This window comes from Bos taurus, chromosome 6 (genome assembly GCF_002263795.3).
Source record: "Bos taurus isolate L1 Dominette 01449 registration number 42190680 breed Hereford chromosome 6, ARS-UCD2.0, whole genome shotgun sequence".
Classification (NCBI taxonomy): Eukaryota; Metazoa; Chordata; class Mammalia; order Artiodactyla; family Bovidae; genus Bos; species Bos taurus.
Genome location: NC_037333.1, coordinates 24,189,712 through 24,478,069, shown reverse-complemented (window position 1 = coordinate 24,478,069; position 288,358 = coordinate 24,189,712). Strand labels below are relative to the sequence as shown.

At 38.9% G+C, this 288,358-nt stretch overlaps 1 protein-coding gene, 1 long non-coding RNA gene and 1 pseudogene across 6 annotated transcripts; 1 reads left to right on the top strand and 2 right to left on the bottom strand.

Moving 5' to 3' along the window:
* Nucleotides 1-31,419: 31,419 nt before the first annotated feature.
* Nucleotides 31,420-84,696, top strand: LOC104972699 (uncharacterized). Its single transcript, XR_807218.4, has 3 exons — nucleotides 31,420-31,495; nucleotides 34,342-34,558; nucleotides 83,900-84,696. It is a non-coding gene; the product is annotated as an uncharacterized lncRNA (long non-coding RNA).
* Nucleotides 84,697-145,822: 61,126 nt separating this feature from the next.
* On the bottom strand, nucleotides 145,823-267,457 carry EMCN (endomucin). Of its 5 annotated transcripts, none has more exon segments than NM_001076420.2 (12): nucleotides 145,823-146,353; nucleotides 155,039-155,112; nucleotides 161,013-161,074; nucleotides 162,232-162,256; nucleotides 166,686-166,781; nucleotides 169,115-169,171; nucleotides 169,600-169,692; nucleotides 185,586-185,624; nucleotides 199,034-199,144; nucleotides 208,776-208,853; nucleotides 224,863-224,949; nucleotides 267,283-267,457. In NM_001076420.2, coding segments are annotated over 11 exon segments (753 nt in total). In that variant the 5' UTR covers nucleotides 267,353-267,457; the 3' UTR covers nucleotides 145,823-146,353; nucleotides 155,039-155,077.
* Nucleotides 190,858-191,033, bottom strand: LOC112447197 (uncharacterized; annotated as a pseudogene).
* Nucleotides 267,458-288,358: the final 20,901 nt, after the last annotated feature.

The window sequence follows — 288,358 nt, the reverse complement described above, 5'->3', positions numbered from 1 at the left end:
TTAGAGAAGGTGTGAAAAAAGTCATTAGCTGCTCCAGTGGCGGTAAAATCCAGTCGAGAGTGTTCCAAGGTCTGTATTTGATTATGAAGTTTCCCTAAGTCCAGGCCAATATCAGAACTGTTCCAAACACCTGAGATATGATTTTTAATCTTTTCCCATTCATAATCTGTCTCGTTTACCTTCAAAGATGTCACGCATATCCACCTGTAATCAGCGTGGCACGTCAAAACCATCTTCACCTTTAAAGCCTGTAACTCAATCCCAATATGCATAATTGCTTCTTCTAAGGCGTCTACTCTCATCTCTAATTTCCTATCTATAGCTTCCTGTGTTGCTAGAGTTAAAGAAACAATTTTAGACATGGTATCAGCATATTGGGCAGTATGCACTTGTTGAGTCAATGATATTGCTGCCGCAGTAACAGAAGTAATTGTTGCTATCAAAGCTGATATTCCTAGGATAAGCAAGACCACAAACCATCGCGATCGCATTAAATCCTGCAGTTGTTGTAACACAGTAAGACCATAGCTATCATATAGGCACCATAAGATAGGATGGGCATTGTTAACACCACAAAGGAGCAAACATTACATTGAGGGTTTAAATAAGATGAAAGCATACATTGTTCACAAGTCACTACGTTAGGTCCACCTGAATAATTCATGCCTACATTAAGTTTGTTGGAGTCATTAGTAAAAAGGAAAACATAAGGCAAGGGTGGATAAGCTAAAACAGAATAAGTAGAATTATTTTCTGGTTGGAGTTCACGCTGCAGCTGCCCTGTCAGTCTCGCCGGGATCTCGATGTTTATCTTGTCTCCCCTGCCAGCGGGCTCCTCTTTTGTGATCGAAGCAATGGGGGCTGGGGGTCTGCAACATGGAGAATCAACCTGTCCCGGATCTAAATTGGAGAATTTGCATCCTGTGGAAAAATACAAGCACATCCTCGACCGCTAGTTAATAATGGGTCAGGACCCTTTCACTGTCCTGAGAGGAGGTCCTTCCATTTGACTAACGGTTTTGCATTTAATTGCTCCAGGCACCAATGACGAAGCATTGCAGTAGTTCCAGCCTAAACGGCATTTAAAATATTTATTACAAAAAGAGCAAGTTGCAAGATTTGATGGGGAGAGCTATACTTAAACTCCCCTTCTTTTAATTTTTGAATTTGAAGCTTTAATGTTTGATGTGCTCTTTCCACAATGGCTTGTCCCCGGGGATTATAAGGGATGCCTGTATTGTGTTTAATTTGAAACTGTAAACAAAATTCCTGAAAAGACTTAGAAATGTAAGCAGGAGCATTGTCAGTTTTCAGAGCTTTTGGTAGGCCCAAATATGAAAAACAAGTAAAGAGATGTTGTATAACACCTTTAACTGCCTCTCCGGTACGAGAAGTTGCAATAATAACATGAGAAAAGGTATCTACAGTTACATGAACAAAGGAAAGTTTTCCAAATGAAGAGACATGAGTTACATCCGTCTGCCAGAGTACGTTAGGTTTGAGACCATGAGGATTAACTCCCGTAGGTAGACTATATTATAAACAGTGGGGCAGTGTAAGCAAGAGCGCACAATCTCCCTAGCAGTTTCTCTGGGAATTTGGAATTGATATCTTAAGGCAGTAGCATATTGATGATGAAGTGAGTGAGAGGCTCTGGCCTCCTCAATCACAGTAGCCACTGCATTTCTGGTTAACAAGTCAGCCAAGTCATTAAAGGCATTTAAAGGGCCAGGCAATCCGGAATGAGCCCGAATGTGTCCAATGAAAAATATTTTATTTCTTTTCCAAATTTGTTGCTGTAATTTAGTTAACAAATGAAATATGGTAGTTTTATTTTTAGACAAAAAACGCAGTTTCAATGTGTGGAAACAACCTGACAATATACTGAGAATCAGAATAAAGGTTAAATTCTTCATCTGCAAACATAGCAAAAGCCTCTATGCTGTTTGAAGTTTCCCATGTTTCTAAAACCTTTTGGTGATTTTTAGTAACTATGGAGGCTTTACCGTCTGCTGACCCATCAGTAAAAACTATTTGAGCATTTGGAATAGGAGATTGTCAAACATTAGAAGAGCACCAAGTTGTTCCTCATTATATGGAATTACAATTTCTGATGGCTCTTTAACCAAATAATTCAATGCTCCACTTTTTTCCTTTTAATATCAACGTAGCTATCAATCCTGGATAAGAAGCCACTACATTTTTAGTTTGAGCGGGAAGATGGACCCACTCTAGGGGGCCGTTTTGCTATAAAACCAATTTTTTGTCTGGCTACCACAATTACACCTATGGGGGTTTTATGGTAAAAGAATTGTCAAGCAGTTGTCAATTTAATTTTTAAAATTTTTAAAATTTGCATTTTAACAGCATAAATTTTGGGATATGTTAATTTAGGTCTAATGTTTAGTTTAAGTCTCTATATAAATTTAAATAATAAATGCATAATCTCCTTATCTCATTTTGGTATACAGATATATCTAAATGCAAAATGTATTTATATATGTATTTATACATGGCAACAAGTATAAACTTATTGACATAATCAATATACTTGAATTAATCTTTATAATTAATATGTTAATTAATATATATTACAGCAATACAACACGTACACAGCTAATACCAGCCAACACAAACCAATGTACTGCAATAATACATGTCACACATATACAATTATACAGTATATAGAACATATATCATCACAGCACATCAAACCATACCAATTAATATCAGCCACACACATTATACTACTGCAATATATATTTGATTATACAGTATATATATAATATGCATATATACTATACATATTAATTATATACAAATTAATTAAGTATAGATCTATAAATAGAATTAGGTATACCTCTATTATATTTTATTTATACCCATACCTAATTAGGCGAACTGCAATTAGGCAAATATATTTATATTATGTATTTATAATAATATATATAGTATTATTAATTGTACCGCCTGTTGATAACTAAGAAATTGAGAAAACCCTTCTCTGAGTATCTCCTATTTGAGACAGCATGTCCCTCCCCCATAGGGTAAAGGGGAGCGTAGGAACTACGTAGGGTTGGAAAGTTCCACAGGTATCTTCAAACTGCCAATCTAACATTTTTGAACTTTTAACTACTGTGGGGGCTTGAGGGCAAATGAAACAAAATTTGACCCCTGAAATCTATCAGGGCAACTTGCCTATCATCACTACTTTGTAAAAGACTTGCAGTTGATCCTTATTGAATGGAATTACTATATTTGCTACTTATTTTCTAAAAAGTTCCACACTTCCTTTTTTCCTCCTTTTATAATTAATTGTGCCACCAAGCTGGGATAAGATAAAACTACTTTTCTTGGGGTCACTGGTAGATGGAACCAATGGGCCTTTTTGTCACAAGCATCCTGTAGGTGTATGTTTTATGGCAAGAATAATTTAATCTCATCTTTTGGTAATATTAATCCTAATTAACTGACCATTTAAAGTCTCATCTACTTTAACAAAAGCTAACTCTGTCTCATTAGTCAACTTTCTCTTAGAACTGGAATTAGGATCAATTTTTAAGCAATCAAATAAAGGCTTTAAATCTGCAGTAGTCAGTTTTAAATGAGGGCATATCCAATTAATGTCCCCTAATAATTTTTGGAAACCATTTAAAGTTAGTAAACAATCTCTCCGCAGCTTCAAAGGGGCATTATCAGTTTTTAAAACTTTTGGCACACCTAAATATGAGAAGCAAGTAAAGAGGTGTTGCACAACATGTTTATAAGCTTCTCCAGTTAGTTTTGTAAACCAAATCTGGTCTATAGCTTTTTAGATGACAAGTAACCATCTAATCTTTGCTTGAATACGTCCAACAACAGGAAACTCACTACTCTTCAAGGTTTTAAACTCTCCCTCACCTTTTTTTTTTTTTTTTTTTTTACAGCATTCTCACCCCGCATATCACTTTCTCTAATCCCACCAACTCATTTTTAGTATTATACGTGGGCCAGGAACTAGGCCAGTCTTTCCCAGCAATGTTAAGAGATGTCTGTTCCTGTGTCTAATAGCCCTGACATTTTATTTTCTTGAATTAAAAGATCTTTTAAAGGCCTTGGAGCTGTAATTCCCTGCACCCAAAAAGCTAGATCACTAAATCTAAATGCTCTGTGGCTCCTAGCCTGAGAAGTCAAGGTTTTTTCCTGTCTGATAGCTGTGTTACTCTTTGACCTTTATTAATTTGCACAGTTTTAGTAGGCGGTGAGAACAAAACTTTAATTTCTCAATATAATCAGAATCTACTACACCATGCACCACCGAAATTTTCTTTTTCTTTTTTTTTCTTTCTTTCTTCCTTTTTTTTTTTTTTTTTAAGAAAGCGAGCTCCGCCCTAGCACAAGTCCTACAATGCCCTCAGGTAGGGGGCCAGCCACTCCCGTTGGAATTGGAGTAACCTCGTCAAGGGTTAATATTGTTGCTAAATCCCCTTACCATTGGGCTTTTCTCTTAGCCTGGGTGAGACCCCCCTGAGGGGGTTTTCTCCAAGGAGCAGGCTCTGCATATTGTGCATGCAGTCTGTTTTAAAAGCTCCACTGTTTAAAAAACTTTTTATCTTTTTCAGGCTTAGGCAACACTTTGAGAGGCTTTGGGGGCAAAGTGGGGAACTCTTGGGCCCTGGAAGGCGCAAACGGAGGCGGCGGCTATCGCCCCAAATCAGAAAGTGGTGGATAAGTTTTTTTTTTTAAAGTTTGTGCAGAGGGGGAGGTAGCTCGCCAGGGCGTCTGGCCACAGTGTCCTGTAAGTCCTCTCCTCTCTCCTCTGCTGATTTTTTCTTCCTTCTTCTCTTTAAATCTTTCTCAAGTTTTCTTTCCCTCACTCTATCTTTTTTCCTTCCTCTTCTCTTCTCTTTTACTTTCTATCATTTCCTTCTTGTTTCCCTCTTTCATTCTCCCTTCTTCCTTCTCACTGTCTTCTCTTTCTTTCATTTCTTTCCTTTACCATCTTTCTCTCTAACTTTTTCTTTCCTCCTCCCTCTCTTTCTCTCTGTATTTCTTTTTCTAACTTCCTTTTTTCCTTTTTCTATCTTGCTGCATTCCCTGATTTCTTCCTCCTCCGTTCCTCTCTCCTTTTCACTCTTTAGTTCTTTTTCTATCTTTAGATCTTTCTCTATATTCTTTCCTTTTTTCTTTTTCACTTTTTTCTTTTTTCTTTTTATTTTTCTCTCTCTCTTTTTTTTTTTTTTGCTTGGGTGAAACCCCCCTGAGGGGGTTTTTCTGCAAGGAGTAGGCTCTGTATATTGTGTATTTTTTAAAAGCTCCTTTCTTTAAAAATAAAACTTTTTAATCTTTTTCAACCTTAGGCAATGCTCTGGGAGGCTTTGGATGTAAACTGGGGAATTTTTAGGCCCTGGGAGGTGCAAGCGGAGGTGGAGTAGTCGCCTTAAATCAGAAATTGTTGGATAAATTTTTAAAGGTTTGTGTAGAGGGAGAGGGGGCTCGCCAGGGCGCCCGGCCGCAGCGTCCTGTAAGCCCTCTCACTCCTCGGGAGGTAGAGCACAGTGTCCCTCCTCTTCCTTGTCAATGGCAGAAAATATGATCTGCGCAGAAGGTGGAGACCCACTACCATCCACCGCTATAGCCTCTCCCATAGGTCATCCCACAGCCTCATGACGAGGGTCCAGAACATTTTTAATCATATTTATAGGATAAGTGTTCAGTTGTTTTTTCACCTTCACCCAAATATCTAAATTAACAGTAGCCTCTTTAACAGTTTCAGATTACTTGTATAAAGAGTTGCCATTCTTAGTTTCAGTGTTATCCATGTCAGAAAGTTAAATATAATAGAAGATAAAGCTTTTAGCTTTCAAAAGATCAGGCTTTTCTTTGGCCTTTTAACTTCAGAAACCATTTTTTCTCTCTAACTCTAACTCTTTAACACTTTCAACACTTCCCACTCCTACTCGCCCTGTCTATCCTACAGGGGGGTCCGCGGCACCCTGAGTGGGGTCCTATCCGTCCCTAAAATTCAACACTGGGGAAAGGGTTGGGGACCTACCTTCGAATGGTCCCTGTTCGGGCGCCACCTGCCGGGGACCTGCCCCGGCTGATCCAGGGTATTCGAAGCGGGGACGGCGTCGGCGACCTATTTATTTAAATATTTTATCAAAGATATAAAGAGTAATAGGATGAGGATAGCTCAGTAGGAAAATTCAGTGGAGAAAAGAGGCTGAGTAGCTTGGTTTACGCGGGAGACCAATAAAACTTCAAGACAAGAAGTTTGCACCACTTACGTAGGCCGCAGGCGTCCTTCCGTTCTCCCGAAGGAGAGGAGACACTGAGGCCTCCCCGGTCGGATCTTAGAAGCCCAGGCATAATTAGTAAGCATGGTGGGTTCCGCGCTCCAGATGGAGACTCAACCAGAGTGAGAGAGAGAGCGACATGGGGAGACCAGTATTTCGAGAAACTGATCCCAATTCTTTATTTTCCAGAGTCTGTTTTTATACACTGAGATGTTATACAAAAGTCACGTGGGGACAGCAGTCCTGACTTTTATTAAAGTCAGGTGCTTCACACAAATGTATACAGAGGTCTTAGGGGTGTTACATCATCTTCTGGCCAGGGGGGCCTGCTGACAATTTACGACCCTCTCCTTGTGACAGCGGTCAGTCAATCAGGACACTTATTTCTCCAGGGCTGATTATTCTCAAAACAGACGCCACCCAAGTAAAGTTACATTCCTACAGGGTGAGGGTGTAGTGGGTTTTAGCTAAGGAAAGAATTTACTTAGCCTAAGGTCTAACGTGATTAATATCAAAGGTTAATACTTATTTCTTCTATATATTCATTAATGTGTGTAAGGGCAGGGGATGTGGAGACTTAGCAACAAACATTGGCTCAACAAATGAAAAACCCTTCACCAATACAATTTCTAATCAGCCCGTTATACTTATACTAATAGTTTTCTAACTTCTCTAAAGAACCCGTTTTTAGAGGGTTTAAAGCATCTTGTGCCTCTCACGGTTGGGAGGCTGTGAGCAATCACATGTGGCCGGACGAGCCTGTCAGGCAGGCTAGAGAACCTTCAGAGGAGTTTGTAGGTTAAAACACTCTTATCACGCCCAGGAATTATTATAAACTGGAGCTCTAAATTAACTCCTTCTCCAAAAGAGGTGGTGGGGGACAGCCCCCCGTAAAGTCAGAGGTGTAGGTGAGCACAAAGTAGTAAAGTAGGCAGGCTCTGGTTATGGGGGTAGATGCTCGAGGAGTTCCAGGGGGACTCCTGAGGCTCGATCCCGCCTTTGCGTATGTCGAGCCTCCTTCCTCATGACCTTTGTCACGGGCGGAGTACCTCACTCTGGCCCCCAACATCTCTAATGTTTGATTAGTATTGAATTGGATTTGAAAAAATTATAGTCTCTATAAAGGAGGACTCAAATGGTAAGAATCATGATCCTTGATAAAACTGTGCAGTCTAGTGTGCATTTAAGAAGAAAGTGGCCCGAGGACAAACCCAGGGTCTATTGGCAGCAGCTTCTCTGAATGTCACCAGGAGAAAGTGAATTCATTTTTATTTCTTAGAGTCATTGGCTTTATTTGTAAAGATGCTAGAGTGCTATTATCTCACTGGGTAATAGTGTTGCATATCCACTGGTAGGTAACTGTCCACCTTAGGTAACTATCCATCTCTTATTAGAAGGAAATGGGCCACATCAGGCCAAGGTTTTGAGTGTTACCCAAATAAAATATGGGCCTTTCATTTAAGAAGAGAATGCTCAGGTAGAAAGACTGGGCTTCCTTGGTGGCTCAGATGGTGAAGAATCTGCCTGCAATGCAGGAGACCTGGGTTCAGTCCTTGGGTTGGGAAAGTTCCCTGGAGAATATGTTCTAATTCTGAGACTTTTAACCTGAGGTTTTCTGTAGTTCATTTATGTGGGTCCCTGAATTCCCTAGACTTCGACGCAAATGTTATTTGTGTCATTTAGGTACTCTAAGCTTCAGTGACCTACTGATAAGGTGAAGATAATATTAATACCACCTTATATGATGGCTGTGAGTTTTGGTATTTAAATATTAAAATATATAAAAATATTTAAAGAGACATGTGATACAAAAGAGTGAAGAACAACTTAACTCTAATCCCCCTCTTTCCTCCATTTAATTGAAGGATAAATTACACAGAGGTTATGTTTCATGTTGATGTGACATTTCCTTTTAGCGTAGCCGAGTTCAGCACACCAGTCTGCTGACTCCTTGTCTAAAATCTTCCCACCTTAGCTTTAGCCAAGTTTATATTTGAGCCTTAACTATCATTATTTCTCACATATTTTACAAGGGAAAGTGAGGTAAAAGTTCTTTGTTCTGAGATTCATTGCCTACAGTTAAATGTGGCCTGAAAGATGCTTCCGAAACCAGAAAGTGTGAAGGAAGCAGCATTTAATTTTTCATTATTTATTCTTCTTACCTGGCCATGAGAAACGTGCAAATATAGATAAATTAATGTAGAGGCACTGTTTCCAGTGGTCATGTATGGATGTGAGAGTTGGACTGTGAAGAAAGCTGAGCGCCGAAGAATTGATGCTTTTGAACTGTGGTGTTGAAGACTCTTGAGAGTCCTTTGGACTGCAAGAAAATCCAACCAGTCCATTCTGAAGGAGATCAGTCCTGGGATATCTTTGGAAGGGATGAAGCTAAAGCTGAAACTCCAGTACTTTGGCCACCTCATGCGAAGAGCTGACTCATTTGAAAAGACCCTGATGCTGGGAGGGTTTGGGGGCAGGGGGAGAAGGGGACGACAGAGGATAAGATGGCTGGATGGCATCAGCGACTCGATGGATGTGAGTCTGAGTGAACTCTGTGAGTTGGTGATGGACAGGGAGGCCTGGCATGCTGCGATTCATGGGGTCGCAAAGAGTCGGACATGACTGAGCGACTGAACTGAACTAATACATGTAGTATTTTAAATGTATAATATTTACAAAATGTCTTTACATGTTATTTACAAACAACCTGACATAGTAAATTATCACTGACCATGTTTACAAAGGAGAAACTGAGGGCAGAGATTTAAAAAGATTTGGCGTAAGTCACCCAGTTAATAAGGGTTAGCACTGAAACAGGAGCACTTGCCTTCTGATTCCAAGCTCAGTTCTTTTTCCATCATACCATGTGGCCTCCTAATCATCATTAGTCATGCTGCACTCATTCTCCAGTGATGGATACATTTCAGAGGCAAGGCTGAAACTGGAGTGGGTTTTGCTGTCCTTGAGGGTTTATAGTTATGCCCTGTGCATAAGAAATATGTTCTGTTAGCCTGCCAGGTATACTAGACTGAGGGCATGTGGCCTCAAGAACTGGCCAGATACAGGATCCCAGGGAATTTGGGCCAATGCAGTCATTCACCGAGAGATCAACTTTACTCCTTCTATTTCAGGTAGGTGTTAATAGTAGATGAGTATACAAAATACAAGGGACATGAGGCAAATGTGGCAGCAGAGGTTTATGAAATTACTATATTCCTCAAAAGACCCAGCATAATGTGCTGTAATTCATGTCCAATTTTTTGTCAGCTATATGAATCAATAACAATTTTATTTAAAATGATGTTGTGTCAAGGATTTTATCCCTTGCTTTAACCTAAGAGGTAAATACATAAAAATGTTCTTATATTAAAAATTCCTTTTTATTAATCTTATCTATTTTACTTTAATATTTTTATAAAAAAGAAAAAAAAAGTCAAAATTTTCCATTGTGAATAACTCTGCCACATACAGGACATGAAGTGATTAGCAATATGTAGTAATGTGTAGTGAGCATTTCTGGCTTGCTTGAGATGGGGAAGAAAGTGTTAAATCTTTTCCTTGCTCTTGATTTAACACAGGTGGAACCTCAAAAGGTCTTCAGTATGATTAGTGTTATTTTTTTTTAAGTGTGAATTGCAGCCTCAGAGGGAAGGCTGAAGCAGATCCCGATGGACAAAAGGTTTGAATTTCATTCCCATTTGGTCACGGTCACGGCCTGGACTACAAAAGTCGACACTGCTCTGGATAATTAGAGACCTTGACTTCACCAGACGTGGTCTCATTTTCTCATGAATATAGAAATGCCTCTTTAGGAAAGAGCTTGTAATTAAAATTATCCATTTTGGACAGTATTTCTGCTGGCGCCCCTGGATAATCTATCTCCTTTCCTTTTCCGTAGCTGTAATTGTTTTGAACACTGTATACATCTAGACTGAAGAAACTGTTTCAAGGAAATGTCTTAGGAAACACAAATAATACTCAGCCTCATGTCCTGCATTTTTTACTTTAAATATTTAACGACTAAAATTTACCCAACCCCTAATTTCTCTCACTCCATTTTTTTTCACAGTTTTCTTCAAAAATCAAAACCTCTTGAACTTTTAAATTTTCCATCTATGCTTAAGTACAGTTTTCTCTACCATTGCTTATATTGAGCTGTGTGGCTTTAATAAATTGAAGAAGGCTTCTTAGGGAGCACCTCCAAACTCCATCTGGTTCTTGGTTTTATGTTGCCTCTGCTCACCAACCAATCTTTGTGGTCTCTTAGAAAGAGCCCAGGCATGTGGTGGGGGTCATGAAGAGGATATGTATAAACCATAAGAATTACAAGTCCCAATTATTTGAGCAATTTAAAATTAACTTTGATTTAACCACTACTTCATCTGTATTGAATGAATGTGCATCCGTGCTCAGTCGTGTCAAGCTCTTTGTAACCTTATGGACTGTAGCCCGCCAGGCTCTTCTGTCCATGGAATTTTCCCAGGCAAGAATACTGGAGTGGGTTGCTATTTCCTACTCTGGGGGATCTTCCTTACCCAGGTATCAAACTCTCGTCTCTTGCGTCTCCTGCATTGCAAGTGGATTTTTTACCCCTGCGCCACATTTGTATTGGTGTTTTCCAGTTGTCTATATCTGAAAATTCCAGGTGTATTTCTTCAGCATTCCACTTGCTGGAGAGATGAGAGGAGGGCCGGTAGTACTGGCGAACGCTAAGCAACTGCTAGACGATCTTGATGGATATGCTGTCAATCTGCTTTGCTATTTCCGCCTAGTTCTGATTGTGGTTCTGAATTCTTTGAAGACTGAAAAGAAATTCCTGTACTTCACAATTGAGCTAACAGCTCAACTAGGGGAAAAATACTGCTGAAATCTGTCAGTGAATGTTGCTAACTTATGTTGCATTTATAGACAGGGAGAAAACTAACCCTAGCAAATCCTTGGGAAGATGTGCAAGCTGGCTGACAGGTGTGACATCTCAGCACAGTAAGTTAAAGCAACACTGAGCAGTGAGTGTTGTCCAGTGAGACTTGATTGGTCACAGATGACAATTCCAGCTCCCTGAGGTGTTTCTCCAATGTCTGTGATTAATATCAAATGTCAAGTAAGGCTCACTTCCAACAATAAGGTCTAAGACATACTCAGCTAAAACAACATAGGATTTTCATTTCCCATAACCCAGTGAAGCTATCCAGACATTTCCTGGGGGATTATCCCCAGGATGAATTACATAAAAAGGGCACTACAAGGGCTTTCTTCCTTAAGCAAAATCTCAAGCAGTGCACAACAGAAGCAGATCCTTATCACTTGCATGATAGGACAGGCCTTTTTATTTTTTTGCCAAAGTTGTTGTGTAGTTCAAGATAGAAGATTCTGAGACAGACTTAGATAGAAACTGAATAATACATGATCATGGAACAATGACTTCAGTCAAAGCCAGAGTTTGGCTACACATATTTAGAGTGGGAAAAGAAGAGGGGTTCTTTGGCTTTTTAGTTATTGATGCAGTACAACTGATTATAAATATGTGTGTGTATAGATGTATATACATTTTCTTGCTTTTGATGCCTACAATAGCCAAAGGTCTTAGCATCAGCATCAGTAAAATGTATGTATTTATTTTGCAAAAAATATTTTTATAGGAGATGCTTCAAATCAAAAGTATTAACTTAGCATAGTTTGTATAGAAGACATAGATGGTTTTCCATCTTTTGACTCCAGAAAGGGGTTATTTTTAAGCCCTAAATTGTGGATGTATTCCTCCTTCACATGAGCACACTTTAGGGGAGAGGTCATACGTTGATAACAAAATTGTTTTTATCATTTAATATTTAATTCCTTAGGTTAGTATCTCCAAAGAAATCAAGAAAGTTTGACTGAAACATCCATTTTCTTTGTTGTCCCCTACCTTCTACTTATCACTTCTTTTTCTATGCCTCTCTCTTTATTCATCAATAATTCCACAGGGATTTGAAGTTGATTAAAGCAGGAGTGTGAAAAGCAGAGACATTACTTTGCCAACAAAGGTCCGGCTAGTCAAGGCTATGGTTTTTCCAGTGGTCATGTATGGATGTGAGAGTTGGACTGCGAAGAAGGCTGAGTGCTGAAGAATTGATGCTTTTGAACTGTGGTGTTGGAGAAGACTCTTGAGAGTCCTTTGGACTGCAAGCAGATCCAACCAGTCCATTCTAAAGGACATCAGCCCTGGGTGTTCTTTGGAAAGAATGATGCTGAAGCTGAAACTCCAGTACTTTGGCCACCTCATGCGAAGAGTTGACTCATTGGAAAAGACTCTGATGCTGGGAGGGATTGGGGGCAGGAGGAGAAGGGGACGACAGAGGATGAGATGGCTGGATGGCATCACTGACTTGATGGATGTGAGTCTGAGTGAACTCTGGGAGTTGGTGATGGACAGGGAGGCCTGGCGTGCTGCAATTCCTGGGGTCGCAAAGAGTCAGACACGACTGAGCGACTGAACTGAACTGATGCTGTTCTTACTTTGGTCGGGATTGCATTTTTATGATCTGTCAGTGAAATGACAATTGTATGGGATCCTTTGTGGTTGGAGGACGAGCCAATAAATGCTCTGTGATTAGAAGTGACATTGAGAGTTAGGTTGGCTTGAAACCAAGCTTACACAACACCAATACTAGCAATTAAAAAGTTTTTTTTTTTTTTTTGCATGGACATACAGTTTATTTATTTATTTTTTTTCCTGATGTTTTTTTAAAATTTTATTTTATTTTTAAACTTTACATAATTGTATTAGTTTTGCCAAATATCAAAATGAATCCACCACAGGTATACATGTGTTCCCCATCCTGAACCCTCCTCCCTCCTCCCTCCCCATACCATCCTTCTGGGTCGTCCCAGTGCACTAGCCCCAGACATCCAGTATCATGCATCGAACCTGGACTGGCATCTCGTTTCATACATGATATTTTACATGTTTCAATGCCATTCTCCCAAATCTTCCCACCCTCTCCCTCTCCCATAGAGTCCATAAGATTGTTCTATACATCAGTGTCTCTTTTGCTGTCTCGTACACAGGGTTATTGTTACCATCTTTCTAAATCCCATATATATGTGTTATTATACTGTATTGGTGTTTTTCCTTCTGGCTTACTTCACTGTGTATAATAGGCTCCAGTTTCATCCACCTCATTAGACCTGATTCAAATGTTTTCTTTTTAATGGCTGAGTAATACTCCATTGTGTATATGTACCACTGCTTTCTTATCCATTCATCTGCTGTGATGGACATCTAGGTTGCTTCCATGTCCTGGCTATTATAAACAGTGCTGTGATGAACATTGGGGTACATGTGTCTCTTTCCCTTCTGGTTTCCTCAGTGTGTATGCCCAGCAGTGGGATTGCTGGATCATAAGGCAGTTCTATTTCCAGTTTTTTAAGGCATCTCCACACTGTTCTCCATAGTGGCTGTACTAGTTTGCATTCCCACCAACAGTGTAAGAGGATTCCCTTTTCTCCACACCCTCTCCAGCATTTATTATTTGTAGACTTCTGGATCGCAGCCATTCTGACTGGTGTGAAATGGTACCTCATAGTGGTTTTGATTTGCATTTCTCTGATAATGAGTGATGTTGAGCATCTTTTCATGTGTTTGTTAGCCCTCTGTATGTCTTCTTTGGAGAAATGTCTATTTAGTTCTTTGGCCCATTTTTTGATTGGGTCATTTATTTTTCTGGAGTTGAGCTGTAGGAGTTGCTTGTATATTTTTGAGATTAGTTGTTTGTCAGTTGCTTCATTTGCTATTATTTTCTCCCATTCTGAAGGCTGTCTTTTCATCTTGCTAATAGTTTCCTTTGATGTGCAGAAGCTTTAAAATGAAAGGGTTGAAGATAGAGGAAGGTCCTAAACTCACCTCTTTCCACAGGCACAGTAAGTCTACAGTGGCACAGGGAATAATTCCCTTGGAAAGGGATCTGAAAATGGGACGAATACAGCTCCTGCAATTTCATGTTTTGCCTATTTGATAGGCAAACATTGTTGTATTGTTTTAATTTCCATGTCTTGTGTATTTACTAGTAAGTTTGAGAATTTTTGTTTCTGAGAAAATTACGTTTACATTCTTTACTTTTATTTTTTCCATATTGATTTGAAGAAACTCTGTATATATTAGAGAAATTAGCTTTTGTTGATTTCAGTTTTAAAATATTTTCATCAATTTGATTTTTTTTTCTTTAACTATATTTTTGACAACTTTGGCATGGAGAATTAAAGATTATATAGTCTTGTTTGCAATTTTTTCATTAATGGCTTTCCTTGTATGCCTTTTATTGTCTTGTTTGGAAATCCATTTTACTTGGAAAGTCCTCTAGCTGTAATTTTTGTCCTGTAACTATTTCTAATGTTCTTTTTTTTTTTTTTTAATACTTAGAACTTGAAGCAATATGAAGTTTATCTGACTATTTGGAGTGAGGTGAATATCTAGTTTTATTTTCTTCCATTTGGATATTTTTCCTATTGCCATTAAATATCATTGAATAGTCCATTCTTTTCCCACTAATTTGAAATTCTGCTTTTATTATATACTAAATATCTGTGTATTTAGGGATAAGTTTCAAGATTCTATTTTCTTGTTTATTTCTGCATCAGAACTGTGCATCAATATGTACTGTAGCCTGTATGTATCTTTTGTTACTGTAGGGAAGAATAATAAAAGTATATTTTATTATTAATAAATTAAAATATTTTTAATATAACTAATAAAAATAATTTTTATTATTCTTATTTTTCATAACATTCAAATGTTTTCTGTGGTGAATATTTTTCAAGTAAGGGGCATTTATTTAGAAGATCTGTTTAAGTCATCTCTTACAGTTGTTAAAGTTGTGTCTTATAAATTTGATTTATAAGAAATCAAATTCTTATTTATTTCTTATTTACGTCCTATTTATTTATTTATTATTTACTCAATACTCCTAGAGTTTGCTTATTTATTTTAAAAGATTTTTTGATGTGGACCATTTTTAAAGTTTTTACTGAATTTGTTACAATATTGCTTCTGTTTTGTGTTTTGGTTTTTTGGCCCTGAAGCATGTGGGATCTTAGCTTTCTGACCAGGGATCAAACCTGAACCCTATACATTGGATGATGAAGTTTTAACCACTGGACCACCAGGGAAGTCCCCCTCTTATTTATTTGTATGTGTTTTTAAATCCATTTTATTGCTCTTATTACTGAGGTGTTTTTTTTTTTTTTTCTAATTAGGTATTCTTGGTATAAAGGAAAGCTTTGGTTTTGTGATATTTTAGCTTAATTTAGCTTGTTAATAAACTCTATTAGATCCAATTGCTTCTAATTTATCCATACTCTTTTGAAGATTTCTTCTAGCTCGTGGCAGTATATGGCTGCCTCAAGTTCTGATTCAGCCCGCAAGACTCGGCTCAGTTGTCTGCAAAACTCCTTCCCTTGTGCGAGGGGGCGGCTGTGTTATAACAAAATGAGCACCGAATGTGCACTGAGAACACAGGAACTGGACTCTGCTTTATATGCCGTATCAGCTAGGATTGGGTTCAGGTCCACATACCAGAAAATGTGGAGTCGTTTAAACATCACAAGATGACTTTTTAATCGAAATATAATTGATTTACAGCACTGTGCTAGTTTCAGGTATACCCAGGAAAGTGATTCTGTTTTACATCTGAAAAGAATCTTTTTTAGATTCTTTTCCCTTTTCAGTTAGTTCAGTAGCTCGATAAAGGACAGAAATGGTATGGACCTAACAGAAGCAGAAGATATTAAGAAGAGGTGGCAAGAATACACAGAAGAACTGTACAAAAAAGATCTTCATGACCCAGATAATCACGATGGTGTAATCACTCACCTAGAGCCAGACATCCTGGGATGTGAAGTCAAGTGGGCCTTGGAAAGCATCACTACGAACAAAGCTAGTGGAGGTGATGGCATTCCAGTTGAGCTATTTCAAATCCTGACAGATGATGCTGTGAAAATGCTGCAGTCAATATGTCAGCAAATTTGGAAAACTCAGCAGTGGCCACAGGACTGGAAAAGGTCAGTTTTCATTCCAATCCCAAAGAAAGGCAATGCCAAAGAATGCTCAAACTACCGCACAGTTGCACTCATCTCACATGCTAGTAAAGTAATGCTCAAAATTCTCCAAGCCAGGCTTCAGCAATACATGAACTGTGAACTCCCAAATGTTCAAGCTGGTTTTAGAAAGGGCAGAGGAACCAGAGATCAAATTGCCAACATCCGCTGGATCAAGGAAAAAGCAAGAGAGTTCCAGAAAAACATCTATTTCTGCTTTATTGACAATGCCAAAGCCTTTGACTGTGTGGATCACAATAACCTGTGGAAAATTCTGAAAGAGATGGGAATACCAGACCACCTGACCTGCTTCTTGAGAAACCTATATGCAGATAAGGAAGCAACAGTTAAATAATGAGTATAATGTGCTGTACAGTAGGTCCTTATTGGTTATCTACTTTATATACTGTAGTGTGTTAATCCCAAACTCCTAATTTTATTCTTGCTATGAAATCTGAAGGTGGGAGTCAAGGGCTGGTTGTGTGGTTTATGAAGTCATCTGTGATATCAAGAAAATTGCTCCTACATTCTAAGAAAATGTGCATCAGAAATTATGTCTGATTTCAGGCTGGCAGGAGGAAGAAGAGCTGAAAAAGTCCATGATGCCCCTTCTTTTAAGGCAACTTCTTTAGAATCATCCCAACTTCTTTCATGTACAACCCCTAGGGTAAACCTACCCATATGGCCATGGCCAGCCAGAGAAAAGTCTGGGGAAAATGGTTGTGGCTAAACTAGCTGTTAATGAGCCCTGAAATCAGAATGTTTATTACTTAGAAAAAGTGGGTAGAGATGGATTTAACCATCTAAGTCACTAAATTCAAGAGTGAATGTAGGCCAATTCAATTTTTTTTCCAAAAAGGAAAAAAATCATTTTTTTCTCCCCGAAGACAGAATAATATACTTCTAATGGAAACCATTCACACAAATCAGAAAATTTGGAGACAAGTAACTGACACTCTTGATTCATGGACTTGACATTCCAGGTTCCTATGCAATATTGCTCTTTACAGCATCAGACCTTGCTTCTATCACCAGTCTCATCCACAACTGGGTATTGTTTTTGCTTTGGCTCCATCCCTTCGTTCTTTCTGGAGTTATTTCTCCACTGATCTCCAGTAGCATATTGGGCACCTACTGACCTGGGGAGTTCCTCTTTCAGTATCCTATCTTTTTGCCTTTTCATACTGTTCATGGGGTTCTCAAGGCAAGAATACTGAAGTGGTTTCCCATTCCCTTCTCCAGTGGACCACATTCTGTCAGATCTCTCCACCATGACCCCCCCATCTTGGGTTGCCCCACGGGCATGGCTTAGTTTCATTGAGTTAGACAAGGCTGTGGTCCTAGTGTGATTAGATTGACTAGTTTCCTGTGAGTATGGTTTCAGTGTATCTGCCCTCTGATGCCCTCTTGCAACACCTACCGTCTTATTTGGGTTTCTCTTACCTTGGGCGTGGGGTATCTCTTCACAGCTGCTTCAGCAAAGTGCAGCCACTGCTCCTTACCTTGGATGAGGGGTATTTCCTTACCGCCGCCCTTCCTGACCTTCAACGTGGGATAGTTCCTCTCGGCCCTCCTGCGCCCGCCCAGCCACTGCTCCTTGGACGTGGGGTTGGTCCTCCCAGCCGCCACCCCTGAAGACGCTTACTCCTTGGAAGGAAAGTTATGACCAACCTAGATAGCATATTCAAAAGCAGAGACATTCCTTTGCCAACAAAGGTCCATCTAGTCAAGGCTATGGTTTTTCCAGTGGTCATGTATGGATGTGAGAGTTGGACTGTGAGGAAGGCTGAGCACCGAAGAATTGATGCTTTTGAACTGTGGTGTTAAAGAAGACTCTTGAGAGTCCCTTGGACTGCAAGAAAATCCAACCAGTCCATTCTGAAGGAGATCAGCCCTGGGATTTCTTTGGAAGGAATGATGCTAAAGCTGAAACTCCAGTACTTTGGCCACCTCATACGAAGAATTGACTCATTGGAAAAGATTCTGATGCTGAGAGGGATTGGGGGCAGGAGGAGAAGGGGACGACAGAGGATGAGACAGCTGGATGGCATCACTGACTTGATGGATGTGAGTCTGAGTGAACTCTGGGAGTTGGTGATGGACAGGGAGGCCTGGCGTGCTGCGATTCATGGGGTTGCAAAGAGTCGGACACGACTGAGAGACTGAACTGAACTGAACTGACACTCTACCACTCAAAAAAATTTCCATTACTGTCTCTGAACATTTTTTCATATATCTCCTTGAATAGACACATTATTTTACAGAAATGGCATTATTTCATGCATTCCTTGCTTTCACTAAATCTGCTGAGTGGCTTGTATTTCCTTAAGATATTTACACGTACCTTACAATTGTCTGCAATTCCCTTTCTTCAGAGGTGAGTAAGGCCGTCTTCCTCCCTTTCTCAGCATAGCCAGTTCTTTGCTCCATGGGTGTGGTTAACTTCCTTCCTTCCTGCTTCTCACTATGGCTCCCTACCTCACTTTCTTTAGGGTTTTGTGCAAATGTGTTTTTCTCAGTGAAGTCTCCTGAAATCCACTCCATTTATAACTATATTCGTCACCCTCCTTTTCATATTTTAATTTTCTCCATAGAACTTATCACCTTTTAAAATGTTATATACATTTAGTGATTTTTCTGTTTTCTGTTTCTTCCCAAGACAATGGAAACTCCATGAAAGTAGGGATTTTTGTCTTGTTCCCTGTTATCCAGCGCATAGAATAGTGCTCAGCCCAAAGTAAGTACTCAATAAATCCTTGTTGAGTGAATAAATCCACAGTAGCTCATAACACCTGATCACATCATTAGTTGTGAGGATTAAATGAGATAACATGGATGAGAACACAGCACAGCGACAGGAGGCAGAGGCTCAGAAGAGGGACACTGAAGCTGCTTTTATTTCCATGTTTCTCTCAGAATACCTGCCATGCTATCTTTAAATTTTTATTTAAATGTTTATTTCACCCTGAAGCTCCATGGACTCTTTAAACCATTCTCATTTGTTTTTGCATCACTGGCATTGATGATGGCCTAGTATATAGTAGGTGGTCTTTAAGTCGGAACTGACATGAATCACTTGTGGCTATTCCTAAATCTGCAAACACTGCCATACTTTCTAATTTCTAAATGCTTTCCCCTGATATCTGTACTGAAATATTTATGAAGCTATTTGGTACTCAGAGGAAATCAAGTTTTAGCACAGCTGAGGCTATCTTCTCTCTCTAGTCAATGGTGTTGTTGAAAGCTCATTTTAATAAATGCACTAGAGAGGCATTTTTGAATAGGGAAGCGTCATTCAGCTTTGTGAAATGTCCAGGTGGAATAAGTATTAGATGCTTTTGTTATTTCTGCCACTTTAGTTAATGAAGCTGTCCCATTTATAATATAATTAGAGCCAGTGCAATCCTCTCACCAAATATAAAGTGACACACACAGGGTCTTGTTATTAAAGCGTTCCCTCTGAAGAGTCACAGGAAACCATTCAAACACAGGACTTGACATACTGGGGTGAATACATCCAATTAAGAAAATGGTAAGTAATTTCATGAGAGAAATTCTAATTCTTACTAAAGATGTTCGGTATCAAATCACCTTTAATTTTTTAAGATCCAGAGGAAGCTATTGTATAAACATGTTTTTGTTTTCCCTGGATGGGACATTTTTATAAGGCTGTGGTAACAATTCTACCTCTAAATACAAATTCAGAATTCAAGGAGAGAAAAAAAGTGTGTCTATAGTGAGCTCCTAGAGACTGAAGACAAAATTAGTCTTTGAAATTCGGTAGTCTCACTCCTAAGAGTGCAAGATAAGTCAACAAAAAACATAGAGCTCTGCAGAGACAAAATTCAGCTCCTCTTCATGGTCTATTAGGCCAGATACTTTTCTAGCAGTCAGGACTTTCTTTTGTCTCTGTTGCAGAAATCAGTGTTATACATAAAGTGGCAGCTCCTCTGAGTTAACTTGCTTTACACACTGATTGCCTGACTCTTCCATCCATCCAGCTCATCCCTCAAACGCCCCTATACACATTTTCCAGAGCAAGTGTTGCTTTTCTCCAGGGCTTGACAAATGTGTACATCTTTCTTAGCCAAAAACGTCTACATACAGTCAAGAAAATGGACTCTGTAGAATTGAAACATGTTGGGCTTTAACTGAGTCACATTTACTTCATCTACTAGAGTGAATACCCTGAGTTCTGTATCAATCATTTATAGCTACTATAGTTGAAGTGTGATAACTGTTTTAAGCCATGCAACACATATTTTGGGGTTTGGCAGAGATGCACACTAAATCTTTACACAGCAAATTTCTAAGGCAGTATGAACAGGTAGGTTAAATCATACTTGAATTTGTAAACTTTTAGGATTTCAGGACTCTGATGTAGGATTTAATGCTACTTATAAGGAAGAGGCAGATATCCTAAGGGCTTCACTGGTGGCTCAGTGGCAAAAAAAAATCCACCTACAATACAGGAGACCCCAGTTCAATCCTGGGTTGGGAAAATCTCCTGGAGAAGGAAATGGTAACCCACTCCAGTATTCTTGCCTGGAGAATCCCATGGACAGAGGAGCCTGGCAGGCTACAGACCATGTGGTCACAAAAAGTCGGACATGACTGAGTGATTAACCATGCACCAATATCCTAATGTCATTTCTCCTTTAAAGCTTCCTCTTCTTCTGTTCAAAGATGCCAGGCACCCATGAGAAATAGTAAGCCTAGTTGAAAAACCTGAACTTAACATCTGAGAGAACCAGATTCAAGTCTCCATCTTGTCATTTACTAGCTTTGTGACCTTTGGTCACATCTTTATCTGAGTCATACAAAATACAGCCAATAACCCCTGTTTCACTGGATGAATGTAAGGGAAAAAATGAGTTTATGTTGCTTGGTTTTTATATACAGCAGGAGCAAAGTAAATGGTAGCTGTTTATTTACCACATTTTTGGGTAAAATTTTAGTATTTCACACGGGGGATTCTCTATAGTAGATGATGTTTTAGTTGACCAAACCAAAAAAAGCTTATTGTAATTTATAGCAGGCTTTATAAATAAAAGGGCTTCCCTGGTGGCTCAGCTGGTAAAGAATCCATCTGCAATGTGGGAGACCTGGGCTCGATCACTGGGTTGGGAAGATCCACTAGAGAAGGGAACAGCTACCCACTCCAGTATTCTGGCCTGGAGAATTCCGCGGACTGTGTAGTCCACGGGGTCACAAAGAGTCAGACATGACTAAGACACTTTGGGCTTCCCTCATAGCTCAGTTGGTAAAGAATCTGCCTGCAATGCAGAAGACCCTGGTTTGCTTCCTGGGTCAGGAAGATCTGCTGAAGAAGGGATAGGCTACCCACTTCAGTATTCATGGGCTTCCCTTGTGGCTCAGCTGGTAAAGAATCTGCATGCGATGAGGGAGATCTGGGTGCGATTCCTGGGTTGGGAAGACCCCTGGAGAGGGGAACAGCTACCCATTCCAGTATTCTGGCCTGGAGAATTTCATGGACTGTATAGTCCATGGGGTTGCAAAGAGTTGGACATGACTGAGCAACTTTCACTTTCATAAATAAAACATTTTAGAGCCATTTCAGTTGTTCTTAAAGCATTATTATTAGTAATATTTACCCTAGTCACTAAATAAAGGCTATTTAACACAACAGATTATGATTCTGTGTTCTATATCTGTTGGTGAACATGGCTATTCTTTCTAGAGCCATTCAGAGTGGTTGTCACATTTGGTAAGAGCATTTGTGTGTATTTTGTAATAACCTTGAGTTTTTAGTTTGGGGAAGGAGGAAGATGAGAGCAAAGTGTTTGGGAGTCACTTGGAAATGAACAAAATGTGAATAACTTAGGGTGCCTAAAGGACAGAATGACTGAATTGTTTTAAAGGTTGGTATGTAGGCTGTTGAGGGACGTTTGTCAAGACAAAAACCAATGTGAGGTTCATTGCACGAAGGAGGAAAATGGTAGGGCTGGTTTTGACTTCAGTTGGTCAGGCTGTGGGAGGGTGAACAGACTGAAAACCCAGTTTTCTTATTGACAGAAAAGCTGAAAGAAGTTACACAAAAATGAGAAAAGACACTTCAGGTCATTCTGCTCTGTTTGAAGTGGAAACTTTAGAGACACAATGCAGACAAAGACTGAACTTTAAGCCTGGGTTGTTCATCTAAGTGTGTGTGTGTGTGTGTGTGTGCATGTGTGTGTTATTTTTGCCCTGAGGCATTCCTCTTTAGAGCATGACAGTCCATCTGAGTTATTTTTTTTATTGGATTTTGCGTAATTTCCCCCTCTCACTTCAGCAATGGTGTTATTGATGCAGTGGTCTTGGTTTCTAAGAGTCCTTTCTGGCTTCTATCATGACCTCACTGGCATTTCATCCACACACAGGAAGCCAGAAGAGAACTCCTGTTTTATAGGCAAAATGTCTGCAAAGTCGAGGGCACTCAGCTTTGAGCACAATGGCTGATAATTTCAATTTTATGGTATGAAAACATGAAATGTATCCAGTATTTTTGTCAAAACTGTGTGGTAAAACTAAAGCCTCATATCTGGCTATGTTCAGTTACAAGTATTTTAACGGGAAGCAGAGAGGAGCAAGATGAGGTGGGGGTAGGGGGTCACAGCCCTTCTGGAACAGAGCCCCGCTGGGACTTTGGAAGGATGGGGTGGCTCTGACACACCACCACGGTGTGTGTGGTGGGCCAGAGGGAGCAAAACAGAACAATCACATCCTGGGAAAGATGCAAGGCCCTGATGAAAGAGCATTCTTAGGAGACAAATGAGGGAAGGAAAAGTTAGGTTAAGGAAGCTGGGGGAACCAGCCAGCAGAACTGGTCTGGAAGGATTTGGAGATGAAGAACTAATTCCTCTGGTGGCTCCTATGCTTTCAGCACACTGGGGAGGAAAAACTGCTTTTCGAAAGAACTGGGAGGAATGATCAAAATCACTTAGTGAGCCCCTTCTGTGGTTTTGGGTATGTCACCAACAAATTCCCTATGTGACTCGGGGCTTATAGTTCACCTCTGAGAGGAGGGAGTCTGAAAGAATGATCATTGAAGACCTCAGACATTTTGGTTGTCAATATTTATTTGAATTAGTGGATGATACAGACCTGGTGACTTGAAAGAAAAATTAGGAACTTGGTTAGAAAATTCTCAAAGGCAACTTTGCATATACAATCCTCAAATATTCAGATTTAGATAGAACATGAAGAACAACACCAGTCGGAAGCCTTCCTCTGTTTTCAAAAGTAATTTTTATTGGAGTATCATTGCTTTTTAATGTTGTGTTACTTTCTACTGTGCAGCAAAATGAATCAGCTATATATATATACATGTATCCCTTCTCTCTTTTGGACTTCCTCCCCATTCAGGTTGCCGCATTCCATTAAGTAGAGTTCCCTACGCTATACAATATGTTCTTATTATCTATAATATTATTATCTTATTATCTATAAGATATCTAGTTATCTATTTTATACATATTGTCAATAGTATTTATGCGTTAATCCCAGTTTCCCAGCTCCTTCCGTCCCCCTGCCCTTTGGGCTTCCCTTGTGGCTCAGCAGTAATGAATTCCTCTACAGGGCAGGAGCTGCAGAAAATATGGATTCTATCCCTGGGTCGGGAAAGTCCCCTGGAGGAGGGCATGGCAACCCACTTCAGTATTGCCTGGAGAATCCCATGGACAGAGAAGCCTGGCAAGGCTACAGTCCATAGGGTTGCAAAGAGTTGGACACTACTGAAGCAACTTAGCACACAGCACCCCTGCCCTTTCCGTGAAAGTGAAAGTTGCCCAATCACATCCAACTCTTTGCCACCCTGTGGACTGTAGAGTCCTTGGAATTCTCCAGGCCAGAATACCGGAGTGGGTAGCTTTCCCTTCTTCAGGGAATCTTCCCAACCCAGGGATTGAACGCAGGTCTCCCGCAATGCAGGCGGATTCTTTACCAGCTGAACTACAAGGGAAGCCTTCCTCTTTACCCCGAAGTCCTCCTTGTTTAGGAGCTCCTTTGATAGAATGTCCATAGCTTGACTTTCTGTTTTCCCAATTCCACCATTCACTTTGGAAAGTTCAGTTTAGGGAAGGTCAGAATTTGTACTAATAATGCAAGAGAGATAAGAAGTCCATGTATCTTTCTTCTTAGGAGTTGGGATCATGGGGAATATGACATCCTTCCCTTTTGAAAGCAGCAAGCTATCTTGGGCGTACAGAGTCTTAATTCTGGCCCAGAAAGGCCTTCCATTTAGGAGGTTGCACTGAGCCAGTGAACTCTGAATTCCTTGCAATTAGCTTGTTGTTTGTAGAAAGATAAATGCTAGTTTAAAAAAACCACAACTTTGGACATTTATTTACTGAGAGGATCTTTCTGTTGGGGAAAATATGGCCTCAGAAGCAATTATCTGGCATTTATTGCTGTAGATAGTATACCTTGCTTTTCAATCTTGATTTACAGGGAAATGTGGAGGAACTTTCCGCTAAGCAAGAAATTTTCTTCTTGCCTATTCAATTTCTCATCTTTATTTTCAGGTATTTTTAATATTTCGAACATTTTTCTTTAGGTCTATTATCTATGAAATTATTATAGAATATAATATAAATTAATAATTAATATATGATATAATATAAATTAGAATAATTTAAAATTAATTAAGGATTTAAACCCAAATTCCAAGCATGGTTTGTTACTATTTTCACCTCTTAATAGCCATGTTGCCTTAGATAATTACTTCACTGAATGCAGCCTTAAGATGTGTTTTTACAACTCCAAACTCACTGTTTGTTAATGAAAAATGCAGTCAAACAGCTGGTTGGTTGTTCTGCAAAATTGCAAATCAGCAGAATACTTACTCTTAATTAACTGAATACAGAGAAGACCATGTGGTCATTTCTTCAGTGTGTTCATTGTTAAGATTCAGATTATTAAAAAGGCAAATGATACCTATTTGCTGCACTCTGCATAAGGGTGATAGGGGAAAGGAGAGAATAGGAATGAAATTAGCTGATTTGAACCTTTAAAAGCAGTCTTGCCTTTTCTTGCACAGTGTTTTTTCCCCCTCTGTTTTAAGATCTCCTTTGGAATCTCAGTGGGAATGAAAGAGCCTTCTGAATACTGTCTACTTTGAGCTTACCTAGTCCTTAAAGCACCAAGTAATTTCATATAATTCTTATAACTGGGTTCATCCATTATTATTCTGGGTGGCTCACCATGGATGCTTTACCAGATTGCAAAGAAGTCTTCATTTTTCATTTACTTTTATTCAAGTTGAAAGTTTAGAGAAATGTGATGTATATTAACTGTCAAACCACCCTAGGCCTTAACTGACTTGAAAATGCATGAGCCAGGATTTTATTTGGTGGTATTTAAGCCAAGAAAATTTTTTGAAGATTGAAAATTATTCAGAAGTTAAGACATACAGACACTGACGTCTAATCATGTTTTAATTTTAAACAGGATCAGAGGAACAAGGTGATATGAAATCATTCAAAATTACCTGAAAGGAGAAGGGTTTCACTCAAAGGTGGAGTGAACTCCAGATGTGTTCATATGCTGTGCCAAAGGGATTTGGCTAACTAGAATATCCTGAGACCAAAGTCAAGGTAGTCAAGGCAGAATGCAAATCATAGTAATGGGGAAAATGCAGAGGAACCAAAGACCAAATTGCCAACATTCTTTGGATCATAGAGAAAGCAAGGGAGTTCCAGAAAAACATCAATGTCTGCTTCACTGACTATGCTAAAGCCTTTGAGATTACAACAAACTATGGAAAATACTTGAACAGATGGGAATACCAGACCTGTCTCCTGAGAAACCTGTATGTGGGTCAAGAAGCAAGTTAGAACCAGACATGAAACAATGAACTGGTTCAAAATTGGGAAAGGAGTATGTCAGACTGTACATTGTCACCCTGCTTATTTAACTTATATGCATAGTACATCATGTGAAATGTTAGGTTGGATGAATCACAAGGTGGAATCAAGGTTGCCAGAAGAAATATAAATGACCTCAGATATACAGATAATATCACTCTAATGGAGAAAGTAAAGAGGAACTAAAGAGCCTCTTGATGGGGGTGAAAGGGAGAGAGAAAAAGCTGGTTTAAAACTCAACATTCAAAAACCTATGATCATAGCATCTGGTCTTATCACTTCATGGAAAATAGATGGCGGGGGTTGGGGGGAAGTGGAAGCAGTGACAGATTTTATTTTCTTGGACTCCAAAATCACTGCAGATGGTAACTGCAGCCATGAAATTGAAGACACTTGCTCCTTGGTAGGAAAGGTAAGACAAACCTAGACAGCATGTTTAAAAACAGAGACATTACTTTGCTGACAAAGAACTGTATAGTTAAAGCTATGGTTTTTCCAGTAGTCATGTACAAATGTAAGAGTTGGACCATAAAGAAAGCTGAGTACCAAAGAATTGATGGTTTCAAACTGTGGTGTTGGAGAAGTCCTTGGACTCCAAGGAGATCAACCAATCAATCCTAAAGGAAATCAATCCTGAATATTCATTGGAAGGGCTGATGCTAAAGTTGAAACTCTAATACTTTGACCACCTGATGTGAAGAGCCAACTCATTGGAAAAGACCCTGATACTGGGAAAGAGTGAAGGCATAAGGAGAAGGGGGTGGCAGAAGATGAGATGGTTAGATAGCATCACTGACTCAATAGACATGAATTTTAATAAACTCTGGGAGACCTGGAGGACAGAAGAGCCTGGTGTGCTATAGTCCATGGTGTCACAAAGAGTCAGGCATGACTTAGGCAAACAACAGAAACCCCAGTTTGCCACATTAATGCTCTAGTGTCCTCTTAGCATCAAGCCACACAGGTATCTATGCAGCACAAACATAATTGTGTGTGTGTGCTCAGTTGTGTACAACTCTTTGCAATCCTATGGAATGGAGCCCACCAGGCTCTTCTGTCCATGGAATTTCCCCAGGCAAGAATGCTGGAGTGGGTTGTCATTTCCATCTCCAGGGGATCTTCCTGACCCAGGTATTGAACTGGAATCTCCTGGTGGTTTAGACATTAAGTTGTGTCCAACTCTTGGGACCCCATGGACTGCAGCCTGCCAGCTTCCTCTGTCCATGGGATTCTCCAGGCAAGAATACTGGAGTGGGTTACTGTTTCCTTCTCCAGATGATCCTCCCAACACAGGGATCGAACGTGGGTCTCTGGCATTGCAGGCAGATTCTTTACTGATATGAGGGAAGCCCTATATATTTTTGGCTGTGCCACAGGCATGTGGGATCTTAGTTCCATGACTAGGGATTGGACCCAGGCCCCCTGCATTGGAAGCACAGAGTGCTAACCACTGGACCAACAGGGAGGTCCCATCTCTTTAAATTGGCAGGCAGATTCTTTACCACTGAGCCACCTGGGAAGCATAAACATAATTACTTCACTTCTTAAGATGATTTAAGGGATTCCTACAGCAGTTAAGGAGAAGGGCATGGGCAACTCATTCCCGTATGCTTGCCTGGAGAATCCTATAGACAGAAGAGCCTGGCAGGCTACAGTTAATAGGGTCCGCACAGAGTTGGACACAACCAAAGTGACTTAGCACATACGCATGGCAGTTAAGATGGAAATTTAGTTCTTTCCATGGCCTTCAAGTCCCTGCTAATGCCCTCTGCTTTTTTCTCAGCCTCATTTAGAACATTTTGCCCTCTGCCCTCACTCCAGCCACACAGGCATTCTACTCTGTGGGAGCTGCTACGCTGCTTCCTGCCTCAGGGCCCTTGAACATGCTACTCCCACATTAGATAGCTCACATCTCTTCCTCCCTTCCTGGGACACCTTTCATTTGTACCTCCAAATGAATGCTCTATTCACATAAAATTGGTTTTATTATTGTTGTTATTCCAGGATATCATGGTACCTTCAGGGTACTTAATTCAGTTTATAATTATACATAAATATGGTAATTTGATTAATGGCCTCCTTCCTATTTTGCTGTGGAGTAAAGGCCATGACAGCTTTGCTTACCACAGCAACTGCACACTCGTATTGCACATATATGAGGCACTTAGTAAATGTTAATTGAACGAATATTCTCCCTGTATTGCTGATGTTATGGGTGACTTGGTTCTTTTTTCTCTTCTCAGAGAGTCTTCAGTCTTCATCTTCAGTAGACTGTCATTTATCTAGAACAAGTGGCAAATGGAGCTTTATGATTGTAAAGAAAGTCTGATCTCAAACTACACATGCACACATACATGAACGCACGCACACACACACACACACACACACACACAGACTCTACAGGAGGAAAGCACATATGGGGAAGGCAGATGTTTTCATAATTCCTCAAGTTTTAATTAAATTTTGGATTTTCTCACAGAGGGAAACCTGTTTCCTATACCATACTTAGTTCTGAGGCATTAACTACCCACACTCCCTCTTTATGCCAAGAGGGAAAAATTCCCTTCTTTTATTTACTGTTAGCCTTGTTGATATTTTCCCCCTAAAAAGCATTTTCTAAGGAAAAAGTAAGAACTGAGATTAATACATACTGAAGTTCAGAAGGAACAGCCAAGCTGCTGAGCCCGGGTTCACTTCAGCGTGAGGATGGCAGGTTTGTTTCTGATCACATCTCTGATCCATTGGTCGTGACTGCCTGGAGAATGTGTGAGAGGCATTCTGAGGGCATGGCTGGCATCAGAGGGAAAGTGTGCCATGACTAATTCATTCAACACATACTTACTGAGTGCTGTGCTAGGTAATTAGCAGGGCTGCCAGGAGCGTGGGAGTACAGTCAGCAACCTTGCTAGCCTTTCTCTACACAAGAAGGGCAGATGCAGTCTCGTAAGCATCTTGATTAGTCTCCCTCATCTCAAGGCTTATCCTTCTGCCACATGGTTCTCCATCATCATTTTGACTTCCTCACCCTAGAACCAGGTCTACTAATGAATTTCGCTTTGCTGCTGGACAGGAATCAAACACCCTTTCTTGTAAAACCCCCACATTTTTATGACTTGAGCCACCCCAAACCATCATTCCTCTTTTTTTTCCCTGCTTTCTCTTTTGAGATACATGCTTTAATCCCAATCTAGTTGTACTGACAGAATCATGATGCCTGTTGAGGGGCAGTGAATAATCTGACCCTCAGTTCTTGAGCTGTGGTACCTTAGCTATTTATTCAATACCCATTCAGCAGCAACAGTTGAATTCTACATGTATGTGTATTGATTATATATATGCTATTTTTGAATTTAGGAACTTCTAAAGTTTTGAAAATTCATTACCAAACAGATGACAGAGTGGTGCTAAGGAGACACCCTAGGACAGGTTCAGGAATGTTCTATTCCATGCTGATCTTGCCTTTCCCACATAGCTCCATCCCTCATATTCAATTCTGGGAATTGCTGACTGCCTTCTCAAATGGATACAACAAAATAACTTTTTCTCAAACCTTCTGTGATTGAAGCATTATATTAAAATTTTCAATCCCCCCCAGTTCTTCTCGCACAGAGCAGAGAATATGAAACGAGTAAGGGAAACAGGGCATAAAAAACAGACCAGTCAGTGTTATCCATCATTGCCTTTCTCCATGAGACCAGAGTGAGACTTGCAGTTATAATTCTTTATCTGTAGCTCCAAATCCAAAAAGCTCTGAAAAACCAAAGTGTTTTCATGGCTGATTTGGCAGCAATACCTGACCAAACTCATGTGGTCATAAAACCTGACCTCAGCTGACTGAAGTCTATTGATAACCTGCATTTCACTTGGTGTGAATAGTCACACACTTTTCTGCAGAAATATTCATGTGTTTGACATTGTTTGCAGTGTTACCTAATGTTCTGAATATGTACTTTATTGCTTTCTTAATGTTTCTTTAATTTTTTTTTAAATTTTGAGACTTGTATATCTGTTTGCAGTTGTAAGAAAGAATACATGTAGTATATTCTTCACCTAATTTCCCCCAATGGTCACATTTGTAACTGTAGTACAACATCACAACCAGGAGACTGACTTTGATACAATCCATGGACTTTATTGGGCTTCCCAGGTGGCTTTGGTTGTAAAGAATCCACCTGCCAATGCAGGAGATGCAAGAGACACGAGTTCGACCCCTAAGTGGGGAAGATCCCCTGGAGTAGGAAATGGCACCTCACTGCAGTATTCTTGCTTGGAAAATTCCATGGACAGAGGAGCTTGGCAGGCTACAGTCCATGGGGCTGCAAAGAATCAGACACGACTGAGCGACTGAGCACATATGGGCTTTATATGGATTTCATCAGTTTTACATACACTCCCTTCAGTTCCTTGCGATTCTACTATGTATAGATTTGTGTGGCTACGACCACAGTCAGATGCAACACAGCTCATCCTAAGGGTCTGTTGCGCTCCCCTATTATAGACACAGATACCTCCCTCACCAGCCCTCTCCCTAGCCCCTGGCAACCACTTGTATGTTTTCCACCTCTACAAGTTTGTCATTTCTAGAATGCTAGATAAATAGAATTGTACATTATGTGGTCTTTGGTGATTGGCTTTGTTCACTCAGCATAATTCCTTTGGCGATCCATACGAGTTGTTTCATGCTTACTAATATCTGAAAAATTCTAAACTGCAAAACACATATAGCCCAAAGGTTTTAGATAGGCTGTGGGGCTGCACTGAGAGTCTGCTGCTGCAGTTAAACTCCTGCCTGCTCTTTGAACCACTGATGAGTTGGACTGGAAGGACCCCAGGGGCTGTGTTCTGATCAGTGAGTGGGGTCTGGAAATAGTTTGAAACAGACATTTCTGGTGTTCAGTTTGAATGCAGCTCCTGCTGCCCCTGAGACGTTTGCCTCCTGTCGCAGCCTAATTATCCAGTGTTCACAGTGTCTGCCTCATTTGCCTTTGCCTGGGTTTCTCATTCTCACTGCATTTCCCTTCTAGGCCTGAATTTTAACCCTACTTTGCAAATCTGCTTTCCTGAGTTTTGTTTCTATCAACCCCTTTCTCCCGGACTGCACCTGGCTTCCTATATCACTTACATCGACTCTGCTCAGCATGCAGATCTGTGACTCAGGGCTCAAGTTTCCGCCCTGGCCTGTCTCAGGCCTGTGTTGTGTTCTCTCTGACACTCAGATCCTGAGAGTTGGATACAGGGTCTTCCGTGGAGAGCTTCTCGGTGTGGATTCTCATCATCATTAGAGTGAGTTTTGATGTCAATCAAATTAAACTTTAAAAGGAGAGTTATTGTTTATATTCTAAAGCAAAAGTTGCCCCATTTAGGCCAATATACAGTTCAAAAGATAGTTTGGTAAATTCTATAGTGGAAATCGTCACTAAATAAAATAAGATAATGTTCTTTCTGTTCTTGACAACTGACTTAAACACATCTCTGAGGGCTGTGTGTGTGTGTGTGTGTGAGTCTAAAATGGCTAATGATATTTAGAGAAGAGGAAACATGGTAGAACGGCCCAGAAAGGGGACTTGATCCCGTTTGTTCTTGGATCCCACTTCTCTTTTGAGCCTGCCACAGTGGAAAACACCAAAATAGTCTCTGTTATGACATCATTGTCTCAGTCAACTGTAATTCATTTATGTCTTCCTTTTGGAGAAAGCAAAACTCAAGAAGTCATTGTAGGATCATCAAAATTTTATTTCTAGCCCTACAACTGTTATAAAAACACACCTTCAGGTTAAAAGTGAAAAGTTCATATCTAATCATTCATAGAATTTGTTCATGTGAAACAATTATTTGGGAAATTTTCAGATGCTTGAATGTTTTGCGTTTCCACCTCATGTCTGCCACTGTGCAGAACAGCCTAGTGTTATTCTGTGATACTTTTGGTTAGCACTGACTGGTCAAAATTTTGCTTTGAGAATATCAGTAGGGTCCACTAATTTCCTGAAGAAATCAATTAGGAATGAAGAAAGAAGAAAAAAAGGTAATATCTAATTCTGACTTATTTTATCAGCAAAAATGTTGTTAGTCCTCTTCCCCAAAAGAACAAGCAACATGGATTTGCAAAGAAAGAAAATAAGGGAAAATTAAAAACATATAGGGTAATTTGAGCAATCTTTTAAACATTTGTACAAAAGCAATGGAAAACTGAATAATAAAGTTCTGTATTTTTTTTAGGGTGGATGGAAGAAAGGAGAAAAAAGGATAAACCAGGTTTTCCCTCTTTAAAAATGTTTTCCTTAAGTTTTTTTGTCTCAATGTTCTACTCCCTCCCAAGTTTTTGACAACTGAAAGTTGTCTCATTCTCCTTCAAAGTCTTCCAGAATAGAATTGCAATGAGGTCCTGTCAGTAATTTTTACTTTCAGTTAAAACCACTTTCCTTATGCAAGTGCATTAGCACTGAAGAAAGAGCCATATTGTTAGGCCTTCACTTTTGCTTTTATGTCAAAACTACTTCTGAGAAATAATTTTCATTTGCTTTGCAAATCATCCACAGTTGGAAGAGTCATAAAGTATATAAAGGGAAAAGTACACGAGGCAATACATGTCAGTGGCTGGTTACTCATGTTGGAATAGTGAGGTCGAGGTAAATGAACATGAAAAATAAAGGCTGAAATGTTTCTATTTTTAGCCTAAATTATGGACATAAATATTTGTTGTGGTTATCATTAGTTTATATTTAAATCCCCACTTAAAGGAGACCTTAGAAGTTTCTCCCTATTGGGAGCTCAGAACAGTGGCTGGCACAGAGTGGTGTTGAATAAATAAATATTTACCGACTAAATGCATGCATGTATGAAGATCTCTGTATTTATTCTTTCTCAACCCTTTAAAAAAATATATCATATGACAGTCCCAGAACCTTGAGGAAAGCAAGTATTAATTTCTGAGTTTGGAACTGAATGTTTATTTATTTTGAAAAACGTTTGGGAATGCTTTGCTTGTGGAATGTTAGTTGCACACGATAAAACATCAGCCTACGTTTTACCCCTACAAAAGTAAAGATTTTTGCTATCTGGTTTAATTATCTAATTAGAATTCAGTAAGCTATGCAGAGGCTTCCCTTTGGGGCTCATTAAATCATCAAGGTTGAGTGTTGCAAGTGGAGGAAACACAGTTTTGAGTGGAGCCAGTTTGTTGCCGAAAAGTCTTTTGGTTACTACAGCGCAGTCTGGTACCCCGGGGCGGAGGAGGAGATGCGGCGCTGGGCGAGGTGGAGCGGCCGGCTAGGATCCTCTTACAGCCAGCAGGGACTAGGACGCTGCGACCCCGTGGCCAAGGCAGCGTGGTTCTGAGTGTTGATGTGCAGGGTCAAACAAGCTTAATCTTTGAAGCCGGCTGACCCCAGCTTCACTGAAGAAACAGGCTGAATCACAACAGCCTCTGGTTTGAAATCCCAGCTCTGATGGAACAGGAGCTTTCCCTGTTGATGCTGCTGCAGCGTTTGCTCCTAATGCCGGGAATACAAGCGTTTAAGTCTCCAGGGCCTTCGGTTGAAATCCTACCAGCTTGAAAGTCTCACAATTGTTAAAAAAAAAAAAAAAGTCTAACACACAAAGCCGCAAACTCTCTACATTTCGTTTGGCCAGCCAGGGGATCATAGTCTTCTGAAAAAAGAACACACAGCCTATCTTTTATAAACTGAGACCTCTGCTATTTTTTTTTTTTTTCTGTATTTTAAACTTGTGTTGATTGCCATGCCATGCGTTCATTTCTTAACCAGAAAACAAGAGATATTTTTCACTTGATATAAAAATGCCTAAGTCTTGATAACATCACAGTATGTTACTTCATTATAAAAGGCCAGTTCTTCCATGCTGAGTTATACTTACTAGCCACAAAACCACTAGTTGTCAACATATCTTGTTCCAAATGGTTGTATTTTTTAAAAAAATGCAGGACATTTGTCATTTTGAAGCTCCTGCCTATATGATAGGTAGCTGCATGAAGGTTCTTTTCATCAGTTGGAATGGTTTTTACTGAAAGGAAATGCATTTCCATGTGAATGTATTGGAGTTTGCAGCCCCACTGCTGCCTGCCTCCTTGATTTTGGCTCTACTCACAGTTCCTTTTATTGGTTTTTTGGCAGGTTGCTGAGGGCATATGTTTTGGACTTTTCTTGCCTGATTTGTGAGATTCTGCTGACATCCAGGAAAGTGCTGCAAAAAAAACCTGTTGCTCATATCCAAGCTTATGTGTTTCGTGGCAGAGCCACGAGCACTGAGCTCAAGTTTCTTGACAACAAGTCTTATTTATGGAGAAACAAACATAGGCGGTATTTCGTGGGACCATGCTGTTCTCTTTCTGTGAGTAACATTTGGCATTTCTATGCAAGAGGGCAAATAGGTTTTTAAACATCTCATATTCAAGGGTGTTATGGAGGAAGGGATGCTGTGCTGACGGTGATGATGATGATAGCTGCCATTTACTGAGCAGACACCCAACACCAAGCAATTTGCAGCCACTCGTCATCACAAAGCTGCAAGGGGAATGCTGCTGTGCCCATTTTGAAGATGAAGAAACTGAGGTTAAGCAGCATTCCCAGAATCTTATGGAGTGTTGAAGCCAGAAGCTTTGGCCTTCCTGTCTCTAAAATTTATGTTTTTTCCCTAAAGAAACCTGAGAGACAAATATTGCTTTTGATTTTTTAATAAAGAAAATCTTGTCCTGAAATTGTAATTCTATTTTGATGACAATGATTAAACATGTACCATAGGAGTTAGTGCCATGAGGATGCTAAGTCACAGCTAAGATACAGTTCCTATTCCTTAGGGACTCATAGACCAGACCAGTGGTCACTGATTGCTGGTGATTTCACCCCTCCAGGGAACTTTTCTGAAGGTCTGGAGCCATTTTTGATTGGCATGGTGGGTGAACATGTTTGGAGCTAGGTTAGGAGTAGGTTGGGGCTTTCCCTTCTCTGGCAGCTCAAACAGTGAAGATTCTGTGTGCAATGCAGGAAGATGCCCTGGAGAAGGGAATCACTACCCACACCAGTATTCTTGCCTGGCTAAACCTATGGACAGGAGCCTGGCAGGCTGCAAAGAGTTGGACATGACTGAACAACTAACACTTTTACTTTTGGAGTAGGTTGAGGCTAGGCATGCTGCTAAACATTATACAATGATCAAACAAATCCCACAACTAAGAATTATCTGGCCCAAATTGTTAATAGTGGTGCTGTTGAGACACTGTGGCCTAGAAGAAGAAAAACACTGAAAACATGGTGGAATTTATGTTGTACTTTAATGATGGTGTGGTAGATTGTGTTATTTGTCCAAAATATTTGCTGACAGTCTCTGTTGGGACCTTCCATGTGGGAGAATTATAACTCTTGTCCCATTAATACCAGGCACAGCCATTGGACTTGCCTTGACCAATGAAATATGGGGAGAAATTTAAAGAGCCATCCCTCTTTTCCCTCTGTCCTAAGACTGTCAAGTTCCAGGCAGGGCTCCTTTATCCAGAACCTTAAATAAAGACAGGGCTTCCCTGGTGGCTCAGATGGTAAAGAAAAGTGAAAGTGAAAGTCCTGTCTGACTATGCAACCCCACAGATTTTCAATCCTTGGAATTCTCTGGAATTCTCCAGGCCAGAATACTGGAGTGGGTAGCCTTTCCCTTCTTCAGGGGATCTTCCCAACCCAGGGATTGAACGCAGGTCTCTTACTTTGCAGGTGGAATCTTTACCAGCTGAGCTATAAGGGAAGCCCAAGAACACTGGAGTGGGTATCCTATCCCTTCTCCAGAGGATCTTCCTGACCCAGGAATTGAACCGGGGTCCTCCTGCCCTGCAGGTGGATTCTTTACCAACTGAGCTATGAGGGAAGCCCAGATGGTAAAGAATTTGCCTGAAATGCAGGAGACCTGGGTTTGATCCCTGGGTTGGGACGATCCCCTGGAGAATGGAATGGCAACCCACTCCAGTATTCTGGCCTGGAGAATTCCATGGACAGAGGATCCTGGCAGGCTATAGTCCATGGGATCACAAAGAGCTGGACATGACTGAGTGACTAACACTTACTTATTTAAATAAAGACAGCATGGAGTAAGATGCAGTCTGCCCCAAAGACTGGAATCATAAGCAAGACCTAAACCCTTGTTGAAAGCTGGTGAGGTTTTAGGATTGTTACTGTAACATAATTTTGTCCTTTCTGGCTAATACAGATGTAGTTATTATTTCAACAAGTGACAAGGATGTGGGATTGTGGTAGGAGAATAACCTAGAATAAAAGACTGGAGCCAAGGTATGCTAGATGACAAAGGGTAGATTTTAATTTTATGCATGGGAAGTTTAGTAAGAGTGAGAAAGGAAATTAATGTTGAGATCAGAGGGAAAGGTCATTCAGAAAGGGACACGTACAGGGGGGCGGGAAATCAGTTAGACTATGATTATAGTTGAGAAACAAGAGTCTGAATATGGGTAGGGTTCATGTAAATGAAAAGTTGGAGGATTATGAAGACTGATTGAGAAGGAAAAAAATTAATGGGCATGAAAATGTATTTACCATGGACAAGAAGAAGAGATTTAAAGATGATATAAAGATTTTGAGAGAGTATTTTGGAAATAGGTATCACACAAGAACATCTTTTGAGATGGAGAGGATAAATTCCCACCAGAGCTTACTGAACTTGGGATGGGCTTGTCTAGTGGGAGTAGTTCACAGGCAGTTGGTGGTGAGGGTTTGGACAGTAGGAATCCTGGTGTGATTTACATATCTGGGCATCATCCTTGTATAAGGATGCAATTGGGACAATATTATCTAGGGATAGTGGCTAGAACTGAAAGAGGAACTTAGGGAAAAGGGAAAAATAAACCTGACGGGAGGAATGTCAGACATCTAAGTAGCAAATGCTGCCATGGCTGGCTGGTAAGGAGTTGTGTGTGGTGCTTGCAGAGACAACAAGAGTGTAAGGAGGCAAATTAGTGCATGCTCCAGCGTAGGTTTCCATGCCCTCCTCCAGGGAGTCTTTCCAACCCAGGGACTGAACCTGTGTCTCAGTCTCCTGCATTGGCAGGTGGGTTCTATGCCATTAGTGCCACCTGGGAAGCCCAGTTAACTGCAAATAAGTGGTTAAATACCTATGCCCATTATTCCAAAGCAGTTAAGTTTTGGAGAAAAGAAAATAGTACACAGTTATAAGGCCAAAAATTTATAAACATTCATAATGAATGTTTGAAGTTTGTAAAATGTGGAAGTTTGAAGTTTTCTTCAGTGTGAGAATGAAAACTAGAAATAACAATAGCACTTACTTGAAAAAAAAATTCTTGACTTATATTGGAAATTTGTAATTTTAAACTTTAATTGCTGTGTCTTTGCTGTGCCTACCAGTTAGAAATGAGTTTACTATATTCTTTGTTTAGGTATTGGTTGTATTTTTAGGTAAAAATATTCTTCAATTGATTATGACACATTAATCTTCCTTCTCAGTTTTCATGTTTCAGGGCAAACTAGCAGATTTTCACAAGTGAAAGGCTTAGCTTTTTGAACATGCCCTTCTCCACTCCCTTCAGAGTTTGCAGGCAATGCATCCTTTAGTTTTGAAGTTTTGCTGGATGGATCAAATAGGTTGGTGTTATGCTACATTTCTTAAGAATAGGTCAGACAACCATCTATTTCTTTTCCTCTGGCTTCACACTTCAGTATGTTAGGGTCCTGGGACATCATGGCAGAGAAATCTCACCCAATGGTCCACCACCAACCTGCTGGTGGCTGCAGGAATTACAGAGTGCTTGAGAGAAGTCACAGGGATGGATGAGATTGCCCAGGGAGAGAAAGGGTGAAGCAAGCTGCTGAGAAGATTGAATCTGCCTTCTTCTGAAAGCAGCACCAACCAAAGTGATTTCATCCAGAATAATAAATAATGATTTCCTTTCATTTCTCAGCCTAATCATTCTGTCACTTGGTGTTCACTGTAAATAAAAGTTTAGGGCCTTAGATATGGAGAGTTTACTACATAGTTCTCTTTCAGGCACTTAGCAAGTAATTAAGGCTAGTTCTTTGGGGATTCTGTAGTTTACACCAGAGAAGGTTGTTTGAGATTCTATTTTCTGTGCTCAAGCTATCTTATTATCATCATCATAATCACCATCAGTGAAGCATCCTCTCTTATTGCACAGTGAATTGGAATTATAGAGTTAATTTTGGGAGCCTCGTGTTTCCAGGTCCTCGAGATACAACCCTTATCAGGAGCCCAGCATCCTCACGTGCCCACTGTACAACCCATATTTCATTTCATGTTTCTGACCTTTCTTTTCCAACCCTTTGAAAGTTTTTATTTGATTGGTTAATGAAATGGACTTTATTCCAGGGTTGTGCATTTTCCTGTTAAAACAGACCTTCTGGAGATATGGGCTTCCCTGGTGGCTCAGATGATAAAGAGTCTGCCTGCAATACAGGAGGGCAATCCACTCCAATATTCTTGCCTGAAGAGTCCCCATGGACAGTGGAGTCCACGGGGTTGCAAAGAGTCGGACACGACTGAGCAACTAACACTTTTCTGGAGCTATAAAGCCTTAACCCATATAGCTCTCATTAACAAAACAATGTTCAGGAAAACAGAGGAGGTATTTTTTGAGACGCCTTGAGATCTCCTTTTAATCATACTACTTTAGTGATCAGTGACTTTGCTTCTCCACTCTGTATATGTAAAGAATAGCTGAATACCATTTTGATGTGGGTTGAGCAGAGAGAAAACCAGGACCTGTGATTAACATTCTTGCATTTTAATTATTGATTGGGAGTACTCAGATGACTTAGCTCTAAGCAGATTCAAAATGTTCCATTATAATTCACACTAGAATAGCATTGAAACATGTATATTACCATATGTGAAACAGATCACCAGTCCAAGTTCAAATTACGAAACAGGGCACTCAAAGCCAGTGCACTGGGACAGCCCAGAAGGATGGGATGGGGAGTGAGGTGGGAGGAGGGGTTCGAGATGGGGGACACATGTATACCCATGGCTGATTCATGTCAATGTATGGCAAAGACCACCACAATATTGTAAAGTAATTAGCCTCCAATTAAAATAAATTAATTAATTTTAAAAAACTTTCAGAAGAAAGCGAATAATTCACATGTCTGAATCAAAATGGACAAGGAGAAGCATCAGGGCAGGTCTTGGTGAGGAGAGTGGAATCTCTAGCTTTGTGATTTGCTTAGTTGTCACTGCTCTGCTTCTCTGCCCTGGCAGCACAGTAGGGACCATATGGCAAATTTGTGGGTAGTGGTGGAGGGATGTACCACTCTTGTGCTTAAATTAAACCAGGGAAACTAAGGGAGATGAGGAAGAGAAAAATGAAGGGGCTTTGGTTCAGATATCAAATGGGTGTGCCCCTCCTGAAACCGTTCAAGAATTGCTCTTGGGCTAGGAAGTAGCTGGAGCCAAGGCCTAGGAAGTGGGCTATGGTGAAAACACCCAATGTGGGAGCTGGAAGCAGGAGCCCTGAGTGACTGTGTCTGGCTGCTTCACTATTGGAGGAGATTTGCTCTTTGCCGATGATTTGAGACCTCATGAGTTTCCCCCATGAGCATGCATCCTTGCAATACCCAGGCCCTGCGTATCTTTGGACATCTAATAGACTAGAAGAGGAGCTCAAATCTCCACATTTGGGAAGCCAGAACAGACAGAGGGAAGTGTAGACTCCTACTATCCACAGATGAAAAAAGAGTACTGAATAGGTTAACTTGCCCAAATTGTCACAGAAAGAAAGGAGAGTTTGAGCAATGTAGTTTTTAACTTCACAGTTGGGGCTTTCCACAGTTAATCTGTTTTGTTATAATTGCAGAAAATAGCAGTGCCACAAATACTAAAAGGCAGCTCGAGATTCTCCGGCTGTGTCTCCTCTGTTCTCGGCTGTGTGTGTGTTCTGGGTCCCTCTTGTGGTGGCCGGGGTGGACTGGGCAAGGATGTTGCCCCACAGGGTTCCCAGGGAGGTCTTAAGTTTGCAGATGAGCTGCTGAGTGAAGGTGTTTCCTGGTGATGCTAACAGCATTCAGGGTGACAGATTTGTGTCATGGTCGAGGAATAAAGCAAAGCTGTCTGCGGAAAATTGAAATAATCAAAAGAGAACTTTCTCAGACTCCCACGACCCATCTCACCATGAAGAGCATCTGTACTGTCATGGGCTGCCTCCCCACCTCTTCCATAGATACACTTCTGTGCCCGAAATTAAAAGTAATTTCTCCACTTTTTTACGAGATCCCGTCAACTATCTAGCAAAGGAAATCACTGCTAATTCTCACTGTGATCAAGTTTTTACTGTCTCCTGATTCTTAGCAGCAATCACACTTTCTGTTATTGCCCACATCTTTGAAAATAATCCCCCCTTGACTTCACTTCTTATTTTAGCTACTGCCCCTTTGTAGCATGGAGAAGGCAATGGCAACCCACTCCAGTACTCTTGCCTGGAAAATCCCATGGATGGAGGAGCCTGGTAGGCTGCAGTCCATGGGGTTGCTAGGAGTTGGACACGACTGAGCAACTTCACTTTCACTTTTCACTTTCATGCATTGGAGAAGGAAACGGCAACCCACTCCAGTGTTCTTGCCTGGAGAATCGCAGGGACAGGGGAGCCTGGTGGGCTGCCATCTCTGGGGTCACAGAGTCGGACACGACTGAAGCGACTTAGCAGCAGCAGCAGCCTTTGTAGCAAGCATTTTAAATTCCCTTTTCCCTATTTCTTTCTCGACCCACTCCAATTTGACTTTCCCAGACCACACTACTGAAACTGCTCTTGTCAAGGTCATTAAGGCCTTTGTGGTGCTAATGCCCAGGATGGATTCTCATTTTAACCTGTCAGGAGCAGTTGATACAGTTGATCACACTCATCTGCCTGAACCATCTTCTTCACTTGGCTTCCTAGGCACCACACCCTCCTAGTAGTTTTTCTAACATGCTAGACTCTCCTTTCCTGCTTTTTTGCTTTTTTCTCTTGTCCTTGACCTCCCACAATCAGAGAGCCCCAGAGTTCAATCTTGATCCTCTTCTCTGTCTATGCTTACTTCCTTGATGCTCTAACTTAGGCTCATGACTTAAAATGCCATCTACCTTTCAAAGACTTTTGCATTTATATGTGACATTCATCTCTCCTATATTAAACTTTCTACTTGAAATCTCCATGTGAAGTTCTAATAGACATCTCCACCCTTGTGTATCCAAAAACTGAACTTTTGATCTTTCTCCTAAAAGCTGCACCTCTCTCCCACTCTAATTCGGTCCACGGCAGCTTCATCCTTCAAGGTACTCAGGCTGAAAACCCTAATTAATCTAAACTCCTTTCTTTTGTTCATCTCACATCTAAACATGCAAGATGTATTGTTTGCCCTACCTTCTCTCCCCTTACATTGCCATAATGCTGATGTAACCGAATCATTACTCACCTGGAAGATTGCAATAGACTTTTAACTGGTATCTCAGCTCCTATGTTTTTCCTCTAGAATCTGTCCTTCACAAGGCAGCTAGAGAACTCCTTTAGAAATATAAGTCAGATCATGTTGCTCCTCTGCTCAAAACCCTCCAATGGGTTCCCATTTTAATTAGACGAAAACCTAAAGTCTTTACCTGCACCATTACCTTCCTAGCTTATTTCCTGCTACCCCTCCTTGTCTTATTCCCTTCTAGGCAAACTGTCCTTAGAGTGTCCTTCAGTGTCCTTTGGCACTGAAACAGTTTTTTTCCCCTGTGTATCCCTGTGGCTATCTCCTTCACGCCTTCAAGATTTATTCAAATGCCACTTTCTCAATGAGCCCCCAACCCCCTGACAACACCACTTAGGAGTGTAGCTGCTTCTGCCTTATTCTCAGTACCCTTAATCCCTTTACACTGTTCTATTCCTTCTTTTCTTTCCATAGAATTTATCAACTTTCAGTTTACCTTATAATTTGCTCACTTATGATAACTGTTGTTTATTGTCTGTCACTTTCTAGAACATTAGCCCCACACAGGGCTCAGATTATTGTCTGTTTGGTTCACTGATGCTTGAAATTCTTAGAAAAGTTGCTTGGCATATAGTAGATGATCAAAAATGTTAAATTAATGAGCGCATAAACAATTTCCTTTCCCAAGAACAAGGGCTCCCATGAGGTCAGAAGCTGGGAAAATCAGAAAGTGGAGGAGGGAAGGTGAACAGCAGGATGAGGACCAAGACAAGCCTAAGCCGGCAGGCTTTGTCTTGTGTTGTAGAGGTGGGTTTGACTGATGAAAATTACCACACAGCACTGAAAGCCTCATTCCTTCACCATTCTCCACGGGCTGTGACTTCCAGAATCTCTACTACTTTGATTTTCTGCTTTACATGCATTTCAGTTTGTCGGAATCTCTTTTAAACATATGATGCCCAAAATGAAACACAATATTTCAGATACACTCAACCAGCATCCCATTAATATCATGGGTCATTATCTTGTCTGAGCCTACACGTTCAGCAGTGTAGTCAAAAAGATCTTTAACTCCCCAGGGTTGAATGACACATGACTCAGAATGAGCCTGCTGTCAACCAAACCCACGAGTTACTTTTGTTTATTCTTTCACACAAAACAGACTTCAACAAAATCTGCTTAACTCTATTCTTTTAACCTATGTGTATGACTTTCATATTTTTTTTATTAAATTTCTCTTTTCAGTTTAGAGTCGTTATCCTAACCTATCAATATCATAATTCATATCTTAGTGAACAGTCCCAACTTTTCATCTTTGGAAATCCGACAATTAAAAAAAAGTTGTTAAGGTGTTGGTAGAATGTCCTGGACAGAGTTCTTGAGAAAATCTATACCAAACTATTACAAACCTATATTTCCATAATAACAGGATGTATTTAATACTCTGGATATATAGGTTTAAGCTAGCTATTTCTTAATCTTACCCACAAAATTGTTACTGAATAATTTTTCAGCTCTTTTGCTGAAAATCAAATGTACTATGCCTATAGGATTCTGTTGATTTTCCAGTCTAGCATTTTGACCAAAAGAGAAAGTGAGACCAGTTTGGCATAGTTTTGTTAGATAAGTCCATGTAGGCTTTTGAGGAGCCCTTTATATGAACTCACAAACTATCTTTGATTAATTCTGTCTTGCAGTCAGGTTTGCTATTTCCAATTGAAGATTTGATCATCTCCATCACAGTGATATTTTACCTCTGTTTATTTTGTGACTTATATGTGGAAAGAAATGTTCATATACTTCTTCTAGGTAAATGGTCCTTGTCATTTAAATTTTAATATGTTCTTTTCTATAAACACATATATGAAATCTTATCATACAGATTTTAGTGTCATCTTGCTTTTGCTAGTTTGCTTGACTCTTTTCTTTCCTCATCCCTCCTCTTCCATTCACGCTGTCCATTCCCTTTTGCTCCAGATACTTCATATTAGCACCTAGTATGCATCTTACAAGGAGTCTTCCTAGCTGGCTGAGTGGTAAAGAATCTGCCTGCTAATGCAGGAGACACAGGAGACACGGGTTCAATCCCTGGTCTGGGAAGCTCCCTTGGAATAGGAAATGGCAACCCACTCCAGTATTCTTGCTTGGAGAATTTCATGGACAGAGGAGCCTGGTCACAAAGAGTTGGACATGACTTAGCATGCATGCATGTACATCTTACATATTTCTATATAATTGCACATTCATATAATCACAGGTGACTTCCTCAATGAACTCTTAGGCGGCCTATTTTGAAGAGAATCAGCTTACCTATCCTTCCCTGAGGGAGGATATTACCCATAAACTGTCCTAGAAGCATCTGTTTTTGTATGAGACCTCATATATTTGTATGAGACCTCAACCTAAAGGTAATAGAATAATTCACTATCCTTTCACTCAATAAAATTCATGGAGCTCCTCCTGTGTCCCAGGAACTGTACTCAGTTGTGCAGCAACTCTGGGCCTTGCCAAGGTGCAATCCACCTCTCTATTTTTTCTTGTATCTCTGAAGAAAAAAAAAAAATCTCTCTTGCTTAGAAGGCATTTCTTACTAATTGAATGTTTGTGTCCTCCCCAAGTTCACATGTTGAAGCCCTAACCCCCTCCCAGCGTTGCTCTGTTTGGAGAGAGGGCTTCTAAGGAAGCGAAGTTAATTGATGTCATAGGGTGAGGCCCTGATCTGATAGGATTAGTGCCCTTATAAGAAGAGACATCAGAGAACTTTCACCAGAGGGAGACAGAGTCTGCTAATTGGGAGACACAGATTTCAGTGTGTTGGGGGAGGGTGGTGAATAAGAGTACACTCTGTGGTATACAAGGGAAAATACATTTAATAACATCAATAAAATTATAGTTATTCATTAAATGAATGTTGTTACCTGTGTGTCCCACTTTCTTTCAAGACTCAAACATACAGATTTCTTCTATAATGTTCAGCAATATTAAATATTAGTGTATTATGAGCCAGGGCTTTGCTAATAGCTCAGTTGGTAAAGAATCAGCCTGCAATGCAGGAGACTCTGGTTTGATTCCTGGGTCGGGAAGATCCCCTGGAGAAGGGATAGGCTACCCACTCCAGTATTCTTGGGCTTCTCCTGTGGCTCAGCTGGTAAAGAATCTGCCTGCAATGTGGGAGACCTGGGTTTGATCCCTGGGTTGGGAAGATCCCCTGGAGAAGGGAAAGGCTACTCACTCCAGTATTCTGGCCTGGAGAATTCCATGGACTATATAGTCTATGAGGTCACAAAGAGTCAGACACGACTGAACAACTTTCACTTCACTTCATGAGCCAAATTGTGTTCCCCCACGTGACTCCCCCTTACCTTGGAATGTGACTGTACTTGGAGATAAGGCCTTTAAGGGCATGATTAAGTTAAAGCTGGGTCTTCAGAGTGGCCCCAATTCAATCTGATTGGTGTTCTTATAGGAAAAGGAGATTCTGATACAAAGAGATACCAGCAATGTGAGTACAGACAAAAGCCTAAGAGAGGGCCCAGGGAGAAGGGGTTCCTCTGCTAGTTAAGGAAAGCGGCCCCAGAAGAAACCAAGCCTTTAGATATCTTTATCTTTGACTTTGGGTTTTCACAGTTGTAAGAAAAAAGTTTCAGTTGTTTAAGCCACTCAGTCTGTGGTATTGTGCTATGGAAGCCCAAGTAGACTTATACAGACTGGGTATAAGGATTGCATTTATTTTGTTTTCCTAACTCTCCCTTCTCCTAATGTTTTGCAGGTACTGCAGTTACCTTCCGGCCTCTTTGCTGTTTAGGGAGATTATTCAGGTCTGCTCTCAGATGCCCTGGGCACAGTATTATTTCTATGAGAATTAAGTACTATCAAATTCATGTGAAGAACATGATTTTTCTCTCTTGACCAAAAAGCTGGCTATCACGGGGTTAACCAGTCATTTTGAAAAGCATGTAGTGTACAACATTCTATCTATTAAAAATCTGTTCTTCCCATAACCTTGCCTAGGACACACTCTGAAAGCACTTTTCATTTATTATTATTTATTGTTCTATTTATGTGAATTTTCCTTCCAAGTTCTGCCTGTAACATTCTCCATCTCCTTTTTATGAGGACAAAATTGTAGTGTACCCATCCAGATGGTGGGAGGTTGGTAGAAACAGACCCAGAAGTGGGCCTTAAAATCTTAAACACACACTCAGTCTTCAAGGCCAAGGTGACTCAATGTATCACGTGGAAAGTGAAGCCAGTGTCCAGGATGGGGCCATGTAGTACTTAATAAATAAAAGTGTAAAGATGGGACCTAGAGTAGGAAATGGCAACCCACTCCTGTATTCTTGCCTGAAAAATTCCATGACAGAGGAGCCTGGCAGGCTACAGTCCATGGGGTTGCATACAGTCAGCCACGACTGAGCGACTGATCGCATAGAGATGGGAAATAGCTGGACTGACTCAGAACTTATTCTCTGGAGCCCAAATCTCCTCGGGGTTCCTGAGCTAAATTCCCACACTTAGTGTATTCTTTGAGCCAGATTCTAATCTGTTCCCTCCTTTACCCTGGAAGCCTTTGCCCCACAGCTGGGGCTCATTTGGTTTGGATTTTCATCTATAAATTGCTGTCAGCGAGGATCTTGAGGAGCTAATTGGTGAAAGTAACCTAAAAAGGGGACCCTAGAAGGGAATGAGGGAAACTGAATTTTCATCATTCCCTTCCTCCAAGAATTGTGTTACCCTTTGCCAAGAAACAACTAGCTTTGAAGCTTGAGTAATCTCTCTTGTTTGAAAGCTAAAAGCCAACTTAGATGAAATGCCATCAAACAAAAGTATGTTTCTCAGTCTTGTTGAGAAGTGTGGAGCGGATAGTGTTTGCGATTCAAAGTCCCACTTGGCCACACTTCAAAGAGGGACTCCAGGCAGAACCGCTAAAAGCTCCGCCAGCACCAGGATGCACAGATTTCTAGTCGCTGGGGCCCCAGCTCAGTTCCTGCATCTGAGAAGCATCATAATTGCTGTCCTTTTAATCTTTTTTGCAGCTTATCAAATGGAGGCCACTTCACAGCAGGACACAGGTTCAAAATAATAAAAGCAAAATTTGTAGTGATTTGATTTTCCCTTAAAAAAAAATCTTTGCAGTGATACTGAAGCTTAACAAAAGTACATGAATTTAAATTGGAAAAAGGGGGTTCAGGAACAGCTCAGATGATGGAAAAGCACTTCTGGCATCTAAGAACTGGTTGTGAAACAAGCAAAGTAGATATGAATGTCAGGTCACAAGCTAAGGTGTACAACCATAAAGCTTTCCATTTTTACACAGCCACTAATTTTAATCTCTAGATTCCACTCCATGAAGGTCTTGTAACTTGATCTCAGTCTGTTCAGGGTTTTCAGTGTCCAACTGTCTGTTTAAGGTCACCTGTATACATCCCTTAATTAGGCAGTTTTGAGATATCCATTGTCCTGTTGGGATGTGGCCATTTGCTCCTATGACTTGCCATCTTGATGCATCTTGTCCCTATGCCTGACCCATTGCCTCCAGCAGCTCTGTTTACCCCTTCCACATAGAGTTTGGAGCACAGGGACCGTCAGGCCACTTGACATGGCACATGAGAAGTCCTTCCCTAGGTATATAATCGCACTCTGGAGATGTACCTGTATCCCGTCCACCTTTGTCCTTTCTTCTAAGTACTAAATCTGTTCCATTTTAAATACTGCCTTCATTTCATTTTAGGGTCTTTTTTTTTCTTCTTCAAAATATAAGTGTAGAATGAGTAGAGCTACTCTATGCAAAAGGAAAATGAAACAGAGTAAAACATTTTTTAAAAAGAACATAGCTCTATTATAGGGGTCTACTTTGTGAGAAGTAAGTAAAATGTGACAACATAAATAATTAGTAAGAGAAAAATGTGATGGGTTTTGTGACTTTAAAGAAAATGCATCCTGGGCAGGGTGTGATTAGCAGCGGGGGCTGGAAGGATCCTTGGGGGAGAGGAGACTTGGGCTGGGCCTTGAATGAGGTATGCATTTCTGCAGGCAGATAAAAAGTGATCGCAAGGGCAATGGACGTTCCAAGAAAACCTAGTGGTTTATTCTGGCTCTAGATCTCCAATTTAGATGACTTCCGAGAAGCACAGGCAGGCTTAGGGTCTACTTACAAGTTGTAAGATAACACATGGGGTTTGAGTTTCTTTGAGGTTTGAGTGTGTCAAGGTCAGTTTAGGTGTACCTCTAAAAGATCCAAAACCCTAGATTAGTTTCAGAGCTCTCCTGATCTCTTGGAAGTGTGCCTGACCACAAGACCAGTCTGTGGGTCAGAGCAGATGAGATCAGGAAGCCCTCCTCAACAAACCTCCCACCCACTCCAGATGGAGTTCATAAGTGCCTCCAGCCCAGCCCAGCCCACCCACCTCTACAACGTTTGTTTGCCTCCCTCATTGGAGTCATCACTGTGTTCATTTTGTTTACAGGGTCATTTTTCCTGCAAGCTCCGGTCTCTGAGACCAATGCTATGTTTTATTCTCAGTGCCCCTTGGTGTCTTCAGCATCTAGTACTTTGCTAGGACCTAGCTTAGGAGGAACTTAGTTGAGTAGAAATGAAAAGACCCACTGCCAAGCCTACTTCCTGCTAGTCTTTATGGAGCTCTGTATTTTTATATTGCAGAAGGCAATGGCAACATATTCCAGTACTCTTGTCTGGAAAATCCCATGGACGGAGGAGCCTGGTAGGCTGCAGTCCATGGAGTTGCTAAGAGTCGGGCACAACTGAAGCGACTTAGCAGCAGCAGCAGCAGTATTTTTATATAGGTTGAAGTGAATCTCATCTAGCTCTTGCGGTATAAAACTGGGTTGAGTTGGACATTCTCTGTTTTCCCCATTTATTTATTTAAAAAATTAAAAAAAATTAATACAATTTTTACACGTTACTGTCATTTAGTTATTACAGAATATTGGCGTATTTCCCATGTTGTACAATACATCCTTCCTCCTAGTTGTTTGTGTCTCCCACTACCTCACCCCTGTGTTGCCCTTCTCCATCCTCCCCCCGGTACGCATCCATTCATTCTCTATATGCGCAACAACTTCTTTTTAGTTATATTCACTAGTTTGCTGTACTTTTTAGATTCCAGACACTATTGTTTTCCTCATTTCATAGATGAAGAAACTGAAGCAAATGTAGATTAAGTAACTTTACAAAGATGACAGAGTTAGTAACAACTGGCAGAGCCAGTATCCCAATCCAGTAGCCACCCAATGTCATCAAATACTTGTTACGGGTCTATGCCCTCTACTGCCATGTGTTAGGAGATAGAGAAATGGGTGAATTGGAAGAGTTTCTGTCTTTACCGAGCTTTTATTCAAGAACTGGATGACAGGCTGTACACCAGTAAATAAATATCATAAATCAGACAATAATAAAAGCAAGAAAGCTAATAGCTAGTATAATATAATGACGTCTGACTGGGTCAAGGGAGGCCTGTGACTACTTCTAGATAATATGGCTGAGAAGTCAGTGACAGTTGAAGTGAGATTTAAAGAACGAGAAAGCACTGCCAGCAGAAGTTCTATGGGAAGAGTGCATGGAAGCTCTGCCCTCTTTCTCCACACCTTGCCCTACACTTTGCCCTATGTGTCTCTTCCATCTGGCTGTTCCTCAGTTAGATAATATTATAATAAACTGGTTAAAAAAAAAAAAAGCTGGAGGGGGCTTCCCAGGTGGCACAGCCATAAAGAATCCATCTGCCAATGCAGGAGATGCAAGAGACACAGTTTCAATCCCTGGGTCAGGAATATTCCCTGGAGTAAGAAACAGCAATCTACTCCAGTATTCTTGCCTGGAAAATTCCAAGGACAGAGAAGCCTGGTGGGCTACAGCCCATGGGGTTGCAAAGAGCTGGACTTGACCGAGCAGCTGAGCACAGAACACAGTACAGCAAGTTAAAAAAGAAAAAAGTTACTTGGGCAGGGAATGGGGAAGAGCTTACTCTTTGTGACTGGAGTTTGGGAAAGAGTTGAACAATTGAAAAAGTGGAAAGGCCATGCTTTACAAGTAACAGTAAGAGTTTCAATTTATTCTAAGTGCAGTGGGAAAAGTTTTTCACAGGGTAGTCAAAGGATTTATGGTTTATAAACAGCACTCTATTTTAATAAGGATGATTTGTAGTTGTTGTAGGTGTAGGAATAGGGAAAACAGGCAGGAGGTCATAGCCCAGTTCTGGTCAGAGGTGACAGCTGCTGGAACCAGGATGGTGGCTCCGTATGGAGAGAAAGGAGTAGGGTGAGAAATATTTTGGAGTTTGAGCCTACAACTCACTGATGGATTGGGTGTGGCAAATAGGAAAGAAAGGGAACCGAGATATTCCTAGATTTTTTTACTTTAGTCACTGTTTGAACGTTTGTGTCATTTTACAGAGATGGGGAAAGGACTGAGGGAGGAACCAGTCTTGATAAATGAGATGAAATTCTAGAACTTTTGCTTGAACTGTGATTCTGAGCTTCTTTAAATATGCATCTGGAGTCTTAAGGAGGCAATTGTACACGGAGTCAGGAGCTCAGGGGTCACCCATGTTAAACAGAAGCTTCTGGACAGTGAGTTTTCACATTATCATAATAAAATTTTTGTGGTTTCATCGTTTCTGCTCCAGAGGAGAATCCATGTTTTCAAAAGCATGCCTTGACATCGAAAGTTTATGTTTTATCAAAACAAGTCAATTCTAATTCCCACCACCACCTCAGGATGGCAGTAATATTAACCAGGAAGATCACAGAGTAAGCAAGCTGGAGGCAGTTGGGAAATGAAATGTGCAGATGTGTGTTCATGCACTATAATCAAACTATGCCATTCTTGGGAAAATTAAGTAACAGCGAGGATTGTATACGGGAAGTCAACAAAACCTCTTAACAAGGAGATTGCTATTAAAATTGGAACATTGAGCAAATATAGAAACTATGTCGGGAGAAGGAAATGGCAACCCACTCCAATATTCTTGTCTAGAGAATCCCGTGGTGAGGAGCCTAGTGGGCTGCTGTCCATAGAGTCTCATAGAGTCGGACATGACTGAAGTGACTTAGCATGCATGCATGCATTGGAGAAGGAAATGGCAACACACTCCAGTATTCTTGCCTGGAGAATCCCAGGGATGGATGAGCCTGGTGGGCTGCCGTCTATGGGGTTGCATAGAGTCGGACACGACTGAAGCGACTTAACAGCAGCAGCAGCAGCAGCAGCAGCAGCAGCAGCAGCAGAGACTATGTCTAGTAATGGTGCTGGTGGTGTTAAGTGGCTTCATTTGTGTCTGACTCTTTGCAACCCTATGGGCTGTAGCCCGCCAGGCTCCTCTGTCCATGGGATTCTCCAAGAAAGAATACTGGAGTGGATTGCCATTTCCTTCTCCAGGGGATCTTCCTAACCCAGGAATTGAACCAAGGTCTCTTGTCTCTTGCATTGGCAAGCAGGTTCTTTACCACTAGCGCCACCTGGGAAGCACTGATATCTGAATGCAGCCCTTTCCATGGCAAAGTGGTGTAGAACAGGAGCAGATGGCCTTGGCCAGAGCATTAACAGAGTGTGACAAGAATGTGAAGGTAAATTTAGACCAAATCAGAACAGAACCCATTCTCTCAGCTATACCCAGCAAATAATTGTCATCATATTGTGGTGAGGAGGAACTAGAAATTTACATCAAAACCCCTACTGTGCATCCTTTGTAATTTTTAAATTCATTTATGCCTAAATTAACTGTATAATAAGATAAATATATATTTAATTCTAGTTTCTGTTCAATCTCTTTGGACTAATCCATTTTTATTTTCTTACTCACTAAGTCCAACATAAAATTACCAGATCTTATTAATGCCATGCTGGCTGTTAAGATTCTGATGTCTCCAGAGTAGGCAGAACTAGTTGGTGGAACATTTCACATGATGCTGTCTTAGCCAGGTTAATTCCTTCCTGGGTATGCTACAAGATTCAACTAATACCTTAAAGCTAGACATAGATAAATTGGTCACATTTCCTGCCTAAAAGCTAGGAGAGAACAGTCATAAGCAAATGAACCTGGGTTGGCTGGATTTTGCCCTGAGAAGAGGGGATGTATAAATGTATATAGTACATATATAGTACATTTTTCTAAAGAAAAATGGGCCAGAAGGACTGTCTCAGCTGCCTGGAGAGGCAATCTCCACCTCTGCTGCTTGACATCGAATCTTCTAATTAGAGAATCCAGTGATTCCCCCTTTAGACCTTACCCAAGTGGCTAAAATGCTCAGGAAGTCAAGCAGAGTTATTTATCCTTGTCAGTTAATGTTTATGGCTCACTCACTGTATGCTGGCCATTTTATTGACAAGGCAACTTTCTATGAACCATGCTCCTCAGGACGCTGAGGATTAATGGAGCAAAACAGAAGATTTGGCAATTTGGCACCTAGCAGGCTGGATATTCTTCTGCATTTCTCAGGATATGGAAAACTGCTGGGACAACGACAAGCCCATTTTCCATAGAGTTCTACTTGGTTTGCATTATTTTATATCACTAATTGTGCTCTGCATTTATCTGCCTACTATATATGCTTATCAACACATGTAAGAAAATATATCATAAAGCCCATTCTACAAAGGAACAAAACTGGAACCCATGTCAGAACTTACCAAATGCATTCATGAAAGCATGCGGATATATTTATGGGACAAGTTTGGATATTATTGAGAACTCTTAAATGATACAGACAAAGAGGTACCAGAGTGTTAGGACATAGAAGCCAAAGGTACCTTTTAGGTGATACAGTCAGATGTTTCTCAAATGTTTTTAAACAGTAGGACATTTTTTTCGATTGAAAGTTGATGCAGAAGCCCAGTATACAGAGGAAAGCTTTCCTGTATGAGGGTGAGGGGAAGGCCTTGCCTTCTTAATCTCCCCCGAGTCACTTCATAGAATTGGAGACAGTTAACAGGACCATTTGCAAATCCATCTGCCTGGCATTAGGAAGCTAAGTCTCAGAGGAGCCCTGGGGTGAGTAATCCAGGGTCACATTGTGCATAGTTTAAGGAATAACAGCTAGAACTTGGTTCTACTGACTCCAGGCCCATTACATCACATACTAGGAATGAGTTTTTCCCACATCGAATTATGTGGGATCAGTGAAGAAAGAATTGCATGCTTATTGCTGTTGCTTTTGTATAGATCTTTCTGTTTCAAGAAGGAGTTGAATGGCTAGAAGCGACCACATGCTTTTGCAACTTGGCCTTTTCTTCTGGTTTTGGGTGGAAGTCTACCTTACTTAGCTAAGAACGCAGATTCTTCCAGTCTTGTCTTAGGTAAGTCACTTATGCCTGTATGTACTGCCATGTTTCAGGGACTTGGAATGTTCAGAACAGTGGTGGATATATTGATAGGAAACTGACATGAATGAAATGTGTCAGGAGGGTTTGAACTATGGACTTCTGAACATTATTCCAGAGACTCCCAAGATGAGGGTTAGAAAGTGGATTCTGAATTATGAGGTTAAACAAGAAACTGTGTTAAAATTTCTTCAGCCCTATTGACAACTCCACAATTCACCCACCTGACTCACCAACATCTCAGCATCTGTGCTGGCCTCCTCCCTCTCCCTGAACCTCATGTGTCTTGGCTGGGGCTGACTTGTCTATTCCAGATGCCCTCCTCCTATGTCTCTTGTCCCTGATATCTTAATATTTCAAATCTCAAGTCTTCCTTAAAGCTTTTCAGATGCCCTTCTCAGCTCTCATGTCCCTTCTGCTATTCCTCCAGACTAGCACTTAGAGATTGCCTCTTATTAGAGTTCTTTGGTATATGTCTGTCTTCTGCTTTCTCAGTTGTGAAGGGCTAAGAAAGCTCTGGAAACGTGTCATATTCATAACATCAGGCAAAATGCTTGCCCATACCCCAGACTCCCAAATGGCTGTTCAGTTGATGAGTTGTGTCTGACTCTTTGCGATCTGATGGACTATAGCATGCTAGGCTTCTTTGTCCTTCACCATCTCCTGGACCTTGTTCAAACTCATGTTCACTAAGTCAGTAATGGCATACAACTATCTCATCCTCCATTGTCCCCTTCTCCTCCTGCCTCCAGTTTCTCCCAGCATCAGAGTCTTTTCCAGTGAGTCAGCTCTTCACATCAGATGGCCAAAGTATTGGAGCTTGAGCTTCAGCATCAGTTCTTCTAGTGAATATTCAGGGTTGATTTCCTCTAGGACTGACTCATTAGTCAAATATAATTATGCAAAATATATAGAAATAGCCTTTTTGTCTTTTTTGATTACAAGTGACAAAGGGGTTATTAGACGGATAGTAGAGACAATCCTAATTATGGGAATGTTATAAAAAATGAGATTTTGAAATTTTATATTTACAAGTAAATAATGGGGATATTCAAGGAATTGAACCCATAAAAAATGTTGCCTGAATTTTGAGTATGTAGAACTTGAGTTGTTCAGCCTGTTTCTGTGGTTCTTTATTGAATTCTCCATTTTTAGAAATTATTTTTGAGCACTGCCTTCTCTAATTGACATGTAATTTCTTGATTAGAGAATTTTTTTTAATTTTAAAAATTTTATCAAAATTTACTGTTTTACTGTTTCTGACTTTATTTTCCTAGGAATTATGAAGGTATAGACAGTTTATTTTACGTATCTAAATATACACATTATATATTTTATCTATCTATCTAGCATCTGTCTTGGAGAAGGAAATGGCAACCCACTTTAGTATTCTTGCTTGAAGAATCCCATGGACAGAAAAGCCTGTAGGCTCATGGTCTATGGGGTTGCGAAGAGTCAGAAATGACTGAGTGACTTAGCACAGCATCATCTGTCTGTCTGTCTGTCTGTCTACCTGTCAATCATCTATCTTTTTATTTATATGAGAAACAGGATCAAGTTTAAAAAACTGTCATTTTGCTTCTTGCTTGATTATAGAACTTAGTAGAAGGATAGTCAGTCACCTTGTTGGGCCTTCTGGAATAATTTTTCAAAATAGTATATGTTAATTTGTAACAAAAAAGTGTATGACATTATAATTAAGGGCATGAACTTTGGAGTTAGACTGCCTGAGTTTGAATCACAATTCCACTACTTCTCAATTGTGTGAACAAGGGCAAGTTGTTTAACTCTCTGTTTCCTTGATTGTAAAATGGGGATAACAATAGTACTTACCTTGCTGTACTTTACTTGCTGTAAAGACTAAATGAGGTAATATTTTAACTGCTTAAAATAGTACCTGGAACTAGTTATATCATATAAGTGCTAGCTGTTATTATTCTAGAACCCTCTTTTTGACTCTCCCTTCCTACCTCTCTCCCCATGATATGCTCTTTGGTATGTTCTTGAGTATCAGTTATGTGGTTGAGATGAGCATTAGTAAATATAGGCATATGCACCTCAAAGAACACTACATTTTACTTCTCTAGAGTAGGTGTTAATGCTGATGAGAAAGTTCTTGTATCAAGAGTATTGTAGAAGTGCTGATGACCCTGCTCATAACTGGGAGTAGAATATATGAAGGAGTAATTAGAAACACAGTCCCTGCATTCAGGAAATGTTCTGATAACACAGTATGGGCTTTACTGTAGGCAACTTTGGTGTTTTATTAAGGTATAAGCAGAACTGCATATCTCAAACAGCCATTCTAGATTGCAAGGTTTGCTGATGCTAAAGAAGTGCAAATATATACAATTAATGGATGAATGATAGGGAGAATTGTTTGCTGAATCAGCCTTACACTGAGTTGCATCTGATTGATCATGTTTACAGCTCTCTGGAAAACAACAAGCCTCCTGCATGTACTGAGATAGTTTTAATGATCCCATTGGTTGCCATCAGTCTGCATAATAAGACTCACCTTCATGGACCTTTTCCCTAAGTTTTGAAACTCTGCAGGTTTTTTCCTTACCCTTTTTATATTTCTAAAGTGTGTGTGTTTAGTAGAGAGATGCTCCAAATTGTACTTGCTGTGCTTGATTGGACATGTGGCTTTTCCACTTTGGGTTTTAAATAGATTTGCAGATTTAGGAGTCTGCAGACTACCTACTGCACTTAACCAGATAATTTAGCACCCACCAACACAACATAACATAACATCCAGTTATGTTTTCTATGCTTACTCATAGATATAAATCCAAATTATATGTTTACTTTTATTTTTAATATTAATATTTACAGAAACAGAATTATGGATCCTTCATGCATAGGGTCAGCCAAGGCAAGAGAAAAGTAAGAAGAAATGGAATATATATATAATATATACTTATATAATTTTCTTTTTTTTTTTGCATCATAAAATCATGCCGTGACTAAGGAGCCTGGCAAGTAGTCGCAGGGGAAAAATAGGCAAATGCCAAATACCTGAATAAAAAACAAAGACCTCACATAAATATTCAGACATCCTGTCTCCATAGTATCAGATAACCAGATAGGTGAAAATATCTGCATAATGGACTGAGTATTCTAGATTTTATCTGACATGTGATATCATTTAGGGATAAACTGGACTGTAAATAATTAAATTAGCTCTTGGAAGTCTCTAGTGCTGTCTTCTGTGTGTGGGACCCAAGAAGCTATAGGAAGGTTAGCAGATGACCTAAACGCATTTAGCACTAGGTGGTCTCTACTTATCTACTCACCTTGTTGCTATCACTTTAAAGAACGGCCCTACTAAGTTAATTTCATCTCAAAAGATAAACAATTTCTCCCAGAAAATAATTTGCTAACAATTCGCAGTCGGACACGACTGAAGCGACTTAGCAGCAGCAGCATAATATAAAAATTATTATATAATAATAACATAATTATGAGATTATAATAATATAAAAATGTCTGGCAGAAATTTGGTTTTGTTTCTAGAAGAAATCGAGGATAATTTTTATTGTTACCTGGGCTTCCTATGAAAGCTGACCGTGAGTGTTTCTTAGGCGGTCTGAGCCTGGGTACCTTCCTAAGTCATGTAGGTGTAACCATACCAATTTTGGAGTTGTTATGAGGTTAAACAAGAATCTGTGTTAAAATGAGATGATTTTGACCATTATTATGTGTCTGGATCTGACACATAATAAATGTTCAACAATGGTAGCTGCCCAGGGGTGGTATCACACACCTGGGCCATTGACAAAGCTTTGGGCTAGTGTAGTATAACTGCACTCAATCATACAACAGCTGTAGCATGAGCGTTTGGTGCTATTCTCACCCACTACTGAGTCAAGTATGTTTTATTTTTAATAACTGGGACTTGAGGGTGCTCCAGTCTGCAGAGTCTTCTGTTGAGAATGCTCCACTAAAGGGCTCTGTCCTTGAGGGAGCTCAATTTAATAGTTGATAGCCCTTCTGTTATTCTCTGCTGCCCAAAGGAATTTCCCTCTCTGCTCCTAGAAGAGGTAAGAAAGGCAGATGCAATGTTTTATCACATTGGGAAATGATTATTGAAGGTAATGCTTACCACTGCATGATTTAATTTTCCAACTTGCCAAGGACTTAGAGGAATTTAAACTTCTAAGTAGTTCCATGTAGCATATGTTTTTTCTATTTAAATTAATGATTGGGGGGATGGATGCCATATGTAGGTAGGTCACTTGTACCTGTATGTACTGCCATGTTTCAGGGACTCGGAATGGTCACACCAGTGGTGGATATATTGCTAGGAAACTGACATGAATGAAATGTGTCGGAAGGGTTTGAGCTATGGACTTCTGAACCTTGTTCTGGAGAATCCGAAAATAAAGTTTAGAACATGGATTCCGAATTGTCTTTCCTGTTAGAAAGGAGTACAGTGAAAGAGGCCTTATTGTCACTGTGGAGACCTACTCCCATCACCCTTTCACTGCGAAGAGCAGAAGAATAGAATCTTAGCTATGCTCCAGTTTCGAGACCAAAACTAAACTGCTTATTTTATCAGAGAAAACTTAACATGAAGAATTGCTGGGCTTCCCTGGTAGCTCAGCGGTAAAGAATCTGCCTGCCAATGCCAGGGATACAGGTTTGAGCCCTGGTTTAGGAAGATCCCACATGCCTCTGAGAAACTTATCCCTTGGGCTGCAATCCCTTGAGCCTGTGCTCTAGAGCCTGGGAGCTGCAACAAGAGAAGCCACTGCAATGAGGAGGCCCTGTCCTGTAACTAGAGAGTAGCCTCTGCTCTCCGCAACTAGAGAAAAGCCCTCTCAGCAACAAAGACCCACGCAGCCAAAAATAAATACGTAAAAATTGCTAATTTGGTATCAATGAATTAAGTGAAGTGAAGTCGCTCAGCCGTGTCCAACTCTTTGCGACCCCATGGACTATAGCCTATCAGTCTCCTCCCTCCATGGGATTTTCCAGGCAAGAGTGCTGGAGTGGATTGCCATTTCCTTCTCCTGGGGATCTTCCCGACCCAAGAATCGAACCTGGGTCTCCCGCATTGCAGGCAGGCACTTTACTGTCTGAGCCACCAGGGAAGCCTTAGTTCATATATCAATGAACTAAGAATGCCCCAAATGAACACTAATGCAGTCCCTGTCCATAAGGCTGGTTTCATGTGTATGTGACCGCTGCATTTCCACGAGGTCTTTCATTTAGAAGGGCATCATACTTGGTTTGCTACAGTCCATGGGGTTGCAAAGAGTTGGATGTGACTTAGCGATAGAGCATGCATGCTTGACTTAATGCTCTGCTGTTGCTATCTTGGAATTCTTAATAATTTTTAAACAAGGGTATAACATTTTCATTTTTCACTGGACTCGACAAATTATGTAATTCATCCCACCTGCAGGAAGAGGCAACCACCTTTAGGCATGGGAAACAAAGGGAAGAAGCTGAGATTATGAAACAAAAAATTTATGAGGTGTGGATGCCACTTAGCAGTGGTGTCTCTGAGTTCAGAGAATAGACCCTGAGAGTCTGGAGCATAACCTTTGAGAATGGGTGCTGGCTGCCTCACACCAGAGTCTTGGAAGGAATGCCAAGGTGGGGTCAGAATCTCTGAGGTGGCATCATGAAGCTGGTTGTGTCAATGTTAGAACTTCAGACTTCTACTGCTAGAAGGGATTGCTACCGATGGTTTGCAGAAGTATTGCTCAGTGATGCCAATAAAGCCAAAGGCCAAGAGGAGAAGGATTCAAGGAGAAGGAGATTAAGGAAGCAGACAAAACGAGGCAAGCCCCTCTCCCTTCCCCAGTCTTCCCATCTTCCCCTTGGCATCTTCCCCAGAGGCAGATTTTAGCAGGCATCTAGCTGGCAGAGTACCACTGTGGGCTATAGCATCCTCATTCTAGAGTCATGAATGATGTACAAAAAGGTGCGCATGGAGGGAGAGCTTAGTGGCTTTCACAAGCAGAGCAGTAAGAGACTAGGAGAGATGTACAGCATGTCTCAAGTCTCTCTGCCCTCCCAGTGGCATTGGCAGTAGCCAACAGGATCTGTTTAGGCAGATCTTCTGATGGTCATACGAACCCTCAGAAGACTCAGCTAACATGACCTTTCCAAGTAGACTTAGAATATTTGTAGCTTCATTTTAACCCATGATACATAATTCTGATTCAGATGTGTGAAATGTTTCGATGCACACGTGTTTTTAAAGGGGAGGGAATAGCTCACTGTGCAGAATATAAACTTTCCTATGAGTGCTTCCTGGAAGGAAACTTTTAAGTAAACATCAGACGTCAGACTTCTCTCTCTGTCTTCTCTCCAGCTTGGAGTTGTGCTTGTGTCAGTGATTGGGCAAAATTTGATAAACTTTACATTTAGTACATTTAGTACAGTTATAAAATTTGCTCAGTTAAGGTAAGGATTATTATTTCATTTCTTTATTTGTTTGTTTTTTAAAGATTTTTACATGGACCAATTTTTAAAGTCTTTATTGAATTTGTTATAATAGTGCTTCTGTTTTATGTTTTGTTTTTTTGGCCTCGAGACATGTGGGATCTTTGCTCCCCAACCTGGGATGGAAACCGCACCCTCTGCATCAGAAAGTGAAGTCTTAACCATCAGGGAAATTCCTATCACTTCATTTTAAGTGAAAAAAATTTTGTGTGGAAGGATTCAAAATTCCCATGAGAAGGTCACCCTCCAAGGATTGGGTGTGTATTTTTTCTTGCCGCATCTCACTGAGCTGTTCCACACCTCCCAAATTACTCTGGTGGCCCAGGCTGTAGCAATAGGAGTTCTGCTCTATAGGTTCGGTGGCAGAAAGGAAATTAGGTTCTGTGCTAGCTCTTCACAGGCTTCCCAGGTGGCACTAGTGGTAAAGAACTCATCTGCCAGTGCAGGAGACACAGGTTCAATCCCGAATCTGGAAGATCCCCTGGAGGAGGGCAGGGCAACCCACCCTAGTATTCATGCCTGGAGAATTCATGGACAGAGGCTCCTGGAGGACTATAGTCCACAGGGTCGCAAAGAGATGGACATGACAGAAGTGACTTAGCATGCACATAGCTCTCTATAAGAGTGGTATCTTCACCATCCATCCCTTTCCCTATACGCTTTACCATCTGAGCCACGAGGGAAGTCTTTCCCTATACGCTTTTAAAAAAACAATGTATATATGTTTTAAGGCAAAAGAGTTTCATCATAATGATGATGTCAACCAAGGTAACTATGAATTTTAGCTTAAGCTTACCTTCACAAGGCTTGTTTCTCCTAAGGCTACCTTCCTAACAGCAGCTTTGAAAACTGGATAAGTCTATGGTTGCTAAAGAGCCAGAGGTACAACTAATGTTTGAGGGATAGGGAGAGTCTGGGATAGAATTGTTTTTTCAGAGTTGTTTGCAAATGAAGAACAAGGATAGAATTCGTTCCTATATGTGCCATCTATCATCAACCACCATCTTCATCAGAGAGGAGTGGAAGGCACCTTATAATAGAAGTCAAACTTCTGCCTTGAGCAATTTGGCCAGGCCCAGATGACACGCTCAGCTTAGAGCTGCCATTAAGGGGACAAGCAGGAAGGCTGACAGGTTAACTTGATATGCTTGATTTCAACATCATTGTTGGATCAAGGGCAGACACTGCAAGGATGCTGAATTCAGAGAAGTCATTGCTTACAAAATGCCAAAGGTAAGGTCTGAACAAAAATATCTAGGAGAAACCCATATGTGAAATGCATTTTCTTCATAAAGCACACAGTTTACCACAAAGCACAGAAGAATAAAGTCACCCTTCCCGCTGGTTTGCTCGCTTCTCTTTCATTTACCAGCAAGGATCCCCAAATTATATAAACATGTAAAGGTTTTGGTGCTCTTCTGGAGAAGGGAAGAAAGACCCAGCTGAATCAGCTTCCTAAATGACTGCATTATTTTACCCTGATGGCTTTAATTAGAGAAAAATAACTGCATTGAGACCATCTGCATATTCATAATGTAGAACATATGACTGGTTTTCAGGATTTTTGAAAAAGAAAATGCATTAATAACCATGCTTCTTTCCATTCATTTCTCACATTCCAGGCTATTTCTTTGAAAAATAGTGTATTTGAAAAACCTGTTTACTCTTTACACGGGCCAAATGTTCTCATTCCTTTAGGCTTTGCCTGTTGTGTCTGCTACTATTATACATTTCAGCAACAAATGCTAAGACAGAATATGGTTGTTTATGAGGAAGAATGCCCCATAAGTGAGTTCATAATGCTTTGTAGATGTGTATTTATATTAACACATTGTCTTTCGTTAGGCATAACTTATTGGAGTTGTATTAATGGAAAGTCCTGCTAGAATTTCCTGAGAGTATGATGAGGACTCAAGCCAAGAAGGGTGTGTAGTGTGTGTGAATAGGGGCATGTATATGTGCTTGTGCGGATGAGGGTGTGTATATCTTAGGATATGGCAGTGCACATCCAGTTTTGACCAAGTGACATAATCAGCAATCATGAAAACTAAAATGATTAAATTTACAGAAATTGTTTCAGACAATGTTATACTAGTAAGAAAATAAGAATTTTTGAATTTTAAATTCTTAATGACATATAAAACAATCTCTAGTAATATCAGAGGAAAATGAAAAAGCGATAAAACTTTCAGGGTTTTGTTGTCTGGCTTTTGGGTAGTCATTGGATCAATAAATCCAATTCCTACTATAAGGTAACAAACAACCAAAGGAATTAACTATTTTTAAAACAAAGCAGAAAAAGGTGTAAACGGGGGGAAAAGATTAGAAAAGAAATGAAATTGTACTCCTCTGAGACCAAGATGCCATGTTTGTAAAGCAGCAGTAAAAAGAAACTAGTGAAACAAAAATTAGATGGCAGAGTCATGTATGTTGTGAAGAATTGGAGCAAATCCACCTGCTCCCCGGGAGGCTGCCGTGATGCACGTGTGTCCTGTGGACACGGAGCATCTTGGTTACTCTTGGTCCTCCGAAGGCTCTCTAAAGCCCCCAAGGGCTTAAAGATACAATCTCTTTCTTCTGGTTTGCCATACTTCTTCGAATTTGGCAAGAGGCCTTAGGAGCTTGCTAGCTCAGATGAAATCATCTATAACTTCTTGTCCAGTTTTCAGATAGAAAAGCCAATAGTATTTGGATAAGACATTTTTCATTAAAAAAAAATACTCCAAGGCAGTGATTGACATTAAAATAAACAAACTGCTTATATCACAGTTATGCCAGAGTCTCTGTTTTGCAAGAGGAAATGATCTGACACTTCCATTTATTAGTGAGGGCATTGGAGATTTCCAGTCATTCTCAAAATCTACTGTGATGACGATCAAATTGGGAATGGTCTTGCTGTCAAGGACATAGTAAATGAGTGACTTCTTTCTCAAGGAATTGACTTAATTAGAATGAATTTTCTCTTTTTTCCCCCTTCTAGTTAGAAAATCACACTTGTGATTAGACAAATATCCTGTTTTGATACAGACTGTATTAACTTAGTTCGGTTGTCATAGCTCTTTGAACAGTAAAAAGGATGTCATCTATGTTTTTATCTGTCTTCTAATTTCTAATAAAGATGATACAAAGTTAATCACTTACATATGGTTTTGAAATTTCCTTCGTATTTACTGTCCTTATATCTTACTTAAAAATTCCCTCTGCTTTCCTTTTTACTGTGAATATCAAACTTTCTCACAATGAATTCCATCTGGTGTTTCTTGCGCATATAGTGGTGTAATATGAGTATTCTTTTTGCTCTGGGCCCCCTATTGCTTTATTTATCCTATTCATGACTTTTCTCTCTATGAATTATCTCTCAATTATAGCTGATAAAATTGTCCCCATTCTTTTTCAGGGTACAGAGTATACTTAGATGTAGCAAAGCCATGTTTTAATAAAATACGGGCAATTCAATCAGTGTGACTCTCTTCCTCTTTCTTTTTAAAAATTTGCTTTGTATTCATGCCAATCCAGAAGTGAACCTGGAAGATCTCCTAATAACTGTTTTCCTTTACTTACTGATTTGTGATAGAATGTGATATACATCTTTTGGTTCTGTGCTTTTAATAATTCCTTAAAAACCTCCACTAAATCAACTATTTAATATGAAGTAATGCAAATATTTAAAATAAAATTTCCCTGTTCTTTTATTGTGGTCAAATACTTGTAACAAACTTCACCATTTTAACCACTTTAAGTATATAGTATTAATTAGTACATTCACATTGTTGTACCATCATTACCACCATTTGTCTCCAGAACCTTGCCATCACCCCAAATTGAAACTGTGTGCCTGTTAAACAACTCCCCATCTACCAGTCCTTGTTGTTCACTAAATTATGTCAGACTCTTGGTGACCCCATGGACTGCAGCACACTAGGCTTCCCTGTCCTTTACTATCTCCTAGAGTTTTTTCAAACTCATGTCCATTAAATCGGTGATGCCATCCAACCATCTCATCCTCTGTCACCCCCTTCTTCTCCTGCCCTCAATCTTTCCCAGTATCCAGGTCTTTTGCAATGAGTCAGCTCTTCACATCAAGTGGCCGAAGTATTGGAGCTTCAACTTCAGCATCAGTTCTTCCAAAGAATATTTAGGGTTGGTTTCCTTTAGGATTGACTAGTTTGATCTCCTTGTAGTCCAAGGGAGTCTCAAGAGTCTTCTCCAATACCGCAATTCCAAAGCATCGATTGTTTGGTGTGAAGCCTTCTTTATGGTCCAACTCTTACATCTGTACATGACTACCGGATAAACCATAGCTTTGACTATGCAGACCTTTGTCGGCAAAATGATGTTTCTGCTTTTTAATATGCTGTCTAGCATTGTCATAACTTTCCTTCAAAGGAGCAAATGTCTTTTAATTTCATGGCTGCAGTCATCATCCACAGTGATTTTGGAGCCCAAGAAAATAAAATCTGTCACTGTTTCCCCCTCTCCCCCATCTCTATGCCATGAAGTGATGGGACCAGATGCCATGATTTTAATTTTTTGAATATTGAGTTTCAATACAGCTTTTTCACTCTCGTTTTTCACCCTCATCAAGAGGCTCTTTAGTTCCTCTTCACCAAACTGTGTACCTATTAAACAACTCCCCATCTGCCCAGCCCTTGGTAACCACTATTTTACTTTCCATCTCTATGAATTTGACTATTTTGGGTGCTTCATATAGTGGAATCATATGATATATATATATATATATTTTTTTTTTTTTAAATGTATGTTTTCCCTTTTGAATGGATTTAACAGCATTAAGGAGATGAACTGGACTCCCCAAACTGGTCCTGCACTTACCTTCAGTTTCCAGCTCTGTCATCACGAGAGAGGTCAAACTTAATGCCATCAAAATTTATTTCTGAGGGCCTTGTAAGTGGGTCAGCACTGAAAACGTAAGATGGTCTGGACAACCCATCTTTATTTAAATTAGATTCTATTCGGCAGACGTTACCCTGCCAGCCCAACCCTTGACCAACACTGAGTCAAGTTATGTAAGTTAAGGAAATCAAAATATATTGTAGTAATTAATTAACTGAAATTATTCCCTCTGTATCTTGCATGTGTGTGTGTATACACTGATGAAAGGAAATGATTTTTTGTGGTAACATTAATAACTAATTTCTGTAAGTCATAGTACAGATCACAAAGGCTTTTTCATACTTTCCTAACAAACATGGTTAATGTTTACTAATTAGCTTATTAATGTTTATTCCCACATTTAGATGCTGTAATTCAGGCTCAGTGAGATGAACTCCCTCCCATTCACAAGGCTAGTGAGTGGTGCTACTGGGCTCCAGCGCAGTTCCACTGTGTAGGCTCCATCTCCCTCTAGCTTCCTAATTACCCCCCAGTGGCACAGGAAGCTGTGTCTGGGCTGTGTGCAGTCCCAGTCTGATGCACTAATCAGCAAATGCAGTGCTCTCCTTTTAATTTGATCTTCCAAAAGACTTTTCCCTGTGTCCAACACTCTTAAGCACCAGACAGTTGACCTACACATTGTGAGGCTCTGGTGAGGGTCAGAAACTTCCCATGTCCAGCAAAGAGCTCCTGGCAGGCTGCAGCAATTAAGGATCAGGAACTCTTTTTCTCTCACCAAAACTGGGTCACATTACAGATAGTGGGGAGAGATAGTGTGGAACTAGTTCCGAGTGGCAGCTGACCAAGTTCTGCTGCTGGCAACAAACGTGGAAAATGGCTTTATGGTAAAGTCCAACGTGAAACTGCAAATGATTAAAATAATAATGAAAAATGCTGCCAACGGTGTTTATAAAAAAACACTTTCAAATGTGGGGAACATCGTGTAAAGCATATTGGGTTACTCTGTGGTCTTTGAACAGTGTCTCTGTGCCTGGTCTGTACAGGAATCACAGTGAAAGGGCAGAAGCAGAAACCTCAGCTCTGTGCTTTCTTAACTCTTGGAGCCTCACATTCTCAAGAGTATTGTCAGAGTGGTTTCAAGTTTTTTGTTTTTGTTTTTTTAAACGGAGCTTGGCAGAGCTGTAGAAGCAACCCTTGCTGGACAAGTCTGCTCGCAGAGCTGTGTTCTGCTGGTCGTGCAGGGCTGCCAGGTCGGGGAGCATGCCCAGCTGTGCAGACACCTCTCTCAGCCCCTCCTCCTGGTCTCCTATTTTCCAGAGCACTTTGATCCTCTCTCATTTCCACTCCAAATTGGTCCCTGTGTATACTGTGTCAATTGGCACACTTCTATTAAAGAAATATTTTGCTAATAATATCCTAGCTGTTTTGAATTCTCCACAGCCTCTTCTGTCCTATCTGTGCATAACGGTGATTGTTCTAAATCCTATCATTTAATCTTGCCAATATGAGCTCAACTGGTTCATTTTCTGTTCAATTTGTTTATCACCAAACATCGTGAGTCCAAAGAGTTCAAAGGTTTGCAAAAAGCTGTTTTTATTAAATACCATTTTCTGTTAACAATTTGAAAGATAATTATTAAAAAATGTTTATAGTGGTTTGGTAATTTGTTAATGTACTAATTTGCCCAATGTGCTTAGGCAAATTGAAATAGTTTGTAATTTGAAAAAGCAAATCTTATCACAAGATACTTTATTTATTTATATTTATTGGATTATAGTTGCTTTACAATATTATGTTAGTTACCTTCATGGAATGGCTCAAAATACTCTTTGACTAGCTGTGCTCCACTGGACGAGTTGCTAGACATTTCTGGACATCTATTCTGCATCAAAAATACAGAGTGAAGACTTTCACTTGCTTCCAGGCATTAAAATGCAGCAGTTTTATAAATTTATAAAACAAAAAGCAAACTTGAGCTATTGCCTGAGGACTCCTAGCAGTTACATTTCAGATGCTCTTGGCTGTGTGTTTCTAGAAATCAATTTTCTCTTTTGTCCTCTTTCAACTTATTTTGAAAATCAGTCTCTGGATTTCTTCTGTCTCCTTTCCACTGCAGCCCAGCTCCACTTGTTTATTTCTGGAAGCCAGCAGCTTCTAAACTAGCTTTGAAACAAAATTCTATCAGCTACCAAGATCTGCATGTGAAATTTCAGCAAGGGGATTTCATAGAAGAGTAACTTTTAAGGCAGTTAGCTTCTATCCTTTGTTTTCTTTTTCAGACCACTGAACCATTGTCAGATACAAAATTTCTGTGTTTTGTTTGAATTGGGTGACTTGGTTTACATGCATATTTTATCATTATACATTAACTTTATCTGGAACACGATTTTATAAGAGTTCTGTTTGAGTAAGAATGTTTCTATTATGCCTAGGCCTCTTTTATTCCTATGGAAATATGCTTTCAAATGTTATAGTGGAAGTCTCTTGGAAAATAGGATTAAAATGAAAGCATCTCATTCTGAAAGCAACTTTTCAATAATACTATGTGTAAGACTTTGATAAGGTTTTTAGGCTTTTTCTATCTCATAGGATGGTTTATAGTTTGAGAGAAAATTCTATTCCCTCGAGGCAGGATACTTTTATATTTCATAAAGGAAGATATCTAGACTTTAAATTCAGTAGCTTTGGATTTTAATCTCATGCTGCCCTTAGCTGAATGATCTTAGACAAGTCATTTGGTCTTTTTGAGCCTCAGTTTTTTACCTGTAAATTGAGGACAGTAATAATTACTTCCCAAGATTAAAGCTAAATGACATCTAACCTACAGGAGGCATTAAAGAAATGGCTTTAGGATGAATGCTTTTCTGTTAAGAGATGAGAGAGATTTTAGTTCTGCTAGCCTCAGGGTATTATTTTTTCTTTTGTACTTGAAGTAAAAATTCACTGGCTACAATTGTGCCATTTAACTATCACTTAATAAATTTGGCTTTAAATGATATCTACCAGTGGTTTTCTTCATCCCTTTTATCACAGCCTTAGCCTTCTTAAAAATTAACTGTCAGCAAAGCAAGTCAGTAATGTAGCGGATACTTCTTTTTTTTAATCTCAAACAATACTACCAGTATATAGTCTGCGTTCCCTTTATATGCTCCATTTGCTTATTTGATGGTTTTCAGAACCTGAATCAAAAGCATTTCTCTCTTTTTATCCCCCTCTCACCTCCATGTATTTCATTTTTCCTCTCATTCAACATTTATTTATTGAATGTCATTACTGGCCAGACACTGTCCTAGGCCCTGTGGTGAAGCCCTGAACAAACTAGGAGGCCTGCTTTAAATGAGAAGCTCAGAGAGGATGGCATTTAGGCCGAGCATTCTTGAGAATATTTAATATGACATAAATTTCTACTGAAGGCAATCATTTTTCTGGAATGTAGAGCCTGCAATATGATGTAAAGTATGTACATAAACAGTTATGTAATCTCTTTTTCTCTCTGTCTCTCCTACTAGATACCTAAACAAATTCTGATTAGTAGGGGCCTTTCAGGAGGCCATGGAGAGAAGGGAAATTTAAAGATTATATTCTGGACTGATAAGGAAAAAGGAAGGGCAGAAAGTCTCAATACATGCCTATATTTATGGTGCCAGAGTTGAAATTTAAACCAGGACTTGACATTCTTATTTTGGTATAATTTCTTACAAACTGCACTGCTTCTGAAACTTTTGGTGGTCTGCCATGTTTGACTGAGCTGACCAAGGAGGTAGAAAGCATTTACATATTCTGGGAGCCATGCTAAGTGCTGCAAGCAAGAAATGATCCCCGATCTCATGGGGTTTATAGTCAAGTGGAGAAATCAAACCATTCAATTAGTCTTGGAGCCTGTTATGTTTCAGGTACAGAATGTGCTTAATAAGATTTAATACTTGAGTGTATAAAAGTCAATGATCTTGTTCATTTATTCATTCTTGAAGGAGGAGGTGATAACATTGCAGGGCACTAAGATATCATTGACCCGATATTCACTGATAACCTATTATGTATCAGGTATTATACTGAAAACTAGGATATAATGCTGATGATATGGACTTGAGTCCTGCTCTCATGTAGGTTACTTCTTGCAGAAATGTAAAGATTAAGTATGTAAATATATAATTATTTGTATAAGGTATGTGAAGCACTTGTGTTTTATTTGCATATGTTATAGCAATAATGTGAGTAACAGCCCAACACTTAGGATGGTCTCCTTCACCACAGGGTCATAAAGCTTTTACAGCATCATCTTATTCTCCATGAGCATTCCAGCAGGAGTGCAACAAAACAGGCATGGCTGCCACTCTCTGCGGGTGTCCTGACACCTATATGAATGGGGCGGTGCTGCCTTCTGACCCCTTTAGCAAGGTTTCTATACCCTCCAGTCAGATGATCACACTGCTGCCCTTGGTAACTGCAACTTGGGTCTAAACCGACCTCTTCCCTTCTGGACCAGCTGTTAGGCTGCAGAGAAGGAGACACATAAAATTTATGGACTTCATATTCTTGTAGCACATTTCTATTGAGGAATTCAAGGCACTCTGGATTTTTTATTTCCTTTAATTGAAAAATAGCCCTGAGATTTAATGTGGAAATGGTAGTTTTCTTGTTTACAAAGTGGAGAAGGCTGAGCACAGGGTCTCTTTCTTCATGCTTCTGCTCTGTTCCTGCAAAATGTCACCTAAGCAGGTGCTCGTGAATCAAGCAGGTGACAGTCCTGATACAATTGGCAAAGTAAAGAAATCCTGTAGTGAAAGTGCTCATGAAATGTACTATTTCTCCTTTTATTTTTTTTATTTATTTATTTTTCTGTTCTGATCTTTTTTTCTTTAATTTTATTTTATTTTTAAACTTTACATAATTGTATTAGTTTTGCCAAATATCAAAATGAATCCACCACAGGTATACATGTGTTCCCCATCCTGAACCCTCCTCCCTCCTCCCTCCCCATACCATCCCTCTGGGTCGTCCCAGTGCACTAGCCCCAAGCATCCAGTATCATGCATTGAACCTGGACTGGCATCTCATTTCATACATGATATTTTACATGTTTCAATGCCATTCTCCCAAATCTTCCCACCCTCTCCCTCTCCCACAGAGTCCATAAGACTGTTCTATACATCAGTGTCTCTTTTGCTGTCTCGTACACAGGGTTATTGTTACCATCTTTCTAAATTCCATATATATGCGTTAGTATACTGTATTGGTGTTTTTTCTTCTGGCTTAATTCAACTTCATGTATGCTTGGCCTAAGGAAGTATGATGTGCCTAAACTACATTTCTTAGACTAGAATCATTAGTAGAAGTTTCAATCCAGGGCTCTTTGCTCTGGATTTTGTTGAAATGTCAGTGACAAATGGAGCTTCCCCAGTGGCTCTGTGGTAAAGAATCTGCCAGCAGTGCAGGAGTTGCAGGAGGAGCAGGTTCAATTCCTGAGTTGGGAAGATCCCCTGGAGAAGAGCATGGCAACCCACTCCACTATTCTTGCCTGGAGAATCCCCTGGATAGAGGAGCCTGGAGGGCTACAGTCCATAGGGTCCCAAAGAGTCAGACATGACTGAAGCAGCTTAGAATGCAAGCGTGCATGCAGTGGCAAATGAACTTCCATTTGTCTGTAGAAAAAAAAAAGCTTCTAAGGTTGGTCAACAAGACTTTTCAGAATATGGAAATCACTTACACTTCCAATCTTATTTTTCTACTATGGGCTATCTTTCTTTAGCCAATTAAAGTATATGTATAGTTCCTCAGACCCCAGTTCAGCAGATTGGCAGGTAGTTCTGAAAGGTGTGGACTCACTTGCCACCAATAAGCACAAAATGTGGCAGGTGTATAAGGAATTACTCTGCTCTTCTGAGCCTTAAGTGCCTGGGGTGGGTCCCTGGGTGCCCCTGTGACCCCAACCTCTTCGTTGCCCCCTGGGAATCTGCCCTGTAGTGTCCTGTTGGGCTTGAGCCAATTCAGAACCTGACCCTTTTCAGCCAGGCTCTTCTCCTGGCCTTTGGTTCTTATTCCTTCTTAGCTAGCAAAGCTGCTTGTGAATTGCTCTGATTACTCATCCTCTAGCAACATACAGCTTCTTTTTTATACCTTCTTCTTGTCTCTAGAACTGTGCTCATAGTATACTCCTGTCTACGATGTCTTAGCCAATGAAACCACATCTTAAAAGGCTCAAGTCACAGGTTGATCCCTCTAGAAATGCTCCCCCAGTCCACAAGGTAGGTAAATTTTCTTCCATTATTCTTTTACAGGAAGTGGAATTCTAATTTCCTATTTGTATATATATTCATAATACGATCCTACTTCTAACCCATCCCATTCCCCCTCTACTAGACTTTCAGGTTCCTAAGGATAAGGTCCAAAGTATTCATCTTGGCATACCTAACATGCTAAGACATCATTAAATTCTCAATAAATGTCCCTTGGATGACAATGCTCTTTGATTACTAACTAGGATCTTTGTCAACCTGGAAAATCTCTTTGAGAACCATGACTCTTACTCACTGGTCATGAGTTCTCACCAGATTCATCCCCCCAGATCAGACATTAGTAACATAGGCCTCTAGGAGGCAAGTGATGGACTTGGGAGAAGCTGATCTGGGCTCACAATGTCACTGAAGCTGGCCAATACTCCATGCCACAGAGACACTGGGAGGTCAGACACAGATTGGACTCCTCAATCCCAACCTGCCGTGTGGAGTGGGGCAATGTAGGGAGAATCCAGACAGGAGGATTGTACTGTGGCTCCACTTACACAATGCAGTCCTGTGAGGAAGCCAGTCAGGCTGTTGAAGCAGGGAAGGCTCTGGGAAAATCTAGGTAGAATGGGAAGAAAGACTGTCAGGTCAGTAGGAAATGGGGTTGGGCCTAACAGGTTGAAGCAGAAGCCCAAACCACATGATGGAGGTGAGCAAAGGGTGGTGGGAGGGAGAGAGAATGAGAGAAAAGGAGGTGGGGAGACAAAAAAGGGAAATTAAGAGGTAGCAAGGTAAGCAGAGAGAGAGAAGGGAGAAAGAACTGAAGAGAAGAGAAGACAGAGGAGAGAAATGGGGATGAGAGAGAGAAGAGGGAAGATAAAAGAGATTAGAAGGGAGAAAGCAGAGAGGGTAAGTGGACACCAGAAGGCTCATCCTGGTACACCACCTGCCTGAACAAAGGCCAGCCCAGGAGTCACCCTAAGGGAGTGGGTCAAAGAGCATAATGTACCCCTACAATCACCAATAGCCTTCACTCTACTTTGACAGAGACAAATGGGATTTTCTCACCTCTTGTAGAGTGTGAATAAAAGTATTTTAAGAAAATTTGGCTGCATTTAATTAGCATGCTACACGATGGTGTGATCACTGACCTAGAACCAGACATCCTGGAATGTGAAGTCAAGTGGGCCTTAGAAAGCATCACTACAAACAAAGCTAGTGGAGGTGATGGAATTCCAGTTGAGCTACTTCAAATCCTGAAAGATGATGCTGTGAAAGTGCTGCACTCAATATGCCAGCAAATTTGGAAAACTCAGCAGTGGCCACAGGACTGGAAAAGGTCCGTTTTCATTCCAATCCCAAAGAAATGCAATGCCAAAGAATGCTCAAACTACCGCACAATTGCACTCATCTCACACGCTAGTAAAGTAATGCTCAAAATTCTCCAAGCCAGGCTTCAGCAATTCGTGAACCGTGAATTCCTGATGTTCAAGCTGGTTTTAGAAGAGGCAGAGGAACCAGAGATCAAATTGCCAACATCCGCTGGATCATGGAAAAAGCAAGAAAGTTCCAGAAAAACATCTATTTCTGCTTTATTGACTATGTCAAAGCCTTTGACTGTGTGGATCACAATAAACTGTGGAAAATTCTGAAAGAGATGGGAATACCAGACCACCTGATCTGCTTCTTGAGAAATCTGTATGCAGGTCAGGAAGCAACAGTTAGAACTGGACATGGAACAACAGACTGGTTCCAAATAGGAAAAGGAGTACGTCAAGGCTGTATATTGTCACCCTGCTTATTTAACTTATATGCAGAGTACATCATGAGAAACACTGGGCTGGAAGAATCACAATCTGGAATCAAGATTGCCGGGAGAAATATCAATAACCTCAGATATGCAGATGACACCACCCTATGGCAGAAAGTGAAGAGGAACTCAAAAGCCTCTTGATGAAAGTGAAAGTGGAGAGTGAAAAATTTGGCTTAAAGCTCAACATTCAGAAAACGAAGATCATGGCATCCGGTCCCATCACGTCATGGGAAATAGATGTGGAAACAGTGTCAGACTTTATTTTTTTGGGCTCCAAAATCACTGCAAATGGTGACTGCAGCCACGAAATTAAAAGACGTTTACTCCTTGGAAGGAAAGTTATGACCAACCTAGATAGCATATTCAAAAGCAGAGACATTACTTTGCCAACAAAGGTCCGTCTAGTCAAGGCTATGGTTTTTCCTGTGGTCATGTATGGATGTGAGAGTTGGACTGTGAAGAAGGCTGAGCACTGAAGAATTGATGCTTTTGAACTGTGGTGTTGGAGAAGACTCTTGAGAGTCCCTTGGACTGCAAGGAGATCCAACCAGTCCATTCTGAAGGAGATGAGCCCTGGGATTTCTTTGGAAGGAATGATGCTAAAGCTGAAACTCCAGTACTTTGGCCACCTCATGGGAAGAGTTGACTCATTGGAAAAGACTCTGATGCTGGGAGGGATTGGGGGCAGGAGGAGAAGGGGACGACAGAGGATGAGATGGCTGGATGGCATCACCGACTCGATGGACGTGAGTCTGAGTGAACTCCGGGAGTTGGTGATGGACAGGGAGGCCTGGCGTGCTGTGATTCATGGGGTCTCAAAGCGTCGGACATGACTGAGCGACTGAACTGAACTGATACATTATTCACTATATACATTGCATACATTATGTGTATATTATGTATGTATTCTTCATTAGATACAAATGCAATGTGATTGTTATGCAAACAAAGCTTCAAAACTAATTTCCTAACAACCCACTGTACCACCTGATTCTACCTTAACCATATAGCTAGATCCCCATTTACAGTTCTGGGTTGGCCAGAGTCCTAGTCACAATCAGCTTGTAGATGTGAGTCTGCAAATGCCTTTCTTGGCCTCTTGGCTTCCCAGGTGGTACCAGTGGTAAAGTACCCACTTGCCAACGCAGGAGATGGTAAGAAACAGGGGTTTGATCCCTGAGTTGGGAAGATCCCCTGGAGAAGGGCATGGCAACTCACTCCAGTATTCTTCTCTGGGGAAACCCATGGACAGAGGAGCCTGGCGAGTTACAGTCCATGGGGCTACAAAGAGTCAGATACTGAAGCAACTTAGCATGCACGCTTGAGTCAAAATTTAGAAGGTGATCTTGCAGTTTTTTTTTTTTAAATAAAACACAAATTTTATTGTATTTAATGCTAAGTTTCTGCTTAAAATTTCTCAGTGGCTATCCATCGCTTTCTTTCTAAAATTTTTTAAAATTCATTTTTATTGGAATGTAGCTGATTTAGAATATTGTATTAGTTTTTGCTATACTGCAACATTAATCAGTTAAGCATATATTTACTCTTTTTCAGATTATTTTGCCTTATGGGTCATTAGAGAGTATTGAATAGAATTCCTTATGCCATACCGTTAGGTCCCTGTCTATTTTACACATTGTGGAATGTATATGTCAATCCCAACCTTCCAATTTATCCTTTTACTCCTCCTTCCCTTGGCAACCATAAGTTTGTTTTCTACATCTGTGTCTCTATTTCTGTTTTGCAAATAGATTAATTTTACCATTCTTTTAGATTCCACATATAAGTGATATCATATGATACTTGTCTTTCTCTGACTGACTTCCCTCAGTATGACAATCTTGATGCAGTTTCAACATCCAGAAGAACAGCAATGAGTCATTCATTCCTTGCACTCTCATTATTAGATACAAAATAGATCAATACAAATAAAGCTTGCCTGTATTGCAAGGCTGCTGTGAAGAAGCGAGACCAGCACTGGGAGCAATGGCTTACGCGGAGTGCTATTTAATATTGTCTATTATCACTTTTATTTTTATTTGTTTAGTGCTTATACATTATAGTGCAATACCTTACCTGGTCTTTACAAACACCTGTAAGGTAGACAGAGTTAGCGTTACAACCTGGCTGTACTAATGAGGAAACTGGAGTTTTCCCTGAGGTTATACACAGGAAGGAAAGCAGTCCCAGAAGCCCTCCAGTCACCTAGTTCAATGTTGCCTATACTTTTAGGAGCCACAGCCAATGAGACCAGCCAGGGAGAAATGATTATTTCTGAATGGGTCACAAAATAATATAGGGTATATCTCCTGACAGCTCTCTCATAAATGATTTCACAGCTGTGTATTGCTTGATATAATTTAAAAATTTTATTTTCAGCCAGGGTTTATTTCTGTGCTCTTTCTCCATTATCTTTTAAAATTGGGAGAGCAATATGAAAATGTTAAGGCTATGGGGTCACTAAGAGCCAGGGTTCAAAATAAAACTGGCTTCAGAACTGCTCCCAATTACATTAGGGTGTGTAAAACTGACATTTGGGGGTGATTGTGTGGTTTTAAAATAATCTTGTGTTATCTTGTGAGCCGAAAAGACCAGGTGGTAAATCAAGGAGTGGAATGAAGACAACCAATTCCTAACTTGCTCTGTGTCTCTTGACAAGCTGTATAATATCCATACTTCGTTGTCTTCCAAATCGGGAACATCAAATCAGGGTGAACATCAGGACAGCAATGGCACGGGGCTCTGTGATTTCTAGCAGTCACCACATAAGCTGAAGCAATCTGTGCATGAGCAATTTTCACATAGACATGTGAGGAGGTTGGATTTTAGGGTTCAGCTTCCCACAGATGGATACAGTCTAAGGTACTGAGGTGGATGTGGTACACAGAGTTTCATTCACTGCTGCTTTGGGGCTTTAGGGGGTTTTCCTAGGGGTCCTGCTATGGGTGTAGCTACTTCCGCAGGTGGATACATGTTAATTCTCCCTCTGTGACCTCCAGAGGATTGCTGAGGAAAAGCGTGAGAAACTGGCATCAATTCAGACATAAGGTTTTCCTACACGAAGTCCACAGCCGAGCACTGGATGTGCCTTGTTCATCTTCTGGAAACCCTAGGAGGCCTTTCCTAAGGCATTTCTGGTGATTTTAAATGTGTGTAACCTGAGGGCATAAAGAAATGGAAGTCTAAAGAGACTGCATATCTCTCATAACCATATTCTTCTTCATCAAGTTAACCATGATCTTTACACCCTTAAATAAGAATGTTACAAAATTCCACTGAGAGACAGGGTAGTCTCTCGACCCTCCATGATATTAAAGCTCCTCAGAACAATCATTTTAGAATAAAATTTTCTCAGGGACTGATTCATATTTCAAATTTATGGTCCTGTCTTTATTGATATTCACTGCCTAGGTGATCTCATCTAGTACTGAGGTTTTAAGTACCGTCTGTCTGTTCACACTCCCATGTTTATATCTCTGGCCTGGACCTTTCTTCTAAACTTCAGATTGTATTTCCAGTCACCTACTTTATGCCTCCAAAGCATCTCAAACCTAACATGTCCAAGTAGAATTCCTATTTTTTTCCTTCTAAACCTGTTCTTTTCAAAGCCATCTCCAACTCCATGGATGACACCTTCATTCTTAAGTTACTCAATCCAAAAACATGGGATTTTTTCCTTCTTTCACAACCCCTATTCAACGTCTCAGCAATTCCTATCAGACTTACTTCAAAAAAAAGGTTTCCAAAATCTGATCACTTTGTGCTAACACCACTACTTGGAGCTGGTCCAAGCCAACATTGCCCTTCAACTATATTATTGTTTTTTAATTTTTTTGACTGGGCTGGGTCTTAGTTGCAGCATGTAGGACCTTCATTGCGGTGTATGGGCTCTTAATTTAGGCATGTGGGATCTAGTTCTCTGACCAGGGATAGAACCTGGGCCCCCTGCATTGGGAGGACAGAGTCTCAGCCACCGGACCACCAGGAAGTTCCCATCTAGATTGTTGTAATTCTGTGTGATCTGTGTGGTCACCACCATTCTGTGTGGTCTGTGTGATCCTTTAAAAATGTAAATCAGAATCAAACTTTCTGGAATCTTCCCAATATATGGACATTAAAACAAAACCCTTACAATAACCTACAATAGCCTATAATATGTGCAACTTTCCTCACCTCTCGGTCCTCATTTCTCATTTCTCACCCTCTATTCTAGGTATAGGGCTACATGCTCTTCCTTCACAATGCCATCTCTGTATTTTTTGCTGCCTTTCCCTGAAATGCTCCTTCACTAGATCATCTCAAAGTGACCTTCTATATTTGTCTTTCAACTTTTAGATTCTGCTAACTGCTTTCTCCCCTCATTGTCACCTTTCAACTATGGGTTGTAATAAAAGTCTGGAAAAATACATTATCACTTGTGGTTCTTCCTAAATCTCATTTTAGTAAATTGTCCTTTTGTAATAAGCTTCCTTTGAATTATTCTAATTTGAATGTGCTGCCTCTTTCCTGTTGTGACCCTGAGTAATGCAATAATTAGTTTTACATTCTGCATTTATTGGTACTGGAAGTGGCCACTGGGAATAGACCTTCCAAGTGGGATTCTGACATTAAGTTTCTCCTAAATTCATGGATCACAGGATAATCATCCTACTTGGGAAAAGTGGGTACAGAGGTATTTCTATTACCCAGAGTGTCATGATGGTGGTAGAGAATGATTTACAGATGGAGAGCATTGCAGCAGGAGATCACTATGGCAACAGCAGAGATTATAAAGCATGCAGAATAAGCTGACTTCTTTCCCTCAGGGGCTTACTTAGGGAAAAGAGAAATTAAGAGATACAAATTTATATAACACATGTGGAAAACAAGAAGGCCTCAGTGGAAGCTTTGAAGGAGTTCCTCATCTCCCACTGTTGCTATTTGGCTAAGGCACAAACCTGGGATGTGATTATAAAAGGTGGGAGATTGCAGCATCCATCAAATTCTTAAGTATGTCTCTGGGTTTCTCATTTGAAAAGAAGCTGGTAGAAAATCTGAGGCAGGGGATTGGGACATTTGAGCAGACGTTGGGCTGAGGACTTTGTTGTTGTTAAGTCACTCATTCATTTCTGACTCTTTGTGATCCCATGGACTGCAGTATGCTAGGCTTCCCTGTCCTTAACTGTCTCTTGTAATTTGTTCAAACTCATGTCCATTTAGTTGGTGATGCCATTCAACCATCCCATCCTCTGTCGCCCCCTTTTCCTTCTGCCCTCAATCTTTCCCAGCATCGGGGTCTTTTCCCATGAGTCAGGACTCTGATCCTCTAAATTCTCTTGAAATTCTCTTGCCTGAGGAGGTAGTTTCTGCTCCATCTCCTCCCTCTGAATAGTCTTTGCATAAAAATTTTTCAGGGATTTAACCTAAGGCAGTTGACTCATAATCTGATGCTGATTTCTCTTAGGACCCAACCTCACCAACTCTCATTCCTTCTAGACCTATATAATGAGAGTTATTTTCCCACATAGCACAGTTTGAGAAATTCAAGACCTGACTCCATGAGAAAAGAGCATATAGAAAAGAAAAGAAAAGAAGAGTCAACCTATCTCTATCAGCAGTAGTCTGTTTAGTCAAACCCTTTGGGAAGACCCAAAGGATGCACCATTCACCAAAGGAGTAAGGAATGCATTGATGTGGGACAGCAGATGCTTGAGAAGTTCTATGATGGCTCCTTTTGAGAAAGAGAGGATTGAGAGGATGATGCAGTGTAAGAAGTTCACTGACCGCAGCGTGAATAGTGGAAGTCTTAGATTTGTAGAGTATGTTTAATAGCAATTAACTGTCAGAGACGAGCTAAGTGTTATAAGAAATTATGGGATTTGAACGATAAGCACAGAGTTTGGACCTAAGGGGTCTGTGACAATACTTGTTTGTTGTGGGAGTCCCCTAGAGAGCATTCTATTAATGGGTTATTTGACATATATAAGTGGAAAAATTATTCGTCCAAAGCACAGAAACCTAACTTGAATCTTTGAGGTGGATTTCATGCCTTCCTATACAGGTTCTAAATCTAAACTGATTCATATACCTGAAGTCTGTGAACTGAGGAATAGTCCAGGTTCTCCTTCTTTTAGGGGGAGGTGCTGCATCATGCTGCATGTGGAAATTCCGCCACCAGGGGTCAAACCCACACCCCCTGCAGTTAAGGGTAGAGTCTTAACCACTGAACCACCGGGGAAGTCCTCCAGGTCTCTTTAAGGAAAGACATCGTCATATGGACTTATCAATCCCGCAAGTCTCTTCCCAAGACTTCCTTGGGAACTCTGAAACCATTTATTATGGTGACTGTGTGCTAAAAAAATGATAAATGCCCACACTTTCTGGGGGTTATTAGACATTGTCTATAAACTGAAGCAATTCCCTAGGACTAAATAGCTTTGTGTCCTAGTGAGCAGGGGCTCATAGAAGCCAGTTAATAGATGCAATCTTGGCTCACATCTGATAGTAGTTCTTGGAAGACTGGGGATAAATACTACTTTTAATTCCTTATCTAGAAATTTTAAGATGATTAATTTATTCAAGAAGAGAAAAAAATCCCTATATTGGTACCATTACCTATGAAGTGGGCAATATTATGATAGAAAACGTCAAGTAGAAATGCCTGAAATGGGCTCCCTGCCTCCATTAATAAGATGATTAACCAAAACCAGTATCTCATTCCTGGGGGTATTATAGAGATTAGTGTCACTATCACAATTTTGAGAAGTGAAATGGTAGTTATACTTACCATGTATTATTTAACATGTCTATTTGGCTGGTATATATCATGGAGACTAATAAACTATAGGAGTGAGTTTGAGCAAACTCAGGGAGACAGTGAAGGACAGGGAAGCCTATATGCTGCAGTTCATGGGGTCACAAAGAATTGGACATGACTTAGCAACTAAACAGCACCAACAATAGCAAACATAATCATGTGCTGATTTTATGTGCAGCTGTCTTATCATTCCATTTCAATCAGTGAGGAAAATCAGAAGCATCTACATGACAGGGACTATAGTATAGAGTTACTACCTGGCCCAGGTGATATGTGGACCATGCTTTATGTTATAATATAATCTAGATGGACCTTGATCATCTTGCTATTTTCACTAAACATCTCACTCATCTACTACATAAAGATAACATTGTTAACTGGGTCTAGTAAGTAGAAGCAGCAAGCAGTCTGTATATCGTAAAAAGGCTGCATTCTAAAAGGCAGGAATAAAAACTATGAAGTTTCAGAGTCTGAAATATGAGTTATCCATTAGGCATAATGTGACCTTTTTTTCTGAAGAAAGGCACAAGTTGCTACACCTTACATGGAACTCATCACTTAGAAAAAGATATTATACCTAGGACCAGTTAGGAATTTGCAGGCAACACATTTGTTTTGGTATAATCCTATTACCCATGTATGGGTAATATTTAAAGTTACAAGTTTTGAGAGGGAAAACTTATAGGAAGAATGGGCTCTGTAGTGAGTCTAGACGGCAATGCAGGCTACTCTGCTATCTGGGCCTCATAATATGGGACACTATAAATAAAGGAAGAATTTATGGCAGATGGAGATGCTCTTCAAGCCTCTGGCAAATTCAATAGGAAGATCAACAGCCTATATACCCAGGGCTCTGGAATAAGGCCATGTCCTTCTTTACTGACAGCTATTTTCCATTTGAAAAGCAGCTTCTGGCTTGCTACCAGACACTAAATACTTTACCATGCAAAGTAAAATGACTATGAAATCTGAAGTTTCCATTATATCTGAAGTATTATTTGATACACAGAAATTAACACTGGACATAAACAATAATATTATACTATAAAATTGGATAGCATATACAAGTCTAGTCCCAAGCATATTCAATCAACTGCAGAAGTTGGTGGCTCAGACTCAATATTGTACCTGCCTCTACTGCTTTGCTGTCTTTTACTCATTCACATCTATGACTTCATGGAGAGTTCAAAATGACTAGTGAGTTGTGGAAGCAAAAGCATGGGTCTGATTTGTGGATAGATCCTATGCTTTGCTGGCATCAGCTGAAGGACAGACTTTGCACAACAATCACACTCAGTGGGAACCTTGAAAGACAGTATGATGGAGCTATTATCACTCCATGCAAATACATCTGCCAATGGGACTTCATGTATCTCCTGAGATGAGAATATGTATTTTTTAATTGGATGAAGGACAGGAATGAGTAACAGGCAAAACATATAGGCTGTGCTGAATAACTCTCATGTGAAACTGGAGATCAAATTTCCTCCTTCTGAATTTCCATCTCTGCCCAGGGAGATTGATTTGTGTGGCTACATCACACGCCTCTCTGATGTTCAGTTTAATAAGGCCAACAGGGATCGTAGATAGATCAGAACTAGATGGAGGTCAATGTGTTGATTCCCTTGGCTCCTTTCTTGAAAGTTCACTTTGAACTAGTTGTGTCTCTTGACTCCACATCACTGTGTATTTCAAGGTTACTGTTTCGACATGAGTCTCTTCTTCCATAATCTGGTAACTAGTCTTTCCCCTGTCCTCGTAGGCCTGCGGGTGATAACAGCTCTGTTCTACCCAACTCTGAGTTAACGAACCCTTGTGGTTCCGATCCACCCCACCTACAGCTTTGTAAATAGAAACTTAATTTTAAAAAATCCTCTGAAATTTTCCAATTTGAGAGTACCATCTGTTTCCTATTGGGAAATATACCTCATGCAGTCATCTTTCCCTCAGCTACACACTGTTTATTATTTAGAGCTCATGCATTTGCAAGTGACAAAAATATTCCAGCTAACCTTGCTGAAGCTAAGAGGCATAGGAATTTATTAGCGTCCATCACTAGAAAGTCCAAGGGATAATGATTCTGCTTTCAGGCATGGTTGAATTCAAGAGCTCACAGGATTCTGGCAGGGCTCTCTCCTCTTGGCTCTTCTTTATGTTCCGTTTTAGGCAAGTATTTTCCACAAGGTGACAAATACAGACCTTGGCAGTTCTGGTTTATAGAGGCTTCACAGACTGCAATCCCAGAAAAAAGAGCCTGAGAGATACTGCAAATGTCCTAATCCCTGTCATGATGTTACTTCAGTGGGGAACTACTGGGTGAATCTGAGGTGACTTCCCTGGCTGTCACACAGGCAGTCACATATTATAAATGACAAAACCAGTGCGGTTTGACCGAGGGGTGGCTGTGAGTAGAAAAAAAAAAACATTGTCTGGCTCAAAGGAGTACCATCTCCTCATCCTTAATTGGAGCTCCTTCTCTTTGAAGTAGTATAGACTTGAAAACAAGGAAGGATACTAAAGTAGAGTGAGTAGGGCAAACTGAAGGCCAGCTTCTGTTTTAAATGGAACGCTCTTCTTGCTAGAATGCAGCATCACTCTGCCTCAGAAGAACAGCTGATTTAGCAAATCCTTTTGGAATGGCCTCTCAGCCTCTGTCTGATTGCCAAGTTCAATAATATTATAAAGAGGGATTCTCTCGGGTAAACGGTGAAGTAGATCTGTTCTAAGATCTGTTCTTGTAAAAGGCAAGAAGGCCTTTTGGCAACATTATTTTTCTTCTTTGGCAACCCATGCTGCAAATATGACTTGGAGCAGTTTGTGTGACCTGTTAGGATGAGGAGGACTGGAGGGATTATCTGGGATGGAGCCTAAATTCCACCCTCCATAATACAGAATACAGCAGCAGAGGGAACAGATAGGTAGGGTGGAGTGAGTTCTTGAAGGGAACAGCCCCCACTAATGTAATTAGCAGAGCCATTGGAAACCTGGGGGTTTCCTATTAAAGGGGGATGTGAGAGTGGCAGGCATGGAAAATAATTTTGGCCTTGGTGTTAGTAGACTGGCGGGAACGGGAAAGAGGTTATTGCTGTCTAGGAAAAGAGTGCCGGAGGTCTAGACAAGGGAATTAACAGTTTATTAGAGAGAAAGTAAGACAAAGAGGTAAAGAAATTGCTCTATGCTGAAAACAGAGTAATATGTGCTAAGCAACGGTAGACAGAATTCATTTGCCTCTTAAATTCCTGTTTGCATATATTAAGCCAGGATCCAAGTCTTAAAGATATACACATTGCATCTTTCACTGAACCTGTCATATTTTGTGACCAGAGATTTGGGCATATTTTACTCAGCAGATGTTTGTTAAATTCTTTATTCATTACTATGTATTTAGTACCTACTACGACTGAGCGACTTCACTTTCACTTTTCACTTTCCTGCATTGGAGAAGGAAATGGCAACTCACTCCAGTGTTCTTGCCTGGAGAATCCCAGGGACGGGGGAGCCTGGTGGGCTGCCGTCTATGGGGTCGCACAGAGTCGGACACGACTGAAGCGACTTAGCAGCAGCAGCAGCAGGACAGGTAGTATAGTGATACAAAAGAAAAATGTGAGTTTTCGTGTTTGGTAAAATGGGTCATAAATACCTATTCTGTCAATTACTAGCTTTGTGTTTTTGGCCAAATAGCTGAACTTCATGTCTTGAATGCAGAACATAATTCCTACCTCATGGGATTGCTGTGGTATTAAATTAGAGAGTGGGTACAAAGCATCTTCCCTGGTGGTGCCAGTAGTAAAGAACCCGCCTGCCAATGCAGGAGATGTAGGAGACAGGGATTCGATCCCTGGGTTGGGAAGATATCCTGGAGAAGGCCACAGCAACCTGCTCCAGTATTCTTGCCTTGAGATTCCTTATGGACAGAGGAGGTTGGCAGGCTACAATCCATAGGGTTGCAGAGTCGGACACAATTGAAGTGACTTAGCATGCATGCACAAGCAGCTGACACAATAATTACTCAGCAAAAGGTTGTTGATATTATTACTGATTCCTTAATGAGAAAGGACCTGCTAAAACCAGGATGTTATCATAGTTAGTTGACATGTATATCAATATTTATTCCCATGTGTCTCCAACAACCTTAGATTTGAACAAAGTGAGCCTGGTAAGGTTGACAGTTTTACTTTTGTAGCCTAGTTGGGAAAGGGGTTTGTGACTTTTCTGTGGTCTTGTTTAATCCCCCATTGGGATTAAAGGGTGGTATATGTTTTGTCTGTCAGTGTGGCTCACAGACTGTACCAGAGGGAACATACACAACCTCTGCTAAGAAATCAAGCTGTGGACTGCAACTTCTGGTTGCCAGCATGGATTTATTTGTTCCTATTTGTCCCGATAGCTCAATATGTTCATTGCATAGTTAAATATCTGTGTAACTTGACCTCTGACCTCCCTTCATCTTGACACCAGTTAAAACTGCTGTTGCAGAACTAGTTGTTGTTTTATTGTTGCTGTTGTTATACTAGCGGATGAGAGAGACACACTTAAATGGCATATTTGTTCCCTTATTTTAATGGAGAGAGTTAGCTAGGAGGATGTGGCTACAGCAACCGGTTACACACGTATGCCAGGAGGAGGAAATGTCTGAGTTATGGGGAAGTATCTCTATTTTAACTTTTAGGCATACTGTAAAAAGTGGTTACAGCAAATCATGTTCACACTTGGCTATTGGATATCTCTGGATAGTATTTCAGTTTAAAATTTGACTTCTTGAAATTGTATTTTGAAAGTTGGAGCTTAGAATTGAAGAAAACGTATGGATGTGAGAGTTGGACTGTGAAGAAGGCTGAGCACCGAAGAATTGATGCTTTTGAACTGTGGTGTTGGAGAAGACTCTTGAGAGTCCCTTGGACTGCAAGGAGATCCAACCAGTCCATTCTAAAGGAGATCAGAAGGGTGTTCTTTGAAAGGACTGATGCTGAAGCTGAAACTCCAATACTTTGGCCACCTATTGTGAAGAGTTGACTCGTTGGAAAAGACCCTGATGCTGGGAAAGATTGAGGTCAGGAGGAGAAGGGGACGACAGAGGATGAGATGGCTGGATGGCATCACCAACTCAATGGACGTGAGTTTGAGTGAACTCCGGGAGTTAGTGATGGACAGGGAGGCCTGGTGTGCTGCGATTCATGGGGTCGCAAAGAGTTGGACGCGACTGAGCAACTGAACTGAACTGAACTGGACTGAACGCTTTACTTGGTCATTTAAGTGTATGGTGGCTGGTGTTTGTGGATTTATTCATTTTGGAGATGCTCTGTTTGCTTTTTTGCTAATTCTAATTCAGAGTTACGAATCCTGCTTTCATTTTCTTCTCTGTTACTTTGTGCTTGCAACTTCTTTCTGATTTTCCTAGGTATGAAAAAGAGAAATCTTGAGATACGCATCAAAACAACACCAAACAGAAACACAGTTGTGCAAAGCAGAGAGGCCTCATTAAAGTTGTGTTTTTTTTAAGTTACTTAAAAATCAAGAATGACCTTATAAATAATTATAAATATAATAAAAGATATAATAATAAATCTAATAAAAGAATGACCTTATAAAACTCAAAGCATTTTTTGTTTTAATGAATATGTTTATTTCTTTGTTTAAAACTTCCATACTGGCCATTTTCGGGTTGCAAAGAAGAGAAGCATGCTTAGGGTATCACAGATCACAGTGTTTATGGGGAAAGGATGTTGAAGTCTATGCAAAATCACTAAAAATCACTAAAAAGCTCGGCTGACCTGGCCGTTGGTCAGATTTTACGAGCTTGTGCCTATAAATGTTCCATTACTACGGTGTCTCAAATACCTCATCTCTATTACTATTGCTTCTGCTTCTCCTTCCAGGAAGGACCAATTGAGCCTGTGAACCTCAAGTTTTGTGAGTTTAATCCTGTAAATGGAGACAGTCACTGAGACAGACTGTGGGACAGAAACTGAGAGAGGAGACGTGGTTCAATGCCCCGTGAACACCTCTTCTGCATCAAAACACCTGGTCCACGTGTGGCTCAAGTGCCATTCTTTGGCCCAATCAACTGTGGCCAGATGAGCAGGATCACATATACAAAGCATGGAGTCACCACACCTGAAGGTCCACCTGGTACAAATTATGGTGTGTTATGTGTATTACCTCTTTCTTAGCAGAGGACATGGTCATGGCAAACCTTCAAAGCAAAATACACTTCTCTGCACCATACATCATAACTCAAAATGCAGAATCTAGAAACTTCCAAGAACTTAAAAACGTACCCTACTTTATACCCATTAAGATGACTTCTATTAAAAAACCAGGAAATATCAAGTGTTGGCAAGGATGTAGAGAAATTGGAACTTTTATGCACTGTGGTTGGGAATGTAAAATAAGTGCAGTTGCTATGAAAAACAATGCCATGGTGCCTCAAAATAATTAAAAATAGAACTGCCATATGATCCAGCAATCGGACTTCTGGTTATACATACAAAAAAAATATACAAAAAAAAATATTTTCTTATATATACAAAAGAACTTAAAACAGAAGCTCAAAGGTATCTGTGCACTCATGTTCAGAGCAGCACTAGTCGTAATAGCCAAAAGGACGGAGTAACCCAAGTGTTCATAAGTGGATGACTGGATAAGCAAAAGGTAGAATATTCAGACAATGGAATATTATTCAGTCTTCAAAAGAAAAGAATTCTGACGCATGCTGTCACATGGATGAAACTTGAGGGTATCTTGCTAAGTGAAATAAGCTGGTCACAAAAGAACAGTACTGTACCGTTCCATTTCTATGAGGTACCTACCGTGATCTCATTTCTAGAAAGAGAGTAGGATGATGGTGGCTGGGGTCGGAGGGAAGGGGAAAAGAATGAGAAGTCGTTATTGAATGGATGCAGTTTCAGTTTCACAAGATGAAAAGATTTCTGGAGGTGGAGGGTGGTGATGGTTGCACAATGATATGCATGTTAATGCCACTGAGCTGTATGCTTGAAAATGGTTATGGTGGTAAATTTTTTGTAAAAATTTTTTGAACTGTCAAAGTACTCCCACATACCCATAAGGCATGCCCCCTTCCCACCCCGCCCCGACACACAATATCATACCTAGGGAAGAATTAGCCCAGAGTAGTTATAAAGTGTGAACAATCTATAACCTGCCTGTGTATGTGTTGGTTGCTCAGTCATGTCTAATTCCTTGTGACCGCATGGACTGTAACTCGCCAAGCTCCTCTATCCATGGAATTATCCAGGCAAGAATACTGGAGTGGGTCACCATGCCCATCTCCAGGGGGTCTTCCCAACCCAAGGATTGAATCCAAGTCTCCCTCATTGCAGGTGGATTCTTTACCATCTGAGGCACCAAGGAAGTCTGTAACCAGGCTGCCTGTGCTCAAATCCTGTATTTAACTTCTGACAGCTATGTGACTCCAGACAGCTTAACTTCTCTGGACTTCAGTTTCTTCATCTGTAAAGGAGGATAATAATACTATTTAACTCATAAGGGAAATCACAAGGATTACATGAATTCATACAGCACTTAGAGTAAGGCCTGGAACATGCTATGTGGTCAAGTAATGATAACTGTTCTATGAAAGTGAAAGTGGAGAGTGAAAAAGCTGGCTTAAAGCTCAACATTCAGAAAACGAAGATCATGGCATCCGGTCCCATCACTTCATGGGAAATAGATGGGGAAACAGTGGAAACAGTGTCAGACTTTATTTTTCTGGGCTCCAAAATCACTGCAGATGGTGACTGCAGCCATGAAATTAAAAGACGCTTACTCCTTGGAAGGAAAGTTATGACCAACCTAGATAGCATATTCAAAAGCAGAGACATTACTTTGCCAACAAAGGTTCGTCTAGTCAAGGCTATGGTTTTTCCAGTGGTCATGTATGGATGTGAGAGTTGGACTGTGAAGAAGGCTGAGCATCGAAGAATTGATGCTTTTGAACTATGGTGTTGGAGAAGACTCTTGAGAGTCCCTTGGACTGCAAGGACATCCAACCAGTCCATTCTGAAGGAGATCAGCCCTGGGATTTCTTTGGAAGGAATGATGGCTAAAGCTGAAACTCCAGTACTTTGGCTACCTCATGGGAAGAGTTGACTCATTGGAAAAGACTCTGATGCTGGGAGGGATTGGGGGCAAGAGGAGAAGGGGATGACAGAGGATGAGATGGCTGGATGGCATCACTGACTCAATGGATGTGAGTCTCAGTGAACTCTGGGAGTTGGTGATGGACAGATAGGCCTGGCGTGCTGCGATTCATGGGGTAGAAAAGATTGGACACGACTGAGCAACTGATTTGATCTGATCTGATCTGATCTGAAAATGCAATAAATTCAGTTCAGTTCAGTCACTCAGTCATATCTGACTCTTTGCAACTCCATGGACTGCAGCACGCCAGGCTTCCCTGTCCATCACCATCTCCCAGAACTTATTCAAACTCATGTCCATCAAGACAGTGATGCCATCTAACCATCTCATACTCTGTTGTCATCTCTTTCTGCCTTCAATCTTTCCTAGCATCAGGGTCTTTTCCAAGGAGTCAACTCTTTGTATGAGGTGGCCAAAGTATTGGTGTTTCAGCTTCAGTATCAGTCCTTCCATGAATATTCAAGACTAATTTCCTTTAGGATTGACTGGTTGGATCTCCTTGCTGTCCAAGGGAATCTCAAGAGTCTTCTCCAACACCACAGTTCAAAAGCATCAGTTCTTTGGTGCTCAGCCATCTTTATGGGCCAACTCTCACATCCATACATGACTGCTGGAAAAACCATAGCCTTGATTAGACGGGCCTTTTGGCAAAGTAATGTGTCTGCTTTTTAATATGCTGTCTAGGTTGGTCATAGCTTTTCTTCCAAGGAGCAATCATCTTTAATTTCATGACTGCAGTCACCATCTGCAGTGATTTTGGAGCCCCCAAAAATTAAGTCAGCCACTGTTTCCACTGTTTTCCCATCTATTTGCCATGAAGTCATAGGACTGGATGCAATTATCTTAATTTTCTGAATGTTGAGCTTTAAACCAACTTTTTCACTCTCCTCTTTCACTTTCATCAAGAGGCTTTTTAGTTCTTCTTCGCTTTCTGCCATAAGGGTGGTGTCATCTGCGTATCTGAGGTTATTGATATTTCTCCCAGAAATCTTGATTCCAGCTTGTGCTTCATCCAGCCTGGCATTTTGCACGATGTACTCTGCTTATAAGTTAAATAAGTGTGGTGACAATATACAGCCTTGACGTACTCCTTTCCTGATATGGAACCAGTCTGTTGTTTCATGTCCAGTTCTAAATGCTCCTTCCTGACCTGCATACAGATTTCTCAGGAGGCAGGTAAGGTGGTCTGGTATTCCTATCTCTTTAAGAATTTTCCACAGTTTGTTGTGATCCACACAGTCAAAGGCTTTGGCGTAGTCAATAAAGGAGAAGTAGATGTTTTTCTGGAATTTTCTTTCTTTATCTATGATCCAACAGATGTTGGCAATTTGATCTCCGGTTCCTCTGCCTTTTCTAAATCCAGCTTGAACATCTGGAAGTTCACAGTTCATGTACTGTTTGAAGCCTTGCGATACTTTATTGAGTATATAAAGATGAATGACTTTGGTTAAGTGCAAATTGCTTTTCAACCTGAAATAAGGAATTTCTAATTTCCTTGTTTCTAAATAAGAGATTTTCTAATAATGCTGATATTTTAAATGTAAAAGAACAAAAGTTCTTTGCTTTGGGAACACAATGGGTTGGTTTCTTTAGGTCAAAAATGTCCAAATATATACCTAGGTATTGTATTCTAATGTGTCTTTTGGTCATAATTATTTATAGTGTTGCCATTCTCTTGAAGAAAATGTATTTCTACATTGGATATTTTCTTTCTCAGCTTCAGACATTAGATTTTTTCCAGCTTTTCTCTCTCAGTAATTCTGGATTTGTATTTACTGTAGAATGATTTAGAGAGTTTCAGAAACATGGCTGGGCATATCTAATTTTGCAAACTAGACTAGGCTAGATACAGAAGGATCATATTTACATAATGGCCACAGTACCACTAAACTTAAAGCATTTTCCTTTGTATAACAATGACATTCAAATCATTATGCCACTCAGAATATAGCCATAAACTACTTCAGTCAGGAGGCTTAAATATAACACACTGTGATCCTTTTCTCCCTCAACAGACCCGAGGAGGGTCCTGTTTTTCCAATTTTTTCATGTCACCATCCATGCAGGGCATCTCAAATGACTATGTGTGTTTGAGCTTGTTTATGTGTATGAAATTCTTATGTGAAACAAAGTAGTCAGTTTTCCTGATTTGTTTTTGCTTCATTGCAACTATTTTCTCAATCTGTATTATTATTGATGCAGTTTAAATGATCTTTTCTTCTGCTAAGTCGCTTCAGTTGTGTCTGACTCTGTGTGACCCCATAGATGGCAGCCCACCAGGCTCCCCTGTCCCTGGGATTCTCCAGGCAAGAACACTGGAGTGGGTTGCCATTTCCTTCTCCAATGCATGAAAGTGAAAAGTGAAAGTGAAGTCGCTCAGTCCTGTCCAACTCTTAGCGACCCCATGGACTGCAGCCTACTAGGCTCCTCCATCCATGGGATCTTTAAGAGCTTAGTAAATATGCATGTATAACCGGTAACAATAGCAATTTGTATCAACATATACTATGGTTTTAGAACAAGTGTCATGTGATTTCAAAATTGTCTTTTTAGTTATATATATTGAGAATACAGATATTGTCCTGGCTGTCACAGTAACATATTTTCAATAGTATATGAAAAATCTAAAATTATACATCTATGTTGTGTTCTTTTTTCCCTTGAAATAGCTATAAGCATGAGATTTGGCACCTCAGTTTTCATTCCAATCCCAGAGAAAGGCAATGCCAAAGAATGCTCAAACTACCGTACAGTTGCACTCATCTCACACGCTAGTAAAGTAATGCTCAAAATTCTCCAAGCCAGGCTTCAGCAATACATGAACCGTGAACTTCCAGATATTCAAGCTGGTTTTAGAAAAGGCAGAGAAACCAGAGATCAAATTGCCAACATCTGCTGGATCATCGAAAAAGCAAGAGTTCCAGAAAAACATCTATTTCTGTTTTATTGACTATGCCAAAGCCTTTGACTGTGTGGATCACAACAAACTGGAAAATTCTGAAAGAGATGGGAATACCAGACCACCTGACCTGCCTCTTGAGAAATCTGTATGCAAGTCAGAAAACAACAGTTAGAACTGGGCATGGAACAACAGACTGGTTCCAAATTAGGGAAGGAGTACGTCAAGGCTGTATATTATCACCCTGACTATTTAACTTATATGCAGAATAAATCATGAGAAATGCTGGGCTGGATGAAGCACAAGCTGGAATCAAGATTTCCTGGAGAAATATCAATAACCTCAGATACGCAGATGACACCACTCTTACAGCAGAGAGTGAAGAAGAACTAAAAGAGCCTCTTGATGAAAGTGAAAGAGGAGAGTGAAGAAGTTGGCTTAAAACTCAACATTCAGAAAACTAAGAACATGGCATCCAGTCCTATCACTTCATGGCAAATAGACGGGGAAACAGTGGAAATAGTGGCTGACTTTATTTTTGGGGGGCTCCAAAATCACTGCAGATGGTGACTGCAGCCATGAAATTAAAAGAGGCATACTCCTTGGAAGGAAAGTTATGACCAACCTAGACAGCATATTAAAAAGCAGAGACATTACTTTGCCAAAAGGCCCATCTAGTCAAGGCTATGGTTTTTCGTGTAGTCATGTATGGATGTGAGAGTTGGATTATAAAGAAAGCTGAGTGCCAAAGAATTGATGCTTTTGAACTGTGGTGTTGGAGAAGATTCTTGAGAGTCCCTTGGACTGCAAGGAGGTCCAACCAGTCCATCTTAAAGGAAATCAGTCCTGAGTGTTCATTGGAGAGACTGATGTTGAGGCTGAAACTCCAATACTTTCGCCACCTGATGTGAAGAGCTGATTTGTTTGTAAAGACTCTGATGCTGGGAAAGATTGCAGGGAGGAGGAGAAGGGTATGGCAGAGGATGAGATTGTTGGATGGCATCATCGACTCGATGGACATGAGTTTGAGTAAACTCTGGGAGTTGGTGATGGACAGGGAGGCCTAGTGTGCTGTCCATGGGGTCGCAAAGAGTAGGACACGACTGAGTGACTGAACTGAACTGAACTGAGGCAGAGGCCATGCTTTATCACTTGCTAGTTACATGACTGGGAAAATAAATCTCTCTAACCCTCATTTTTCTTATCTATAAAGTGGAATAATAATACTTATATCTTAGGATATTTGTAAGGATTAAGTGTGAAATCATAGACTATGGCTTCCTTTCGGGACGGCTCCCCCTCACAGTGACATAAAGGCAGGACTGATATTCATTCGATTGTCTCAGATAAAATGGACAGTTCATGAAACAATCTCTATGGCCAGAAGAAAGGCATATATGATACGGCCAGTTTCACGCCAACCATCTTTTTAGTTTTTTTTCTTTTACACTGCACTGAAGTATAATCTACATGTGATAAAATTCACCCATTTTATTGTAGCATTTGATGAGTTTTATAAACGTATACTATTATGAAACTGTCCACTGCCAAATCAAGGTATAAAACATGTCATCACTCAGCAAGTTCCTCTGTGTGTCTTTTAGTCAGATCCTCAGCCCCAGCTCCTGTCCATCAGTGATATATTTTTGTCAGTACTGCTTTGTCATATTCTAGAATTTCATATGAATTAAATCAATCAGTTTTCTATGTCTCCTTTATTTTATTTAGAATTCTAAATGCTTTTCAGATTAATTCATGCTGCTGCCTATGTAAGTAATATCTTATGGAAAAAGACAAATGAAATTTTTGGCCAACCCAATAATTCCTTTCTTTCTACATCTGGGTGGTAATCCATTCTATGGATATGGCACAATTTGCTTTTCCATCAGTATTTGACAAGTTGGAATTGTTTCCAATGTTTGGCTATTATGAGTAAAGCTAGTATGAATGTCTGTGACAAGTCTTGGTTTCATGTATGGTTATTTTCATAGGGAGGGAAATAACTCAGAGTAGAATTTCTGGGTCATGTAATATGTATTTAATTTTATTTGAAACTGCTGGACTCTTTTCCAAAGTTGTTGTACCATTTTCCCTTTTAATCAGTGATATATGAGAATATAAGTTGCTGCACATCTTTGTCCATAGTACTTGGTATTGTTAATTTTCTAAAATTCAGCTATTATATTGTGTATTATATATCTAGTTGTGGTTTCATTTGCATTTCCCTAATGACTAGTGACAAATTGCTAACATGTGTTGGATCATAGAAAAAGCAAGGGAATTCCAGAAAAACATCTACTTTTGCTTCATTGACTACACTAAAGCCTTTGAGTTAATCACAACAAACTGGAAAATTCTTAAAGAGATGAGATTACCAGTCCACCTTACCTGTCTCCTGAGAAACCTGTATGTAGGTCAAGAAACAACTGTAAGAACCAGACATGGAACAAAGGACTGGTTCAAAATTGGGAAAGGAGTACAAGGCTGTATATTGTCACAGTGCTTATTTAACCTCCATGGAGAGTACATCATATGAAATGCCAGACTGAATGAATCACAAGCTGGAATCAAGATTGTTGGGAGAAATATCAACAACTTCAGATATGCAGATGATACCACTCTTCCGGCAGCAAGCAAAGAGGAACTAATGAGCCTCTTGATGAAGGTGAAAGAGGAGAGTGAAGAAGCTGGCTTAAAACTCAGCATTCAAAAAATGAAGATCATGGCATCCAGTCCTATCACTTCATAGCAAATATGTGGGGAAAAAGTGGAAACAGTGGCTGACTTTATTTTATTTGTCTCCAAAATCCATGCAGATGGTGACTGCAGCCATGAAACTTAAAGATGCTTGCTCCTTGGAAGAAAAGCTATGACAAACCTAGGCAGCATATTAGAAAGCCGAAAGGTCTGTATAGTCAAATCTACGGTTTTTCCAGTTATCATATACAGATGTGTGAGCTGGACCATAAAGAAGGCTGAGCACGCTAAGAATGGATGTTTTTCAATTGTGGTGCTGAAGAAGACTCTTGAGAGTCCCTTGGAGAGCAAGGAGATAAAACCAATCCATCTTAAAGGAAATCAACTCTGAAAACTCATTGGAAGGGCTGATGCTGAAGCTGAGGTTCCAATATTTTGGCCACCTGATATGAAGAGCCGACTCATTTGAAAAGACCCTGATGCTGGGAAAGATTGAGGGCAGAAGGAGAAGTGGGCAACAGAGGATGAGATGTTTGAATGGCATCACCAACTCAATGGAGATGCGTTTGGGCAAAGTCCAGGAGACAGTGAAGGACAGGGAGGCCTGGCGTGCTGCCGTCCATGGGTCGCAAAGAGTCGTATACAACTTACTCCACTAAACAATGAGTAGTGATTGTTGGTGGGAATGCAAACTAGTACAGCCACTATGGAGAACAGTGTGGAGATTCCTTTAAAAACTAGAAATAGAACTGCCACAGAATCCAGCAATCCCACTGCTGGGCATACACACTGAGGAAACCAGAATTGAAAGAGACACGTGTACCCCAGTGTTCATTGCAGCACCGTTTACAATAGCCAGGACATGGAAGCAACCTAGATGTCCATTGGCAGATGAATGGATAAGAAAGCTGTGGTACATATTCACAATGGAATATTACTCAGCTATTAAAAAGAATACATTTGAATCAGTTCTAATGAGGTGGATGAAACGAGCCTATTATACAGAGCGAAGTAAGTCAGAAAGAAAAACACCAATACAGTATATTAATGCATATATATGGAATTTAGAAAGATGATAACAATGACCCTATATGTGAGACAGCAAAAGAGACACAGATGTAAAGAACAGACTTTTGGACTCTGTGGGAGAAGGCGAGGGTGGGATCATCTGAGAGAATAGCATTGAAACATGTATATTATCATATGTGAAATAGATCGCCAGTCTAGGTTCGATGCATGGGACAGGGTGCTCAGGGCTGGTGCACTGGGATGACCCTGAGGGATGGGATGGGGAGGGATGTGGGAGGGAGGGTCAGGATGGGGAACACATGTACACCCATGGCTGAGTCATATGAATGTATGGCAAAAATCACCACAATATTGTAAAGTAATTAGTTTCCAATTAAAATTTAAAAAATAAATTAAAAAAAAGAGAAAACAATGACCAGTGATGCTAAGCATCTAAACATTTATTTGGTGAAATTTCCTTTTAAATCTTTTCCCCTTCAAAAACTGGGTCGTATGTCTTTCAGTTATTATCTTTTAATTATTCTCTGTATATTTAAAATATAAAATCTTTATCAGATATAGATTTTGCAAATATTTTTTCCAAGTCTGTGGTTTGTCTTTTCATCTTCTTAATGATGTATCTTGAGGAGGAAAAATATTTAATTTAATGATATAAGTTAACATTTAAAAATACTTCATAGTTTTTACATTCTTTCAACTCTTTTCCTGCTTCAAGATCATGAAGATTTGTTTTCTATATTTTGGAAGATTAAAAATTTAATCCACTATATTTACATCTATAATTCATTTTCAGTTATATGTATATGGTGTATGATAAAGATATAGGCTCATTTTTTTGCATATAGCAATCTAGTGTTCCAAAGCAGTCTAACTCCAGTTTTTTTAATTAGTATTAATATGCATTACATCTTATTACATATTTTTCTTATTTGTAAATGGTTTCCTGTAGGAAGCATATAGTTGGATTTGTTCATGTACAGTTTGACAATCTCTATTTTAATTGCTGTTTTTATATAATTTATATTTGATCTTACTATTCCCATATTCTTGGCAGTATATCACCTATCATATTTGAAGGTAGCAACTGTTAAAATTTCAAACTATAATTATTTCTCCTTACTATGATTCTAGGCTAAAGAAGCAAATTTATAATTTTTCATTCCACTGGTTTTCTGCAGGACTATAATGCAACCAGTAAGAACCACTATAGTCTGCCTAAGAGTTATATTTCTCATTCTCAATCTCTTCATTGATATTCCTGGTTACATAGCTATCTCTGTAACCAGGGCTGGCCCCAGGGAACTATTCCCTTTGAGTTGCTGATATCATTCAGCACTGAGGTTCATGTCTTTAAATATGATGATCCCACTGAAGTCCTATGACCCTTGAGGCCCTGAATGTGTGTCCCGGCTTTCCAGATAACTCTCTCTATTTTTATTCTAACTGAAACAAAGCCTGGCTCTAAATGAGTGTTCCTTAAAAAGTAGTCTATGGAGTATTTACATAAGAGTCATCTGGGGTATAGCTTATAGTGTTAGATTTCTGGACTCAAACTCAAGATATTTGAATTTATCTGTGTTTCCAGAAGCTCTCTAGGTAATTTTTGTGCATACTGAAGTTCAAAAACCATCATTCTATATCATGAACTTTGATAATTAAAGCTATTTAGTATGTATATATATGTGTAAAGATATTTATTAATTTTACAGTATTATTATATTTTCAATAAAATCTTCTAATACTAATAAAAGGTTCTAATACTTTATGCCTATCTTCCAGGGGTTACTTGTATCCAGTCATTTTGCAGACACCTGTTCTAAACTTGGCAGAGCTGGGTAGGCTGAGTCTACTTTCAATAATTTTATAAGGAAGAAGCAACAGAAATGCTCTAAATGAATTGTTGGAGTGTCAATACTAACCAGAGTAATACCCAGGCTACACGCCAGAGCAATTAAATATGAATCTGGGATGGGAGTCTGGCATAAATATTTTTAAAGGTTCCTATGCTGCGATTCATGGGGTCGCAAAGAGTCGGACATGACTGAACGACTAATCTGATCTGATCTGACCTGATGTCATCCCAATGTGCAAAAAAGGTTGAAAATGACACTAGAGCAATGCTTCTTAAATTTTAGCATGCATGAGAATCACCTGGAGAGCTTGTGAAGGCATGAATTCTTGGACTCTACTTGCAGTGGGTCTAGATGGGGCTGAATTTTGTGTTTTTAAAAAGCTCCCAGGTGAAGCTGATGTTATTGGTCCACAGGTTACACTCAGTAGCACTTTATTACATTAATGGTACAGCCTCTTTAAACTTTCAGCCAGGTCTTCGCCTCAGATAATATTACCTAACTTTAAGTAATTAAAAAGATTAGCTGATGCCTACATTAATGAATTATTCCCTTGAGAAGAAAATATTACTTAAAAACAGTTTAACAATAAGCTGTACTTTACATAATTTGAGAAAGACCATTATCACTAACTGTATACTAGACCATCCTTCCCATATTCTGTGACCTAAATTAACATTATGGCCATGTGATCCTGGCCACATGATGACCAAGACACATCAACAATTTGTTAACCTACATTTTCTCCTCTACTGAAGATTTTAATATCCTATATTCTTGATATAAATGGGGCCTGATTCCTGTAATTAAAGGCCTTTTCTTTTTCTAGATTTAATCCTTTCAAACTTCACTGTATCATTTCTCCAATATCAAAAGTAGACACAGAGAGGAAACAGGAATAAGAAGATTCAGTTCTAGCCTGACTTTTCCATTAATCCCCCATGTAAATCTAAAAAAAAAAAAGCCAAAAAGCAAAAAACTGTTTTAAACTTACTGAGCTTCATTTTCTTCATCTATAAAATGAGTGGACAAAATGAGTATTTCTAAGTTCTTTTCCAATTCTAAAATTGTCTTCCTATAATTTCACAAAATACTAGATTTAGAGCAAAAAGGTGTTTACTGTGTGAGTATGTGTTGGTTCAGTAATTCAGAACATTCAAAAAAAAAAAACTAGTTAACATACCTAGCTTTTTGGAGTTCTAGGTTTTCAGCTTTTAGAACAGAGCAAATACAATTAAAATGGGTATAGTTTAAAAGTATCTTTGCTTGGTCCAGCCATGGCTAGGCAACCTCTCCACAGAATCTTCTTAAAGTGATAAAAATCATCAATTTCCATCTTCTCTAGTAAAACAAAAGGACTCTGTTGTGCTGGCAGAAATTGTATTCTTCTGTCTATGTGCCAAAAATAAAGTAACTTGATAACATTATTACCAGACTCAAAAATGTTCAGATCAATGATTTTTAATAAGTTTATAAACTGGGATTTCTAATCTGTTAGCTCCATGTGGAGCTGCTGGGTAATTGACAGTAACCCATTTGCAAGGGAGAATTGAAATGTTGGGATTTAGTTTATCAGTGATTTTAAGAATTAACAACTTAGTAACACAGAGTGCTTAAGAAAAATTAGAAACATTTTAGATTTTTTTAAAGGTAGATTATATGGGGAACACATGTATACCTGTGGTGGATTCATTTTGATAGTTGGCAAAACTAATACAATTATGTAAAGTTTAAAAATAAAATAAAATTAAAAAAAAGAAAAAAATAAAGGTAGATTATAGAATTTGCACTTAATTTCTCAATAATTCCACATCTGGATATATTTCCTAGTGAAATAATTAGAAGCATGGCAAAATCTGCTTCCATAAAGATGCCGAAGGTAGGTTTGTATACACACACAGTAGGAAAGTACTGGATACAATCTGATGGCCAGTGATAGAGCAGATAAATGAAATATTTCATCCATGTGTGCTTAGTCGATCAGTCGTATCTGACTCTTTGTAACTCCATGGACTGTAGCCCACCAGGCTCCTTTGTCCATAGGGATTCTCCAGGCAAGAATACTGGAGTGAGTTGCCATGCCCTCCTCCAGGGGATCTTCCCAACTCAGGGATCAAACCCAGGTTTCGCTCATTGTGGGCAGATTCTTTACCATCTGAGCCACCAGGGAAGCCCCATTTCATCCATAGGATTGAATAATATGAATGCATAAACTTGCTCAGATGGTAAAGAATTAGCCTAAAATGCAGGAGACAAAGGTTCGATCTCTGGGTTGGGAAGATCCCCTGGAGAAGGGAATGCCTACCCACTCCTGTATTCTTGCTTGGAGAATTCCATGGACAGAAAAGCCTGGTGGGCTACAGCCCATGGGGTTGCAAAGAGTTGGATACAACCGAGTGACTAACACCTTCACTTTCAAACTGAATTATAATTATACAAAACATTGAAAAATAGTTCTGATATGTTAACTGATGAAAACCAAGTGCAGAATATGTACTCTAATAATTATGTTACAAAATCATGAGTATAGAAAAGATAGAAAGACTACGAAATATACAATAGTTATATAAGAGATTATGGATGACTTTTTCTTTTACCTTTCTAGCTTTCCATAATGTTTATGTGTTATCTTTATATCACAGTGGCTAAGAGCACAGACTTTGCAGCTATGGTCCTGTGTCCAAAGCTGGCTTCACCTCTTACCACCTGGGTGAATTTGAAAAATATTATTAACACCTCCTCTCAGTTTACTCATTTACGCTATGCTATGCTAAGTCACTTCAGTCGTGCTCGACTCTGTGTGACCCCATAGACGGCAGCCCTCCAGGCTCCCCGGTCCTTGGGATTCTCCAGGCAAGAACACTGGAGTGGGTTGCCATTTCCTTCTCCAATGCATGAAAGTGAAAAGAGAAAGTGAAGTCTCTCAGTCATGTCCAACTCTTAGCGACCCCATGGACTGCAGCCTACCAGGCTCCTCCGTCCGTGGGATTTTCCAGGCAAGCGTACTGGAGTGGGGTGCCATTGCCTTCTCCGTACTCATTTATAAAATGGGTATAATTTTAGCAACTTTTTCATAGTTTGTGAATATTAATGAATTAGGTATAAAATCACTCAGCTCAGAGGATATGGCATGTAGAAAGCATTATACATGTTTTCTATTTATCATTGTTTAAAATGTATCATATTTCATCTATAACATGTTCTATTGATAGAAATATACACTTTTTTTTCTAAATAAAGAGAATAGAAAAGTTCCTTTATCAGGTCTCTCTGACCAATTGCCCACAATTCAGGAAAAATTACTGGTAAACATATATGTTTTATACATAATCCTCACTCTGCTCATATTCTGCATTTTATATCCTACTTCTTGGAAAGTTTCTTATAGGATATTTAGATAAACCAATTGATTTATAGCTACTCACTTAAATATAGGGCTTCAGTGATTATCACTGGGCTTACTTATAATAAGACCCTTAACCTGTGTTTTTGCTTGAGTCTCTGAAATTACCAGAGAAACTTCAGTGTCTTTGACATATATGATCCTGGTCAGCAAATAAGGAAAACGTATTTTTAAAACAACAATTCATTATAGGAAATTTGATTTCAAAAAGGGATATGACTTTGCTTCTTCTAAAGCTCCCTGGAGATGTTTCCATAGTTATAAGGCAATTGTGAAGTTGCTCAGTCGTGTCCCGCTCTTTGCGATCCCATAGACTGTCGCCTACCAGGCTCCTCCGTCCATGGTATTTTCCAGGCAAAAATACTGAAGTGGGTTGCCATTTCCTGGAAGGACTAAAACTCAAACTCGTTAAAAAGAAGGCAACAAATTTTAAAAATCTTTTAAAATGAGAAAATATTTGGAATGTCTGGCAGTAGATGATACCTAAGTATTCATAAATATTAGTAGTGACATATAGATATTTCCAAGCACATAGTAAAAAAAAAATTAAACTGCAAGGAACTTGCTTTTTCCACTGCTTCTTAGTCCTAGTTCAGCTTTTCAGAGGCAACTAGTATGGCTTTTATTTTCAGTTCTTATTGTTATTCTACATACTTAAACAATATGCTGGTACTACTATTTCTTGATTTGTCAGTTTTTCTAATCTGACAAATTTTCTGTTTTACCTGGCAAGTTAGTGCTTTTGTATATGGAATGATTACTGATATATTTTAAATGATTTCCACAATTTTATTTTGTGTTTTCTTTTATTCCAATGCTTTTCCCTTCCTCCACTCTTTTCTGTCCTCTTCAATATATCAAGATTCAAAAAATTCTCTCATTTGCTTCAACTATTTTAGAAGCTTCAACTATTTAGAACTATTTTAGAAGTATGAATTATATCTTTACTGGCTACTTATCATAAAAAATTTATATTAACTGATTTTCCAATGTTAAACCAAATTTATGATGAACATAATACCCACTTTTGTCATGATATAGTATTCCTTTGAATACTGCTGCTTCTGAGTTGAGAACTGTAGAATTTTTTGTATCTTTGCTTATAAATTTTTTGTATCTTTGCTTTTGAGTGAGATTGCCTGTCACTCTCTTCTCTTTTACTGACATTACTTGGATTTTCTTTATAGGCAATGCTAATTCTTAAAATCAGTTGAGAATTGAAACACTTTTTTAAATTCTTTGGGAGAGTCTATGTACATTAGATATACTCTCAGTGTTCAGTAGAACTCAGCAATGAAACAGCCTGGACCTGGAGTTTTTGTGGTAGAAAGTTTCAAATTAGTGACCTGAGTAATTCAATATTAAAATGTTTTACAAATTATTTAAAGTGTTTTAAGAATTTATCTCTTACAAATTAAAACATTTTTTCTATAAAATCTGTAATAATGTCAGCTTTTTTCATGATGAAGTTGGTTATTTCTTTCTCTCTCCATCAACCTAATTTAACAGCTTTTTCAATGACTTGTGACTTTGTAGAACTTCTCCATTATATATTTGTTTTCCATTTTGTTAATATCTTCTCTTCTCTTTGTTTGAAATTATTTATCTTCCAACTTCTTGTTCCGGAGTCTTAGCTTATTTATTTAAGTCTACACAGTTTTCTCTACATGGCGATTTAGTTGCATTCCTTGAAGTTTGGTATGAAGTATTTTCATTTAAAGAAGTGGATATGAGTCAAGCAACAGGAATTGTGTAGTGAATGCTATGATGATGGATCCCATCAATCGCTGAGAGTCCTCCAGGCACAAAGCCCCCCTCATATACAGCCTTGACTGTTGAAAGCTGTCTCACTTAAGGTTATGCCTCTTGCCTTGGGGACTCTGTGTCCAGTGCCTGGTGGACCTGGGCTATAAATTCCTGACCTTCTTTCCCAGCTCAGGACAGTACTTAAGGGTCAGCTTCAAAACTCCCCCTGGAGTCAGCTCAGGTTTCTTCTGATATTTTATCATAGCTATACTTCCCCTGGGGCTTTCCAGGTGGTTCAGTGGTAAAGAACCTGCTTGTCAATGCAGGAGACACAAGAGATGTGGGTTCAATCCCTGGGTCAGGAAGATCCCCTGAAGTAGGAGATGGCAACTCACTCCAGTATCTTTGCCTGGAGAATCCCATGGACAGAGGAGCCTGGCGGGCTACAGTCCACGGGATTGCAAAGAGCCGGACAGGACTGAGCTACTGAACACACACACACACACACACACACACTTAATTCCCCTTCTCTCCAATCTTGTTTTTTTCCTCTTTCTTCCATCACATATTGATCCTAAGAGGATGCTCTAAAAAAATCTCCTGGCAGAGTAATTTCTGTGTCATTCTTCTCAGAGTACGAAACCCGTGAGAGAAAGCTTTCTGGAGGAAAGGACAGTCAACCTGGAACTAACACAATTCTATATAAAAATATAAAGCAATCTTGAGAAAGAAGAATGGAACTGGAGGAATCAACCTGCCTGACTTCAGGCTCTACTACAAAGCCACGGTTATCAAGACAGTATGGTACTGGCACAAAGACAGAAATATAGATCAATGGAACAAAATAGAAAGCCCAGAGATAAATCCACTCATCTATGGACACCTTATCTTCGACAAAGGAGGCAAGAATATACAATGGAGAAAAGACAATCTCTTTAACAAGTGGTGCTGGGAAAACTGGTCAACCACTTGTAAAAGAATGAAACTAGAACACTTTCTAACACCAAACACAAAAATAAACTCAAAATGGATTAAAGATCTAAAGTAAGACCAGCAACTATAAAACTCCTACAGGAGAACATAGGCAAAACACTCTCCAATATAAATCACAGAAGGATCCTGTATGACCCACCTCCCAAAATATTGGAAATAAAAGCAAAAATAAACAAATGGGGCCTAATTAAAATTAAAAGCTTCTGCACAACAAAGGAAACTATAAGCAAGGTGAAAAGACAGCCTTCAGAATGGGAGAAAATAATAGCAAATGAAGCAACTGACAAAGGACTAATCTCAAAACTATACAAGCAACTCCTGCAGTTCAATTCCAGAAAAATAAACGACCCAATCAAAAAAATGGGCCAAAGAACTAAACAGACATTTCTCCAAAGAAGACATACAGTTGGCTAACAAACACATGAAAAGATGCTCAACATCACTCATAATCAGAGAAATGCAAATCAAAACCACTATGAGGTACCATTTCACACCAGTCAGAAGGGCTGCTATCCAAAAGTCTACAAGCAATAAATGCTGGAGAGGGTATGGAGAAAAGGGAACCCTCTTACACTGTTGGTGGGAATGCAAACTAGTACAGTCACTATGGAGAACAGTGTGGAGATTCCTTTAAAAACTGGACATAGAACTGCCTTATGACCCGGCAATCCCACTACTGGGCATACACACCGAGGAAACCAGAATTGAAAGAGACACGTGTACCCCAATGCTCATCACAGCACTGTTTATAATAGCCAGGACATGGAAGCAACCTAGATGTCCATCAGCAGATGAATGGATAAGAAAGCTGTGGTACATATACACAATGGAGTATTACTCAGCCATTAAAAATAATACATTTGAATCGGTTCTTAAGAGGTGGATGAAACTGGAGCTAATTATACAGAGTGAAGTAAACCAGAAAGAAAAACACCAATACAGTATACTAATGCATATATATGGAATTTAGAAAGATGGTAACAATAACCCAGTGTACGAGACAGCAAAAGAGACACAGATGTATAGAACAGTCTTTTGGACTCTGTGGGAGGGGGAGAGGGTGGGATGATTTGGGAGAATGGCATTGAAACATGTATAATATCATATATGAAACGAATCGCCAGTCCAGGTTCGATGCATGATACAGGATCCTTGGGGCTGGTGCACTGGGATGACCCAGAGGGATGGTACAGGGAGGGAGGTGGGAGGGGGGTTCAGGATGGGGAACACGTGTATACCCGTGGCGGATTCATGTTGATATATGGCCAAATCAATACAATATTGTAAAGTAATTAGCCTCCAATTAAAATAAATAAATTTATATTTTAAAAAAAGAATATATTCAGTAAGTGCTAACAGCTCACAGACTTGGAGAGCAGTGTGCACGTGTGTCTGTGTGCTAAAGTGGAGGGAAGCATGTGTCATGAGCGATAGAACTAGAAAGGTAAGCTTTCCCAAAATTACACAGAATCTTATCATCTACCTTGAGATGTTCAGGGCCTTAGATCTCACTGCTAGTACTATAGCTGTGTGTGCTAGGCACAGCTCATTGATTAGAAGAGCTAGTCGGGAATTACTGGGTAGAGTTTCATAGTATAAAGGGAACCAGATTTCCTTCAAATAGTAAAGATACTATCATTTCTTGGGTCTGATAACATTTAGCCAACAACAAATGTTTGCAGATAAAATGATCACAGAATTTCTAACGACCCAATTCCTCATTAGAAGTCCATTTCACTATTGACTTATCCAGCAGGATTTTGGAAAATGTTTTTATTCTATGGGGACCATGCAGCCTTTTCCTCTTATGGCTTGCAGGCAAATAGCACCCACAGGGAAAATTCTATTGCACATTGTCAGTGTTCAGATATGCAACCAGATCACTGCTGTGCTTTATTAAAGGCATAAATCTGAACTTGTGCTGAATATGTACAAAGGAAATTTGATTTGTACATCTTTATAATATCAAAGAATGACTCCAGTTTCCAAAGGCGGCCTACTTACCGTCTTATTAAAGGATCAGCACCACAGTAATATTTTCCAGTAGGTGATATCATTGACAGGCCTGCATTCCCTGTTTTATTTTTTAATTAAAAAAAAAATCCCCCTATGTTTTAAATATAGTGGGGAATTCAACATAATCGTAAGTAAAATCCAAGCAAATTCTTGCTTCTTCAGTTGTCAATAATTCATCAGATATAGAAAATAACGATTACAAAAAGAGCAGTCAAAGTTAGGGCTTTTGCCGATGCTCTGGGACAACCCAGAGGGATGGGGTGGGGAGGGAGCTGGGCGGGGGGTTCAGGATGGAGGGACACGTGCACCCGTGACTGATTCATGTCAATGTATGGCCAAAACCACCACAGTATTGTTAAGTAATTAGCCTCCAATTAAAATAAGTAAATTAAGTTTTTTTTTTTTTTTTAATTAGGGATTTTGGTGAGAAAGAGACATTTCTGTAATTGTTTATAGAATCCAAGTAGGGGTAGGTGACAGAAGGAGAATGAAAGAAGAGAAAGAGGAAAGTGAGGAGACATCTATGTGTGCTTGATTGAAGAGAAAAATAATGATGTTTTTTTAAAGATTGGAATAAGCTCTTCAAAGATCTGCCACCAGCAGAAAAGTCAGAGCAGTCACTTTGATATAGTGAATTCAGCCTAAAGTAGCAAATCCTGTTGCATAATACAGTCCTTCAAAAGCAGTGTTGCAACTCCTGAGGGACTTAAGGTTAACTTTACCAGCTCAGTGTATCCAGGAGAAAACAATGTTTGTGTACAAAGTTTCATTAAAAAGACCAGTAGGCACAGGGATATTTTGTGGTTTCTATTAGGTTCAGAGTAGCTGCTGCAATAATTGAAAGCACCAAAATTCAGTTGCTTAGCGCAAGAGATGCTATTTCTCACACACAGAGAAATCCAGTGAGGGTTAATCATCTTCTGCCACCTACCTGCAGCAGAGGCTGGGAAATGTGATCTGTGCCTGTGAAGCCGCTTCTCAGCGTCACTTCTGTACTCGAGCAGGTTTTACTGGACAGTTAATTCCGCTCCATGTGAGCCATCACTGTCCTCAGAAAATGGCAACAGATCCCCTTTTGATTTACTTTCCTGATTATTTCTGCACTGGAATGCATGCGTCTGATCTGTGCCTAGTCCTGTGCATCCATTTAGAAATAAATGAATGCAGTTCAATTGAACACAGATTTTTATACTAAATACTATGTGGATCTAAGATTGTAGAGTTACAATGGTCTGTGAATGTTAATAGTAAATAAGATATTATTAGGGTCCTCAGGGAACTCATAGAGGATATTAATACAACCCAATTTCAACACCACCATGTGTAAAATAGCTAGCTTGTAGGAAGCACAGTGAGCTCAGCTTGGTGCTTTGGGATGACCTGGAGGAGTGGAATGGTGGGGGTGGGAGGGAGGCTCTAGAGGAAGGGATCTATGCAAACATATAGCTGATTCACTCTGTTGTACAGCAGAAACTAACACAACATTGTAAAACAATTATACTCCAACAATAAAAAAAATAAAAAAACAATATCAGCACAATGCAGTTAGTACTAGGTGCTTTAAAGTATATTTTAGGTTTACTCTTTTTTTATATTTTAAATATATTTTAATGAAGCATCATTCTTTGGAGGGTTAATTGTCACAGTTGTACTGACATTTGAATTGACTTAGGTCACATGCTAATAAATGAAATAAACTTCATAAGATTTTAGTAAATCTCTAAAATATAATTATATCGAGGACTTGACATTGCACCCAAAATGTCTGATTTTAAAGAAAATGCTTTTCAATTCTCTTTCCAAAGTGGAGGAAGAGCATCAGGTAGACTTGGAGTGGCCAATGTCATTTTTAATTCCATAACACATGGGCTCAGTCTTTTATTGACAACTAATATTTGATATTTTGTTTTAAAACACTTTAGTTCAACAACTTCTCCCAGATTGAGGAGACTGACAAGTCACACAGTAGTACAACCGCAGCACATACAATAAATAGCTCTCGGCCTATACCATTACTTTCTATGTTCTTCTGTGTTCTTCCCAGCCCAGATTTACTACTCCAAATTCCAATCTCATAATTTTTGACCAAAGATCAAAAGCATTTTGGACCTTCATATGGAATTAGATTTTGTAATGCAAAAAAAATCAAACTCCAAGTCCTCAATCTGCCATTATTTAACTATCTAGTGTCTTAGCAATTTACTTATGTGTGAAAACAGTTTCAGATTAATGAAGAAGCTTCAGTGCCATATGTGGCCTGTAGTCTGTTATTCTAATGCATTTCTGTATAATTATGTCGTCTATGCAGGGGATACTAATGTAAAAGTCCAGTGGACATAAGACATTTCAATAATAGCCCTTTTGTTATTTAGATTTAAACATAATTACTTGTTCAATTTGGAAGTCAGCTTGTTTATGCTACCTTCTGCATGTTTTTAGCTCCTTCTGTGCTATATCTTTCTTATCCTCTTGAATGCAAAGTATTGACAACCTGAAACTTATTTCATAAGCTACAAGCTTAAAACCCTGTGCAATCCTTATGTTTATCAAAACTCTATTAAGTAAGATAATGTATTGAAAATAAATAGGGTTGGTTTTGGGAATACTTCCAACTTTGAGTCTTTGGCAGGGTTAGACTTCCACTGGAAAATAAAATTAGCCAAAGCTCTAGCTCAAAACCATTTGAAAGACAAAGCTATGGGGATTACTCTAATGTATTCAAGGTGTACATGTACTTTGAGTACAGCTAATAATAAGCTCCCTGGAAAATATGATGAAGACACTGGCAGATTATCAAAATTCAACAAAATCAGTTTCATGTATATCTGAGACTACCATTTTCAAAATAGATTGGTGGATTTCAAGTTTACAGTTTCATTTGGAATGCTAACTTTGGGAGGCCTTTTTCATAATCACAGGGAAGGGGACAAGAAGATTTGCCCCCCACTTTTAGTGTGTGTCCTGATGCTGTTGTGTCTCAGCATCTGCCTCCCAAGCAAAAGGCCACCCAGGAGCTGGAAGGAAAGGAGCATGCCAAGGAACTTGTGTTGAAATTTGGCTGCAGTACCCGACTTTTTGCTGTACTTTTAAAGGGTGTTGACTAATATTTGAGTGCTAAGAATGGGGTAGATATTCTACCCACCAAACTCAGTCTCTGTTCTGGAGCAGTGTGCATTCTTAGAGTGATCGGTCTTCAGAAGCGACAGAAAGTTGTTACTTCGTTGTTCTAAAATACAGAAAAACTAATGTTTCAGGCCATATGAATTCCCACAGTAATCTAGCCTCATCTCAGATTCATAAAAAGGGTTTAATTTTCATAACTGAATATATAAACTGCCTTTCTATTGAGAAATTATATCACTTCTAGCACCACTGACTCAACGGACGTGAATTTGAGCACACTCCGGGAGATGGTGGTGGGCAGAAGAGCCTTGTGTGCTGCAGTCCGTGGGGTCACAAAGAGTTGGACACGACTTAACTACTGAACAGCAACAACAAAAGCAGTTGTTTTCAGGGGGTTATGTGAAGGTAGTATGAGTCACTCATGACACTTTTTCAACTTGCACATTCTCTCGTCTCAACAGGCCCTCTTTCTCCCCAAGATTTTGGTGCATCCCTATCCATGGACGGAACAGCTATAATCTATCACTGTGATCAATAGTTACTTGTAAGAGTGGGTTGTGACTCCTGGATATTGGAGTGGGAAAAAGCTTGAAAAACAGCTCCTCTGTCTTGGAATAACTGTTCTCAACAATGTCCCAAGCTCTTCAGGGATTTATGAAGTTAGTAACGAAGACTTGCTGGCGGAGTTCATTATTTTTTAAAACTACCTTATGGAAACTGTAAGCCTACTGACAGTAAAGCTGCTTCAGCAACTGCATAAAACTTGTCTCTCATCTATGGGCTACAATTTTATCAACTCATGTTGATAAGCTACTATCAACTAGCTATATGAAAGCTCTGATGATACTTACATGTTCCTTGGTGAACAGAAATGGAAAAAAAATGAATTTTTATTTAATTAAGTCCATTCCTTTGATTGGTAGATGGTTTCAAAACATGGGGCACAAAGAAGAAAAATAATTCCAAGAGCATGAAGGAATTCAAAATTTTGTCAACCACTGACCTCAAATGAGAGAGAATTCAGCGTAGGAGAAGAATCTGTTGATTTCTCTTTAATCAGTAATTTATTAATAGTTACAACTGTATGTATGTTTGGGCACAGATATGTATGCTGCTGCTGATTAGTCACTTCAGTTGTGTCTGACTCTGTGTGACCCCATGGACTGCCACCTGCCAGGTTCCTCAGTCCATGGGATTCTCCAGGCAAGAATACTAGAGTGGGCTGCCATGCCTTCCTCCAGGGGATCTTCCTGACCCAGGGATCAAACCCAGGTCTCCTGCATTGCAGGTGGATTCTTTACCACTGAACCACCAGGGAAGCCCACAAATATGTATATTTCTTCTAAAATAGGATGTGAGAAATAACATCAAATATATTAATTAAGGGGAGAGTTCTCTACATATTGACAGCTGTAATCACTTATTAACTTTAATTATGATCTTTTAAAATTATTCATGTTTTATTTATCTTCATAAATTTGAATTCCACACCCTTCCTCCTCCTGGGATGGGTGCTGTGGGTGGTGGACTGTGGGAGGTCCAACTTTAGAATGCATTTTAACCCAATTAGTCTTATCAGTAAATTCTGTATCTTACATAAGGTATGTATGATTGACCTCAAAAACATATTTGCAAATACAAAGCTCATGAATGTAGTTCTTACTGCTTTTTGTATAATGGTTGATAAATTAGAATCTGGATACTTGGAGCTTTCTTTCTATTATAGAATTTAGCAAGAATTTCTATCAGCAAATTACTATTAGGAAAGTTGTTGCTGAGACAAGAAAATCATAAAGCAGAGATAGGAGCCTTTGAAAGGGACCAGGCTGTTAACTTTCAGGAAACAGAAAGTTCTTTGTCCTTTTCTCTATTTTCTTCCTAGTTATAATTAGAATTGGAGGGAGAAGCACGAACAGGGCTCTGTCAAACGCAGTGAGAGACACAGGCTTGAGAAAGGTGACAAAGGCTCGAGATGAACAAACATTTGGGTGTGTTGGTTTGATCTCCAAGGTATCAGTAAGAAAACGATGACAGGAGACCGACCTATTGACTTTCCTTCATGGAAGAAAGGTGTCATTTAATTCTGAAACTAAAGTGTATTCCAGAAGAATTCTATTTTTTTAAAACAGTAATTTACAAATTCTTGAGACTCCAGCTCATCCTTTTAAGCTGCTTGAAGAGACAGCAATAATACACTGTAAATATTAACCCTGGTCCACTCACATGTTTATTTAACGAGAGTTTGGCATTCTTGGAGTGAATCTGGGCTGTATCATTTTTAGTGTTCAACTGGTGGTCATAGCGACTCTTCAGTCAAATTTTAACAAGAGGAAGTTGGGCGCAGAAAGAAAGAAAAGACATGAAGCTGCCAAGCATTTGCCTTGTGAAGTAATATTATAGGGATTCATCTTTTTAAAATCCCTTTCTCGTCTCTGCTTGTTTCCAGTAAAGCAGGAATAATAGTCAGGAACATGAAAGCAGTCTGACATTGGTTCCACTGCGTGTGTTTCATACCTCTCCTCCGTCAGCATGCGCTCTATCTAAACAGCAGAGGAGAGAAGCCTAGAGCACAGCCATCAGAGAGCCAGGATAATACACACCCTGTGTTCTGAGGTCCAGCGAGTCAGAGCGCTCCTAACTAAGTCAGGAAGGGAGTTTTTCAGACGCTCTGAGGACCTAACAAACAATTGCTAGGAAAGCCAGAGATCATCGCATTGTCCATCTGCCAACAGTTCTAAAAAGTGATCTTCCCACTGCTTTGAACTTAGTGAATTTTTTATCCTTTGTGTTCTTCTTCCCCATCACAATACTTAATGTTGTGCTCTGTAGGCACATTGGCCTCTCAACAATTGTGCACAGGTTGGGAGTATGATTTGAAATAACAGGACGAGGCAGGTGAGGTCCATGAAAATGCACTGCTTGGATCTAACATGGGGAGTGGAATGGATGCATTGTCCCACTGCTGCCTTCCAAATCCTCCCTTGTGTTTGCACAGGGCTTGCTTTTGGCAAGGCTGTTCCTGTGATGGCAGGACTCTCCTTGTGGGTGACTTGAGCTTGCAGACTCTCTTTAGGTTTGCCCCAGAACTTCTGGAGCTGTGTTGTGGTCTTAGACCCCTCCTAGCAGAACTCCTTCATTTCCTCTCTCCTTCCACAGGGCTCAGACCTGCTATACCCTCCTGAGGGCTTCCTGGCTTTTCCAGCATCCTCCCCTTTGCCCTAAATAAAGGATTTTCACCAATGAACCTCTTACAGGTCTAATACTGTGTTGGCAAACTGCTCCTTAGAGGACCTGAGCTGAAACAAAAGGTAAAGAGATTTTCTTCCATGGTTTAGAGCTCTAGATTTGAATGTAAATAATGCATTAGGGAAAAATTAAGGGGATTCCCAGGTGGCACTGGTGGTAAAGAACCTGCCTGCCAATGCAGGAGATATAAGAGAAGCCAGTTCTATCCCTGGGTCAGGAAGATCCCCTGGAGGAGAACATGCAACCCACTTCAGTATTCTGGCCTGGAGAATCCCATGGACAGAGGAGCCTGATGATCTACAGTCCATGAGATCACAAAAGAGGTGGACACAACAGAAGCAACTTAGCACACTTGCAAGGGACAAGAAGCAAACATTCAAATGGAATTTCAAAGTGGGCTTGGTCACCCTCTCACTCTCTCAACTCCTTTGCCTCTCCCAGCCCATTAGCAGAGATTGGCCAACATTTTTTAAAGGGCAAGGTAGCAAATGTTCTGTGCTCATAGGTGACATGCTTTCTGCTGCAACCACAGAACTCTGCTATTGTACAGTAGAAGCACCCATGGCAACGCATGAAAGAGTGGACATGGTTGTGTTCCAATAAAACTTAATTTAAAAAGCAAATGGCAGGGCATGATTGGCCTGTGGGCCATGGTTTGTGGACCCTTGGTCTTTCAGTTCATATGAAAGATCTTCTTTGGCATAATGAGTCACTTATTTAGGCCTCTGGAAACTGAAAAGTCCATTTCAAGTTAAAAAGCACAGGAGACTCTGTGCTCTGAATTGGTATCTTCTTTAGAGACACTTGCCTTGCCATCAGCATTCAAGGCTCTCTTTTGTGGGGATCCAGTGAGAAGGAAATGGCACCCCACTCCAGTACTCTTGCCTGGAAAATCCCATGGACAGAGGAGCCTGGTAGGCTGCAGTCCATGGGGTCGCTAAGTCGGACACGACTGAGCGACTTCACTTTCACTTTTCACTTTCATGCATTGGAGGAGGAAATGACAACCCACTCCAGTGTTCTTGCCTGGAGAGTCCCAGGGACGGCGGGGCCTGGTGGGCTGCTGTCTATGGGGTCGCACAGAGTCGGACACGACTGAAGTGACTTAGCAGCAGCAGCAGCGTCTCATGTGCCCACTCCCCAGATCTCTACCACTTGTTTACAAATTTGCTAAGCACTTCATTTCCCATTCTAACAAAGGAAAACTTCATTGTTCATGTTGCTGGAAATTTGAAAATGGAAATGTAACAAGAGGATGACTGCATCTTGCAAAACCTTCTAGCAACTACAATGAGTCACCATGGCAACTCTCATTTTTGGATTAAGGCCTTTTGGAGTGGGAGCTGATGAGGAAAAAAAAATGTTGCATGCAGCCAGCTGAGGTTTTGACTTCAGCTAGAAAAATACCTTGAAGTTTTCCCAGACGTGTAGGAGTTGGAAAAAGGGAAGCAGAACTGATAAAGGTCCCATGATTCTGAGAACAAACCCAGGTATGAGGTCAGTCAATCAAATGTCCAGGTATTCTACAGCTGAAGTGAGATGGTAAGGTTTTACTTTCATGATTATGCTTAATTGGTGGTGAACTTCAGTATTTTGTGATTAGTATTTTATGTACTTGAGGTCACTGTTAATATTCTTGCCTGAACATGTATATTACACTTGGATTATACTTCTCTCAAAGAAAGGATGTAGACTGGACCCATTTAGATCATCTTTGGTATTTTTATTCCAAACTTCAAGAAAAAATGGCAGAAAATGGCCTTGATTCTTGGACAAGGATCTGGGACGGTGGCAATATAAACCTTGGCTCTCCCTCTTGAGAGCCATCCACGACTCAGAATGGATTTCCAAGCCATTTCTTTGTTTCTTGGCACTTGCCCTGATCCCTTTGTCCTTCTTTCTCTCTTTGTTCTTGTTGAGTGCTGAGACAGAGCCAAACCAGAGTAGTCAGTAATAGATGACAAATTGTCCTTTACACAGAGCCTCTTAAAAATAGTAACAATGTGAAATACTTTTAATGAAGAACCCATACTGTGAGTGTTAATCATCAGATTAATGATAACATATAATTAATATAATTAGTGACAATAATAATAGTTATGAAGTTGTGGATTAAGCATGATCACAATAAGTACTAAAATAATAATGAGATTATCATCTCATTTGATCTTTAAAATAGCTCATGTAAGAACTATGTAGTTGGTATTTTATAGATTAGAAAATTTAGGTTCAGAGTTTAATTCTGATTAAATGATTCTACCAAGAACATAAAGGTTTCCCAGGTGGCGTGCGGTAAAGAATCTGCTTACCAAGGCAGGAGATGCAGGATGCAGGTTTGATCCCTGTGTTGGGAAGATCCCCTGGAGAAGGAAATGTAACCCCTTCCAGTATTCTTGCCTGGAAAATCCTGTGGACAGAGGGGCTTGGCGGGCTATAATCTATGGGGTTGCAAAGAATCAGACATAACTGAGCACACACACACAGAACACCAAGAACATCAACCTGATAATTCATAAAATTGAAATTGTTGGCTAGTCTGGCCTTTAATGACTGAGAACATGAATAGGTTCAGAACTTGAAGCCATATGATCTGGGTTTGAATCCTGGTTCTACTCTTCCATGGTAAATTACTCAATCTCTATGTCTGCCCCACTGGACCATTGAAAGGATTAGTATTTGGGTTTGTAGTGGTTGTTTATTTTTTAATTGGAAGGTAGTTGCTTTACAGTATTGTGTTAGTTTCTGTGGTATAACAACATGAATCATTTATATGTACACATATATCCCCTCTCTCTTGAACTTCCCTCCCACTCTGAACCGTCCCAACCTTCTAGACTATCACAGAGCACCAAGCTGGGCTCTCTGTGTTAGAGAACAGCTTGCAATTAGCTATGTATTTTACACACGATAGTGTACATATCTCAATGCTACTCTCAGTTCATTCCACCCTCTCCTTTCTCTGCTGCATCCACAAGTCCATCTTCTACATCTGAGTCTTTATTTCTGCCCTGCAAAGAGGCTTATCAGTACCATTTTTCTAGATTCCATATATACACATTAATATGCAATATTTTTCCTTTCTGACTTACTTCACACTGTCTGAAAGGTCCAGATCACTACAAATGACCCGATTTTGTCCCTTTTTATGGTTAAGTAATATTCCATTGTGGAGGCATTGCCTAAGATGGTTCAGGAGAAGGATGTGTGCTGATGACACCACTCTAATGGCAGAAAGAGAAGAGGAACTAAAGAGCCTCTTGATGAGGGCAAAAGAGGAGAGTGAAAAGGCTGGCTTAAAACTCAACATTCAAAAAACTAAGATCATGGCAACTGGTCTCATCACTTCATGGAAAATAGGGAAAAAGTGGGAACAGTGACAGATTTTATATTCTTGGCCTCCAAAATCACTATGGGCAGTGACTGCAGCCGTGGAAGGAAGGCTATTACAAACCTATATGACAAACCTATATAGTGTATTAAAAAGCAGAGATGTCACTTTGCTGGCAAAGGGCTGTACAGTCAAAGCAACTGTTTTACCAATTGTCATGTACAGATGTAATAGTGAACCATAAAGAAGGCTGAGCACCAAGGAGCTGACACTTTTGAATTGTGGTGTTGGAGAAGACTCTTAAGAGTCCCTTAGACAGCAATGAAATCAAACCAGTAAGTCTTAAAAGAAATAAACCCTGAATATTCATAGGAAGAACTGATGCTGAAGTTGAAGCTCCAATACTTCGGCCACTTGATGTGAAGAGCTGACTCATTGCAAAAGACCTGGATGCTGGGAAAGAGTGAGGGCAGGAGGAGAAATGGGTGACAGAAGATAAGATGGTTGATTGGCATCACTGATTCAATGGACATGAGTTTGAGCAAACTCTAGGAGATAGTGAAGGACAGGGAAGCCTGGTGTACTGCAGTCCATGAGGTCAGAAATAGTCAGACATGACTTAGCAACTGAACAACAACAACAATATTCCATTGTATATATGTGCTACAACTTCTTTATCCATTCATCTTCTTTATCCATTGATGAACAGCTAGGTGACTTCCATGTCCTAGCTATTGTAAATAGTGCTGCAGTGAAAAATGGGGTATGTGTGTCTTAAATGAGCATTATTTGGATAATGTTTAGAGCCATGCTCAGCATACATACTATATTCGTGTTTGAAAAATAATTATACTGCATTGGTTCTGAAAATTTGAATAAACTAGCTGACATTAGGAAATCTACCTGACCTTTCTAAGCTTCAATTTCTACTCATGTGCAAAATGGAGATAATACTAGTATCTACTTTACAGTTGTTTGCAAAGCTAATTGGACTTTGTAAAGACCTTATTTCACCACCAGGGACTTACTAAGGGCTCAAATTTTGTTATTTATTGAACAAGTCTTGGTTCTCTAGAGAAACAGAACAAATTATATAAATGTAGCAAAAAATAGAATAGATTTTGACCTATAAGGAGTTGCCTTATGCAACTGTAGAGTTGCGAAATAAGTCTCTGATTTGCAGGCAGAGAGATGGATAGCCAGGGGAGCCAATGGTGTAAATTTCAACCTGAGTCTGAGTCTAAAGCAGATCGATGTGCCAGATCAAAAACAGTCAAGTAGAAAGTGTTCTTTATCAGCTTTCTATTTTATTCAGAGTGAACTGTTTTACTCAGACTACTAGCTCAAGTGTTGACATTCAGAAAGACTCTCCCAGACACACTTAGAAATAATGTTTGTAAAAGACTATTTATGTGCCTCTAAAATTAATATGGTAAGTCACCCAGAGCCAGACATTCTGGAGAGTGAAGTCAAGTGGACCTTAGGAAGCACTGCTGTCAATAAAGCGAGTGGATGTGATGGAATTCTAGTAGAGCTAATTAAAATCATAAAATATGATGCTATCAACATGTTGCACTCAATATGTCAGCCAATCTGGAAGATCTAGCAGTGGCCACAGGACTGGAAAAGGTCAATCCTCATCCCAGTTCCCAAGAAGGGAAGTATTAAAGAATGTGCTAACTGCATTTAGGACAACTGCATTCATTTCCTATACTAGTAAGGTCATGCTTAAAATTTTGCATGCTAGGTTTCCGTGTTACATAAACCAAGAACTTAAAGATGTCCAAGCTGGGTTTGGAAAAGACAGAGGCACAAAGAGATAAAATTTCCAACATTTGCTGGATCTCAGAGAAAGCAAGGGAATTCCAGAAAAATATCTACCTCTGTTTCATTGATTACACTAAAGCCTTTGACTGTGCGGATCATAATAAACTGTGGAAAGCTCTTAAAGAGATGGGAATACCAGACCATCTTACCTGTCTTACCTGGTGAGATGGCTGGATGGTATCATTAATGCAATGGACATGAACTTGCACAAACTCTGGGAGATGGTGAAGGACAGGGAGGCCTGGCGTGCTGCAGTCCACGGGGTCCCAAAGATTCAGACATGAATGGGCGACTGAACAAAAATAACAAAATTTATATGTGGAAATCCTAAATCTTGAGGTAACTCTATTAGGAGGTTGGGGGGTGGTTCTTTGAAAGATGACTAGGTTCTGAGGGTGGAGCCCTTATGGATGGGTTTAGGACACTTATAAAAGAGACCCTGGAAAGATCCCTTCCTCCTTTCACCATATGAGGTAACAGGAAAAAGACGGTGTCTAGGAGGCATACCCCCAAAATACACTGAATCTCCTAGTGTCTTGATCTCAGAGTTCTAGCTTTCAGAACTGTGAGAAATGCATTTCTGTAGTTTATAAGCCACTCAGTTTGTGCTTTTTTGTTATAGCAACCCCAATGGACAATGTTTAACCAAATATCTAGGCACCCAGCAGCCCAGTCAAGTTGCTGTGTAAAATTAACTATCCAAGACAATATGGTTATTTTTGTTGTTATTGCATTGTCTTCTTTCATGGAGCCAAAATCTATGCAAATAAATCAATCACATCAACATTGAAATATAACCAAGTATAAATGGCTAATGTAGATACTGTGTATAATATTTTAAATTTCTTAGGAGAACACACACCTCATTCAAAGACTAATCTGCTTGGCTGATGAAATAATTTCAACTACAATTTCAAGGAAATTTCTTCTCATAGAGAAACATCTTGTTTAGGCACCACATAACTTAAGAATAATGAGTTGACTGAAAAGACAGTACACGCAACATAGACCAACGTACAAAAAATATTAGGACCTTCTTGAAGTGCTGGAGTTTTAAGGCATCAATTGGGCAGCAGCTTTTTAAAAAGCTCAATTAAGGCAGAGTTCTTGCCAGACAAAGCAGCTTTGCCTTTTAGGGGAATTTGTGAAGCATCACAGAGGGTTTACTAAAAAAGACCCAGAGGAGATCCCTACAACCTACGAATAAAGTGGCAGGTGCAGAGTATAACTCCCCTCAAGCTGCCACTCTGAACACACAGACCCACAGCTTGGGTAACCTGGGAAGACCTGGGCCTGGGTGTGATCCAGCCCCTACCGAAACTGGCTCTGTCTCCTCCCATCATCTCTCCTTCGCCTAAGTTAGTTTATATAACTATATAAACTTAGTTAACAGGGCTAGCTACACTTTCTGTGAGGAATACACTTTCCTGGCTCCTGCCTAATTCCTTCTTGTTTTTCTGTCCTAGCCTAGGTGTCATTTCTCCAAAGCGGTTTCCATGATTCCTCAGACAAGATCAGATCTCTCTGATGTATGCTCCAAGAGCATGTGTAGTCCTGACTTGTAGAACTCAACTCTCTTAACTATTTTTCTTACCATATATTTTAATATCTGTATACTAAAATCATGTAAGCTCCTGAAGGGCAGGGCTTGCATTCATTCCATATTCTCTGCTCTTACTACAGTGTCCAACACATAATAGGATCTCAAATCGAAGATGCATTGATTATAAGACACAGTAGTATTTCATCTACCGATAGGAAGAAAAAAAAACCTCTAAATAAACTATGACATGATGCTTTTTTAACATTTAGCATGTTTATTCTATATTTAATAGAAGACATTGCTTATGCCCTCCAGAAGGAACTGGCAACCCTCTCCAGTATTCTCACCTGGAGAATCCCATGGACAGAGGAGCTACAGTCCATGGGGTTGCAAAGAGTCAGACATGACTTAGTGACTGAGCATGCAGTCTTGTGTACACATAGGTTTGTTTTTATTTTTTTAAATCACATATCACTCTTGTACTTAAAGGAAAAGTGGGATAAATTGGTAAATACATTTCCTAAACCTCTTCATATTCAGAATCTCTTCTGATTATTTTATTTTTATTGTGATGAACTTTTTGCCTGCATGCTAAGTCTCTTCAGTCATGTCCAACTCTGTGTGACCCCATGGACAGCAGCCCACCAAGGCTCCTCTGTCCATGGGATTCTCCAGGCAAGAATACTGGAGTGGGTTGCCATATCCTTCTCTGATGAACTATATACATCACATAAAATTTAGCATCTTAACCTTTTAAAATGTATATTTCAGTGGCATTAAATCCATTCCCATTATTGTGAGATTTATTCTTTAACATCTAGTTTAGTTTTTTTTTCCTCTGCCCCACCTCCCACCCCTAAAATACCCTCTGTGCTGTCAAGAGCATTGGTGATAACACATCTTAAAAACATAATCTACTATTGTCTCTGAGAATTTCTTGAAAAATTCATACTCATCCCTCAAGAGTTTGTATATACATACCCAGGCCGTAACAGCTCCATTATGACTGCTGCTGGGCCAAAGTGATTTTAAGATGCATCCTATTTCTGGGATTGTTGAAAGTGAAAAAGTGAAACAACAAACAATGCATTAGCCAAATAAATACTGCAAAGTCTGTAAATATACATAGGAAGTTCTATGCATGTATTTATGTAGGTTGGTAGATAGCAATGAAATTTCATGCTCAATATATCTGTGAAAAATGAGGAAGCCACATCTGGCTGGGTATAGCCAGCCTTCTTGAGATCTTAGAGATCAAGACAGGAGAGGTGTACCTTCTTTTTATCTTGCTTCCTACCCCTGTAGGGCTGGAGGGAGGAGAGGGCTGGAGGGCTCTTCTCCATGAGGACACTTGGCTCTACCTTTCTTTTGAGCTCTGACACTTTCCTCACCAGCCTCTTAGCCTCTCGTTCTAGCACCTGACAGAATGTATATGCAGTGACTTAGGATCCTGATTCTGTTGAGGCTTGACGACCATAAGTCATATCTAGTCAAATCCCTTTATTTTATAGAAGAGGAAATCTGATCTCCATAGGCAACTTGCTCAAAGTCACATGTGAACAAATAAAGATCAGAGAAAATGGAGTAGATATTCCAGTGAACGGTCATAGGTTAAGCGCCTGGGAAGCCTAAACTCATAATACTTACATTGTTTGAAAACATCTATTATGTGCTAATTTTTTTCTTCTTAACATTCACATTTTGAAGTACTAAGCCCCAGTACCTCAGAATGTAACTGTATTTGGAGATGAGGTCTTTAAAGAGGTAATTATGGTTAAAATGAGGCTGTTGGGTGGACCCTGGTTTAGTCTGACTGGTATCTTTAGAAGGCAGAGATTAGGACAGAAAGAAACAGACATGAGGGATGCAGCAAGAAATGCGATCATCTACAAGCCAAAGAGAGCAGCATCGGAGGAGACTTACCCTGTTGACACCTTCATCTTGCACGTCCAGCCTCCAAAATAGTGAGAAAATAAATTCTTGTGTGCACACCCTGTGTGCAGTATTTTGTTATGCCAGGCCTAGCAAACTGATTCATCTTAATGAGGGAAGAGAGGGGGGGATTCAGAACACAATTACAAATGAAGGAGGAGGAGTGCACTTGGATGTTTTAATAACCTACAACAAGACTGGGCTATTAGAGTGTTGCTCAAGAAGTCCCAGGAGGAGGTAAACCCCCTTCCAATCTCAGCACTCTTCTTCCCCAGGCATCAAGGCGCACATGCACCAAAGGAAAGACTGCAGCACTTTGTTCTGAGCATGGCTTGGCATTGCATTCCACTGGGGAACTCTGGTCTGCTGGGCTGGGGAACAGAAGGAGGCCTTCTTTCCTTACTGACTGCACACCAGTGTTGGCCTCCAGTTGGTTATGCAGGAGGAATGTACATAGAAGAGAAGAAATCCCATTCTTGGCCGTTTCATGTTGTTAAATTTATTCTTGAGTATATCTATGCTGTTTATATTTCCCTATAAAGTAATCAATGTCATCAAAAATTTTAAATGTATTAGTATAGAATTGGACAGATTTTTCTTTTCTCATAAAAAATAATTTTCTGTATTTATTATAGACCTTTTCTCATTCCTTGTTTAGGCTGTCTTTTTGTTCCTTTTTCTTCCATACTCTTTTTTTTTTTATTTTAAAACATTTTTAATTGAAGAATAAATGCTTTACAATGTTGTGTTGGCACTTTAATCTTCCCTACAATTTATGGCCTCAAAAGATAATTTTAATTCCTCTATTCAATCTGGTTCCCTTGGAATCTTTAAACCACTGTGCTCACATACTTTCATTGCCTCTTAACCATTCAGTTACTGCTGGTTTCTTGTGTCATGGGGGACTTGCTCTTTTCCAAACTTATGCCCTGCTTCTTGGGGTAAATCAGTTTCAGACCTTTGCTGTCCTCTGAGTCTTATCATGTTCTATTCTCCTGTCCTGCAGCTTTTCATTTTTTTTTTTTAGTTGAAGGATAATTGCTTTATAGAATTTTGTTGTGTTCTGTCAAACCTCAATATGAATCAGCCATAGGTATACATATATCCCCTCCTTTTTGAATCTCCCTCCCATCGCACTCCCCATCCTACCCCTCTAGTTTGATACAAAGACTGTTTGAGTTTCCTGAGACATACAGCAAATTCTCATTGGCTATCTATTTTACATATGGTGATGTAAGTTTCCATGTTACTCTTTCCATATATCTCACCCTCTCCTCCCCTCTCCCCATGTCCATAAATCTATTCTCTATGTCTGTTTCCCTATGGCTGACCTGCAAATAAATTTTTCAGTACCATTTTTCTAGATTCTGTATATATGTGTTAGTATACAATATTTACATTTCTCTTTCTGACTTACTTCACTCTGTATAATAGCTCTAGGTTCATCCACCTCATTAGAACTGACTCAAAGGCAATTCTTTTTATGGCTGAAATTCTCCAAGCCAGACTTCAGCAATATGTGAACCGTGAACTTCCTGATGTTCAAGCTGGTTTCAGAAAAGGCAGAGGAACCAGAGATCAAATAGCTAACATCCGCTGGATCATGGAAAAAGCAAGAGAGTTCCAGAAAAACATCTATTTCTGCTTTATTGACTATGCCAAAGCCTTTGACTGTGTGGATCACAATAAACTGTGGACAATTCTGAAAGAGAAGGGAATACCAGACCACCTGATCTGCCTTTTGAGAAATCTATATGCAGGTCAGGAAGCAACAGTTAGAACTGGACATGGAACAACAGACTGGTTCCAAATTGGAAAAGGAGTACGTCAGGGCTGTATATTGTCACCCTGCTTATTAACTTCTATGCAGAGTACATCATGAGAAACGCTGGACTGGAAGAAACACAAGCTGGAATCAAGATTGCCGGGAGAAATATCAATAACCTCAGATATGCAGATGACATCACCCTTATGGCAGAAAGTGAAGAGGAACTAAAAAGCCTCTTGGTGAAAGTGAAAGTGGAGAGTGAAAAAGTGGGCTTACAGCTCAACATTCAGAAAATGAAGATCATGGCATCTGGTCCCATCACTTCATGGGAAATAGATGGGGAAACAATGGAAACAGTGTCAGACTTTATTTTTTGGGGCTCCAAAATCACTGCAGATGGTCACTGCAGCCATGAATATGAAAGACACTTACTCCTTGGCAGGAAAGTTATGGCCAACCTAGATAGCATATTCAAAAGCAGAGACATTACTTTGCCAACAAGGATCCGTCTAGTCAAGGCTATAGCTTTTCCTGTGGTCATGTATGGATGTGAGAGTTGGACTGTGAAGAAGGCTGAGCGCCGAAGGATTGATGCTTTTGAACTGTGGTGTTGGAGAAGACTCTTGAGAGTTCCTTGGACTGCAAGGAGATCCAACCAGTCCATTCTGAAGGAGATCAGCCCTGGGATTTCTTTGGAAGGAATGATGCTAAAGCTGAAACTCCAATACTTTGGCCACCTCATGCGAAGAGTTGACTCATTGGAAAAGACTGATGCTGGGAGGGATTGGGGGCAGGAGAAGAAGGGGACGACAGAGGATGAGATGGCTGGATGGCATCACTGACTCGATGGACGTGAGTCTGGGTGAACTCCGGGAGTTGGTGATGGACAGGGAGGCCTGGTGTGCTGTGATTCATGGGGTCGCAAAGAGTCGGACATGACTGAGCGACTGAACTGAACTGAGCTGAATGAAATTAAAAGACGCTTACTCCTTGGAAGGAAAGTTATAACCAACCTAGATAGCGTATTCAAAAGCAGAGACATTACTTTGCCAACAAAGTTTCATTTATTCAAGGCTATGGTTTTTCCTGTGGTCATGTATGGATGTGAGAGTTGGACTGTGAAGAAGGCTGAGTGCCGAAGGATTGATGCTTTTGAACTGTGGTGTTGGAGAAGACTCTTGAGAGTCCCTTGGACTGCAAGGAGAGCCAACCAGTCCATTCTGAAGGAGATCAGCCCTGGGATTTCTTTGGAAGGAATGATGCTAAAGCTGAAACTCCAATACTTTGGCCACCTCATGCGAAGAGTTGACTCATTGGAAAAGACTGATGCTGGGAGGGATTGGGGGCAGGAGGAGAAGGGGATGACAGAGGATGAGATGGCTGGATGGCATCACTGACTCGATGGACGTGAGTCTGGGTGAACTCCGGGAGTTGGTGATGGACAGGGAGGCCTGGTGTGCTGTGATTCATGGGGTCGCAAAGAGTCAGACACGACTGAGCGACTGAACTGAACTGAACTGAACTGAATATTTCATTATGTATAGGTACCATATTTCTTTATCCACTCATCTGTCGATGGACATAGGTTGCTTTGTGTTCTAGCTATTGTAAATAGTGCTGTAATGAACAATAGGATACATGTGTCTCTTTCAATTTTGGTTTCCTTGGGGTATATGCCTAACAGTTGGATTGTTGGGTCATATGGTAGATTTATTCCTACGTTTTAGGGGATCTCCATACCGTCCTCCATAGTGGCTGTATCAATTTACATTCCCACCAACAGTGTAAGAGGGTTTCCTTTTCTCCATACCCTCTCCAGCATTTATTGTTTGTAGATTTTTTGATGATGGCCATTCTGAGCTGTGTGAGGTGATATCTCATTGTAGTTTTGATTTGCTTTACTCTAATAATGAGTGCTGTTGAGCATCTTTTCACGTGTTTGTTAGCCGTCTGTAGGTCTTTTTTGGAGAAATGTCTGTTTAGGTCTTTTTCCCACTTTTTGATTGGGTTGTTTTTCTGGTATCAAGTTGTATGAGCTGCTTGTATATTTTGGAAATTAATCCTTTGTCAGTTGTTTTGTTTGCTATTATTTTCTCCCATTCTGAGGGTTGTCTTTTCACCTTGCTTATAGTTTTCTTTACTGTGCAAAAGGTACTAAGTTTAATCAGGTCCCACTTGTTTACTTTTCTTTTTATTCCCATTATGCTAGGAGGTGGGTCATAGAGGATCTCACTTTGATTTATGTCACTGAGTGTTCTGCCAATGCTTTTCTCTAAGAGTTTTATAGTTTCTGGTCTTACATTTAGGTCTTTAATCCTAAATTTTGAGTTTATCTTTGTGTATGGTGTTAGGAAATGTTCTAATTTCATTCTTTTACATGTAGCTGTCCAGTTTTCCCAGCACCATTTATTGAAGAGGCTGCCTTTGCCCCATTGTGTATTCTTGCTTTCTTTATCAAAAATATGGTACCCATAGGTGCGTGGGTTTATTTCTGGGCTTTCTATCTTGTTTCATTGGTCTGTATTTCTCTTTTTGTGCCAGTACCATACTGTCTTGATGACTATAGCTTTGTAGTATAATCTGAAGTCAGGAAGGTTGATTCCTCCAGCCCCATTCTTTCTCAAGGCTACTTTGGATATTCAGGGTTTTTTGTGTTTACAAATGAATTGTGAAAGTTTTTGTTCTAGTTCTGTGAAAAATGTCATTGGCAATTTGAAAGGGATCACATTGAATCTGTAGATTGCATTTGGTAGTATAGTCACTTTCACAATATTGATTCTTTTTACCCAAGAACATTCAATATCTCTCCATCTGTTTATGTCATCTTTGATTTCTTTCATCAGTGCCTATAATTTTCTGTGTACAGTTCTTTTGTCTCCTTAGGCAAGTTTATTCCTAGATATTTTATTCTTTTGGTTGCAATGGTGAATGAGATTGATTCCTTAATTTCTCTTTCTGATTTTTCGTTGTTAGTATATAGAAGTGCAAGTGTTTTCTGTGAATTGATTTTTTAATCCTAAAACTTTGCTAAACTCACTGATTAGCTCCAGTAATTTTCTGATAGCATCTTTAGGGATTTCTATGTACAGTATCATGTCATCTGCAAACAGTGAGAGCTTTACTTCTTCTTTTCCAATCTGGATTGATTTTATTTCATTTTCTTCTGTTATTGCTGTAGCTAGGACTTCCAAAGCTATGCTGAATAATAGTAGTGAAAGTGGACACCCTTGTCTTGCTCCTGATCTTAGGGGGGAATGCTTTCAGTTTTTCAACATTGAGAATAATGTTTGCTGTAGGCTTATCATATATGGCCTTTATTATGTTAAAGTAGGTTCCTTCTTTGCCCATTTTTTGAAGAATTTTAATCATAAATGGGTGCTGAATTTTGTCAAAGGCTTTTTCTGCATCTATTGAGATTATCATATGGTTTTTATCTTTCAATTTGTTAATATGGTATATCACATTGATTGATTTGTGTATATGGAAGAATCCTTGCATCCCTGGAATAAACTCAACTTTGATCATGGTATGTGAGCTTTTTGATGTGTTGCTGAATTCTGTTTGCTAAAATTTTGTTCAGGATTTTTTGCACAATATCAGTGATATTGGCATGTAGTTTTCTTTTTTTGTTGTTGTCTTTGTCTGGTTTTAGTATCAGGGTGATGGTGGCCTCTTAGAATGAGTTTGAAAGCGTTCATTCCTCTGCAATTTTTTGAAAGAGTTTTAGAAGGCTAGGCATTAGCTCTTCTCTAAATATTTGATAGAATTCTCCTGTGAAGCCATCTGTTCCTGGGCTTTTGTTTTTGGGAAGATTTTTGATCATAGCTTCAATTTCAATGCTTGTAATTGGGTTGCTTATAATTTCTATTTCTTCCTGGGTTAATCTTGAAAATTTTAACTTTTCTAAGAATCTGTCCATTTCTTCCAGGTTATCCATTTTATTGCCACATAGTTGTTCATAATAGTCTCTTATAATCCTTTGTATTTCTGCACTGTCTGTTGTAACCTCTCCTTTTTCATTTCTAATTTATTGATTTGATTCTTCTTTTTTTCTTAATGAGTCTGACTAAAGTTTTGTCAATTTTGTTTATCTTCTCAAAGAACCGGCTTTTAGTTTTATTAATCTTTACTATTGTTTATTTCATTTCTTTTTCAATTTTTCAGCTCTGATTTTTATGATTTCTTTCCTTCTGCTAATTTTGGGGGTTTTTTGTTCTTCTTTTTCCAGGTGTTTTAGGTGTAGAGTTAGATTGTCTATTTGATGTTTTTCTTCTTTCTTGAGGTAAGATTGTATTGCTATAAACTTCCCTCTTAGAATTGCTTTTCTGCATCCCATAGGTTTTGAGTTTTCTTGTCTCTGCTGTCATTTTTTTCTGGAAATTTTTTGATTTCCCTTTTGATTTCTTCAGTAACCTGTTGGTTTAGAAATGTATTGTTTAATCTCCATGTGTTTGTGTTTTTTACAGTTTTTTTCTTGTTATTTATCTCTAGTCTCTTAGTGTTGTGGTGGGAGAAGATGCTTGATATGATTTCAATTTTTTTTTAATTTACTGAGGTTTGATTTGTGACCCAAGATGTGGTCTATCCTGGAGAATGTTCCATGTGCACTTGAGAATAAGGTGTATTCTTCTGCATTTGGATGGAATGTCCTGAAGATATCAATGATGTCCATCTCATCTAATGTATCATTTAAGACTTGTGTTTAGTTATTAATTTTCTGTTTTGATGTTTGTCCATTGGTGTTGGTGAGTGGGGTGTTAAAGTCTCCTACTGTTATTGTGTTGCTGTCAGTTTCTCCTTTTATGTCTGTCAGTGTTTGTCTTATGTATTGAGGTGCTCCTATGTTAGGTGTATGGATATTTGCAATTGTTATGTCTTCCTCTTGGATTGATCCCTTGATCATCATGTAGTGTGCTTCATTATCTCTTGTAATCTTCTTTATTTTAAGGACTGTTTTGTCTGATATGAGAATTGCTACTCCAGCTTTCTTTTACTTCCATGGGCATGTAATATATTTTTCCCACCCTCTCACTTTCAGTCTGTGTGTGTCTTTAGGTCTGAAGTGGATTTCTTATAGACAGCATATATATGGGTCTTGTTTTTGTATCCATCCAGCCAGTCTGTGTTTTTTGGTTGGAGCATTTAATCCATTTACATTTAAAGTAATTATTGATATATATGTCCCTATTTCCATTTTCTTAATTTGGGGGGTTTGATTTTGTAGATCTTTTTCTTTTCTTGTATTTCTTGACTATATAAGTCCCTTTAACATTTGTTGTAAAGCTCGTTTGGTGGTACCGATTCTCTTAACTTTTGTTTGTCTGTAAAGCTTTTTGTTTCTCCATCAATTGTGAATGAGATCCTTGCTGAGTAGAGTGATCTTGGTTGTAGATTTTTCCCTTTCAGTACTTTAAACATGTCCTGTCATTTCCTTCTGGTTTTCAGAGTTTCTGATGAAAGATCAGCTGTTAAGTGTAGGGGAATTCCCTTGTATGTTACTTGTTGCTTTTCCCTTGCTGCCCTTAATATTCTTTCTTTGTGTTTAATTTTTGTTAGTTTCGTTAGTATGTGTCTTGGCATATTTCTCCTTGGGTTTATCCTGTATGGGACTCTGCCTCTTGGACGTGATTGACTATTTCCTTTTCCATGTTGGGGAAATTTTCAACTATAATCTCTTCAAAAATGTTCTTGTACCCTTTCTTTTTCTCTTCTTCTTCTGGGACCCCTATAATTTGAATGTTGGTACATTTGATATTGTCCCAGAGGTCTCTGAGACTGTCCTCAGTTCTTTTCATTCTTTTTACTTTATTCTGCTCTTCAGAAGTTATTTCCACCATTTTATCTTCCAGTTCACTGATTCGTTCTTCTGCTTCAGATATTCTGCTATTGATTCCTGCTAGAATATTTTTAATTTCAGCAATTGTGTTGTTTGTCTTTATATGTTTATTCCATAAGTTTTCTAGGTCTTTTTAAATTGATTTTTTGCATTTTGTCCATTCAGTTTTTTGTGTTTTCTCCATTCAATTTTTGCATTTTCTCCATCCTCCATTTCAAGGTTTTTGGTCATCTTTACTACCATTATTCTGATTTTGTTTTTCAGGTAGTTTACCTATTTCCTCTTCATTTATTTGGACTTCTGTGTTTCTAGTTTGTTCCTTTATTTGTGCACTATTTCTCTGTCTTTTCATTTTTTTTAACTTATTGTGCTTATAGTCTCTTTTTACCAGGCTTTAATGTTGAATTCTTTCTTCCTTTTGGTTTCGGCCCCCCTAAGGTTGGTCCAGTGACTTGTGTAAGCTTCATACTATATATGAAATTTGTGCTTGTTTTTTTTTTGTTGTTGTTTGTTTGTTTTTCCTCTGATAGGCAAACCTGAGTGAGGTGGTAATCCTGTCTGCTGATGATTTGGTTTGTATTTTTGTTTTTTTTTTTTTTGTTGTTGTTGTTTAAATGAGGCATCCTGCACAGAGTGCTATGGTGGTTGGATGACGCCAGGTTTTGTATTCAAGTGGTTTCCTTTGTGGGAGTTCTCACTATTTGATACTCCCTAGGGTTAGTTCTCTGATAGTCTTGGATCTTGGAATCAGTGCTCCTACTCCAAAGGCTCAGGCTTGACCTCTGGTGAGGAATGAATATTCCACAAGACATTTGTTGTGGCATTAAGCAAGATTAAAACAAATACCCAAAAGTGAGAAACCAAAGATAAACCCCAAATAAATGGCAGTTACAAAATCAGGCAAATAATAATTAAAATAATGGAATATACACATATACATGTACACCTATAAGCAAAATCAAAACAGTCCAACAAAAATAAAGTACAATAGATTGACCGGTGAATAAAGGAAACCAAAAATTATATCTACCAGTTAAGAACAAAATTAACTAAAGCACAGACTGGAAAACAAAACTAAACAAGGGGCCAAGTGGGGACTTAAGCAATGAAAACAAAACTAACAAATATGTTGCCAGGAGAGGAAGAAAAGAAAGAGAATAGACATGCAAAGTTAAATAGAGGTAGTTAAAGAAGATTTATATATATTAAAGATTAACTGCAAGGGGAAAAGAGCAGTAGGAAAAGCAAACAAAAAAAGAAATGTAGGAAAAATAATAATAGGTTTAAAAAAATTAAAATTAAAAAAAAGAGAGAAAATAAATAAGAAAAAAAAAAGGGAAGGGGGAAAACTCCACAGAACTGCAAAAGCCCAACATAGAGGCAGTGGTTTATAACAATAAAAAGTGTGACTTAAAAAAAAAAGAAACTCAGAAGTTTAATTAGGTATCTTAGTGCCAATAAAATCGACAATTGCCACAGAAGGGGAAAAAAAAGAAGGAAAAAAAGAAAAAGAAAAAATGGAAAAAAAAATCCAAAAGAATCTACAGAACAAGTCAAAACATAAAAATAAAAAATGTTTTTCTTGAGTCAGTGCTGTCAGAGTCCTTTCCCTCACTGGGAGTCACAGTCCAACTCACCTCCCAAGGATGCCCTCCAACACTGTGCTGATCTCTAGACCTGCTGTGAGGGCAGAGAACCACCCTTTTTCTGACAGGTAAGCCTGGCAGGCCACAGTCCACAGGGTCGCAAAGAGTTGAAAACGACTGAAGGGACCCTGTGTGCATAGATGTAAGACTTTTTTTTGCCTGTGGCAGCTCTGCCCCAGGGAGGGTTGAGCATCAAGATGGCACAGCTGCTTGTGACACGGGGACCAAGGCAGCACTGAGTATGCAGGGACATGGACTACTAAAGCTGCGGGAGTTATGGCCCCATCAGAGTCTTTTTTTGAGCACCTGGTAGCTGGCCATCAGAGGGCCTCTTTGGCTAAGTCTTTCTCTGTAGCTCTGCCCATTCAGGCACTTAGAGGTCCCCCTTGCCTGTGGTCCTTCTCTGCTGTTCGGCACATCAGGCACATAGAGGGGCCCCCCGGCTGGAGTTCTAATCTGCAGATCCGCATGTCAGGCACTTAAAGGGGCACCCTGGGTGGGGTCCTACTCTGTAGTTCCCTGTGTCAGGCACTTGATCAGCCAGCCTCTCTATTGTTCAGCTGCTGATACTGACCTGTGGGGAGAGAGAGTCTATGCTGATGGCTCCACCCTCTACCTGTAACTCAGCAGTATCACCTTGCTTCCATGGTTTCCTGGCTTTCATCCCCAGGCATTTCCCACCACAAACTCCTCCCTCACATGCCCTTGATCCATCTCTCCACAGTCAATAGCACCCCTCATCATGGGATTGCTCCACCATCCCTAAACTTCAGCTCCCAATTACTGTACCTTTTAGGGAACTTGTATCCCTGTCTGGGGGTATGTATGGCTGTAGCAAGGACTGTCTAATTTTCATTCCATTTAAGGTGCCACAGATCAGCTGTTTCACTCTCAGCCTTAAATGTTTCTTGTCTGACTCAGTTGCACCCTTTCGGGAACTGGACCCCTGTTTCAGTTGCCCCACCTGCCAAGGGCAGGACAAGTTCTGCTAACACTCCTGTTTTTTCCCCCTAGGTCCTTCATCCTACCAAGTTTTGAATGATTCTAGATATTCTTTTCCTCTGGTCAGGTACTTCTGTCTGCTCTCAGCTGGTGTTCTGCATGAACTTCTGTGTCTGAAGGTGTATTCCTGATGTATCCACGGAGGGAGATGTACTCCATGGCCACCTACTTCACCATCTTGTTCTCTGTCCTGCAGCTTTTCTTCATAGGCTGTATTTTACTAGCTTATGTTTACTCTTCCTTGAAGGAAATGGATCTATACCTGGGTTTTATAATCATATCCAATATATAGGCCAACTTCCTCTCACTCACCACGTACTTGAGTGTTTGTTCAATCTTCTCATGTGCATGACAAGAGAACAAACTGTTATACAGTTCCCATTTCCATTTCTGGAGTTTGGCAGCCTTCTGCCTGATGAACCCTGTTGAGGTTTAATCCTGTGACACCCTTCCTCCAGCTACCCACTCCAAATTCCTTCTGTAATAATTTGAATCCACAAACTAGATGAAAAAGAGAAAACTCAGAAATTCCACTCCTATGACTCTTTTTATGCATGCAGTTAAGACCTGTTCCTCCTATTAAGCCTGTTGTTCTCTGAGTGTTGCAATCTCTATATGGAGAATAGGGAGGTATTATTGAAAGAGAGGCAAGATGTCTTGGGGAAGAGAAAACATGAGAATACCATCTTGCTGGCTTCAAAAAATAGAATCCACGCAGATGCAGGATTCATGCTCAGTATTTAGTTAGGTCATATCCTCTTTTTGAGTGGGACAAGCAGTGAGGGAATAAAAATATATTTTTCTTTCCATTATCTTGCTTTTCAGAAAAACAGGTTTGCTCTCTTTTTCAGAAGCATAATGTGTGTGGGGGACGTTTTCCAGTCCCATTTCATCATTTTAATTCTAATTTTCAGTGAATGTCTGAGTTTTATTCTTTTCTCTGCCTCTAAGTGGGCAATAACTATTTATGTCTTGCCATTTTACTTGTGACAATGTCTGGAATATCTTAGGTTCACAATAAATAATTAATCTAAACCAAGATCATGGCATCTGGTCCCATCACTTCATGGGAAATAGATGGGGAAACAGTGGAAACAGTGTCAGACTTTATTTTGGGGGGCTCCAAAATCACTGCAGATAGTGACTGCAGCCATGAAATTAAAAGACACTTACTCCTTGCAAGGAAAGCTATGACCAACCTAGATAGCATATTCAAAAGCAGAGACATTACTTTGCCAACAAGGGTCCATCTAGTCAAGGCTATGGTTTTTCCTGTGGTCATGTATGGATGTGAGAGTTGGACTGTGAAGAAGGCTGAGCACCGAAGAATTGATGCTTTTGAAGTGTGGTGTTGGAGAAGACTCTTGAGAATCCCTTGGACTGCAAGGACATCCAACCAGTCCATTCTGAAGGAGGTCAGCCCTAGGATTTCTTTGGAAGGAATGATGCTGAAGCTGAAACTCCAGTACTTTGGCCACCTCATGCGAAGAGTTGACTCATTGGAAAAGACTCTGATGCTGGGAGGGATTGGGGGCAGGAGGAGAAAGGGATGACAGAGGATGAGATGGCTGGATGGCATCACCGACTTGATGGATGTGAGTCTGGGTGAACTCCAGGAGTTGGTGATGGACAGGGAGGCCTGGCGTGCTGCAATTCATGGGGTCGCAAAGAGCTGGACCTGACCGAGTGACTGAACTGAACTGAACTGAATAAGTGGATAGCTGTCACCATTGTTATTTTACTGGGGTATTAGGAAAAAATGTATCAAGGACAATTAGCCAGAAGAAATTTTCAACTAGGTTTTCCTCTCTTAATCGGAAATCTCAGGGCCAATTTTATTTCTTCCCCGCCTAGTAAGATGGCTAAAACTATAACATAGGCTAATGACTTGACCTGGGAACTTTGATATGCCAGAAATTGTATTAAGATCAATCATTCATTCCACATGTATGCATTGGAATGCATTGTATGTGCCAATTTAGGTTGGTTCTATGCCAGGGTAGAATTCCTTCCAGTCCCGTGAGGAATGAGGTTTTGGAAGTGGCTATGTATACATGATTCTTTACTGTATGAGCCATCAGGGCTTCCCAGATGGTGCAGTGGTAAAGAACCTGTTGATTAGTGCAGGAGACACAAGAGACGTGGGTTCAATCCCTGGGTCAGGAAGATTCCATGGAGTAGGAAATGGCAACCCACTCCAGTACTCTTGCCTGGAAAATTCCATGGACAGAGAGGAGCCTGGAGGCTTATAGTCCATGGGATCACAAAGAGTCAGACATGACTGAGTGACTAAACATATGTACATACATATGTAAATATGAAGAGCACAGATTAAATATACAAATATAATTTATATTAAAATAGTTGCAATCAATTTGAGATATGATAGAGTTATATAAAATGTACAATGAGACCCAGAAAGAGCAACATTTGAGTTATGTTTGGTTCTTAAGAGAATAAAGACTAAGAGTTATGGAGGATGGTGATCTAAAATAAAGAGCACTTCTGGGGAAGATAGTAAAAGCCATGGTCTGAAATGGTCAGAGATTTGCATATAGTTAATTGTGATTGAAATAGGAGGATGGAAAATAACTGGAAGGGTTTTGAAAGCTCAGTTACCCATGCATGGGTCACTGATGATAATTTTCACCTAGGATTCATGGATGATAATACATTCAGACTGGTGGTAGATCATAAGCCAGAGTGATAATGACTGGAAAAGCTTTTTTGGTTTGCCTAATTTGTGCATGCACTGACAAAAGATTCATAAATTCAATGCAGATGCAAAAAATTGAATACAGAACACATAGATCAATGTAAGAGGAAGCGTTATCGTTTAAGAGCAAGAGAATGATAAGCCCCTGTTGATTCACAGGTGGTTGCTCTTTAGGAATTTGCAACATGCTGAGTGGTGATAAAATTGAAAATGGTCTTACCTTGTTATTGTTGTTTAGTCACTCTTTGCAACTCCATGGACCATAGCCCACCAGGCTCCTCTGTCTGTATAACTTCCTAGGCAAGAATACTGGAGCAAGTTGCCATTTCCTCCTCCAGGGGATTCTCCCCATCCAGGGATTGAACCTGTGTCTCTTGCGGTTCCTGCATTGCAGGTGGATTCTTTAGCACTGAGCCACTAGGGAAGCCCTCTCTAACTATATTCTTAGTAGTTATCTCGCTATCGATACCAAGCAGAAATATTTGCTGGGTCCACATACAAGATGTTAAACTTAAAAACCTAGTTGTAATGTTTTTTAGAAGAAAACTGAAGAATGGGAGTATCCAATAAGGCAACTGATTTATGGTTTTTCTTTAATAAAAAAATTTAGCATGGTTTTCCTTTAATAAGATCATATAGACAATACTTTATTTTGAAGAACTGTATATCTTGAAAAACATTTGATTCCGTCACTAAGCACTGGTTCTGAATTATTTGATATTTTACAGCTTTGCTCTGTCTCCTGGATCTCCCTGTTCAGTTTTGGGTATTAGAGTTACTAGATTTCAGGATTGGGGGCCCTAGACTCTGTCAGCTTGTGCTGTTCAATATGGTAGCCATGAAACATGGTAGCTATTGAACATCTGAAATGTGGCAAGTCTTAATCGAGGTGGACTGTAAAGGTAAAATGCACACCTGATTTCAAAGACTTCATTTGAAGAAAAGACCATGTTTCTTTCATAGTTAAATATATATACATATATATATATATATATATATATATAAATAGCTGATTTCATCTTTTTCTAGTTTTTGATGTGACTACTAGAAAACTTTAAATAACATGACTCATATTTCTATTGAATAGTATTGCTTTAGAGTATGGAAAAACTGTCATAGGATTGTGAGTCTAGTGATATAATTTGCCTAGATGTCAGTGAATATGTGAGCTTTAATCATTCTATTAGCCCAGAAAATTCTGATAATCAGTTCAGTTCAGTTCAGTCACTTAGTTGTGTCTGACTCTTTGTGACCCCATGAATTGCAGCACGCCAGGCCTCCCTGTCCATCGCCAACTGCCGGAATTTACCCAAACTCATGTCCATCAAGTCAGTGATGCCATCCAGCCATCTCATCCTCTGTCATCCTCTTCTCCTCCTGCCCCCAGTCCCTCCCAGCATCAGAGTCTTTTCCAATGAGTCAACTCTTCACATGAAGTGGCCAAAGTATTGGAGTTTCAGCTTTAGCATCATTCCTTCCAAAGAACACCCAGGACTGATCTCCTTTATGATAGACTGGTTGGCTCTCCTTGCAGTCCAAGGGACTCTCAAGAGTCTTCTCCAACACCACACTTCAAAAGCATCAATTCTTTGACACTCAGCTTTCTTCACAGTCCAACTCTCACATCCATACATGACCACTGGAAACCATAGCCTTGACTAGATAGACCTTTGTTGGCAAAGTAATGTCTCTGCTTTTGAATATGCTATCTAGGTTGGTCATAGCTTTCCTTGCAAGGAGTAAGTGTCTTTTAATTTCATGGCTGCAGTCACCATCTTCAATGATTTTGGAGCCCAGAAAAATAAAGTCTGACACTGTTTCCACTGTTTCCCCATCTATTTCCCATGAAGTGATGGGACCAGATGCCATTTTCGTAGTTTTCTGAATGTTGAACTTTAAGCCAACTTTTTCACTCTCCTCCTTCACTTTCATCAAGAGCCTTTCTAGCTCCTCTTCACTTATACATATCTCCAAATGAGTACCTATTAAATTTTTTTTTTCTTGTGAAGCTAAACTTTTGTTAAGAAAATTTGCTCTTTAAGTCTTTGACCAAATAACTTTTTGTTGACATAATGACAATTTTGGTAATCTAGCTGTCACAGTTACATTTCCGGCAAGGTCAGTAGGCTAACTGATCTTTCAAGTCTAGGGAAAGATAAATTTCAGCTTCTGTGATGGAAATGGCTTTGAACTAAAAGTCAGAAGATCCGGATTACCGCCAAAGCTTTCTTGGCCACTTATAAACAGATTGCATATTCTCTAGTAATAAATTATTTTGCTGGGATTCGACAATGGGTTTCCATATACATAAAAAGGGGGAAAATGGTAATACCAATCCAACTGATCTCCAAGGTTATTGTGGCAAGTTTATGTATAAGATGATAATTACAGTACAAGATGACCTTAAGTTATCATAGCTTGCACTTTCATAAGAATTTTTGCCTATAAGAAACTTTTCAGTGTTTTTTAAAGAATAACGGGAACTTCCTTCCCAAAGCCCATAAAGGGCCAGTACAGATTGTAATTGGTTATTATTGTTGTCTATTGCCTTGGAATAAAAGAAGCTGGCAGTTACCCTAAAGGACATATCTAGTGACTAGTTGATCTTGATCCTGGATGAATCAATTTTAAAAAATCCACCCCCTTTAAAATGGAGGTAAGGTGGGGTGAGTTACAGTAAATCTCAGGCCTTTGAAACAATTAAGGAGGGAGACTCAAGTGACTGAAATTTGAGAATCAAGTGTGAGTAGTAGTTGATTATTAACTAATACTGAGTCAAATAGCAAATAAAGGGGCCTTTTCTATAAATCTTTAGATTAATGTTTATATCTTAATGGTGTGAACCTTTTATCTCTTTAGTAAAATACATTATTAATTAACTGGGTTTAGCAGGGAGAAGGTAGCCTTTCTTAATTTTTGACTGAAACTATCCCCTAAAATAAATCAAGAAAAGGAAGTATAATCTCATGTGGTTAAATTGTGCCACTCAAAGGAGTTATTCTAAGTATCGAAATCACATATATTCTTTTGGAAATGCTTGTGACTGTGCTCTTTTCCTTCCTTTCAGCATTAAAAAATTATTTAAAAAGCAAAATAAGAAGATCTGATGCTGCATCATCCTTTAACTGTTTCTTGCCTCCCTAAGATTCTACTTGGTTGAAATACATTTATAGTTTCTTCAATGCCTATAGAAAGAGAGGCCAAATTTTCCAGAAAGTGGCTTATATTTATGCTCCAGCTTCATACACTTAATTATTAGTCTGTATTCATCCTCTGCTACATTTAATCTCATTCTGTTTTGAAGTTATTGTTTTCATGCTTGTTTATATGCTAGTCATTGTGCTCAATGATTTGCATGCATGATTTTGCTTAATCTTCTCCCAAACCTTAATATCACCATCTCTGAATTGAGGGGATAACTGATGGAACCCAGCTCCCCTCGCGTGCAGAGCTCATCATTTCATGCCTGTGCTCTGTGCCCAGTGTACACAGTTTGGAGAACAGGCATTGCCACATAATACTGGGTTTGCAGTTTAATCACTTCACGTCACCTGCCCATATATGTTAGCAGTAAGTCATAAAGAGCTCTCCTCTTAAGCTACGTGTATCATCCGTCCAGCAGTGAGTCCCACACCTTTGTGGCACCAGGGATGGGTTATGTGGAAGATGGTTTTTCAACGGACTGGGAGGAGGGAAGCGTTTCAGGATGTTTCAAGCACATTACGTTTATTGTGCCCTTTCAGTTCAGTTCAGTCACTCAGTCGTGTCTGACTCTTTGTGACCCCATGAATCGCAGCATGCCAGGCCTCCCTGTCCCTCACCAACTCCCGGAGTTCACTCAGACTCACGTCCATTGAGTCAGTCATGCCATCCAACCATCTCATCCTCTGTTGTCCCCTTCTCCTCCTGCCTTTAATCTTTCCCAGCACCAGGGTCTTTTCTAAGAAGTCAGTTCTTCGAATCAGGTGGCCAAAGCATTGGAGTTTCAGCTTTAGCATCAGTCCTTCCAATGAATATTCAGGGTTGATTTCCTTTAGGATGGACTGGTTGGATCTCCTTGCAGTCCAAGGAACTCTCAAGAGTCTTCTCCAACACCACAGTTCAAAAGCATCAGTTCTTCAGCGCTCAGCTTTCTTTATAGCCCAACTCTCACATCCATACATGACTACTGGAAAAACCATAGCTTTAACTAGACAGACCTTTGTTGGCAAAGTCTCTGCTTTTTAATATACTGTCTAGGTTGGTCTTAACTTTTCTTCCAATAGCAAATGTCTTTTAATTTCATGGCTGCAGTCACCATCTGAAGTGATTTTGAAGCCCAAAAATATGAAGTCTGTCACTGCTCCTACTATTTCCCCATCTAGTTACTGTGAAGTGATGGGACTGGATGTCATGATCTTAATTTTCTGAATGTTGACTTTTAAGCCAATGTCTTCACTCTCCTCGTTTACTTTCATCAAGAGGCTCTTTAGTTCTTCTTTGCTTTCTGCCATAAGAGTGGTGTCATCTGCATATCTGAAGTTATTGATATTTCTTCTGACAATCTTAATTCCAGTTTGTGCTTCATCCAGCCCAGCATTTCTCATGGCGTACTCTGCATATAAGTTGAATAGGCAGGGTGACAATATACAGCCTTGAAGTACTCCTTTCCGGATTTGGAACAAGTCTGTTGTTCCGTGTCCAGTTGTAACTGTTCCCTCCTGACCTGCATACAGATTTCTCAGGAGGCAGGTCAGGTGGTCTGGTATTCCCATCTCTTTAAGAATTTTCCACAGTTTGTTGTAATCCACACACTCAAAGACTTTTGCATAGTCAATAAAGCAGAAGTAGGTTCGTGAGATTGTACAAGAGATAGGAATCAAGACCGTCCCCAAGAAAAAGAAATGCAAAAAAGCAAAATGGCTGTCTGAGGAGGCCTTACAAATAGCTGTGTAAAGAAGGGAAATGGAAAGCAAAGGAGAAAAGGAAAGATATACCCATTTGAAGGCAGAGTTCCAAAGAATAGCAAGGAGAGATAAGAAAGCCTTCCTCAGCAATCAATGCAAAGAAATAGAGGAAAACAATAGAATGGGAAAGACTAGAGATCTCTTCAAGAAAATTAGAGATATCAAGGGAACATTTCATGCAAAGATGGGCACAATTAAGGGCATAGATGGTGTGGACCTAACAGAAGCAGAAGATATTAAGAAGAGGTGGCAAGAATACACAGAAGAACTGTACAAAAAAGATCTTCATGACCAAGATAATCACCATGGTGTGATCACTGACCTAGAGCTAGACATCCTGGAATGTGAAGTCAAGTGGGCCTTAGGAAGCATCACTACAAACAAAGCTAGTGGAGGTGAAGGAATTCCAGTTGAGCTATTTCAAATCCTGAAAGATGATGCTGTGAAAGTGCTGCACTCAATATGCCAGCAAATTTGGAAAACTTGGGAGTGCAGCACTTTTACAGCATCATCTTTTATGATTTGAAACAGCTTCACTATAATTCCATCATCTCCACTAGCTTGTTTGTAGTGATGCTTTGTAAGACCCACTTGACTTCGATTTCCAGGATGTCTGGCTCTAGGTGAGTGATCACACCATCATGATTAATCTGGGTCATGATGGTCTTTTTTGTATAGTTCTTCTGTGTATTCTTGCCACCTCTTCTTAATATCGTCTGCTTCTGTTAGTTCCATTCCATTTCTGTCCTTTATTCTGCCCATCTTTACATGAAATATTCCCTTGGTAGCTCTAATATTCTTGAAGAGTGCTGTAGTCTTTCCCATTCTATTGTTTTCCTCTATTTCTTTGCACTGATCACTAAGGAAGGCTTTCTTATCTCTCCTTGCTATTCTTTGGAACTCTGCATTCAAATGGGTATATCTTTCCTTTTTCTCCTTTGCCTTTCACTTCTCTTCTTTTCACAGCTATTTGTAAGCCCTCCTCAGACAACCATTTTGCCTTTTTACACTTCTTTTTCTTGGGGATGGTCTTGATCCCTGCCTCCTGTACAATGTCACGAACCTCTGTCCATAGTTCTTCAGGCAGTCTGTCTATCAGATCTAATCCCTTGAATCTATTTCTCACTTACACTGTATAATCATAAGGGATTTGATTTATGTCATACCTGAATGGTCTAGTTGTTTTCCCTTCTTTCTTCAATATAAGTCTGTATTTGGCAATAAGGAGTTCATGATCTGAGCCACAGTCAGCTCCTGGTCTTTTTTTGCTGACTGTATAGAGCTTCTCCATCTTTGGCTGCAAAGAATATAATCAATCTGATTTCGGTATTGACCATCTGGTGATGTCCATGTGTAGAGTCTTCTCTTGTGTTGTTGGAAGAGGGTGTTTGCTCTGACCAGTGCATTCTCTTGGCAAAACTCTAGTATCCTTTGCCCTGCTTCATTCTGTATTCCAAGGCCAAATTTGCCTGTTACTCCAGGTATTTCTTGACTTCCTACTTTTGCATTCCTGTGCTTTATAATGAAAAGGACATCTTTTTTTGGGTGTTAGTTCTAGAAGTTCTTGTAGGTTCTCATTGAACTGTTCAACTTTAGAAACTGTGCACTTTATTTCTATTATTATTACATCAGTTCCACCTCATATCATCATGCATTAGATCCTGGAGTTTGGGAACCCTTCTATACAATATGCACCTAGAATTATCACTTATGGTGTCTATGGTAACTCTGGTGTCAAAAAAATACCTTGGACTAATAGGTGGTTAAAAATAGCTTTATTGAGGATGATGATGATAATGATAACTATTAACATTTGGTATTAACAGGTGATTTCAATTTCTATTCTCTTCCCACACATACTTCTTAAAACTTCAACCTTTGAAATCTTCCCACATTTTTCTATCCAGGCAGTTCAACTTCATTTCTACACTTCACACCCAGAACCTCCACAGAGTGGGAAGCTCAGCTATCAGATTTGAGGAACTAGTCTTCTTTTGAAATAAAAACACATTCCAGTCTCAGGAAGTGGGTCATATCCTAGCAACAATAATGAGCTGAGACTGGGCACATCTGCCAAGGATGCTAAAGTGAAGTTCCATACTTTCCTAAACTACAGTTTTTAGATAATACACATATTAATTAAAACCCACCTCTTGTAACACACATATTGCAAACAGTGGTACCACACTCAGCAAATAAGTGGGTTCTACTGCAAAGCCAGCAAAAATCTCATCTGTGCCTCTTCTAATCAATCAAATCATCCAAACTCTTTGAGATAATTAAATGGCATTGCAATGGGAATAGCAATGTAGTGGCTGACAGTTTTTGTTTTAATGCCTTTATTTCAGTTTTAGTTCCAAGAAAAATCCTATAAATCCTGAACTGTACTTACATTTATAATTTAAATGAACACATTAATGTACTGTATTATAAAAGCAGGATGAGAAGCCTTCTGATAGTATATTGCCAACACACTGAAGAAACTCTCTCCTTTATTACACACACAAACACATACACAGAGACATACACACAGGCCTTGAACAAGGGGGTACACAGATACCACAAAACCCTGATACTAGAGAAGTCTGCTTAAGATACAATCAAACTTAAAAGTTTTCGCACAGCAAAGGAAATCATAAACAACTCACAGAATGGGAGAAAATATTTTCAAATGATGTGATCAACAAGGAATTTTCTCCAAAATATACAAACAGATCAGCAGCTCAACTATAAAAAATTTTTTTTTAATAAGCAGAATACCTAAATAGACATTTATCCAAAAAAGTCATATAGATGGCCGAAAAGCACATGAAAAGATGCATAATATCACTAATTATTAAAAATAATTAAACAATATAAAGTCTATTTTATTAAGGTATATTTTACATATAAAATACACCCATTTTAAGTCTACAGCTTGAGGATTGGAAAATATGTATCCACATATAATCAACACCATAATCAAACTATGGAAACTTCTCTCATCTCAAAAAATTCCCTTTGTTGGCATTTCCCTTATGTTCTGGCTCAAGACAGCCACTGATCTAATTTCTTTTCTAATGCTTTATATAAATGGAGTCATAAAGTATGCATTCTACTATATATAGCTTCTTTTTTACAGCATAATGCATAATGTTTTTTCTGTTGCTTTTGTTGTATTAGTAAATTGTTCCATTTTATTTCTAAGCGGTATTCCTTTGTGTGACCATACCATAATTTGTTTGGAAGCTTTTGGCTATTATGAATAAATCTAATATGAACATTTGTTTACAGATCTTTGAATAGCCAGGACACATGTTTTCACTTGTCTTTGGTAAATGCATATGAATAGAGATGCTGTGTCATATGAGAAGTATACGTTTAATTTTTAAACTTTCTTTCAGGAAGAGTCTGCTAAATTGTTTTCCAAATTGCTACATTCCCACTAGCAGTGTATGAGAGCTCTAGTTTCTCCATATTTCCATCAACACTTGGCATTATCGGCCTTAGTAATTTTAGCTATTCCTTGGAGAAGGCAATGGCACCCCACTCCAGTACTCTTGCCTGGAAAATCCCATGGACAGAGGAGCCTGGTAGGCTGCAGTCCATGGGGTCGCCAAGTCGACGACTGAGCGACTTCAGTTTCACTTTTCACTTTCATACATTGGAGAAGGAAATGGCAACCCACTCCGGTGTTCTTGCCTGGAGAATCCCAGGGAAGGTGGAGCCTGATGGGCTGTCGTCTTTGGGGTCGCACAGAGTTGGACACAACTGAAGCGACTTACCTCCTTACCTCATGGATATATAGTGATATCTTACTGCAGTTTTATTTTTTAGTCATAAATCCATGAAATTTATTTTTTAAATAAAAACGATAATGAAAAAATTAATACTGTGTGATGTCACTTATATAATGAATCTAAAAATGTTGAACTCATAGAACCAGAGAGTAGAATGGTGGTTACAAAAACTATGGGGTAGGGAAAATGGGGAAATGTTGGTTAAAGGGTACAAACTTTAAGGCATAAGATGAATATATCTTGGGATCTAATATACAGCATAGTGACTATAGTTAATAATACTGTATTGTATAACTGAAATTTACTAAGAGATTACATCTTAACTATTTTTACCAGAAACCAAAGCCCTATATACTATACACACACACACACACACACACGCATACACACACACACACACACACACACACATATATATCATCATATTATGCACTCTAAATATTACGTACAAATTTTATTTGTCAATTATGCCACTACAAGGCTTCCCTGATGGCTCAGTGGGTAAAGAATCTGCCTGCAATGCAGGAGACAAAGGAGACATGGCTTCAATCTCTGGGTCGGGAAGATCCCCTGGAGAAGGTAGTGAAAACCCACTTCAGTATTCTGGCCTGGAAAAGCACAGGGACAGAGGAGACTGACATCCTACAGTCCATGAGGTCGAATAGAGCTGGACACGACCGATCAGCCAACACACAAGGCTGGAAAAGAAACTATAAACGCTGTTATAATCTATTAATTTCCTTAGAGGTTACCCTCCATACTGCTTTAGTTTCTATCACTGGAGTTTTAAATTTGCATTTTCCTGATGATTAAATGATACTGAGTATCTTTTCCTGTGCTTATCAGAAAATCGGATTATCTTCTTTTGTGAATTGTCGTTTCATAATTTTTTTCTGTTTCTCAGTAGATTGACTTCTTCTTCTTCTTCTTTTTTTTTTTGAGTCTCCTTTATGTCCTAGATATAAGCCATTTGTCAGACAAATATAATGTAAATATTTTCTCCTATTCTTTGGCTTTGCATTTTCAGCTTATTAATGTTCATTTGAAGAGCAGAATTTCTAGTTTAGATAAAGGTTGACTTACCATATTGTCTTTAATTTGGGCCTTAGGGGCCTTGTCTAGGAAGTCTTTACCAACATTAAAGAATGCAAATGTTATAGGTCTGGATTAAATGTTTAAGGTTATGACGCATTTAGAGTAGCAGTATGAGGTAAATGTTGAGCTTTGCTTTTTCTGCACATTGAATTCTAGAATAATTTGTTGAGAAGACTGTCCTTTCCCATTGAATTATTGTGGCATCCTTGTCAAAAACAGTTGACCATATTTTCATGTGTATATATGGGGAAAGCATACATTTAATTCTTTCTGTAATCTCTATTTTGTTTCATTGATTAAATTCAATTCATAGGTCAGTTCTAAACAGTCTTGATTTGAAATAAGTCTTTAAACCCAGTAGTGTGAGTCTTCCAGTTTTATGCTTTTAAAAAATATTTTAACTATTCTAAGTCCATTTTATTTATCCATATAAACATTGGAATCATCGATTTCTACAAAGAAGAAAACTAGATTTGTTCTAAAACTGTAATAAATCTGTAGATAAATTTGAATAGAACATCTTAATAATATTGTCTTTTAATCCATGATTTACTATGCTTTAATTTCCCCTAGAAATTTGCCAGTTTTAAGTGTACAGCTGCTGCTGCTGCTAAGTCACTTCAGTCGTGTCCGACTCTGTGTGACCCCACAGATATCAGCCCACCAGGCTCTCCAGCCCCTGGGATTCTCCAGGCAAGAACACTGGAGTGGGTTGCCATTTCCTTCTCCAATGCATGAAAGCGAAAAAGTGAAAGTGAAGTCGCTCAGTCATGTCCAACTCTTAGCGACCCCATGGACTGCAGCCTACCAGGCTCCTCCGTCCGTGGGATTTTCCAGGCAAGAGTACTGGAGTGGGGTGCCATTGCCTTCTCCATTAAGTGTACAGGGAGTGAACTTATTTTGTAAACTTTATCCTTCAGAGTCTTATATTTCTGGCAATGGTGTAAATGGTATATGTTAATTTTCATTTTTTTGGCTACTAAGTAATTCAGTTGCTTCTGTATATTGATCTTATATTCTGCAACTGTTCACAAATTAACTTCCTAATTTTGGTAGCATTTTTGGATATCTGCTGGGATTAATGCATGACTTTGTCATCTTTGTTTATAAAGGAATGATAAAGTGGCCCCTGTTTTAACTATATCTAGGAGCACAATGCTTTCACTCCTTTTATAGATAAGTAAATTGAGATTAGAAAGACCGAGTGGTAAAGTGATGAAGAGAAAGGATTTGGGATTTAGGGTGGAATCCAAATTTTTACCGTTTACTAGTTGTACAATCTTGGGTAAGCTATTCTTCTGTCTTGGTTTCTACGTATCTAACACAAATATGCTGATGCTGATAAAAAATAATAATACAAGTAATAATTTAATATTAGAAATTGTGTCTCAGTACTGTTCTATTACCCGAGATAATGAATGTGAAGGTTTTAGCACAGTGGCTGGACACAGTGACAGGCTTTAGCACAGTGCCTCAGACACCAACCAATGATACTTGGGTAGACTTCTGAATTCAAGTTTAGGAATGTAATATTGATGGACAAGATAGGTTTTTCCCCATTATTTATCAAAACTGTTTTTCCTTTAAAAAGTATCCAGAACAGGAAAAATGTGTATTCAAGCCCATAGGATAAATCCCCTTGAAGAAAGGACAAAGTAAACTTATTCAAGGATACATGAGAAGTCTTGTTTGTGGGGAAATTTTGACTGGAAGATTTGTAGGTAATGTGTGATATATTCTCAGTTCAGGGTCCCTACTAGTTAATTAATCCCAATGATGATATCTTTAATTCTAGGCAATAATGAACAAATTCATAGTTCTTAGACTGTCACTCAAAGCACAAGTTTTAAAAGATTTATCCACTTTTCTTTTTAGAACCCCATAAAATCTCGAATGATCACAAGAAGGGCTTTGTAGAGAAAAACTAGGAAAAGCTAGCATGCAGTTTATCATTGTCCAAAGATGATCCTCAAGATCTATCAGATTGCAAGGGGATATTTCAGTTCAGTCAGGGGGAATTTAGAAGTCTTTCTCTGCTGGCTGATCACAACCAGGGTGTCAGCCAACAACATCCGCTTATTCTCAGATGACAGCAGTTAATTAGCTCTTGTTTCTGTTTTGACTACTGACAGACTTAAATTATATTCATATTGTCGTGCAGAACAAATGCATAGAAAGGTTTGCCTTTGATCTAAATCATATAATTAAAACACATATGGCTAAAGATAATTTTGGCTTGAAAACCAAATATCCTATTTCAACAGAAGTTCAAGTTGACTTATAAAAATGCAGACATTACCTCTGAGATTGACATTACAAAATGTCCTGAATATCTCTGCAAATTCCTCAATCCTCTTATCACTTTGACTTTTTAAAGATTTAATGCTATAGTTGTAAGTATAAATCATGTTCTTTATGTATAATTCTTGAACTAGAATAAATTTCATCCTTTCATTATGATTAAAAAGCTTTCCCTTTTCCTGATCCTTATAAACTCTCTCCCAACAATCTTTATCAAAGGTCAAGAAAATGATTTTTATAAAAGCCAGAATAACATATCACTTGTAGTAATTTAAATTGCAGAAGAATTTGTACCTTTTTGCTGAGGACCTCTGTAAAGCATTCTAGGGGTGTTGGGATATTTTCCTTTTAAAGACAAATGCTCCACGCTTGGCATGCTCTAGCCACTGTTGCGCCCATTTGAAGACTTCTAGAGTAGAGTTGAGCATGGGCAAAGCACCTCTCAAGGGAAAGTGTATGCATTGGAGATCTTTGCCTTTTTCTATACTCTATTTGCCTTCCCAGGTGGCGCTAGTGGTAAAGAACCCACCTGCCAGTACAGGAGACATAAGAAACACGGGTTTGATCCCTGGGTTGAGAATATCCCTTGGAGGAGGGCATGGCAACCCACTCCGGTATTCTTGCCTGGAGAATTCCATGGACAGAGGAGCCTGGCGGGCTACAGTCCATAGAGTTGCACAGAGTCGGACACGACTGACGCGACTTAGCACACACGCATACCCTCCTGCTTTCTTTTACTTTTTTTACTTCATTTTTCTTCTCAAAGAAACATAAAGAGACACCAGTCAGAAATGCAAATATGCTTTCTGATTTCCTTGATTAGAAGCTGCCCAGATATTGAGAGGTGAAAACCAAAATGATTATTTACATAATCCTTAATGCTGACCATTTTAAAATACACTGCAAAAAAATCAATTGTAAAAGGTAGGTTTAAATAGGCTCTTCTTTCTCCACTAAATTGTCCTCTTTTCACTAAGATAATTTAATGCTGAAATAAGCTTGTTGTGTACTCAGTTGCTTCAGTTATGTCCAACTCTTTGTGACCCCATGGACTATAGCCCGCCAGGCTCCTCTGTCCATGGGATTCTCCAGGCAAGAATATTGAGTGAGTTGCCATGTTCTCCTGCAGGGGATCCTCGTCTCCTGCATTAGCAGGTGGATTCTTTACCTGCTGAGGCATTGGGAAATCAGCTTATGTAATCATAAAAGTTACAGAGCTGCCACTGTCAATTTGTGCATTCCACAGCTTTCCAAAGGACTTCAACCAACATGATGTTTCGATCCCTTGTGTCCAAGGAGTGGTCAAGGTTAATCCGTCAGCTTTCAACTTTCAACTGAACAATATACCCCAATGGAATGGTAGCTATAATCATATGGTATTTTTAGGAAAGTGATACTCTGAAAAATAATATAATAATTATGTGTTTATGAAATGTTGATATAAACTGGAGATTTAACAATGACTGCTAGAACAAATCATTATATTTCTAAAAGAAATAAAATATGCACAGAGAGAGTATCAATCAAATGATGTATGAAAAGTCTCAGTCTTGTTATCTTCTTAATGAATGCAGTACAGAGTGTCATAAATGCCCTTACATCCTTGTCACATACTGTGAATTACAAAGAGAAATACCAAAGAGATGGTAAATTGACTTCCCATGAACAGGGTCTAGTGTGTGAATCCTTTGTCCCTTTCTCACTTCTTAGATGCCTTTCATTAGTGAGCTCTCATATTCTAATAATCAATCCCAAAATACTCATAATTATGGGAAGACAATACTATTACCATTTTCACAGTCACATTATGATATTTTTAGTGTGTTGAGTACAGTAATTATTTATTAACAGCAACATATGAAAGTACAAATAAAATATCTTTATGTACAAAGTGGCAAGGCAGGATTTTGACCCAATATTTAATAATACAGTTGAGAATTTTCCCTGTGTTAACATAGTGGAAAACAATAAATACAAACATTAGGTAATATAAGAACAATGAAAAAATAGAAAAGTCTCCGTGGATGAAAACTGTTGGTTCTGAAAACTTTAAATTGAAGGGACAGATTTCATCAGTGAAACCACCTGCTGGTCTGTCAGGTTAACTGCTCACAGATGCCCCTCCTAAAATCCACTCTCCTAGGAACATAGTATTCCTATAAAATGCGGTAATGTACTTCTTCACATCCTAGAGGATAGGGGAGCCGCATGATTCTTTCTGATTCTATTAGATTACTGCATGTCATCTGGACATCACTTCATTGGGACAGGTGACTGGCGAGCAGGATTGGCAGTCAGGATTGATTCCACAGGGCTTTCTCCCCATGGAGCATTGAAGCTGAAGAGTAAGCCTGTTGGGGGGAAACAAACAAGTTCAGATTACAAGAAAGGGAAGGAGCAGAGATGCTGGAGGAAGACCATCGCTTGGTAAGAAATGTTAGTGACCAGCTGAATTTTTCCACCCAGTAGAGTCACTGAAAGGGCTTCCCTGGTGGCTCAGACAATAAAGAATCTGCCTGCAACGTGGGAGACCTGGGTTCAACTCTGGGGTTGGGAAGGCCCCCTGGAGAAGGGAATGACAACCCATTCCAGTATTCTTGCCTGGAGAATTCCATGGACAGAGGAGGCTGGTGGGCTATAGTCCATGGGGTTGTGAAGAGTCAGACACAACTGAGCATCTAACACACACACATATAGAGTCACTGGAATGTCCCAGAAGCACTTCAACCTCAACAAGTCTGAAAGGAAACCCACTAGAGTGCCTCCCAAACCTATTCCCTCTTGCTCAGTAGTTCCAACCTTTTCTCTTTCCTCCACAATCCATGCAGACAATCAAGCTACAAGTGCAGCCATAATCTATACCCCTAATAGTCCTTACCCACAATGCCTACATTCACACAATCACCACCTCTGGAGAATTTTATTTTCCAGACACTTCTCTATTCCATACTGCTGCTTCATTTCCATTCCAGCTACAGACTTGGGATAGTCAGAACTGCAATAGCCCTCTGACTTCTCTGCTTCTAGTCTTATCACTCTTGAATTGATCTTCCACATTAAATACTCAGTGATGTGTTTCAAGCACAAATCTCACCATATTCGTCTTCTGATTAAAACACTTCGCTGTACCCTATCACTAACGGGACATCATTCAAGGACTGTTGCCTGGGGTAACAATGTTATGAAATTTATTGGCAACTTTCATGCTTTGCTGCTGTGTACTTATCAGGGAGGAGAATGAAGGGGCACTCTCCACCTCTCCTTCACAGGAAGGCTTTAGCTTATTACTTTGGGTTTTCTCATTTGCAGTACAGAAACAACTGTCTGTGTTGGTCTGAAAAGGAACAGAAGCCTGAAGTTTCTGTGCTTTAATTGGGAAAGGGGCACATGCACCCCACATCGAAGGCTTAGGTGCCCTTTCATGCTGCTGGTGGCAATGCCGGTGGTTTGCTGGAATCTGGGAGGAGAATGACACGGTGGGGTTGGGGGTGGGCAGGGGGACCAGGGTGGAGACCTGCATTTTACTCCCTCGTGGTGTGGTTGATGGAGGCAGGGCCTTTGGTAGGAACCAGTGCACTGCTGCCTTGCCTGGGAGGAAGATGGACACTAGTTGCCATGGTTTGGGGGATGCTTTGAAGAGCCAAGAGTGGACAGAGGGTCCATGTCAAGCCTTAGTCTGCGGAAATGACTGTAAAGCAAGGCATTTCTTTCTTTCTTTTTTTTTTTTTTTAAAGCAGGGCATTTCTAATGTCCTTCCAGAGTACTTGTGGCCGACAGATGGTCCAGCCCAGGCAAGAGCATGGTGTAATTCTAGAAGAAGTACAGCGATTACTGGGATGACTGAGAAACAGTCCGCACTCTCAGATTTTGGACTAATTTCCTGGGTGTGTTCTACATTCAAGGTCAGAGAGTCTCCCGAAATGAATAAATGGCTTCTTGACGGCATTAATAAAAAGGAAATAATCTGATTTTATTCTGCCTAGGAAAAGAAAGCATTTCATTCTCTCCATGTGGAGTCCTGTACACTGTAGCTTAGCCAACCCCTTATGATCTGGTACCCTCAACTGCTTCACCCTCACTCATCAGCCCTGCTGGCACTGAGCTCTATCTTCTAGAACTGTGCTTCCCACATTATCTATGGACCAGGTTGGCTTTTTTAAACATCTCTAATCAGTTGCAAACTGGTATTTTTTAAAATAAAATCACATGAGTAAAATGTTGAAGCAATATCAGATCGCTATAACAATTTTAAATGCTTACACTCAGAGGCTGTACTTAATCTCATTGTGGAACAGAATTAACGGTTCACTGACCCTGCAGCACATACAGAAAGAACAGCTCTAGGGTAAACAGTTTTCTATAAAATTTTCCATACCCCATGCAGTTTCACAATTCTTTGCATTTACACATGCTGCTCCCTGTGTCTAGAAAAACCTAGGCCACTTTTTTTCTTATCCTGTAAATCTCAACTTAAATACTAAATTCTCTGAGAAATTTATCATTAAACTTCAAGGTACTATGGCTATCTTTACATAAAGTGAAAGTTACTTAGCCATGTCTGACTCTTTGTGACCCCATGGACTGTAGCCCACCAGGCTCCTCTGTCTGTGGGATTCTCCAGGCAAGAATACTGGAGTGGGTTACCATTCCCTTCTCTGGGGTATCTTCCCGAGCCAGGGATTGAACCCTGGTCTCCCACATTGAGGGCAGATTCTTTACTGTCTTATTTACCATATTCTGCTAAAATGATCTTATTTGTATATCTTGCCACGAGTCTAAGCTTCTTCAGGACAGCAACCATGTCATGTTCCTCTTAATATCTGGTCTAGTACTTAGCAGAGTAAGATTTCTGTCGCTTTTTTCTTCAACTGAACCATAATCCTCTGTAGGTGAGCTTCCAAGTGAAGCTAAGTGTTTGCACCATAGATCAGCTAGGTAAATATTTTGATTTGTGTGAGTAGGATAATGGTCAGGATTAATGTGGCACTGATAATTTTTTCTCCTTAAAGATCAGAAATCAACAATAGGAACAAACTGGGGTTGTCATCAGAGTGTATTCCACATTGACAGTCTTTCTCAAGAAACAGATTTTGCTTGTTTCATTAATGATTTTATTCATTAGTTGATGTTCCAGTTTGAATGTCTATACAATACCAGCATAAACTTTCTTTCCAACATTATAATCCCTCTAAAACTCAGTGTGCCAGCTTCAATGATAATACAAAACTTTATGGTCATGGAATCTTTCACAACCCTAAATATTGTATATTTGTGATTCTTTAAAAAATTAATGATTGCTTTAATAATAAAATATCATGTTAGATTCTTTAACCATATCGACAGTACTTTATAAACAGAGGAGCACAATGGTTTTAGGAGAAAAGACCTTTCTGTCCTGGTTTTATGGATGTTGAACACAGTGTAAAGCATTATAAAGAAATTCGTTCAGGGCTATAGACTAGGATTGGAAAATAAATCTCTTTTTACTTGTGATGTTTTCTTTCTAGCCCTCATCATTCATTTTAAATGTAAGAAAAATAATTGAAAAACATATTAAGCTCTTCCGGAAGTTCATGAAGATGCTTTTAGATTATCAAGGGTATCATTTAGAAAATTACAAAAGTACAGTGAATTATATCTGGGAGAAAAGTAGAAACGGGTAATATTCCATTTTGTTGAAGATCTGTGGGAAGAGACTTTCATACAAGTTACTGGTCTTGCTTATTCCTGGTTCTTTATTGATCTGAGATTCCCCTCATATCTTAAATGGGTAGGTGACTCACAGCAGAATGGACAGGGGAACTACTGGCGAGGGAGTGACCAGGTGGCAGCCAGTCCCCTGCCTTCTACAGCATAGGATTGGTCTCAGAACAATTAAAAGGACTTCTGTTCAATTCTAAAATTGTTTTCCCTCTCATTTAAGATTTATCTTGGACACTGTTGCTGTTTAGTTACTCAGTAGTGTCCGACTCTTTTATGACCTCATGGACTGTAGCCCTGCCAGGCTCCTCTGTCTATAGGATTTCCCAGACAAGAATGCCAGAGTGATTTGCCATTTCCTTCTCCAGGGGATCTTTCCAACCCAGAGATTGAACCTGTGTCTCTTGCATTGGCAGGCAGCCCTATATCTTGGACATGTTTCAGTTCAGTTCATTTCAGTCACTCAGTCATGTCCGACTCTTTGCAACCCCATGGACTGCAGCGTGCCAGGCCTCCCTGTCCATCACTGACTCCAGGAGTCTACTCAAACTCATGTTCATCGAGTCAGTGATGCCATCCAACCATATCATTCTCTGTTGTCCCCTTCTCCTCCCTCCTTCAATCTTTCCCAGCATCAGGTTTTTTTTTTCCAAATGAGTCAGTTCTTCAAATCAGGAGGCCAAAGGAGTTTCAGCTTCAGCATCAGTCCTTCCAAGGAATATTCAGGACTGATTTCCTTTCGGATGGACTGGTTGGATCTCCTTGCAGTCCAAGGGACTCTCAAGAGTCCTCCAACACCACAGTTGGAAAGACATGTTTATGTGCAATTAAAAAATTATCTTGAGAGTTATTTGTTTTTGTTAGCTGTGTAATGTCATCAATAGGATGAAAAATAATTTATTTGAAATTTCCATACCATTAGACACACTGTTTCTAAACATTTGCTGCTATTCTCTGTATGCTAATTTCTAATAATATTTCAATAATTTCCTTATGAGAATTTCCTAAAGTGAAGTTACTAGGTGACAAATGTGAAGATTTTAAGTCTCTTAGCTAATATTACCAAACTGCTCTTCAAAAAGATTAATCCAATTAATCCAATTTATGCTGTCAAATGCAGCATATGAAATTATCTGTTTCACTAGTATGATTTTTAAATACTGGAAAAATAAAGCTCAATTAAATTGAAGGTTATAATTTTATATTACCATTTCTATTTTCTCCTCTATGAATTGCCCGTTCATGGCCTTGGATCATTTAAAAATTTTCCAATTTGTATAAATGTCTTTGGGTATTTAGAATATTAATTAATTGGTCTCGTATTTATGGCAAGTGTTTTCCAATTTATGGTTTTCTTTATGACACGTTTGAAAATTTTAAGTCATGATGTAGTAGAAATTTCTGTCTTGGAAATTGAATTTTCTTGTATTGTTTCATGGTTTGAAAATTCTTAATCAGACACATAATAAAACCTAACTAAATTTTCTTCTACTGTCTTTCTTTTACATTAAGTTCTTTATACATTTCCCCCATATAGATATGGCCTTCCCTGCTGGCTCAGATGGTAAAGAATCTGCCTGCAGTGTCATAGACCTGGGTTCGATCCCTGGTCAGGAAGATCCCCTGGATAAGGGAATAGCTTACCCACTCCAGTGTTCTTCCCTGGAGAATTCCATGGACAGAGGAGACTGGTGGGCTATAGTTCATGGAGTTGCAGAGTCAGACACGACTGAGCGACTAACAGCAACGTATAGATAACATTATAGCTCAGTTGGTAAAGAATCTGCCTGCAATGCAGGAGGCCCTGGTGCAATTCCTGGGTCAGAAAGATCCACTGGAGAAGGGATAGGCTACCCACTCCAGTATTCTTGGGCTTCCTTTGTGGCTCAGCTGGTAAAGAATCCGTCTGAATGTGGGAGATCTGGGTTCAATTCCTGGGTTGGGAAGATCCCTTGGAGAAGGGAAAGGCTACCCACTCCAGTATTCTGGCCTGGAGAATTCCATGGACTGTATAGTCCATGGGGTCACAAAGAGTCGACACAACTGAGTAACTTTCACTTTCATAAATAATATTAGCTAATGATCCTTCACACTCATTATTAACCAGTTTTTTTTTTTTCAGACTATTTGTTGGCATCAATAAGAAAAAAGATGTTGCTTTCCTGCTCTGCATTTTTGTGTAGAAATTCTGACCTAAGTAGAAGTTCTATATAACAGCAAATCAATTCCTTTAGCTATGTCACCCTGTCACTCCTAATTAATCATGAGAAAATCAATCTAAGAAGAAGATAACAAAGCATATTTGCACTGTAAAAGGGCACAAATATGTATAGAAATACATACAGCTAATATATTTCTAAAATTTGAAACTTAACAAAAGTTGTTTTGTATGAATAGCCATTTTGAGGGTGGTATCAGCTAAGTAAATTATACAGGGAAAGTTTAAACTAAAATAATCATTTTCTTATTCTGAAAAATTATGGTTCCTAAATGTAGCAATAAATATGCAATGAAAGGATAATATTTTATGAAACTCTTACTGACCTTCCTCTTGCTGACATGAAGGTCTCAGATTTTAGAACTAGACTGAAGTGATGAAGTGTATCAATCATGCCATGTAGTTTTAAATCTTTTTCTCTTAATTATTTTCTTATTTCTTGTGTGTGCGTTTATGTTCTCACTAGACAAACTTCACAGAGAGGGCAATGATCATAGATGAAAGGTATTCTGGAATTCCATTAAATATAATACTCTGCACTAAATAAATGATCATTATATGAAACAGCAGGCTTTAAATACATCTAGACATTTATACTGAGATGAACATTTTTAACATGAGTTAATGTGTCCATATAAGTGTTTGCTGTTACCTACAGATCCAAAGACTTCTCAGCTTCTTTTTTCAACTTCTAGTTCAAATGCATGTGCTAAGTTGGTTCAGTTGTGTCTGACTATTTGTGACCCTATGGACTGTAGCCCAGTCTTCCCTGGTGGCTCAGTGGTAAAGAATCTGCCTGCAATGCAAGAGCCGAAGGAGACACGTGTTCCATTCCTGGGTTGGGAAGAGCCTCTGAGGGAGGGCGGGGCAACCCACTTCAGTGTTCTTGCTTGGAGAACCCCATGGACAAGGGAGCCTAGTGGGCTACAGTCCATGGGGTCTCAAAAACTCAGACACGACTGAAGCATGTCCGTGGTACACAGCCTGCCAGGCTCCTCTGTCCACAGGATTCTGCAGGCAAGAATACTGGAGTGGATTGTTATTCCCTCCTCCAGGGGATCTTCCCAACCCAGGGATCAAACCCACGCCTCCTGTGTCTCCTGCACTGCAGGTGGATTCTTTACCCCTGAGCCACAAATGTATCCTATTTATCTTGAATTTCTGAGCCGATATTTGATTTCTAGTTGATACTTTAGAAAGCAATTACTGGTTACTACATTTAAAGTTCAATGATTCAAGAGAAATAAAATGAAAAAGGGTAAGACAAATAGACAATAGAATTGACCAATGTCAAGCATGTTTCTTCCCATTACTTTCATCTTTACTCTTCAGAACATTGTTATGTAATTTCACAATTACTCAGAAAGGCAACAGAAATTATTTACTTCTGCAAATCCAAAGACAAGAGATTAGAGGCTAGGGATATTTTTAAGTACAAAAGTGGAAAGGAACAGGAATTGGGTGATAATTCATTTTGTTGAGCTTGTTTGGATCAGCACTCGTCCTTATTTTCTGTACAGAGACTGTATTGAGGCTGCCTCCTATATAGAGACTTTTCTTTCTTTTTCTTTCCAACTGAACACTTCATCTTCCTCCAAAGTGGACAATTAGTTACCAAGATTTGAGCATGTTAATAATCTGGAAGGCATTGTTTTTCAATAGGCACAGGATTGCAAAGGAACCATAGCTGGTATGGAAGGAAGCTTTCCATGCTCTAGTGAGGGCTTGAACACATTCTCCGTGAATTTCTAACTTCTCAGCTTCTCGAATCTTGCATCTGGAAGAGCTTCCTCTCTCATCCTAACCTACCTTTTGCTGACTAGAGAAGGATGAAGTTCTGACCTGGATATATATGTCTGGATGTCTCCTGCTTTTAGCCCAAGAAGCATCATTTACTCAGTAAACACTGGCTGAGTATCCATAACAGCATTGAACTTGTGCTAGGAAGTAGACCTAGGTAGTGGACATAACAGTGATATACTCCCCTCCCCTGGACACTACCCAGAGTGACTACCATTGCGGTCAGGCCGATTCAGGGCATATACCTATTTGTCCTTTGTTTTTTTCACCGTTAGTTACCAAAAAGTAAATTTTTCTGCAGATTCTAAAAATTATAAGAAGCTGTGAGGGCATGTACTTAATGTTTCTTGTGAAAACTAAAGTCAGAAGAAAATTTTCTTATGCAATTGTAGAAAGGCAAAAGACCATCCTATGCTAAGCCGGAAAGGTCGACTCCAGCAGGCCTGAAATCGGCCTGAGTTGTTTTACTGCAGTAAGACATACACTTGCATTGCATGGACTCCTGGTCAAAGCATGGCTCACACAGAATGACAGTTGCTCATATCCAGAGGTTTGAGAGCTTTCAATTATTCATTGATTAACAATGAGTGTAATGAGATTGAAGACTTTGCACTGGTCTCATTGAGACACCTGGAAGGCTCTCTCACTCCTCTAGTTATGCAGCAAGAATGTGCCTTCCTGAGTACCCAGGTATAAGACTCCCAGCTGAGAGCGTGTTTTGGATCACTCGTTTGAGGTGCTTTGTGTGCACACCCATCGTTCCTAGTCCCACAGAGAAAGCACACCTGGGCATGGTCCTTACAGAGGAAGCACAATTGGATCTCCCATCTGGCATCTCTGGACCCCTTGCCCTGAGCCAACCTTTGACTATGATGTGCTTCTTTACCTTTCGGCAGCTGAGGTGTCAATTTATTTTTTTCACAGTAAATCGCAAATTTGTAAGCACAGTCATCTGGGGTCCTGCAATCCTTCCCCAGCAATAGAACCCTGTTTAACTGCCACTGGAAGTGTGCATATGCTGACCCGGACAGAGGCAAAGAGCAGCTATGTGGGAGCACTACCGAAAGGCAGAAAGAATGGACTGCGTTGTCCCTGAGGGAGGCAGGACAACTGGAAGAAATCTTCTACAGCCCCCAAGACATTTAATTCTCTGGCAAGTGTTCTTCGTGTTCGTTTTTAGACAAATAGAAAATGATGGTTTCACTGACACAAGCCATTAACTTTTCAGGTTATAAAAGTATAAAAATAATCTGAGCTGCAGCAGGCTAACAAAACAGATATTAATGAGTATCTCAGTGAATGAAATTAGGAAACTTACATATTTATTGCCCAGGTGTGGAGAGGATTCATCAAGCTGTCAGTTCTTGGTTTTTCCTTGTGCAGAGTGCTCCCCTAAAAACAAGATATGTTTTGCTCAGAGAGTGAATAAGGATGAAAATAAAAGTTTCTCAGCTTGTTTTTTTTCCAAGGAAAGTCCAATTTCCCCTCAAGAATGTCATCAGAGCCACAATTTACCTCTTGGTATTTATTGCCTGGAAATCCTTCACCAAGATTTATGAGCTTTTTTTGGCCATTGTTTATTTTTATCCTAGAGGAGTGATGCTGACTTGCTCCCTGCGGGTAGATGGTGTGAGCTGGGAGGTGATAGCAAGAGAGGCACCCAAGAGAACGAGTTATTGAATTTTGCTTGGTCCATGAGCTGGCTCTGCCTAAGCAAAACTATGTCATATATTTAAAGTGCCATTTTATCGGAAAAACATTCAAGGTTCCTCTGTTTAAATAATTCAGTGAGAGTTTTGTGAAAATGAATTTATAGGCTTACATGAATATTTTGATGACATACAAAGCAGTGTAGGGAACATTACTCAAAATAACAGCGTTTTTCCATCATCTGATATAAAGATAAATATTAACTTAGGATGATGCGAAGCTGAAAGACCATGAGCATTTTCATGTGCTCTTGAATCTGTGGTCAAAGCCTTTCACATTACCTGTGTCTTTCATGTAGATTCAAGTATCAACATCAGTCATGCTTTACAAAACCAATATCGGTCAAGGTCTCCAGCTTTGAGAATAAATGTCATTGCTTTGCTCTGGCTTTTATCTGCCAGTTAGGACCATCTTCTGGGGACTCAACTGATTCATCTCTTACCTGCACTGTCATGGGGATAATAGTACCAGAGATCTAAGAAGAACAAACCTGGGATTACCCTTCAATAGCTCCTTAAATTTTGTGTTTCAAGAAATGTCTGGCTCTGAGCAATAGCCCTCATAGCTCCCGGCCCAGCACAATGCTTTGCTCACTGTTGCATATTTTACAAAAGGCACAGCACCTCCTGGAATCCATGGCTATAAAGTACAGGAATAAGAAGTAAACAAAAGAAACATTTATTGAACCCCTGCCATCCACCAGAAGTCACATAAACAATTCATATGAAAATTACTACAATTGTTAATATCTCCCTTAATAACTCCCACAGTCTGTCTAGCTGGGAATAGAAAGTGTGAAGAGATTAAATAATTATATGATTCTAATAATACTTATAATGATGACATATATGGTAAAAGCAAACAAAATACAATTATACCTAGAAAAACACAACTGGAAGGAAATGCCAGTATTGATGCCAGGTTGTCTCTCATAAGTAATTTTTAATTTTTTCTATTCTCTGTTTTCTCCATTCTACATTATGCATATTGAGGTCAAATATTAAAATGGCAATTGAAGCCATTAAGAAATATTCCAAGGCAGCAGTGCATGCTGACTTGCCAAATCAACAGTTAGTGGAAAGACCATGTACATCTGGGACAGGCAAGGAAGCCTTAGTGCAAAGGCAGTTGTCGTTCAGTCCCTAAGTCATGTCTGACTCTTTGCAACCCCATGAACTACAGCATGCCAGGCTTCCCAGTCCTTCACTATCTCCCAGAGTTAGTTCAAACTCAGGTCCATTGAGTAAGTGATGCCAATCAACCATCTCATCTTCTGTTGCCCTCTTCTCCTCCTGCCCTCAATCTTTCCTAGTATCAGGGTTTTTTCCATGAGTTGGCTCTTCACACCAGGTGGTCAAAGTATTGGAGCCTCAGGTTCAGCATCAGTCCTTCCAATGAATATTCAGGGTTGATTTCCTTTAGGCTTGACTGGTTTGATCTTGCTCTCCAAGAGACCCTCAAGAGGGTCCAAGAGGGTGCTAGTCTTCTCTGGCACGACAATTTGAAAGAATCAATTCTTTGGCACTCAGCCTTCTTTATAGTCCAACTCTCACATCCAAACATGACTACTGGAAAAACCATGGCTTTGACTATACAGACCTTTGTCGGCAAAGTGCTGTCTCTGCTTTTTAATACACGGTCTAGGTTTGTCATAGCTTTTCTTCCAAGAAGCAAGTGTCTTTTAATTTAGTGGCTGCAGTCACCGTCCGCATTGATTTTGGAGCCCAAGAAAATGAAATCTGACACTGTGTCCACTCTTTCCTCATCTATTCACCATGAAGTGATAGGACTGGATGTCATTATCTTCGTTTTTTGAATGTTGAGTTTTAAGCCAGCTTTTTCACTCTCCTCTTTCACCTTCATCAGAGACTGAGTCAAAATTGAAGGGCTAAAAAGATGGATTTTGAATCTCTGTATGGCTTTATACATCTATGAATCTTTTGCTCATCTTTACAATTTTGTTCATTTCTACTTATAAATGAACTTTTATTTGTAAAAATAAACAGAAAAGTATATATTTAATGAATAATTACCATAACATACTAACTAGTGCTGGTATACTAACAATATATAAATAATGTAATTACCGCATTATTACCATGGTCAGGAGGGGCAGGTGGGAAAGACAAAGAAGACCAAGGTGCTGTCTCTCCTTAGTTCACGGAGGAGGACAGCGGGTAGGAGGTGAGTGACATCTGAAGAGTTTGTGTTATTAATACTAAATGGTTCAAAAATTGAGCAAGAGAAATCTGGCACATCATGGAAGGCATGCTGAAGTGTTGGAACTTAATATAAGATAATACAAATTTATCAGTGTTTTCTAAGAAAAGGAAAATTGTAATGATTTCACATCTGCTTTTTATCCCTTCAAAAGGTTCAAAATCAAGTAATACTTTGAAATTAAATTCAGTGTTACTGTGTTTCCTTTCTTTTGTGGAATCATGTATTCCTTAATTTAGACAATTTTGTTCATATTTTTATAGCCTTACATGTTAAAAATGAGATAACCTATGTTAACTTTCTGACACATGGTGTAAGTGGGAATCAGTTTAAAATGCCTCATGTCACATGTATATTTTGCAATCAATCATGGTGATGTTTAACTTGGCAAGATTTTTAATTAAATCTGAGAGGCATCTTATATGTTCTTATACAGGGCTTCATGATCTGCTATGTTTGGTGCTTATTTTTTTTTCTGAAAGCACATTCTCATGTATACTCAGGCTTTTTCTTTTACAATAAAGAAAGCTCCCAATTGAAATAATCAAACTTTAAACATTTATGGACTACATTTTCAACAAAAATATCTGGTTGAGAAAGATCAGACTTAGAGGAATCAGAAAATATGGATGGATAAACATCAAGACAATCAGAGGAGGAAGATTTGGGGCAAGGAACTGCTTTATCTGGAGAAAACATTCAGAACAATAACCATTAAGCATAGAGGCTTATAAAAACCCAGGAAGTTTAGTATCCACTGGCATTTTCCCTGAAGGTGGGTTGCTACAGAGCTCTGTTTCCTTGGAAACATGATTTATTGACCTCTAAAATGGCAAAATTTATTTTGAGATACAAGACTGGAGCTTATAAATTGACCTTTGACTAATCCAATTAATTCTTAAGACCACTGAAGCTCAAATTTCATGTTACTAACCTTGGTGTGTTAATTAACGTATGTTTGTTGGTACGTTTCTTAGGCCATGTAGCAAATACCATGAAAAGTAACAACCATAAATTCTGAATGGTGGGTAGTCACATATTTGTTCTATCAAATTCTTTTCTGTATTTTTTAAATATTTAAAATTTTTTATATATGAGATAGAAATTTAGACTTTATTTTTATAATTATTTCAGACCTTATTCTAGTTATATTTTAGGAAAGATGTAACTATTAGGGAAGGGATATTTAGGTAAAAATAATTATGATACTGTAACTTCCTTTGAGTGTGGTGAGAATAATTTTATAAAGAAAGAATATTCAAATAAATCTCGAAAGATGGGAAGAGATGGAAAGAGATTTGTTTTCAGATGTTTCAGAAGCCATCAAGTCCTGTTAATGGTGGAGAGATTTTAATCAAGTTTAATAAAAACTGTGGTAGTACAAAAAGCATTTGGAAAGCAGTATGTTTTAGATTATCAGTTCTAGGCTATTGAAATCAACTCTGAGTCACCAATTTCACTTTAGCTCTATTACCAAATATTTTCTATAATCAGCTAGGTTGAGCTTTGAGAAGTTATTTTATTAAAAGAGATGTGCTTCCTAACTTGAGATTGGCAGAAATAAAAGTACCAAAGACTAGACATTTTTATTTCCATAGTAATATTTCCTCCTTAGACCTATGACCAGAAAAGCTACTTCTGAAGAAAAGGAAGTTTGGAGAGTTAAGGGCCTTCTGAACCATCCCATCATGGTTTACCCACTTATTATTGCAGTTACTATGAGAGTGGGTGATATCAGCTTATACAGAATTATCCCTGGGCTTTAAAGAAGAATCAGCAAATTTGCAACCAAGAAGCACAAGGTTCTCTGGCAATTTCCCCTTCCAAAAGTCTTGATTCTGGTGTCAATTATCATTTCCCTGGTAGACCAGGTGGTCCTGATCCTAACCCCCTCATCCCTGAAACAGCTATGGGCTTCCCTCCAGGGGCTTCTAGCTCAGAGCTTGGAGAGCCCCAGAAGCTGCCGAGCAATTTGGTTAAATTTCCCAAGAAATAAAGGAGAGTGCATGAAATTACTGTGATGCAGCTTACAAGATATAGGCAGATTCTGAGAACTTTTCTTGATAAACAGTGTGATCACGCTCCAGATCCTCCATGAGCTTACTCATGATTAGTTCACTTTCAGGCTTCTGGCCTGTCCCTTCCTGACCAAGCAGAATAGGCTTGGCTACTTAGTCAAAGCTGGTGAATAGCTAGGAGAAACTGGTGAGTGGTTTCCAAGTATCCTGTGAATGAATTTTACTCTTTCACTCATTCAGATCGTTACCTTTAAGAAAACAATGTGGGAATAAAGAACAGAAAGATACAACACTGAAAGTCTCAGGAAAATGCTCACATGAGGGATTTGGCCATGTCTCTGCAGATCTTGGGTGCCCTTGCTTCTCAGTTCTTGTTTGTAATTTGTTCTAATTTGAATCCTCTACCTGAAATTGGAACCCCTATCAGTCTTTGATATCTTGCTCTTGAATTGGGACTATATTTAGTCTTTTGTTTTACAAAATTGTTTTCTGCAATATATTTACAATGTTTATCATCTGATATCTTTCACTTTAACATAACATGTATTCTGGGACTACTTTGTATAGGTAAAATTGGGTGGTTGAATATTTTAAGTATCTTGGATATAACTTGATATTTGTTAGAGCCACCTAGATTGTTTTGTAAAACTAAAATTACTTTTTATTTTCTTGTTTTGAAATATTGGAGTTTTAAATATTTGGTCTACTCAGTACAAAAAAGGAGTTTGCCTTTTTTTTAATTTTTAAAAGCTATCTAGCATCCCATTTTTCATTATTCTTGATACAAATATAACTCATACAAATCATATCTATATGTTGAAAAACTTTTTACATTTCAAACCAAACAAAATCAAAACCTAAGAAACTGGAAAAAGAAATATAAACTATATCAATAGAGAATTGTATTTTGTCCTCATTGAGAAGCTCAATTAAAATGATGTGAAATGATACAAGATATGATTTACATTTTAATTGATGAATCCAAGTTCCAAGTGGTTATACACAGCCATTACCAAAAATAACAAAACAACAATACTTAAAAAAAAAAAACCCGTGGCATGCTTAATGTTTTTTCTGCCACTACTGCAGGATAGAAAATGCCTCTAGTCATCACTCATTCTTTAGAATACATCTACATGCAACCTATCAAAGTCAGATAGTCTAATATCTTATCCCAAATGATATTTCTAGGGCTCACTTTTCCTTCATAGGAGAATTTCTTTATTTCTTGGGGTTAATAATTATTTCTAAAGAAGTTATGCTTTTTTATTGTGGTAACAAACAAAATTCAAGTTAGATTTTGAAATAACCATTTTTCATCTGATCAACATATTGGGAGCTTACCAGACTCATGAGAAATTGTCTTAACAGTGAGAAGCTTCACACTCTCTTTATCGGACTGAGGTCTATTTGAAACAGAAAACATTAAGTTAATACCACAGTAATTAGTATTACATATCTGTGAAACAAAGAAAACATAATATAAACAGAAAGACAAAATACATATACATGTATATTTTTAGGTGTTTCTGTTGCAAAACTTGTGTCTCTTCATATACAGACACAAACTTTTAAAGCACTTTCACTTCTGGAATCAAGTCAATAAATCTCTCTCATTCTGTTACAGTGACGATCATCAGATAAACTAAATGTCAAAATGGGTCATATGAAACACTTGTCTCAGAGTCCATTTTACACGTGCCTTCATTTCTGAATTGTGAGGAGGAAGACATAGAAGAGTTTCCAAACCTTTTAGACCGGTCTGAGTTCTGGGGACATTCATTTTCATGGGATCGTGGATATTGCGGTGTAGTGTCTGAACTGTCTATTCCAACAAGAGTTCCCACCTAACCCTTCTCAGTTCAAAATAGTTTCAAACCCCAGTTCCTCTCCTTGGACATTTCAAGAACCTATACTTTAAATTTGGAAGGCCAGGTGGTATAGGGACATTATTCTTAAAGTTTATGACCCAGTGAATATACAAAAACACCCACAATTAAGCAGGCTATAAAGACAGGTCAACACAGAAAACACAGAATTTGGTTTTGACATTAAAATAGTGTGTCTCTTTGCCGCATCTTGATTGTAGCGCTTGACTGGATTGCTAAGGACCGCTTTGTTTGTTTTAATCAAGCCCAAGCAGGGTAACCATTTGCTGTTAAAGTAAAGCCACTCAGAGCTCTCTCAAGGTGTAGGCACGATTTTACCTAATTGTGAGAAGCATATTGAAAATTTCTATGGGAAAGCTATTTTAAAAATCTAGATATGTTTGTCTATGATTTTTTCCCTCATGGCTGTATTCACTCCTCTATCTTCCTTTTCAACTTTTTAGTTGTAATTTTACCACTTTATCCAAGCTTAAGAGGAATCTTCTCTTTTAGTTGTTGGGATTTCTCTTTTGAATAGAGAAAGCTCCCTGACAAATAGGTGGCCAAATCCCAGATACTGTACCTTCTACCCAAACGCTTTAAAAAACAAAAGTATGAGTAGAGGATCAATGCTTTTCCTTATGTAAAAAATAGAGCTTCCAGAAAAAAAAAAAAAATGATGCAGAGTTACTTACTGTTCATTTCCATTTTCCTGTGTGCCTAGGAGATGAGGAAATTGTTATTAGAATTGCTAACAGCTTGGCTACAAAAACCCTGAGACTCCCGCCACTTTCTATGCAAAGATGCTTCTAAAGCCAATTCTTAACTTTTTAATCTCTCCCCCTATTCCTTGTCCCACTGATCATTTCCTCGGAGATGGTTACCACTCATTCCTCAGTCACAGCTAATACATTCACGGTCTAGTCTCAAATAGGCCAACTCCACTGAACTGGGTTCTGGACTGATTTTAACCTTATTGTTTCATAGCACAGTGTGGAATATTATCTATTATCACACATTCCACAGACACCAAAACCTGTCTCCATTTATTTCAATATCTCTGAAAACAAATTAGCCTCAAAGTCTTGAATTACCTTTTCAGAACTGAGAATTGATTTTTTGGCTTTTCTTTATACGTTGCTCTTTCTGGGGACCCAAATCTCCATATCTGTTGTGAGCCACAAGGCAGATATTGCTTCTAATTGCATCTGAAGCCCATGGATTCAGCCTCTCAAAAGTACCCTGAAAAATGTCACTGAGGCTACTAACTGCAGCTAATCTTCCACCTGCTTTGCCAGGCTGTTCCACAAGCATTTGGTTAGACTGTGAACACAGGGTGATTCATTTTGCATAGGACCATAGCCTCGTTGGAGCAGGAGGTGCTGGTCAAAACTTGCATTAATCTATGGCCTATTAGTCAAAATAGTTAATGGAATTGCTTAAAGTCCTTGCTTTCTTCCTGATTTTGCTGTGATTTATTCCATGGCTACTGGTTCTTATCTCTTAGATTTCCTTTCACATCTAAGATAGCTCTGGTCATCAGGATATGCCTTTGAATATCATTCTCCTGACTTTGACCATTATTATCTTATAAAGACCTTGATTTCCACTCAAGTTTTGGCTACTTCTATTTCTGTCACGTTGGCTAAGATACTCCAACATATGCTGTTTACCAACTAGATCTAACTTCATCTTTCCTACCATCAGTTAAATGTTTTAACAATATTTAAAAATTCCCACTATAACTGTTACATATGATATCACCTGTAATGCTCATAGCCTTGTTGCAGGATGAACAGGTATTTTCCTGTATGCTTGCTTTAATATCTTTCCTTAGAAGACTGTAATATGGGTTCACTAGCAGACAGAAGCACACCAGCAGATTACTTCATGCATATATGCCATTCTCAGTAGGGTTAAGGTTCACACTACTGTCAGCATTATCCAGGTAAGTTTAGTTTCATACAAAAACCTCTGATTTATGTTGGCTTCCAGAGAGTAGAGTGGGTTTACGAATTTTCTGAACTTAATGAAGTCTCACCCACATACTTGAAGAGCGATTAACTGCAGGTGTTTTATGGCGCTAATTTAAGGTAACAATGCTGTAAATTCTGTGTAGAAAACAAAGCTGACAACAATCAAATGGATTTGGCTAATTGTCCAACTGCCCAATTTGGTTATAAACTACTCCCTGTCTTCAGAATAATTCCATAGTGGTAGGAATCTTACACGTTTTTTTCCTAAATGGTATGGTTCATCATCACCAACTTTTCAAATAATTTATTTACAAATCTCCCTATGCAAAGCAGTGTTTCAGTACACAGTATTTTTACAAATGAATGCTGCTTTGTAAAAGTTTTACAAAAATTTTTTTTTACAAAAAAAGTTTTACAAAATTTTTACAAATTTTTTTCCTATTCTATATACTCAGCACTCTCTGTTTTCCACTTGATTGGTTGATTTCCTGATTGGTGGTTTAGGAACTTAGAGAAATCAAACTGGTTTATAAAAATGCTACTTCCCCTCTGGAAACTGAGTGAGGAAACATAGTTCAGACATTATTAAGAAGTTTATTCACTTAACTCCCAAAGGGAAAGACATTGATTTGTTTTCTTCTTATTTTCCAGCAAGAGCTAAAATGAACACTGCTGTTTTCATCTCGTTACTTCCCTTTGCACTGTCAGGCACAGGCGCCAAGCTGTCCACACCCTGCAGGGTCAGGGACTGGCCTCAGGAGCAGCGTTCATTAGTGTCCTGGGGCACGCTGTCCACACGGCAACCGAGAAAGAGCATGACTCATATATGCTATAAAAATGAGTGATTCTTACTCTTTTAACAGTCTATGAGTCTTAGGTAGAGTTCTATTAGGGAACTATTTAGAATTAAAGTGAGGAAAGGAAAGGTTTTATTTCACTAAAATTTACAAGATTCAGTAAGGCTCTCTCTGCTCTGTGTTACCCACAATGCAACGTGAGTGATATGTAGTTTGTGACTTGGAGGGGTTGTCTGATGCTATGGACTGAAAGTTTGTGTTCCCCTAACATTCAGACTTCCCTGGTGGCTCAGACAGTAAAGCGCCTGTCTACAATGCAGGAGACCTGGGTTCGATCCCTGGGTCAGGAAGATCCCCTGGAGAAGAAAATGGCAATCCACTCCAGTACTATTGCCCGGAAAATCCCATGGACAGAGGAGCCTGGTAGGCTACAGTCCATGGGGTAGCAAAGAGTCGGACATGACTGAGCGACTTAGTCTAGTCTAGTCTAACATTCATATGTTAAATCTTGATGCCCAATATAATGGTATTAGGATGCTGGGCCTTTGGAAAGCAATTAGGTCATGAGGGAAGAGTCCTCAGGAAAGGCTTTGTGCCCTTGTTAAAAAGACCCTGAGAGTTCTGTTGTCCCTTCTCCCACGTGAAGACACAGGCAGGTATAAAAACCAGGAAGAGTGTGTTCATCAGACGTCAAATCTGATGGTGCTTTGCTTGAACTTAGGCTCCAGAACTGTGAGAATTAAATTTTTGTTGTTTAAGTCATCTAGTCTACAGCATTTTTGTTACAACAGCCTAAACAGAATAAGATGTTTGACTTGCAGAGGAAGTAGGCTTATACAGAAGTAACTACACTATAATGTGATAAATAATATCTATAGAGTCAAATTCTACAGAGTCAAAACACTCTACTCTGCTTAAAGAGATGAGATGTTTAAAAAATATAGATTAAATCTGCTTTTAAGGTAAATCCTAATGAATAAGAAGGTGATTAGGTGTATTATAAAAGTTAAGCAGCGGGCTGGACAATCTAGGAGAAGGAATAACATGGATGAAGCAGAATACATGGAGCTCCATTATATTAATACAACCAGGAAGGTGTCTGAAATGAGAAGACAGATAAAAGTTTAAGGTAACATAGGCAAGTTTCTGGGAACTGAAGGGGGATTTAGACAAGCATCCAATGAAGAGTGCTCAAGTTCCTAGAACAGAAAAAAAGACTGAATAAAGATTGAAAGTAATTTGAATAAAATGGGGATTTCAGTTAATAATATATCAATTTTGGTTAATTGTGGCAATTATATCATACTAATGTAAGAGTTTAATAATAAAGGTATTATTAATTATTATTAAGGGAACTCTCTGCAACTATCTTCACAACTTTTCTGTAAACCTAAATCTATCCTTAAGGTTAAAAGTTTATTTTTAAAAACACTTTAAAATAAAATGCAATTAGGGGAGCCATAAATATTCAAGAAGCAGGGAGGAGAAGATGAAACAGCAAAAAGAAGAAAACAAACAGTGAGGATGTAAAAGAAGGCCGTGTCATATCAAATGAAAGAAGCAAGACTTTTCGTTGCTAATGGAGAGATTAAGGAGGATCACAAAGAATTGTGGAACTAGAATCCCTCTAAAAATGGCAATAGTGTTCAATCTGGAAGAACTAATTAAATTAGTAGAACACAACAGTCCTGGAAGACACCTTCATAGGAAGGAAGCTGTGCCTCCCAAGAGGGAAATAAGACACAAAACACTCTTCTTGAAATTATGGGTCCCACAGGGAAATTATGGGTCCCAGTATTTCTCTTTATTCTGTTACATGGTAATGGAACAAGTCTTCACTATAGCTAAGGCATGTCATTTTATGCCATCTTTAGTACCATACTCCCCAACCAGCCACAAAATTAGGGCTTTTTCGTTAAAAAGAATGTGCCTGTATTCTATAATATCTGCCATTAGTGAAAGTGTTAGTCACTCAGTCGTGTCCGACTCTGTGACCCCATGGACTGTAGGCTGCCAGGCTCTTCTGTCCGTGGAATTCCCCAGGCAAGAATGATGGAGTGGGTAGCCATTCCCTTCTCCAGTGGATCTTCCCGACCCAGGGATAGAACTCAGGTCTCTGGCATTGCAGGCAGATTTTTTTTTTTTACCATCTGAGCCACCAGGGAAGCCCCCACCTACCATTAGTAGTTAATTCCTTACATTCACCAGCACTCAATTGATTCCTACCCTTTCTCTGTATTTCTGTGATCAACCAATATAGCATTTCGTTCTTGCGTACATTTCCTCTCTCTCACTAAGAGTTTAAATTCAAGTTTAGGCTGAGCAACCATATTCTCCTTTTAGGAAAACAAAATGAAACAAAACATGGTTACCTACCTGGGTCTGTCTTCCAGCACATTCGATACAAACCCACCAGAACGAAGACTGAAAGTGTTATTACAATCAAAGCAATAACAATGGGCAAAATAATACCTAAAAAGTATTGGAGACATTGTCAGTTAGAGTGGGTATTGAATCTCACAACACATGGTTTATGAACTGAGAGAAAGCATGCATGCTTCCTTTCTTCTTTAAACATCATTCTATTAAAAACATTACATTTTAAGCAAAGAAGATATATCTGATTCATGGGTTATGCTTTAGTTGTTATTTCTGATGTACCCACTTGATGTCAGTCTTGTAGCCTTTCTGAAATAAAACTCCAAATCTAAGGAAGACTCTCTTGGTGACTGAAGGAATGAGGAAATGGGAGACTGACCACACAGACGATGTCCCTTAGAACCAGACACATATGCATGCTTTATATTCTTCGCTACTTTACATTGAGGCTACTAATGTATAGTTTGGATGAAGGGAGTCAGAAGCACAAACTTCTAATTAGAAGATAAAAAGTACTAGGGATATAATGTACAACTTGCTAAATATATTAATAATTAACACTGTTGTATGTTATATATTCACTGCTGTAGGTATGAATATTCATTAGAAGGACTGATGCTGAAACTGAAGCTCCAACATTTTGGCCATCTGATGCAAAGCGCTGACGTATTAGAAAAGACCCTGATGCTGGGAAAGAGTGAAGGCAGGAGGAGAAAGGGATGACAGAGGACGAGATGGTTGGATGGCATCACTGACTCAAAGAACATGAGTTTGAACAAGCTCTGAGAGACGGTGAAGGACAGGGAAGCCTGGCGAGCTGCAGTCCATGGGGTCACAAAGAGTTGGACACGACTAAGTGACTGAAAGACAACAAATGTTATATATGAAAGTTAAGAGAGTAACAAAACCTTGAATTCTCATCACAATATTTTTATATTTCTTTAATTTTATATCTATATGAGATGATAGATGTTTACTATTGTGATAAGTTTTATGATGTAAGTACCGTTTAAGCTTATACAATGTTGTATGTCAATTGTATCTCAATAAAACTAAAAGAAAACAAGATATATCTCTTACTGGTTCTATTGAAAATACTCTGGTCATAAAGCTGACTTTCTAAGAAAATCACAAATATCTTTATGTAATAATATCTGAAAATTAGAACATAACTGAATATAAATGGATATTACAGTGCAACAACGTGGTCTAAGAAATATGTGTGTATTTATGAATGTCTACTTGTGGGTGTGGTGCTGCTGCCGTAGTAATTAGGGTGAGTTTTTCCTGTTCTTATTAAGAGAGGGGTTTTGCTGTGTGTTTTAGAATTTGCCTTCTTGTCTGGCAGTGACTTCCCAGGTTAAAACAAGAGTGATGAAAGGAAAAAGCTGTCACAGGAATTTAAGTAGAGATACAGAAGTTACAGTTACTAGTCAGGTGTTCTCATCTACTTGCATATGTAATGCTTATATTTATCAGGGGTTGAGAATAGCTCTCCAATTCATTTGTAGGGTGGGTTACACTTCACTGTTATGGTTAAATAATTGTTTTAAGCAGGTCTTGCTGGGTTCATATTAGATCTTGCATGTGGTCACTAGTGCATCCTGAAATAAAGATGCCATGACACGGCAGCTCCATAAATGCGGTGCTGACTTCTTGAATGGGATGACTTTACCTAAACCTAAGACAATCTTTTTTCATCACAGCTGCATATATATATATATTCATCTTATTCTTAATTTCCAGGGAAATTCATGAATATCCTCTCTATTCAGTGTTAGTATATACAGTATGTTATAAGATTATATATATATGTTTTTGCTAAAATGGAGAATTTCTTAAAAGGCTGTTTTTGACATTAAGATAAAGTTCTGTAAAGGTGAATTTTCATTTTTATGGAGATCTCTGCCTGTGCATTTTGGCTTATTTGAGGCTAGCCCCATCAATTCACTGTGACCTCTGGTGGTAATTGCTTGGCACTAAGGTAAGGAAGGAGCCTGGTGGGCTGCAGTCCATGGGGTCGTTAAGAGTTGGACACGACTGAGCGACTTCACTTTCACTTTTCACTTTCATGCACTGGAGAAGGAAATGGCAACCCACTCCAGTGTTCTTGCCTGGAGAATCCCAGGGACGGGGGAGCCTGGTGGGCTGCCGTCAATGGGGTCGCACAGAGTTGGGCACGACTGAAGTGACTTAGCAGCAGCAGCAGCAGCAAAGTAAGGGAAAAAATGCTCAAAGTGTATTTATTAAAACAAAATTCAATAGAAGAAAACTTTTGAAGCAGTTATATGGGATTATAATGGGATTGCAGGTTAAGTAAAGTTGAGAAAAGGCTGTTTATAGTTGAATCCTTTCCCTTACTGGTGACATTCAAACATTCTGCAGATCTACTTACTGCATTGAATGAAGATATATGTGTTACTCACTGGAATAAGAGGGGCTGGTTGTAGAAGCACTTGCATTTTTTGCATTCTCAAGGCCTACTATTTTAAGAAAAAAAAAATGTCAGCTTAGGTTAATGTGTGCCAGTCCTCATAAGCCTTCCCTCACCTCCCCACTCTCTATGTAGGTAGCCTCTGTGATGGATAGGTATGAAGCTTCGAGTGAAAACATTTTATCTCATTCTGAAAGAGTCCTGTGTTATGACTTGAGATTGGTAGGGAGTTAATGTATACAGTCTGAAGAGTTTGGACACAAGCACATACCCGTGAAGCCATCCCCACAATCAAGGTAACAGACACAGCCATCCCCTCCAAAAGTCTCCTCATGCCCCCTCCCGTTCTGAGAATGTGCAGTCTGGTTTTCTCTATCAGTTATATCTCAGTAGTCTGTTTTTTAAAATTGGTGACATTTTCTTGGTGAGGAGTAGTCAAGCAAAGCAAGCTTCCTCTCATGCACACAGAATTCATACCTTGAGACGGGGAGATGTTTTCTGCACTTGTAACTGATATTGAGGATAATGTAGCGGTTCTGAAAGATGATGCTTCTGGTGGTGAAGTGTTAACTGTAGGAAAATAATAAATCTAGAGTCAGAGTCAGATTATAGTATTTACTTTTCTTTCTGGATTTCTTTGCAGATTCAAAACGTTGGCATTTTGGATGATCTGTAAAAACCGTTTATCACTGAATAATGGGATACAAACAACTGTACATTAAATCATGTGTTCCTCCTGTATAGATGATTAAATTTGGCATGACAAAGCCTGGGTGTTATTATTATATCTTCAAGAACTGGCCAGAAATAAAACTTGAACAAGTTTATCATTTTAGACTATAGCCCATATCACCTACTGTAAGAGGTGTAAGTCTCTTGAAAAGTGAAAGTTGAAAGTTAGTCACCCAGTCGTGTCTGACTCTTTGAGATCCCATGGACTGAGCCCACCAGGCTCCTCCGTCCATGGAATTCTCCAAGCAAGAGTACTGGAGTAGGTTGCCATTTCTTTCTCCAGGGGATCTTCCTGACTCAGGGATCGAACCTGGGTCTCCTGCATTGCAGGCAGATTCTTTACCATGTGAGCTACTGCTGCTGCTGCTGCTAAGTCTGAGCTACTAGGGAAGCCCTTAGTCGTGTCCAGCGCTTTGTGACCCTATGGAGTGTAGCCCACCAGGTTCCCTTGTCCATGGAATTCTCTAGGCAAGATACAAGATACTGGAGTAGGTTGCCCATTTCCTCCTCCAGGGGTTCTTCCTGACTGGGGAATCAAATCCCAGTCTCCTGCATTTCAGGCAGACTGTTTACTGTCTGAGCCACCAGGGGACGGGATGCAAATCAATGCAAAAGCATTCATCACATTTTAGATATTACAACTTTGAGTGATACTGATTTTTTTTATTACTATAAATACTTAAACTGAACAGAAATGCAGTTTATAGTGTTCTTTAGTGGTCAAGGAGAAAGACTGCAATGGAGGCTTTGACTGGAAGAACTGGGGGAAAAAATGATGGGAGATCCCTTCATTTTTATCTTGAAAGCTCAGCAGTGATTTATACTTGTTTGGTTTCTCCAGAGCGACTGCTGCTTGGATGCATGTCCACTGCTCTTTTTTTCCATGGAAAATATTATTTTTAGATTGTTATTATTTGTTGGCTTGGGTGAATATCTGCCATCTTTCATCAGAATGACTCAAACAAAAAAATAATAAATAAAAATGCATTATTCAAAATTAATAAATCTCAATGAATTTCAAGGAAATATAGATAATTAAATGTTTTCTAAGTGTACAGCATTTATTCTCATGAATCTGTAATAAAATGTAATTTGTATCTGGAAAAGATTTTGAAAAATCATTCTATTTTTCTTCAAGTATGAAGTAGTATCTTTTAATCACACGTGTTTGCCTTGTCTCTATAGTGCATTGCACGTTCCTGGAGTGTGAGGGCCATCATTCCCACCATTCACATGGAGTTCTGACTACAGTGGGTGTGCAATAAAGTATAACTGACTGCTCAGATGATGTAAGAGTCATCTAATTATGGCCCCTTAGGAATATGAAGATCATGTACAAGTACATAAAAGAAATAGATGTTGCCTGTGACTGCCTGGGATCTTTCTCTCTTTGCCACCCACAGCCCAGCACGCACTGCATGCTTATGCATTTCTGACATCCGTGGGGGAAGAAAAATGTTAAGAGTCTGTATAGTTCTTTCTATGCAAGAGATCTGTGGGAGGAAGCTGGATATATGCCCATAAGAACAAAGAAAAATGTCAGGCTAGTGCACTGAGCAGGCAGAAAAAGGAATTTTAAAGATAAGAGTAGGAAATAGCTGAAAGCTTGGTACTTAGCTGCTTTTACCAGTGTCAAGTGTTCTAGTAAAGATGAATGCTCTTTTGGTTGTGTTGGTAGAGAATAAGATGGCTGATTAAATAACCAAAGGCATTAATCCTCCTGGGATTTCCCAAGGATTAATTTTCAACACTCCACATTCTACCTTATTACCTTCTCATAGGCAGGCTAAGTGGTGGCTACAGTTCTGAGTATAATCTATCTGGATCAGATGAAACTCCAAGCTTTTCTACCTAAAATGTGTTGACTATCCAGTGCCGTTGGGAGAAGGCAATGGCACCCCACTCCAGTACTCTTGCCTGGAAAATCCCATGGATGGAGGAGCCTGGTGGGCTGCAGTCCATGGGGCCGCTAAGGGTTGGACATGACTGAGCGACTTCACTTTCACTTTCCACTTTCATGCATTGGAGAAGGAAATGGCAACCCACTCCAGTGTTCTTGCCTGGAGAATCCCATGGTCGGAGAAGCCTAGTGGGCTGCAGTCCATGGGGTCACACAGAGTTGGACACAACTGAAGAGACTTAGTAGTAGTAGTAGTATCCAGTGCTGTTATTGCTAATGATCCACAGGTGGGCAATAGGGTTAACTCCTTTTTAAAAAATATTTATTTATTTGGCACATGGCACAGGGGCTCAGTAGTTGCCCCACTCTGTGGCATGTGGGATTTTAGTTGGCAAACCAGGGATTAAACCTGAATCCCCTGCATTGGAAGGCAGATTCGTAACCACTAGACCATCACAGAAGTCCCTAGAATTAATATTTTTAAAAGGGGATATGTTGGCTCCTTGAATAAATATTTAATTTTTTTCTTATAACCACTACCTTTAGTTAAAAATCAACACATACACACACATACACACAAACACACTTCACCTCTATTACACTGAATGCCTTCTTGTGTTTTCTAAACTCTTTTACTTCTTTTTAAAAAATATTAGTCATGACCCACTTAAAGGGAATTAACTTATAATTTGAGAAACCCTGTCCATTAGCATGAACACACTGATAAAATGACAGGTCTTGGCTGAATTCATAAATTGTCAGTTTAATGTGATTCTTTCTGCAATTAAGATGGAGGGAGCCATGATACATGCAGAGCTGATGACTTTTGTGGATCTCACTGAGACTCTTACTATCCCACATTACTCCTAAAGCAATATCAGCAGAGGAGGTACAAGAGACATGCAGTGGATTGATAAGAGCACATTTCTGAAGACTGAGCCCCTGGGCTCAAATGTGACTTGAGCACTTACTTGCTGTGGAATCTTAGGCAAGGCACTTCAACTCTGTGTCTGAGTTTCCACATCTAAAAAGATGTTCAGGGCAGACATCCTGGAATCTGAAGTCAAGTGGGCCTTAGAAAGCATCACTATGAACAAAGTTAGTGGAGGTAATGGAATTCCAGTTGAGCTATTTCAAATCCTGAAAGATGATGCTGTGAAAGTGCTGCACTCAATATGCCAGCAAATTTGGAAAACTCAGCAGTGGCCACAGGACTGGAAAAGGTCAGTTTTCATTCCAGTCCCAAAGAAAGGCAATGCCAAAGAATGCTCAAACTACCGCACAATTGCATTCATCTCACACGCTAGTAAAGTAATGCTCAAAATTCTCCAAGCCAGGCTTCAGCAATACGTGAACCGTGAACTTCCAGTTGTTCAAGCTGGTTTTAGAAAAGGCAGAGGAATCAGAGATCAAATTGCCAATATCTGCTGGATCATTGAAAAAGCAAGAGAGTTCCAGAAAAACATCTATTTCTGCTTTATTGACTGTGCCAAAGCCTTTGACTGTGTGGATCAAAATAAATGTGGACAATTCTGAAAGAGATGGGAATCCCATAGCACCTAACCTGCCCCTTGAGAAACCTATATGCAAGTCAGGAAGCAACAGTTAGAACTGGACATGCCACAACAAACCGGTTCCAAATAGGAAAAGGAGTACATCAAGGCTGTATATTGTCACCCTGCTTATTTAATTTATATGCAGAGTACATCATGAGAAATGCTGGACTGGAAGAAACACAAGCTGGAATCAAGATTGCCGAGAGAAATATCAATAACCTCAGATATGCAGATGACATCACCCTTATGTCAGAAAGTGAAGAGGAACTGAAAAGCCTATTGATGAAAGTGAAAGAGGAAAGTTGAAAAAGTTGGTTTAAAGCTCAACATTCAGAAAACGAAGATCATGGCATCTGGTCCCATCACTTCATGGGAAATAGATGGGGAAACAGTGGAAACAGTGTCAGACTTTATTTTTGGGGGCTCCAAAATCACTGCAAATGGTGATTGCAGCCATGAAATTAAAAGATGCTCACTCCTTGGAAGGAAAGTTATGACCAACCTAGATAGCATATTCAAAAGCAGAGACATTACTTTGCCAACAAAGGTCCATCTAGTCAAGGCTATGGTTTTTCCAGTGGTCATGTGTGGATGTGAGAGTTGGACTGTGAAGAAGGCTGAGCACCGAAGAATTGATGCTTTTGAACTGTGGTGTTGGAGAAGACTCTTGAGAGCCCCTTGGACTGCAAGGAGATCCAACCAGTCCATTCTAAAGGAGATCAGTCCTGGGTGTTCTTTGGAAGGACTGATGCTAAAGCTGAAGAAACTCCAATATTTTGGCCACCTCATGCGAAGAGTTGACTCATTGGAAAAGTCTCTGTGCTGGGAGGGATTCGGGGCAGGAGGAGAAGGGGACGACAGAGGATGAGATGGCTGGATGGCATCATCGACTTGATGGACATGAGTTTGAGTGAACTCTGCTGGTTGGTGATGGACAGGGAGGCCTGGTGTGCTGCAATTCATGGAATCACAAAGAGTTGGAGACGACTGAGCTACTGAACAGAACTGACTGAAGTGAAAAAATATGAGTTTAAAAATACATGTACTCTAATCTTGCATTTGATAAAATATCAATATTAGTAATGTTACCAAAGAATATAAAAATATGCAAGAAGATATATCACATGTTAAAAATTATTCTGAGAATAAGTGATTAACATTTATGGAGTATTTTAACTATTTACAATATTATATACTTCTCTAAACCTAGGTTATTTTAAAAATATTTACTATGAGTATGTGCTATTTCTGTGATCAGAAAAATCAATAATAAAATTGGATTTCAAAATAAAAACATGGTGATTATAATTTTTCTTCATCATAGTGTTGTGAAAATTAAATGAGTAAAAATAAATTAAAATTCCTTAGAAGTGTTGATACTAGCATGTTAATTATATATATAGTTAATATAGAAGTTTGGGTAGCTCCTCTTGGCCACCACCCCTGCCTTGGAGAGAAGCTCTATACAGTCAAAAAAACAAGACCAGGAGCTGACTGTGGCTCAGACCATGAACTCCTTATTGCCAAATTCAGACTGAAATTGAAGAAAGTAGGGAAAACCACTAGACCATTCAGGTATGACCTAAATCAAATCCCTTATGATTATACAGTGGAAGTGAGAAATAGATTTAAGGGCCTAGATCTGATAGATAGAGTGCCTGATGAACTATGGTCAGAGGTTCGTGACATTGTACAGGAGACAGGGTTCAAGACCATCCCCATGGAAAAGAAATGCAAAAAAGCAAAATGGCTGTCTGAGGAGGCCTTACAAATAGCCGTGAAAAGAAGAGAAGTGAAAAGCAAAGGAGAAAAGGAAAGATATAAGCATCTGAATGCAGAGTTCCAAAGAATAGCAAGAAGAGATAAGAAAGCCTTCCTCAGTGATCAATGCAAAGAAATAGAGGAAAACAACAGAATGGGAAAGACTAGAGATCTCTTCAAGACAATTAGAGATACCAAGGGGACATTTCATGAAAAGATGGGCTCGATAAAGGACAGAAATGGTATGAACCTAACAGAAGCAGAAGATATTAAAAAGAGGTGGCAAGAATACACAGAAGAACTATACAAAAAAGATCTTCATGACCCAGATAATCACGATGGTGTGATCACTCACCTAGAGCCAGACATCCTGGAATGTGAAGTCAAGTGAGCCTTAGAAAGCATCACTACGAACAAAGCTAGTGGAGGTGATGGAATTCCAGTTGAGCTATTTCAAATCCTAAAAGATGATTCTGTAAAATGCTGCACTCAATATGCCAGCAAATTTGAAAAACTCAGCAGTGGCCACAGGACTGGAAAAGGTCAGTTTTCATTCCAATCCCAAAGAAAGGCAATGCCAAATAATGCTCAAACTACTGCACAATTGCACTCATTTCACATGCTAGCAAAGTAATGCTCAAAATTTTCGAGCCAGGCTTCAACAGTATGTGAAACATGAAATTCCAGATATTCAAGCAGGTTTTAGAAAAGGCAGAGGAACCAGAGATCAAATTGCCAACATCCATTGGATCACTAAAAAAACAGAGTTCCAAAAAATATTTATTTCTGCTTTATTGACTATGCCAAAGCCTTTGACTATGTGGATCACAACAAACTGTGGAAAATTCTCCAAGAGATGGGAATCCCAGACCACCTGACCTGCCTCTTGAGAAATCTGCATGCAGGTCAGAAAACAACGGTTAGAACTGGACATGGAACAACAGACTGGTTCCAAATAGGAAAAGGAGTATGTCAAGGCTGTATATTGTCACTCTGCTTATTTAACTATATGCAGAGTACATCATGCAAAATGAAGTACAAGCTGGAATCAAGATTGCCGGGAGAAATATCAATAACCTCAGATACACAGGTAACACCACCCTTATGGGAGAAAATGAAGAACTAAAGAGCGTCTACATGAAAGTGAAAAAGGAGAGTGAAAAAGTTGGCTTAAAGCTCAACATTCAGAAAACGAAGATCATGGCATCTGGTCCTATCACTTCATGGCAAATAGATGGGGAAACAATGGAAACAGTGTCAGACTTTATTTTTGGGGGGTCCAAAATCACTGCAGATGATGACTGCAGCCATGAAATTAAAAGATGCTTGCTCCTTGGAAGAAAAGCTATTACCAGCCTAGACAGCATATTATAAAGCAGAGACATTACTTTGCCAAAAAAAGTTCATCTAGTCAATGCTAGGATTTTTCCAGTAGTGATGTATGGATGTGAGAGTTGGACTGTAAAGCTGAGCATGGAAGAATTGATGCTTTTGAATTGTGGTTGTTGGAGAAGACTCTTGAGAATCCCTTAGACTGCAAAGATATCCAACCAGTCCATCCTAAAGGAAATTAGTCCTAAATATTCACTGGAAGGAAGGACTGATGTTGAAGCTGAAACTCCAATAATTTGGCCACCTAATGTGAAGAACTGACTCATTTTAAAAGACTCTAATGCTGGGGAAAATTGAAGGCAGGAGGAGAAGGGGACAACAAAGGATGAGATGGTTGGATGGCATCACGACTCAATGGACATGAGTTTGAGCAAGCTCTGCGAGTTGATGATGGACAGGGAATCCTGGCATGCTGCAGTCCACGGGGTTGCAAAAAGTTGGACAAGACCGAGCGACTGAACTGAACTCAACTGAACTGATGGGACACTATGTGCCATGCATTGTTCTAAGGGCTTTATACTCACGACTATACTAACAATATTATCATTTCATATAATGGAAGCTAAAGCCCAGAGACCTTAAATAATTTGCCCAAAGTCACACAGAGCCAGGGTTTGAATGCAGACTCTAGACTCTGGTCTGTCAACCACGACTCTATGCTGCCTAAGCTGCTGCTGCTCAGTAACAATGAGTTATAAGTGCATCTTTATTTTTATTACATGAAATATCACCTATTTCTGGAGAAGGCAATGGCACCCCACTCCAGTACTCTTGCCTGGAAAATCACATGGACGGAGGAGCCTGGTAGGCTGCAGTCCATGGGGTCCTGAAGAGTTGGACATGACTGAGCGACTTCCCTTTCACTTTTCCCTTTCATGCATTGGAGAAGGAAATGGCAACCCACTCCAGTGTTCTTGCCTGGAGAATCTCAGGGACGGGGGAGCCTGGTGGGCTGCCGTCTATGGGGTCACACAGAGTTGGACACGACTGAAGCGACTTAGCAGCAGTATCACCTATTTCAATTTATTCTCCAATCAAGAGGTTTCTTTATACCAAGAGAAACTAAACCTCTCTTTCTTCAGTGGCTAGACCAGACTCTGCAGAAACATACAAGGAGACAGAATTCTTCCTAATGTATTAATAGAGAGCATGTTGTAGAGTTTACTGGAGGAGCTCACATCCTTAGCAATATTGTTGAAATGTGTCGGTTCTTAAAGTGAGTGCTGGCTAGCCAATCAGTTGAGATTGAGGTTTTTGTTTGTTAGCTTGTTTTTCAGTTGTTCTGGGTTTTCCTTGCTGCTCTCAGACTTTCTCTAGTTGTGGTGAGAGGAGGATAATCTTTGCTGTGATGCAGAGGCTTCTGATAGAGGTGGCTTCTCTTGTTGCAGAGCACACTCTAGGTGCAGGCTTCCGAAGTCACGGCTCATGGGCTCCAGAGCCCAGGCTCAGTGGTTGTGGCATATGGGATTTAGTTCCTTCATAGGATGTGGAATCTTCCAGGACCAAGGATCAAACCTGTGCCCCTGCTTTGGCAGGTGGGTTCTTATTCACTGCGCCACCAGGGAAGTCCAAGATTGTGAGTTTTTATGACCGTTCAGTGTAGACTAGAGAGTCTCAAGAACAGGGTTGAGCACTTCTCAGAGACTTATCAGATCCTTGAACCAGAGGAGAAACCACTTAGCCATACCTAGATTTATAGGTTCATATAATTTCCCAAGTGGAAGCTTATGCCAGGCCCTAAGCTAATTTTTATTTCTTATTCCATAACTGAGTTATTTTTTTCACAACTAATTTTTAAACATCATAAAATTTCCAAGTTACTAAAACAACTCAGGATATCACTTGCTATGGCTATATTTCTAGTTTGAGTACATTCTAACTGAACTGTTGAGTACATTCTAACTGAACTGTTACTAACTGAACAATAGTATCAAGATTCTGTCATTCAAAGTTAGAATATTCAGGTAAGTAATCCTCTGTATAAAATAGTTCATGTTTCACATTATATGAATTTACCAGTAACCAACTCCAGGCATTGCATAAGAATGCCTGTGCTTGTTCATTCAAGCGTGATGAATGAATCACGACAGAGAATCCTCCTTTCCAAAGGCCAGTAGTCAATTTTGATGGCAGTTGTCTGTACTAGCTTCTGATTTTCCATAAAAAAGTTAATGTCTAAAAAACAACTGAGGTCCTGAAACACAGTTGAGAAATGAAAGATGTGTACAATAAAATTTTTTGCAAGCTGTGCTGGTCACAATGAGAATGCTGTGATGATTAATTTTTTGTGTTGACTTGGCTATGGGGTTCTCAGATATTTGATATGGTTGTTTAGTCACAAAGTTTTACCTGACTCTTTGTGACCCCATGGACTGTAGCCCAACAAGCTCTTCTGTCCATGGAATTTCCCAGGCAAGAATACTGGAGCAGGTTGCCATTTCCTTCTCCAGGGGACTTTTCCCAACCCAGGGATTGAACTTGCCTCTCAGGTATTGGTCAAGCATTATTCTGGGTGTGCCTGTGAATGTGTTTTTGGATGAGATTAATATTCAGATCAGTAGATGAGTGAAATATATGACCTCCATTAGGGTGGCTCTCATCCAATCAGTTGGAGGCCTGTACGGGGGCACAAAGAGATGGACATGACTGAGCATGCACACACACACGCAAACAGAAAGACTTCCTGGAGTAAGAAGCAATTCTTTCTGCCTGGTTGCCTTGAGCTGGGATATCAGTGTTTCCCTGCCTTTGAACTGAGCTATTGTCTCCTCTTGGATCTTGAGCTTTCCAGCTTCCAGCCTGGAACTTACAGCATCTGCTCTTCTGGTCTCAGCACTTTGGACTGGGACTAGAAGTGCACCATGCATTCCCTGCTTCTGGATCTCGTTTGCCAAGTGAGGTCTCAGGACTTCTCAGACTCTGTAATACATTGAGCCAATTCTTTATAATACATCTCTTTAGAGATTTCCATATGTTTATATAAATACATATTTATATATGTATATTCTCTTTGTTCTGCTTCTGTGGAAAACCTGGACAAATATAGTTGTATTTTCAGGAAATTATGGGCAAATGGTTTATTCCTTTCCCAATATATTGAGGCATATTGGTCCATTTTTCTTTGAGCTGACATCTCTTACAAAGAAATCAAAAGGTTAATTTTCAAGGACAAGTTATTAGCTCTGCCTGTCTGTGGGAAAATGATAAGGCTAAACAAAAGTGAATTCTATCATTGCTTTAAATTGTTGTAATGGCCACACACAATGTCTGCATATATCTCCAGGGAATAAACAGTCTTTCATCACTTTTTAGTGGGTCTTTCCATATCCTCATTAGCTCTGAACTCAGAGCTAAAAAATCAAGTAGGCACAAAAATCTGGCAGCTAGAAGACCACTTTTTTCATGAAACTGTTTCTCGTCTTTCTTAAATTGCTTTTATCTCACCCAGTGTATGCTACCACAGATAAAGGGAAAAAAATTCTTTCCCTCCTCTGATCCTAATGTAAGGTTATCTGAGGCTTATCACTGACACTATATGACTGCTGGAGTTATTATAGTTATTTATTATATTGACTAGTCTTTAGTAACCTTTCATGGCAGGCTCCATGTATCACTCAAAATCTTAGCTAGTGCTATATGTGATGGAACAGAACAAAGATTGAATGCCTCGGTTAGCAGTGATTGGTTGAATATATCCTTCTGTATATTTAGCAGGGGATTATACTAAACTTGGAATCTTACCAGGTATGTTACAGTGGGCAGTTGAAATTTTACTCTCCTACATGTTTTAGATATTGGGTGTGAATTCTTCTTCATGCTTAGCATTACTAAACACAGCTGTCCATTCATACAACCTTTGCACTATTGAATGAAATGAATGGACATGTCTTCTGACCTTGATCAATCATGTCCATCTAACTGTGACTACCTTTCTTGTATGTTTATTATATAAAATTGAATGTCGTATCTACATATAGAAAAGAAAAAGAAAGTATTAGTTGCTCAGTTGTGTCTGAGTCTTTGCAACCCCATTGACTATAGCCTGCCAAGGTCCTCTGTCCATGGATTTCTCCATGTAAGAATACTGGAATTGATATACATTTCCTTCTCCAGGGAATCTTCCCAACTCAGGCATTGAACCTGGGTCCACAGCCTTGTAGGCAGATTCTTTACCATGTGAGCCAACAGAGAAGTCCATATCTACATATAACTGCTTATAATTCATATTTTATATACAGTTGCCTTATTCTGAATTCCAAAAAAAGATCCTACATAAAACAATTACCAATTGCTAGACCCTTAACAATAATTTTTGAAGAGAGTGGTAAAGACATAATTTTTCATGGAAATTAAAGCCAGATGCATTGTATGAAAGAAAATATCAAATGTGAGAGCTATGAATGTTCTAGTCAAAGACTAAATGTGTATTCAGTTGAGTCAGTTCAGTTCAGTCACTCACTCGTGTCCGACTCTTTGCGACCCCATGAATCACAGCACGCCAGGCCACCCTGTCCATCACCAACTCCCGGAGTTCACTCAGACTCACGTCCATCGAGTCAGTGATGCCATCCAGCCATCTCATCCTCTGTCGTCCCCTTCTCCTCCTGCCCCCAATCCCTCCCAGCATCAGAGTTTTTTCCAATGAGTCAACTCTTCGCACGAGGTGACCAAAGTACTGGAGTTTCAGCTTTAGCATCATTCCTTCCAAAGAAATCCCAGGGCTGATCTCCTTCAGAACGGACTGCTTGGATCTCCTTGCAGTCCAAGGGACTCTCAAGAGTCTTCTCCAACACCACAGTTCAAAAGCATCAATTCTTTAGAGCTCAGCCTTCTTCACAGTCCAACTCTCACATCCATACATGACCACAGGAAAAACCATAGCCTTGACTAGATGGACCTTTCTTAGCAAAGTAATGTCTCTACTTTTCAATATGCTATCTAGGTTGGTCATAACTTTTCTTCCAAGGAGTAAGTGTCTTTTAATTTCATGGCTGCAATCACCATCTACAGTGATTTTGGAGCCCCCCAAAATAAAGTCAGCCACTGTTTCCACTGTTTCCCCATCTATTACCCATGAAGTTATGAGACCAGATGCCATGATCTTTGTTTTCTGAATGTTGAGCTTTAAGCCCACTTTTTCACTCTACACTTTCACTTTCATCAAGAGGCTTTTGAGTTCCTCTTCACTTTCTGCTATAAAGGTGGTGTCATCTGCATATCAGAGGTTATTGATATTTCTCCCAGCAACCTTGATTCCAGGTTGTGCTTCTTCCAGCCCAGCGTTTCTCATGATGTACTCTGCATATAAGTTAAAGAAGCAGGGTGACAATATACAGCCTCGACGAACTCCTTTTCCTATTTGGAACCAGTCTGTTGTTCCATGTCCAGTTCTAACTGTTGTTTCCTGACCTGCATACAAATTGCTCAAGAGGCAGGTCAGGTGGTCTGGTATTCCCATCTCTTTTGGAATTTTCCACAGTTTATTGTGATCCACACAGTCAAAGGCTTTGGCACGGTCAATAAAGCAGAAATAGATGTTTTTCTGGAACTCTCTTGCTTTTTCAATGATCCAGTGGATGTTGGCAATTTGATCTCTGGTTCCTCTGCTTTTTCTAAAACCAGCTTGAACATCAGGAAGTTCACGGTTCACGTATTGCTGAAGCCTGGCTTGGAGAATTTTGAGCGTTACTTTACTAGTGTGTGAGATGAGTGCAATTGTGTGGTAGTTTGAGCATTCTTTGGCATTGCCTTTCTTTGGGACTGGAATGAAAACTGACCTTTTCCAGTCCTGTGGCCACTGCTGAGTTTTTCAAATTTGCTGGCATATTGAGTGCAACATTTTCACAGCATCATCTTTCAGGATTTGGAGTAGCTCAACTGGAATTCCATCACTTCCACTAGCTTTGTTCATAGTGATGCTTTCTAAGGCCCACTTGACTTCATATTCCAGGATGTCTGGCTCTAGGTGAGTGATCACACTATCGAGATTAACTGGGTCATGAAGATCTTTTTTGTACAGTTCTTCTGTGTATTCTTGCCACCTCTTCTTAATACCTTCTGCTTCTGTTAGGTCCATACCATTTCTGTCCTTTATCGAGCCCATCTTTTCATGAAGTGTCCCCTTGGTATCTCTAATTTTCTTGAAGAGATCTCTAGTCTTTCCCATTCTGTTGTTTTCCTCTATGTCTTTGCATTGATCACTGAGGAAGGCTTTCTTATCTCTTCTTGCTATTCTTTGGAACTCTGCATTCAGATGCTTATATCTTTCCTTTTCTCCTTTGCTTTTCACTTCTCTTCTTTTCACAGGTATTTTTAAGGCCTCCCCAGACAGCTATTTTGCTTTTTTGCATTTCTTTTCCATGGGGATCGTCTTGAACCCTGTCTCCTGTACAATGTCATGAACCTCAGTCCATAGTTCATCAGGCACTCTATCTATCAGATCTAGGCCCTTAAATCTATTTCTCACTTCCACTGTATAATCATAAGGGATTTGATTTAGGTTATACCTGAATGGTCTAGTGGTTTTCCCTACTTTCTTCAATTTCAGTCTGAATTTGGCAATAAGGAGTTCATGATCTGAGGCATAGTCAGCTCCTGGTCTTATTTTTGCTGACTGTATACAGCTTCTCCATCTTTGGCTGCAAAGAATATAATCAATCTGATTTCAGTGTTGACCATCTGGTGATGTCCATGTGTAGAGTCTTCTCGTGTGTTGTTGGAAGAGGGTGTTTGCTATGACCAGTGCATTTTCTTGGCAAAACTCTATTAGCCTTTGCCCTGCTTCATTCTGTATTCCAAGGCCAAATTTGCCTGTTACTCCAGGTGTTTCTTGGCTGCCTACTTTTGTATTCCAGTCCCTTATAATGAAAAGGACATCTTTTTTGGGTGTTAGTTCTAAAAGGTCTTGTAGGTCTTCATAGTACTGTTCAACTTCAGCTTCTTCAGTGTTACTGGTTGGGGCATAGATTTGGATTACTGTGATATCGAATGGTTTGCCTTAGAAACGAACAGAGATCATTCTGTTGTTTTTGAGATTGCATCCAAATACTGCATTTTGGACTCTTTTGTTGACCATGATGGCTACTCCATTTCTTCTGAGGGATTCCTGCCCGCAGTAGTAGATATAATGGTCATCTGAGTTAAATTCACCCATCCCAGTCCATTTTAGTTTGCTGATTCCTAGAATGTCGACATTCACTCCTGCCATCTCTTGTTTGACCACTTCCAATTTGCCTTGATTCATGGACCTGACATTCCTGGTTCCTGTGCAATATTGCTCTTTACAGCATCGGACCTTGCTTCTATCACCAGTCACATCCACAACTGTGTATTGTTTTTGCTTTGGCTCCCTCCCCTCATTCTTTCTGGAGTTATTTCTCCAGTGATCTCCAGTAGCATATTGGTCACCTACTGACCTGGGGAATTCCTCTTCAGTATCCTATAATTTTGCCTTTTCATGCTATCCATGGTCTTCTCAAGGCAAGAATACTGAAGTGGTTTGCCATTCCCTTCTCCAGTGGACCACATTCTGTCAACATTACCTAAACATTTACCTCAACATTACCTAAAAGAAAAATACTAATTATTTTAAGGAAGATGGGGGATGTTTGTTAATTTTTTTAAAGTGAACCTGGATTTAGGCTTTAGCCCTACCATATATCTGAAATTTAAGACTGACCTTTCTTGCAGTTGATAGAATCGGCCATATTTCTTTCTAATTCACTGTTCAAATCAATGGTTTGTCTATTATCTATTTTAGGAGAATTAGTTTCTATAATTCAAAATTAAAATCTAAAAGTGCTTTTCATTACATGTAAAAATCAATTGTAGTTAAAGCTGGAATTTTGTAAATAAACTTTTAAACAAAATAAAAGATGCTTTGGTCTCTCCTTAAAAAGAGCTGACAATTTGGCAGCCTCCCGATTCTCCTCCATCTGTAACTCCTCCTTGATAACCAATCCATGAAACAGGGGACAGGATTTCTCCAGAACAGTGCAAAGCATCAGCCAATGCAAAGCTGCCCTCTTTGCCTGGATGAACTATTTTTATGTTTTGTTTTTCCCAAGGCTTTTTCCAATGCATTTCTAGACTGTGTAGATGGAAATAAAGGATAAAAAATACCGTGATGAGGTGAAATAGAGAAAGTTAACAATATAAAAATAACTTCCTTTGTTATTTGATATATTATGTAGAAGATAAATAATTTAAATTTAAAAGCATATAACTCCCATTTCTAATTCTTGAGGGTAGACCATGATGACTATTTAGGACGTTTGCTGTGAAAATATTAGAGTCACTCATAATTTTCATGGCTTTATTTTTCCATTTTTTAAAAAAAGTTACATGATCTCTGTATTTCCTAGCCACCTGTTCTCCTTGCTCAGCTCTGCAGTAAATCTTTCTCTGGTCCAAAAAAAAAAAAACAAGTTTCATGATCTCCTAGGTTTATTTCACATATTTCTCATTTAGTATATAGCAAAGGTGGTTAATATTGATAACCTAAGAGATATGTCACTTATACATGTACCAGATAGGAGTTAGGAAAATAAAAATCTCCAAATAATTACAATTTCGAAACAGTATGAAGATTCAACATGACCATTTTCCTCTGCCAATAATCTTCTCCAATTTCCATTGCTCCATCATCCAAAATTTTTTCAGCTTAAAACTAAGGATGGCAAAGCTTGAGTGCTTCTCAAAGTGATAGCATTTTAGACTGTTAACTGTGGTTTATAACATCATCTCTTTGGATGCCAGGACCAGGCTTTGTTAGAAAGTAGAGACGACAGCAAAAGCACACCCTATACTTCTGGGAGGGGGCAAGCTGACCACACAAACAGACCAGGAACACTAGGTTCTGGGGAGAGGAACATTCCACAAGCTTTATGCATTTCCCAGAGCTGGTTCCGCTAACCCAAGCCCCAGAGCACTCAGACACACTGTTGCATATTCTCCTTGTCTGCATTTTTTTTTTTTAAACACAAGATTTCCTAAATATTTTAGTTGCCATGTAATATTTTCTTTTATACTATTTAACCCTGTCCTCAAACTGATTGATCTACTTTGTCTCCTTCTTGGGATTTTACTCAGGAATATTCTCAGACAAAAGAAAATGAACTTACCTGGTGTTTCTGTTGCTTTGATTGAACTCTGAGTCTCAGCTTTAGAAAAAAAAAAAAAAAGAAAGAAAGAAAATTGCTAAAATTAAACGTTGAATATCAAATATCTACTCTCACAATTGTTTCAGGTGGTAAATGCATAGAGATTTTAGTTCATTTCTGATTTACTTTCCTCAAGTCACCAAATCATGAGGCTTCCTGAATAAAAGAAACTTCAGAGCAGGGGTCAGTCAACTCTTTCTTAAAGGGACAGATAGCATTTAAGCTTTGTGGGCCATAAGTCTCTACTAACTATTCAGCTTTTGCTACTGTAGTGTGAATACAGCCATATGTAATATCTAAAGAATAGGTATGGCAATATTCTCATTAAATTTTAATTACAAAAATAGACTGGGGCTTGGATTTGGCCTGTGAGCCAAAGTTCGCTGCATCCTCCTTTGGGGCATCTGGTACAACCCCACTTCTTGAATATGCCAAGAGAATCCAGAAGACTACCGAAACTTCAGTGGGTGCTTCATGAGTGGCACTGCCATATGTCATACTCCTACTAAGATATTGCACATCTCTTGATCTGAGGAAGATTCAGGATGGTTCAGACAGATACCTTTGAAATTTAAGAAATTCCTCTAAAGGGAATAGAGCTCAGAAGAGCTTTCTACAAGTAAAATCGCTTGAGAGAATTATAAGCAAATATCATTTCAACAAACCTGAGTGTTTGCACCACGAATCAAGATTTTCCATAAAAAAATATAGAAATATTTGAGATAAATAGAAGCCCAATAATGATGGTGGATACAAACATCCACTTGCTTCCTTTGTATCTTCACCTGACTGTCTTAACAGCATCTTAAATTTTACATGCTCCAAACAGAACTCTTTTTTTTAAAAAACTGAAGTAGAGTTGATATAAAATGCTGTGTTAGTTGCAGGTATACAGCACAGTGATTCAGTTTTATATCTAAATATACTCTTTTTCAGATTTTTGCCTTATAGGTTATTGCAAAATATTGAGTGCTAAGTTGCTTCAGTCGTGTCCAGCTCTTAGCAACCCCAAGGACTGTAGCCTGTCAAGCTCCTCTGTTCATGGGATTTCCCGGGCGAGATACTGGAGTGGATTGCCATGCCCCCCTCGAGGGGATCTTCCTGAGCCAGGGATCAAACCTGTGTCTCCTGTAGTTCCTGAATTGTAGGTGGAGTCTTTACTGATGAGCCACCAGGGAAGCCCATAAGTCCCTGTGCTATGCAGTAAATCTCATTCTTATCTATTTTATATACAATAGTGTATGTATCTTAATTCCAGACTCCTAATTTATCTCCCCTTTCTCCCCTCTTTTGGTAACCACAGCTTTGTTTTCTATGTCTGGGGGTCTATTTCTATTTTGTAAATAAGTTCATTTGTAGCTTTTTGTTTTAGATTCCACATATAAGCAGTATCATGTGTCTTTCTCTGTCCGACTTCACTTAGCATGATACATTCTAGGTCTATCAATGTTGCTGCAAGTGGCATTATTTCCTTCATTTTTATGTCTGTGAAGGAAAGTTATGACCAACCTAGATAGCATATTCAAAAGCAGAGACATTACTTTGCCAACAAAGGTCCGTCTAGTCAAGGCTATGGTTTTTCCTGTGGTCATGTATGGATGTGAGAGTTGGACTGTGAAGAAGGCTGAGCACTGAAGAATTGATGCTTTTGAACTGTGGTGTTGGAGAAGACTCTTGAGAGTCCCTTGGACTGCAAGGAGATCCAACCAGTCCATTCTGAAGGAGATGAGCCCTGGGATTTCTTTGGAGGGAATGATGCTAAAGCTGAAACTCCAGTACTTTGGCCACCTGATGCGAAGAACTGACTCTTTGGAAAAGACTCTGATGCTGGGAGGGATTGTGGGCAGGAGGAGAAGGGGACGACAGAGGATGAGATGGCTGGATGGCATCACTGACTCCATGGACGTGAGTCTGGGTGAACTCCGGGAGTTGGTGATGGACAGGGAGGCCTGGCGTGCTGCGATTCATGGGGTCACAAAGAGTCAGACACGACTGAGCGACTGAACTGAACTGAACTGAACTGATGGTACCATTGCCTCCCAGGTGCATGAGCCAAAAAGTAGTGGCCTTTCTTCTTTTTTTTTTCTTGATTCATTTTTTTTTCTCACCTCATCAGCCCTAGCTTCAAAATATATTCCACATATGCCTCACCATTCAATTGACTACTATTCATCTAGCACCTATATCTCTCTCCTTAGTATGTGTAACAGCCACCTAGAAAATTTTTTTTTAATTTACATTTCACTACTCCAATGGCTCCTTATTCCTCTCCTCACTACAGTTAGCGGTTCTCCATAGGACTTGGCTTCTGCCTTGCTCCTCAATTCACTCCCGCTGTCACAGCCTGCTTCGTGTCTCCATGGTAGATAAATGTCCCAGGGATCCCTTGCTTCAGATGGCCTGCTGGCCCTAAGCCTGTGGGCTGTCCTCTCAGGCCTACACTGGCTCCTTCTCACCCTTCATGGCTGTTCAGGTGTCACCACTCAGAGAAGTCTTCTCCAACCACCTTATTGAAAGTTGTCTTCTCATTTCCCTCTATCTCAGCCCACCATGATTCTTTGTTTGCTCACCAGTTTATCACTCCAGGGACATTTATTTTTTTTAAATGGCTTTGTTTCCTGTTAGAATGTAAGTCCAGGAGGACAGAGATTTCTTATTTTACTCAGAGTCATAATTTCAGCATCTACTATCCATACTGCTGCTAAGTCACTTCAGTCGTGTCTGACTGTGTGACCCCATAGACGGCAGCCCACCAGGCTCCCCCGTCCCTGGGATTCTCCAGGCAAGAACACTGGAGTGGGGTGCCATTTCCTTCTCCAATGCATGAAAGTGAAAAGTGAAATTGAAGTCGCTTAGTCGTGCCCGACTCCTAGTGACCCCATGGACTGCAGCCCACCAGGCCCCTCCGTCCCTGGGATTTTCCAGGCAGGAGTACTGGAGTGGGTGCCATTGCCTTCTTCGTACTAGGTCTGTCCATAGTATCCATACTAGGTCTCTGGTAAAAACATAGGGAATGAACAAATAATAATATAAAATAATAATTGATAATAATAATAAAAATAAAAACGAATTTTACCTACTGAATTCAATTTTTAAGGCAAAATGAATGTGTTATTAAAAATTGCTAGTTGGATAATGATAGCTACTATTTTTGAAGCAACTCTTCTGATCAATTCCATATATTAATCATTTATGTCTATGAGAAAGATGTTATTATTTTCATTTTGCACATCTGCAGTAAAGAAGTGAAACTATGTTCTCAAAGGGAGGACAGTGATTATAATTCAGGTCCGTTGGTTCTAAGGTCCATCTTCTTTTACTGAGACAGCTTTTTTTTCCAATAAACTGTTCTGAGTGGAAAGCTTATGTAATTAATTTCTACTTTTCATAACTAGTTAAAATAATTTTGTACATGGCATAATGCTGTACTTGGAGGATGCAGTTAAAATATTTATCAGCTGCCAGAGGATTAGAATATAAACGAAATCAAAACCTTTGTTCTTCCTGCTTTTAATATAAGGTCATAATCTTTCTTGCTGATAGACTTTATGGAGAATGAACAATTTTAAACTCATATCAGACAAAGCCTCCTGACTATTCTTTTTTGCATTTTTTTCATCCTTCAAAAATGCATAATGACTTCTCAGGGACATATTACATAAAATAAAAATGACTATGCCTTAAGAAGTAGTGCAATAGTGAAAAAAAAATAGCAATTCAAAACCCTTTACTTGAGTCTTCAGAGGTCCAGATATTTCTATACGAATGAATATATTGTTATTCTGAGAAGGAAATTCTGTAAATCTTAAATACTTAATCAGTACTGGGAAATATATACCTTTTTATCCTGAAATCAAGGATGTATTATTTTGAAGATAATAAAACTTCATACGGCATTCTATTTTCAAATTTCGACTCAGTTTTGTGAATATAAAATCTGAATAGAGATGAATGCTATGGAATGTGGCTAAAGTTGTGGAAACTAATGAAAAGTGAAGACATCTGTAATTATTCCTGTGTGTGTGTGTTTAAGTTTCATAATGCAAATATGCTTTAAGAAAAGGCCAAATTCTGATCTGGAGAGGAAGCAGGTGTGCTTAGTCATTCAGTTGTGTTCGACTCTGCAACCTTTTGGGACTATAGCCTGCATGGCTCCTCTGTCCATGGGATTTCCCAGGCAAGAATACTGGAGTGGGTTGCCATTTCCTCTTCCAGTGGATTTTCCAGACCCAGGGATCAAACCTGCATCTCCCATGTCTCCTGCATTATAGGCAGATTCTTTATCTGCTGAGTAAGTGGAAGTTAAATAGAAATGAGTGTAGTACATTCTGTTAACCTAGTCTCAAACTTAGTTGTTGAGTAAAGACCAAATCCTTAATCAGGGTGTTCGGCAACTTAAATCTCTTGGTTGAGTTTGAAACTGAAGTTTGAAGTTGAGTTCAGCTTGAAACTGAAGTCTTATGAAATGCAAATGAACTTCAAAATGCTAAACTTTAATCCACAATTTAATCCCAAACTAAACCTTGCTTAAACTATCAGCTTTTAAGATAGAAAGCTTAAGCAATAATACAAGTAACTTTGCTAAATATTATCTTACAAAAGCCATTGTATTTCCAGCTATATATAGCTGTATATAATTACCTACAGAACATGATTTATCATTTAAAGTCCCAGGAAAAAAATGTAGTTGTTCCCATATATAATTCTTTACTGATTTGCTTAAAAATAATTTACTATGACCAATTAAAATTTTTCTTCTCATTCCCCCTCATACATACCATCCCCCATTCCCCCAACAAAGCATTGACTGAGTCATTGTACGAAAGATTAATTCTGGTTTGGATAAATGGTGATGTGTGACTAAGACTTTGTTCTCCTGAGAATTCCTCTTTTATCTGCCCACATGAAATGATACAAACTAATTAAATAGCATGTAAGAAACATTGCAATTAAGTTCCCTGATAAATGTCATAGATAAATGGTGCCATTCACAAAAGAAATAATGAGCCTGAGTGATCAGAAAAATTAGACTTTTCCAAAGCATGAGATGCATAGCATTATATGAGAGATTCTATACTGGAAAGTGGCGTTAAATAAGATTGAAACATTCAGTGAGAAAGTAATTATTTTCAATTTTTTTGTGAGTTTATTTCAATGAAGAAGTTTCAAAATTTCAATTTGATGCAAATATGTCATTAATACCTAGAATGTACTTATCTTTTTTTCCACCACACAGGGAAAAGTGCAAATGCAGTCCCCTACAACCACAAATTATGCAGTCAAGTTTTGTGGAAATTGCAGGGGTCAGCACATCCGAAGTGTGATAGATAAGCCACGCTGCGGGGGAGGCAGTGGGGGGAGGTGAAAATCACCTTCATCATACCAGTATCTCCCCTGCCAGGTAAGTATTTGATTTATTTATTAAGCAAGGCTAAAACTCAGAGCCTTTGGTAAGCAACAAAATCTAGCGAGAATTTTATTTTATTTTGCTTACATCACAGAGACTTTCTAGCTTCTGCTTATACTAATTCAAACTGGTTTTTCATTCATGATGGTTTCCTTTTCAAACAAATTTAAGAATTAAAAAGTGCATCCATTTAAAGAAAGTACTAAATGAATAATAGTGCAGATGGTACATATATCTGGAAACCTCATTAAGGTGTGGGAAATACTGAGGTGATATTTTGTAGAGGTTCTTTATGGTTGCGTAGAATTTTAATAATCAGTTCGAGGAAGGACAAGGGGAAGAAAGAATGACCATACAGATGAGGAAGACAGGTTGAACAAATCACATGGTCAGGAATAAATCTGGCATGGTTGGCAACAGCATGAGAACCACTCTGGTGCGAATCCCAGGTTTCTGGTGAGAATCCCAGGTTTATATTCAGTCAGTTGGTCAGTGTTATACTGATTGAACTTCTGTTTGTCAAGCATATGATGCACCCAATTAAAAGCTACCCGCTTTCTAATTCCTTCAGATACTTTATGTGAAATATTTGTAATGAGAGAAAGTGTGGTATATCGATATTTATGGAGTTTCAGGCGAGAAAAACAGGGTTTGAATTACATCTTTTAACATTGGGTGAGTCATTTCATCTTTCTGAACTTGTTTCCTTATTTGTGAAACTGATACCATAAATACCGTCTTTGCTTGGCTTTTGTAAGGATTATCAGTACCAAAATAATATTAATAACTAAAATGTATTGTTTTCTTTTCAGACACTGTTTTAAGCTTCATATTATTTTATCTCTTTTAATCTTCACAAGAATCCTGTAAAAGTGTAGTCATACAACTATTTTACAGATGAGGAAACTGAGGCACAGAGAAGTTAAACAGCTTACCAAAGGCCAAAGTCCAAATAAATGGTTGTGCTATTATTTGAATCTAAGCTATTTGATTTCAAGGGCTTCCCTGGTGGCTCAGTTGGTAAAATGTCTGCCTGCAATGTAGGAGATCTGGGTTCAATCCCTAAGTCAGGAAGATCCCCTGGAGAAGGAAATGGCTATCCACTCCAGTATTCTTGCCTAGGGAATTCCATGGACAAAGGAGCCTGGTGGGCTACAGTCCATGGGTTCACAAAGAGTCAAACACGACTAAGTAAGTTTGCTAACCCTTCCACTTTCTTTATCTGATTTCAGAATCATTGTTAGTATACAATAAGCCAACTTCCTCTTGGCATAATTGGGGTGACCATTTCTTTAAAGAAGGGTGTGGTGCCTCGAAAAGTACAGGCTTGTGCAGAAGCCATTCTCATGTTCAACCAGTAGTATATCTGAAGTAGTTACTTGATCTTTATACAATTATATATGCTTTTTGTATTAAAAACAAACTCTATACTAAACTAGGATAGATTATGCAAAAGGAAAACATACATGATAAATTATTTGTTACATATAAATGTTATTAACCCTTGACTAAATAACCTACTAATTTCTTATAAATGTTACTTATTTTTAATTAATAAAAGTCAGATTTTTCCCTTCAGAGTTCAAGTCTGTAATATTATATCTTCTGCGGTAGCAGAGGCTCTGACATGGCAAATTGTTTAGAAGTATTTTTACCCATACACTTGAGGCTTCCTCTGCCAGCAATGCGGGAGACCCGGGTTCAATCCTGGAATTGGGAAGATCCCCTGGAGAAGAGAATGGCAACCCACTCTAGTATTCTTGCCTGGAGAATTCCACAGAGAAGCCCATGGGGTCACAAAGAGTTGGACATGACTGCGTGACAAACACTTTCACTTTCATTTTACCCACAGTTGCTTTAGTAGAATTAGGTACTGGTACTTGCCCATCTCAATGTCTCCTACCTACAATCTTGTTACACATATTCTCCCTAGCTAAGTCAGAATCCCCAGAAGGAGAAAGCAATAGGCTGTCTTTCCCTGTCAACAGACCTCATGACTCCTCTCTACTCTAAAATCAAGCCTGAATTTGAGACAATGTCCCCACAGTGCCTTTCTCTGAAGGTCACTATTCAAGCACCCACTGCTCATATGCTTAAGAAGGAGATGAATCGTCAACTGTTACACATTTAGCAGACGCATAGTTCGCTTTTATTCTTGTTTGTATTGGGGCACTTATAAAATGCATGAGGTTTTGGTTTGCCAAAGGTACTTTTCAGACATATATTGTCTACCATATAAATTCTGCTTATCAGAACCCAAAACACTGCCACAGAGAAATGTTCTTGTTATGAAGGAAAAATGACCCTCCTCTTCAAATTTCTCTACATGGTGACTAACTATATACAATTATTAGTTTACAATTATGGTGTGGAATCAGACTTCTCCTAAATAACCTTCTTCATGTCATGTCTAAGATGATTACAATAGAAAGGGGGGAAATGGATATTACCAACATGCTTCTAGACAAGAGTGAGCCTTGAGTGTCCACAGTGCTTAGAGGTCTCCTAAGAAGAGACTTGGAGACTGAGTCACCTGTAGCGATGTCTTTTTAAGGACTATGTGCTCAGTTGCTCAGTGGTGGCCGACTCTTTGCTACTCCAGGGACTGTAGCCCCCCAGGCTCCTCTGTCCATGGGGATTCTCCAAGCAAGGATACTGGAGTGGGTAGCCATTCCCTTCTCCATTTAAGGACTCTGGGTACGCCAAAAATGCATCCAGTATGTATAATGAGCAGGATTTGATAAGGCTCTTATAGATGATTAGTAGCTTTTCTAGTTAGGATATTTTTACTAAACACACAGATCACTTCAAATCACGGAGGCCAGGATAAGGGAAGTACTTGTGGAGATACGTGTGGACTGCAACTAAAGATCTGTCAGGAATCAGAAGAGCTCCAGGTCCTGTTACTTTTTCCATGTCTCTTGAACAACTTAACCTTGCTCATGGGATCTCTCCATTTCCCCACATAGTCTCTCTATAGTCAGTAGCCTTCTCTACTGACTCTGCCAACTCAAGCCTCCTGAAGCCAGAGGCAAGCGCACAAATCACCATGGCCATCTCAGATTCTCTACTAACCCTGAGCTACTCCAGTCCCCCCTGCTTTTTGGTTTGTTTGGGTTTTCTAGTTCAGTTCAGATTACCCAGGAAGGAAATTTGATTGGCTTAGATCAACATTTTCTTTTTGCTCTTAAATGAATATTTATCTGAAAACCCACCACTTAATCCACTCATTGTAAGTATACAACCCAATAATATTTTGTAAATTTATAGAGTCATTGAACCATCACTATAATCCAATTTTAGAACATTTTCTTCAATATAAAAAACTTCCTTGAGCCTTTCTGCAGTCAGTCCCCAGGCTGGTCCTCAGGTGTAGGCAACTACTTATCTGGTTTATGTCCCCATAAAAAATATCCTGGATATTTCACAGAAATGGAATTGTATTTGTTGTATTTTGTGAAAGGCTTCTTTCACTGCATAATGTATTTGAGATTCATGCTGTTACAGCATGCATCAGTATTTTGTATCTTCAAACTGTTGAGTGGTACTGTCTTATATGGATATCCCATGTTTTGGAACATTCCAAATGCATTTCAAATGGAAAATCCAATGAGATATTCTATTTCACCAATTAATGGACATTTGAGTTGTTCGCAGCATTTGACAATTATGAATAATGCTACTCTTAACACTCATTAACTCCATACCCTGTTTTGATTACTATAGCTTTAGAGTAAGTTTTGAAGTTGGGGGTGGTTGAGTCTTCCAACATTGTTCTTTTCCAAAAGTGTTTTGGCTATTCTAGGTCACTTTCATTTCCATATATATTTTGAAAGTGAAGGTGAAAGTTGCTCAGTTGTGTCCGACTCTTTGCGACCCTATGGGTTATACAGTTCACAGACTTCTCTAGGCCAGAATACTGGAGTGGGTAGCTGTGCTCTTCTCCAAGGTATCTTCCCAACCCAGGGATCAAACCCAGGTCTCCCACATTGCAGGCTGATTCTTTACCAGCTGAGCCACAAGGGAAGCCCAAGAATACTGAAGTGGGTAGCCTATCCTTTCTCCAGTGGATCTTCCCAACCCAGGAATCAAACTGGGGTCTCCTGTATTGCAGGCAGATTCTTTACCAACTGAGCTATTGGGGAAGCCCATATATATTTTGGGATTTGCTTATCAATTTCTAGAAAAAAAAAAAAACTGTCTGCTATTCTAATAGGAATTGCATTGACTATTTTATCAGTTACTGATCAACTTGAGAAGAATTGCCATCTTAAAACATCGTCTTCCAAACTATGAACATGTAATGTCTGTTTATTTTATATTCTTTGCAATTTTACATACATATTTGTATTTTAATCATGAATTTATGCTGATGCCTTAAGTTTCAATCTGATAGTGCAGTGTTTAACTTTCCTTCCCCCATTCTGTATTTGTATCTCCCCTTTTCATCTTGAGAACACATTTATCTGTTTTTTCACTTATACCAAGTATTTAGAGCTAATATATTCATTTCAATAAAACAAACTCATCAAGTGAATTTCAGGGTTTCTTTTCAGTGTTTTTCTTTTCTCTCCCTCTCTTTATCCATTCTTCTGGGGAGGGTGTGCAGTTAAGACTATGTTGTTTAAAGAACTTGGATTATTTTTGCATTTTTTGTGTGCTTTATTAACAATTTACATATGGTTAGGTAAAGTGTCTTCTGTTTGCATTTAATGATTTTCTATTTCTGTCTTTGTTGATGGTTATATACTTAGAAACATATATTTGTTTTGAAAATTGATGGTAGATTATTACAGTATAAAACAAGAAAATGTTCAAAACACATATCACAGGCTTTTAAAATTTTTTAAACATACAGCAGCAACTGAAATCACATTTTACACACCCCCACCACAATTTCTTCTTTCTTTTGAACCTTGAAAATGGCTTTGTGTGGCTAAAGTCAGAATCAAAATGATGTCACTTTTCCATCTCATTAGCACTTTCACACTGGTGGTAATGTTTCAAAATCTGATGTCTTTGCTCAAGCAGCAGATGTAATTGTACTAATGAAAATTTTTCTATTTTGATGCTTAGTGGGTTTGTCTAAATCATGAAAACTAACAAGTGGTCTTTTCACATAATGCTAAAATAAATGAATTATTTAAATCATGTGTGCATCACAGTGAAAGCACACAAGTTGCCTTCCCCTCCCTGCCCTGCTGTGTCTGGCCTGCTGGCTTATATGTGCCATGTCTCCCAGATGTGCTCCGATGCCAGACTCCACAGTGTGAATATTCAGAGATTGTGATCAGAAGGGGTTCAGCTCTGCTGTGGTTTTGGGGGTCCCTTAGTCCTTTTGCTCCTCTTGCCTGGAAACTGATCCATGTGTCCATTTTAGAGTCCTAGAACCCACTAGAGCCCCTCCAGATGATGTGCTAGGTATCACTGACTAGCCTGACTTAGTTCAGTTCTGCTCATGTGACTATTTGACCTACGACAAAAAACCTATGGAGGTAGCAGCATGGAATAAAGAAAAGAACACAGGGCAAGGAATCAGAAATGCTAAGTTGTTAATTCTGGTCTCCACTAGCCCTACTGATGGAAACAATCTTTCTTGATGATTCACTTTCAGTTACCTCATTAGATCACTAATTATAAAAGGATATACTTCAGGAACAGCCAGATGAAAGATGCACAGGGCAAGGCATGGGGAAAGGATGTGATGCTTCCATGTCCTCTCCTGTGAACAAATGTTCACATGTTCACCAGCTCGGAAATTTTTCCATTTAGATATTTAATTTCTCAGAGAAGTGTTTTCTAGTCTAGTGTACAAATATTGCATTTCTATTGTTAAATTTACTCTTAAATATTTTATTATTTGTGAGGCTACTATGAATGGAATTATTTCCTGTGGTATAGAACATAATATGAATGGTATAGAATATTCTTTATTAGTTCTAGTAGATTTATTGTGAAATCTTCAGGTTTTCTATATAGATAATGATGTAGTTTGCTGAGAAAAACACTTTTATTTCTTCCTTTCCAATCTGGATGAATGTTTCTATCTCTATCTACCTATTTATAATCTTAATAAACAAACTCCAGTTATAATTTTGAATAGTACTGGTGAGAGTAGACATCTTTGTTGTGTTTCAGATTTTAAAAGGAAAGTATTTAGTCTTTCATTATTAAGTAAAACATTTACTATATATTTTTCATATATATCCTTGATCAGTTTGAGGAAGTTTTATTTATTTCTAGCTAATTGAGAGTTTTAATTGAGTGGGAATCTTATTTTGCCAAATGTTTTTTCTACATTTGTTGATTCTACTAAGATGGTATATTACATTACTTGATTTTCATATCTTAAACCAACTTTGCATTCCTAAGTGAATCCTATTTGTTCATGTTTTTATCACTTTTCATATGTTACTGATTTTTTCTAATATTGTATTAAGGATATTTGTGTCTGTGTTCATGAAGGATATTGGTCTATAGTTTTATTTGCATTTTCTTTTCATCCTTTTCTATCTTTGGTGTTATGGTAATACTGGCCTCAGATAATTATTTGTCCCAAGTTTCCTCTATGTCACAAAAGAGTTTGAGAAAAATTAGTATTACTTCTGAGAATATTTTTATAGAATTCAGAATTTTTGCCATTCTGCTTGGAACTTTCTTTATTTAAAATTTTAATGCAGAATCTTAAATTGTTTTAGGTCTTTTCAGTCTTTCTAACTTCTTGAGTCAGTTTTAACAATTTGTTCCTTTCTAATTTTTTTTCCTATTTCATCAAAGTTGTCTGATGCTTTGGCCAATCTTACCATTTTCTGTTAGATGATATCATAGATTATCACCCAGGCTTGACCTGATCCTCCTTGGCATCCACTTATTTGCAGCTATGGAGGGATAGAGTGTCACCATACAAAGCAAAGTTGCCAAATCGTTGTCCTATTTGTGGAGATTAGGAGAGAACACAGGCTTTCCTGGTGGCTCAGTGGTAAGGAACCCACCTGCCATTGCAACAGATGTGGGTTTGACTCCTAGGTCAGGATTATTCTCTGAAGAAGGAAATGGCAAACCACTCCAGTATTCTTGCCTTGGAAATCCCATGGAGAGAGGAACCTGATTGGCCACAGTCCACGGGGTCACAAAAGAGTTGGACACAACTTAGCAACTAAACAACAGCAATAACAACAAAGGAAGAATATAAGTGGGACATGGTTCTTTTGTAAATGTGGGCTGGAAAACTTTCTGAGTTTAGTTCTATCCAATATACTAGTTTAACATTTCAGTGAAAAAGTTGACTTAAAGCTCAACATTCAGAAAACTAAGATCATGGCATCCAATCCCATCACATCATGGCATGTAGATGGGGAAACAAGTGGAAACAGTGGCTGACTTTATTTTTTTAGGCTCCAAAATCATTGCAGATGGTGATTGCAGCCATTAAATTAAGAGACACTTACTCCTTGGAAGGAAAGTTATGACCAACCTAGAGAGCATATTAAAAAACAGAGACATTACTTTGTCCACAAAGGTCTGTCTAGTCAAGGCTATGGTTTTTCCAGTAGTCATGTATGGATGTGAGAGTTGGACTATAAAGAAAGCTGAGCACCGAAGAATTGATGCTTTTGAACTGTGGTGCTGGAGAAGACTCTTTAGAGTCCCTTTGACTGCAAGGAGATCCAACCAGTTCATCCTAAAGCAGATCAGTCCTGGGTGTTCATTGGAAGGACTGATGTTGAAGGTGAAACTCCAATACTTTGGCCACCTGATGTGAAGAGCTGACTCGTTGGAAAAGACCCTGATGCTGGGAAAGATTGAGGGCAGGAGGAGAAGGGGACGACAGAGGATGAGATGGTTGGATGGCATCACTGACTCAATGGACATGGGTTTGGGTGGACTCCAGGAGTTGGTGATGGACAGGGAGGCCTGGTGTGCTGCAGTTTGTGGAGTTGCAAAGAGTCAGACACAACTGAGCAACTGAACTGAACATTTCAGCACAGATTCTTGTACTTACTCTTGGAGTCGGAGCTTTGTGATGTGGAAACAGCATTTGAAAGTGATTGACTCATCACTGTTGCTTCTGTAGTACTCAACTTGGTCTCCATGATGCTTTCGGTGCTAGCTCCTAATTATGAAAAAAGAATGAGTAGTCATCAGGGGTGTAATCAATCACTAGACTGTATCATTAATATTAATATAAACATCCAGTTACAACTTGAAGGTTAGCTACTTAAAGTCTTCTGATCAAGGTATAGAAATTCAGTGTTTTGATATCTACCTTTTGGTGAGTCAGTTAATTACATTTTTTAAAGTGAAGGGAGATTAGACTCTCCTATTTGTCTGATATAGGTTATTTCATTTGATCACATAGTAATTTTATGAATTAAGTAGTAAATATGATCATAATTTTGTGTATGACTCAGAAAAGTTATAGAATTTTCCCACGGTCACATAACGGGAGCAAGCCAAATTTTTCCGATGTGAAACTAGTTCTCAGCTACCCTAGAAAGGGGTTGGTAAGGCAGTAGTAGTAGTTGAAAATGGTACCATGGCTCTCATGCTGTCTAGGAGAGAATTTTCAGGTACGTGGGGTAGCTTGGAGGAAAGAGATGACAGGAAGTGAATAGAATAAACTTTTTAATTATATTTAGTTCATTTTGGGGAGTGGGGGAAGGAAATTTAACAACAAAGAAACAAAGAAAAATAAGCTGAGTTTTCAAAAATAGCATTGGGATATTTTAAATCATCTATATTTGCATGAATATTATAAAACAAAATGATCGATGACCTCAAGGCTTTTCAAAGTACAGCACAGGACTAGTGTTACTGTTAGCTAGATATGGTGTTGGTTGGCAATGAGGGGAATGCAGTTTAATAGATTTTTATCACAAAGAGGCCTGGAAGCCTGAACTGTGGGTACCTTCCAGAAGCGCCAATCAGGTTTCATTCTGTGGCATTAAGCATCTACAGTGTACTGCAGATTCTTAGTACACTTGAGAGATTCATGCTGGAGAAGCTGATAGTTTGTAGAAAGACCTCACAGATGGTGGGTAAATGTGTCTTCCAATGAAAAAGGCTTTAGGAATTGATATGTCAAGGAAAGTGAAAAAATTTGAACATAGGCTAAGGATTAATGCTGCATATGAGAAAGAATGAGTGAAAATGGGCAAAACTTCAGAAGAATCTTAAAGTATTAAATTAAAAGGGAAATATTTGAGGAAGTAAAGAAATGTCTTATTCTTACAGCAGGAAAGCAGAAATTGATCTTTGCAATAGCATGGAAGTGGAAAGGTACAGAAACTCAATACTTGAGGATGGAGGAACATGGGGATAAAGATTTTGCTTTTCACTGGAACTACAAGAGAAGATGCTTGAAAAACATCAGAACAGGGTTTCTTCATAAATCTTCAGAGAATTCTTCTCCTGAGCTAAAATTGGAAACCATGAAAAAGCTATCCTGATGGCCTAAAAAATTCTCTAATATGAAGCAGATTCAGTAGTCTTGGTGATGGGGGGAAAAAAGAATATGTAGCTAAGAAAGATGAGAGGGGCTACCAGTTTATAAAAATACAAAGAGAAGAGCAGAAAATGGAATAGCTGGGTTACAATGCCAAAAATTTTACTTAAGAGAATTACCACTATATCTACTACTGTGGGCAAGAATCCCTTAGAAGAAATGGAATAGCCCTCATAGTCAACAAAAGAATCTGAAATTCAGTACTTGGGTGCAATCTCAAAAACAACAGGATGATCTCAGTTCATTTCCAAGGCAAACCATTCAACATCACAGTAATCAAAGTCTACTCACCAACCACTAATGCCAAAGAAGCTGAAGTTGAATGGTTCTATGAAAACCTACAAGACTATCTAGAACTAACACCAGAAAAAGATGTCCCTTTCGTCATAGGGGACTGGAATGCAAAAGTAGGAAGTCAAGAGATAACCTGGAATAACAGGCAAGTTTGGCCTTGGAGTACAAAATGAAGCAGAGCAAAGGCTAACAGAGTTTTGCCAAGAGAACACACTGGTCACAGCAAACACCCTCTTCCAACAACACAAGAGAAGACTCTACACATGGACATCACCAGAAGGTCAACATCGAAATCAGACTGATTATATTTTTTGCAGCCAAAGATGAAGAAGCTCTATACAGTCACCAAAAACAAGACCTAGAGCTGACGGTGGCCCAGATCATGAGCTCCTTATTGCAAAATTCAGACTTAAGATGAAGAAAGTAGGGAAAACCACTAGGCCATTCATGTTTGACCTAATCAAATCCCTTACAATTATACAATGAATGTGACAAATAGATTTAAGGGATTAGATCTGGTAGACAGAGTGCCTGAAGAACTATGGACAGAGGTTCATAACATTGTACAGGAAGTAGTGACCATAACCATCTCCAAGAAAAAGAAATGCAAGAAGGCAAAGTGGTTGTCTGAGGAGGCCTTATGAATAGCTGAGGAAAGAAGACAGTGAAAAGCAAAGGAGAAAGGGAAAGATATACCCAACTGAATGCAGATTTCCAGGGGAAAGCAAGGAGAGATAAGGCCTTCATAAATGAATAATGCAAAGAAATAGAGGAAAACAATAGAATGGGAAAGACTAGAGATCTCTTCAAGAAAATTGGAGATATCAAAGGAACAATCATGCATGGATGGACATGAATAAGGAAAGAAATGGTATGGACCTAACAGAAGCAGAATAGATTAAGAACAGGTGGCAAGAACACAGAGGAACTATACAAAAAAGATCTTGATGTCCCAGATAACCATGATGGTGTGATCACTCACCTAGAGCCAGACATCCTGGAGTCTGAAGTCAAATGAGTCTTAGGAAGCATCACTAAGAAGCTAGTGGAGGTGATGGAATTCTAGCTGAGCTATTTCAAATCCTAAAAGATGATGCTATTAAAGTGCTGCACTCAATATGTCAGCAAATTTGGAAAACTCAGCAGTGGCCATAGGACTAGAAAAAGTCAGTTTTCATTCCAATCCCAAAGTAGGGAAATTCCAAAGAATGTCTAAACTACTATACATCTGAACTCATTTCTCATGCTAGCAAATTCATGCTCAAGCTAGGCTTCAGCAGTATGAGAACCAAGAACTTCCAAATGTAAAATTGGGTTTAGAAAAGGGAGAGGAATCAGAGAAGATCAAATTGCCAACATCTGCTGGATCATGGAGATAGAGAAAGCAAGGGAATTCCAGAAAAACAGCTACTTCTACTTCATTGACTATGAGAAAGCCTTTTGACTGTGTCTGTCACAACAAACTTGAAAATTCTGAAAGAGATGGGAATACCAAACCACCTTACCTGTCTCCTGAGAAACCTGTATGAAGTCAAGAAGCAACAGTTAGAACCAGACATGGAACAACAGACTAGTTCCAAATTGGGAAAGGAATACATCAAGGTTGCATATTGTCACGCTGCTTATTTAACTTAAATACAGTGTACATCATTACAAATGCCAGGCTGGATGAATCACAAGCTGGAGTCAAGATTGCTGGGAGAAATATCAATAACCTCAGATATGCATATGATATAACTCTAATGACAGAAAGCAAGGAGAAACTAAAGGACCCCTTGATGAGAGTGAAGGAGGAGAATGAAAAAAACTGGCTTAAAACTCAACTGTTAAAAAGGAAGAACACAGCCTCTGGTCCCACCACTTCATGGCAAATACAAGGGGGAAAAGTGGAAGCAGTGACAGATTTCATTTTCCTGGGTTCCAAAATCACTGCAGATGGTGACTGCAGCCATGATATTTTAAAAACGCTTGCTTCTTGGAAGGATAACAAACCTAGACAGAGTATTAAAAAGCAGAGACATCACTTTGATGACAAAGATCCGTATAGTGAAAGCTATGGTTTTCCCAGCAGTCGTGTACGACTGTGAAAGTTGGACCATAAAGAAGACCAAGAGCCAAAAAATTGATGTTTTTGAATTGTGGTACTGGAAAAGATTCTTGAGAGTCCCTTGGACAGCACAATCAAACCAGTTAATCCTAAAGAAATCAACCCTGAATATTCATTGGAGAACTGTTGCTGAAGCTTAAGCTCCAAACTTGGGCCACCTGATGCGAAGAGCCGTCTCATTGGAAAAGATATTGATGTTGGGAAAGGTTTTGGGAGGAAGAGATGGGGATGACAAAAGATGAGATGGTTAGATGGCATTATTGACTCAATGGACATGAGTTTGAGCAAACTCAAGGAGATAGTGGAGGACAGAGGAGCCTGGCATGCTGCATTCCATGGGGTTACAAAGAGTCAGAGATGACTTAGCAACTGAACAACAACAACAGCAATAGGTGGAATGCATGGAAGACAAAATATAAGAAATTTTTATACAATAATTAACTAAGGATAAAGAGAATCTAATATAACAGATACTTGAGAAAGTCTTATCAGTACTAGAGGGTAAGCGTAGAGAAGAGACTTTGACTCCAACCAGAGTCTTATGTTAGACCACTGATTAGAACTAAGTAGAATGAGTGTGAGGAATATGGGCTGTTTTATAATCTGTGTTGGTATTATCAATGTGAGATTCATTTTGTATGTTTTGGGAGATTAAATCTGGGGGAGTAAACAATAAATGTGGACATTATATTAGGGATTTAAGGTGTGTTTATAGCAGACTGACTTGAGAGAGAGGATTTATGGAGTTAACTTGTGCAGGGAAGGGGGTTAATCAGCTTTATTCCTTTGAAATTACATAATTTGACTTACAGTATCCAATGCACATAACAAAATCTTTTGTGTGGTCACATTGTCTTCAGAAATAGAATATGGGATCAGTGAATTTTTGACAGTTAACATTTACTGAAACATATGTTATAGAATACTAATACTCTGGTATGTTTTGTTTATGTTAAAAAATACTTCCATAGTCAAACTACTAGGAGCTTCATAGATTTTTTAAAAAACATCAAATGAATGTCTTTGGATTACCAAGAATTTTTATAAATGTTATTGTACACTGTAAAACCCTAAGATGGTAACATGTCTTCCAGTACCCACGCCAAAGGAAGAGGAACTCAGATAATGAAACTAGACTCTGATGGGTCCCCAAAGATTCCAGAGAAGCACAGAATGGTGGCAAGGAAGCAATGTATACAGCTTCCAGGGGAATACAAGAAGAGGAGAATGTCTATTTTTATGTAAATATTATATTTCCTTTTTCTTGTCTATATTATTTAGAGGCTGGACTAAGGTAGGCCTTAAGGGTCTATTGGAATGGTGTGCTTAGCATGTCTCTTGCCAAATCGTCAAGTACCACCTACAGTAACCCTAGAAAAGTAGGCTGAGCAGATGGCTGAGAGATCCCTGTTGCTTAGGGCTGGCCTAATGGGGTGTTTAGGTGTCTCCAAGTCTCTCTATTCTCTAATTCAATTTCCCAAGGTAAGTGCTTATAGGAATTTGAGACTGATCCTAGGTCAGGAATAAACTTATATCTGTACTTACTTAGAGTGGCTTTTTGCATTGTATGCTTCCTTGGTGGCTCAGATGGTAAAGAATCCTCCTGTAAAGAGGGAGACCTGGATTGGATCCCTGGGTTGGGAAGATCCCCTGGAGGAGGGCGTGGCAACCCACTCCAGTATTCTTGCCTGGAGAATCCCATGGACAGAAGAGCCTGGTGGGCTACAGTCCGTGGGGTCGCAAGAGTCGGACACACCTGAGTGACTAAGCACACACAGCAACCACCCAAGTCAAGTGGGCTGAGATATCTGGTGACCTTGGAGCAATGTCGTAATTTTCTGATCTCTTCGTTCTTTCTTAGAGACTTCACTGATAAATGGATGTTGACTTTCTATTCCCTTAAATTCTATTTTAACCGTGTTTCTTAGAGCCATAGCAAATACTGATAGGAGTTTCTTATTTATTTTTTCATATCTGTTGATCTTATTTACTCATAAGGTGTTACATATGAAAAGCAGCAATCATATTTATGAGGACATTAAAAATTTCTCAACACTTGAGCTGCCCCTTTTGAAAACTCTAATTCATGATTACCAATGAGGTCATTCCCAGGTCAGGTGATGGGTGAAAAAGAGATGCTTTGCTTTCCAGTTGTAGAACAGATTCATTTTTTATTTTACTATAAATAGAATTTAAGTAAACAAAATAATGACTACCTCAGTAAATTTTAACTGTACCACTAAAGCCTGAAGGGCTCTGTAGGGAAGCCTTGCAGGCTGTCTTTGATGGTAAGAGAGAAACAGCCAGCAGTCCACTCTGAGCTTTCCACCACTACACGGCTTCAAACTCAGCAGCCCAACTTTTATTTGTTTGATATATTCACGTTTTGGACTTCTCAAAAGATTTTATGAGGAAATGATTCTAATTACAAACAATTTTAGACAACTATTGCCTTAATAATGAGGGTCTTAAATTGCACCCATCTCACACGCTAGTAAAGTAATGCTCAAAATTCTCCAAGCCAGGCTTCAGCAATATGTGAACCATGAACTTCCTGATGTTCAAGCTGGTTTTACAAAAGGCAGAGGTACCAGAGATCAAATTGCCAACATCTGCTGGATCATGGAAAAAGCAAGGGAGTTCCATAAAAACATCTATTTCTGCTTTATTGACTATGCCAAAGCCTTTGACTGTGTGGATCACAATAAACTGTGGACAATTCTGAAAGAGATGGGAATACCAGACCACCTGATCTGCCTCTTGAGAAATCTGTATGCAGGTCAGGAAACAACAGTTAGACTGGACATGGAACAACAGACTGGTTCCAAATAGGAAAAGGAGTTCATCAAGGCTGTATATTGTCACCGTGCTTATTTAACTTATATGCAGAGTACATCATGAGAAACGCTGGGCTGGAAGAAGCACAAGCTGGAATAAAGATTGCCGGGAGAAATATCAATAACCTCAGCTATGCAGATGACACCACCCTTATGGCAGAAAGTGAAGAGGAACTCAAAAGCCTCTTGATGAACGTGAAAGTGGAGAGTGAAAAAGTTGGCTTAAAGCTCAACATTCAGAAAACGAAGATCATGGCATCTGGTCCCATCACTTCATGGGAAATAGATGGGGAAACAGTGGAAACAGTGTCAGACTTTATTTTTTTGGGCTCCAAAATCACTGCAGATGGTGACTGCAGCCACGAAATTAAAAGACGCTTACTCCTTGGAAGGAAAGTTATGACCAACCTAGATAGCATATTCAAAAGCAGAGACATTACTTTGCCAACAAAGGTCCATCTAGTCAAGGCTATGGTTTTTCCTGTGGTCATGTATGGATGTGAGAGTTGGACTGTGAAGAAGACTGAGCGCTGAAGAATTGATGCTTTTGAACTGTGGTGTTGGAGAAGACTCTTGAGAGGCCCTTGGACTGCAAGGAGATCCAACCAGTCCATTCTGAAGGAGATCAGCCCCGGGATTTCTTTGGAAGTAATGATGCTAAAGCTGAAACTCCAATACTTTGGCCACCTCATGCGAAGAGTTGACTCTTTGGAAAAGACTCTGATGCTGGGAGGGATTGGGGGCAGGAGGAGAAGGGGACGACAGAGGATGAGATGGCTGGATGGCATCACTGACTCGATGGACGTGAGTCTGGGTGAACTCCGGGAGTTGGTGATGGACAGGGAGGCCTGGTGTGCTGTGATTCATGGGGTCGCAAAGAGTCGGACACGGCTGAGTGACTGAACTAAACTGAAAATCAGACCTTGTCTGTCCACACTAAAAGTAAGATGAACAAGATCAGAGTAGGCAGAAATAATAAGAGCTTTCATTATTATGAAATTGATATGCTAATACTATTTCTACACAATGCCCAGGAATATCACCTTTTACTTGGACTTATTTACCCTTTTAGAAACAGAATTCTAATAAATTTGTTGTGTGTATTTATGTATGTATATACATGTTATCCACTTAAAGAAGCAATCTAAAATAAATAACCATTCATAGCAGGTTGGCAATCTCACCCAAAGGGAAAAGAATCCTATAAGCATAATCAGAATATGTACCAAAAACAGAAGAAAGGTAAAAAGTTATAAAATTATGTGACTATTTTGTGTTGTAAGAAAAATATGCTATATAAGCAGTTAATACCTGAAAGGCTCATTATTTAATATCCAAGTGTAATGGTTGAGGTTAAAATAATAATATTTATTCATCAGATAATATTTGATTATGATTAGTTCAATGGAGAAAAAAAATTGAAATTAAAAGACTAACTTTCAAATTGCAAATTGTTATTATGAATCTGAACTTTTGTGTTAAGTCATTTAACCTCTCTGAAACTCATTCTGTTTAAATAATAATTTTAAAATAATATTTAAAAATGATAATACAACCTAAGGTGTGAACAAGATGATGGGTTAGGAAGATCCTGAGCTCACCTCTGTCTACAGGTACAATGAAATTACAACTATTTACAGAGAAACTATCTCTGAATGACTAGTAGAAAAGATTTTCCACAACTAAAGATATTAAGTGGAAATAATTTACATTGTAAATTATTTCTTTACAATTTACATTGTAAAGAACTCAAGGTAATGATAATTAAGATGGTCAATGAACTTGGGAGAAGAATGACAAGCTCAATGAACTTGCGAGTGAATCACAGTGAGAAGTTTAATAAAGAGCTGGAAAATATAGTGAAGAATCAAACAGAGCTGATACTTCTCTAAACAAGGTATATAAATGATCCATGAGCATCCAAGATACTCAGCATTATCAGTCCATAGGAAAGTGTGAATCAAGGCCACAGTGAGGTAGCATTTCACTCTCACTAGAACGGGTATGACAAAAATGAGAGACAACAGTATTGGCTAGAAAATGAAGAACTGATACCCTTATTCATTCCTGGTGGGAGTTAATATAATGCAGCTGCTCTGGAAAGCAGTTCCTCAGAGTTATACATAGTGTTACCATGTGACTCCACAATTACACGTCAAGCTGTTCATTGTTGACCTGAAACAAATGGACTGCCAGATATTTCTCCAGCAAAGATGCATTTATTTGGGATCAGAAGAGAGCTACAATTCAGAGTCTTCGACCATGGTGAGCCGCGTGCAAGTTACTGCAACCAAGGAAACAACAGTTTTATAGAGGGGAAAAAGAGTTGGGAATGGCTATAGTAAACAAAAGTGTATGGCTTTTCATTGAGTCATTGCCAGGAAAGAAGAGGGTCATTCTTCCTATTGGGCTCTGCTGTTGACCCAGAAGAGGGCCCTCTTCTGGCCCATCAACTCTATTTAAAATATTCAAGTTTTGTTTATAAAATTTGGACAATACCCGAGAAATAAAAACACATGATCACACAAAAACATGTACATAAATGTTCTTAGCATCATTATTTACAATAGGTTAAAACGTAGAAACAACCCAAATGTCCATCAACTAATAAATAAAGAAAATGTGATCTGTTTACACAATGACATTTAATTAGTCATAAAAAAGTATGAACTACAGATACATGTTATAGCATGGATGAACCTAAGAACATTATACTAAGTGAAAGAAGCCAGACACAAAAGATCATGTGTTATATGATTCCATTTATATGAAATTTCTAGAATAGGTAAATCTGTAAAAGTAGAAAGTAGGGTAATGGTTGCCAGGGACTAAAGGAAGGGTGGAATGGGGAGTGATTGTGATAGATGTCGAGTTTTTTTTAGGGGTGATGAAAATGTTCCAGGTGATTACACAAGCTTATAAATATACTAAAACTCACTGAATATTATGGTATGTGAATGATAAAAGAAAACTTGTGGCAAAACAAATGGCCATTACTCACCATCACCTTTAGTGTTGGGGGTTACTGGAGATGGTGTTAACAGATGAGGCATTTGTGCGGCTTCCTTGCTGGAAGTTCCTAATTTGATAAGATAGATGACATTATTATTAGTTACAATTTCATCTCGCTGGTCAAGGAATAAATAAAAATAAGTCTAATTTGAAGGTGAAAATCTTTCTATAGATACTGGGTAAAATTTGTATAGTTCTTCTGTGTATTCTTGCCACCTCTTCTTAATATCTGCTGCTTCTGTTAGGTCCATACCATTTCTGTCCTTTATCGAGCCCATCTTTGCATGAAATTTTCCCTTGGTATCTCTAATTTTCTGAAGAGATCTCTAGTCTTTCCCATTCTATTGTTTTCCTCTATTTCTTTGCATTGATCACTAAGGAAGGCTTTCTTATCTCTCCTTGCTATTCTTTGGAACTCTGCAGTCAAATGGATATATCTTTCCTTTTCTCCTTTCCTATTGCTTCTCTTCTTTACACAGCTATTTGTAAGGCCTCCTCAGACAACCATTTTGCCTCCACGCCAGAGGCCAGGGGCGGCGGCCGGGAGGAGCAATCCATGCCCAAGGCCAGGGGCGGCGGCCGGGAGGATCAACCCCACATCCAAGGAGCGGTGGCTGCGCTGGCGCAGGAGGGCCTAGAGGAGCTACCCCACGTTGAAGGTCAGGAAGGGCGGCGGTGAGGAGATACCCCTCGTCCAAGGTAAGCAGCAATGGCTGCGCTTTGCTGGAGCAGCCGTGAAGAGATACCCCACGACCAAGGTAAGAGAAACCCAAGTAAGACGGTAGGTATTGCAAGAGGGCATCAGAGGGCAAACACATTGAAACCATACTCACAGAAAACTAGTCAATCTAATCACACTAGGACCACAGCCTTGTCTAACTCAATGAAACTAAACCATGCCCTTGGGGCAACCCAAGATGGGCGGGTCATGGTGGAGAGATCTGACAGAATGTGGTCCACTGGAGAAGGGAATGGCAAACCACTTCAGTATTCTTGCCTTGAGAACCACATGAATAGCATGAAAAGGCAAAATTATAGGAAACTGAAAGAGAAACTCCCCAGGTCAGTAGGTGCCCAGTATGCTACTGGAGATCAGTGGAGAAATAACTCCAGAAAGAAGGAAGGGATGGAGCCAAAGCAAAAAGAATACCCAGCTGTGGATGTGACTGGTTATAGAAGCAAGGTCCAATGCTGTAAAGAGCAATATTGCATAGGAACCTGGAATGTCTGGTCCATGAATCAAGGCAAATTGGAAGTGGTCAAACAAGAAATGGCAAGAGTGAATGTCAACATTCTAAGAATCAGCAAACTGAAATGGACTGGAATGGGTGAATTTAACTCAGATGACCATTATATCTACTACTGCGGGCAGGAATCCCTCAGAAGAAATGGAGTAGCCATCATGGTCAACAAAAGAGTCCAAAATGCAGTATTTGGATGCAATCTCAAAAACGACAGAATGATCTCTGTTCGTTTCCAAGGCAAACCATTCAATATCACAGTAATCCAAGTCTATGCCCCAACCAGTAACACTGAAGAAGCTGAAGTTGAATGGTTCTATGAAGACCTACAAGACCTTTTAGAACTAACACCCCAAAAAGATGTCCTTTTCATTCTAGGGGACTGGAATGCAAAAGTAGGAAGTCAAGAAACACCTGGAGTAACAGACAAATTTGGCCTTGGCATACGGAATGAAGCAGGGCAAAGACTAATAGAGTTTTGCCAAGAAAGTGCACTGGTCATAACAAACACCCTCTTCCAACAACACAAGAGAAGACTCTATACATGGACATCATCAGATGGTCAACACCGAAATCAGATTGATTATATTCTTTGCAGCCAAAGATGGAGAAGCTCTATACAGTCAGCAAAAACAAGACCAGGAGCTGACTGTGGCTCAGACCATGAACTCATTGCCAAATTCAGACTTAAATTGAAGAAAGTAGGGAAAACCACTAGACCATTCAGGTATGACCTAAATCAAATCCCTTATGATTATACAGTGGAAGTGAGAAATAGATTTAAGGGCCTAGATCTGATAGATAGAGTGCCTGATGAACTATGGAATGAGGTTCATGACATTGTACAGGAGACAGGGATCAAGACCATCCCCATGGACAAGAAATGCAAAAAAGCAAAATGGCTGTCTGGGGAGGCCTTACAAATAGCTGTGAAAAGAAGAGAGGCGAAAAGCAAAGGAGAAAAGGAAAGATATAAACATCTGAATGCAGAGTTTCAAAGAATAGCAAGAAGAGATAAGAAAGCCTTCTTCAGCAATCAGTGCAAAGAAATAGAGGAAAACAACAGAATGGGAAGGACTAGAGATCTCTTCAAGAAAATCAGAGATACCAAAGGAACATTTCATGCAAAGATGGGCTTGATAAAGGACAGAAATGGTATGGACCTAATAGAAGCAAAAGATATTAAGAAGAGATGGCAAGAATACACAGAAGAACTGTACAAAAAAGATCTTCACGACCCTGATAATCACGATGGTGTGATCACTGACCTAGAGCCAGACATCCTGGAATGTGAAGTCAAGTGGGCCTTAGAAAGCATCACTATGAACAAAGTCAGTGGAGGTGAAGGAATTCCAGTTGAGCTATTCCAAATCCTGAAAGATGATGCCGTGAAAGTGCTGCACTCAATATGCCAGCAAATTTGGAAAACTCAGCAGTGGCCACAGGACTGGAAAAGGTCAGTTTTCATTCCAATCCCAAAGAAAGGCAATGCCAAAGAATGCTCAAACTACTGCACAATTGCACTCATCTCACACACTAGTAAAGTAATGCTCAAAATTCTCCAAGCCAGGCTTCAGCAATATGTGAACTGTGAACTTTCTGATGTTCAAGCTGGTTTTAGAAAAGGCAGAGGAACCAGAGATCAAATTGCCAACATCTGCTGGATCATGGAAAAAGCAAGGGAGTTCCATAAAAACATCTATTTCTGCTTTATTGACTATGCCAAAGCCTTTGACTGTGTGGATCACAATAAACTGTGGAAAATTCTTCAAGAGATGGGAATCCCAGACCACCTGACCTGCCTCTTGAGAAACCTATATGCAGGTCAGGAAGCAACAGTTAGAACTGGACATGGAACAACAGACTGGTTCCAAATAGGAAAAGGAGTACATCAAGGCTGTATATTGTCACCCTGCTTATTTAACTTATATGCAGAGTACATCATGAGAAACGCTGGGCTGGAAGAAACACAAGCTGGAATAAAGATTGCCGGGAGAAATATCAATAACCTCAGCTATGCAGATGACACCACCCTTATGGCAGAAAGTGAAGAGGAACTCAAAAGCCTCTTGATGAACGTGAAAGTGGAGAGTGAAAAAGTTGGCTTAAAGCTCAACATTCAGAAAACGAAGATCATGGCATCCAGTCCCATCACTTCATGGCAAATAGATGGGGAAACAGTGGAAACAGTGTCAGACTTTATTTTTGGGGGCTCCAAAATCACTGCAGATGTTGACTGCAGCCATGAAATTAAAAGACGCTTACTCCTTGGCAGGAAAGTTATGACCAACCTAGATAGCATATTCAAAAGCAGAGACATTACTTTGCCAAGAAAGGTTCGTCTAGTCAAGGCTATGGTTTTTCGTGTAGTCATGTATGGATGTGAGAGTTGGACTGTGAAGAAGACTGAGCGCTGAAGAATTGATGCTTTTGAACTGTGGTGTTGGAGAAGACTCTTGAGAGTCTTGGACTGCAGTCTTGGACTGCAAGGAGATCCAACCAGTCCATTCTGAAGGACATCAGCCCTGGGATTTCTTTGGAGGGAATGATGCTGAAGCTGAAACTCCAGTACTTTGGCCACCTCATGCAAAGAATTGACTCATTGGAAAAGACTCTGATGCTGGTAGGGATTGGGGGCAGGAGGAGAAGGGGACGACAGAGGATGAGATGGCTGGATGGCATCACTGACTCAATTGACATGAGTCCGAGTGAACTCCGGGAGTTGGTGATGGACAGGGAGGCCTGGCGTGCTGCGATTCATGGGGTCACAAAGAGTCAAACACAACTGAGTGACTGTTCTGATCTGATCTGACACTTCTTTTTCTTGGGGATGATCTTGATCCCAGCCTCCTGTACAATGTCACGAACCTCTGTCTATAGTTCTTCAGGCACTCTATCAGATTTAATCCCTTGAATCTATTTTTCACTTCTACTGTATAATCATAAGGGATTTGATTTATGTCATACCTGAATGGTCTAATGGTTTTCCCTAGTTTCTTCAGTTTAAGTCTGAATTTGGCAATAAGGAGTTCATGATTGGAGCCATAGTCAACTCCTGGTCTTGTTTTTGCTGACTGTATAGAACTTCTCCGTCTTTGGCTGCGAAGAATATAATCAGTTTGATTTCGGTGTTGACCATCTGGTGATGTCCATGTGTAGAGTCTTCTCTTGTGTTGTTGGAAGAGGGTGTTTGCTATGACCAGTGCAATCTCTTGGGAAAACTCTATTATCCTTTGCCCCGCTTCATTCTGAATTCCAAAGCCAAATTTACCTGTTACTCCAGATATTTCTTGACTTCCTACTTTTGAATTCCAGTCTTCTATAATGAAAAGGACATTTTTTGGGGGGGTGTTATTTCTAGAAGTTCTTATAGGTCTTCATAGAACCGCTCAACTTCAGCTTCTTCAGCATTAGTGGTCAGAGCATAGACTTGGATTATTGTGATATTGGATGGTTTGCCTTGGAAACAAACAGAGATCATTCTGTCGTTTTTGAGATTGCATCCAAGTACTGCATTTCTGACTCTTTTGTTGATTATGAGGGCTACTCAAATTCTTCTAAGGGATTCTTGCCCACAGTGGTAGATAAAATGGTTATCTGAGTTAAATTCACCCATTCCAGTCCATTTTAGTTCACTTATTCCTAAAATATCGATGCTCAGTCTTGCTATCTCCTATTTGACCACTTCCAATTTGCCTTGATCTAACATTCCAAATTCCTATGCAATATTGTTCTTTACAGCATTGAACTTTACTTCCATCACCAGTCACATCCACAACTGTGTGTTGTTTTTGCTTTGGCTCTCTCTTCATTCTTTCTGGAGTTATTTCTCCACTGATCTCTAGTAGCATATTGGGCACCTACCAACCTGGGGCATTCATCATTCAGTGTTCTATCTTTTTGCCTTTTCTTACTGTTAATGAGGTTCTCAAGGCAAGACTACTGAAGTGGTTTGCCATTCCCTTCTACAGTGGATCACGTTTTGCAGACCTCTCCACCATGACCCGTTCATCTTGGGTGGCCCTACATGGCATGGCTCATAGTTTCACTGAGTTAAACAAGGCAATGGTCCATGTGATCAGATTGATTAGTTTTCTGTGATTGTGGTTTTCAGTCTGCCTGCCCTTTGATGGAGAAGGGTAAGAGGCTTATGGAAGCTTCCTGAAGGCAGAGACTGACTGAGGGGTAACTGGGTCTTGTTCTGATGTGCGGGGCCATGCTCAGTAAATCTTTAATCGAATTTTCTGTTGATGGGTGGGGCTGTGTTCCCCCCCTGTTATTTACCTTGGGCCAAACTATGGTGGAGGTGATAATGGCAACCTCCTTCAAAAGGTCCCATGAATGCATTGCTACACTCAGTGCCCCCAGCCTGCAGCAGGCCACTGCCGACCCACGCCACCACTGGAGACTCCTGGACACTCATAGGCAAGTCTGGGTCAGTCTCTTGTAGGGTCACTGCTCCTTTCTCCTGGGTCCTGGTGCGCACAAGGTTTGTGTCCTCCAAGAATCTGTTTCCCCAGTCCTGTGTAAGTTCTGGCAGCTCTACGGTGTGGTTAATGGTGGCCTCCTCCAAGAGGGCTTATGCCACACCCAGGTCTGCTGCACCCAGAGCCCCTGCCCCTGCAACAGTCCACTGCTGACCCATACCTCTGCAGGAGACATTCAAACACAGTTCTGTCTCAGTCTCTGTGGGGTCTGGGTCCTGGTGCGCACAATGTTTGTTTGAGCCTTCTGAGCATCTCTGGTGGGTATGGGGTTTGATTCTAATCACGGTTTCACCACTCCTACCATCTTGCTGGAGCTTTTCCTTTGCCCTTGGACCTGAGGTATCTCCTCAAGGCAGAAGCAGAAGATAAAAGAAGAGGTGGCAAGAAATACACAGAACTATACAAAAAAGATATTCACAACCCAGATAATGATGGTGTGATCACTCACCTAGAGCCAGACATCCTGGAATGTGTAGTCAAGTGGGCCTTAGGGAGCATCACTACAAACAAAGCTAGTGGAGGTGATGGAATTCCAGTTGAGCTATTTCAAATCCTAAAAGATGATGCTGTGACAGTGTTGCACTCAATATGCCAGCAAATTTGGAAAACACCAGTGGCCATAGGACTGGAAAAGGTCAGTTTTCATTCCAATCCCAAAGAAAGGCAATGCCAAAGAATGTTCAAAATACCACACAATTGCACTCACTTATCTCACATGCTAGCAAAGTAATGATCAAAATTCTCCAAGCTAGGCTTCAACAGTATGTGAACCGAGTACTTTCAGACATTCAAGCTGGATTTAGAAAAGGCAGAGGAACCAGAGATCATATTGCCAACATCCATTGGATCATAGAAAAAGCAAGAGAGTTCCAGAAAAACATCTACTTCTGCTTTATTGATTATACCAAAGCCTTTGGATGTGTGAGTCACAACAAACTATGAAAAATTCTTCAAGAGATGGGAATACCAGACAGGAAGGAACAGTTAGAACTGGACGTAGAACAACAGACTGGTTCCAAATCAGAAAAGGAGTACATCAAGGCTGTATATTGTCACCCTGCTTATTTAACTTACATGCAGAGTACATCATGAGAAACTCTGGGCTGGAGGAAGCACAAGCCGGAATCAAGATTGCCGGGAGAAATAACAGTAACCTCAGATAAGCAGCTGCACTACCCTTATGGCAGAAAGTGAAGAAGAACTAAAGAGCCTCTTGGTGAAAGTGAAAGAGGAGAGTGAAAAAGTTGGCTTAAAACTCAACATTCAGAAAACTAAGATCATGGCATCCAGTCCCATCACTTCATGGCAAATAGATGGGGAAGCAGTGGAAACACTGTGAGACTATTATTTGGGGCTCCAAAATCACTGCAGATGGTGTTGCAGCCATGAAATTAAAAGACGCTTCCTCCTTGGAAGAAAAGCTATGACCAATATAGACAGCATATTAAAAAGCAGAGATATTACTTTGCCAACAAAGGTCCCTCTAGTCAAAACTATGGTTTTTCCAGTAGTCGTGTATAGATGTAAAAGTTGGACTATAAAGAAAGCTGAGCACTGAAGAATTGATGCTTTTGAACTGTAGTGTTGGAGAAGACTCTTGAGAGTCCCTTGGACAGCAAGAAGATCCAACCAGTCCATCCTAAAAGAAATCAGTCCTGAATATTCATTGGAAGGACTGATGCTGAAGCTGAAACTCCAATACTTTGGCCACCTGATGCAAAGAACTGACTCCTTGGAAAAGACCCTGATGCTGGGAAAGATTGAAGGCAGGAGGAGAAGAGGACGACAGAGGATGAGATGGTTGGATGGCATCACCGACTCAATGTACATGAGTTTGAGTAAGCTCCAGGAGTTGGTGATGGACAGGGAAGCCTGGCATGCTGCAGACCATGGGGTCACAAAAAGTTGGACACGACTGAGCAACTGAACTGAACTGAAACTTTTGTGTAGCTTTACTTTTTCCATTTCCCATTTTTGTCCACCTTAAAGAATATAATTACTGAATGCTTAGGTGGCCCAGTAAACACACACACACACACATTTCACACACATTTTTGTATAACAGGCCTCCAAAGCAGATTTCTATTGCAGATTGTTACCTGGGTATGTTGAAACATGCAAAAAAGTTGTAAAAGTAAATGCTTTAAAATCATTTTATTTTTCCTAGTGAGAAAAACTACTTGGTCAATAGGACCTAGGAGTAATATGATTTTTTTCTCCAAAATAACATTTAATTTTATTGACTTAGTTATGACTCTGAAACTTCTAATAACCATAAATAATAAAGGAAACTGCAAACTCTTGTAATTAATTTTTTTTCATTTATGAAATGTTGAATTCCCACTGTGTTCAAGGCCATCTCCAAGGCTTTGGAGGGCAGTATCTAAGTCTTAGTCATTTTGGTTTTTTCCCTGCTCCTCCTCCCACTCCCTGCAGCCACCACATGCTCCAGCTGGCTCTTAGTCATCTTTGTCGCCTATGTTATGGTGAAGAAACTTCCTGGCACAGATTAGGCATGTAGTAAACGCTGTTTCAGGGAAGATGGCACTCATACAGGATAGAGGGACCAACCGAAGGATAAAGATCTCCTTTAAGTAGTGAACACAACTGACTGATTCACTACTCATAATAGCATTCCCTTTTTTCTTAAAGCATGTTAGAATGTCCTTTTGCGAATAGGGCACAGGCTGTACTTTTACTATGTGACATTTATAAAATCTTGGTTCTTATATACATATGCGTGATGTGTTTGAGGGAGGAACTATTTAGCTCTGCACAGTTTACATGATACTTTAAAACCCTGGTCCAGGGAAAGTTTTCAAAGGTAAGCTGGCTGGAGCTGAATATTGGAATACAGGAGGGAACCGTAAGAGGAAGATAAGATCTTTGGAGGGTTGCTGAGGACAAACACCTCTAAGCAGGTGCTGAAAGTTTGGTTTATTGCTTACTCCTCTTTCTTCACTGTTTATTAGGGAATATAGGTTATTCAAGCAACAGAAACGGAGAAGGCCCTGGCACCCCACTCCAGTACTCTTGCCTGGAAAACCCCATGGACAGAGGAGCCTGGTAGGCTGCAGTCCATGGGGTCGTGAAGAGTCGGACACGACTGAGTGACTTCACTTTCACTTTTTACTTTCATGCATTGGAGTGGGCAATGGCAACCCACTCCAGTGTTCTTGCCTAGAGAATCCCAGGGATGGGGGAACCTGGTGGGCTGCCGTCTATGGGGTCGCACAGAGTCGGAAACGACTGAAGAGACTTAGCAGCAGCAGCAATGGAAAGTGACTGTAATAGGCAGATTCTGTGCATTATAATGTGGACAGCAATTGAGACTATCTAAGATTTTTCTACACTCAATATGTGGTTATAACTGTAAAAGAAGAAACCAACAACAGAAATGTTATTGCTGAAAGTTAGGTTTGAGATTTTTGCATTGTCCACTCACATGATCCCAATACCTTAAGGTAAAGATTTCTTGTTTGTGTGCTTTTTAAGGTAAAGATGTTAAAAATATAAATTAAGTGTCCCCTCCAGCCAAACACAGTGCCTTTGTTTTCACTTCATCCCTATTCTTGGTACCATTAATAACCTTAATTAAATTCTTACCATAAATAATAAAGGAATCTGTAAACTCCTATAATTAATTTTTACACAATGATTATCATTGTGTCATTATGTTTTATTGGCATATATTTCATTTACTGCTTGAAAATCGAAGACACAGAGATGATTACAGAAAATAATTAGGACACATAATGGTAAATAGAAAAAATGTGTATCATCTTTGAGTTTCTGAAGTTCTGGATCCTTTTCTTTTATACCTATCGTGTTTGATAGTGGGAAGAGATGGAACAAATTTGAGCTTTGGCTCAAGTATTCATCAGAAATCTATTTGGCTTCTGTTTCATCTTGGTCTTTAGAAAATAGAAGAGCTAAGTGATTGTACATTTCTGATGTTCCCGGGACTTGTGTGTGAACAGTGATCTTGTGATGATGCTGATGATCTCTATATACAGTCACTGTAACAATATGCTTGACATAAAAGGCTTAGTGTACTTTAGATTTATTATTAATGTATAAATATTCATTTTCAAATATGGGTAAGCATTTTAGTAAAATTTTTTTCATGTGCTAAGAATGTTAAAATTCTGAAATACAGATGCATCTTTATTATTGCAAAATTAAAGTGCTACAATATCTAATGAGGATTGTTATGTCTGTCAATTATATGCACAAAATTAATAATACTATATAATAGTTAACCAAAGAAATAGACTGAATTTAATATGAACATTAAGAGATTATGTCTATATTTGGGCTTCCCAGATGGCTCAGTGGGTAAAGAATCTGCCTGCAGTGCAGAAGACACAGGAGACATGGGTTTGATCCCTGGGTCAGGAAGATTTCCTGGAAGATCCCCCTAGAGGAAGACATGGCAACCCACTCCAGTATTCTTGCCTGGAGAATTCCATGGACAGAGGAGCCTGGTCAGCTACAGTCCACAAGGTAGCAAAGAGTCAGACACGACTGAAATGACTTAACATGCATAGCTATATATATCTTTTAGGGATATATTATTTTGAGTCAACAAATGTTTACAAAAGATTAAATCATAAGAATATAATTCTACTCTGTGAAAAGTGGTTTAGTAAACTATCATTCATAACATTTTCCAAAATAACCTTTTAGAGTTGTGTTTAATTCTATTTAGAACACAAGTGTTTCAAGAAAGTGTTTAATTTTGGAACATGTCATAACTTGTGAAGATAAACTACAAGCAAAATGTCATCTTTACTACTTTGAAATTTTATTAAAAGGAAAAAAAAAGTAACAGAGATATCCCAAGTAGTTCAAGTTAAATTCAAACTTCACAAAGAATACAAAGACAATGGATAATAGGGAAAGATATGGAGAAAAATGTGGTCCCCAAGCCTATTTTTTTCCCCGTTAATCATACAAGAAAATTTACAAGAATGCCTTTTAAAAGTCTTCTTTATAGTTTTATTTTTGTTTCTAGAGCATAAGTGCATCTTAAACACCACCACAACTGACCTCCTATAGGGAAGAAATGGCCCCAAATCCCTGGTCTCTCTACTGACCTCAATTGAAACTGAATGTTTATTTAGTATCAAAAATTTGAAGTATCTGTGCTGAGAATTTTTATTCTGCATTATGATTCAGCTTGTTAAAATATCTTACTATAAAGTGTTTTTAAAATGTTGAATAATAGTTACATTTTAATAATGAAATTGCAGGTTTATTTTTAAAATTTCCTTTTATAATGATGATATTCAGTGTTGACCAAATGTTGATTTTAACCCTGGCCATTTGGCCTTTGAGTAAAATGGGCAGAGCATGTGATACACATCGAGAAATAGATCAAATCCCATCTCTCTAATTGAGTAAACTTCTGAAAACAAGCCTGCTCTGGGCAAAGCTCTATCAGCACCTGTGCCACCTTGACTACTTCACTGCAAGGATTCCTATCTTGGCTGCGCATTTTCCATTTTTCTGATGATAGAATTTCTGCCATTGTCATAAGGAAGAAAATGTATGTATTTTAGATAAATGTGAACACTTAAATCAACTATCTTTTGACCTTTAAGAAGAATATCTGATTGGGACAACTTAAAATGAAAATAAAAATGTTTCTCCATGGTGTATTTTTTGGTAAATCCTTTATGTCTAAAATGATCTTGGTGGCCATGAGGAATGGGGAATAAAAATGATTTCACTATAGATATACTTTTTATGGTACTATTATATAATTTAAAAGTGGTTACTTTGAAGAATGAGATAACATACAAAACCCCTCACAAGCCTGAAAAGAGAAAGCCGTATATCCTGATACACTGGTCAGAATATGAGAATTTGAGGCCAATTTTCCATGGTCTTCTTTGTTGTTGTTCAGTCACTAAGTTGTGTCCCGCTCTTTGAGACTTCATGGACTGTAGTACGCCAGGCTTCTCTGTCCTCCCCTAGTTACCAAAGTTTGCTCAAATTGATGTCCACCGAGTCAGGGATGCTATCTAACCATCTCATCCTCTGCCGCCCCCTGCTCCATTTGCCTTCAATCTTTCCCAGCATCAGAGTCGTTTCCAATGAGTTGGCTCTTCACATCAGGTGGCCAAAGTATTGGTGCTTCAGCTTCAGCATCAGTCCTTCCAATGTCTGTTCTTCGTCTGTGTACTAAGTACATTGTTTTTAGGAACACAGGCAGTATCAATATATTAAGTCCAACTAACTTATGCCCTTAATATACAAGTGGTGATCAAGTAAATCAGATAAGAAGGAGTTCCTTTCTCTTCTCCACTCTTGTTCCCTCATTTTCCTTCAACTGCAGTGGATCCCCAGCTGCCGAATGGCTTCACCCATCTCTTCCACCATGCCAGACTTTCTGTTTCTCATCCTGGATCCCAGTAGTTTGTGGACAGCAGAATCTGTCTTTCCTTTTTCATCTCTTCTCCACCATCATTCTTTCAGCTGGTTTCTTCAGAGACCCCAGAATGTACTCATTTTCTTTTTTCTCCCACTGTCCTATTAAATTTTAACCATTAAAGCCCTTTGAAATGGATTTCAAATGATACTAATTCATTACTATTAATTTGGGAAATTTGATGACACTGTTGCTGCTGCTGCTGCTAAGTTGCTTCAGTCATGTCCGACTCTGTGTGACCCCACAGATATCAGCCCACCAGGCTCTCCAGCCCCTGGGATTCTCCAGGCAAGAACACTGGAGTGGGTTGCCATTTCCTTCTCCAATGCATGAAAGTAAAAAGTGAAAGTGAAGTTGCTCAGTTGTGTCCAACTCTTAGCGACCCCATGGACTGCAGCCTACCCAGGCTCCTCCATCCATGGATTTTCCACTGTAGCTTTGTAATAAATGTTCTTATTTTTTGTGATGCACTCTTGGTGTGCAGAGGTAAAATGTCATACAGTCTGAATTGCCTTCAGAATATCCAAAAGCAAAATACAAAGAGAGAGAGGGAATAAAGGAAGAAAAGAAGCAGGAAGGAAGGATGAGGGAGGTACAAAGCAGGGAAGAGGGAAAGAAGGTGGGAGGATGGAAAGAAGGAGAAAGAAAAAGAAAAATGAAGCAAATGGGGTAAAAGCTTGATGATTATTGATTCTGAGAGATGAATTACAGTATTCTTTATTTGTGGGTACATATGGACATCTTTATAATAAAAATTTTTTAAAAAAGTAAAACTATTCTAGTCTATTACCATTTTTGTAATTGGATGTGAATAATTTAAAACTTACTTGGACAACTTTTGAAAAACAGACAGATTAGTTTAGTTTTTATTACATGGGTAATCAGTTCAGTTCAGTTGCTCAGTCGTGTCCGACTGTTTGCGACCCCATAAATCGCAGCACGCCAGGCCTCCCTGTCCATCACCAACTCCCGGAGTTCACTCAGACTCATGTCCATTGAGTCAGTGATGCCATCCAGCCATCTCATCCTCTGTCGTCCCCTTCTCCTCCTGCCCCCAATCCCTCCCAGCATCAGAGTCTTTTCCAATGAGTCAACTCTTCGCATGAGGCCATCCAGCCATCTCATCCTCTGTCGTCCCCTTCTCCTCCTGCCCCCAATCCCTCCCAGCATCAGAGTCTTTTCCAATGAGTCAACTCTTCGCATGAGGTGGCCAAAGTACTGGAGTTTCAGCTTCAGCATCGTTCCTTCCAAAGAAATTCCAGGGCTGATCTCCTTCAGAATGGACTGGTTGGATGTCCTTGCAGTCCAAGGGACTCTCAAGAGTCTTCTCCAAAACCACAGTTCAAAAGCATCAGTTCTTCGGCACTCAGATTTCTTCACAGTCCAACTCTCACATCCATACATGATCACTGGAAAAACCATAGCCTTTACTAGACGGACCTTTGTTGGCAAAGTAATGTCTCTGCTTTTGAATATGCTATCTAGGTTGGTCATAACTTTTCTTCCAAGGAGTAAGCATCTGAAAAATGTCCCTCAAAAGGAAATAGGAGAAATGTGTGTGTGTGTGTGTGTGTGTGTGTGTGTGTGTGTACACATGATTTCAACTGTTCTATCAAGTGTCCCTCGACAGGAGCCACCAAAGGTAAAGTTGATGTAAAGGTCTCCCCCATTATGTTTCACATGAGTAGGTATAGAATTTCCCTTTCAAGTGAAAAAGGTAAGGTGTATTCTTGGTATCACAAATTACAATTCTGGATTCTTTCAGTGAAACCTCCACCTCCACCCTTTCATGATCACTTACCATGATCACTTACATATTATTTAGACAGTGTTATTCATCATAGACCATTGTAGGCAGGCTAGGGATCTTCCCACTTAGAAAGCATATGTTCCAAGTAGTTAACAGAAAAACTGTGGAACTTTAACTCTTTGGGACTTCATGCAACATCTGCACTTACCTTTTCTGTTTCCTGGTTCTTTGGGGGGACATTATTGATTACAGGGGCTTTCCTGGTGACTCAGATGGTAAAGAATCTGTCTGCAATGTGAGAGATGCAGGTTTGATCCGTGGGTCAGGAAGATCCCCTGGAGAAGGGAATGGCTACCCACTCCAGTATTCTAGCCTGGAGAATTCTGTGGACAGAGGAACCTGGTGGGGTACAGTCCATAGCATTGCAGAGTTGGATATGACTGAGTGACTAATGTTTTCACACTGTTGCTTTGCAAAAGTAATATGTTTAATCAAAATCAAACAATTTTAAGCCAAGGACTCATTTGGCAACTCAGAGAGATTGAAGGGAGATAGAGATAGAGATTTTGTATATATATATATATATATATATATATATATATATATATATGTATGTACGTACGTATATATATCGGAGAAGGCAATGGCACCCCACTCCAGTACTCTTGCCTGGAAAATCCCATGGACGGAGGAGCCTGGTGGGCTGTAGTCCATGGGGTCGCTAAGAGTCAGACATGACTGAGCGACTTCACTTTCACTTTTCACTCTTCACTTTTCTGCATTGGAGAAGGAAATGGCAACCCACTCCAGTGTTCTTGCCTGGAGAATCCCAGGGATGGGGGAGCCTGGTGGGCTGCTGTCTATGGGATCACACAGAGTCGGACACGACTGAAGTGACTTAGCAGCAGCATGTATATATATATAATATTATATTTTATTATATATATCTTTATATAAAAATATACACATCTATATATATGGAGAGAGAGAGAGATATGCTTTGTAAAAATTAAAATAAAAAAATGAAATAATTCAGACTGTGGAGTGTTGGTTGAAGGCCTCATGGTCCCTGGCTACCTGACTGTCATTTGGAGTTTCCCTTAGTTGGTAATGCAGATTGTACCACATTTTGAGAATAAATCCCCTGTGCTGCCCTCAATGTGTAATGTAATACTTTCTCTTGGTTCGGTAAAGAAGTTCTAAGGGTTGGTTTGGTTTCACAGTAGAATTAGACAGTTTGGGAACAATGAACTATATTCATAATACCCCTTTTCTCTTGAGTATCACCATCACATTCAAGTCCAGTGAACTAGCCCTTATCAATCTTCCGTATGTCTTAGAATGGAAGTTAAACGAGGAATATGAGGGCAAGAAAGACAGCAGTGGAGATTTCCGTTTATTAGGGTACATGATTTTTAGGTCTTTCTGTTACCTTAGCATGCTAACTATATTTCTGCCCATAGGTAATCAACAAACATTTCTATTTCCTCTGCTCCACTGTTTCCTGGACCCAAATGATATGCCTCATTTTATGTTTTCTTCAGGATAGACAATGCATTATGTGCTGTGTTAATGATCTCTTGAGTTTTTAACTGAATGATCCTAATGGCTCATTTTATTTTTCATGGATGATAAGGTAATTTTCTTTAATACCAAGAGCCATAAAACATGATACAGGTGTCACTCAGTCCAGTAACCATAATGATGACACTGCTACTGAAATTTACTGATTATATCAATTATCATCCCAATGTAACTAATACAATCAGTCTCTTATTAATACAGTTCCACCATGTTAGCTGTGCTGCTTACGTGGGGAACTGGAATAGTTAGAAAGATATTTTTGTGACTGAGAATGATAATTTTTCTTCTCTAAAAATAAACTTTGTATGTATAACCCTCACAATAAGACCATTCTCAAACAAAAAGTGATTCAAAAAAAGAAGTCCACTATGATCTCAGGGCTCTGTATTCAATCCAAAATAACACATACATTTTGAAATAGGGGAATAACCCAGACTTTCATACCAAAGATAAAAGATTCCCAAATAATTTTCCTATGATTAAATTATATGGGTGATAATTTTATTGTTAAAGTTAGAGTAAATTTCATGAAAAATTAATCCTACCTTCAATAGATAGTTCACCTGTTGAATTCTTATCATTTGGTGATGTTCTTGTATCTCTTGTTGGTGGAGTTGGATTTATTTCAGAAGTTGTTGATAGTGGAGTGGTTGTTGCTGAGGTGTCTGAAAAAAAAATTGTGTTAAAGTAGTTTCATTAAAATTTACATTTATTTTGCTGAGAAACATTCTAGTATATTTAAACAAAATAAATTGTATGTATGGTTTTGGAATTAATTTTCTAATTGTAAAAGAATTCAACCTTGAGTTCATTATTCATTCATTCACTCCATCAGCTTCTCACCAATGGCATGAATTTTTAAGATGATTGCAGGAGCAGTCTGTTGTTCTGAAAGAAAATAATATCTTACAAAACCAGTGAGGAATACGTGTGTAAGTTTGACACTTAATTAAGCCAACTAAAGTAACATTGTCAAGTGAAATAATTAAACAAATACTCTCTGGGCAGTGTTCACCAAGTGTTTTTATAGCAAGTTATTGTTACTAAATACTAAAAAATCTCAGTAGTAATTCATTTCTACCTGGAACATAGCATCCTCCTTTCTTTCTCTCCTCTCCCCCTTTTTTCTCTCTCTCTCTGTATATACGTATATAGATATAGATAGATAGATGTGTGTGTGTCTAACTATATATGTAAATTTATTGTCTATTTGGAATATATTAGTAGACAATAGATTAAAAAGTTCAACAATTGCTACAAGCCTAAATTCTTGGCAATAGAGCCACCATAAATCTGCCTTTTAAAATCATTTATTTCTCTCAACTGTAATAATCAAAAGCACAGAAGTGAAGACAATACAATGTTATATATATTATATATTTATTTTTAATAATTATTTTTGGCAATAGAAAGTCACTGTCTTACAATAACTCTTAAAACATCCATTGCAATATTATTTTTTAAAGTGAAGCATGTAGGGCTTCTCAGTGATCTATGGAAAGATTTGTTTCACACAATATTACTGTAATTTTTTAACATTTATAAAAGCATATGGTGTTTCCCAGGTGGTGCAGTGGTAAATAATCTGCCTGCCAATGGAGGAGACACAAGAGGTGCGAGTTTGATCCCTGGGTTGGGAAGATGTCCTGGAGAGGGAAATGGCAACCCACTCCAGTATTCTTGCCTGGAAAATCCCATGGGCAGAGGACCCTGGTGGGGCTACAGTCCATGGGGTCACAAAGAGTCAGACACGAGTGAGCACACATACACACAAACATACAGTCATACAAGTGGATCCAAGTAGTTCAAACACATGTTGTTCAAAGGTCAGTTGTATATAGAGTCAGAGAAATGCATGTTGATAAGAGGGTGGACTCTGAATAACAAAAACTTTTGTTCAAACTCCAGTCAAATTGGGTATGTCATTACAGTAAATGCATGTCCTTCGTATAACTCGTCAAATTTAAATTTCATTCAAAATTTTCCTCTTTGAATTTGAGGAAAAAACAATAATCTTGAAAGTCAGTGAAAAGTAATATTTGAGATGTCACAAGATAAGAGTGTTCTTCCTGTTTCGTTTTATAGATTGGAGGGGCTTGGGAGTGTTAGTGCTTAGCTCTGACTTTGTTTACAAAGAGCTCACAGAAATTGCTTGACATGTTGAGCATATACTGACATGCTCTGTACACACAGGAACAACAGCATTGCCTTTTCACAGGCTTTACCGAAACCGAATCAAAGCTTTTTTCACCTCTGGAGATACATTCACACCCTTGGTCTTACTACCCTTCCCTCCTACCTTGCAATATCTAGCAGATAAAAGGAACACAGCACATATGAAGTTACCTTTGCTCTATTAATTAGTCATTTTGTTTTTGCTATCTTTCTTTTTGCCCTAGAGCCCATGATATAATACTAATTTCTAAGTTTAAATTGAGATTGAAGAAGAAGTTATTCACAGAAGCATATACTACTTGGATAGGAATTTCATCTGTAAATAGCTTGAATGATTTCTCTCTTTGACTTGCTAAATATAAAACAACCTTAATTTCTGAGTATAATCTACAACTCCAGAGATATTTTTCATATTTCTTTTTTCTCTTCCTTACTTCATTCTTTCCTTCCTTCTTTCCTTTTTGCTTCTGCACACACTGGTAGCCAATATGAAAAGCATAGTTAAAGACAGTGAAAGACTTTATGTTGTACCAAACAGTATCACACTTAAGGAGATTTTAATATGGTAGGGAGTATATCTGTACACAATAAATTACAAAGAATACTCTGTTTGAGATGTGTATAACAGTGTTTCTCAAACTTTGGGTTATTAAACAGTTAAAGATAAATGCATTGCAGTCAGAGCTTTTCCCCCAAATGAAAGAGAAAAGAGACAACATTAGAGTAGTTTTGTAAATAATGAGAGTAAGTATTGTTTCATGAAGCTTTTGCTTAGGAGTGTGTGTGTGTGTGTGTGTGTGTGGTGTATGTCTGAATGAAATGTGTGCCAGTGCAAAATGTATTTCTTACAGTGATTCCAGCTAAAAATTGGAAAACTCTGGGACAAGAAAAATTGAGGCAAGAATTTATGGAAGATGACTACTCTTCTGGCATGAGTAAGGAATACTTCATGGGAGAGTTGACAGGGGCTGGAGCTTGAAGAGTGAGTAACATGTTCACAAAGAAAGAGGAAAGAACATGAGTGAAGGTGTGAAATGGGGGAATGAGAGGGATTTGAGGGCATGCAAAGAGGTTTGTTTGGCTGAACTGCTATTGCTATGAGAAGACTTGGTGGATGTATCTGGTAAAATTCTGGAGACCAGATTATAAAGGATTGTGAATACCAACCCAGAGACATGGGACTTTACCTACAAGTCTGTTTGGAACAATGGGAAGAGACCAAAAGGAAATTCAACTGTAGAAAACATGACTGGGAAATGAGGAGGGCAGAGAATGAGAAGCCACTAGTTGAACTTGAACTAAAAGCTCCCATTTCTGTGTTTACCAATGTCGTTGGCCCTCTTGAAGTCGTCGTGTGAAATCAGTAAGTTCACATGTATAGTTTGAAGCTAACTAGTAGGGAAATTTCTAGCCACAAATTTCTACCACATAATTAACATAGTAAGATTGAGATATTTGCTGCTGTTAAGTCACTGAGTGACTCTTTGTGAACCCATGGACTGCTGCATGCTAGGGTCCTCTGTCCTCCACTATTGCTCAAATTCATGTCCATTGACTCGGTGATGCTATGTAACCATCTCATCATCTGCTGCCCCCTTCTCTTCCTGCTCTCAGTCTTTCCCAGAATCAGGGTGTTTTCAAATGAGTCAGCTCTTCACATCAGGTGGCCAAAGTACTGGAGCTTCATCATCAGTTCTTCCAATGAATATTTAGGGTTGATTTCCTTTAGGATTGACTGGTTTGATCTCCTGTCAAAAATCTTCTCCAGCACTACAATTCAAAAGCATCCATTCTTTAGCCCTCCGTTTTCTTTATGGTCTAACTCTCACACCTATACGTGATTACTGGAAAAACCGTAGCTTCGACTACATGGAGGTTTGTTGGCAAAATGTTATCTCTGCTCTTTAAAGGAAATGGCAACCCACTCCAGTGTTCTTGCCTGGAGAATCCCAGGGACGGGGGAGCCTGGTGGGCTGCCGTCTATGGGGTCGCACCGAGTCGGACACGACTGAAGTGACTTAGAAGCAGCAGAAGGTTTGTCATAGCTTTCCTTCAAAGGAACAAGCATCTTTTAATTACATGGCTGGTTGACCTCACATTCCAGTTGTCCAGTTCTAGAAGAGTGACTATGCCATCATGGTTATCTGGGTCATTAAAGCCTCTTCTGTATAGTTCTTTTGTATCCTTGCTACCTCTTCTTAATCTCTTCTGCTTCTGTCAATCCTTAACAGTTTCTGTCCTTTATTATGCCCATTCTTGCATGAAATGTTCCCTTGGGATCTCCAATTTTCTTGAAGAGATCTCTAACCTTTCCCATTCTATTGTTTCTCTCTTTTTTCACTGTTCATTTAGGAAGACTGAGATATAATGTAAGGCTTTTCCTCATCTTCTTCCTTCTACACGTTTGGCCACTGATTTCCCAGCACTCATTACTGTCTCCATTACCAGTTCTTCAGATTGTTCAACAGAGAGCATTTCTTCTTTTGGCAAGGATTGACAAATAACCCATATAAATATGGAGCATCACTATGTTCCAGGTAGCATGTGAGTACTTTCTGTGGATTATCTCATTTAATCCTAACAAAGACCCTACAATGCTCATACTCTTATGATCACCATCTTATAGGTGAGGACACTGAAGCTCAAACATGGTAAGCAGCTTGCTCATATTGCACCCTGGGAAGTAAGACAGTTGGAATTTCAGTACAGACACCCTTGACTCCAGAGAAGATACTCTTAACCATCACACATCTGGCCACGGCGTGGTGGATTCATGCCAAGCCACACTCCCCTCTACCTTCTTTCTGCCTCTGACAAGATGTCATACTGAAAGTGTGGAAGTGACTAGACACACTGATGTTTTGACTCCATGTGCTTAGGATGAAGAAAGAGACAAAATATCTCACTTTTTCTTTTTAATAACAAGCATTCATACTGTCATGTATATATAAATAAACAAACATATAAGATGTTTCTATATTAGACTTAAAGCTTCAAAGGATATTTCTAATCTTTTAAAGGTGTTTAAAATTGAAAAATAAAAACAAGAGATTTACTGAGTTTAAAAAAAAAATTGCAAATAGAAATTTTCCCTCCTGATATGATGGAAAAGATTTATTCTAACTACCACCATTAATGGAGAAGGAAATGGCAGCCCACTCCAGTATTCTTGCCTGGAGAATCCCACTGATGGAGGAGCTGGGTGAGCTGCCGTCCATGAGGTCACAAAAAGTTGGACATGACTGAGTGACTGATACACACTTCTATTAAAGTTTTATTGACCAGGGTATGAATAGCTATCAATTATGCTTTTACTCTATTATCTGTAAATTTATTCTAGGTCTGATTTGATCTTATACTAAACTATTGAGGGAAATGGTTTTTTCTGAAGTATTTTCTCTTTACAGGACACGGTGAGGTAGCATTTTTTCTCTCTTTACTTCCAAAATGTTTAAAGATAAATTTAACAAGGAGACCTGTGCTTCATGGCTTTGCTTGTGCCAAACCAGAGAGTACTGCTCTTGAGAGAAACAGATGGTGCTCCATCCCCATTCCACCCTACCCAACACACTTACACTGAGAGAGCGCAAGGGATGCAAAGCACCAGCTTCCTACATTACGAAAGAATGAAGTATTATTGGGATTTTAATGACAATCACTGTTTTAATTATGATATAAGAACTTTGAGAATTCAGTTTATGGCTAGAAACCAGGTATCCTATTTTCTCCTGTTTTCAAATGATCAAATCATTGACTCCAATCTTCTTAACATGTTTTGTAATTACATTTATAGGTAACTCACAAATAATCTCTGAGAGTTAGAATTTCATCCATCCTCATAATGAGCAACTGTAACCAAAAGTAAGGGGGTCCAGTTGCCTGCCGCTCAAAAGCCAATAAAGAGGCAAGGTTGGTGGAAAGTTTGCTTTATCTCGGATGCTGACAATCCACAGTGAGGGGAAGGTGGACTCCTGTCCAAAGGTCGATTACCACCCCCCGGTTCCCTGCACACTGACAATCAATGGGCAAGCGCTTTTATAGACGGAAGAAAGGCACTACATGCAGAAACAGTATGGTTGACTCTGACAGTCATCTTGAAATTGGTCATCTATGGTCTGACCAGTGTCATCGGGGCTGTTTTAAGTACAGTTAGTCTTCAGTTCCAGGGTTGGTTTGTTCTCATTTCTTTGAGGCCAGTTCTCCAGAGTGTGGCACCTCTTGCCACACTCTTGCCACATGTCATGGTTACAATCTGGTCATAATGTAATTAACTTTCTTCTACCTGGTGGGGGTTTCAGTATCTATAAGACAGCTCACAGGATATGGCTCAGAATATTATCTATGGCCCTTGAGGAGGAACTAGAGGTCCTTAACTATGCTTAATGACTAAACTATTATTATTTCATTTTATTGGACTGTTTTCCTTTGTTTCTTCATGTTCTCACTTCTCTGACTAAACTTATTGTTTGGCTAAAGTTTTTCCACAGACAAAAGGCAGGCGAGGGGGTGGGGGTGGGGGAGTAAGGACCATAGGGTTCTGCTCTGTTTCAAAACTATTTCCCCATCTACTTTTTCCCCTACCAAGTCTGTGTCTAAAGTCCACTGAAAATCCACTACTAAAGACTGATCTCGCTTTTTCTAGATCAACACAAACACTGAATGATGGTAACTTAAAATTCTACAACTTGAAACCTGGAAAAAACTTTAGAAAAATATCCTAATGTAATAGAATCCATACATTTTACAGCTTAGAAAATGTATGAATTTAAGGGAGTTTCAAAGATCAAGGCACCAATTAGTTAAATTCCTTCTCTAATTCTACTATTTGTGTGTGTGGAATGCACTTGTGGCAGAGACACTGCTGAAGTTTTCCTTTGAATTATTTGAGAAAATATTTTTTCTTAGCCAGTTTTAACCATAAAGACAACTTCAGAAGGTTTTAAGTTCTTTAAGAAAACAGAATGGCTTCTTTATAAACCTTCAAAATACCATTATTAGGTAATAACTTAATAAACTAGATTAATTGCTTTCTGGGACTGAAGGTAAAGTAGATAACTTTGTATTTCAGTAACTTAGAATGTATTGCTTCTACTATTTCATATTGTCTTCATGCAATGCCACTTCCTATAAATATCACCCCTTAGACTTTTGGAAACTTTTACAGATTATATATTGAAATAAAATGATTGTCAATTTTCATTTATCACTTGCAGATGCTTCTTCACTATGTATTATAGCTTATAATGAATACAGATCCACTTCTTATATTTATATGTGATGGCAATGCATAAATCTGGATGTTATAAATAGTGAGAAGGTCCCTTTTCATAGTACTTTGTCAGTAATAGCTAGCATAATTTTTGCTCAATATTGTACCCTATATCTTCTTTGTCTGAAAAGAAGTAACAAAGAATTAACAAAGTTTAAGTGGAAAATTTCAGTTTTCCCTCACACATGAAAATATGTTAAAATATTAGTTATATAATACGGTATATTACAAATTTATACATAGATAAGTAAAATATATTTGTATATTAATATAGAAACAATAAATACATGAAATATGATACCACTTTCTATATTCTCATCAAAACAGAACCTTCATGAAAGATAAGGGACTGATTCCTTTTAATTATCAGTGTCATATCAACACATTGCCCTTTGACACAGCAAAGGTCACTTTGGCCTACTTCTAACCAAATGAAATACAGTTAATTTTTTTCCTCAATTTAAAGAAAACAATTATTACATGATGATTTCTTCTATCTGCATTGGTCTGATAATTTCAATATTTTCTATATGAAGTGCGTAAGTAAGCTACTAGCCAATGAGACTTTTACCTCAACAAACATTTGTCTATTTTAAGAAAAATTAAAAATACCTTTTTCCTAGAAGAATTTAGACTTTATTTTGATACCCAAGCTACACATATATGAAACAACTGTAAGGTTATGTCAAGGTGCTGTATAAAAATGTTGCTGGAGCTTCCCAGGTGGCTCAGTGGTAAAGAATTCACCTGCCAACGCAGGAGACACAGGTCCAGTGCCCGGTCCAGGACGATCCCACATGCTGTGGACGATCCCACATGCTAAGCCCATGTGCCGCAACTTCTGAGCCTGTGCTCTGGAACCTGGGAGTCACAACCACTGACGCCTGTGTGCCCTGGCTCCTGTGTTCCGCAACAAGAGTAGCCCCTGCCCTCCACAGCTAGAGAAAAGCCCGCACAGCAATGGAGGCCTGTGCGGCCTTCATTAAAATAATGAAATAAATCAATAAAATTATTTTTTAGTGGTGCTATATAATCAGTACTGTGTTTAGTTTGCTGTATGCCAGTTCAGTGAAATCAAAGTAAGGCTATGTCTCTATGTGTCTGGGATAAACAGAATCCTTCTCCTGGTGGAACAGATTTCAAGAGGAATCAGATAATTTTGCACGAGAAGGAAAGAAAAAATAAAAATTGTTTCACGGCAGAAAAAGAAGTTAGGATATTCAAAAAGAAGGGGAAGGTCAATAGTGTCAAGTAAAAAAGAGACTGTACAATATAAGGCCTGCAATGGGGCATGGAGGATATTACGCACTTAAAAGTAGAATCTTTTGGGAGAGGAAAACAGGGAAATTTCATTTTAAATGAAAGCATTAGAACTAGTGGGAACTCTTAAAAAAAAAGGATTTGAAGTTTAAAGTATTTTTTCTATTAAAGCTAACAAAATACTATAGCGAACGCAAAAGGTTTGAGAATGCTTATCTTTCGTAGGTGGAATGAATTTGGGGGCTAAGAAGAAAACCTCATCTCTGACAGGAAGAAAACATGCAGATACGTGGGCGAGAGCTCTGTCCCACAGAGGAATCTCCTCAGGTGGCCAGCCATCTGTGAGGTGGGGAGGGAGCGCCAGGCCTGGCAGGTGCCGGCATGGACAGGTGTCTCAGCCACCTGGCCCCTCTGGGGAGGACAGGAAGGCAGCATTGCACTTGTGAGTTTCTTCAACAGAAAACAATAATATCTGCAAAACGGACCCGCGGATCCAAGGTGCTTTGGCTGACAAATGGAAGGAGGCTCCCAAGGCAAATTTTCTCCATTCATCCAGGTGTCAGGTTTGAAATTATGGGAGTTTGCAGGTATTTTTCCTTCACAAAACAACTGTGATTCTTTAAAGATCAGGCTCCATGATTGCAGACTCTATTATAAGGGGACTTTTTATATGCTGTACCAGGTTTGAGGTGTGTCAGCTCTTTGAGGTATAAAAAGGCAAAGGTTGTATTTTAATATTTATAAGAATGGGAGTATTCAGGGAAAGAAGTGACCTGGCCATACTCCTGGGCTCTAAGACAACCGTCCCGAGACTCCTCCTGCCGTGCTCTGCTCTGACTCCAGAGAAGAACCGTGATTCTGTGATTCGGAAACCCCCAGCTTTCCTCTGAGCTTAGACTGTCACCACCTGAAATCCTGGGTCTTTGATACAGGCCCTCCTGGCATTTCCTCAGCAACAGGGAAGGTCTCGCTAGACATTCTCCTCCAGCAGGTGACATTAGTTTAGAAGAGCGACTTGCAAGAAATGACACCATGGGAAGTAGAAGGACACAGGGACTCTGCAGTTGTGACATCAGCTAATGATGTCGCTGCGTGAGCCACTTCGCCGCTTTGGGCCTTGGTTTCCTCTCTATGAAAAGTGTCTGCTGAATAGAGTTTCTTCAGCTACAAAATTATATTACTTCTAAGATTAAATTATAATGCAAATATCCATTATGACAAATAATAAAATGTTAAGTTGCATTTCTACATACCAAGAAGGAGGCTTGTACTTCAGAAGTTATATACAAAGGCTTCATGAAGTTATAAACTCATCACCTGGGAGAAATCTAAGTCCCCAAATGATTTCTGTATTACAAGGGACAAAATGACTAACTCGATATGCAATCTGAAAATGTTACCTGGTCAAAATATGTTTCCCTTCAGGTGTTAGTCTACCTGGAAATAGTGAAAAAGTGAAAGACAAAATTTGAAATAGATATTTGGATTACTTTGTGTTGGAATGTTCTTTTTTAACATAGAAGAGCAAATGATGAAATATTTTACATAGATAAAACCAATACCAACATGAATGAACAGAGCTCATATACAATAAGCTACACAACTTCTCAACAGAGTGTATGTGTAGGTCTGTATGTGTGTTTATGTCTACTTTCGATTAGTGACAGCTGAGTTTGTAAGAAGTCTACAGTATTGCATTTGAAGCTGGAAAATTATATTTGCCTGAATTTGAGATGTCATGTTTATTATTTCATTAACTCTTACTTTTGTCTTCTCTAAATGTAAAGAAAAACTCTCTAGCTGATTTTAAATGCTTTTTAATTTGTATCTGTTGAGAGATGGTAATTTTGGTTATTAAGGGATAAAATAAGAGGACAAAAGTTTATTTCTATCTTCAGAAAAATCAAGGTTGTTTGATTTTTCAAAGACAATCTTTTCTTGCCCTAAAAAGAATGATTTGAATAGACAAACAACTTTAAATAATAGACATTCCAAGAATTAAGCATGTGTAATAATAATTGCTTTCATATCACTTGATTTTAACAATTTCATCGAACAGTAGAACAGACACTACTATTATCTCCATTTTATAGATGAAGAAATTGAGGTCTGATTGTGACTTGTCAAGACTCAGAGTAGAAGGTGTTACAGCCTAGTTTATATTCAGATGTTCTAATCCCAACTTTCATGTTCTTTTCCTTTACGTTGGCTAGTCTTAGAACTGCAATGTCATGTTTGCGGTTGCAAACTTAGCACACATACATGGGGTTGCAGAGTCAGACACATGCATGCTAATATTTAGCGGCATTCTGTTTTCTCAACTAGTGGGTGCCATTTATTATCTTATTGGGAAGGTAGTTCACAATTTTCATGTAAATGAAGGATTTACTTTCAAAACATTGGAGGACCACTACTTTGTGGATCATGGTGTATCAATAACAGTATAATCTTGTTCATTTGACTAATGGTTTTATATAGGATTACAAGCTGAGCCAGAATTTGATACCTTGTCTTATTCATTCCCTGCAAATAATGAAGGACAGTCTTTAAACACGCGTGACATACTTTTAATCAGAAACAAATAAGCAAAGACTTAACAGAGCAGGGGATTTACAGCCCTTTGTTTCCAATATGTACCAGTTCCAAGTGCTAGAATAAAAGCATATCTTTCCTCCTGTGAATCTGTTTCTCCACAGTTTTCCACACTGGAGATGGAAAAACTGCTCAGTTTGCTCGGATGGAACCACATGCCCAGTAGATGCCCATCATGTATTTCTATAAGAACAGAGAAGAAGTCATGGTGTCTACTTCCTTGTTTTGGAGACTAGCCTTCTAGCTTTTGTATGGTATATTTTTCCAAATTAAAAATATTTGAACACTCCTTCAGGATGCCATCAAAAGAGTCCCTTGTAGTGGGCTAATTAAATCTAACACATTTAAAAATAACTCTGCATGTTGTGGGACAGATGCAGCCTTTGGAAAGAGAGAGAGCTTACACTGAACACTGCAACAGATTTTCGTTATTTAATAGTGGGCAACAGACACGTTTACAGAATATGTTTTCAAAGCTTGGTTGGGAAGTATCTGCTTTGCTGACAATGGAAGAAATTAGGACATCCATATTTAAAGAGAAGGAGAGCAAGAAGTAAAGTATATATTCTTATTTCTCAGTTGACTCACATTCGCCTTATAATTTAAAAGTAGTACCCTTTTGTATAATATCATTAAAATTTAATAAGAAGAATGAACCTCTCCAAATTCCTTTCCCAAATGCCAAGATGAAGACTGGGATGGAAAAGTTTTTCTATCTTATTTGGGCTTGCCAGGTGGCACCAGTAGTAAGGAACCCACCTGCCAATGCAAGAAACATAAGGGAGGTGGGTTTGATCTCTGGGTTGAGAAGGTCCCCTGGAGGAGAAAATGGTAACCCACTCCAGTATTCTTGCCTGGAGAATCCCTTGGACAGAGAAGCCTGCCAGGCTATGGGTCTATAGGGTCACAAAGAGTCAGACACGACTGAAGCGACTTAGCACTAGCACAGGAACGAATATTCACCTGTACCCTTGTAAGAAGTGATTTTGGAAATTCAGAAGGATACCCAAAACTGAAAGAGCTGTAAGCGAGAACTTAATTGGTCTTTCCAAGAAAGCAGAAATGATTTGTTCTTTTTAATCCTTGAGGGTGAGAGAGCAGAAGATTTAGAGGAAGAGAAGAGAGAATAGGCCAAGAAAGAAGGTGAAGCATCTAAAACCTTTTAAGAATGGAGGTATTTAAAACTTATCCTTAACTTTGCACCTCTCTGTTGTAAAGCCCCCCTCCCTACGCATAAAGTCACCTATGCATGCAGCATGCTGGCATGCACTCCATGTGAAGTCTGGAAATATCCAGCAAGACTCTAGTTAAGTGGGTCTTTCTGGGCATGCAGGAAAGCATGCGGAATTACATTTTGGTTGTTGCCAGTGCAAAGATGAAGAAAATGTCACAAGGAACCAAATAGAGGACAAGATTCAGTGGATGCAGGAAGGTGGAAATAAAGATGAAACTTAATCCTCTCTCCACCCAGAAGTATTTGAGGAAATGTGAGGCAATGGACTTTTTCCCAGAGCAGCAAGTAAGTCTTTAGTCTGAGCATGTTTTTATATTAAAGGTGGATATATCCAGGAGCCATCCTTGTTATATAAAATTATTCTCATTTTATTAAGTGCTGTTTACTAGACTCAGAATCAAATTTTCTGAGTCACAATTATATGTTTATGGCAGAAGACAATGGTAAATTTGTTCTATAGTAAATCAATCCAGAATTGGCTATAAATTGTTTGCTTCCCAAATATGGCAGGATTTGAATAGATTTTGGAGCTATAGAGCAAGCGCTTCAATGCAGCAGTGATAATTATTTAGATTTGAGATATCACCAATATTAAGTGTTTTCTAACCATGAAAGTTACCATTAGATTACAGTTGAATTTATTGTAAACTGATTTTTTCCAGTTTTAAAGAGGAATTCATGCCAGAACAATTAAATTTTACTTTCCTAACAGCAATATTAATAAAAGAAAACCAATAGATGTATTGTTGCATTATTATAAACATATAATTAGTTTTTTATCCAACATGCTTAAGAAATACAGTGCTCTGTATAACTAAACATTTTTTAATTAGTTTAGAATTATTATGTGAAATATACCAGAAAAATCAATTTTCAAGCAATTCTAATAGATAACATTAACATTCATCTGTGTATCTCCTGCTACTTGTACTTGACAATAGGTGCTTATTAGCTGTTTTTTATATGCTAAATTTAAGTTTTACCTGACTAGCCAGAATCTTCAGACTATTATAATTAATCTATCACTTTAAATAGATCATTAGCTAAAAAAGAAAGTTAAACTTGGGTTGTATTTATATTGAACATACTATCTACTATTGAAATTTCATATTGAAATAAAATTTCTGGGTTTAAATTTATTGGGAAATCATTCCTTTATGCTTTATTACTATTAATAAACATGCCTCTGCTTTTTTTTGTGAATTCAACAGTGTTGAATTTATGGTTCATAAACTGGGATTTATGAGTTTTTTCTAATATAGGGTCACTTCAAAATCTGGGAAAAATTTGTGGGGCATTTTCTATGCTCTTGGCATTTTTATTGTTTCCAGTGAGACTTCTGTAACACTTGAAAGTATTACACTTCCTATTTTCATGGGTGATAAAGGTTGAAGTGAAATGTCTTTGCTAAATTCAGAAGAGTCACTTACCAACTATCAAAGTATCTTCAAAACTCTTGTCCATTTTAGCAGGTTTCAAGGGAGAAAAAGAAACTGACAAAAGGAAATGCCATGGTTGGCTGTAGCAGTCTCCTAAGTTTCAATCTCTTGGAAAGTGTGTCCAAACTTTCATTCACTCCTGTGCCACCTTTATGAGTTTATTCATATTCTTTACCTACTGTTACTTCTTTACTCTTTTTCTTTAAAATAAAATCATTTTAAACTTAACTATAAAAATAAATAGTATGACAAAAGTCATATTCCATAAAGATATCATTGACTATGATGTTTCTATGCTTGAGTCCTTCTCTCCTTATATTGAAAAGTGAAATTTGTGAATGTTACAGGACAGTAAAGACATAACACCAAACATACACCTAGATAACTATAAGTATCATGGAGATTTGAGTTAATGTTGTTTAATTCCACTGATGCCTAAAATTATCTCAAGTACCTGGAAATACTGCTCTCGGTGAAAGTTTGTAAAAGCCACTAAATAAGTCTTAAATTATTTTGAATGTACTAAATTTTAGCTTTTCCATATGACAGAAAGTCAACCTTGACTCCATTTTTATCCTTCGTTTTTTTACCTCATGCCACCATGTATTATTCCCATCTTTCTTTAAGAATCAAGGTCAAAAGAGCCCAAAGCTCATTACTGATAATATAGGTATAAACGAAGGACTGAATAGGTGATCAACAATTCATTAACGTCCCGAAAGCCTATGTGGAGAAAATGCTGTACAGCTGATCCTTAAACAACGAGAGGGTTAGCGGTCCTGATCCCTTGTACTGTCTGCACATAATTTATAGTCTTCCCTCCTGATCTGAAGTTCCTCCGTAACCTCTGTATTTGAGGTTCTGCAGCCACCAGTTCAACTGAACTCCAATTGTGTAGGACTATGCAAGCGTTCGTGCTAAGTTGCTTCATTTGTATCTAACTCTTTGTGAGCCTAAAGTGCACCAGGCTCCATGGGCTTCTCCAGGCAAGAATACTGGAGTGGGTTGCCATGCCCTCTTCCAAGTAATCTTCCCAACCCAGGGATCAAACCCGCATCTCTTAAGTCTCCTCCTGCACTGGCAGGCAGATTCTTTACCACTAGTGCCACGTGAGAAGCCTTGTAGGACTATAGTACTTACTATTTAAAAAATCCACATATATGTGAACCTGCATAACTCAAACCTTTGTTGTTTAAGGATCAACTGTATATAAAAAGGGAGCCATACAGCCTATCATAATCCAGTTAAAATCAAAATCAGGTTTTTAAAGGATAGTGTGTTGAGCTACATTTTTAAGATCTTGGATAATAGTAAGGAAATATACACTGAAAAATAACTAGATAAATTATTATTCATTTATAGGACAAAGTTTAATAGGAATAAATATAAAGTGAACAACAAAACAACAAAAGCAAAAAATGTACGAATTTAGTAAACAGTACAGAATAAATACATCAAGAAAAGGTGTAAAGGCAAAGGAAATCCCAAGCAAGAAGTGAATAATTCGTATGATATTTTATCTTAAAATTATACTTGCAGATAAAACTGTATGGTGAGATCATTATATACAACTAAGTAGTAACTATCGTTATTTTGCTTAAGAGTGGTTAGATTCTTATTACAACATGAATTCAATTTCCATCTCTGCAGTCTCAACAAGTAGGAGCAAAATTATCAAAGAACAGAAACTAATGTGAGTAGAGAGGTAAACTGAATTCCGGGAGGAGAAGAAAAAGGAGTTGGAATGATACACTGTTTAATCTGAGGAAACAATATCTGAAACTAACTTAATCTTTTTCAAATTTATTTCTTTAATATCATTTGTCTCTTTAACTTAATTTCCCAATATGTGAATGAAAGTTAAAAGAATTTCACCTTAAAATTTCACTTTTTTGTTTCACTAGATGAAAAAAAAATCAGTAATTCTTTTACTAATACTCAGTTAGTAAAATGCAGTTCATTAACAAATGATTTTCATATAAGTACCTCAGGAAACACAATGATAACTATAAACCAAAGTAATTAGTAAAATATATCTGCCATGAAAAAACATGATAACTTCCATAATTATAATGCATAACTTTTTATCTATGTTGGAAGAATAGAAAAAAACTATATATTTATAAAATTTACTACTATTATTTTTGCTAGTAGTAATATAGTATTGTAAAATGGTCATAAAGCATCATTTTATCTGTACCATTTATTCAATGGTAAATTTAAAGCTCTGACTTAACGAATTTAATTCATTAAGGCATATAAGAGATATATGTCAAGGCATATAATCCTAAACATGTTTCTGGCTTTATGAAGCAAGTAAATAATGAATCATATAAATAAATTCAGCCAATATTAATCAAACATTTACTGTGAATGTAGCTTAAGAGAAAAGAATTTACCTTGCTAATTGGGAAAAATTCACTTGATACAGGGTGTTCATTCTGTTCATGTAAATATCAATTAAATTTATATCAAAAGCTTGAATTTATTACAAATTTTATTGGATAACACTTGAATTAGCTATTCATTGCTGTGCAACAAATTATTCCTAAGCACAGCTCTTAAACCACAATTATTTACTGTCTTCACAGTTTCTGCCATCAGCTCGAGGCTTGATGGATCTGGAAGATCCATTTACATGGTGGCTCACTCCCCTTGCTGACGACTTGGTGCTGGCTGTCAGTGGAAGGTCAGGTTTTCTCCACTGGGAATTTCTGCCTGGCTGTTCCCACAACACAACAAGATGGCTGGCTTCTCCCTGAGAGAGCAATCTGAGAGACCTTGGCAGAAGTCATATGTCTTTTACTTCCTTGTCCTGGAAATTACACGACATTTCCACTGATTTCCAAGAGTCACACAATTCAATTTTAAGTAAGTGTGAGAATGGGCCATCCAAGTACTTGAATACAAAAGGGAAGGATTATTGGAGGCCATCATGGAGGCTGCTCAAAATTTGCTGGATTACTTTCAAGTCCAAAGATGACTAGGGGCTTCCCCAGTGATGCAGTGGTAAAGAATCTGCTTACAATGCAGGAGACACAGGTTTGATCCCTGGGTCAGGAAGATCCCATGGAGAAGGAAATGGCAACCCACTCCAGTATTCTTGCCTGGGAAATCCCATGCACAGAGGAGCCTGGTGGGCTACAGTCCACGGGGTCTCAAAGAGTCAGACAAGACTTAGTGACTAAACAACAACAAACAACAACAAAACTCTTAAGTATTTAAAATTCTGTTTATAAATTGAAAACAACATCTATCATTTTGCCTGCCTTTTAGGGTTTTATAGAGATAAACGTATATAAAAAGTACTTTGTAAAATCTTAATTAATAAGCAAATATGGCATTATTGTTGTTAAGTTATATAGTCAGATGTGGTACCATGCTGAAATGATTTTATAGAAAACAAAGCACATGGCTTTACTCATAAATACTTTTATTAAATGTTTTATTAGTTTTTAAAAATGGTTAAATTTTTAAAAGTACTTCTCTTACACTGAATTAGAAGGATACAAGAGAAAGTTGAATTTGAGTGAAATTAAGTCCTAAAGTGGAGAAGGCAATGGCACCCCACTCCAGTACTCTTGCCTGGAAAATCCCATGGACGAAGGAGCCTGGTAGGCTGCAGTCCACGGGGTCGCTAAGAGTCAGACACGACTAAGCGACTTCACTTTCACTTTTCACTTTTATGCATTGGAGAAGGAAATGGCAACCCACTCCAGTGTTCTTGCCTGGAGAATCCCAGGGACCGGGGAGCCTGGTGGGCTGCCGTCTATGGGGTCGCACAGAGTTGGACACGACTGAAGTGACTTAGCAGCAGCAGCAAGTCCTAAAGAGGATTAAACATTGTTTCATTTTATGACAGCCTGTCTGAATCACCGAGAAGCATATACAGCAAGCTTCAATCTAGATTTCAGAAGCGCAGTTCTAGCCTCACAAAGAGGACCAGGGGAGACCAGAGATCTTGAGGTGCACTGATATGCGGGTCAAGTCAGCCTTCAGTCTAGTGGGGTATATTTACAAATCAACTCATATTAAATTAAATATGATGAATGCCTCTGACTACTAAATAGTCGGTTGACCAAAAATTCCTTCAGGGTTTTCTGTAAGATATCATGGGAAAAACCCAAATGAGTTTTTTGGCCAACCTAATAATTCCAGGTAAAAACATTTTACAAAAAGCTACTTCAATGCAAGAGGACAAACCTGAGCAAAGGCAAGTCTTACTTGGAAGGCTCTGACCCTAAATAGGTAAAGGTGAATGACACCTGCATTAAGAGTGTAACAGAATGAGACCGAGAGGAAAGCAATAACAGCTAAAGTAGAACTTCAAGTATCCAGTGTCTTCCCTATTCATAAAGGGATGTGTTCTAGAGTTTCAGGGGAATGGAGAACCCACAAATAGTGGTATGATTAATGGCAACAGAGATTTATTTGCTAAAACAAGGTTGTGCTTGTCACAAAATGCTTCAAAAGCTTGCTGACATTTCTCTCCATAGCTTTTTTCTTAATATTTCTTAAGGTTTTCTCTTTTTTTTTCCCACTTAAGAATCTCTTACAGTAAAAGTTATTAATTATTATTTAAATACACATCTTTTTTTTATCATTATTTGTGACAAAAATGAGAAGTACTCATAAAACTCTTCAGCAGAATACCAAGTAAAATGGTGTCTCAAGGAAAAGCACTTATGCAATTTGAGTTATAAACTGAACTTTATGTTTTTTCTACAGATCACCATTTTTACTTGAAAGAATGACTTACAAAGGATAGTCTTTCTTTTGTTTATTTATTTAAATTATAATTGATTTACAATGTTGTATTAGTTTCAGTGGGCTTCCCTTGTGGCTCAGCTGGTAAAGAATCTGCCTGCAATGTGGAAGACCTGGGTTCTATCCCTGGGTTGGGAAGATCCCCTAGAGAAGGGAAAGGCTACCCACTCCAGTATTCTGGCCTGAAGAATTCCAAGGAGTTGCAAAGACTCAGACACAACTGAGTGACTTTCAGTTCAATTCAATTAGTTTCAAGAGTACAGCAAAGTAATTCAAATATATATGTGTGTGTGTGTATATATATATATATACACACACACACTTAATAGCTGCCTTTATTTTTCTAATTATTGATTTTTATTTTTCTTATTTTACTGCACTAGCTAGCATATTTAGTACAACATTCATAAAAGTAGCATTGCTGGACAAGATTGTTTCATTCTCATTCTCAAAGGGAAAGCTAACATTTCTCCATTGCGCATGGTAATTGTTGTAGTTTTTGAAGCTACCGTATCAGATTGAGAAAATCCCCTATAGTCTTGTTTCCTAAATGTGTTTTTTTTTTTTAATAAAGAATGAATATTGAATTCTTAAAAGTGCTTTTCCTGCACGTGTTCAGATATATTTTTTTACACACTCTATCATTGTGGTAAATTATATTGTTTGATGTCCTAGTGCTAAACCAATTTCATATTGTTAATATAATCCCAACTTGGGGCCAGTTAAGGATTTTTTTACTTTTAAATATTTTAAATATTTTATTTTTACTGGATTTTAAAATCTTTTTTAAAATAATGAAACTGGTACAGTATTCCTCTCCTATAATATTCCTAGCAGGTTTTGATGTCAGCTGTATACTTGCAAAAAATCATGGGCCTTCAATATTTTTATCAAGGGCAGGAATTTTATGTTCATCAAATAAATTGTAAAGATGGGATGGGAAATAAAATAAAGTAGCATTTTAATCACATTCTATGATTTGTGGTTTCTAAATTCTTTAAATTATTTTCTAAGTTTTATGTTTTCTGAACACTATGAAACATGAATAGCAATCAGCATTAGGTTAACTATTTACAGCATATAGTAATAAAAGCATTATTCCTTACTGAAAATTTTAAAAATGATGACCTGAATGTCTTTAAAATTCTGAGGCTGAATTGGCAAGTCTAGTTAGTTGTAGAAAATTGTCCCAGAAAAAATCCATTGAACAGCCATACACACAGTGATAACTTTGCACACCCAGCACTTAGATGAAATCCTACAGGTTCGGGAAACAAGTGAAGGGATTAACCTGGTGCCCACAGGAGTTTGGCAGAGCAGTAAATGAGAGGCTCAGGGTGTAAGAGCATGTAGGTATGTAAGAATGAGACCATCTTCCAACTTAAAGGAGGCACTTGTGACTCCAGTTTACCCGAATGCTGCTGTGAGGAAATACGAGATCCAGAGTTACCAAAAGAGCTGAAAATAAGACTTTCTCTTTATTTCTTTGTTGTTTTGTAAAACTTGTTGATTTTTAAACAGTATCCTGTAGTCATAAAATGGACTTCCCAAGTGGTGCTAGTGGTAGAGAACACTCCTGCCAATGCACAGACATAAGAGAAGTGGGTTCGATCCCTGGGTTGGGAAGATCCCCTGAAGGAGGGAATGGCAACCCACTCCAGTATTCTTGCCTGAGAATTCTGTGAACAGAGGAGCCTGGCGGGCTACAGTCCATAATGTGACAAAGATTTGGACATGACTGAAGCAATTTAGCACACATGCGTGCAGCCATAAAACATTGTGGCCAAACAACACGTCTGCTTGTTAGATGTTTCTAGCTTGTGAAACTCTGGAGCAGAGGCTGTTGACTTCTTCCTATCCTGATTTATAAAGTAAGAGCATGATAATGACCAGTTTACAGATTTCAGTTAGTCGTTTTCTAATGCTAGAATTTTTCCTGTAAAATTAGGCCAGATTTGTAGCCTCACAGCTTCTCCATTTTTCTTCATGCTCCAATGCTAGTCATTTCATCCTCCCTACTTTCTCAAACTCCTCTGACTCTATGGATTATCAAACACATCCTGACCCCACTTGAAACTTCGATAGGATTACTCTATCTGTTTCTGTAATCAAACCATTAGTCAAGGAGGCTAATTTTCTTGAGCAGCCTATTCAGCAGAAGCTCATGGTCTTTTGGTGTCAATGAAAAAGAAGGGAAATGAATAGTAGCATTGAAAGCAATAAGATCTTACAATGAATTGAGAGTGAAGAGTATCTCCTTATAAAGAGATGATCTAAAAAAGCTGAAATTTGAGTCTATGTGACTAGGGAGATCTCAATGTTTCCACTAATATTTGTCTTGGCCAAGTCAAATTTCCTGTTATCCTAAAGTAGCATGAGCAAAAAAAAAAAAAAAAAAAGTAGATTACACTGAATTAAAACCAAAATTTTCCCTGAAGGTACTACAGCCTAGCACTTTTCTGAAAGATAAACACTTTTGGTTATCCTGCTGGTAAGCGACAGTGAAAAGAGTTCAGATGACTAGTCACAATTTGAGTCTACTCCAGGATTTCCCGGAGTGCGTGTCAATGTATGAGTGTGCCACAATTATCTGCAGTTAATTACTGGAAACATATTTTTCTGGGTGTTACTCAAAGGGGGTGGCCTGGATATCACTGGGAGTGAGCATTAGGAAAAAAATATTTTAATAGATACTTTGGGTGATTCTTATGAGTAATAAACATTGAGGTTTGAGTCACAAAATGCATGTCCTTAGGCTTTTCTCCTCTGATAATGAGCACAAATAATACTAGCTTTGTCCAATCCCCTGGGTAATGGTAAAGATTAAATGAAATATTTGATAGGTTTTGAAAAATTTCAGCATTTAAAAGAAGCAATGGATGGATGAATGAGGACCTGGCCAGAGATTTAATGATAAGAAAGAACAAAGTCTCAGGTCTTAAGAGTCGATAGAGGGCCTATGGGAGAAGTTCTTCCCAAATCATTAAGAGTGTTTAGAATGTCTCTCCATCTGTCCATCAATCTCCCTCCCCTTCTCATTTTTTTTTTTAAACTAAGTTTTTTTTTGTCTGCAAAGTAATGTCTCTGCTTTTTAATATGCTGTCTAGGTTGGTCATAACTTTCCTTCCAAGGAGCAGGCACCTTTTAATTTCATGGCTGCAGCCACCATCTGCAGTGATTTTGGAGCCCAAGAAAATGAAGTCTGTCACTGTTTCTATTGTTTCCCCATCTCTTTGGCGTGAAGTGATGGGACCGGATGCCATGATCTCAGTTTTTTGAATGTTGAGTTTTAAGCCAGCTTTCACTCTCCTCTTTCACTTTCCTCAAGAGGCTTTTTAGTTCCTCTTCACTTTCTGCCATAATGGTGGTGTCATCTGCATATCTGAGGTTATTGATATTTCTCCCAGAAATCTTGATTCCAGCTTGTGTTTCATTCAGCTCAGCATTTTTCATGGTGTACTCTGCATATAAGTTAAACAAACATGGTGACAATATAGTCTTGAGGTACTCCTTTCCGAGTTTGGAACCAGTCCATTTTTCCATGTCCAATTCTAACTGTTGCTTTTTAACATACATACAGGTTCCTCAGGAGGCAGGTAAGGTGGTCTGGTATTCCCATCTCTTTAATAATTTCCCACAGTTTGTTGTGATTAACACACTTAAAGGCTTTGGTGTAGTCAATAAAGCAGAAGTAGATGTTTTCACGTATGCATATAACTCCTCCCTTTTGAAGTTTGGTCTCATTCATGTCATTCTTGACCTTTTTTCCATTCCAAGGAGAAGAGGCTCTCTTTCAAAAAGGCTCTCTCTCCCAGTCTCAATTGCTTTCTCAATTTCTTTTAACCTTCTTTTTACTCTCAATCTTTTGTTGATGTGAGTTTCCCTCTCTCTTTCTCTCAGTCCTTTTTTTTTCTATCCCTCCCTCATCCAAACCAAGTACAAATAATGCCATGTAGAAAAACGTGGTGGGGATAATGTCTTTTATGTTGTGCACTCTGAGAAATATTGCTCATGGCAGAGAATTGGCTCTTCTCCATGCAAAGCAGATCTGTTCTAATAGTCCTAGCTGAAAATTCCCAAAGGAGGTAAACATTAAGGAACAGAATTGGATATCTTGCTCCAGAATGAACATATCTGGCAATAACAGAATGAAAATGAAGCAAGATAACTTGAGGCTAAATACACAGAAACTGCATGTTATAGTAAGATCATGCAATTGGAGATCTGAAAGAGAACTTCAGTACCATTTAGTCAAACTGCATCATTCTATAGATGGAGAAATGAAAAGTGTTGAGAGCTTAAAAGATTGCTTGGCTCAGTCACGCAGTGAATCCATGGTCACTGGTGACTAAAACCAATGAGTCTTGGTTCAGAGGACAGTACACCCCTCACGACTGCACAGAGTTGGCCTGTGACACCAGCCAGAGTTCAATGAGAAGAAAGGATAAGAACAGTATTAAATTCCAAGTATATAGACCTATATATAAAGTAGGCTTTCTTTTGCTTTCAATCTTTCCCAGTATCAGGGTCTTTTCTAATGAAGAAAGCTTCTTTTCTAAAAATTGAAGGCAAAAGAAGAAGAGGGCAACAGAGGATGAGATGGCTAGGTAGTATCACCAATTCAATGGGCATGAATCTGAGTAAATTCTGGGAGACAGTGAAGGATAGGGAAACCTTGCATGCTTCAGTCCATGGGGTTCCAAAGAGTCAGGCATGACTGAGGGGTGGAACAACAACAAGCCTTTCCTTATGAAATACACTCACAAATAGTATATACATTGTAGGATTTCTGTGTCTTACTTGACAAAGTAAAAAGCTGTTAGTCCCATGTCAAGTGCCCTCAGAGCTTTTGATTATTTATTGATCAGTGATAATTTTAAAACCTAGGAATAACTGAATTATTGGATGACTTTACTTTTAAAATGGATTAGTTAGGACAAAGTTATTTATTCAGCATTCTGAACGATGCCTTCAGAAATGGAAAGGTGAAATCTGTAACTAGTGTGTCTTGAATTTCTATAATTTTATAATGGGGGTGAGGATAAGTCTGACCTAAATGATTCAGGAGTACCTGATGAACGGTGCCCAGAATAATAGGATATCAATTTTTTCTTGTGAGCAAGACAAAGGAATGATTCAATACTTGCATTCAGATAATTACTCCATTCTTTTGTGATTTGGACAGTCAACATAAACTAAAGGCAGGCGCTTTCTGCTATTTATACAACAAAAAGACAGCAGGTCAGCTTCATAAAGCAAATCAAACAAGTTGAGCCAATCAAGAGAGTATCCCAAAATGACACACACAGCTTCTCCCCAACACAGGCCTTGGATAAAAAAAAATACTGTCCTTCAGTTACTGAAAACAAATCCAGGAATGCCTTGCTATTTTAAACTCTGCTGATTTTTTAAGAAATATAGGTTTTCAAATTAAAGCAAGAACAAGTTAGTAAGCATCACCCGTGTGCCCAAAGACAAATATTCAGAAAAAAAACATAATCAATAGATGCTGTCTTTGCTTCCAAGAGATCTATATTCTGTTGGGTTGTAATAGTCTACTAACAGGTTTTTACAGTTTTGGGTGTTCATTGGAAGGACTGATGCTAAAGCTGAAACTCCAATACTTAGGCCATCTCATATGAAGAGTTGACTCACTGGAAAAGATCCTGATGCTGGGAGGGATTGGGGGCAGGAGGAGAAAGGGACGACAGAGGATGAGATGGCTGGATGGCATCACTGACTCTATGCACATGAGTTTGAGTTGGTGATGGACAGGGAGGCCTGGTGTGCTGCAATTCATGGGGTTGCAAAGAGTCAGACATGACTGAGCGACTGAACTGAGCTGAATTGAACAGGTTTTTAAGTAATAGATAGCACTGTCATTTTTCTTTCTTCTATTTTGCAAATCTGTAGAGTTTTAAACCTTGATATAAAACTTGTACCCAACAAATGAGACTGTTAGAAAATGAAAAATAAGGAAAAGCTTATTGACTCATATAATTTAATTATCTTCATCACAATAATGCAATTACTATTACTAAACTTTTAAAGTAGTTGATTCTACTCATTTAAAAAGATGATTCTCACTTTTAAACCTGGATTTGCAGAGATACGAAGATGGTGGAGGAATAGGTGGACATGGGGTACATCTCTCTCCATGGATAGATCTCCTGATGTATACACCTTCAGACACAGAAGTGCATGCAGAACACCAGCTGAGAGCAGAAATGAGTACCTGACCAGTGGAAAAGAGTATATAGAACCATGCAAAACTCGGTAGGATAAAGGAACTAGGGGGAAAAACAGGAGTGTTAGTAAGACTGCACCTGCCCTTGGTGGGTGGGGGAACTGAAGCAGGGGTCTGATCCCCACAAAGGGGCAACTGTCTGAGTTAGAGGAGAAACATTTAAGGCTGAGAGTGAAAAAACTGATCTGTGGCAGCCTAAATGGAATGAGAATCAGACAGTCCTTGCTGCAGCCATACATACACTGGACAGGAACGCTGGTCCCCTGGAAGGCACAGCAGCTGGGAGCTGGAGTTGGATTGTGGAGCAATCCCAGGGTGAGGGCTGCTGTTGACTGCAGAGAGACAGATTGAGGGGATGTGAGGGAGGAGATTGTGGTGGGAAATGCCAGTGGAGGAAAGCCAGGCAGCCATGAAAGCAAGGCAGTACTGCTAAGTCACATGTAAAGGGTGGAGCCATCACCATAGACTCTCTCCCCACACGCCAGCATCAGCAGCTGAACAACAGAGAGGCTGGCCCATCAAACACGTGATGCACTGAACTACAGAGTAGGACCCCACCCAGGGTGCCCCTTCAAGTGCCTGAAGCACTGATCTACAAAATAGGACCCCAGCCTGGAGGGTCCCTCTATGTGCCTGATGTGCCGAATAACAGAGAAGGACCTCAGGCAAGGGAGCCCTCTAAGTGCCTGAACGGGCAGAGCTACGGAGAAAGACTGGCCAAAGAGGCCTTCTGCTCATCAGCTACAAGAGGCTCAAAAAAAGACTCTGATAGGGCCATAACTCCTGTGGCAGAGTCAGTCTGTGTTCCTGCATACTTGGCGCTGCCAGGGTCCCCACAAGTCAAGCAGCTGTGCCATCTTTACTCTCAACTCTCACTGGGGCAGAGCTGCTACATGAAAAAAAAAAAAGTCTTGCGTATATGTGCACAGGGTCGCTTTGGTTATGTCCAACTCTTTGTGACCCTGTAGACTGTGGCCTGCCAGGCTTCTCTGTCAGAGAGGGGGTTCTCCAGGCAAGAATACTGGAGTGTATTGACCAATTCTGGTCGTCATACTCTTCTAGAGCACTATATTTCCTGCTGCCCTAGCCTCTAATCCCCCTGAGTACCTGGTGCTGCCAGAACCCCTGAGACCCAAGCAGCTGCACCACCTCCACACCTGGCCCTCACAGGACCAAACCCAAGTCCTCCAGGGCAGCCTCAGGAGCAAACTCCAGTGGATGACCCACATGTAGAGGTGGAAATAAAACCACAATTGAAAACCAGGGGCAGTGTGGCTAAGGAAGAAGACCCCAAACGTTCCTACCAGCTGTACAAGCTGCAGACTAAATCCACATGATCACCTAGACAGACTGTGTCTATAGAATATATAAAAGGACATTGAGAACTCCCACAAAAGAAAAGGCACTAGTTTTGATAGCTGCGGATATTGGCAGCAAGAACACACAGGAGTAGGACCAGATTAGAATCTGAGCTGCCCCCACAGCAGGTCCAGAGACCAGCGCAGTGTTGGAGGGCATCCTAGGGAGGTGAGCTGGACTGTGACTCCCAGCGAGGGAAAGGACTCTGACAGCACTGACTCAAGAAAAACATTTATTATTCTTATTTTTTGACTTATTCTGTAGATTCTTTTGGATTTGTCCCCCTTTCCCCACCCCCCTGTATTGTAGTTGTCAATTTTATTGGCACTAAGAAATCCAATTAAGCTTTTGAGCTTGCTTTGTTTTTTCCTTAGTCACAATTTTTATACTTCTTATAAACCTCTGCCTCTATGTTGGATTTTTCAGTTCTATGGAGTTTTCCCTTTCTTCTTCTTCTTTTTTTTAATTTTAATTTTTTAAACCTACTATTATTTTTTCTGCATTTATTCCTTTGTTTTCTTTTCCTACTGTTGTTTTCCCCTTGCAGTTAATCTTCAACATATATAAATCTTCTTTATCTACCTCTATTTAACTTTGCATATCTATTCTTTCTTTTCTTTCTCTCTTTCCTGTCAATATATTTATTAGTTTTATTTCCATTGTTTTATTCTCCAGTTGGCACCTTGCTTTAGTTTTGTTTTCCAGTTTGTGCTTTAGTTAGTTTTGTTCTTGTAGATATAATTTTTGGTTTCCTTTGTTCACTGGGTCAATCCATTGTACTTTATTTTTGTTGGACTGTTTTGATTTTGTTTATGGGTGTATATCTATCTGTGTACATTCAGTCATACTTTTTATTGTTGTTATAAACCTCTGCCTCTGTGTTGCACTTTGCAGTTCTGTGGAGTTTTCCTTTTTTTCCCCCCTTTTTTCTTTTCTCCTCCCCCCCTTTTTTTTTGTCTTTTCTCTTTATAACTTAAAATTTTTTAAACCTATTTTTTTCTACATTTATTCCTTTGTTTGCCTTTCCTACTGTTCTTTCCCCCTTGCAGCTAATCTTTAATGTATATAAACCTTCTTTATCTACCTCTATTTAACTTTGGATATCTATTCTTTCTTTCTTTTCTTTCCTCTCAACATATTTGTTAGGTTGTTTTCATTGTTTTATTCCCCACTTGGCATCTTGTTTAGTTTTCTTTTCCAGTTTGTGCTTTAGTTAGTTTTCTTCTTAACTGGTAAATATAATTTTTTATTTCTTTGCCTGGTCTACCTACAGTACTTTATTTTTGTTGGACTATTTTGACTTTGCTCATAGGTGCATATGTATATGTGTATATTCCATTATTTTAATTATCATTTGCCTGATTTTGTAACTGCCATTTGTATGGGGTTCATCTTTGGTTTCTCATTTTTGGATATTTGTTTTAATCTCACTTAATACCATAACAAACCACTTATGGGATCTTCATTCCTGATCAGAGATCAAGCCTGAGCCTTTGGAGTAGGAGCACTGATTCCAATATCTAAGACTACCAGAGAACTAACCCTAGGAAGTATCAATTAGTGAGAACTCCCACAAAGGAAACCGCTTGAATACAAAACCTGGCACCATCCAACCACCAGTAGCATCCTGTGCAGGATGCTTCACCTAAACAACAAAAAAAACAAAAATGCAAACCCAATCTTCAGCAGACAGGATTACAACCTCACTCAGCCTTGCCCATCAGAGGAAAAACAAACAAACAAATAAAAACTCAACACAAATCTCATCCTATGCAAAGCTTACACAAACCACTGTGCTAACCTTAGGAGGATAGAAACCAAAAGGAAGAAAGAATTCAACCTTCTTCAAGGAAAGAATTCAACTTTCCTTGAAGTCTGGGAAAAGGAGACCTCAAACACAAGAAGTTAAAAAACAAATAATGAAAAGACTGAGAAATACTACGCAAACAAAGGAACAAACCAGAAACACAGAATTCCAAATAAATTAAGAGGAAATAGGCAGACTATCTGAAAAATAGTTCAGAATAATGATAGTAAAGATGATCAAAAACCTTGAGAGCAAAATGGAGAAATGCAAGAATCAATTAACAAACACCTAGAAGAATTACCACCTAGAGAGTTGGACTGTGAAGAAAGTTGAGCACCAAATAATTGATGCTTTTGAACTGTGGTGTTGGAGAAGACTCTTGAGAGTCCCTTGGACTGCAAGGAGATCCAACCAGTCCATTATGAAGGAGACCAGCCCTGAGATTTCTTTGGAAGGAATGATGCTAAAGCTGAAACTCCAGTACTTTGGCCACCTCATGCGAAGAGTTGAGTCATTGGAAAAGACTCTGATGCTGGGAGGGATTGGGGGCAGGAGGAGAAGGGGACAACAGAAGATGAGATGGCTGGGTGGCATCACTGACTCGATGGACGTGAGTCTGAGTGAACTCCAGGAGTTGGTGATGGACAGGGAGGCCTGGTGTGCTGCGATTCATGGGGTCGCAAAGAGTCAGACACGACTGAGTGACTGAACTGAACTGAACTAAGAAGAATTAAATAATAAACATACAGAGAAAAACAACATAATTACTGAAATTAAAAATACTCTAGAAGGAATTAATAGAAGAATATCTGAAGCAGAAGAACAAATCAGTGAGCCTGGAAGATAAATGGTGGAAATAACTTCTGAAGAGCAGAATAAAGTAAAAAGAATGAAAAGAACTGAGGATAGTCTTAAGAGACCTCTGGGAGTATATCAAACATGTCAACATTTGAATTATAGGGGTCCTGGAAAAAGAAGAGAAGAAAGGGTCCAAGAAAACTTTTGAAGAGATTATAGATGAAAATATCCCCAACATGGAAAAGGAAATAGTCAATCAAGTCCAAGAGGCACAAAGAGTCCCATACAGGATAAACCCAAGGAGAAACACCCCAAGACACATACTGATCAAACTAACAAAGACTAAACACAAAGAAATATTATTAAAAGCAGCAAGGGAGAAGCAACAAGTAACATACAAGGGAAACCCCATATGCTTAACAGCTGATCTTTCAGCAGAAACTCTTCAGGCCAGAAGGGAATGGCAGGATATATTTAAAGTACTGAAAGGGAAAAATCTACAACCAAGATTACCATACCCAGCAAGGATCTCATTCAAAATTGCCGGAGAAATAAAAAGTTTTCAGACAAGCAAAAGTTAAGAGAATTCAGTACCACCAAACCAGCTTTACAACAAATGTTAAAGGGACTTACATAGTCAAGAAATACAACAAAAGGAAAAGATCTACAAAATCAACCCCAAACAATTAAGAAAATGGCAATAGGAACATATATATCAATGACTACTTTAGATGTAAACAGATTAAATGCTCCAATCAAAAGACACAGACTGGCTAAATGGATACAAAAACAATACCAATATGTATGCTGTCTACAAGAAACCCACTTCAGACCTAAAGACACATTTAGACCGAAAGTGAGAGGATGGAAAATACATTCCATGCAAATGGACAGCAAAAGAAAGCTGGAGTAGCAATCTTCATATCAGACAAAATAGACCTTAAAATAAAGAATATTACAAGAGATAAGGAAGGACACTACATAAGGATCAAGGAATGAATTCAAGAGGAAGACATAACAATTGTAAATATTTATGCAACCAACATAGGAAACCCTCAATACATAAGACAAACAGAAACAGACATAGAAGGAGAAATTGACAGTAACATAATAATTGTAGGAGACTTTAACATCTCACTCACACCAATGGACAGATCATCAAAACAGAAAATTAATAACTAAACACAAGTCTTAAATGATACTTAGATGAGATGGATCTCATTGATATCTTCAGGACATTCCACCTAAATGCAGAAGAATACACCTTCTTCTCAAGTGCACATGGAACATTCTCCAGGATAGACCACACCTTGGGTCACAAATCAAACCACAAAGTAAATTTAAGAAAATTGAAATCATATCAAGCATCTTCTCTGACCACAATGCTATGAGACTAGATAACAATTACAAGAAAAAAAACTGTAAGAAACAGATACATGGAGACTAAATAACACATTTCTAAATAATCAACAGGTTACTGAAGAAATCAAAAAGGGAATTAAAAAATTTCTAGAAACAAATAACAATGGAAACATGACAACTCAAAACCTATGGGATACAGCAAAGGTAGTTGTAAGAGCAATACAATCCCACCTCAAGAAACAAGAAAAATATTGAATAGACAACCTAACTTTACATCTAAAACAACTGGAAAAATAAGAAAAAAAAGTTAGTTGAAGGAAAGAACTCATAAAGATCTGAGCAGAAATAAATGAAAAAGAAATAAAAGAAGCATAGTAGATTAATAAAACTAAAAGCTGGTTCTTTGAGAAGATAAACAAAATTGACAAGCCTTTAGCCAGGCTCATCAAGAAAAAAAAGAGAGAAGAATCAAATCAACAAAATTAGAAATGAAAAAGGGGAGGCTACAACAGACAATACAGAAATACAAAGGATTATAAGAGACTATTATGAACAACTACATGGCAATAAAATAGATAACCTGGAAAAAATGGACAGATTCTTAGAAAAGTTCAAATTCCCAAGACTAAACCAGGAAAAAATAGAAATTATGAACAACCCATTTACAAGCACTGAAATTGAAGCTATGATCAAAAATCTCCCAAAACACAGAAGCCCAGGATCAGATGGCTTCACAGGAGAATTGTATCAAACATTTAGAGAAGAGCTAATGCCTATCCTTCTAAAACTGTTTTTAAAAATTGCAGAGGAATGAACACTTCCAAACTCATTCTAAGAGGCCACCATTACTCTGATACCAAAACCAGAAAAAGACACCAAAAAACAGAAAATAAAACTGCATGCCAATATCAATGATGAACAAAGATGTAAAAATCCTCAACAAACATTCAGCAAACACAATTCAGCAACACATTAAAAAACTCATACACCATGATCAAGTTGAGTTTATTCCAGGGATGCAAGGATTACTCAATATACACAAATAAAACAATGTGATACACCATATTAACAAATTGAAAGATAAAAACCATATGATAACAGATGCAGAAAAAGCTGTTGACAAAATTCAGCACCCATTTATGATTAAAACTCTTCAAAAAATGAGCATAGAAGGAACCTACCTCAACATACTAAGGGCCATATATGATAAGCCTACAGAAAACATTATTCTCAATAGTAAAAAACTGAAAGTATTCCCCTTAGATCAGGAACAAGTCAATGGTGCCCACTTTCACCACTATTATTCAACATAGCTCTGGAAGTCCTAGCTACAGCAATAAGAGACGAAAAAGAGATAAAATGAATCCAGGTTGGAAAAGTAGAAGTAAAGCTCTCACTGTTTGCAGATGACATGATAGAGTACATAGGAAACCCTAAAGATACTATCAGACAATTACTAGAGCTAATCAGTGAATTTAGCAAAATTGCAGGATACAAAAATCAATACAAATAAATGACTTGCATTTCTACATACTAACAATGAAAAATCAGAGAAATTAAGAAATAAATATCATTCAACATTGCAACAGAAAGGATTAAATATCCAGGAAGAAACTTACCTAAGGAAACAAAAGAACTGTACATAGAAAATTATCAGACCCCAATGAAAGAAATCAAAGATGACATAAACAAATAGGGAGATATATATTCCATGTTCCTGGATAGGAAGAATAAATATTGTGAAAATGACTATACTACCAAATGCAATCTACAGATTCAATGTGACCCCTATCAAATTACCAATGGCATTTTTCACAGAACTATAACAAAAAATTTCACAATTCATATAGAAACATAAAAGATCCCGAATAGCCAAAGCAGTCTTGAGAAAGAAGAATGGAGCTGGAGGAATCAACCTTCCTGACTTTAGATTATACTACAAAGCTACAGTCATCCAGACAGTATAGTACTGGCACAAAGACAGAAATATAAACAAATGGAACAAGATAGGAAGCCCAGAAATAAACCCATGTACCTATGGGTATCTTATTTTTGACAAAGGTGGCAAGAATATGCAATGGGGCAAAGACAGCCTCTTCAAAAAATGGTGCTGGGAAAACTGGACAGCCATATGTAAAAGAATGAAATTAGAACACTTCCTAACACCATACACAAAAATAAACTCAGAATTTAGGGTTAAAGACCTAAATGTAACACCAGAAACTATAAAACTCTTAGAGGAAAACAGAGGCAGAACACTGGAGGACACAAAACAAAGCATGATTCTCTATGACTCATCTCATAGTTTTTGAGTTATGGGAATAAAAACAAAAGTAAACCAGTGGGACCTGATCAAACTTAAAAGCTTTTGCACAGCAAAGAAAACTATAAGCAAGATGAAAAGACAACCCTCAGAATAGAAGAAAATAATAGCAAATGAAACAACTGACAAAGGATTAATTTCCAAAATATACAAGCAGCTCATACAACTCAATACCAGAAAAACAAACAACCCAATCAAAGAGTGGGGAAAAGACCTAAACAGACATTTCCCCAAAGAAGACATACAGATGGGTAACAAAGACATGAAAAGATGCTCAACAGTGCTCATTATTAGAGAAATGCAAATCAAAACTACAATGAGATATCATCGCATATCAGTCAGAATGGCCATCATCAAAAAGTCTACAAATAATAAATACTGGAGAGGGTGTGGAGAAAAGAGAACACTCTTCCACTGTTGGTGGGAATGTAAATTGATATAGCCACTATGGAAGACAGAATGGAGATCTCTTAAAAAACTAGGAATAAAACCACCATATGACCCAACAATCCCACTTCTAGGCATATACCCTGAGGAAACTAAAACTGAAAAGGACACATATCCCATTGTTCACTGAAGCACTATTTACAATAGCTAGAACATGGAAGCAACCTAGATGTCCATCAACAGATGAATGGATAAAGAAATGTGGTACCTATTCACAATGGAATATTACTCAGCCATAAAAAGGAATGCATTTGAGTCAGTTCTGATGAGGTAGATGAACCCGGAACCTATTATACAGAGTGAAGTGAGTCAGAAAGAGAAAGATAAATATTGTATTCTAACACGTATATATGGAATTTAGAAAAATAGTACCAAAGAATTTATTTACAGGGAAACAATGGAGAAACTGACATAGAGAACAGACTTACGGACATGGGGAGAGGGGAGGAGAGGGTGAGATGTATGGAAAGTGTAACATGGAAACTTACACTACCATATGTAAAATAGATAGCCAACAGGAATTTGCTGTATGTCTCAGAAACTCAAATAGGGGCTCTGTATGAACCAGAGGGGTAGAATGGAAAGGAAGATGGGAGGGAGGTTCAAAAGGGAGGTGATATATGTATACCTATGGAGGAGAAGGGGACAACAGAGGATGAGATGGCTGGATGGCATCACTGACTCGATGAATGTGAGTCTGAGTGAACTCCGGGAGCTGGTGATGGACAGGGAGGCCTAGCGTGCTGTGATTCTTGGGGTCACAAAGAGTCAGACATGACTGAGCGACTGAACTGAACTGAATTGATGGCTGATTCATGTTGAGGTTTGACAGAAAACAGCAGGATTCTGTAAAGCAATCATCCTTTATTAAAAAATAAATTAATTAAAAGAAAATTAAAGAAAAAAAACCCACTGGATTTTTGGAAGGAGGGATAATTAGGGGATGTCTCATTGTGGGATAGAGGGATAGTCACAATAGCCTTGAGCTGACAACTGCAGGAATGGCCTCAGCTCCCCAGGGTAAGTGTCTGAGAGTTCAGTATGTATATCCTGACACTTTCTAAATTCCCTGGAGGTCTGACTTCACGGTTCGAACCACACATATACAAACACACAAACATATACACACAAAATAATTTCTTTTCCCACTTCAGTTAAAAATAAGTTCAATGTGTGATACAAATGATTTCCTGTGTTTTGTGTGTGTGATTTTTATAACTCGGGTATGATTTCAACACATGGTAATTTGAATGTGTAGCAGCCATAAACATATTTAAAGATATATGATTCAAACAGTTATAATGGGTTGGCAGTTAAAGGCCCAGCCAGTTAGAAAGAATTCTCAAATTTATGAAATGTGTTCTTCATCTGTTGATTTCATGAGTTAAATATTAGGTTGCATATTAATAACTAAATTTTAATAGTGGTTTATGACCTACAGAGCATCTAAAATAGGTTTTCCACTTAGCATTTAACAGCAGTATTCTGTCAGCAATGATTGTTTTTCTCATTTTTAGATATAGAAACTGAAGATAACAAGCATATAGGATTTTGGCCCACTTTTTTTCACTTTTCACTTTCATGCATTGGAGAAGGCAATGGCACCCCACTCCAGTACTCTTGCCTGGGAAATCCCATAGACGGAAGAGCCTGGTAGGCTCTAGTCCATGGGGTCGCTAGGAGTCGGACACGACTGAGCGACTTCACTTTCACTTTTCACTTTCATGCATTGGAGAAGGAAATGGCAACCCACTCCAGTATTCTTGCCTGGAGAATCCCAGGGACAGAGGAGCCTAGTGGGCTGCCGTCTATGGGGTCGCACAGAGTCGGACATGACTGAAGTGACTTAGCAGCAGTAGCAGCAGCAGCATACTAAGAAGCTGGATCCAAAGTTGATTCTCACATTAAGACCAAAGTTCCTTCCACCAACATATCCCACCTCTCAGAGTAATCAATGCTCAATACTTTAAGACAGGAAATCATATTTGAGAAAGTTGACAATCTCAGTCTGAAAAGTTAGAATTTTCATTAAATACATATACAATTTTGCTTATTAATTTGAGTGATTAGTTTATACATGGAGTTAAATAACTTACAAATCTTAAAGGCATACTAGATAATACACCAGTTTGTATATGTCAAATTGTGCCTGTATATAATGTGGTTAAGAACATAACTGGCAATCATATTCCAATCCAACATCAGTTCCATTGTGAAAATTTTTTATGTGCTGATTTTTCTCTTTGTGAGAATCCACATTGTAAATATTTAAATATTTGCTGATCCTAGATTGAAATCAACTTGGCAATGAAGTAGTTTATCTAAGGAATGGGATATTATAAAATGTAGGATTCTGAGTTCTCAAGTTCAGTGAAACATAGAGTCACTATACACTGGAATACTATTCTTGGTGTTTATGTATATTACCTCACATGATCTTTCTAATGTCCCCATGAGGTAAGACTGTATTCATCCATGTTTTATAGCTGAGAAAGTTGAAGGTTAAGTAACTTGCCCAAGTTCACACAGAAAGTAAGTGGCAGAGCTGGAATTTGAATCCAGACTGTCTGGCTCCAGAAGAATTATAAATGTGACACTAGGTAATTAATTACTAATAGTTATTTCCTTTTCACTTCTTTCCTTCTCTTTTAAGTCCTATATTAGCTTCACTGATATTTATATTAGAACAAAGAACATTTTTTTCAACCAACACAATAGTGGGTAGGTAGGGAAATGCCTAAAATTTCTTTCAACTCAATCATTAATAATTAATTGAATTCAGGATATTCAGAGGCTAATTATCACTAAGTAGAAATTCTTTCATTGCAAACATTTACAAGTACTGAAGGTGTTATGAGAGGCAGCAGTGCTTTTAAATTACTCAAGTAGTGAGTCTCTACCCTTAATCTTTTCAGTTAGAAAAACTCAACTTTTTGCAGTTGCACTACACTGGAGGACAGCAAGCTAGAAGGGAAATTTTGAAGAACAATGTTCTCTGATTTTAAGCACTATCACTCTATGATAACTTCAACTCTCTCCAAGCCTCAGTGTTATAATCAGTAAAATGGAAATGATAAAACAGGCCTTGAAATGTTGTGATAGAAGGCATGTAAAGTGCCAGCCACCACAAACAGTAGATGTCAGTAGATGTTGTGACAATATTTATCTGGGTTAACTTGGACCAGACCCAGTGTGATCGCCATTCTCTGGGTTTTGACACAACTAATTTAGGTTGGGGCCAGAATATGACTGACTAAACAGAATAAAAATCACTTTACATTTCAGATGAAAGTGAAAGTATTAGTCACTCAGTCGTGTCCAACTCTTTGTGACCCCCACAGACTGTAGCCCACCAGGCTCCTCTGTCCATGGAATTCTCCAGGCAAGAATACTGGAGTGGGTAGCCACATTTCAGATGAACAGAACATTAAGAGAAAAATCAATGTCATTGACATTTTGACTATCGACCTTACAATATAATTCATTACTGACTATATAGACAGACGATTGCCTTAGAAAAGGACCTGCTTGGAATACTGTTTAACTTATTCAACAAAAGCTTTTTAGATTTTTTTTTTCTTGAAGTGAAGAGGAGGAAAGGTAGTGAATATCAATTAGAGTATCAGAGAAATTCTGGTATAATTTGTATACATTATCATCCAAACCAAAATGTTCCCATCAAAAAATTATAAATCCTGGCTTCCTCAAAAAGCAGAGCCAAACAAGGGTTTGTGTACAGTTTGTAGAGGAAAGTAATCTCAGGAAGAGTAGAGAACTAAAACGGTGAAACTGGAGCAGCCATAGAAAAGGAAAGCGTTCACTGGTCCCATTCTTCTTTTTGGCAAAGGCTAGAGTGTAAAGGCTCTTATACGTCTAGCTCAGATACCCAACCGTGCCAGGCAGGGCTCTGTAAGTGAAGCATGCCTTAGGATCAGAACAACAGCAGACAGGAAAGCAGGAGATACTCATTCATGGGAGACAAGATACTGTCAAGCTACACCTGACAGGTTGCCATAGCAATGGTTAGACTAAACACATCCAGAGAGGATGTTGGTGGCTGCTTCTATTTAGAGACTTGTTATGATTATCCCTACTGATACGTCATGCCACAAGACACAAAATCTCTATTGATGTTTAGAAAACTACTTTTTTATGGTTGCTGAAATTGTGGAATCATATAGCGGCCTCTATAAATGTAACTGACATCACTAATGTTTCCTATGCTACTGCTGATGTGCAACAGTAGCAAAAAGATCTTATTTGTCAACTAAAAGAATTTCTTTAAACACTCCACAGGCATTATTATCCTAACCTGATAGAGCTATAGTGACCCACAGGAATTCGGTAACAGGAAAGGAGACATTCATTACACAGGAATTGAATGGAATGTCGCTTAGAGTAAATTCCTGCTTTGACATTCAGTGTTTAGAAAAGCATATCTCAAATTGTTCTCAAAGGTGAAGAGGAAGTTGGAAAGTAATGACCAAGACCAAAAGAATATAAAGAACTTGGATTAGACAATTACTTGCAAATTGAAGTATTTCCCTGAAGCTTGAAATACAACTTCATCAATGAAAAGGAAAGGATGGGCAATTATCCAGTAAATTAGAAGCTCTCTGAAACCTTCAGATGCTTATCTTTTTTTCCCTCAATATATAAATAATTATGATCAGCAAGATAAAACTGCCAGACAATTTGCTGACAACAACTGTTATGAATCTCTTGAAAATAAAAATTCTAGAATGACCACTTCTATTTTTAGACAGAGATCATTGATGGAAAAAAAAAAAAAAGTGGAGTAAAGAAAAAATGCAAAATAAATGGCTTGGAAACTGAATACTTTTTCCATTGAATTTGTTTCCACATTGGTTCACTCTTTTTACAATAGGTCACCCATCTCAGGTAAGTTCTATTGGTAAGTGTCTAAGAAGCACTAATAAGTAAGATAATCTGGTCTTAATCTGTAAAATAATCTGAGAAGTAACTCAAATGTTACCTAAAATAACATATGAATTAATGATATATGATATTTACTTGATTTTCTTCCAAATTCTCTTTTGTGAACTTTGCTTTAAGAAAAAAAGCCATTTTGTATTTTTGAGACGTGAGGAGCAAGGTTTCTCCTAGAATATTTATAACTCTAAGAAAATATTACATAAAATATTTGACATCCAAAAAAGAGACGAAGCATTCAGTTGGCCAAAAATTCATTTGGGTTTTTCTATAATGTCTTACAGAAAAATCCAAATGAAGTTTTTGGCCTACCCAACAGAATCAGCTCTATTTAGATATTCTTTCTCCCAATGATTATGGTCAGAGTAGCTTATCCTTCCAGATTTGCTGTAAATTACTATCAGCTGGTACTAGGTCACCTACCTATCCCTATCATCTCCTCCGCTACAGTCTGGAAATGACTTACTTTGATAAGAAGCCCCTTTCCTTATATTTGGTGCTCACTTACATAGCCAGGAATCAAAATAATCCACTTGTTTTCATGTTATGTTCTGTGATTCATACCTGTCCATAACCTTTTCACAAGGATAAGATGTGTGGTTAGTTGCTCAGTCATGTCTGACTATATGACCCCATAGACTGTAGCCCACCAATATCCTCTGTCCCTGGGGATTCTCCAGGCAAGAATACTGGAATGGGTTGCTATGCCCTCCTCCAAGGGAATGTTCCCTACCCAGGGATCAAACCTAGGTCTCCTGCATTGCAGGCAGATTCTTTACCCTCTGAGCCACTGGGAAGCCCTTTCACAAAACAAGGTCATAAACAAGTGATTATCGGATGAAGACATTAAAAATGAAAAAAAAAAGAGTAATATGTCATGCATTTAGGTATTCATTCAGCTTATTATATCCTTATGTTTAGAACTGTTACTACACAAGTTATAATAAATATGACCTTTACTTTCAAGGTGCTTGTAGTCTGGTAGAGGAGATATGCACACAAATGACTATGAAAATAAGTGCCACAAGTCAGTTATAAATATCAGCATTCAGAAAAGAAGTAAATTGCTTCTCTATGTTGCTAATCTTCCACTGCGCAGGACAAGACTGAAAACTCTTGGGAAACAAGTGTAAAGAACACTCATTTCTTACCATCACCTCCAGGCACAGGTGGGCAACTACCCACCAGACAAATTTAATCTATCTTTGGCCACCTCTATTTGAGTATTTTATTAGGATTTCAAACTCACCATGCCCAAAATCAAATTCACCTAAATCATTTCCTCCTATCTTTCCCCAGCCCTGGTGCCAATCTATTTCCCTATTTCTGTTATTCAAATAACTTTCTCTTTACGTCTCAGTTATTTTCTCTCATAATCAGTCAATAATGTCAAATCACAAACTGTCTACCTCCTTAAAGCTCTTCATTGACCCTTCTTTTCATTTTATTGATTTTAATACCATTTGCACCATTTTCTTTAGTTTTTATTTATCCTGACTATAGTAGTCTAATCTTTATCCTGCTGACAGATTAATCTTCTCAACTGATAGCCCCAAATATATAATTCTCATGTTCAAACACATTTAGAGTCTTTAAAATAGTTAACTATCTGAGTCAATGTTTCTAACCTTGGCATTCAACATATTCTGAGACTATATTTCCAGCACTTAACCTCTGTCCAACCTGTCACCTCCTTATATTTCTAGACAAGAACATAGTGCTTTAAAGTTCTGACTCAGAAATTTCACCCATCCAGGATCTCCAGTTTTTCAAGTTTTGTGTGAAGCCTTTGTTGATATTCCTACACTCTAAACTAAGCTAGTTGTGAATTCTCCATAAACATTATTTACTACTTAAGACTTCTAATATAATCAAACTTATAAATTGGGATTAGAGTTAGGGTTGCAGGATGAGCCAACTATGTGACTCATCCTTCTCTTCCCCCCTTCTAGGGCAAGAGTTGAGTCTTATTGATCTCTATAAGCCCCAGCATCTAGCATAGGATCTGTCTTATAGTGCATTCAATCTGTTTTTTCTCTGTGAAATAGAATGTTCAACCCCTAACAAATAAATTTCAACAAGCAGTTAAATTCATCTTTAGATACCAATAATGTGATGTTTACCCTGCTTGCAAAAGCCTTGAACATTTTAATCTTTCCTAAGTTAATGCAAAGTTCAAAGAGGCAAATGACACTTGAAAAATAAATTACTTCCAGGGCCTCCTTTTTCTTGGACTCCTTCTTCATTTAATTTTTCTCATTCCTGACAGTCAAAAACTCATCGATCTAGACTTAAAAGCCAGAGGAGCTTAAAAGCCACTGTAGGGGTCTGTTCAGTTTTAAATACAATTTAGAAAATCTTGAAAAAGAATGACAGTTCCTTTTCAGGAAGCTCCCATACATATTTCAATAGACAGCTCTCCAAATTAGAGATTGTAAAATATTATACCACCAACGAAGTAATAGAAAAAGTCACTCACTGCCATGCAGAAAGATTTCCTTGATTTTTACAAAGAGTACAAAAGACTATATTTATTTAAATCTGAGACTGACAAAAAAATTAGAAAGAAAAAGAAAAATAGTCAATTTCTCTGAAAGATCATTATTTAGGAATAAATTACCATGCCAAAAAAAAAGCATGGACCTTCTTGACAATTTGTGAATTTAAGGCAGATGAAATGCCTCCCTCTGTACCCCTATAATCAACCCTGCTGATGAAATATGTTAAGTATTCTAAGCTTGGGGAACATATAAAGCTTTGAAATCAATGTGTTTCCGGTACAGGGGATTAGGAAAAGAACTTAATAAATCAGCTTAGGAAATGCTTCATTTCCTGTACCATATCTGGGAAGGAAAACATAAAACAGGCAGAACCAGGTGCAGCAAAATCATATACGTGGATGGGAAAATCTCTTCCAATTCCTTCTGGACCGCACTCAGCTGGTCAGTTTATGCTCTCTGGAGCTAGTGCTTCTTTTTCTAGGATAAATGGGGTAGATTTTACAGACATTTGCCTTAAATTAGCAAAAACTCATTGACAGAGGCTGAAGCAGATAGTCATTATGTAACTGTTGTCTCTGCTCAAATGAAAAATTATTTCAGTTGGGTTAAAAGTTCCTTAGAAAGAAGATACTACTAACAGAGAGGTTGGTATCATTGCCAGTGAGCTAACAGACCTTGGTATTTTCTTAACATGACCATAACAGAAAAAAAAAAAAAAAAACCTGCCAGGTCATCTCTGGGTTATCCTTCACATTTCCATCTTCCTTACAATCAGGTTTTGCAGCCTGCTTCTATGGATTCTATTCCAATTTGCGTTCAAAAATACATGTAATCCAGAGTTTAACAATGCAAGGGACGTAGTGTACTTATTGATGTTTGCAGACCTGGGATAGCAAGAAGCTGAACTCAGACGTTCAGAATTTACATTGACCTGACATGTGTTTATAAGCAGTGTTTCTCATAGCACCGATTCTGATCAATCTCTCCCATGCAAACTGCAGAGTTACTTATAAGCTAGTGCACTGATTTCTGTGTCACCTCATGAATAATTTTTGTTCTGAAAAAAATCAGAACTTTGTAAGTCATCTAAGCTAACTTTTGGTCTTAATACCCATTGCAACTTAAATCTGGAAGCTCCCAGATGGGCTGTAATCAATTGTATGTGACTTTGTAGTGTTTGGGTATTTGTCCTAAATGTATACACATATTTTGAGAAATTAAAGATAAATATTGTTCAAGAAGGAGTCTGTTTATTTTTTCTTACATAATCACTGCAAATTGGAATTTTGTAATCAGTGGACTTTTGAAAAGAGCACATGCAAAATAAAATTAAGGGCTGTGCTGGTAGCTCAGATGGTAAAGAGTCCACCTGCAATGTGGGAGACCTGGGTTCGATCCCTGGGTTAGGAAGATCCCCTAGAGGAGGGCATGGAAAAATAAAATTAGAATTGAGGTTTTTTTTTTTTTTTTCCAGGGCTCCTCAGAGTCAGAATTAATGTGTCTCAACTGTGTTCTTTTATGATAGCATTTTGTATTTTGGTTTTTGCACTTATTAAATCTGTCTTGTGTTAGAATTACGTGTTTATTTCTCCCAGTTGTGTATTTACCACCGTGGGCAAGGACAATGTCTTACTCATTTTTGCATACCTTTTACTGCCGAGTACATGGTGGGAGCCTAATAAATATTGATTAAATTTAATTACTTACAGTAAATCTCTCTGGAAGGGTTAAAAGTCAAATGTAATCCTTTCTTGCAACTGGTTATTAATATAGTCAGGGCTTATATAGGTGCATATATATATATCCTTTATCTAAGTTTCAGATTCTGCAGTCAATCAGTAGGGTTTTAATGTCTATAAATTCCCTGAAATGTTATGCAAAATATTGTACATACATGTGTAGATATGTGCTATACACTTTAATCAAGTGACTCTCCTCCTTTCTCACCCTCCCCTCTCAAGATATTAAGATTCACTTCCCCAGGGAGTTTTATCCAACCTCTCAATTTATCAGAGCCAGAAAACAGTTAGGACAAATAATTGGCCAGCAACTGCAACACAACATTTCTGATTATTACAGCCTTTCTCCATACATGATAACCTTCTTATATCTAGACTTACATCTGAAAAAAGTACATTTTTGAGAAATAGCCCATTTTTAACCAGCATATGATCCTCAGATTGTGACTTCCCAAAAAGGCTACTGTACATACTCAGCACCTTTAGGATGCCATGGAACACACTGGAAGGCCGCTGCTGCAGCAAACGTTTTCCTTCAGTGAAAACAAGCATCCTCTCTGTGGAGCCTTTTCCGTGCACTCTCCAGCCACACACACACACTCAACTCAGCAAATGCACTGCTGCATCTGCATTTCAGGGCAAACTCCCTGAAGGTAAACTGAGGCTCAGAGCGTCTGACCGGTGGTTTCTAATCCACACCATCAGAAAAACAAGAGAAAACGGTACCTGCGATTTGATCATTGCTAGAAATACTGGACAGAAGAAGACAAAAGATGGTGCCTTGAAGCAGCTTCATAGTGCCCGAGGATGGTCACAGCGGCTCCTCTCTCCAGAGTCAGGCAGGGACAACACCCTCCCAGCCTGGCAGGGCCTCAGCAAATGGAAAAGGTGTGCTGGATGTGAACAGCCACTGCCCATTCCTACTTATTTCGGAGGCTCTGATAAAGAACGGGAGGAAATGCACACACTCCCTTTGGGAGTTCAACAGAGAGGAGATTTATTGTTTCAGTCCCTTACAGGAACTCTTTTTTTTTTTCCTCTTCCTTTGGCAGCCACTTGTGTTTTTGTTACTACATTATTTTGTTCTTCTTCAACAAAAAGGTCAGGATGGGTTTTGAACAGAAAGAGATCTTTCTTGAGAATGGATCATACAGGCTTTCTAACTTTTGTTTTGAAAGTGTGTTTTGGAGTGATTATAAAGGGGTGACTCGGTTTGGATAAAGAGGCTTTAACTGCCCGAGGGTTAAATTTTAAAGCAGAATTCACAAGGAATCGACTTCTCTTTTTCCAACTTGAAAGCCCAATTAGTAAAGGCCACCTTCTGGAAAGAAAGAAAGTGAAGCCGCTCTGTTATGTCTGACTCTTTGTGACCCTGTGGACTGTAGCCCACCAGGCTCCTCCATCCATGGGATTCTCCAGGCAAGAATACTGGAGTGGGTTGCCATTTCCTTCTCGAAGGGATCTTCCCAACTCAGGGATCGAACCCAGGTCTCCCGCATTACAGGCAGACGCTTTAACCTCTGAGCCACCAGGGAAGCCCATCTTTTGGAGATAAGTGGAAAACTTTATGAAAGTAGATCATGCTCTGAGTAAGGGAAAAGACCTCTTATTTAATGGCCAAGGAAGTTTTTCAGGATATTTCTCATAGAATTAAGTAAAATCATGTGAATGCCCACTGGTCATTCCTAGTCTTATTGTTGGAATCTGATGAAGGAAAAGGAAAAATTACTTATAATACTCCACAGATACTCTTCTCCAGGAAATGTGATTGAAAAGGCACTGCTGGGGTGGGTAGAATGCTCTTGTAACAAATCAGTGAGGTTGAGAGAGATGGAGTCCTTGGACCAGAATACCAATCAGGCAAGATCTTCAGTGTATCAGGGATCTCTTTGATGTTAGCAGCAATTGATTAAAGCATGTAATGCAGCCACAGTCCTGGCTAAAATCCCTGTGTGTGCCAAGTAATTCTACACTTCTCCCCAGTCACAGGCTGCATATCTAATCTCAGCCAATCATCCTTTTATATACCTTCAGGCATGAAGCCCTGTGGACAAAAGAGTGTCAATGGATCAATACTAATTCATCTGCTCCACCAAGAAAACTATTCCCAAATTACAACTCTACCTGTTCATAAGGAGAACACACATTTCACGGCTGCACGGTGCTGGGCAGGACTCATGACAAGAGTGGTTAGAACAAGTCACTGATCAAAACATCGTAAAACACTAGCTTGTTTTATCCTAAGTTACACCAAGTCCCAGAAGAGCCTCCAAGTGTCTATTTTGTGTATAAAACCTAATTTTACTCTCCCTTCTAAGTAATTTTCTAAAACAGACTGCCTTTGGAGTTGTTACTCAATTTAGCATATCCTGGACAGTATAAAGATAGCAATGTATGTGAATAGATGTTACATGCATTTTCCAGAAATAAATTGGGGTGTGGCCAAGAACTCACAGTGGAGACTTCACATTACCTCACTTCCTGCTCCTTGTTCTGTTTTAACTCTGGCATTTTTAGCGCTCATGGTCACTTCTTTTTTTTTTTTTTTCATGGTCACTTCTGATGTTGGTTAAAATCACTGTTGCAGGGATGCAACAAAATTTTTATTTCTTTGATTTTGATGCCTGATTGCAAGGCATTTCTGTGAAAAAAATTAGATGCCTATTAGAAGAAAGCTTGATAATAGAAAATTAGGTATATTTAAAAGATAAGTCCTGTTGCTGAGAAAAATAAAGACAAAACCCGAGAAATACTTTTTTAAATGGCTTGGCAAAAAAAATGGAAAACTAGGAGTAATATGGTGAGTCAGTTTCATCTTAATTGATGAGAAGGTACTTTTAAGGTAAAACAATTTGTTGAAACAGTGGTGATTGCAACAAGTTACAGAGATCAACGGCATAAAACAGAAAGCACAAACACAATCTATATACAGCTATCTACATAGACACAGATACATTGCCCATATGTGTGTGTGTGCATCGAGAGTAGATATAGGCTAATTTAACATACAGTAAACGTGATGAGTAGAATGGATTATTTCATTAGCAATTTTTTACAAGTTACAAGTGATCAATTCAAAGAAATAGAGGAAAATAACAGAATGGGAAAGACTCAAGATTTCTTAAAGAAAATTAGAGATATCAAGGGAACATTTCATGCAAAAGTGGGCACAATAAAGGACAGAAACGGTACGGATCTGAGAAGAAGAAGATATTAAGAAGAGGTGGCAAGAATACACAGAAAAACTATGCAAAAAAGATCTTCATGACCCAGATAACCATGATGGTGTGATCACTCACCTAGAACCAGACATCCTGGAATGTGAAGTCAAGTGGGCTTTAGGAAGCATCACTACGAACAAAGCTAGTGGAGGTGATGGAACTCCAGTTGAGCTATTTCAAATCCTAAAAGATGATGCTGTGAAAGTGCTGCACTCAACATGCCAGCAAATTTGGAAAACTCAGCAGTGGCCACAGGAGTGGAAAAGGTCAGTTTTTATTCTAATCCCAAAGACAGGCAATGCCAAAGAATGTTCATACTACCACACAATTACACGTATCTCACACGCAAGCAAAGTAATACTCAAAATTCTCCAAGCCAGGCTTCAACAGTACATGAACTTCCAGATGTTCAAGCTGGATTTAGAAAGGGCAAAGGAACCAGAGATCAAATTGCAAACATTCATTGGATCATAGAAAAAGCAAGAGAATTCGAAAAACATCACTTCTGCTTTATTGACTATGCCAAAGCCTTTGATTGTGTGGATCACAACAACCTGTGCAAAATTCTTAGAGCTGGGAATACCAGACCACCTTACCTACTTCCTGAGAAATCTGTATGCAGGTCAAAAAGCAACTGTTAGATCCAGACATGGAACAATGGACTGGTTCAAATTGGGAAAGGGGTATGTCAAGACCGTATATTGTCACCCTGTTTATTTAACTTCTATGTAGACTACCTCATGTGAAATGCTGGACTGGATGAAACACAAGCTAGAATCAAGATTGGCAGAAGTATCAGTAACCTCAGATACACAGATGACACCACCCTTATGGCAGAAAGTGAAGAAGAACTAAAGAGCCTCTTGATGAAAGTGAAAGAGGAGAGTGAAGAAGCTGGCTTAAAACTCCACATTCAAAAAATGAAGATCATGGCATCCGGTCCCATCACTTCATGGCAAATAGATGGGGCAACAGTAGAAACAGTAACAGACTTTATTATTTTGGCCTCCAAAAATCACTGCAGATGGTGACTGCAGCCATGAAATTAAAAGATGCTTGCTTCTTGGAAGAAAAGCTATGACCAACATAGACAGCATATTAAAAAGCAGAGACATTACTTTGCCACCAAAGTCCATCTAGTCAAAGCTATGGTTTTTCCAGCAGTCATGTATGGATGTGAGCATTGGACCATAAAGAAAGCTGAGTGTCAAGGAATTGGTGCTTTTGAACTGTGGTGTTGGAGAAGACTCTTGAGAGTTCCTTGGACTGCAAAGAGATCCAACCAGTCAATCTTAAAGGAAATCAGTCCTGAATAGTCAGTGGAAGGACTGATACTGAAGCTGAAACTCCAATACTTCAGCCACCTGATGTGAAGAACTGACTCCTTGGAAAAAACCCTGATGCTGGTAAAGATTGAAGGAAGGAGGAAAAGAGGATGACAGATGATGAGATGGTTGGATGGCATCACTGACTAGATGTACGTGAGTTTGAGCAAGCTCTGGGAATTGGTGATGGACAGGGAAGTCTGGCGTGCTGCAGTCCATGGAGTCTCAAAGAGTCTGACACGACTAAGTGACTGAACAAGTTATAACCATCTTAAAAAATCAAAGTTATCTATTTACTTCAAATACCAAAATACTATCTTATATGTTAAAATTTAAATGTAAAAATCAAAATTATAACATTCTGAAAGAGAAATAGGTGTATGTAACTAGAGTAGAGAGGCTATTTTATGCATAAAACCAAAAGAAGTGTTCTTAAAAGAAAGTTTTGATTTGTTTTCTTATATAGAAAGTAAAATATTTTTGGTTCAACACACAATAAGATGAAAAGGCAAATTTTAATGCCTGTAAAAAATAATACATAATAAATATTTTAATTCTTCATATGTAAAGACCTCTTGCTAATAAATAATAAAACAATGACTCTGCACCTTAAACACAGACAAAATAACATCTTCATGGAAGAAACAGAAGGCCAACAAATGGAAAAGCATATTTATCTCAGTAGAAATCACAAAGAATGGATGTTCAAGAATATAACAATGTTCAAGATATAACATTTTTTATTTTTTGCCTTCCCAATATAATTAGGTATATTTTCTGACAGGTCCCAGTTTAAAAGAATTTAAGGAAAGTTACTGTCTTGTTCTTAGTATATGATTTTTCAGGTGGTTGTAACCTGACAACATACATCAAAGTTCTTGATTCACCAAAACAACATACACCTGTATTAAAGAACCATACTCTTTGAACTTGCAATGATATGTTTAGGAATTTAATCTAAAAATAAAGATGCTCATTAAAGTTTATGTTATTATAAACATTTGTCAACATTAATTATTATGGAATAAGATAGAATATTTTGCCACAAAATACCAAAGAAATTGTTATGGATATGGAAACACATTCATGATATTTTCTTGCATGTTCCTGTGCATTTACATGTACATATGCATATATACCTACACATGAATGTATATATATATAATAGAAAATATTAATAGTGCTTATCTCCTGGTAGTGAGCTGCAGATGGTTTTTATCTCATAATTGTTTATTTTTCTTTAAAAGTTTCTCAGAGCAAAACATTATTTCTATCTTTAAACAAAACAAAGTTTTTGTATGATCTGATACTTTTTGTTTAATTTAATATTTTGACAGAATATTAATAAAACATTTGTATTCTAACCTACTTGAATGCTTTAATTATTTGAAAGCTAGATAATTACTTAATAATCTATGGCTTAAGAGTGCTTTAATAAAAGAAAACCTGGGAAGAGACCTAAACCACCTTAACCTGAGAGATGAAAAGATGCTTTTTCTTTTTTCTTTTTTTCCACAATTTGTCCTCTGTATTCCTTGCTGAATCAGAAAGATAAGCTGTTGTGGGGTCACACAAAAGCAATCTCAGAACTCTTTACAAGCACTTCTTAAAGTCAGCCATTGACTTCTTTGACACTGAATAAGTTGTATAATGAAGACTCCAACACTGATGAGTGTATGTTAACTTGTGTGGTACTGAAAAGATTTATTCAGCCGTCATCATGATTGAACCCCCAAATTAAACTTCCTTTCCATACTTGATTCTTCCTCTCTGCCAGCTTGTCACTGAATAAAATAACCTAAAGAAGTAGGAAGACCAAAAAGTGATCATGAACTGGCAAAGAGCGTGAGATCTTGTGTTCAAATCCCACCTCCTTCCTTTAGTCCTCGGTGGCTCTACTGAGTTACTCAGCCTCATTAAGTCATATTCCAGGGTCTTCTAAAATTGTATATTAAAGCAAATAAACCTTAAACTTGTAATTTAGGCTGAAATAAATTGTTTTAGATCAATGGTATATTTTCATGTTGTTAAGATTTTTAAATAAGATTTTTAAATAAGCTGTATTATTCCAAAGTGATAACCACTTTGCAAAAAAGTATTCAGATGATGAAAGTTCCAAAATATTGTCAAGAGCAGATTAAACAGAGTCTCAACTCTTTTTCTCAGGATTTTATTTCACGTTGCACTTTTCAGATTTTTAAAAATATCAGGTCTGTTCTCTGGTATAGAACCTAACAAATTATTTTTGTTACTTCCCTATCTGAAATCCCTGGTGGCTCAGATGGTAAAAAATCTGCTTGCAATGCAGAAGACCTGGGTTCAATCCCTGGGTTGGGAAGATCCCCTAGAGAAGGGAATGGCAACCTACTCCAGTATTCTTGCCTGGAGAATTCCATGGACAGAGGAGCCTCGTGGGCTACAGTCCATGAGATCAAAAATTGTTGGAAACAACTGCGTGGCTAACACTTTCAACACTATCTAAGATGGTAATTGGAGTATCTCCTGAAGGTATTGAGAAAAGAGCTGAAGATAAACAGACTCACGTACTAAAGATATTAAGTCCCTCTCCTGCAAAACCAAAATGGATATGAGGATCAATAGTGGGTCCTGGAGAAGGGAATGGCAACTCACTCTAGTGTGCTTGCCTTGAGAATTCTATGGACAGAGGAGCCTGGAGGGCTACAGCACATGGGTTCACAAAGAGTCAGACATGACTGAATGATTAACACATTATACAACAATGCCAGTAAAATATCTTCCTCACTTCCTGTATTTCTAGTAATCAACTCGTAGTGTCTCAAGGCTAATGCTATATTATTGCTCCTCAAATGAAAAAGGAGACATGGCAAGCTGATTTTTAAAGCTTGCAAAGAACATATTTTTTACATTCTACAATTGTTGTTTACAGTTGTTCAGTCATATTGGACTCTTTGTAACTCCATGGACTGCAGCACACCAGGCTTCCTTGTCTTTCACTATCTCCCAGAGTTTGCTCAAACTCATCTCTATTGAGTTGGTGATGCCATCCAACCATCTCTCCCTCTGTTATCTCCTTCTCCTGCTTTCAATCTTTCCCAGCACCAGGGTCTTTTCTGATTAGTGGGTTCTTCATATCAGGTGGCCAAAGTATTGGAACTTCAGCTTCATCATCAGTCCTTCCAATAACTATTCAATGGTTCATTACAATTTTACACTTCAACATATAAAGACAGTTCTTTCACTTCACACCAACTTGATAGGGTTCAATCTCGTAATTCTTGATATACAAGAACATAAATATGGAGGAATCATAAAAACACAGTAGCTCATAGATAAGATTTACAAAAAATTATTTTAGAACAAATTCTTAAGTCATCATTTTTCAGGAGTAACCTTGACAAATGGTGAATGAATTTGCATATCCAACAGTTGAAATGACTGCAGTTCATTATTCTGTAAAAATGTTCTCCTGTTGGATCACTCTTGTTAAAAAGTTCAATCACCATTTTTCATCCTCATGTCCCTTAAGGAGCTCTGAAAATCATTGCCATAAATTGATTTCTTTTTGTATACAAAACTGAACTTAAGGATCTTTTCCCATTAATTATATAGATCATATTAACAAAGAAATGAGATTTTTACCAGAACTTTTGGGCAATAAATGAAAGATAAATCATCGAGTTATATCTAATGAAGCACAGGTATGGCTACTTCCTTGGAATTCTGGAATATTTAAATGAACTCAGAAATAAACAGGCAAATATAAAGTACTTCATTATTTACTCAACTTTCCATTTAGCTCAGCTGTTACTACATACTCCATGTCCAAGATTTCTGCTCTGATGTCTTATTTTGGGTGTGCTGGAAATAGTATCTTAGGGAAATACTCTTTTTTTTTTATGTCAAATGACACCTAATAAAAATGAGTGAGCAGTATATGCCAAGGATTTTTTACAGATATATTTATACAAAAGTGTGATGAAAGTGAATGGCATCTCAGTGCTGTCACTGTTTATATATGTTCCATCCGGCTTAACTAAGCTACCTATTCAGATTTTGCTCCTTTTTTTCCCTACCCATTTTAGTTCTTATTTTCAGTTTAGCAAATCCCTTTTGCATTGTTCATCTCTGTGGCCATTTCGTAATACTCAAAGGAATCTTTCATAGGACCAGATCTGAAACAATTTAAAAGCATGATGAGGTGATTTATTTACTTCTTCCTTCCAAACTTCCAGACAAATGGAAGTTGAAATTAATTCTCTACAATCTGGGTTGTTTCTTTCTCTCCTTTATTTTTTTCCAAATAAAGAAAGCCAGCTACAGGCACAGCTCTCTTGTATTCATAGAAACATATAAACTTAAAATTAGAAATAGTGTCTGTACTGGTTCATTCCTCTTAATAAAGCACTCTTTACACATAACTAACTCAGTGAAAGAATTACCTTACTAATGTCTTTGGGGCTATTCCCCAGGAATTCAAGAAACTGCTGCTTACTCTGTGTCTATTTCATTCTCATTTTGGTCATTCTCTCCCAGTATCCAGTGGGTGGCCTCTACCTACCTGCTGTTTCAGTTTGGTCTTCCCTTGGATGCTGTATCTCAGAACAGCACTCTACTAACATGTGAAGAGATTTCTCAGATTATGAAATTCTATACCCTCCACCCTGACTGTAGCCAAAACCAGCTGAAATTTGTAGCCAAGACTTTAATGAACATCTAGACCCCTGTATTACGCAGGCTCATGTGACTAGTTTTAGACAGAGACTTTACACAAAAGTAACATGTCACTTCCAGGACGATGCATAGAAGAGCCCATATGAGTCCTCTATGTGTTTATTTTCCTTCCATGGCAACCTTTGAGACCGTGTATCCCTGATGGAGCAGTCTGTGTCCCTGGGTAATTGTGTGAAGCAAAGCCCTCCATCTCCAACAACACAGACCTGTTCTGAATTTATATGAGTCTTACATAAATATTTATTTTATTAAGCCACTTAGATTTCAAGTTTATTTTGTTACTGAAGGCTATTTTGAACAAAGGAGAATTATATTTATTACCTTCACTTGAAAATCTTGATTTGATAGAATTATTAGGCTGGTGAAAAGGTAATTGCAGTTTCAGACCATGAATCTTAAATCATTATAACTAGGCTCAAATACACCACTATTAATCGAAATAGGAACCATTACAATCAACACATTTTTGCCAATGAGAAATGTTTGTTTATTTCTGTAGCATAAAGATCTGTGCTAATGATTTCCTGTTTCCTAATGATTGTGGAAGTGTTTTCCCTGCAAAAGTTTGTAGAGATGCTTGAAGACATGGCAATCAGTTGGGGAGAGGGTAGATGAAAATGACAGAGGAGGCAAAACTTCATAGCCCAAACCGTTCAACTTTTGAAGCGTTGGTCGTGTGATGCGTAGTCAGGCATTGTTGTGGAGAAGTGGGCCCATTTTGTTGACCAATGCCGGCTGCAGGCATTGCAGTTTTTGGTGCATCTCATTGATTTTCTGAGCATGCTTCTCAGATGTAATGGTTTCACCAGGATTTAGAAAGCTGTAATGGATCAGACGGGTGCTGCTGCTGCTAAGTCGCTTCAGTCAGACGGGTAGCAGACCACTAAACATTGACCATGAATGTTTTGGGGTGCAAGTTTGGCTTCGAGAAGCACTTTAGAGCTTCCTCTGGGTCTAACCACTGAACTGGTCACTCTTGGTTGTTGTATAAAATCTACTTTTTGTCACATGTCACAATCCAATTGAGAAATGGTTCATTGTTGTTGCATAGAATAAAAGAAGGTGACACTTCAAAATAACAATGTTTTTGATTTGCAGTCAGCTCGAGGAGTTCATCAAGGCTGTATATTGTCATCCTGCTTATGTAACTATATTCAGAGTACATCATGCAAAAATGCTAGGTGGCTAGATGAATCACAAGCTGGAACCAAGATTGCTGGCAGAGATATCAACAACCTCAGAAATGCAGATGATACCACTTAAATGGCAGAAAGTGAAGAGGAACTAAAGAGGCTCTTGAAGGTGAAAGAGGGCAGTGAAAAAAGCTGGCTTAAAAGTCAACATTCAAAAAACTAAGATCACGGCACCCAGTCCTATCACTTCATGGCAAATAGATGGGGAAAATGTGGAAACAGCATCAGATATAAGTTTTTGGGCTTCAAAATCAATGCAGACGGTGACTGCAACCATGAAATTAAAAAACGCTTGTTCCTTGGAAGAATAGCTATGTCAAACCCAGACAGTGTTTTAAAAAGCAGACATCACTTTACCAACAAAGGTCCATATAGTCAAAGCTATGTTTTTCCCAGTAGTCATGTATGGATGTGAGAGTTGGGCTATAAAGAAAGCTGAATCCTGAAGCATTTACGCTTTTGAACTGTGGTGCTGGAGAAGACTCTTGAGAGTCCCTTGGACAGCAAGGAGATCAAACGAGTGAATCCTAAAGGAAATCAACCCTGAACATTCATTGGAAGGACTAACGCTGAAGCCAAAGCGCCAGTACTTTGGCCACCTGATGTGAAGAGCTGACTCACTGGAAAAGAGCCTGATGCTGGAAAAAGTTGAGGGCAAGAAGAGAAGGTGGTGACAGAGGATGAGATGGTTGGATGGCATCACTGACTCAATGGACATGAGTTTGAGAAAACTCAGGGAGATAGTGATGGACAGAGAAGCCTGGCATGCTCCAGTTCATGGGGTCACAAAGCATTGAACATAACTTAGTGACTGAACAACAGCATGAGGCACCCACTTATTGAGCTTTTCCACCTTTCCAATTTGCTTCAAATGCCAAATGACCATAGAGTGTTAAGTATTGAGTTCTTTGGCAGCTTCTCTAGTTGTAAGAGGATCAGCTTTGATGATGTCTCTCAAAGGGTCGTTGTCAACTTCCAATGGCTGGCCACTGAGCTTCTCATCTTCAAGGCTCCTGCCTCCTTTGCAAAACTTTTTGAACCACTACTGCACTGTACATTTGTTAGCCAGATTTGTTGTTGATGTTGTGAGTTGTCTGTTGCTTTATGACCAAATTTGAACTCTAGTAAGAAAATCACTCAAATTTGCTTTTTGTATAACATCATTTCCCTAGTCTAAAATAAATATAAAATAAACAGCAAGTAATAAGTCATTGGCAAAAAAAACATAAAGTGTGAAATATTCATTAAAATGATGGATAACATAACCACATTTATTTAAGAATATATTCCAATATCAAACAGCAAAGTTCAGCAGTGTGAAACTGCAGTCACTTTTGAATCAACCTAATAAGACCAAAATGGTCACACTTTTTAGACATCATTAACCTCTCACACTAGATAGTAAATCTTCTACCCACCCTAGTGTATGGCCACCCACTCCCGTATACTTGCCTGGGAAATCTCATGGATAGAGGAGCCAGGGGGTCACAAAGAGTCAAACATGACTGAGTGGCTGAGCATGGACACATATCAAAATAATACATGAGATTTACATATGTAAATTACCCAAAGCAGTTGGCATTCTTCATATCCATCATCACAGAGGCTGATGCACAAAGAGTGATTTTTTATATCATCTAGATTGAGTTCTCTGTTCTGATCCCAAACTTGCAGGAAGGCCTTATATTGAGTCTTATTTTCTCCTCCACATTTATCTGCTCCATTTTTCCTTCAGCAATAAAATGCAATGGAATCTTTTTTTTATCCAATTTAAGGCTTATTGATTGGCACAGGAGGTGGATGGGAAGGAAAGACATCCAGATACGTTCTTAGAGATTATATAGATATCCTCATTTTACTGAAAAGAATTAGTATATCATGAGAACATGGGCTTTGGGGGGCCAGACAGTCTTAGGGCTGTCATTTTCTCTATGACTAAGGACAAGTCCTCTAATGCTCATTCTTAAAATGCAGAAAAAGTAATTTTCAAAAGTGAGCTTCCTGGTTGGCTTCCCTGGTGGCTCAGATGGTAAAGAATCTGCCTTCAATGCAGGAGACCAAGGTTCAATTCCTGGGTAGGGAAGATTCCCTGGAGAAGGGAATGGCTACTCACTCCAGTATACTTGCCTGGGAAATCTCATGGACAGAGGAACCTGGTGGGCTACAGTCCAGGGGGTCACAAAGAGTCAAACAAGACTGAGTGACTGGGCATGGACACGTATCAAAATAATACATGAGATGTGCATATGTAAATTACCCAAAGCAGTTGGCATTCCTCATATCCAGTCCTATTGCATGACACTAGGATAGAAACAACTTTTTATTTGAATCTTAGTTCATTCATCTATAAAATGATAATGCCAGTTCTAAGTTCTGAAACTATCCAGTTGATAGAGTTATTTCAAAAATTAAAGATGATATGAATGGAAGTACTTAAAAACCTATTACTTTCTATATGAAAGTAAGATACAGTTTTTTTTGTTTCCTGAAAATTAAGAATATGTTTCAAAAGTAATACAAATAGTCACAAGACCAGGGTGTTAGTAATTAAGAACAAAACCATTATTAAATGCCTTACCTTGCCAGAATGCAAACAATTTTAGCAAAATGCAAATATTTTGTACCAAGCTTCTCAAAATAAATTATTTCCATTTCACCACAAAATAAAAATTGTTTATAAATGTTTTCAACTTCATTAAACTAATACTGGCTTAATATTTTCCTATCCTGTATAACTAAAGATAAAAATATCTTGGATGAACAACAAAGCTGGGACACAATTCGACCCATTCTTCCAAACACAGACTTTGGTCGGAGGAAATGACATAGTAATGAATTTCACAAGCAGATGAGTGCTACATCTGAGCACACTTCCAACCATAGAACCCAAATTTCCTGCCTTAGGAGGTTTGGGATTCTTATATCCTGAACTGGCCTGACACTATACCACTGAGAGTTTTGTCCATGTTTATCCATAAATCTTAATATTAGAGTCATCCTGAGGAATTTTTCAAAGACCTATATGTTTAGGCTTCAACCATAAAATTTCTATTTAAGAAGTCCAGGGTGGGGACTAGGTATATATATGGGGGGGGGGGAAATATATATATATATATATATATATATACACACACACACACACACATATACACCAATAATTCTGATGGTTACTCTCAGTTAATAATTATTGATTTAGATCATTATAAAAAGAAGTTTTTTTAAAAATAAATATGTGCTTGCTATCTTAAAAGGAAGCAGCTGCCTTTCCTACTCCTCACTCTCAGTATCCACTCCAACAGTCTTCGCTCTAAGAATCTGTGTTTCTAATTTACTCCTTGTAGGCCTTCTTGACATCAGTAAAACAAAGATTTAAAAAGCAGCAACAATATTTCAGAAACTCATTTTTACAGAATTTTTGCTACTTTAAAATGCAAATTCCATTAATTTCATTTATATTTTCAAACCTCCAGCTAATGAAGCCTATCTTGATCTTTTCAAGGGGCAATGAGTTCAGATTATTAAAAAGATATATTTAGTTTTCATGATTTTGAACCCTTCAGTCTCAAACATTTCAAACTGCATTAAATAGTTGTTTATGATTCCTTTTAAATTCATTATATTTGCATCCTGATTTATAGAACAAGAATAAAATGCCACCAACTTTTGAAGTAATGATTATATTCTAAGTGTTTAGATTTTTTTCCTTTATATTTGGCTGAAGTGTTTTGTGAAAGTGGTTCATGTCCGACTCTTTGCAACCCCATGGAGCCAGCCAGGATCCTCTCTCCATTGAATTCTCCAGGCCAGAATACTGGAGTGGGTAGCCATTCCCTTCTCCAGGGGACCTTCCCAACCCAGGGATTCAACCCAGATCTCCCGAACTGCAGGCAGATACTTTACTTTCTGAACTACCAGGGAAGCCCTATTGGAATGTGTTGCTATTTGTTCCTCCTGGGCATCTTCCCAACCCAGGGATTGAATACAGGTCTCCCACATTGCAGGTGGATTCTTTCATCATCTGAGCCAGCAGGAAGCCCAAGAATACTGGAGTGGGTAGCCTAACTCTTCTCCAGGGGACCTTCTTGACCCAGGAATTGAACTGGGGTTTCTTGCATTGCAGGGAGATTCTTTACCAGCTGCCAGAAGCCCAAAGAAGTGTTTTGGTGAGCACTCAAATTTGAGACAAGGTGTGATTCCATTAGGATGGCATTCTGTCTAATCAGTTTAATAACACCATGTTTTGTTTTATGTTGCCCAAATAGACTTCTAACTTCACCTTTGCCACCCAAGTAGAATTCTCTTGCGGGGTGGGGGAACTAAAAAAATCAAGTTGACCCATATGGCAAGCCTCAGTTCCTTAGCAGTAACTATGTTCTATTAAATTAGTAAATTAGCATTTGTGTTTTTTCTCCAACCAGCTTCTTTGATGAAACTAGCTTGTTTTAATTCTTTAGATCTGGCAAATTTGAGTTTCTGGGTCTACTAAACTGAACGCTGATCTATTGTGGCTGGATGCTTATCCACTGTGGCCCAAACATATCATGCCTCTATGAGAGTCCTGTCTGAGTATTACTGGAAGAGCACTGCCTATTCTTTCTGTTGATTTTCATCATGGTGAAAATAATGAAAAATGGAAGCATTTGCTTTACTAAGCATACTGGCCCCATGACATTCCAGGAGACAAAGCTCTAGAAGACAAAATCTGAGGCTCAGGACTAATGGCACCTTAAAAGGCCATGTGGCACCTCTACTCTGCAAGAAGTCAGACTTCCTCTCTACCTACTGTCTTTCCACAGTCTTCATTCTGCATGAAACACCATAGAATGATTGATGAAACTTCCACAAGAGACAGGTCTGGGGGCAGAAGAAGATTAACCACAAAGCTAATGAAATGTATGCTTCAGAGATTTTCACTTGTATATACCAATTTCAAGGTCATCTGGGTGAAACCCAGCAACGCTTGCATGTAGTGATTAAGGTTTTGCTGTAAAATTTATAAAAGGAAGAAGCTTTAACTGCATCAGTTAGGGTTATGGCCTTACTTTCTCTTGTCTCCCTTTTTCTTCTGCTGGGTAGCATTGGAATATATATTATGCTGACATGGCTCAGGAGAAAATTGAGTTGAGAATTTAGTTAGGAGTTGGTGGTATGTATTTTGTGTGGTTTGCAGTCACTTTTATGTATTATTAATTTATGGCTAGCTGCTTCAATGTACTGTCTTTCAGAAATGTCTTCACTGGTCACTGAGTTGATTGGCCTTCTGTTGTGCATGGATAGGCCTATGTCTGACTATGATATGAATGCATTTGATAGCTCTTGGTGCTGGAATTTTGTGGACTGTGGAAGCAAAACAATATCTGAAATATATAACATCAAATAGTAATTTGTGAATAATTCTAATCATGAAATGCATCAAATCACACGCTAAATACATGGTTCCTTTTGTTCCCTTCTGTCAGGAAGATAATAAATGCCATATATTCATGCAATTTTTCCTTTTCTCTTAGGAATAATAAGAAATAGAATTTATCCTGTTGCCAGTATTTCTTGGATTAGTATTACAAGCATCAAGCATATATGTGTGTGCAGTCACAGGTATATAGTCTGTGTGTGCATACTTATTTGTGTCTGACTCTTTGTGACCCCATGGACTGTAACCCACCAGGTTCCTCTCTCTATGGAATTCTCCAGGCAAGAATACTGGATTGGGTTTCCAATTTCCTATTCCACGGGATCTTCCTGACCCAGGGATTGAACCAATGTCTCTTGAGTCTCCGGTACTGGCAGGTGGATTCTTTCCCACTAGTGTTACCTGGGAATTAACCTAGAACAAATTTTGTTCAACCCAGATGGAGAAAGACTTATTATCTTTCTCTTCTCCCTGTATAAATGGTCTTACAAAATTTTTCATCATATTAAGAAGTGATCAAGTATTACAAAGCCAAAATATATAGAAAATACATACTACAGAGTGTGTTTTTTGTGACATTTTTAATGCTTTTTCACTTTTAAAATATATCATCTGTTGTGCTTTTTCTCTCTCTAAATGAATTATTCTAAATGAATAATTGCCTTCATACCTTATATCCTTTCCTTAATAATGATCATCACTTCTTATAAGCTTCAGCCCACATAAAAATCTTTTTCTTGTCCTCCCTGGGGGAGCTAAATGGAGAATGTTAAAATGTCTAAAATTTGCAACTAAAACATAATATGGTCCTGGGAAAATGTCTCTAAATCTGTACAATGTAGCATAAAACTCTACCAGTTCTGTTTTCAATTTCACTCTCTAACATACACACACACACAAAATCACACACACAGAAGCTGCCTCGGCTTTTCCTACTTCAAAGAGCAGAACAGACATTTTCTACATTCAATACTGTAATTTGCATAGACAATCATTAAGCCTTAGTGAAAGAATTCTACAGTAACTTTGTTTTCTTGTTTCCACAAAAGGCCGAATGATACTTCTATTGATTCCAAATCTACTTGGAAAGATAACTCTTTCTCAAGCCTCTGTGTCTCTAAACAATGTTTACCTGCTCTGGGTTTCTGAGAGAAATCTTTAAACTTTTCTTATATGTCTAATCGGTTGTCCTTGGTTACTTACGCTGTAGGTGCTAACTAAGAACATAACTCAAGATCATGCAGAAGAAGGGATCTGTTCTCTCTGGGAAAACCACAAGTAAGATACTCCTTGATCAGATGAATAGATCGTATAACTAAATCTACAAACCGAATAACTGGATTTTATTTTATTTTTTTGTACACAGTCTTTGAAGTAAAAGAAAAGCATTCAGTTGGATGCTAATAAACTTGAGAAGTCTTCATTTAGTATAACACTGTACTAAAGTCAATGACAAACCTAGACAGCATATTAAAAAGCAGAGACATCACTTTGCTAACAAATGTCCATATAGTCGAAGCTATAGTTTTTCCAGTAATGTATGGATGTGAGAGTTGGACTGTAAAGAAAGCTGAGCACCAAAGAATTGATGCTTTTGAACTTTGGTGTTGGAGAAGACTCTTGAGAATCACTTGGGCAGTGAGGGGATCAAACCAATCAATCCTAAAGGAAATCAACACTGAATATTCATTGGAAGGACTGATGCTGAAGCTGAAGCTCCAATACTTTGGCCACCTGATACGAAGAGCTGACTCACTGGAAAAGACCCTGATGCTGGGATAAATTGAGGGCAAGAGGAGCAGGTCATGACAGAGGATGAGATGCTTGGATGGCATCACTGACTTAATGGATATGAGTTTGAGCACACTCCAGGAGATGGTGAAGGACAAGGAAGTCTGGCATGCTGCCTTCCATGGAGTCACAGGGAATCATACATGACTGAGTAACTGAATGACAAAGTCTCAGAAACTGCCTAGGTGAGTGTCATGCCCTGAACCAGCCACCTTGCTCTTGGTCCAGTGCTTTTCTGATTACACTCCTATTCTGTATCCAAAACTCCAGCAAGAGATGGTAGTTTTAAAATACGAAAAAATTAAGGTTCAACATCACAAAATGAACCCATGACTTAAAAACAAGTTGGAGGTCAAGACTTGTGAACAGTTTTGGAGGTCTCAGAGTAACTAGAGTCAAACAAATAAAATGCCACAGTTTGTAAAAGATTAAATCATTTGTTCAGCAAATATCTATTGAATACCTATTATGAGCCCATCACTGGTGTAGGGGCCAGGTATAAAACAATAAACAGGACAGATTAGTCCCTGCTCTCATGGTATCTATGATGGGAAAGCATATCTTATTTGCAAATTATTTGATTAATAATATTCATTTATTTATTGTATTAGTTTGATTAAACAGCCATAAAAAGTACCACAGACTGGTGGCCTAAACAATAGAAATTTATTGCTCACAGTTGTAGAGGCTGGAAATTTTTGAGACTGGATGAAGATACTGCTGATTCAGTTCCTGGTGGGAACCCTCTTCCTGGCTTGTGGAGGTCCTCCTTCTCACTACATCCTCACATGACAGGAGAGAAAGAGCCAGCTCTCTGGTGTCTCTTCTCAAGGTGTGAATCTAATGACCTTGTCGTTGTTCAGTTGCTAAGTTGTGTTCGACTCTTTGTGACCCCAGGGACTGTAGCATGCCAGGTTCCTCTGTTCTCTACTATCTTCCTGAGTTTACTCAAATTCATGTCCTTTGAATCAGTGATGCTATCTAACCATGACCTCATCTAAACCTAATTATTTCCCAAGGGCCCTATCTCCAAATACCATTACACTGGGGCTTACAGCTTCAACAAATGAGTTTAAGAGGGGTGTGATTTAGTCCATAGAACTGATTGAATTAAAAACACAAAAAATACAGAAACATAATCATAAATATTTAATTATTACAATTATTATTTAATTAAAATTGTAATTAGAGTTACCAAAAGAAATGTAAATTATATAATGAAAATATATAACAAAAAATTCTCTTCTAGTAATTTGGAATTCTCTGAGGACTAGACATTAACTCAAGACCTAGAAGATGAGTCAATTTAGATAAGCAAAGATAGATTTTTGGGAACTGTGAAGGCCCAGAAACGAAAATATCTTATTGCATTCAAGGCAGAGGAAAAGAGGTCATTATGGCTAGAGAAATGAGCAAGAGGGACGTAACACAATATGAGATTAGGAAAATGGGCAAGCCAAAGTCTGCCATGATAAGGATATTGAACTTTATCATAAGGGTCAAAAGTTTTCAGGAAATTATTGAGCATCAGTGAGTTGCTGATGCTGTGTGAAAGAAAACATTAATCAAGGGGATATGTAGGTTATATTGAGATGGCCCAATGAAGGATTGAATTAACAATTGAGGATAGTAAAATGATTCTCTAAGGCTCTGACTTGCAGAATTCAAAGACTAGTGGTGCCATTCACAGCGACAAAGAACAATAAAAATACACAGGGTTTCAGGAGGGAGCTCGTAGTTTGATTTTGAAGATGCTGAGTTTTAGGTTTTCTGGAGTTTTCAAGAAGAGATATAAGTAGCACATGCATATATCTATCTGAAGATAAGAGAAAAAACATGACCTAGAGATGATGTAAATTTATGTGTATGTTATGTACACATTGTTATTTTAAGTAAATGCAATGGATAAAACTGAAAAGGAAAAAAGGGCCTACAGTAATTCTAACATTTAATTGTTGGGTGAAGAATAAGGAGTCTACAAAGAGAAAAGGAACTTCCAAAAAATAAGTTTAAAACTTCTTGACAGAGAAAAAAGAAGAGTGTCTCAAGAAAAGTGGAGAAGACCCACACCCTGGAATGCTGCAACAAAGCTAAGTAAAATGAGGCCTTTACAATGCCCCACAGATTTAGCAACATTTCAATAGGTAATGTCGATGGAAGTCATCTTAGAATGGTTTAATGCATGAGCAGAAGATTGGGGACTATCGTGAGAAAATGTAGACTGCAATTATAAGAGCACGTTTTTTAGTTTAACTGGAAAGAATTGGAGAACAGAAAGGGAATTACTGGGAGGTGGAAACTCTTTTGGAATGGGACAATTATGATAAGGAGATGGGAAACAGGAAATGAAGATTGCAAGTACATATGAAAGATTTTTCTGCTCAGCTGGGAAGAAGAAAGGAAATGGAAGCTATTACTGGGAGGTGGCTGTAGGTCCTAGGAAACAGTTTTGAAAAACTCACTTATACTGCAGTAGTGTGGCAAATAGATTAGAGATGCCCATGACAGGAAATGAACAATAAGGTTGTTTTCACACAGCAAACATGACTTGACCTAGGACAGAAATGGGCAGAACTAGATAAATTTAAGAAAGATCTTGAAAGTAAAATTTGCAAGATTTGGTGATTATTTGTACACAGGGAGAGTGGGAGAGGATGATTCCCAGATTTCTGGTCTGAATTATCAAATTGGTGATCAAGTTGTTTACTAAAAACAATGAACCAAAAGAGGCTTTGTGGGGCTGAGCGTGGATTAAAGTTTGAGCACACTGAGTATTAAATTTAGAGTATGGATTAAGGTTTAGTTTGAGGTGTCTATAAAAACACCAAATAAAAATAAACAGTCAATAGTTAGTCTGGGGCTAGAAGAGAGGAGTGGGTCAAAGACACAGATTCGTAGAAAGCAGCTCTGGTTTATACATGGTAATTACAGCCTTGGAATGGGTACGATATCAAGGAAGAGCATGTAGAGAGAGGAGAGAAGATAAGCTGGAATGCCACCCGAGGAACTCAACCACTTAAAACAGTCACAGCATACAGGGTTATCGTTACCATCTTTCTAAATTCCTAAAATAAATAAATTTAAATTAAAAAAAAAAAAAGAGTCACAGTGGATGAGAAGGAAAGCAGCAAGCAGAAAGATAGGAGGGGCTCTAAATTGAGGTCCTTGGAGGCCAAGGGCAGAGAATGACTAGAGAAGAAAATTATCAATTTGCAGACAAAGATGCTGAAAAGTCAAATAAGATAAGGACTGAAAATGTTATTTGGATTTAGGGTCACAAAAGTCATTGATGGTTATTATGGGAGTCAGTTGAATATAGGGTGAAGATTGATTTCAGAGTTAATAGCATGTAACCAGAGTATTTAGACACTTTCTTCTAAGATGTTTGTAAAGAACTGAAGAAGCAGAAGTTGCTGCTATGAGGCTGTATCAGCCGTAAATACTTTATGACATATACCTTTGAAACAGCTTGCCTCTCAGATGTTCGACCTCAGTGGAAGCTGAACAACTCTGACCAACATACGTTCCTTGTCTGGGCCTGACCAGTCACTTGCCCTAAGAGCACCAGGCCCTCTCTCTCAGCTACTTTAAACAGCCAAGCTGAGCAGTTACACCAGAGGATTTTCTGGTGTCTCCTGTCACTTCTGAACTTGCACGGATCACAATCACGGCTGCACTAGCAGATTCCAGGATGGATTCTGGCATCCCAGAGCATTGGACCACAAGGAAAGAAGAGAAATTCATTCCTCAAAGACCAGGCACTGCACAGTGGGAAACAAGAGCCAGACAGCCTTCAGGCACATGGATTCCCTCGCTTTTCTTCCTCCTCGGGACTACTAGGGACACATTTTCTTCTTGTAGCCTTTCCAGAGAAAGTACACGAGTCAAACAGTCATGTCTGATGAATAACCTTCTGCAGATGAAAGAGCTAATAGTGAAGCTGTTTGAAAATACTCATTTTATGTTGCTTCATGCCTTCCCTGCCTCACTTTTCTTTTCAGATATGGCATCCAGACCTCAGTTTTCGTAACAGGCTTCCCGGCTGTGTGCATGCTCAGTCATTTCAGTCGCCTCAGACTCTTTGCAACCCCATGGACTGTAGCCCACCAGACTCCTCTGTCCATGGGATTCTCTAGGCAAAAATACTGG

What these genes read in the sequence shown, in the direction of transcription:
- EMCN (XM_005207702.5), bottom strand. Translation starts at nt 267,352, where the DNA reads ATGAAGCTGCTTCAAGGCACCATCTTTTGTCTTCTTCTGTCCAGTATT. An exon ending in TAGCAATGATCAAATCGCAG is followed by an intron (nt 224,950 to 267,282) that starts GTACCGTTTTCT and finishes TTTTTTTTTCAG; the next exon opens with ACACCTCAGCAACAACCACT. An exon ending in CCCCAACACTAAAGGTGATG is followed by an intron (nt 199,145 to 208,775) that starts GTGAGTAATGGC and finishes TTTCATAATTAG; the next exon opens with GAGCTAGCACCGAAAGCATC.